Source organism: Felis catus, chromosome A2 (genome assembly GCF_018350175.1).
Source record: "Felis catus isolate Fca126 chromosome A2, F.catus_Fca126_mat1.0, whole genome shotgun sequence".
Lineage (NCBI taxonomy): Eukaryota > Metazoa > Chordata > Mammalia > Carnivora > Felidae > Felis > Felis catus.
The window spans coordinates 84,057,660-84,313,914 of NC_058369.1; the positions used below are offsets into that span (position 1 = coordinate 84,057,660).

The window sequence follows — 256,255 nt, forward strand, 5'->3', positions numbered from 1 at the left end:
CTAATGTTAGCTGAATATTTTAACAACCTGTATTGACCATTCGTTCATTTCTCCCTTGATTTGAAATGCTCCGTTTATCATTTATGAATATACTTGATTCTCTTTTATTGATGGGCTCTTGCCACAGTGCCATATTAACTGTATACTCTCCCAAAACATTTCCTATTTTTCTTTTACTTTAATGTTCCTAGTACCATGGTCCATCTGGTGTTGCAACACAACACTTCTCACCACTCTGTCTCTAGTGCTGCTGGTATTTGTACTGTCAGTATGAGTATATTAAAAAAAAAGTAGTTAAAAAAAGATTTTTTTGAGTCAGCATGAGGAAATAGGGAGTAGAAAAAATAGGGCTATCTGTCCCCATGCTGTGGCGTAGGGGGTGACTATTTGACTTTAAATTCCTCACGTTCCCTAGGCCACATTCCCTAGGCCTCACATTCCCTAGGATCACGCAGTTGTATAAGTCATAGGCTTCTACTCCCTTTCTTAGGGCTACTACTTATCTTTTTAAGTAGTAATTTTGCAGAACATGCAAAATTCCAGAGTACATTTTTAAAATTCAGCACAATTAGTGACGCACTAAGGGATCATTCACTAGATGGTTGGGACATGATCTTTTGGTATCTTCAGTCCAAAATGTACTTCTCAGCTCCTCTCTTTTATGAATTTTAATGCGTATTTTAATTGAAAATTGGAAGAGGTTGAATCAGGTCTAGGTATATTGCCATCACATCCTTTCTAACTTTTAACTGTAACTTGAAAATTCCATTACTTGTTTGTAATGATAGAAATCAGTGAGCTGTTAAGGTTTGCCTAAAGCTTCTTACCAAACTGGGCTTTAAGTTTTATTGGAATATAAATCTTTGACTCAATTTCCTCAGATATGTATATCTCTAATATGTTTATAACATGTATATTTAATACATATGTAACATATCATACATAGAATAAATACTTAAACCTTTATTGAATAAACTAGGAGCCATATTTCATTGGATTTTTTTTAGATACTTTGCAGATATGTGGAATGTTTTGTACATTTTTGTTCTTTAAACAAAAATTTCAATAAAGTCTCTTCCTTAATGTTATTTGCCAAATCAACAGATCCCTAGAGCAGGAATCCTGTTATTCCAAGGAACCAATATGCATGTGGGGCAAGATGAATAACATTTCACTTGCAATAATATGCTGAAGAGTATTCATACCAAACTTCACATCAGATTGCATAGCTGTGATTCCCCATTTAATAAGTTTTTATTACCAAATAAAATTATCTTAGGGTAAGGCACTAATTTATACATATGTAAATAGTGTGGTATCTTTTGAAAACGTTTTCTCAACTGTTCCTTCAGTGTAGAGGTTTCTAATATCATTTCGTGTAATAAATTCTGAGTAACACTAAGGAGTGTGGATGGGAAAGAAGGAATACACAAGTACAACACAGACACTTTTTTTCCCCTCCTGTCTTGGTTTTGGAATCAGACTCAACGCAATTATTATCACAATGGATTTGTAATGCTAGTCTACTTCATGGTTCTTGATTTTTTTCCTAAATATTTGCATAAAAAGTCATGGCTGTTATAAAGGACTTTATGTAATTCAGCCTGTTGATCATAACTTTTCCCTTTAATGTTTTGTATTTTTGATGTTTGAATTAGTTTTCCATGTTCAATTTAACTTGTGGCTTTACTAAAGCATATAATTAAAAAGAAACTTTTAACATTCTGAAATAGAGAAAATTTTCCTCATTTTAGTATAAGCCTATTTAACTACTTTCATTTTTTCTACATTCAAGACTTTTTAATGCTTCAAGAAATTATCATATTCAAAGTCACAGAGAATATTTGCCCTTGACTGTGTATGTGAATCTAACATCAGTTTAGAAATTTGAAGCCATGCGTATATATATTATGCTTCCATAATGTATGTATGGCAACTTTACTATATGTGGCAGATAAAGTTCAGAGATGTATTTACAGTGGCAGAAATGTGATACTGAGACTACAGTAACAAACTGACCTTTGCCATTTTGCTGGTGAGGATTCTGACATCTACAGCAAGCATGCCCTCTTGAAAATGGGCAGGTTTTCCAATATGGTTTTCTCTGTAGAATCTAACTAGGATTAATCAGATAAATGGGCAGAGACAGGTATCATCAATTTTTCAGAACAGAATTCAGGGTACTGTGATTAAAACTGTAAGCAGTTTCATTTTGTTTGGTCGTGCATACAATTTTTCTTCCTTTCTAACGTCTCTTTTTCAAAGTCTTATCTTTCATAATTAAATTTATCTTTCATAATTAAATTTATGACCAAATTGGGACTGAGGATAGCTTTATTATAATTAATTATGTTGAAACAGCTTCATTTTCCTTTTTCTTTAACAAGACCTTTCTATAACACACATAAAATTCACAACGTTTGATTCCTTAAGCTTTGAACTGATAGTGATCTCATTGTATAGTTGCAAATATGGAGGGAAAACTTATTTTTTTACTAAAATAAAAAATATCAATGAGATAATAAACTGAAAAGTAATTTTGGTTTCACATTTCTAATGCTTATTGGACATTTATTCCTAGGGGATCACCTCACCACTCAAATTCATTTTGTCTACTATCTCACTTTTCATCTTACTTCATCCCCTAGTAAACTTCAAGCTACTTAAGGGAAGAGACTGTACCTTATGTATCTTTTTATCCCTGGTGTCAAGCTGGTACATAGTAAGGGCTCAATGAATATTCTTGAATGAATAAACTTGCCTCTTCTCTTGGATTACTAACTTAGGTTTATCATACTGCCATTATCTCAGACTTCAGAACTCTATACAACCTTTGATTCCTAAATTCAATCAGTTCCGAAATTGTATATATTCCAAATGAATGATATTTTTCAAATATAACTCTTTGCCCATACCCACTGCTATTTCACCAGTTCAAGATTTTATTGCTTCTCTTATCCTAATGGATTAGTTTTATGTCTTCCCCAATTTCAATCTCTCTTACTCTCAATATGTTTTAAACACTACTGCAAGATACAATATTCCAAAAGTACAGAATACGCCATGTAACTTTGTTAGGTGGACATTTTTAAGCCTATTTAGTCTCTATAGAATAAAGTTCAACTCACTTCCCATTCAAAGATCTCTATAATGTGATCTCAATCTCCTGTAATCTCTAGGTCTTCTTAGTAAGGGACCTAGAGACTATTATTCTTCCCACCTCTCTGCAATTTGTATATGACTCATGTGGTTTGGGGAATCAGAGAATGACCTTCTTAAAGTTTAAATCTGACTTTTTTTTTAACATTATTCAGGTTAATTTTATACCATCTGGTATTAGGTCCTGCCACATTAATTCTCATCTTCTGAAATATATGTACAAGAAGTCATTCATTAAAAAAAAAAAACAAAAAAAAACTGAGGTTTTTTTTGCACTATGACTGCAAATTTTCTGTATGATATAATCACTGTTGCATTAGGGTCTCTTTAATTCACTGGGAAAACTGCAGTTTCACTATCAGTTAAAGTTGCTTTATAAAGTTGTTAAAAACGTTCAGGTTTACATGACTCAAATTTCTTAAATCGTCCTTCACATAATTTGAAACTCATTGCCTTCATCAGAGCCTCTCTCTCACCTTCTTCAGATCTTCAAAGATGTTCAAAACCTCTGCTGTAACAACAGTTCTTCAGGGAATCTTACATGGATTGTCTTTATGAATCCACTACACAAGATGTTTCTCTAATTCTTCAAATATATTATGTTGTCTTGAGAAACATGGTGAATCTTTATGGAAAAAACACTATGATAGTTTTCTTATTTGCTTCTCACACATAGCAAAATAAATTAACACTAGATGTCCATGGGAAAGTTTATAACTTTTATATTGTTTATTTATTATTTGTTTATTTTTATTTTCTATATTTATTCCTGTCAATATTCTGTATCACTTCCAAATTTTCTTCTAAGCTTGAAGTCTTTTTTAGGTCTCATACATTTCTCTGTTTTTGAAAACTCAGAGACTTTTTCATCTTCTTGGAAGATGTTGTCACTCAATAGTGTGGGGAAGATGATACGATGATTCATTGTGTGTTAACCATTAAGACCATGAAAAGTGATCCTACCTAGGAATTAAAGTAGTCACAACTGCTTCTCTGTATATGCAACTTCATTATAGCAGGACTTTCAATTCAGCTTTCAAATTCTGAGTAAAATTTTGCAAGTTATTATAGTAAATATTTGGTAGTGATAGTAAATATTAGGTAGATAGGTCAGAGAGCGAGGAATTTCAAGCTACACATCTTCACCATCTAGTCATCATACTCTTTTTTTTTAATTTTTAAATTTTTTTTAGGTATCATACTCTTAACTGTGTCTTCTACTTGAAATCTCTGTCCCAATAGTCTCCTTCCCATTGTGTTTCATAAGAACAAAATCCACTTGATTTTATGGTCATGTGCCATTGGCTATATTGAATATCTTTGTTTCCTCCCAGCTGGAAGAGAATACTTTTATTTGAATTGTTCTAGATTATTAATTAAGTAAGTAAGTAAATATTATATGGTATTTGCTAATCATGACCAACTTCAGGCTACCAACATGTCGTTGAACAGAATGGTAAAAACATACACACACAATTCATCTCTGTGGATACAATGCAGTTCAGCAAATGCTACAAATCAAGGCAGCCTTTTCCCCCATAAAGCCAGTTTACAAGCAAACCTAAGTTCAAATTATATATATATATATATATATATGCATATATATATATATATGCATATATATATATATGCATATATATATATATATAGTTGTTTAGTATGATAGATAGTGATACCTACCAAAGAGAACAGGAAAACAGGAAAGAGGGAGGAAATACAAAGTGGCAAAATTGAATTTTAAATGTGGCCATAAGGGAAGACCTTCTTGAGTAGGATAACAGCCTACAGAGTGAGGGAAAAGGTGGTGGAGATCATTCCAGACAAGGTATTTGTAAGAAGCCTGTGAAATGGTAGTATGTCGGCTGTGTTGGAGAAATAGTGAGAAAGAAAGACATAGTTGGAGCAGAGAGGAAGCAATGAGAAGGTTGAAGATAAGGTAACAGATTTAAGGTGGGGGGGGGGACTTAATGGGCCATAGTAGAGCTTTAAAGGCTATAATAGTAACTTTTATTTACTCTGAATGACTAGGGCAGCCATTGCACCATTTTTTTTTAAACAGAGGATTGACATTCACTAAGTACTTGTGAGAAATGGATTGACATGAGGCAAAAGCTAGGAGAACAGTAAGTAGGGTGTGCATTCAGGCGAGATATCATGGTGGCTGGGACCAAACTGACAGAAGTGCAAATATAAGAATTGGTCTGTTTTTATATTTTATATATATTTTAAATTTTTATATATTTTGAAGATAGATTTTGGCAGGATTTTTCAATGGATTGTCTGTGAGGTGGGGAAAAAGAGAGTGATAGACTATAGCTCCAAATGTTTGGGAATGAGCAAATGGAAGAATGAAATGGAAAAGGTTTTAAGAATAACATATGTTGTGGAAAGGTGGATATCAGGCATGTTGGGAGCTCAAATTTGGACATGTCAAGCATCATATACAAAAACCTGGTTGGAGTGAGTTGAAGAAAGAATTGGAAATGAAAAATTCTGAAAAGGTGAGCAAAAAACACAGAGGTAGCTATAGGAGGAAGCTGGAACAATTGAGGGTACTATTCTAGGACAGGAGAAATAATAGCATATTTGCACACTGATGAGAATGATCCAATATAAAGGAAAAATTGACGTTACTAGATGATGAGGAGATAATTCCTCAAGAGATACCCTCTGATAGATGAGAAGGGATGGAGACTTGGGGGGAAATGGAGAGACTGGCCACAGCTAAGGGCTGGGAGGGTTCATTGATAATAACAGGAGGAAAGGCAAAATATGTGGGCATTGATTCTCACGGATGGATAGATACAGTGGTGAGGACTTGAGGACATTTTCTTCCCACTATTTCATTTTTCTCTTGTAAATAGAAACCATACTAATGCACTGAGAATAAGGATGGGGAATAGTTTTCAAGGGAGGAAGTGAAGATATGAAATAGTCATCTTGAAGTGTGGAAGCCTACATGGTCGAGGAACAGTACTATACTTATGGGCAACAGTGAGAAAACTCTTGATTTAATGGTCATAAATTTGAAGGGAGGCTAGTCAGTGAGAGTTTGTGTTTTCACCTGTCCTATCTAGTTGTGTGGATGCAAATAGAGAGCAGGTGGATATAGTAATATTGGTAGAAAATTTCCTTTGTGAATATTGCAGCATTTGAAGTTTACTCTTAGAGCAATAACTGTGGAAGGGCTTTTCAAGAGGATGTATAGTACATTTAGAGTTGGATATGATATATAGAGTCTTCCTAAAAAAAAACTATGAATGTTTTGATCATGAGAAAAAGTAATTGTGCTGATCATGGGAGCTTTTTACAAGCAATGGCCATTTTATCCCTGAAGTGTTGTAAGCAGTTTATTCCTCCTTCTGCTTTTGGATTTGGACAGATATTGTTTTCTCTTTGGTTGGCTTTATCTCAGTTCATTACTTTCAGTTTACATTTTATAAAACCAGAAAGTGGTTTAATACAGTGTTATGTATTTCTATGGTGCTACAATTCAGTGGCAGTATTTTGTTCATGTAGCTCCATGTTATATCCCGTTGTGATATGGGCTTAATCCAAAAAAAATTGTTTGCTCAAGACTGTGACTTCAAGTCTTCTCATTTGCTACTACTCAATAAAAAGTTCCTATATCATTTAAAGAAATAATATGTATTAAAATACAAAATAGGCCAATAAATAAACATTTAGTGTAATCACAAATGGTTTTGAACCCACAGATTTTAGCTTATCAAGGAGTTATAGTGTCATATTATTTAAAATTCAGAAGTAACACTGCAAATTTGCACAATTAACATGCGCATTTGAACTAGGCAATATTTCAGACAGATCGCCACAAATAGGACAACCCAACTAACCAGTTATTTTTCTTATCTCACAGGGATGGGCTTAAACCAGTGTGATCTCAGCTGATCTATTTTATCTTTTTTAATAGAATTCACTATTTAGTAAGTGATGGGCTTTACTTTCTGTAGTGATTATTTACCGTCATTACTCAGAAGGATACTTAATTAATTACTCAAAGAGGCTGAAAACGCTCTGCTTTTATTTTTCTATGTATTTATGCAACATTTGTTTAGAACACGCAATATTCAAATATCAGTGGTGTGGGACATCAAAATCAGACTGCTTTCAAAATATGGTAAAAGAGAAATACTATCACAGAAACAACCCAAGGGAGTAAACCAAGGGAGTGGAATGCTGAATGTGGAAGGGGTTCAGAACTGGAATGCTGGTGTTGAGTGAGCATGGTTGTTTGTTTAAAATTACATCACAGAAGCATGTTTATAGTACAAGGGCTTATTCCAAGCTCACTAGATTTCCTCCCTATATCTTGTCTCAATGTCATACATTTGTTATCAGTTGCTAATTAGACCAGTTTGGATCCCATGTAATTTAATTTCCACAAACACTAAACGCGTGAAATAGCCCTAGGAGAAAAACTGTAATTAATTTGAAGGTGACTACCCTGAATCTACATGTATTGACAAACATGAATTGAAATATTCTCAATAAATTGGGATCTCTGGGAATTGAAATCTTTTCTGAGTATTATTTAATTAAGCATTATCCTTCAGACTGATTGTGTTGTTTTTGCCCTCTCTTGTTCTAGTCCAGTACCTGATGCAAAAGTGATTGTTCTTAAATTCCAATCTGATCTTGTTACTCCCAACTCAAAATTCTGCACTGATTTCCCAAGAAAAGTTCCAAATGTGTTAGGCTAATTTCAAAGAACCCTTAAAATAGAAACATTCTTAACCTTTCTAGCTTCATTTCTTATGCAGTTTTCAAGTAATTCATGCTTTCTTCCATCTCTGGCCCTTTATATATGGTACCATCACTCCATCATTCTATGGTAGAATATTTTTGTTATGTTGTATCTCACCACCATTATTACTACCACTAGTAACACACACACACACACACACACACACACACACACACACACACACCATCAGAATAACTTCTTATTTTCATTAATAATTTAACATCTCTCAGAAACCTTTCTTGACCTGTCAGTTTAGTTTGGCTCCATACTCCAAATATTTTCCCATTGTACTCTGTTCATCCATTTTTTTCACTGCATTGGAAATTCACGTTTATGCATCTCTTTCCCTTACTAGATTTCCATTTAGTGATTCTTGTGATGAATATCATGACTAATTTTATGTGTCAACTTGCCTAGGCCAAGGTGCCCAGACATTTGGCAAAAATTATTCTGCATGTTTCTGTGGAGATATGTTTTGGATGAAATTAACATTTAAATTGTTGGACTTCAAGTAAGGCAGATAACGTGGGTGGGTCTCCTCCAATCAGAAGAAAGCCTTAATAGAATAAAGACTATCTTCCTCTGAGCAAGAAGGAATTTTTCCAGTAGAATTCTTTTGGATTTTAATGGCAGTTCCTCCCTGAGTCTCTAGCCTGACAACTGACCCCACAAATTTTGGACTTACTAAGCTTCCACAATCATGTAAGCCAATTCCTGAAAATCTCTCTCTCAGCACACACGCACACACACACACACACACACACACACACACACACACACATCCTGTTGGTTCTGTTTCTCTAGATGAACCATGAGTAACACAATCAGTAGTATGCCTTCTTCCTTTTTGTATTCTCATTTGCATAATACCTAGAACCAAGTAGGCATTCAATACTGGTTGAGTAGAAGAATGAATATTTTTTTTAAAAATTTTTTTTCAACGTTTTTTTATTTTTGGGACAGAGAGAGACAGAGCATGAACGGGGGAGGGGCAGAGAGAGAGGGAGACACAGAATCGGAAACAGGCTCCAGGCTCTGAGCCATCAGCCCAGAGCCCGACGCGGGGCTCGAACTCACGGACCGCGAGATCGTGACCTGGCTGAAGTCGGACGCTCAACCGACTGCGCCACCCAGGCGCCCCAAGAATGAATATTTTGTCTAATACATTGCAGACCCTATATAATGACAAATTTAAAAAGAAATCAGGCACAGATATTCCTTCATATGGATGATAAAACATACATAACTGTTAGTAATATGAGATAGAAGAAAGTGTTACAAGGAGAGATTTGTAATACAACATTGGCAGTGGTCAAGAATGTGAATATGCTTAGAGAAAGACTGCCCCTATAGGATCTTAGAGCACTTTTATAGCAGAGGTCAAGAGGAAGCTGATGTGCTTAGAGCAGAATTATTCCTTTGAAGATCTCCATTTCTGGATGTCTCCAGAATGCCTGCAGAGCTTAAGTAACATTTTTTTCTTCTGCAGCCATTATTCCTCCATCAGCAAAATCAAATGTAAGCCTCAGAATTCTATGTACCTGAGAAAACCCTACTGTTTCTGTCACCCCAACACTCACAGCCTTAACAAAACTATCTTCCTTAGGATCATTGGAATTATTTCCTCATATTCTTGTCCATTCTCATTTTACCACCCACAAATAGCTAAGACTCTTATTATCCTTTATTCTGTAGGCTTTAATCTCCATTTAGCTTTCAAACTTTGTTTTTTCTCCATCTCCTATTCCCTCCTTGCCTCCAAAATCTTCCATTGATTCCTCTCTCCTATTTTAAACTCCCCCCCCCCCCCACCGAATGTCCCTTAATCTTCTTGATGCAGGGAAAACTTACTTCTTTCTAGTGTTTCTTTTCCCTGAGTCATTTGTTTAAATGAAAGATTTTATTGGCATCACACCCTTATTTACACCATGACAGTTTCCTTGCTTTTAGAAAGCTAAACTTTAAGCTAAGATTCCATACAATAATTTTTAAAATACCAGCACTCACTTTAAAGTGACAATTTGTGTATTATTCAGGATAGGCTAGAATGTGCTGCAGTAACAAACAATGCCCAAATATTAGTGGCTTAATATAACAAAGATTTATATCTTTTGCACTCTACATGATACTTGAAGCTTAAATGAAGGTTCTGCTCTATGATATCCTTACTCAGGAATACAGAATAATGGAAAATTCACCATCCATAATGTCATTAGTTACTAAGGAAGTCAAAGGAAACAGGGTGGATCATATGCTGGCACTTACCTCTTTCTCCATGGTAGTAACTCACAACAATTCCATACACATTTCATTGACCAGAGCAAGTCACAAAGCCACATCTAATTTCATGGAAACTAAGAAATGAAATCCTACCATGGATCAGAAGGAGGGGAACCAGAAATGTCTCTGAAAAGCACCAATATTTCCTACAGCTCTTAAAGCAGGGTAGATAATATCATGGCATACAAGATGATAGCTAACTATACTTTAAATTAATTTTTTAAACCATACTTTAATCTTAACATTACCTGGGATCCCATTTGGAAAATATTATGATGATGAATTCTATTCTAAAAATAATTCATAAAACCACATAAATAAAACCATATATTCAGCATATAAATATGTATTAAAAAGGCCATTTCTTTGCTTCAATTTCCATATGTAGATATAAATCTCAAATATTTATATGCTGAATTTATTTCTACGTAAATAAAACCTAGAAGATCCTGAAACATATATTAAACAGTTTTGTATAGTTTTCTTTTTTGTTAATACATTTTTAAATCAATGAATATAAGTAATTGTTTTCTAATTATATGTGAATGTTAGAAAAGGAACGTCATGTTCTTGAATATAAACCTTTCAAAATGAGTTTATCAAAATATAAATAGAGATTAAATCAGGGACTGCATTTTTATCTGAACATAAGTAAATACAATAACCTTAAACTGATGAATCCAAATATTTACTTAACTTTTATTCAATTTATGTTCTTCCCAAAAATAAACTAAAGAGAATATGTACTTTAAGTTTGTTCTTAAAGCCTGCTTATATAACCATTATTCATATAATATCACAGGCTGAACTCAAATTCACTAAGAGATCACTAAGTCTTTTTATTCCAAGATAAGAATATTATACATTATGAATATTATTCAAATTTATAGTGGCTCTCATCTGTTTTGGGCCTGATTATCAGAAATGTAAGAGAGACATGGGCTTGTTCAATTCTGTCTTTGCTCATTAACCCTGTAAAAATATGCATTCATTCTACAACTACGTTCTTCTCAGGACTCTATAGTTGGTGTTGAAGGAGTCAACAAATTAAGGAAATGTAAATAAGTAAATTATATAGCATATTAGAAGGTAATATGCACTATGGAGACAAATGAATTAAGGAGTGGGAGTCAGGCAAGCCAACAGGAAGTGCCATATTGAATGGAGGGTCTGAAATCTCAGTAGGTCATTGATGCAGCTCTCCAATTGTTATGTTCTTTCCACTTCAACATACATTGTGTCTATTTTAGTCATTATGAAAATTTCATTTTTGAGTTGGCTTGTTTCACCACAAAGTCTTACTAAAATAAAAGAGAACTTCCTCATAAAAGAAAAGAAAGAATAGCATTAAAATAGGTTACTCAACAAAAACTATTTATAGCAAATTTATATAGTAAGCTGCTAGTGTAGTTTTAGTTGCTAAATGACTATGCTGAGTCTTATAATCTTTTATTTGGTAAAATGTTAATAATGATTTTTCTTAGGGGAAGAATATAGTAAAAGTTTACTTGATTTATAAAATACTTGATAATGCGGTAGAGATTGGACTTATGCTATATTATAAGTGGGGACACCTTTAAATAATTTGAGTAGTTTTTAGGTACTCACTACTGGTTTTATATTCTCCTTTTATATCTGTGTTAAGCTCCTTTTTCAATTTCCTTCTCAACAGTATGATTGTGAATACAGTTTGAGCACATAGTATTTAAATATATAAAGTTGAGGTATCATCATATACCACAGATCACAGACAAATTTAAATTTGGCCTTTGGGAAAATATAATTAGAGAATAGATTTCCCAAAATTATTTTTAATAAGGACTCTATCCTTGCTCTCTCTCTCTCTGTCCCTCTCCCTCTGCCTCTCTGTGTCTTCAAAAAAATTTTTTTTAAGCTTTGGCTCTCTGACTCCATCAGCAACCATTTTTACAATTTTTATTTTTTTACAGTAAAGTTTTCTTGTAAGCTTCAGAAATGACAACTATTAAATTATAACTCCTTAATTTAATCTACCCTTTGCTCTTTCCTTAAAATGTATCTTCATTGATGAGTCACATTCTCTTATTCCTTTCAACCCATGAATCATTACATCATTTCTGTGGTATAATTACCTGTGCTGCCTTCATTTAGTTACTGGAAGAGGCATTATATAAAGTTAGTGAATTTCTCTTGGAAATGATAACTTGGATTATGTCCATTTAATAATACAACTTCTTGGATATTTTCTCTTATTATATTATTACATCAAAAGAGAATGCATCGACTATTTTAAACCATTATCCAAACTAACCATAATTATAATTGCTTTTATTTACCACAGCATTTTTGGCTGAGCATTCACAAAGACTTCAGAATTAGATTTTAAACCCCATACACAGACAAAGTAATACAGCAATAGTATTGAGAACAAATATATTTTGTTGGGTTGGATTAATCTTTTGTTTTGTTTTGTTTTGTTTTTTAATTGGGTGCTCAAGGAAACTGGATAATAATCATTGGCATAAGTTGTGGTTTGATAAAACATCTAGCGTACTCTTTATTTTTTTTTATTATTTTTTAATGTTGATTTTTGATAGAGAGGGACAGAGTGTGAGCAGCAGATGGGCAGAGAGAGAGAAAGGGAAACAGAATCCAAAGCAGCCACCAGGCTCTGAGCTGTCAGCACAGAGCCCATCGCAGGGCTCAAACTCACAAACTGCGAGATCATGACCTGAACTGAAGTCAGATGCTTAACCGACTGAGGCACCCAGGTGACCCTCTCTAGTGTGCTTTTAGCTTCAATTTAGATTAAGATGAAAAAAATGGAGACAATATAAAAAAAATTCATTCTGAATCCTTCCAGAGAGATTATATCCTTGATTGTAGGTTTAGCTAACTAAGAAGTCTATTGTGTCCTAGTATTATGCCCTTGTATCTTCTTACAGTGTAGTCTAATTAGATTTGTTTCATGAATTATTTCTTGGTTAATAGAAAATTAATTGAAGCAGAAATATATTGCCTTTTGTTAACATGACATTGTTTTCATTTCTTATAAATGCAAGCACACAGGCATTCAATGAACTTGGCTTTGAAAATCATTATTACAAATTTGGAAACAGTGTTCTTAAATTAAGATGTGATAATGTGATAAATTACTTTGTCTTCCTTATTGAAAAATATTTGGACATTGAATCTGGCATTCTAAATGATAGGATAAAAACTGGATATGTTTAAAGGAAAAATCAAATCTTTCCTTCAGTTGTAATGATGTGATATTGTGATCTGGAACACAGGATTGGGAATCAAAGTCTTCCATGGTTAACATTCTTTTTGATCACTCAATTGTAAGGGAACTTGGGTAATGTATTTAACTTGTGGTACCTCAGTTTCCATATCTATAAAATGGTAATAATAGCTATTAAATAACAAAATTCAGCTGAGTAAATTTGAAAATGTAGTTGGCTATATTTAGCCATTGGTGAATCTATTGCAATAGAAATAGAAAAGAACTTCCACTGAGCTCTAGAAAAGGAAAGACTTTGAAAGGTGGAAAGAGGATGGAAAACGGAACTTCTTAGCAAACAATGCATTGTTTCAGGCAAGGTCACTTTCCCCTTAGGGAATGGAAGGGGCCTAAAGGTCAAACTTTCTCATTAGTGTTACCCAGGTAATGCCATGTTGACTGGATAAAGGTTACATTCCCAGGGGGTAGAAACTGCAGTTAGGTTAAGTATTAAGTCTTGGTTTGCTAATGTGGTGTTTAGCACAAATGACTCCAATGTGGGATTGCGGTCTTCTTTTTAACATAGTAGGCTAGTAGACATCAGGTTTTAGCTTGATTTTGAATGTAAGAGACTAGGAACAAAAAAGGACAATGCTTTGTCAAGAAAGTGCTTCCCAGGGGTGCCTGGGTGGTTCAGTCAGTTGAGCATCCAACTTCAGCTCAGGTCATGATCTCATGGTTTGTGAGTTCAAGCCCCACATCAGGCTCAGAGCCTGGAGCCTGCTTTGGATTCTGTGTCTCCCTCTCTTTCTGTCCGTTCCCCACTTACACTCTGTCTTTCACTCTCTCTCAAAAATAAATAAACATTAAAAAAATAGTAAAAAAAAAATAAATAAAAAGAAAGTGCTTCCCAAATTAGAGAAAAAAGACTGAGAGTTAAGTGGACATTCATTTGAAAAAGCTAGCAAATGAACAATGAAATAAGCCTGTAATTAAAAGGAAGAGTTAATACTGATAAAATCAGAAATCAAGCAGAAAAATGCAATAACAATAGAAAACAATAAAAATCAAGACTTCATTAACAACGCCAATAAAGTGACAAAAGATTTTTTGCACTTTTGCATTAAAAATTTAATGTAAAAAGAGCAATAACTGCAGATAGGAATTAGCGCTGTAAAATAATTCTAGTTCATATTTATATTAACATTTTAGAAAGCTGGATGAAGTAGATACGATAGGAAAAATCTGAATATTGAACCCAACATAAGACGATAACATATTAGTATTAATTATGGTAGAATTATTTTACTTTTTCTTTTCAAATTTTTATTTAAATTCTGTTAAGTTCACATGCTATATGGAATATTGGTTTCAAGAGCAGAATTTAATGATTCATCATTTACATGCAACATCCAGTGCTCACCATAACAAGTGCCTTCTTAATACCTATCCATCTAGCCCATCTCCTTCCATCAACTCTCAATTTGTTCTCTATCTTTAAGAGTTTCTTATGGTTTGTTACTCTCTCTCTTTTTTCTTTTCTCCCCCTCCCCAAGTTCATCTGTTTTGTTTCTTAAATTTTACATGTAAGTGAAATCATATTCGTCTTTCTCTGACTGACTTATTTTGCTTAGCATAATACAGTCTACCTTCATCCACATAATCGATAATCGCAAATGGCAAGATTTCATTCTTACTGATGGCTGACTAATATTCCATTATATATATATAGTGCAATTGCTGGATGGTAGGGTAGTTCTATTTTTAGCTTTTTGAGGAACCTCCATACTGTTCTCCAGGGTGACTGCATCAGTTTGTATTCCCTCACAGTGGAAGAGGGTTCCCCTTTCTCCACATCCTCGCCAATACCTGTTTCTTGTGCTGTTAATTTTAGCCATTTTGACATTTTGTGAGGTGGTATCTCATTGTGGTTTTGATTTGTATTTCCCTAATGAGGAGTGATGTTGAGCATCTTTTCATGTCAGCCATCTGGATGTCTTCTTTGGAAAAGTGTTCTCTATCCTTAGGAGTCTCTTAAATGGATTTCTTAGATGGATTATTTGTTTTTTTGGGTGTTCAGTCTGATAAATTATTTGTAGATTTTGGATACTACCCCTTTATCCAATATGCTATTTGCAACTATCTTCTCCTATTCCATCGGTTGCCTTTTAGTTTTGTTGATTATTTTCTTCACTATTCAGAAGCTTTTTACCTTGATGAAGTCCTAGTAGTTCATGTTTGCTTTTGTTTCCCTTGCCTCTGGAGACTTGTCAAGTAAGAAGTTGTTGTGACCGAGGTCAAAGAGGTTGCTGCCTGTGTTCTTCTCTGGGATTTTGACAGTTTCCTGTCTCATATTTAGGTCTTTCATCCATTTGGAATTTATTTTTGTGTGTGATGTAAGAAAGTGGTCCAGGTTCATTTTTTTGCATGTTACTGTCCAGTTTAAGTATGGTGGAATTATTTTAAATCAACAACACACACATATCTAAAAAAAAAACTGGCAGATCCAAATAGTTTTGAGCACACATTCCTCTTAATATCACAAAGAAATAATTATGAAATTTAAATCAGTTCATAATATTTGAGAAATCAATAATTTCCCAATGAATTTAAGATTAGTATAAATTTGATATAAAAAGGAATTAAAGACAATTAAATTTAGCAATTTATTTGAAAAATAGCATGGCCAGTAGATGTTATTTAAAAATATTAATATTAATTTTTATCATATTAACCAAGAAAAAATTACATTACTCTATAAATTACTGTATAGAAAGTATTTGATAAAATAAAAATCTAATCCTGATAAAATTTATAAGGAACTAGGGCTAGAATGAATGTTGTTAACCTTCCAAAAACTTGTAGACAATGTTATATTTAAGAATATAAATTTGGAAAGTTTTATCAAAATCAAGAATAAGATCCAAGCAATCAAATAAGAAAAACTAATGTGATGTGTAAGATATTGGAAAGGAAATGACAAAAGTCATTATTCACAATTAATATGATTGTCTACCAAAGGGGAGCCTGGGTGGCTCTGTTGGTTAAGCGTCCGCCTTCGGCTCAGGTCATGATCTCACAGTTCGTGAATTAGAGCCTCACATTCAGCTCTGTGCTGATGGTTTGGAGCCTGGAGCCTGCTTCAGATTCTGTGATTCCCTCTCTCTCTGCCCCTTCCCCTCTCACACTCTGTCTCTGTCTCTCTCAAAAATAAATTTAAAAAATTAAAAACAATTTTTAAAAATATGGTTGTCTACCAAAAATATATGTAAGGTTCTATTTAAAAGTTATATGTACTCTTAAGAGAGTTTTTTAAGATGAATGGATATGAATTTAAAATTACTGAAAATATAGATCCCTTTACTTCAGTGAAAGCCAATTAGAAAATTTAATTTAAAAAGATATCCTTCAAAATACTCAATAAGACAATGAAATTTGTTATAAATGCTTCAAACAATGTTCAAGATTTCCCCAAAACTGAAGATGTCCTAAAAGATCTGAATAACTATATATTGGCCCCATTCACAAGTGAGAACACTCAATATTGTAAAGATATAAATTCTCTTCACATTTTAAATTCAGTTCAATATTAGTTTAAGTCACACTAAGATTTCTAAATTGACAATTTAATTTCACAGTTCAAATGGAAGGGGAAAATGCAAAAGAATAAATATGACATCTTGTAAAAAAAAAAATAAGAACAATGAGGAATGTCTTGCTCTATGAGATCAATACATTCTCCAAAGCTTTATTAGAGAATAGATAAACAAAGAAGAGTAGAGCTCAAAACAAATTCATGTATAATGGAAATCGCATATAATGCATATTGTATGTGAAATGAGTCAGGAAAGGTAGATTACTCAATAAATAGCTGAATTTCATTACTTGATATTTATATGAAAAAGAGCAAAACTAATAATGCAACAAACTAAATGATAATTTGCAAATTAATCTAACATTTTATTTAAAAAATACCATGACCAAATAGGCCTTACTTTAAGAAAATAAGGATAGTGGAAATCCTTAATAATTAATCCTTCACATTAACAACACTAAAATCACATTATCATATAAGTTTGTTTATTACTTTATAGAAGTAACTGGATAATACAGGCCCCAGCGAACAGAAAATGCACATAATAAATGAATAAATATATTAATTAAATGTTTAAAGTAACATTTTCAAACCATAAAATTATTAGATTAAAACACAGTAAAGTGTCATAAATTTGTGTTTCTCCTACAAATTTAGTACCATATACTTTTTCTTTGCCTTTGCGATAGGAGAAAACAATATCAGATTTTAATCAGCCAGTTCTTAAACCAGCTTCTACAAATGTCACATGTTATTGGGACACAATGCTGGCAGTATTTTTTAATCCCTTTTGTTCCTGCTAATAGAAAGTGAAAACTATACACTAATCACTTTAGCTATATTGATGCATAAGAAATAATCAGAATTTTATGCAATCATTCTGAGAGTAGTATGAATGACTATTACCCCCCCTTTCCAAAAAACATTTTTCCAATTTAATATCTACTAAAAATGACAGATAGAAGAATTGTGAATAATGAATTTTAAAAACAATACTTTGGGAACATGAAAGATCAGCATAAAGTACCTAAAATTCAGAATAGAGTTAATACATTTGGGTTCAACTCTTGGAGATGCAGTTGTGTATGTATGACATTAGACCAGATGTCTAATCAGGTTTATATATGGTTATATATGATGTTTATATGGCTACCTATCTAGTGTTAGCATCTCCTTCCTAGATGTAAAAATGTTTGCTTATATAATTGTAGCACTGGCCAAGAGAATCTTATGTAAATTAAAGAATAAGCAAGCCACTATGAATATTTAGCCAGCAAAATTATATTTGTTCTAATGTTTGAAACTTTTGTTTTTCAAGGTTCTGTTTTTGTGGAGTTAATTTATCTACTTCCAGAATTCTAGTTGCCAGAAGTCTAAGACATTTCTTTGTGGAACATAGATGTATAAAGTTTCTAATCTGAGACTACAAGCATGAAAAAGATTAATATTCCTCTAAAGATTTCCAATTAACTAAGCAACATAATTCACATACAGTCCACTGTTAACTTGTGAATTATTAAATATCATATTTAGGGTAATTTGAAAAAGATGAAAATTATTTTTGTCATGTTTATGGTATTTGAGAAAAATTATCGTATCTCAAAGCAGATGAATTGGACTCAACTGGTTTAACCAATTTAATCAGGAGTTCTAAAAAAATTTAAAAACAAGACTAGCTAACTGAATGAAAAGAATGATGTCATGTCCAGTTCCCTGTTCATGAATAAAGTTTTAGCCTTGAACTTCTTCTTTGATATATTTGTGACAAAGAACACTCAGCTCAAAAACAAACAAACAAAAAAGACTAGGTAACATTATATGATCTTTCATCTGAACATTGAATTTTATTTTCATACTCTAATAGATATATGCAGGTGATAGAACCATCACCACCATAATTTGATCTATTAAAAATAAATTGAAAAATGTGAAAATATTTGTAACATATTACAAAGTATTATTGTCAATATTAAAAAGCTTCTACTAATAAGTGAAATATGCAGTAAAAGTTTAGATATAGGAGGCTGGGTGCAGAGAGGCTGGGGCTGTGGCCAGGCGTGGCTCTGCTGGCAGGCGGCCGCAGCTGCAAGGAGCTCAGTGTGGCCCCAGCCCCGCCCATGACTGCTTGGACACAGGTTTAACTTTTTTATTCAGCAAAAATGTGGATTCAGAAAAGCACCCAGGAAGGTTGAACCTAGAAGATCACCGGAACAAGTGGTGAAACATGCAAGAGAAGTGCTTTGATTCCTCCTGTAGAAGAAACAGTCTTTTATCCTTCTCCCTGTCCTATAAGGACCCTTGTAAAGCCCTTGTTTTTCACTGTTGGGTTTACAAGGTGTGCATTTGGATCAGCTGTCGTTTGGCCATATGATTCACTGAAATCCAGGGTCCAGAGTTATTTTGATGGTATAAAATCTGGTTGGTTGGACAGCATAAGACCACAAAAGGAAGGAGACTTCAGGAAGGAGATTAACAAGTGCTGGAATAACCTAAGTGATGACCAGCAGACTGTGACAGGTTTGTGTTAGCTTACACGTTTTAGTCATTCAAGGGAAGAGAAATCAAACCAAAAGGTATCATAGCTGCAAATGTTTTTGTATTCTGTTTATGGAGAGTACCTTCTCTACAGCGGACAGTGATCAGATATTTCACATCCAACTCAGCCTCAATGGTCCTTTGCTCTCCAATGTTGCTGTCAATATTCAGTCATTTCTCCTTGTTTCACATGGCAGCAAATATGTATGTTTTGTAGAGCTTCTCCTCCAGCATAGTGAACATTCTGGGTCAAGAACAGTCCATGGCATTGTACTTATCTGCAGGCGTTATTTCCAATTTCGTCAGTTATGTGTGTAAATTCACCACAGGAAGATATGGACCATCACTTGGTGCATCAGGCGCTATCATGACTGTCCTTGCTACTGTGTACACAAAGATCCCAGAAGGGAGGCTCGCCATTATCTTCCTTCTAATGTTCACATTCACAGCAGGGAATGCCCTAAAAGCCATTATTACCATGGACAGAGCAGGAATGATCCTGGGAGGGAAATTTTTTGATCATGCAGCACATCTTGGGGGAGCTGTCTTTGGAATATGGTATATTACTTATGGTCATGAACTCACGTGGAAGAACAGGGAGCCTCTAGTGAAAATTTGGCATGAAATGAGGACTAACGGCCCCAAGAAAAGAGGTGGCTCCAAGTAAATCTGGGGTTGGATGATGCTGGTGCGTGTGGCCTATGCTGCCTGGAGATCCCCAGGAATACATTGGCCCTGGAGTGACCACATCTTTGCTCCCTGACTGGAAGACACCCAGCATCTAGCTTTCCTAGTATTTTAAACTGTCCCCAGTACATGTCTTACTAGAAAGTGAATTATGACAAAGTCGTGAAGTAAAGGTTTATATCTCTACTTGGTAAAAATAAATAAATAAATAAATAAATAAATAAATAAATAAATAAATAAATAAACAATAAATAAATAAATATCGCAAATAATAAAGAAAAAAGATTAAATAAATGTACAACATCATTTTTCCTAATAAATTTGTATATATTTAAAAAATGGTAATCCGGGATTTTTGCAATATGGGAGAGAAATTGCTGGTGGTGTATAATTCAGCAAATCATTTCTAAAGATTTTGAGTCATGCGGGTATGTATCTAAAATCCAATTTTAATTTGCTGTATTTACTCAAAGGGAATAATTAGGAATATGCCCAAAAAAGGTCTTTTAAAAAATGTGCTTAAAAGGGTAGATCTTATTTACATTTTATTTTTTCTTTCTGTGTTCAGAAGATGGGTATTCTCTGCATTTTTGTCTCTGTTTAATTTTAAACATTGAAACTACAGGATTTTAAAAAGCTGAGCATATGTTCATCATTATGAAATTCTTGTGAGATCATTTATTATGAAACAGTTTTCCTGTGTAGTGACATAGTGGAAGGAATGTGTATTTCTCCTTGCTCTAAAATCATCACAAAGACTTCAGTGGGGGTCTGTTTTGAGTTCATTGCTGTAGAAGTGTTTGATTAATATTTTATAAGCTTATTGAAAGCAAATAGAAACCATTAAAACCATCAAAAACTGTTTGTTTTTAAGATTTAAGTCAATGTTCAATTAACATAGAAAAAGTAGCATTTCTGTTTCAGTAAGGAACATTTACAATGTATCATGTTAATCCCTTGTTTTAGCCAATGAAAAAATACGTAAGATCATTAAATAGAATTTTCACTACTTAAACTTAGTATTAATAATGGCTACTTTGGAGAAAACAATATCTGTGCCACTCACATTATAGTTTTTTAAAATTTTTTATAACGTTTGTTTATTTTTAAGAGACAGAAGGAGAGCATGAGCAGGAGAGGGGTAGAGAGAGAGGGAGACACAGAATCCAAAGCAGGCTCCAGGCTCTGAGCTGTCAGCACAGAGCCCGATGCAGGGCTCAAACTCATGAAGTGTGAGATCATGACCTGAGCTGAAGTCCTACGCTCAACCAACTGGACCACCCAGGGGCCCCCATGTTACAGTTTGATAGTCATAGTATCTATATGCTTCCTGAGCATTTGCTTTTGCTAGGTTAAATTATTTCTGCTAATAATTTCTTTTTGAGATGGGAGGTTTGTGTTTGTTTGTTCATGAGTATTATTTTTATAGTGAAAGAAAGAAGGGAATTATTGAAATTCTAGAAAAATAATGAAGCATGTGAGAAAAATGAATATAGAAATCTATACTTGGAGGAGAATTTGAGATTTCTGCAATTTAATGGCATATTCTGTTTTTTTTCATTCTGTATTGCTGATTTTTTATACATAAGTTCCTTGAACAATTTACTTCTCTGGTTGAGATGTCTTCTCTATTATAAGAGTCTAGTATTTGTTTCTCTACTTTTATCCAGTTCAGCCCTAATATCAAATCAGCAGGTAATGTTTGAGGGCTGTATCATGCAGTGATCTCAAACTCCACTTGTTTAGGGCGCCTGGGTGGCTCAGTCAGTTAAGTGTCTGACTTCAGCTCAGGTCATGATCTTGCGTTTTGTGAGTTTGAGCCCCACATTGGGCTCTGTGGTGACAGCTCAGAGCTTGGAGCCTCCTTCAGAGTCTGTGTCTCCCTCTCTCTCTCTGACCCTCCCCTATGCACGCGCTCTCTCTCTCTCTCAAAAATAAATAAACATTAAAAATTTTTCTTTCAGGGCGCCTGAGTGGCTCAGTGGTTGAGCCTCCGACTTCAGCTTATGTCATGATCTCACAGCTCGTGAGTTTGAGCCCCATGTTGGGCTCTGTGCTGACGGATCAGAGCCTGGAGCCTGCTTCCGATTCTGTGTCTCCTCTCTCTGCCCCTAACCGACTCGCATTCTGTCTCTGTCTGTCTCAAAAATAAACATTTAAAAAAATTTTTTTCCAAACTCCACACATTTAAACCTAAGCCCACCTTTTCTTCTCAGGTCCACCTGACTTTAATTTCTAATTATTAAAATCATTTTATTTTTTTCAAAGTAATACATGCTTACAATCAAAATGTCAAAGAATACTGAAGGGATTATATTTTTAATTCTTTTTCTGCTCTCAAAGAACCACTTTGTAATTGAAAGAGCAGACCTAGGCCGGCCGCCTCCATCTTGTTCTGTGTCCTCCATCTTGAGTGACTAAGTCCCCGACATGGCCCCTTTCCCGAAAACCACAGAAAGGAATTCCTGTTCAAACCTCAGACCACGCCTCCTCCCCTTGAGTAACTTCCTGCTCACCCTTTCAAACCATGCCCGACAACCAGCACAACGGGACTCTGACCCTTCCCCAGCCAATCGGCTAAGGCCACGACCATCACCCCCCCAACTGCCTATAAAACCTTTGTGCTTTGGGGCGCCTGCGTGGCGCAGTCGGTTAAGCGCCGACTTCAGCCAGGTCACGATCTTGCGGTCCGTGAGTTCGAGCCCTGCGTCGGGCTCTGGGCTGATGGCTCAGAGCCTGGAGCCTGTTTCCGATTCTGTGTCTCCCTCTCTCTCTGCCCCTCCCCCGTTCATGCTCTGTCTCTCCCTGTCCCAGAAAAATAAATAAACGTTGAAAAAAAAATTAAAAAACAAAACAAAACAAAAAAAAAACCTTTGTGCTTTTGAAACTCTCTCTGGTATCTCACCACTGCGTCGGTGCAGGTAGGGGATTGAGCTCGAGCTAGATCGAATAAAGGCTCTGCTTTTGCATTGGACTCGGCTCCCTGGTTGTCTTTGGGGATCATAAATTCTGGGCATAACAGTATTATTTTTATATGTCATCATTTATATTCATATTTCTATTTCGCTAATTCAGTGATGAATTTTTATATCTACTGGCATTCTAATATGGTAGCTGAGGATATGCCTTCTTACACCATACTCCTACCTCTGGTCCTTGCATCTTTCCTTTATAATTACAATTTTTGGTTAAATCAACAGTCAGTGTTTATATTGCTATGAGACTGTAAACATAATTCTCTACTGAATAAAATACTGTAGTGTACTATAATTGTACTTATTGTCTAATGGAACTTTTTCCTATTCATACTGATAATTTCTTAAGTTTTTTTCTTAGTTGTTTATGTAAATCACTGTTTTCCTCCATATGTTCCCATGTATACGTTAAATGACTGGAAAATACACAATCATGCCAACCTTTGTCCTTCCTTCCTTCCTTCCTACCTTCCTTCCTTCCTTCCTTCCTTCCTTCCTTCCTTCCTTTCTTCATTCCTTCCTTTCCTTCATATTTTCTCTCCCTTCTTCCTCTCCCTTGTCCTTCTTCTACTTCCTATTCCTTTTATTTATGGAAGGACTTCTTCATCTACAATCATGATTTGTTGCTCTTCTGGGCCAGAAAACAAATTTTGCCCTTGACCTCTCTTTGTTTTTTGCTTGTTTCAACCATAGTATATCTTAAGAATTTTCTTAGTTGTTTATGTAAATCACTGTTTTCCTCCATATGTTCCCATGTATACGTTAAATGACTGGAAAATACGCAATCATGCCAACCTTTGTCCTTCCTTCATTTCCTAAGGAGAGTCATCATGGTAAATAAATTGTTTTACCTTGAATGTCTGAAAATGACTTTTTTTCCCCACTCAACGTGATTCATAAATGAGAAGTCATTTTCCTTCTGTGTTTTTAAAGCTTTACCTCACTGGTCCTTGGCTCCCTTAAGTTGCTCCTGAAAAGTATGAGCCTCATTTCAGCCTCATAGTTCTTGCTACATGCCTCTCAGGGTTTCTCTATGACAAACACCCTCACTTTTAATTAAATTTCCTGCCTCTGCTTGAAAATGGCTCTAATTTTCCCAATCAGCGATTTGCCTTTCTTTCAACTGTTTTGTCTGATTCAAAAAGTCTACTGTCATGAGGAGACAGACTTCATTGTTTGATATTGACCACTGACAGCTTTGAAGCCTCATCCCTTCCCATACCCCTGGTATCCCACAACTGGGCAAGCTGATAAGAAAACCTGGGTGCTCCCTACCTTGGAACCAGTAAAAGATTCAAACCTTGCAAATCTCTACCTGCTTACGTGGGAACTCTGCATCTATTTCCACATTCTAACTGCAACAAAATCCAGGCTAGTTCCTTTCTTTGCTCTCGTAAGCTATTTCAGACCCGTTTGAAATTCCTGCCCTGCTCTCCCTAGAGACAACAGTTATGTAAGTAATAAAGCTTTTCATACCCTCTTGGTGTGTATGTAAGGTCATCAGTCTTAACATCCAAACCAAACCTTGAGTAGGGGTGCTTCTTGCTTTTGCAGAATGACCATAACTTTACTATTATATCTGCCCCATATCTCTTCTTCTCTATAGGTTGTTAGCTTTTTAATTCTTTACTGGATTTTAACAGGCATTTGGGGGAAAAGAAAAGACTTAAGAAGATGAATAAAAGGCTATGGTCAGTTTATTCTAGTTATGCAATAATCCCCCATAATTTCCTTTAATACATCAAACTTAATCCTTAAAGTCATGCTTAACTCCTGCTTCTTCTTTTTCCCCATACCCAAACTTTGTTGATTTTTTTCTTTCAGTGTCTCCATGGTGTTAACTTGCTTCAGCTCTGACACTTAAAATATCCTGATTTGCTTGTTTATTAACACAATTTAAAAATGGAATGCTTTCTGCCTTAGCTTCAGTTGAGGTCCAAAGGCTAAAAACAAACCAATAGGTGGTATCTTTTCTCATAGTCTTTTTTTTTTTCTTCTCTCATATTCTTAAGTGAGTTACAAAGACAATTATGTAAAAATTTCAGCAGAGATGGCTCAAAAACTAGTTTTATCATATAAAAGGGTTGACTTTGAAGGGGTGGTTCTGATGTCATTTTAAAATAGATCCTATCTGAGTGCGTCTCATGCAGCTGCTTTGAGATCTGCCTGGAAAGAGCCCTGCAGGGTACGGCAGAATGCTGGAGCTGAGGGGGGCAGATAAGCAGGAGTCTGGTGGAATGGCTGCCCTCATTTAGGTAGTTGAAGTTAGTTGTTCTCAGTAGGAGAATCTTTGAGATACCTATGAAAGCAAAACGTGATAAAAAACAGTCAGCTTTTGAATACCTGCCAGAGTACACTAACATCAGAATATGACTGTACTAGCAAGTAAAACCATCTCTATACCTTATGTCTCTTCCAGCTGGCCAGTTTTGTTATCTGCCACCAGCATTTTGTAGAGCCTTTGTAAATGGCTCCTATGCTGGCTCCCTGATGCAGGGCGCACATCTGAACCATAGGAAATCCACACCTCTGGGGAGCCAACAGTGGATAGTGGCTTGATCTGACAATGGTAACCTCTGTGAACTCAATTGCCAGGCAGGTAATCCAGTCAGAGCCTCTCACTTTTCTCCAACATTGAGTAGAAAACCAGTCCCTTTGCCCCATCAAGCTCCATAGGGCACATATCAAGCTGTCAGAATGATGCCCTAAAGCCCCTTTTACTTGGCATGAGGTATGAGCAAAGACCTCCCTCCTGTTGATCAAGAAGAGAAAATGCTTAAGCACTGCAAATTGTTTCTCAAAATAATTTCCTCCTTTGGTGTCTTTCTGCTGAGGTAGCCTGGCCTCTGTTCAGGAGCCTTCTTTTATTGAGCAGGTTTTTAAGTGACCTCACTTAAACCTCAGACCATTTCTCTGACTTCAACCATTTTATACTTTTAAGATAAGTGTTATGCTAATGATCAGACAATTAGTTTTGAGAAAGATCCTTGGCATTTTTTGTATAATGCTCTACTCTCTCACTTCGAAACCTGCTACATATTATAACATTGTGTTATATTTTTTAAATGTGTTCATTTAGGGGCACCTGGGTGGCTCAGTTGGTTAAGTATCCGACTTCAGCTCAGGTCATGATCTCACAGCTAGTGGGTTTGTGCTCTGCATCAGGCTCTGTGCTGACAGCTCAGAGCCTTAAGCCTGCTTCGGATTCTGTCTCTCCCTCTCTCTGTCCCTCCCCTACTTGTGTTCTGTCTCTCTTTCTTAAAAATAAATAAACATTAAAAAAATTAAAAAAATAAATGTATTGATTTATCTATTCTCTACCTTGCAGCTTAGAAACAAGTTCATATTAGTTAAAAATGATTAGAGGGGAAAACAGTACAGTACATTAGAAAATGTGAGCTACAGATATGGCTAATACAAAAATGTATTTGATAAAAACCTATATAGTTACTATGGACAAAGAAGGCATAGCTCTGAGCCTTATCACAATCAAGATCATATCTTTTATATTTCAATTATTTATTTAATATTCTGTCTCCCTTAACTAGATTTTAAGCTCTGTAGGAGCAGTTTTTTTGTTCTTGTTTTTGTTTTTTATTTCTACTTGTGTTTTTTTTTCCCCCCAGTGGGACTGATCCTTCACCTTTGAGACTTTGCATGATGAACGTCATATGCCCAAAAACTATTTCTTGAATAGAAGAATGAATAAATAAATGTGTTTATAAGAATTATTTTTCTTTTGCAGTTGAAATACAAATTTTAAGTACATGTATTGCAAATATGTTCTCCCTGTCTGCTATTTGTTTTTCAACATTTTTGGGGGGAATTTGCTGTCTTGGAAAAGCTTTTTTCTAATATAACTGCATTGAGGTAAAATTTATATAAAATAAAATTCAGCAAACAATCTTAAAAAAAGAAAAAGAACAAAACTAAAGGCATCACAGTCCCAGATTTCAAGATATACTTCAAAGCTGTAGTAATCAAAACAACATGATACTGGCATAAAAATAGACACATAAGTCAATGGAACACAGTAAAGAGTCCAGAAATAAACCCATGATTATATGGTCAATTAATCCATGACAAAAGAGGCAAGAATATGCAGTGGGAAAAAGTGGGAAAAAGACAGTCTCTTTAACAAATGGTGTTGGTAAAATTGGACAGCTACATGAAAAAAATTCAAACTGGACCACTTTCTTACACCATACACAAAAATAAATTCGAAATGGATCAAAGACCTAACTGGGAGAAGTAAAACCATCAAAATCCTAGAAGAGAGCACAGGCAGTAATTTCTCTGACATTGGCCATAGCAAAATGTTTCTAAATATATCTCTTGAGGCAAGAGAAATAAAAGCCAAAATAAACAATTTGGACTATATAAAAATAAAAAGCTTTTGCATTGCAAAAGAAAATATCAACAAAACAAAAAGACAACTTACTGAATGGGAGAAGATATTTGCAAATGATACATCTGCTAAAGGGTTAGTATTAGAAATATAGAAAGGGCTTATACACCTCAACACCAAAACACAAATAATCCAATTAAAAAATAGGCAGAAGACATGAACAGACATTTCTCCAAGGAAGACATACAGATGGCCGACAGACACAAGAAAGGATGCTTCATATCACTCATCATTAGGGAAATGCAAACCCAACCCACAATGAGATATCACCTCATAGCTGGCAGAATGGCTGAAATCAAAAACACAAGAAACAACAAGTGTTGGTGAGGATGTGGAGAAAAAGGAATCCTCATGTATTCTTTTTATGAATGCAAACTGGTGCAGTCACTGTGGAAAACAGCATGGAAGTTCCTAAAAAAATTAAAAATAGGATTATCATATGATGCAGTAATTCCACTTTTAGATTATTTACTCAAAAAATGCAAAAACACTAATTTGAATATATATATATATATATATATATATATATATATATATATGCACCCCTATGTTTATTATAGCACTAATTATAATAGCCAAAATGTGGAAACAACCCAAATGTCCGCTGACAAATGAATGGATAAAGAAGGTGTGATGTATGTATATAATATAATATTACTTAGTCATAAAAAGAATGAAATATTGCCATTTGCAACAACATGTTTTAAACTATTGCTTAAGAAACAAATGAACAGGGGCGCCTGGGTGGCGCAGTCGGTTAAGCGTCCGACTTCAGCCAGGTCACGATCTCGCGGTCCGGGAGTTCGAGCCCCGCGTCAGGCTCTGGGTTGATGGCTCAGAGCCTGGAGCCTGTTTCCGATTCTGTGCCTCCCTCTCTCTCTGCCCCTCCCCCGTTCATGCTCTGTCTCTCTCTGTCTGAAAAATAAATAAACGTTAAAAAAAAAAAAAAAAAAAGAAACAAATGAACAAAGGGAAAAAAAGAGAAACCAAAAAAGACTCTTGAATATAGAGAACAAATGGTTACCAGAGAGGGGAGGTGGGTGGGAAGACAGGTGAAATAGGTGAAGGAGATTAAGAGTACGCGTATCATGATGAGCAGTGAGTAATGTATAGAATTGTTGAATCACTATATTGTGCACCTGAAACTAATATAACACCACATGTTAAATTAAAAATAAGTACATTTTTAATATATATAATTCACCAATTTAAAGTGTACAATTTGATGAGTTTTGACAGTTATATATAATTGTGTAGCCATGACTACAATCATGATATGGCATGTTCCATCACTCCAAGAGTTCCCTTGTCCCCTTTGCAGTCAATCTCTTAATGACTGTCCTTTGTTTTAATTGGTTCTTGTAGTTTTTCATTGACTTTAATTACAGGTCATGGTAGTATTAAGAGATGTCCTAAGGAATTTTCTGTATTCCAGATGTACTTATTTACATATTATCTGCCAGTCCACAGATGATATTTTGGGCAGAAACAGCACATGCAAGGAAGGCAAAACCATACCCAGAGTAATTGTCTATTTCTGTAGTAACAAAACATTATCCCTTACATGGCAGAAACAGTCCCATGTAATTAACCTGCCATAGGTAGCTAGCTGACCCTGGGGAATGGTCCCACAGTGGGGACTCAGTGTTCTCAGATGTTGGCAGATTGGGTACTCACTTATGGTTGAGCCAAGTCAGTCTTGGTAAGTAGAAGTTCAGGTTACTTAACCCGTGGATTACCTCCATCCCTGCCCACAAGGACACCTTGTACATGATTCCATTGGGAAATGACAGAAGTGACTGAGGAAAAAAGCTGACTGATATCCAAAAAAGACCTTTCAATTTCTATTCTATCCACTTGATTATTAAAATCTTCAACTTTTGTTGTCATCTTTTGGTGGATATTCAGATGGGACATAAATATCTTCATATTCTTTGCCCATTCAGAGAGGTCTCTCTACATACTTCTTCCCTGGACTTCCTTATCACCAATTTTTCAATCATATTGCTTTCAGGTCGCTTACCAGAGGCCTAAACCACTGGCCACATAGGGACATGAAACAGAGTAAGGAGGTAGAAAGTGACTGGGTAGAGAGAGGGAGGCAGAAGTTGCTAGCCATATATATATATATATATATATATATATATATATATATATATATATATATATATTGTGGTCAGAGACCTGAGGAGTTAAGAAATGAACTGAGACCAGTATAGGGAGAGGAAGACAGACATGTGAAGAGCAATCTGGTCAAAGGCCTGAAGGGGAAGATTAAGCTCCGCCCATGTGACAATGGGAAAATGACCACCAGAGGGCGCGTAATTATAGACCCTTCTATCTGGCTATTTCTCCTTCCAGACAAAATGAACAATGAGGTACACCATTCAAAATTCTATTCAATGGAATAACTTCCCTTCACCATTGTCCTTTAGGGAGGTCCCAGTGCTATAGCTGTCCACTTTCAGGTCATGTCTGTACATTGTACAGAACCATCTGAGGTCTGAGTTTTCCCTTTCTCAGTCAACATTATGAAATGATCAATAAATGCTTTGGAATGAGACAACAAAAATTTAAGAGCATAAGTAACTTTTTAAATTTTTTTTTCAACGTTTATTTATTTTTGGGACAGAGAGAGACAGAGCATGAACGGGGCAGGGGCAGAGAGAGAGGGAGACACAGAATTGGAAACAGGCTCCAGGCTCTGAGCCATCAGCCCAGAGCCCGACGCGGGGCTCGAACTCACGGACCGCGAGATCGTGACCTGGCTGAAGTCGAATGCTTAACCGACTGCGCCACCCAGGCGCCCCAAGAGCATAAGTAACTTTTAATGTGTTTATTATTCTGACTCACTAGGTAAGCGAAAACAGTAAAACTTTCTATAGTGAGACTGGCTTAGAGATTTAGCTACATAAAGAGAGAATTCTAGATTTCAGTAGGAATTAATAAAATACAAAGATTTGTTCTACATGAGAGCCAGGTTAGACTGTAGGCTATTTGAAAAGTGTGCCTCATTATTGTTCATCTCTAAATTATTTTCTGTCAGTTTGGGATTGCAAAGTATTTTTAATGATTTTCATGTTACACAATTTTGTAACACAAACTAGAACAATCATTCTTAAACTTTAGCGAGCATAACCATCACCTGGAGAGTTACAGTAAGACATTATTTAATATTTTGGTAGGTGCAAACATAAGCAAAATTTTAAAGTATGTATTTTTTAAGATGAATTTTTATCTTTTTCTTTTTAAATTTTATTATTATTATTATTATTACTATTATTAATACTATAAAAATTTATTTATTTTAAGAGAGAGAGAGAGTGTGTGTGTGCTAGTCAGGGAGGGGCAGAGAGACAGGGAGAGAGAATCCCAAGCAGGGTCCATCCACACTGTCAGCACAGAGCCAAATATGGGGCTTGAACTCACAAACCATGAGATCATGACCTGAGCAGAAGCCAAGAGTTGGACACTCAACTGACTGAGCCACCCAAGTGCCCCGTTTTTAATTATTTTTTAATGTTTATTTATTTATTTCGAGAAAGCGAGAGAGAAAGTGCAAGGGGAGGGACAGAGATAGAGGAGAGAGAGAATCCCAAGCAAGCTCTGCACTACCAGACAGGAACCGGATGTGGGGCTCAATCCCATGAACCATGAGATCATGACCTGAGCCAAAATCAAGAATCAGACACTTAACTGACTGAGCTACCCAGGTGTCCCCTCCAAGATCAATTTTTACTGTACTTTCTCCATTTTCTCAGTGTACTGACCTTTGCTCCATTCATTTTTATCACATGGTTTTCTTGCTTGTTGAGGTCTTCTCTCCCTTGTCCTTACCCATTCTTATGAGAGCTTTGTACTCCATTAGTACTATACAAATTTCCAAACTGACATTCCATCTTCTAGTCCAGTGGATTTACAAATTTCCAAACCAAGCTGTAGAAGAAAATATAAGTAGAGATGTTTTTGTTGAGGTTCCTGTGACACATTCTGGAACTTCTAAGGTTCCCTGAAGGAGCACTTAAAAATTACTTCTCTGGGATACCAAAATTCAGTTGTTTCTAAATGACATTTGAGAAAGCATGTAGCAAGGTTATTTCAATTAGATTAACATAATGCTAAATTTTACACATATTATTTTTCCTATGTATATACTTTTGAACAGAAAATACATATTTATATGCTGAAAGAGCAGACCTAGGGTGGCTGACTAGTGACTATGTCCCCGACATGGCCGCAGAAAGAAGTTCCTGCTCAAACCTCAGAACACGCCTCCTCCCCTTGAGTAACTTATGTTTTCTAAGAAAGCAGGCTACTGATTGATGCATTCTTCCGAAGTCTGAGGTGGGAGGAAGGGGCGTGTGAGAGGCGTGGAAAGTGTGAGTAGAAAAGGGAGGGCTTCTCTCAGGTAGGGGCCAGAGGCAGGAGCCCTCAACCCTGTCCAGGCTTAGAATGACCTGGGAGCATTTTACCCCTCCCCAAACCAATTAATCAGAGTCTCTGGGGATGGTGTTTAGTGCTAGGTATTTGTATAGCACAGCAAGGCTGCAGCCAATGGTTAATAGGTGACCAGTGAGAAACGTTCTGTATACACTGAGGCCAAACATGTTAGAGATCCTCAGACACAGTGGTTCTTAAGCTTCAGGTGCATCAGAATCTCCTGGAAGACTTGTTCAAACACAGATTGCTGAGCCCCACCCCCAGAGTTTCTGATTCAGTAGGTCTGTGACCACCAGGCCCAACATTTGCATTTTTAACAAGTTCCAGGTGATGCTGATAATTGCTGATCTGACCACACTTTGGCAGCCAATCGGCTGAGTCCACGACCCTTCTTCAGCCAATCGGCTAAGGCCATGATCCTTATAAAACCTTTGTGCTTTTGAAACTCGCTCTGTCTCTTCGGTATCTCGCCTCTGCGTCAGTGCAGGTAGGAGATTGAGCTTGAGCTAGCTCGAATAAAGCTCTTTGCTTTTGCATTGAACTCGGCTCCCTGGTGGTCTTTGGGGATCACGAATTCTGGGCATAACATGTACCAGATTCAATATTCACTGGTGGAATTTAGGACATCACTGGAAGTCTGTTAATATGGTAGAAAAATATTTGGCTAGGTGCCTTTAGAGTTCCTTAGATTGATTCACAGGGTAACATATATTCTGTTCTTCAATTTAAAAAAAAATTTTAATGTGTATTTATTTTTGAGAAAGAGAGAACGGGGGAGGGGCAGACAGAGAGGGAGGCATAGAATCGGAAGCAGGCTCCAGACTCCGAGCTGTTTGCACAGAGCCCGATGCAGGGCTAGAACCCACAAACCACAGGATCATGACCTGAGCCAAAGTCAGATGTTCAAATGACTGAGCCACCCAGACATCTCTCTCTCTTTCTTTTTTAAAAATATTTGTTTTATGTTATTCTTTTAAGTAGGCTCCACACCCACTGTGGGGCTTGAATTCATGACCCTAAGATCAAGAGTCACAGCCTCTACCCCCTGAGCCAGCCAGGCACCTCCTATTCTACTTTTTCGTAAGAATAATCTTGGTCATATGTAAATTAGAGTAGATAATAATAGACTATTTACTCAATATTAGCGAATAGGAACATTGAGAAGTGTTAATGTTCTGCTAAATAATTTATTTTAAATTTCTTTTTAAATTTCAACTTGGACCATAACAGTATACACAACTTCACCAGTATTAGCTTGTCTTTTATATCTCTAAGTTTATTGTTTATGTGAAGAATAGGAAAAATTATTAAAAATAGCATTATTTCACAACTCATTGGTAAACTAAAGTATGAGGAGATATTAAATGTATATGTGGTAATGGGAAAATGGATAGTCATATTACTAAAATCTCAAGAATTTTGTAGTGTATGTTAGAACAATGATCTTCTAACAAGCAAAAAGTCACAATTTTAAGTTCAACTGATGTGCCACAAAAAATTACACTGTGAAAAATTGTTTCTTCATATAAGAATAGTGGTGATAATTTTAACTTTTTGTTAATATCAAGTTATCAATTACGAAGCATTAATATCTTCTGATAAAATGGCTAGATTCTGAGGTGGCAATTAAAATGTGTAATTCTAAAAATAGAAAATATTCTTTATGTATATGTGCATATTGCTGTACATATGTATGTTATACAAAAGTATGTAACAACCATTAATTGCTATTGTTTTATGCATCTAACAGATATTAACACAGCAAATGGTATATTTATATAACTATTCCAAAGAAGTATTCATTAAAAAATACCTTGGGAATAGATTAATGGAATTTTAGAAATAGAATGAATATCTAACTTCATTGTTCCTTTTTATCTTATAACAGATGACATTAGGATACAGTAAAATGATTACTGAGGGTCAAATAACTAGTTAATTGAAGATCTGTGATGAGATCCCTCAGATTCACAAATTCCTAGCCCTACGTTTGCTCTTCTGCATGTGCCAACTAAAATGTTATTGGTTATTTATCCATTATGTCCACATTTGAATAGGCTTTAGGTTGGTTCTGAATTGAAAGGGGATTTCTCAATTAAGTTTCTTGATTTAATTTTGGATACCAAAATGCTTGCTGTGAATTTGGACACATTCCTGGCTTCAGACAATCCATAAACCCAATGAAGTCAGGGCTTTAATCAAGAGAATAGATGGAACCTTTGAAATGCTAAACAATGAAATTGAACTGAAGGAATTTCACCCATTTCTTCTTTTTCCATTTACCATATAACTTTGAACTGATTTGAAATCCCCTGGAGTGACAACTTTAGCTGAAGAGTTCAATAGGCTGTAAACTCCTTAAGTTCACAGAAATGTGAAATGTAGCACTTTTTCACTTTGAAGAGTATTGGGATCAATATCTTTTAAATGTCATGTGAGCTTTACCTATCCATATTATTTTTATTTTGGGGTATTGTTTTAATTTTTTACATTAACGCAAATACATAAACAAATACAAAAAGAATAGAGGGTCTATTGGAAAATGCAGGCATAGGAATTCTATCTTTTGCTTTTTCAGAGGATTTCAATGAGTTGCCTTTAATTTTCTTGTTTAGTAGTGTAAGCATCACTAGTGATTTAAATGCAGAATTTCAGATCTTCAGTCTGTACCCAAGGATATTACAGGTCTTTTCCATGTGAGTTTTATAACGCCAAAATATAGAGAAGTGGGCAAATAGATTATGCAAAAGAAAAAGTTAATAACTTTTCCTTTTGTAGTTTTCTTTTGTTAACATTGTAATATGAAGAACTTATTAGTACAAGACCACAACATTTTATCAATTGTAAACAGTTAAGTGAGATACCTGTTTTGAAAGAAGTTTAGGGAAGGACTCTATTAATCACTTATTAGAAATCACCTTTAGATTTGTTGTTTGAGTCTGAGGCACTTGACAGATGAAAGAAAGCATCTCTGAAATTTAAGACTAAATGAACATTTTTGGAAAACTACATTTCAACACAAAAAAGGAATATACTTCAGTTTGAATCATAGTATTTACATTTTGCAGTGAACACCCTGAAACAAGAAGGAAGGGGAAAGTGTACAAAGGAACAACTTCAAAAGACTGAACCAGAGCAAATGATTCTTATGTATTTAATGTTCGATGGGTTTGAATGTTTGCTGAAGATTTTATTACCTTATGATGTGTTTTTATTAACTAAAGTACAAGAGAGAAAGGAAAGAAGAATTTAAAAATTTAGGGGGAAGGATAGAAAATATGCTTGAATTCATTACTACCAGAACCTAATTTCTGCTGGAAACTTCTTCACTCTTTTTGACTTACTACCTTTTTTCTTCCTCAGCTACTCCCAACTTTTCTCAACATTCCTATCCAACCTAGGACCATTGGTGTTAAAATAATATTACTCATATATCTCTAGAGAGTGCCACCTGCTGAAGGCCCTCTCAGAGTGCAGTCTCCTCCTCAGAATCTCCTAACTTTCCTATTAGTTATTACTATTATTTTCCTTATCTCTAAGAAAGAGTATTCCTTCTACTTTTTAAAGCTAATTCAACCCCAACTCCTCCATCTTTAAGGAATATCTGTAATTAATTATCAGCTATCATATATTCATATTTAATATCTTCTCTTTAAATTTTCCCCTGAGTCAACAGACTTGTGAACACTTCAAGCTACTATTGCTCCTTTTTCCTCCATCATCAAAATAAGTAATAATTTTCAAAAGTTATTCTATAGTCACTGCTTATTCCTTTACTTTCTATTCATTAATTATTTAAATTATATGTCTACTCTTTCTTAATCTTATGCCCTTTCATTAAGTCAAATCCATTTTGTTTAGATAAACTCTTAGTAGGTATCTCTAGACTTGATCTCTGGTTCTTGTTTGCAAGGAGCAGACAGCCAATTTAATAGCAGATTTGCAGATAGCAGATTTGCCCAATTTAAGCAAAAAAGCAATTTAATGGAAGAATGTGGGATCATACAAAGAATTGATGGTAAGACTATGAATATTAATAAGATTCAAAAATGAAGAAGAAGATAAGTCTTAAAACTAAATAATAAAATGACAAATAACCCAATTAAAAAGATGGGAAAATAACTTGAAAAGAATGTATATGAATGACCAATAAGCAAATGAACAGATTCTGAAGATCATTAGCATTAGAAATACAAGGCAAAATCCAAGAGAAACTTCTTTATAACCAATAGGATGGCTATAATAAAAAATAGTGCATAATAAAAGTGTCAACAAGGATGTGGAGAAATGGTAATGCTCATACATTGTTAGTGAGAATGTAAAATGTTGTGGCTACTTTGGAAAACAGTTTAGCAGTTCTTCAAAATGTTAAACATTGAGTTACCATGTATCCTGGCAATTCCAGTCCTATATATATAGCCAAGAGAAATTAAAACATATGTCCACACTAAAATGTACATAAAAATATTCATAGCAACATTAGTTGTAATATCTGAGAACTGAAAAAAACGCAAATGTCCATTAACTGATGAATGGATAAACAAAATGTGGTATATCCATATAATTATTCAAGATAAAAAGGAGTAAAGTACTGATACATGCTACAACATGGATGAATCTTGAAAATATTATGCTAAGTAAAATAAGCTGCTCATTGTATGACTCCATTTATATGGATATCCAAAAGAAACAAATTTATGGAGACAGAAAGTAGGTAAGTGGTTGCCTAGAAGGAGGTGGGTTGACAGCTAAAGTGTACAAGGTTTATTTGGGGATGACAAACTTCTACAATTAGATTGTGGTGATGATTACAAACTCTGTGAACATACTAAAAAACAAAGAATTGTATATTTTAAATAGGTAGATTTTTATGTTGTGTGAGTTGTATCTCAATAAAACATTTTTTTAAAAATCAATCAGGGACCAAGAAAGGCCACTCAGAATAAGACACACCCAGCTCTGGACACCAGATCCGTTATGCTGCTATGGTCCTACCACTTCTGGATACATACTGCCTCTGCCTCCAGTGGGCACAGATAGCGGGATTTTTGGTTGATGACAGGAGGCCAACTCTTCTAACTTCTTTGCGTTAGCCATTTCAGATTCATGTCCTGCGTAGGATCATCTGATTGCTTAAATTTCAGACATGTCTCTGAAGTCAAGGGTCTAGAACTTGAGGGAGCAAGTGCCTGGCCTTCTTTGTAAAACAAAAACAATGTCCAATTCCTTAAATATAGATGGGGAGTTCAAATGCTGAGCAGCCGTAAAATGGACAATATTACTTGTAATCTATTTAGAAGGCTTTGAATATGCTTTCTGTATGGTCAGATGGACTCTCTGTATCATGCCTGAACATGTTGAGACACTAGGAGACTCAATACTGAACCCCTCCAACCAATAAGATTCCACACACCTCTGCGAGATCAATCTTATTGAAGCATAGCCTAGATCAAGCTTCTGCCCTGCTCAAAACCCTTCAATGGTAAAACATGAATTCCATGGTAAACAAACAGTAACTAGTGTTCAAGACCCTTAAAAGTTTAGAGTCTCCATTTCCATAATACTTTATCAATTTTGTCATTCATATAAGCATGTATTAACAAAGATTTCACTCTTCTCTCATTTCAAGTATACAATTTTGTTTTTGGTAAATTCAACTATCATTTTGAAAAATTATTTCATAAGTAGGTAAAAACAGATAGAAAAGTTTGCATCATTCCTAAAATGCTGCAAATTTAATAATTTTTTACTAATAATTTTTACTAATTTTTACTAATAATTTACTAAGAAAAGCTAGAATTTAGATTGTTTTAAATTTAAATTAAACTAGTTATATTTTTCTTAAAATGGCATAAAGTATGTCCCCAATCCCTTTAAAAAAATCTGAACAGAAGAGCCTGGGTGGCTCAAGTCAGTGGAGCATCCGACTTTGGCTCAGGTCATATCTCACAGCTCATGAGTTTGAACCCCATGTCGGGCTCTGTGCTGACAGCTAAGAGCATGGAGACTGCTTCAGATTCTGTGTCCCCTCTCTCTCTGCCCCTTCCCTGTTTGCACTCTGTCTCTTTCTCTTTCTCTCTCTCAAAATAAATAAACATTAAAAAAATCTGAACAGACATTCAATTATTTAACAAGTGATACATTTTATGGCCAGTGGGAAAAATGGTCTCAAATAAATCTGCTTTAAGCAAACTATCCTAAAAGTATCTTTTTAACTATAAGCCCATACCCTGAAATGGATGTAATTTTATCCCTCTTTATTTTTTGGCTTCTTTCAACTTCATTGAAGTATAATCAAATTTCACTAAACTTCATATATTTATAGTGTACAATAGGAAAAAAATAAAGTGTACAATCTGATCAGTTTGGGCTTATGTATACATATCAAAACAGTAGGATAAAAACATTTCCATCTCTTCCCAAATTTTCCTTATACTCCATCCTTCCTGCACCTCCATACCTGACCTGCTTTCTGACAATATTGGTCAGTTTATTCTCCAGGATTTTATATGAACCTAATTATCAAATTTGGATTTCTTTCTTTTTATTATTTTGTATGTTTTCTGACTTTTTTCACCTATCATAATGATTTTGTGATTTATCCATGTTATAGTGTGAACTAATTAGTTTGTTTTTATTGCTAACTAGTATTTCATTGAATAGATAATCACAATTTGTTTGCCTATTCATGTGCTGTTGGACGTTTAAATTATTTACAGTTTTTGTCTATTTAAAGTAAAACTGTTATGATCATCTATGACCTAATCTTTGCCTGGTCATTTAATTTTCTCTTGGGTAAATAGCTAGGAGTGGAGGAATATCTGATGTTGGTGAATGTATGTTTAAGTTTTTAAGAAACTTTCCAACTCTTTTTCAAAGTAGTGGTATCATTTTATATTTTTACCAGCTATGTATGAGAGTCTTAGGTGCCCATATCCTTCCCATTTCTGTTTTAATTTTATTAACAAATTGTTCATCCTGATGACTGTGGTGTTTTATCTCAGTGTGGTTTGAATTTACATCTCTAAAGACTAATGATGCCGCACATCAGTGTCTCTAGGCCATTTCTGTATTCTATCTTTTGAAGTAAATATTGAATGTTATTGCTCATTTAAACATTTTTCATTGTTTATGCTATTATTATTATTGATTGTGAGCATTCTTTATATCTTTGATTTATGTGTTTTGAATATTTTCTCCTAGTTTGTGTTTTGCCATTTCATTATCTTAATTGATTTTGGAAAAGTAAATTTTAAGTTTTAGTGAAATCTAACGTATCATTTTAAAAATATGGTTAATTATTTTTGTGTTCCACCAAAGAAACCTTCAATCACTTGAAGGTTGCAAAGATTTTGTATTTTCCTCTGAGATAATTATAGCTTAGGTTTCATATTTAAGCCTTTGATTCATTAAAAAAAATTTTTTTTCTGTATACAGTATGGTAAGAGTTACCATCCATTAATTTCTCCATATGGGTATCCAATTGATGTAACAACATTTTGAGTCACCTAGAAGGCAATGTTCCATTGATTTATATGTCACTTTTCTCGATTTCTACATTGTCTTGACTAGTATACTTTTAGATTATGTCTTGTAATCAAATATAGTAAGGTCTTTTACTTTGTTCCTTTAGAAAATCATGCTGAAAACATTTATATGCATTTATGTACATTATATATATATATATATATATATATACATACATACATTTATATACATTATATAAATACATTAAGATTTCTGGCTCATATGGTAGTTGTATTTTTAACTTTTTGAGGAACTTCCATACTGTTTTCCAGCATGGTTATACCAGTATGCATTCCCATAAACAGTGTAGGAAGGTTACTATTTCTCCACATCCTCGCCAAAATCTATTGTTTCCTGTGTTGTTAATTTTAGCCATTCTGATGGGTGTGAGGTAGTACCTAATCATGGTTTTGATTTGTATTTCCCTGATGATGAATGATGTTGAGCATCTTCATGTGTCTGTTAGTCATCTGCTTTGGAAAAATGTCTGTTCATATCTTCTGCCCATTTCTTAACTGGGTTATTTTTTTTTAATTTTTTTTTCAACGTTTTTATTTATTTTTGGGACAGAGAGAGACAGAGCATGAATGGGGAGGGGAAGAGAGAGAGGGAGACACAGAATAGGAAACAGGCTCCAGGCTCTGAGCCATCAGCCCAGAGCCTGACGCGGGGCATGAACTCACGGACCGCGAGATCGTGACCTGGCTGAAGTCGGACGCTTAACCGACTGCGCCACCCAGGCGCCCCGGGTTATTTATTTTTAAGGTGTCAAGTTTGATAAGTTTTTTTAATAGATTTTGGATACTAATTCTGTATCAGATATGTCATTTGCAAATATCTTCTCCCATTCTATAGGTTGTCTTTGGTGTTTCCTCTGCTGTGCAGAAGCTTTTTTTTTTTTTTTTTAATATTTATTATTTTTGAGACAGAGAGAGCATGAACAGGGGAGGGTCAGAGGAAGAGGGAGACATAGAATCTGAAACAGGCTCCAGGCTCTGAGCTGTCAGCACAGAGCCTGACGCGGGGCTCGAACCCACAGATCGCGAGATCATGACCTGAGCCGAAGCCGGACGCTTAACCGACTGAGCCACCCAGGCGCCCCCAGAAGCTTTTTATCTTGATGAAGTCCCAATAGTTCATTGTAGTTTTTGTTTCCCTTGCCTCTGGAGACTTCTCTAGTGAGAAGTTTCTATGGTCAAAGTCAAAGAGGTTGCTGCCTGTGTTCTCCTTTAGGATTTTCATGGTTTCCTATCTCACATTTCGGTATTTCATTCATTTTGAATTCATTTGGGTGTATGTATTGGAAGAAAGTGGTCCAGTTACATTCTTGTGCCTGTTGCACTCCAATATTTCCCAACACCATTTGTTGAAGAGACTCTTTTTTCCATCGGATATTCTTTCCTGCTCTGTTGAAGACTAGTTGACCATATAGTTGTGAGTCCATTTTTGGGTTTTCTATTCTGTTGCATTGATCTGTGTGTCTGTTTTTTGTCAGTACCATTGTGTCCTGATGACTGAAGCTTTGTAATATAGCTTGAAATCTGGAATTGTGATGCCTACAGTTTTGCTTTTCTTTTTCAAGATTTCTTTGGCTACTTGGCATCTTTTGTGGTTCCAGACAAATTTTAGGAGACTTTGTTCTACTTCTGTGAAAAATGCTGGTGGTATTTTGAGAGGAGTTGCATTAAATGTGTGGATTGCTTTGGATAGTATAGACATTTTAACAATATTTATTCTTCTAATCCATGAGCAAGGGATGTTTTTCCATTTCTTTGTGTCTTTTTCAATTTCTTTCATAAGTGTTCTATAGTTTTCAGAGTACAGATTTTTTATTACTTTGTTTAAGTTTATTCCTAGATATCTTAAGGTTTTTGATGAAATTGTAAATGGGATCTTTCCTCGATTTCTCTTTCTGCTGCTTCGTTATTGGCATATAGAAATGCAACAGATTTCTGCATGCTAATTTTTTGTATCCTGCAACTATGCTGAATTCACATATCAGTTTCTAGTAATTTTTTGGTGGAAACTTTTGTGTTTCTACATAAAGTATCATGTCAATTGCAAATAGTGAAAGTTTGGCTTCTTCCTTGCCTAGGAGGTCTTTTGCTAATTTTGTTGTCTGATTGCTGAGGCTAAGATTTCCAGTACTATGCTAAATAACAATGGTGAAAGTGGACATCCCTATTTTGTTCCTGACCATAGAGGAAAAGCGCTCAATTATTCCCCATTGCAGATGATGTTAGTTGTAGGTTTTTTGTAAATGACCTTTATGATCTTGAGGTATGATCCTTCTATCCCTACTTTCTTGAGAGTTTTTATCAAGAAAGAATGCTGTATTTCATCAAATGCTTTTTCTGTGTCTGTTGAGAGGATTGTATGGTTCTTATCCTTTCTTTAGTAATGTGGTGTATCATGTTGATTGATTTGAAAATATTGAACCACCCTGCAGCACAGGAGTAAATCCCACTTGATCATGGTGAATAATTATTTTAATGTACTGTTGGATTTGATTTGCTAGTATCTTGAGAATTTTTGCATCCGTGTTCATCAGGGATATTGGCCTGTAATTCTCTTTTATAGTGGGGTCTTTGTCTGATTTTGGAATCAAGGGAATGTTTGTCTCGTAGAATGAATGTGGAAGTTTCCTTTCCATTTCAAGTTTCTGGAACAGTTTGGGAAGAATAGGCATTAACTCTTCTTTAAATGTTTGGTAGCATTCCCCTAGTAAGTCCTCTGGCCCTGAACTTCTGTTTGTTGAGAGATTTTTGATTACTGATTCAATTTGTTTGCTGGTTATGGGTCTGTTAAAATTTTTCTATTTCTTCCTGTTTCAATTTTGGTAATTTTTATGTTTCTAGAAATTTATCCTTTTCTTCCAGATTGTCTGGTTTGTTGGCATATAATTTTTCATAATAGTCTCATAATTGTTTGTGTTTCTGTGGGTTGGTTGTGATCTCTCCTCTTTCATTCATGATTTTGTTCATTTGGGTCCTTTCTTTTTTCTTTTTGATAAGTCTGGCTAAGGGTTTATCAATTTTATTAATTTTTTCAAAGAACTAGCTCTTAGTTTCATTGATTTGTTATACACTTTTTTTTTGTTGTTGTTTCCATATACTTTATTTCTGCTCTAATCTGTATTATTTCCTTCTTTCTTCTGGCTTTAGGTGTTATTTGCTATTCCTTTTCTAGCTTCTTTAGGTGTAAGCGTAGGTTGTGTGTTTGAGACTTTTATTGCTTCTTGTGGTAGGCCTGTATTGCAATAAATTCCCCTCTTAGGACTTCCTTTGCTGCATCCCAGAGGTTTTGGATTGTTGTTTCACTTTCCTTTGCTTCCACTTAAAAAAAAAATCTTTAATTTCCTGGTTAACCCATTTATCCTTTAGTAGGATGTTCTTTAACCTCCAGGTGTTTGTGATCTTTCCAAATTTTTTCTTGTGTTTGACTTCAAGTTTCATAGCTTTCTGGTCTGAAAATATGCATGGTATGATCTCAACCTTTTTGTAGCTGTTTAGGCCCAATTTTTGGTCCAATATGTAAACTGTTCTGGAGAATGTTTCAGAATGTGCACTTGAAAAAAGTGCTGCTGCTTTAGAATGAAATGTTTTAAATATATTTTTGAAGTGTATCTGGTCCAGTGTGTCATTCAAAACCATTGTTTCCTTGTTAATTTTCTGTTTAGATTATCTGTCCATTTCTGTAAGTGGGGCGTTACAGTCCCACTATTATTGGGTTGTTATCATTGAGTTTCTTTCTGTTTGTTATTAGTTGATTTGTACATTTAGGTGTTGCTACATTGGGGGCACAAATATTTATAACTGTTAGATCTTCTTTTTGGATAGACCCCTTAATTATGATAAAGTATTCTTCATCTCTTGTTACAGTCTTTGGTTTAAAATCAAGTTTGTCTAAGTAAGGCTACTACAGCATTCTTTTGACACTTATTAGAATGATAAATGGTTCTCCATCCCCTCACTTTCAATCTCAAGGTGCTTTAGGTCTAAAATGAGTGTCTTATAAGAAGCATATAAATGAGTCTTATTTTTTAAACATTATGATACCCTAAGTGCTCTATAGAGCACTTAGTCCATTTACATTCAGAGTAATTACTGATAGATAAGCATTTAGTGCCATTGTATTAACCATAAAGTTGTTGTTTCTGGAGATTTTCTCTTTGTTGCTGTTGGTCTTTCTTCCCCTATCAAAGGGTCCCCTTTAATAAGGTCTGGTTTTGTGGTCACAAACTCCTTTACTTTTTGTTTGTCTGGGAAACTCTTTATCTCTCCTTCTATTCTGAATGGCAGCGTTTCTGGATAAAGTATTCTTTGCTGCATTACTTTTCCCTTCCACACATTGAATGTATCATGCTACTCCCTTCTGGCTTGCCAGATACCTGTGGAGAGATCTGCTGTGAACCTGCTTTGTCTTCCTTTGTGTGTTAGGGATTTATTTTCCCTTGCTAAGCAGCAAGGAACCCAACCTAACCTAAGCTGATTAGGGATTTATTTTCCCTTGTTGCTTTCAGTATTCTTTTCTTGTCTCTATATTTTGCAAACTTTCCTATGATAGGTCTTGGTGTTGGCTGGCTTTTGTTGAATTTTTGGAGTTCTCTGTGTCTCCTGGATTTGGATGTCTGTATCCTTCTCCAGATTAGGGAAGTTTTCACCTATAAATTGCTCAAATAAATTTTCTACCCAATTTTCACTCTCATCTTCTGGGACTCTGATGATGTGAATGTTACTATGTTTTATGAAGTTGTTGAGTTCACTCTAAGCCTACATTTCTGTTCCAATACCTTTCTTTCCCTCTTCTTTTCAGCTTTGCTATTTTTCCATAATTTTATTTTCTGTCAGGTATGAGGTGTTATCTCATTGTGGTTTTAATTGATGTGTAATGTGTGATGTTGAGTAACTTTTCATGTCTTGGTCATATGTATGTCTTCTTCTGAAAAATGTCTATTCATATCTTCTGCCCACTTTTAATTGGATTTGTTTTGGAGTTTTGAGTTTGATAACTTCTTTATATATTTTGGATACTAATCCTTTATCAGATGTGTCATTTGCAGATATCTTCTCCCATTCAGTAGTTTACCTTTCAGTTTTGTTGATTGTTTCTTTTGTCATACAGAATATTTTATTTTGATATAGTCCCAATAATTTCTTTTTGCTTTTATTTTGCTTTCATCAAGAGACATATCTACAAAAATGTTGCTATGGCCAATGTCAGAAAAATTATTGCCTGTGCTCTCTTCTAGGATTTTGATGGTTTCAGGTCTCACATTTAGATCTTCAATCTATTTTGAATTTACTTTTGTGCATGATGTCAAAAATGGCACAGTTTCATTCCTTTGCATGTTGCTGTCCAGTTTTCTGAATACCATTGTTGAAGAGACTGTCTTTTTCCATTGGATATTTTTTCCTGCTTTGTTGATGATAGTTTACCATATAGTCGTGAATCCATATCTGGGTTTTCTATTTTTTTCTCTTGATATATGTGTTTATTTTTATACCATTACCATTCTGTTTTGATCACTACAGCTTTGTAATGTAATGTGAAGTCCAGAATTGTGATGCCTCCAGCTTTGCTTTTCTCCTTCAAGGCTGCTTTAGCTATTTGGGGTCTTTTGTGGTTCCATACAAATATTAACATTGTTTTTTTTCTAGTTCAGTAAAAAAAATTCTTGTGGTATTTTGATAGGGCTTGCATTAAATGTGTAGATTTTTTTGTGTGGTATAGACACTTTAACAATATTTTTTTCTTCCAGTCCATAAGCATTGAATGTCTTTCTATATTTTTGTGTCATCTTCAATTTCTTTCCTAATTATTTTATTGTTTTCAGAGTACAAGTCTTCCACCTCTTTGGTTAGGTTTATTCCTAGGTATCTTATTGTTTTGGTGATATTGCAAGTGGGATTGATTCCTTAATTTCTCTTTCTACTGCTTCATTATTGTTGTTTAGAAATGCAATAGATTTTTGAATGTTGATTTTCTGTCCTGCAACTTTCCTGAATTCATTTATTAGTTCTAGTAGTTTTTTGGTGGAAACTTTCAGATTCTCTATATAGAGTATCATTACATCTGAAAATAGTGAAAGTTTGACTTCTTCCTTGACAATGTGAATGCCTGGATGCATTTATTTCATTTTGTTGTTTGATTGCCATAGCTAAGACTTCCAGTACTGTGTTGAATAAAAGTGGTGAGAGTGGACATCCCTGTCTTATTTCTGACTTCAATGAAAAGCTCTAAAGTTTTCCCCATTGAGGATGATATTAGCTGTGGGCTTTTCATATATGTCCTTTATTATGTTGAGGTATGTTTCCTCTAAACCTACTTCTTTGAAGCTTTTTATCATGTATGGATGTTGTATTTTGTCAAATACTTTTCTGTATCTGTTGAAATAATCATACGGTTCTTATTTTTTCTTTTAGTAATGTGATGTATCTTGTTGATTGATTTACAAATATCAAACCACCATCGGAAAGAGGAAATAATATCACTTGATGGTGGTGAATGATTTTTTAAGGTATTTTTGGATTCAGTTTGCTAGTATTTTGTTGAGGATTTTTGCATCTATGTTAATCAGATACTGACCTGTAGTTCTTTTTTCTGGTGTGTCTTTATCTGGTTGGTGTCAGGGTAATGCTGGCCTCATAGAATGAATTGGAAGTCTTCCTAATGCTTTCTTAAAGAAGTCAAATACATTAGATACATTTATAACTTGTGTCACTTCATACACAAGCAAACCACAATTTGTTTAGGTAAGAGACAGCAAACATTTTAAAAGACAGACTATTGCTTACTTATGTTCATGTTAGTTGCCTAGCCCAATGCCTCCGAATTTCCATACCTATATTTTACTTGTGTTTTCTGTCTTTATCCAAAGAGTTATTTACAATCTATAAAATTTCAGTATAATCCATAAAACGTTCATAATAACTGCTAATTATATTTTCACTGTGAAACAGAATTTAGGTTAAATGTCTTTTTAAAAAGACATTTTGTCACAAAAAAGTTAAAGATTTTATAAATGTTCATTTATTTTTGAGAGACAGAGAGACGGTGAGAGGGAGGGAGAGAACTAGTGGGGGAGGGACAGAGAGAGAGAAATGGAGACACAGAATTAGAAGTAAGCTCCAGGCTCTGAGCTGTCAGCACAGAGCCTGATGTGGGGCTTAAGCTAACTAGCCATGAGACCATGACCTGGGCTGAAGTCAGACACTTAACTGACTAACCACCCAGGCACCCAAGAACATTTTTGATCTACATGACATCAATGATGGTGCAGAATTTAACTGGCATGGCAATGAAATACACGTGAGACATCATTTTAATTATTATGTACATCCAATTTGTTATTTGTAGTGGGAAAAGAGAACTATAGTTTTCTTGGTGGTAGAGCTCTTGATTTCTTCAATTACTCATGAACTATGAGGACAGAGATTGAGTTGTGGTCTGCACTTGCTATGCTCTTGCAATAGAGGAGTGTGACAGGCAGAAGTAGTATATGTGGATGAGAACGAGATTCCTAGATCTGAACTTGGTTACTTCATTTAAAAAAAAAATTAATGTTTTTATTTATTTTTGAGAGAGAGAGCGCGCGCGCGTGCGCTTGAGTGGGGGAGGGGCAGAGAGAGAGAGAGGGAGACAAAGAATCTGAAGCAGGCTCCAGGCTCTAAGTTGTCAGCACAAAGCCTGACCTGGGGCTCAAACCTAGGGACAGTGAGATCATGACCTGAGCCGAAGTCTGATGCTTAACCGACTGAGCCACCAAGGTGCTCCTGAACTTGGTTACTTCAGATTTCTGTAGGTTGTATTCCCATAGTGGACCTGGGTGAGGTCTGGACAGCCATTGTTAAACGTTCTGACTTGACTTTGGGAAAAGCTAGTTGTCATAGGTTGTATCTTAATTTTTTGTCTTTCATATATTTTATGTATTATTTAATTTTTCTTTGCCTTGTTTATTTTTTTGCATCTTATACTTCAATATGTTAATTGGTTGCTGTCTTATTTCTGATTTTCAAGTGTGTTTAAGTTGAATTTTATTTCCATTGATGTATTTTTAAAGTTTACTTCCAATGTGTTTTTTTCTTTTTAATCACTTCATCTTTTTTTTAATGTAATAATATTTTTCCTAATTTTCTACTTTTCTGATTAACTCAGGAAGTTTCCATTTTGTAGTCATAATTGTTTTTTTTTTTTACAGATTATGTATTTACTTTGAGAGAAAGAGAGATTATGAGTGGTGAGGGGGACGGTAGAGTGAGAGGAGAGAAAGAATCCCAAGCAGGCTCTGTGCTGTCAGTGCTGAGCCCAGTTTGAGGCTCAGTCTCACACAGGGTGAGATCATGACCTGAGCCAAAATCAAGAGTGGGTCATTTAACCAACTGAGCCCCAGGTGCTCCTTTAGTCATAATTTTAATACATATTTTATATCCTAAATAAACACTGACATGCTATTCCTACTTTCTAATTGTTACTTTAAAATCCACTAGAATATTGTAGAATAGTTTATGCTTTGTCAATTAGCATTTATGCACTGCTTCATCTTCTAGAACTTTTATCAGCTCCCCTGCCCATTCTGCCCCCTTGCCTTTCCCCTTACCTTATCTGGTTCTAGGTTTCCTGTTCAATAGAGTAGGTCATGCCACCTCATAAAAAGTTTTCTTTGAAATTCCCACTAGCAGGGAAGGCTTTAACAAAATGGGAACATTGCCCATGTTGGTCATCTCCTCCACATTTTGCCTGATTTTGTTTGTTGCTCAGTATCCTTTAGTAGTTTGTTGTTGTTTGTTTATTTTTTGTTTGTTTGTTTCAGTATTTTGTCCAGAGTATCAATCAATTGGATGGTTGCTGTGTAAAGGCTTCCATCACTATACTGGAAACAAAACTCTGCCTTGTCATAATATCCAAATACTGACACATTGAGTAGTTTGGTTAGGTTGCTGTTGAGAAGGTTTACCTGTGTTCTTTCTCTACTTAGGCATATAGCACATAAACCAGAGCTCTAGGCAGATCTGGTAGCATCATTTTTCATCTTTCTTTCATGAGAATTAGTGGAAGATCCTGATATTATGAATTGAGCTTCAGTTATTTCTTCTGCCTCTTAGCACTTTTGATGAAGCTTTGGGGTTATTGTGGGGTGGTCCAGAGCCAACGGTCAAGAAAGAATTCTTAAAGACGTCTTTGGTGCAAAAAGGTGATTTTTTTAAGCAAAGGGGCAGGACCTGTGGGCAGGAAGAGCTGCCCTGGGGTCGTGACTGGTAATTGATTATATACCCTCAGGTTTGGAGGGGGTCAGAAATACAGTAAGTCTCTCAGGTATTTTGGAAGCAAGGTTTCCAAGACCTTGAGGGGCGAGCTGTTGATAGCAAAACGCCATTTATTACTGTTTAGTAAAACCTCAGTCATGAGACCCTTCAGATGTATATCAGGGTGCCATAAACTTGGAGTATGATTGCCAGCATATATCTTGGAGGAGTTGAGATAAAGGAAGTTTCCAAAGGAATTTGTATATGTTAAAGTACATTTACAGGTTACGGGGGGTCATGATAATGTTAAGCCAAGATTCCTTTTTGCCCCTAGCAAAGTGTCATCATCAAGGCAGCTGAGATTCTAGAGGAAGTTCACTCTGCCAGTTTCAAGGACTTGTCAGTGGGCTGTAGGCAGTAAAGAATTTAATTTTTCATTTTCCTTAGTTTCCCATATCACCATGGCAAACACTTAAACCACTTTCCTTTGTTCTTGGGTAGCCAGGAGTGGCCAAGAAATATCACACATATCAACCGGGGGTTGGGGGTGCTGTTAGCCTGCACTTTACCCTCAGCTCGCTCCATGATCCCTCATCACTTTTACTCTCTGTTATTTGGAAGAAATAGACTTCCCAGTCTGGGGAAGAGATGACTGGGGAAGAGTAGAGATATACATCTCCCTCTGACCGATAGCCCAGTAGACCTGCAATTTAAGCTAAAATTGTAGTTTTGTGCTTATTTATGGAGATGTTTATCTTCTTTTCTGATCTTGTGTATGTTTGACTTGCTCATTTTGTATTTTACCTGTCATTGCTACATACTTGGAGGAAAGGGGGCTCCTTAAAGTCTGAGTCTACACAGCTTGACAAGAAATTTTAAACTGTATCTTGTTATTACAGTATCCCATGCTGGGTCTAACATGGCACTTGAAAAAATAGAACATGTTTATCCAAGTATTAGTAAAAGACTTGTAACATGAATCTTAAATTTACTGAAAAGAAAGAGGCCAAATGAAATCATCTTCATTAGAAGTGGCTGTTTTTTATTGGATTCGTAGAACTATAGGTCTGTACTGAAAATTCCATAAGAGCAATACAAATCTGATTCAATTTGCATAGCTTTTATTCAGTGACAACTTTGTAAAGTGAAATACACCATCATTCCCATGGATTTTGACATTTTGCTCCATGGGCACCAAGGGAAAAAAAAAAATCTACTTTAACTTGATTAAGCATAGCTGGAAGACCTAGGCAGTCACTTCCAAAGAAAATTAATACCTATGAATCTACAATCCATTGTGCTTTTTTAGTCACCTCTTATAAATATTGATCCTTGCTTTTTCTGGATTTATCTGGATATCTGAACTTTCTCACACTATAAAGCTATTGGATTCAAGCGCTGTAATTGACCCCTCATGTTTTTCCCTCTCATTTGGCCCTTTCTCCCTGCAGCATCTCCCATTTTCAGAAGTTGCTGATTCAGAAGTCAAGCAACCTGTTGGTTCTGAAATCCCTGTCTTCCCTGTCCCCTCATTCTGTCAGGGAGGAAGACCTTGATCTGCCCTTCAAGGTTGTTACTGCTGGACTAAGAATCAAATTGACATGAGACTGATTAACAGGAGAAAATAAAATTTAATAGGTATACATGTGGGGAATCAATATAGAAATGGAAATTCCACAGACAGTGAGGCAACAGGAAGCTTGTATGAACTAAGGAGAACAGCAGGGTCTGAGGATATAAAGGAGAGAAGGCCATTAGTAGGAAGGTGAGAGGAAATGTTCGGAAGAACAAAGTTTTCTCTATTATACAGATACGTTTCTTGGGTAAAGGAGAGTCTGTCAATAGCTTTCTTTCTGGTACAGGCTCTCCTTTCCAGTGTAAATTTAGGCATTTGAGGACCAAGAAGAGTGTTTTTCCTGTGTTTGCTGGGTTTTGATTACTTTTAGCTCAAAATAATGTTTATGTCAAAGTGACCTATTTTGGGGCAGTGTGCTCTTGGCCCCTACAATTCTTTACTTCCTTTCATCTTCTATTTCTTTATTCTCTATCATCTTGCTAAAAGTGTTACCAAAGTGGTAGGTTTTTTCCCTACTCAATACCATTCCCAAATAGCAAAGTAACAAAACAGTATTTGATACCAAGCAGGTAATTCATGGAGAGTGAAGAAGGGGAGCTCATGCCTAAAGGTAACTTCTCTCTGATTAGGTCTCATGGTAAGGGTTTTTTGGGTTATGGCAATCAATGGGCTGGTAAGCAAGCTGATGTTGGTGTTTTCTGGGGAAGACAGGAGGTCTCTTGGAATCAGTGTGCTGCCTCTTTTCTTCTATTAAATGGGTGCAGGTGTGTCTTTTTTTTTTTTTTTTTTTTTTTGAGAAAGAGAGCACACAAGTGAGTGCACACACCACACACACAAGCATAATGGGGGTAGAGGGGGCAGAGGAAGGAGTGAAAGAATCCCAAGCAACCATCCTAGGGCTCTATCCCAAGACCCTGGGATCACGACCTGAGCTGAAATCAAGAGGTGAATGCCCAAATGACTGAGTCACCCAAGCTCCCCAGGTGTGTTCTTTAGTAGAATTAGAAGGTAAAGATCAGCTGGAGGGTTCGCAACTGGTGACTGAACTGGAACAAGCAGGTAAAAAATGGGTCATGGGGGCTTGTTTGGAGCTCGTAGCTTCTGGCATCTGGTCTTAGTTTCCAATGGCAAGCAGCACCGGTAAGCAGTGTTAGAAAACTGAATTCTTGTGGCTTGTTATCAAGTCCCTGGTGACAAAATGATTGCATTAATTCTGTTGGACTATAAGCTTTGGAATTATAGAGATGAGGTTTGAATTTTTCAGTACTGTATTATCACTTAGCACGGTACCTGATATATAATAATTGAATATTTCTTGAAGGAAAGCTTTGAAAGTTTTTTCTAAATATCCAATCCCTTCCAGCATGATCCATTTTTTTTTTTTTTTTAGTAACATCAGAGTGCATGGATCCTGCTCTTCCATTATACTCACCACATTACAATGTAATTATTTGTTTATGTGTCTTCTCCCCTACCAAGTTTCTACAGTTCCTGGTCCGGGCACAATATCTGAGACATAGCAGTTTTCATTGAATGTTCAGTAAACTGATTTGTTAAATTATTTCATAAATGTGAAAGGTTATATAGTTACCTCAAAGCTAGGAATCATAGTTTTTAAATTTTATTTTTATGAGCCCTAATAGCTACCAGTCAGAATATAAACTGCCATGAAATTAGTCAGGAATTGAAATGAACAAGTATTGGTGGGTGAAAGTGAAACAAGTTAACTTTGGATTTGAAAAAAAAAATTATCAAATTTAGAAATTAAAAGTACAACCGATTTCATCGAATGCCATCATGCATCTACTTGACTGTGGTATTCCGGAATTATTCTCACAGGTTTCTTCATTTTTGTTATGACTTCTGAATCTCAATTTTGTTGCTTATTGTTTCTTATTCCCTTCTCGCTTCAAAGTTTATTCAGATCCAATTTTCCCTCTCATGAAGCTCTCCCTGAATACTCAGTAAATATTCTCTCTTTCTTCTGTAGATTTTACTAGTTTTTACTATTTGTGCAGTGCATGGAAGTTATGTGCCTTGTTACTGAAGTGCTTAAGCCAAATATGGGAACCAGATTTCCCGGGTTAGAATCTGAGCTGCATCACTTATAAACTGTGCAACTTTTGGCAAGTGTCTTAGCTGTTCTGGGATTCAAAATCTCTCCTCTGTAGAACAGAAAAAATAAAACAGTTCTAGCCACATTGGATTGTTATCTTATTATGAGAATTAAATGGGTTCATATATGTAAATTGCTTGGCATAGTGCCTAACAAATAGTAGGTGCTATGTAAGTGTTAATATTTTTTCTTTCTCTAGTGCATCTGAAATCTTTTTTTAAACCCTGTAAGTTTTAATTATGTTATCCTAATATTAGGATGAAATATCTACTTCATTCAGACTGACATAAACAGACCAGTGAGAAATAGTGTGAGGTAATGGCTAAGAGCATAACTTCTGGAGCCAGACTGCCTGTGTCCAAATGCCAGCTCTGTCACTTATTGGCTGTGTCACTTATGACAAGGTACTTAAAACCTCATAACTTCTCATACCCTCAGTTTTATCCCCTGTAAAATGTGCATAATATAGTGCCTATGTAACAGTGTAATGCTGAGAATGAAAAAAGTTAATGAATGTAAAGTGGCTAGAAAAGTGACAGACATACTAACTATTCATGAAGTATTGGCTATTTTCACTGTTAAACCACCCAGAGTAATAAATCATCACATGTTTTAATGTATTCGTTTTATTTATTTTTTTTATTTTCTGAAAAAAATTTTAATGTTTATTTATTTTTGAGAGAGAGACAGAGCATGAGTGGGGGAGGGGCAAAGAGAGAGGGAGACACAGAATCTGAAGCTGGCTCTAGGCTCTGAGCTGCCAGCACAGAGTGCGACGTGAAGCTTGAACCCATGAACCACAAGATCATGACCTGAGCTGAAGTTGGACACTTAACCGACTGAGCCACCCAGGTGCCCCAATAATATATTAGTTTTGCAAGTCTTGTTTCTCTCCTAGATTTTAAACTCCTAGTGAATGGGTATACTTATTTATTTTGAGAGGGAGAGGGAGAGAGAGAGGGAGAGAGAGAGAAGGAGAGAGAGACATAAAGGAGAGCATGAGTAGGGGAAGGGCAGAGAGAGAGAGGGAGAGAGAAAATCTCAAGCAGGCTTCATGCTTTCAGCATTGCACCAGATGAAGGCTCAGTCCCACAGACCGTGAGATCATGACCTGAGCTGAAATCAAGAGTTAGATGCTTAACCAACTGAGCCACCCAGGCGCCCCTAGGCTGTATCTCTTATTGTATATGTAAACTTGTGCGTGTAATGCTAAGCTTCAGTTTACCCATCTGCTACATAATAAAAATATTTGTGTCACTGTGTTATTTGCTGATTGTGTTTGGCTGTTAAGTATCACAAAAGACAAAATAAATTATCTCTATTCTCTTGATAGAAAATGGTATTCTGATATTCTACTAAAGTGCGGTTTAAATGAATGAGATATTTCATTTCCATAAAACAGGATGCCAAGAAGTAGGTGATCGTTGGCTTTGTTTCACTATCTCAAGGATTTCAGTCTTGTAATGTTCTGAGACTTTTCTTCATCCCTGAAATATCACTGTTTTGGCATCTCCATTCCTCATGGCTACATCCAAGTTAGGAAGGAAAATTAATTAATGGAAGAGAAAGAGGAGGTTGCTGTATCAAGAAACAAATATTTTCCTGAAATCCCCAAGTCTTCTATATACTTTGCTTGGATAGATTGTCACATGGCTTTTGCTAGATGTAAGGCGATGTAGAAAGATTAGTTTTCAGCTTCAAAATATAGGAAATAAGAGAAAACAGGGCTAGAATAAATGTGGATTTATTTTACTTACCATATAAGTAGATTTACCTGATAAGGTCTTTCTACTCAAATGATTTAATGGAAGTAAATTTGCTTTTAAAATTTTACAAAAAGACATGTGCAAAAATGGAAACAGTTATTGGATTTCCCAGAACATCTAATTCTAAGCATATTATAAATTGCTTCTCATAAGAAGAGTATAGATAATTTAAAACATTTTGATAATTTAATTTTCTATTTACAAAGTTAAATCTATTTCCTCAAAATACTATTTAAATTCAGTCTTAAAAATTAAATTATTTTCATTAGATTCCATTCCCCATTTTAATTCGTTGAATTTGTTATCTTTAACATAAGAGAAATACTTAGGGTACCTGGGTGGCTCAGTCAGTTGAGCATCTGACTTTGGCTTAGGTTGTAATATCATGGTTCATGAGTTCGAGCCCCGTGTTGGGCCCTGTGCTGATGACTCAGAGCCTGGAGCATGCTTTGGATTCTGTGTCTCCCTCTCTCTCTTTCCCTTCCCCACTCTCTTTCAAAAATATATAAACATTAAAATTTTTTAAAAATTAAATAGGAGGAATACTGATAAACTTGGGTTCATTCATTCACTTGTGCAATTAAATAAAACCTCACTATAATACAGGAAGCGGGATCCAGAAATTCCAGTTTTATAAATGCACGATAGCATTATTGCAAATTGAATGGTATGACCAGGAGTGATCACAGTCTGACAGACCTACCAAGAGTTTTGACCCCAAATGTGGTTTGGCAATCTCTGTTAAAAGATATACACACTGGCTCATCCATCAATGGAATTAATGCCTTCTTCTTGTGGTTGTGATGGAACATCAGGGACAGTAGAAGTGATTTTAGTTAATTCTGTAGTTATTTAGTGCCCACTATTGTGGCTGGTGCAAAGAGAACAGGCTAGAGGACATACCGGGAAGATCAGAGAAACCTTGTGAGAAACCAAAGAGAAACCTTGTGAGATAGGGTTGCCTGTTGATTCTCTGTGGCTAGCCTTGCACTTCATTCTTTCTTCCATTTTCTTTCCTCCCTCCAAAGGTAAGAACTTAAACTCACTTTGGGAATGGAGTCTGAGTGAATGTACCTTACTATGGGGTTTTACTATAAATATTTAGTCCTATTATATGGTAGGCACTGTGTTTGAAACCAGGGGACTATTGGTAAATGAACAAATAAATATTACTAATTTGGATAACTGTTGTGACATACTTAATGAAATCCCATGATAGGAAACAAATGAACAAACAAACAGGCAAACAAAATGGGTCCATCAGAATGACCGTAAAATACTCGATGAGAAAGTTATATTTAAAATAAGAAAGGAAGTATGAGAGGGTATATCAATTAGACTCCTTGCAGTGAACTGATGGTATAATCAAAGTAGTCAAATAATAAGTGTTTTTTTTTGTTTTATTTATTTTTTTATTTTAGAGAGAGAAAGCACAAGAGTTTGCGTGTTGGGGAGAGGGGCAGAGGGAGAGAGAGAATCTTAAGCAGGCTCCATGTTCAATTCAGAGCCCAAAATAGGGCTCAATCTCACAACCCTGGGATCATGACCTGAGCTGAAATCAAGAGCCATTTGCTCACCTGATTGAGCCCCCAGGAACCCCAATAATAAGTGTTTTTAATGAAAAGAATACATTAAGAGGAGTTGGCAGGTATATGGAAAAACTTAAGCAATAGTGCAGCAATAATATGTGTTAGGACGAAGGAGGAGTAGAGGGCTTGCCACCTCTTAAAGAGGCAAAGAATATGAGCAATTATTCTGCAATCTTGGTGTAAAGGAACACTCATAGAATTTTTGTGTAAATTTTGGAAGGATGCAACTAAGTCCTGCGAAGGTCATTTAGTGTATGTTCACATGAATATATGTTTTCGTAAGATTTGAAAAATGAATGTATTTTAACTAGTCATTTTCCTCTGTGACTTCTCCTCCTTCATGTTGGCTAAGAGTTTTGGGGCCTAGCCAAAGTGAATTTGAAATGACTGAAATGTTTGGGTTTAGTGGACTATCAGGTTTGTAATCACCTCCGTAGAAGTTAGGTTATTTTTAACCATTCATATGTAATGTTTAGGAGAATTTCTGCTGCCCACTTGCTGACTCATTCTGCCTGAGTGACAGTTCTACAGGTCTGATCATTATATGGGCATATATGGAGGAGAGAGTAATGGATTTTAAACCATACAGAACTAGAAGCTAGTCTGTGGAAACTTCATATTCAAACATGTCAAAATTTCAAGCACAAGAATAGGTCTCTTTGAAGCCTTGTCAAAATGAAAATTTCTTTGAGGAATAAGTTGAAAAATGCTGAGGGTAAAGTTTAAATGGTACCATGACTTTTTGCATGATAGAAATTCTATAAAATATAATTTACCAGTTTTCCTGTATTTGTAAAACACCAAACTATAAGCAATAATACAAACATCGCTATGTAAATTATGATACATATTTTACAAATCCCAGCTATCAATATTTTTTATTAAATACATTGGTAGAAAGAATAATTATTTTTCTATTCACTTGATAGAAAATGAAATCATGAAATCAGTGTCACCTGAAGAGGTAGTCAAAGAGTATGCAACCAAACAGTTTATTAGAGATGTGCCAGAGAGTTGATTAATCAGTATTATTCTTTTTTCTCCTAGATTTTGTAATTTTTGTGGTATTTGTCACATTTTAGATAATTTTTGCATGTGATTTCTCTTCTCAGTATAAATATTTACTTTCCTGTCAGATATTGTATTCATAATATTATCCTCTTTCTTAAGTGGCTCTACAAAATTTAGATCTGTCCTTGAAACAAGGATGTTTTATGAATAATTATCTTCTCCAGTGAATAAAGAAATAAGGAACACTTAACAGGCTTTCAATGACTTCCTTAATTTGTCCTTAATTAAACTTTTTCAAAATGATGGCATAACTGGAACTATTTCTGGGAAGACAAAGATTACTTTATTGTTAGAAAATGCCAACAGTCTACCACTACCAGTTATATTCATTAATTCTCAGGAAGCAAGATGTCTATGTGTGAGAGAACTTATTACTACTAGTGACTAGTTTGAAAACAGAGCTCAATGACATGATGGAAGTAAATTAGTGAAACAGTTTATTGTAAATATTCCCTTTGAAGACAATACATAAAAATAAAAACCAAAGGTAACATTTTCAAGGAAGATTTCATCAAATTAATCATATCTCACTCATAAACATTCATTGTATGTGTTCAATATTGAGGAGGCTTATGAATTGTCCATAATTGTATTAATCTTATAACATAACATCTGATACTTAACTGTTAGCATAATTTATTACATTATATTAATTATTGACTAAAACACACCAGATTATTTTAATTTTCTGCATTAATCCAAAATATATCCTTTTACTTCCAAGTCATATCTTGGGAAAAATATATATAAAAAACAGCCTTGAAGTGGTACTAAATCTGTCCTTTAGACTCCAGGGACATTGCAAAGAATGTGTGTCTGTATATGAAACTCAAACTATAAGTCATTGTTATTTGCCATCTAAGTCTGTAGATTTTTTGATGAATGGATAGGTTTCCACAGGGAAGACAAAGTAATACTCCTGAAGCATGAAACTGATATTCTTACTCACATACTTAAATCCTTGTCTCCAGGATAAAATTCGAACCCTTTAACACATACCAGGCCCTGACTCATTTCTCAGTATAGCTGCCATTTCATTCTGGGCTTCAGCTGTGCTAAACTCCTAGTTTGATGACTAGGTCTTACTCTTTTTTTTAACCTGAGGCTTTCATACGTGTGGTTGGAACACTGTATCCTCTTCTCTTTACCTGACAAAGTCCTATTCACCACTTTCAGTTTTAGTCAAAGTAACTTTTTTATGGCTCTACTTTGCAATTCCCCCCCCCCCCAAAAAACTCTGAAAATTCTTGTTTAATTGTCTCTTTTTCTGCTAGAGTGCAAACATTTAGGGAAGGGGTCAAGTCCATCACCTTTATGTGACTGGCACAAGGCAGGGGCATTGAATGAATCAAGTATTTTTTGGGCAATTATTTTTTGGGCAAGTCTTAAGGTTCCTCATTTCAAATACTGTGCTAAGTAAACAAAGCTGAATTATTCCGTATCTTATTATTTCAATTATTTCCTGAAATAGGCAATGTACAGAGACAAAATTTACATCTTTGAGTTCTACTTGTGTGGGTTGGTATAGAGGAACGCACATAAGCTAAGACTCAGCACCACATGGCAATTCAGAAAATGGAGAGTGGTTATTCCAGTTTGGCTACACTGAGAGACAGCAGGCTGGAAATCAGGATGCAAGGATACATAGGGCCACATTAATAGGAGCTTTCAAAGCTGTGAACTTTCGTTTTTTCAACTTCTATATTTTAACTATAGCTTTATCAAAAGTGTTCTGTAGACAGATAGTTCTGATGACTCTATAGATCTGAATGAGGGAAGATTCTTGAAAGAATTATCTTGAAAAAGTCACAGAGATAGGATGTAGACAGGAAGAGGGAGGGAAGGAGGAATGGTGGGAGGACAAAACAGAGTAGAGAACAGGGGACTGGAACAGAATGGGAGTGGGGAGAAGGAAGGAGTGGGTACGAGAAAGAAGTGGGGAGGGGAGAAAAGAGATTAAGCAAATGTTATGAGAAGCAGAATTTTTTCCAGAATAAAAAGAAGACATTGTCTACCAATGGAATGGGAAATGAGGGAGAAAGGCATTGTTTTCCATTTGGTGCATAGTTTTTATTAATAGGACTATTCAATTTCCACATATTGCCCATTTAATGTACCCTATAGAATCGTAGCTATAATTCTTTACTTGTGAGTTATTATTTAAATGTTTCAATGTAAACTTGATTGTCAAAATTTTTTTCAAGAGCAGGTAATTAATCCTGTAGTACCAATGAGCATGTACTAATATTTTGCTGTTTTGTTTCAAGTTATTGTAAATGTAAAAAATTTTAAAACTGAATTCTCCTTCCCCCTTTTTAACTTGAAGTCATTATAGATAGACACTGTACCAATTCTGGAAAAAGTAACGTGTTTACCTATGCTTGAAAATATTCTAAACTTTGATCTCATGATAAATGTTTTAATACAGAACTAATGGAATTACAAATGTAACCTGTCAAATTTGACTAGATTAATATTTATAAACCTTTTTCTCTGCTCAGCAATCATAATTTTTATTTATTTATTTATTTATTTATTTATTTATTTATTCCTTTATTTTAGAGAGAGCAGGGGAGGGACAGAGAGAATCTCAAGCAGGCTCCACACTGTCAGCGCAGAGCCCCATGCAGAGCTCTAACTCACAAACTGTGAGATCATTACTTGAGCAGAAAACAAAGGTCAGACACTTAACTGACTGAGCCACCCAGGTGCCCCAGCAATCATTATTTTAAATGAAACTAGTAACATGATATAATTGCATCTTTTCCCATTCTTTTAAAATCCTGGATTTTTTGCTTTTTATAAAGAGATTGCCATAAATTTTACAGGTCCCAAATTCTGTTTGCTTCAGTAGTTTCTGTCCCACTGGTCAATAAGGAGTTTCACGTTTTCCCGAACACTTTTGTTCATTGTTCCCTTGATTGAATGAGATCTGTATGGTACAATTGAATTCTCACTCTGCATGTTGTGTATTGAAATTGAGGTCATGAATAGGCCTAACATTATCTACATATTAAATTTTAGACACATTTTGAGTCAAAAATTAATGCTCAATTTCTTTCTCTGTTCTTCCCCTATATTGACTTTAGTGAAACTAAAACATACCACAGGGTATGAAACTTAATTTATCTAATAAAGTCTGCTCATATTAATGTTATTTCACTATGTTTTCAAAAGGTCTTCTGAACTTTGTCATGTAGGGAATGTAATTATAAATACAGGACAGGTTTTCTCTATTAATATTAAAATTATTTCAGTATTTTTCAAGGAATTATTGCAGGTATATGCAAACAGTTAAAAATCAATGATTATGAAAAATGTTCTTATTCTTAATTTTTCCATTTTGTTTTTAAAATGTCTTTTGTGTTGAGTTTATTTTTTTAAATATATGAAATTTATTGTCAAATTGGTTTCCATACAACATCCAGTGCTCATCACAAAAGATGCCGTCTTCAATATGTATCACCCACCCTCCACTCCCTCCCACCCCCCATCAGCCCTCAGTTATCATTTTTTAAGAGTCTTTTATGCTTTGGCTCTCTCCCACTCTAACCTCTCTCTTTTTTTTTTCCTTCCCCTCCCCCATGGGTCCTGTTAAGTTTCTCAGGATCCACATAAGAGTGAAAACATGTGGTATCTATCTTTCTCTGTATGGCTTATTTCACTTAGCATAACACTCTCCAGTTCCATCCACGTTGCTACAAAGGGCATATTTCATTCTTTTCATTGCCACGTAGTACTCCATTGTGTATATAAACCACAATTTCTTTATCCATTCATCAGTTGATGGACATTTAGGCTCTTTCCATAATTTGACTATTGTTGAGAATGCTGCTATAAACATTGTGGTACAAGTGCCCCTATGCATCAGTACTCCTGTATCCCTTGGGTAAATTCCTAGCAGTGTTACTGTGGGGTCATAGGGTAGGCTATTTTTAATTTTTTGAGGAACCTCCATACTGTTTTCCAGAGCAGCTGCACCAGTTTGCATTCCCACCAACAGTGCAAGAGGGTTCCCGTTTCTCCACATCCTCTCCAGCATCTATAATCTCCTGATTTGCTCATTTTGGCCACTCTGACTGGCGTGAGGTGATATCTGAGTGTGGTTTTGATTTTTATTTCCTTGATGAGGAGTGACGTTGAGCATCTTTTAATGTGCCTGTTAGCCATCAGGATGTCTTCTTTAGAGAAGTGTCTATTCATGTCTTTTGTGTTGAGTTTAAAGTATGAGTGGTAGAAACCAATTTTCACATTATTGAAATCACTTATTGGAGTTTGTTATTTTGTTAATTGAAGATCAAAAACTAATAGTTAATCCTTATTGTGCTTCTAGATCAGAGTTAGCTATTGAGTGGCATAATCAAACATAAAAATCAGATATTTAAGAGTAATATCATTTCTTCCTGGACAAGAGATCTCATGATAAATATATTACATCTATGTATTCCAACAAATACATAGCAAACTCTGTTATGTTTGAAGAACTGTAACTATAAAAAGTTAAGTAGGGGCACCTGGGTGGCTCAGTCAGTTAGGTATCTGACTCAATTTCAGCTCAGGTCATGATTTAGAGGTTCGTGAGATTGAGCCCCAAGTCAGGCTTCACAATGTCAGGGGGATTCTCTCCTCTCCCACCCCCCTCCTTTCTTTTGCATAATAAAGAAACATTTATTTTTAAGTTAAATAAATATAACCTAATCTATAAATGCTATAGAACCTAAATGTATAAGGGATGTTTGGCACTTTGGAGTAAAACCAGCAGGAATTACGGTCAAAATAATATTATTTTATATTGGTTGAAAAGTTTGATATGACTCTTAAATCTGTTAAAACAAAACCCAGAAGATAAACCTTGTATTTTTTAATTTACAAAACCAATAGAGAAGAACGATAAGTATATACAAATAAAATGAAAGAAAACATTGTCTGTAATTCATATAGAAATAAATATAGAAAGTGATCAGATAGTTGAAGTGACTAAGTAATGTGGTAAAATATTGGATAAAAGATATTGTTCGTTGTACATTTAAATTTTTCCCGGGGCGCCTGGGTGGCGCAGTCGGTTAAGCGTCCGACTTCAGCCAGGTCACGATCTCGCGGTCCGTGAGTTCGAGCCCCACGTCGGGCTCTGGGCTGATGGCTCAGAGCCTGGAGCCTGTTTCCAATTCTGTGTCTCCCTCTCTCTCTGCCCCTCCCCCATTCATGCTCTGTCTCTCTCTGTCCCAAAAATAAATAAACGTTGAAAAAAAAATTTAAATTTTTCCCTGAACTTTAATTTTTTCAAATAAAAAGTTAGGTAAAAATGATTGATCATCCTCCCACAATTTTCAGTCCTATGGATATCCGTCCAGAAATGTTCATTCTGTTTATATCCCATGATTACACAAAAGTGGTAATACTGTCCTACTTGTCTTTCCTTACTAACATAACAAGTTGTCTGAACCTTGAATTTCACATTATCCTTTTAATGGCTGTGTTATAGTCTATTTTTTAAATTGGTTGATATTTAGGGATTTTTAAAAATTTTGGTTTGGTTTTGTTATTATAAAACCATGCTAAACTGAACATCCTTGTACTTACATCTTGGTGTATTTATTTGTTTTCTTTGTTAATAAGATGAATTCCCAGTAAGAAGATTCCTGGTTCAATGAGAGTGTGAGTTTAAAATAAAGTAGCTACCTGGGTACCTGGGTGGCTCAGTCAGTTGAGAGTCTGGCTCTTGTTTTCATCTCAAGTCATGATCTTCACTGTTTGTGAGTTGGAGCCCCGTGTTGGGCCCCATGTTGGCCCCACATTGTTGATGACACTGTGGAGCCTGCTTGGGATTCTCCCTCTCCCTCTCTCTCTGCCCCTCCCCTGCTCACGCTCTCTCTGTCTCAGAATAAATGAATAAAAACTTTAAAATATAATAGCTACCCAGTTACCCATCCAGGATGGAAAAGGTCAGCAATAGGAGAGGGTAAGATTTGATATTCCCCAATTCTGACGCCGGGATGCACCTACTTTCACCCCAAAAATGTAGAAACCAGTCTGGGATGCAGATGAATGCAGGGGATTGACTGACTATTGAATGAGATTTTTAAAAATGAAAATGGATAGTCTGGATTGAGAAATTACTTAACAGAATGAATTTCAAACTGGAAATAATTATGAAGTGGCAGGAGTTTAAAAGAATTTTTTAAGTTTATTTATTTTGAGAGATTGACAAAGAGCTCACATGAGCGAGTAAATGAGCGAGGGACAGAGAGAGAGAGCGAGAGACAGAGGGAATCCCAAAGCAGGCTCCACACTGTCAGTGTGGGGATCACACTGGGGCTCAAGCTCACAAGCCATGAGATCATGACTGGAGCTGAAACCCAGTCGGAAGGGATGCTTAACTGACTGAGCCACCCAGGTGCATCAAGAATCTTTTTTTTTTTTTTTTTTTAATGGTTCAAGACTAGGTTAGATTCAGTGGAGAATTAAAGATAGATTAAACTTTTGTATACTCAAGTCTTGTGGAATTTTAAAATTAAACACTTACATATAATATACCTTATTTAAATTTGAACTTTTATTTCAATTTGTGCCCCGTTAAGTGTAAGCAATTTGAGAATTTTTTTCTCTACTTATGATTCATTTATCCTTTCCCCTGCTCTTTCATGAAATTGTTGGTCTTTCTGTCAAAGTTCTTTATTAAAAAATTAACATTTTGAAAATTATATGTAAAGCGTTTCCCATTTGTTGCTTATATTAGACCTTTTAAAATTTTTATTAGTAAGTTTTTTTTTTAATTTTTTTTTAACGTTTATTTTTAAACGTTTTGAGACAGAGAGAGACAGAGCATGAACGGGGGAGGGTCAGAGAGAGGGAGATACAGAATCCGAAACAGGCTCCAGGCTCTGAGCTGTCAGCACAGAGCCCGACGCGGGGCTCGAACCCACGGACCGTGAGATCATGACCTGAGCCGAAGTCGGCCGCTTAACTGACGGAGCCACCCAGGCGCCCCTTTTATTAGTAAATTTTAAAGAGTTATACGATAAACTTTATCAACCTTTCCATAATGGCTTTTGTAGTCCTTTAACAAAGTTTTCCCACTCTAATATTACTCTTTTAAATATCTAACTCACCATTTTTATAGTTTCCAAAAATGTTAAATTCATTTAGACTTATTTAGCTGTCACAAGTAATGAGATAGGTATACAGATTTATCTATATTTTTTCATATAGCTAGCTAATTATCTCAGTAATGTTATTATTGAATGAAACTTTTACATCATAGATTCTGAATATCACACTCATTATTAAATGAAGTCTGTTCTGGTGATCTGACAAAATGCATGCAGAACCAATTATTTAAGCTTTACAGTGCATTTTATAGGTGGCATTGGGAATCATCAGTACTCTATTTTCAGAAATTCACACTCGCATAGTTAATTTTCTGTATTCTTTAGAATACTTAGAATAAAATTTGTCAATTTTCTCTCCAACCTTTTATTTTTCCATTAAAATCACATGAACTGGAGGAGATTCACCATCTTTATAGTAATTGGCTTTTTCTATATAAGAAAAATACACATCTTTTCACTTATCCAAGTCTATAGTGTTCTTAAGTGGGGTTTAAACGTTTTCTTCATTTAATTCCTACATATTTCTTCAATTTATTCCTATGTGTTTTATTTTTTTGTTGTTGTCATTAAAGCAAATGCAGTTATTTTCCCTTTATAATTTGTCATGGATTAATATTTGCAAAATTGAAAATTACTTTCTATTATACTCTCATTGGTTCTATTTCTTTACTTCATTCCACTACATAGGACTTTAAGATCATTTTATTAATAGTATCTAAATTTACCATCTTCAGCATAGTTTTGACTTCAGTGAATATGCCTTTACTCTTAATTAATGAGATTTAATGATCCACTGAATGCCTATGTCTCTGTCTTGCTTCATGATCAGTATTTGGCAATTGGAACTTTCAGCATAGTCCAAAAGAATCACACAGTAAACTTTATCCTAACCATTAACTCTTCTTTTGTACTTGTGCATGGTCTAGGGTGCTGTTTTGGATGTCCTCGAGCCTCTTCATTTGCCTATTTATATGTATCTGTTCGTTACTGTGAGAACTCTGCTCTGATGCTATGACCCGTCTCCTCTCTTCACCATGTCATGGTATTTGATTATTTGCATTATACTGTCTCCTGCTTCAGCCTGTGCATTTGGACTTTGTAAGGACAATAGTTATGATTATTTTAATAAAATTTCATATTTTTGAAAGATTAGATTTTTAAATATTAAATATAGCTCTTTTTAAATTTTATTTTAGAAAGAGAGTGAGTGCAAATGGGGAAGAGGGGTAGAGGGAGAGAGAGAAAATATCAAGCAGCCTCCACACTCAGCATGGAGCTCTACACAGGGCTTGATCCCATGACCCTGGGATCACAACCTGAGCTGAAATTAAGTCTGTCACTCAACCAACTGAGCCACCCAGGCGCCCTTAAATATAGCTTTTAAAGAGGAGATGCAGGTGTAACGAACCTAGTAATTAGAAATAGTATAAATATAATTTAACAGTGTAAATGATAATTATGTAAACTGACTCACATTGAGATATTAAATATTTCCCATTTAAAAATGTTCCTTGCTTGGGGTGCCTGGGTGGCTCAGTCTGTTAAGCAGTCGACTTTGGCCCATGAGTTTGAGCCCTGCATTGGGGTCTGTGCTGACAGCTCAGAGCCTGGAGCCTGCTTCAGATTCTCTGTCTCCCTCTCTCCCTCCCCCTCCCCTGCTCATGCTCTGTCTCTCTCTCAAAAATAAACATTAAAAAGAATTAAAAATATTTCTTGCTTGGCTACAGAACTGGCTTAACCCATCTACACTAAAATAAAAAACTGAATCTAAGTAATAATACAAAATATTTTCAAGTTTTAAACCTTATTCTATGAGAAGGAAAACACTTTCTCATAAATCATAGTTTTAGTGGATTATTCTTTAATATATGTATATACAATAAAACTCATGTCCAGTTATTTAAATCTTTTAAAAAAATCTCCTTTTTGGTAAACAGTCTAGGAGACAAATAATAAGGTTTTAAACATAATTTCAAAGATAAATTATTTTCCTTATAAAATAGAAATTGTATTTTTGAAGTGATAGGGTGTTTTTCTACAAAAAACTCTTTAATGCAATTTTTATACAATTAGCAGACTAATAAGGTTACTAAGTTGTTATCCATGTGTTGATGAAGAGAAAAAGCATCCATCAAAATAATGAATTTTTACCTTGAAACATTAGACAACCTAGAATTTGTGTATTTTATGAATCAATAAACAATTGCCTGATAATCTATGCATGACTTCATTCATGTATTCAGACAAGGTTAGATGCAATTACTGTGGAGTGAAAAAAGCAAACAACTTTTTCATAGCAAACAGCTTACAAAAGTTTGTATTTCTATGTTTATATCTAGTAAATGAAGAGTAATGTGTTTGTATATCATCCTTTATCACTGAATTTAAATTTAAAAAGTAAATCAATTTGTGTTACATTCTATAACAATACATTTGTAAAATTTAAAGTTTTAAATTATGACAGGAGTATTTTAATATTGAGAATAGATTTATCCCACTGCTTATATTACTTAGCAGATTATTTTTTGAATGAAAAACCTATTGCATTTGGGAAGCTGATTTTTTTAAAATGTGTATTTATTTATTTTGGTGGAGGGGAAGGGTAGAGAGAGGGAGACAGAGAATCTCAAGCAAGCTTTGCGTTGACGATGCAGACATAGGGCTCCATCTCATGAACTGTGAGATCATTACCTGAGCTGAAATTAAGTTGGACACTTAACTGACTGAGTCACCCAGGCCCCCCCTTGGAAAGCTGATTTTAATTATAAGTGGAAATGTTATTCAGAATCCAAAGCAATTAAATTTGATTACATTGTAAAAATTTTATTTATGACTTTGGGAATATTTGTAAATTGCAAAAATGTTATGGATCTCTATGTACTCTCAAGGCTCAAAGAGATTTGCAAAAATCAAAGGGTGAATGCAGGATTTCATAGTAATGGAGTATTGGCAAGTCTTCCACATCAAATTATAGTCTAGAAATTCTTTGAATGTTATGTTCAGGGTTAAAGGCAATTCTAAGGGCTTTGAATGCATGACTAAAGGGGTAGTCAAAGCTACCAGATATAACAAAAAGACCAGTCAAGAGACTGGAGGTGGTGACATATCAGTCTGAAATCCTTGGGAACCCACTCCCATAATCTCATTAAAATTTGATAAATACAGTATGGGAAAATCAGCATACATAATAAATCCTCATGGAAAATGCATATAATTTTCAACTCAACCTAAGTACTTTAAATCAGGCTAAAAATATTACTTGGCATGTAACATGAAAGTAATGAGGTATTTAATCAGCAAACTTGGTGACTTGGGTCACAAGTTTGTTATAGCTCAACTTTTTTCTTTTTTTCAGATCAAAGGTAGTACAGGATAGTATAGTAAGGATAATAGTAAAGGATAGGAAATTACAAAGAACAATAGCTTTGAAATAGTGCATATGGAATAAAATATCTTTTCAATGGAATAATAAGGTGAAAGGAATTCAAAATCCTCACCATAAGCATCCAGGGGTCAATTCTTTGTTATGGAATTTGATTGAAATACTATTTTCAATTGACCTCTTGGGGTTGTCCTACCACCTCTGTGTGTCAAAGCCCCATGCTACCAGACAGAAATAATAAATACTATTCAGGAGAACCAATTAAATGTACTTAAAGCAAGAGCAAACCACACAGCAATGGAAAGTAACTTAACCAGCTTAACTTGAATTAGAATGAAAATCAGCACATACTTTCTGATCACTTTGTTCTCAAATATTCAGTGAGAGAGCTAAACAAAAACAGGGCTGAAGAGAATGCAGACATGAAGATAAAATAGTTGGTAAAATAAAAGGTTAAACTGTGAATGAGACAGTCTCCATGAGTTGCATAATTAAGATAGTACCCAAATGAATGCCATTACTTTTTCCATTATTTTCACCCAAGAGATTCATAACTCCCATAGCAGGTTGGCTTAGCATTGTTATCAAATGAAATAGAAATATCCAGAGTCAGAGAGCAGAGGGCACACCACTGCTTCCACCAACAGGAAAGAGATTATTAGAATTGATATTAGCACACTCAGATCGGATGCTCTGAGACATTATTTACAGCTATAAAATATCACTGGATTTTCATCTTTTTCTTTAGTAAATAATTGGAACTGTTAACATTGCTATTGAATGCTACTTTCAGAGGAAAATAGTTTTAATGACTTTAGCATAAAATTGTATAGTAAAAAAAATCATAACTGATGTTTCTGAGGAGTGACATTCAGCTGGCAATACAGTGGGTATTGGCTATGTTGGCTTCACATTAAAAATAAACTCTGAGAAACTGAATATTGCAAAACAGAAGGAGTAAAATGAGTTATCATTTTAAGACTGTCATTTCAAGACTATCACTAAAAGAAAAAATAATATTTTCCAAGTTTACTAAGATAACTAATCTATTGTGCTTATCTATATTTTTGTTAAAAAAAACCCACAGTATTTTAATTAGTGATAAAAACTACTCAATCCCAAGTATGAAATTAGTGGTAGTATTAAACTAATATGGCAAAATGATTAATAGAATCTAAAATTTCCCAGAAGCCACTATACATTTGCATGTACAAAAAAGAAACAATGCAGAACAACTGTTAATATTTCAAGGGTGAAAAATAGCAAAATAATAGAAAATGTATTTTTATTTGTTTAATTTTTTATGTAAACCAAAGGAAGATATGTATTTAACTTTGATGCAAGCATTAAAGGTATTCATTTAGAGCAAGAATATAATACATATAGTATAGAGTGGTAATTTGGGGGTAAGGCCATACTATAACTGTTACATCCAAAGAGGGGCAGAGAAAGAGGGAGACAGAGAATCCAAGCAGGTTCCACGCTGTAGCACAGAGCCCAATGCAGGGCTTGAACTCATGAACCATGAGATCATGACCTGAGCCAAACAAAATCAAGAGTAGGAATCTCAACCAATTGAACCATTCAGGTGCCCCTGAAAAGTGAATTTTTGATGTATTATGTAATGAAATGGAAAAAAAATAACTTTTTTACAACTGGTATTAAGGCAATACAAGCAAGTCAGAATTTAAAAAAGACTCCAGCTGCTGACATTGAAAAATGTGGATTATAAGAGTTTTACACTCTTACTGTAAAAATATTTGGAAATAGATGAGTATCACAAATACAATTCCACTACTTGAATAGGAGCACAGTCATCTTTTATACTTTGTTTTATAATGGAAAGTTGCATATTGGACCTGCAAAGATGTCCATGTCTTCACCCCCAAACCTGTGAATGTTACTTTACAAGGTAAAAGAAATATTGCAGATATGATTAAGTTAAGGATCTTGTGACGATGCCCTAACATCCTGGATTATCCAGATGGGTCCAATGTAGTTAACAGGATCCTTATTAAAGGGAGGCAGGGGAGTCAGAGTAAGAAATAGGAGATACAATAGAAGCAAGCCAGAGGTTGGAATCATTCAAGAAAGAGACCAGAAGATAAGGAATGCAGATTCCTTTAGAATGTATAAAAAGCAAGGAAACAAATTCACCCTGAAGCCTCATGAAGGAACACAAGCCTACAGACTCATGGATTTTAGAATTCTCCAGAAGTGTTTAGACCAGAACTGTCAGAAGCACTTATTGAACATAGCATTAAATATTGCATAATATCTCACCATCTATATGCATCATGATTTGTAAAACAACTACAAATTTTTGGATATCAGGTTATTTCCAAAATATTGCTTCTTAGAAATTGTGTGGCAGACAACATTGATAACGGACTTCTTGAAAACAATTTCCTTAGTGAAAAAATTGGTATCTAGTTTCTTTAAATTTTCATTCCTAATTATTGGTGAAAGTATCTTTAAAATCAATTGTACATTGGTCCTTTTTTTGTTTCTTTTGTAAATGATTTGTCATCCCACTGTTTTTAGAGTTGTTTTCATAATGATTTGTAAGAATTGAAAAATTTTTTATTGAGATATAATTGGCATACAACATTCTGTTAGTTTCAGGTTTACAACATAATGATTTGATATTTATATATATTATGAATAAATCTAGTTAACATCCATCATCATATATACATATAAAATTTCTTTTCTTGTGATTAGAACTTTTAAGATCTGTTCTCTTAGCAACTTGTGAATATGCAATATAATATTAGCTAAAGTAACCATACCATTACAATTCCATGACCCATTTATTTTGTAAATGGAAGTTTGTACCTTTGACTCCCATTTCACCTTCCCCTCATCTCCTGCCTCTGGCAAAGACTAATCTGTTCTCTGTATATATGAGCTGGGTTTTGTTTTTGTTTTTGTTTTAGATTCCACATAAGTGAGATCAGAGAGTATTTGTCTTTCTCTAGCTGTCTTATTTCATTTAGCATAATGCCCTCAAAGTCCATCCATATGATTGCAAATGGCAGGATTTCATTCTTTTTTTATGGCTGAATCTCAGAGAAAGAGAGAGAGAGGAGAGAGAGAGAGAGAGAGAGAGAGAGAGAGAGAGAGAATCTCAAGCAGGCTCTGTACTGTCAGTGCACAGCCTGATGCAGGGCTTGATCTCACAGACCATGGTATCATGACCTGAGCTGAAATCAAGAGTCAGATGCTTAACTGACTGAACCACCCAAGCACTCAAGTCAGTGTTTTTTTTTTTTTTTTTCGTTTGTTTTTGTTTTGTTTTTGGTTAACTATCCGGAAGTAGAATTACTGGGTCATATGGTATTTCCATTTTTAAATTTTTGAGGAAACTCCATACTGTCTTCCACAGTGGTTGTACCAATTTACATTGCCACCAACATTGCACAAGGGTTTCCTTTCTCTGCATTCTCACCAGCACCTATTATTTCTTGTCTTTTTGATAATGGCCATTCTAAAGGTGTGAGATGATCTCTCATTGTGGCTTTGATTTGCATGGCCCCAGTGATTAATGATGTTGAGCATCTTTACATGTGTCTGTGACTGTCTGTAGGTTTTCTCTGGAAAAATATCTAGTTATTTCCTCTGTCCATTTTTAAAAATTGTTTATCTTTTTGTTATTGAATTGGCTGTAAATTTTTTTATATAACAAGAAATATAATGTATTTTCTTTCCCAATTATTGCAAATCTCTTTTTATATTTAATATGTTTTAGGCACTTGAATAGCAAGTCTTTTAAATATTATTAATCAAGTCTGATGGAATTTCTCTTTGTTAGTACTAAGAACACATTGAAAATTTCTATCCAGAGTCCAGAGTCCAATATCATCATCTCTATTTAAAAAAAAAAAAAAACATGTTTATTTTTGAGAGAGAGAGAGAGAGCAAGCAACCAGTGGGGGAGGAGCAGAGAGAGGGGAAGGCACAGAATCCAAAGCAGACTCCAGGTTCTGAGCTGTCAGCACAAATCCTGACGTGGGGCTCAAACTCATGAGCTGTAAGATATGACCTGAGCTGACATCAGACACTTAACCAACTGAGCTACCCAAGTGCCCCATCGTCTCTATTTTTAAATTTTTATGTGAATTTTGAAATTTATTTGTATGATTGAGATAAATTGATACTTTAATTTTATGTTTCTAAATAGCCACTTTCCTTGATATAATTTATTTTATCTACTTCTTCTGTATCAGGTTATGATGTGTCTTTGTAATAACAGTATCAAATCTTATTATTTTAACTTTGTAATATAATTTAAATTTGATAGAGGATATTTGACCTTACTATTCCAATTATTCAGACAAATTGTTTGCTATTCTAGGATATTTTTTATCCCTGAGAAGTTCTAGAATTTATGCTTCACCAGGGCACCTGGTGAAGTCGCGCATTGGGTTGAGCGTCTGACTTCGGCTCAGGTCATGATCTTACCATTCCTGAGGTCGAGCCCTGTGTCTGGCTCTGTGCTGACAGCTCAGAGCCTGCAGCCCTGTTTCGGATTCTGTGTCTCCCTCTCTGTCTCTGTCCCTCCCCCATTCATGCTCGCTCCTGCGCACGCACTCTCTCTCTCTCTCCCTCAAAAATAAACAAACATTAAAAAAATTTAAAAAAATAAAAGAATTTATACATCACCTTTAGAAACACAGACAAATTTTGATTGAGACTTTGGTTAAATTTATGGTGTGCTTTGAGAAGATAAGGACTGCTACATTTTCAAGTTTCCCACAGCAGGAGAGATATATGTATATCCATTTACTCAAATATACTTTAGTTACACAGTAAAATTTTTATCATTTAAAAGATTTAGATGCAATCATTTCTTATTAAGATTACTTTTAATGTTTTGTTTACTATTTTGATTTATTTTTCTTTAAAAGGATATTTTCTTTTTATTTATTAAATGTTAGTAGCTGGTATAAAGAATGCTTTGATTTTGTATTTTTTTTTCAATTCAGCTGTTTTGTTTAACTTTTAAAATAAATTTGTATTTCCCTAGGTGTTCTGAATATGTATATTTGTTTGTTTGTTTGTTTTGGAAATGGTGATTACCTTCCCCATTATTTGTTTTACAAACTATTACCTGAACTTTCAGCCTGAACTATTACCTGAACTACTACCTGAACTATTAGCCTGAACTTTCAGAATTATGTCTAAGTAATAATGGCGGTTTGGGGATATCTTGTTTTTTAAGGAAAATAAAACTATTAGATAGCTAAAAATTTTTCTACCCCCAATCAATGCAGCACAGGACTTCTTTTTATCCCCGAGTCTCTGTCTTGGTTCCATAACCAATATCTTATGAACTGGTAGTCATGATTGTTCATCAAAGCAATGATCTTAGCTTCTAACTTAATTTTCATTTGTCTAAGTATTTGAACTAGATCTTTCAAAAATAATGCTAAATATTAAATGATGATAGTATTCTTAATAGTAATGTAAATGGCAATAAAGATTCATATTTTATTAAATTCTGGCTGTTACTTTAAGATAAATCACCTCCCATTCCACTCTAAAAACCCTTCTGCTGTACTGAAAATCTAATTTTTAATGCATTTTCAGTTCTTATTAATATTTGTATATTTTTTAGTCGGATGCATTAATGTATAATATGAAAAGGAGCCATATTTGCAAATATTTCGGATGCTGGTATGTAGTAGACAACCTAAACATTTTGAAACTATAATATTGTATATTCTAAGTTAACAGATGTATGGTCATAAAAAGATTTTTAATAAATGAATTTTATAGATGATTTTCATGTGTTAAAATTTTAAAAAGATTTCTAGGTTCACTGCACTGTGTTTAAATTAATAGTAAAATAACAATTTCAACGTTGTGTGGATGAGTTCTTTGTTGATTTGTATTCTTCTTTGCAGGTGCTAGAACATGGGAATACTCTTTATAAAAGTGAAAACAGGGGTGCCTGGGTGGCTCAGTTGGTTGGGCGGTGGACTACAGCTCAGGTCATGATCTCGCTGTCTGTGAGTTTGACCCCTGTTGGACTTTGTCCTGAGAGCTCAGAGCCTGGAGCCTGCTTCTGATTCTGTGTCTCCCTCTCTCTCTCTGCTCCTTCCCTGGTTGCTCTCAGTCTCTCTCTCTCTCTCTCTCTCTATTTCTCTCTCTCTATCTCTCAAAAATAATAAACAATAAAAAAATTTAAAAATAAAAAATAAAGGCAATAATATTGAATATGGGCTTTAATTAGTCTTCTTCACAATATTACTCAAGCAATCATATATATATTTGTTTCTTACTTTCCTGATCTGTTTTTGATTCAATATGGTGTGTTTAAATCCCTTGTACTGTTAGCTCTTCTATCATTTTTTTTCTTCTATCCATTTTTCTAAATTTTTAATTTGTACATTTAGATGATGTTATTATGTACCTGAAGATCCACAGTCAATATATTTGCTGCAAAAAGTATCTTAGCAATATAAAATGCTAATAGTCAATTTCAACCATTTTCTCATGAATTTTATCTTATTGGAAATTTATATTGTCATGACCACCTTATATATTTATTTGCCTACCATAACTTTGTGCTTACATTCTAAAAAATAAATTATAATTATATTCAAAATGCATAAAATTTGAAAATATTTTAAATAATTGGTAAATTAACATAAAATTAAATACTAATTATTTTCATGTTTTCAAAAGTTACAGTACTCAACTCTTCATAAGTATATATTAAAATTAGTAGGCAAGACACTTAACATAATGACTAAATATCTACATTTAATCAACTTTAAATATAACTAAAACTTTTTATTTTTAAAATTTACTTAGATTTCATAAAATATTTTTGTAAAACTATTCACAATTCTATCATTCAATATTTTCCTGGCTGTAATTGAAAAGAGTACGTACTGTGCTTCAGACATACGCATACAAGAAGTAACTAGGTGAATTTTTAGGAATATTAGGAATTGTATTAATATTGCAAAATGTTCCTTATTCTTCAGTACAACAACTGCAAAGGTCAATAGCTCCTAGTCACATACCAAGTTTAGAACCTAAAACTGAACCCAAATTAAAACAAGAAAAAGAACACTAGTGACCACCCAACCACCAGGAGACCATAACTTTTTATACAAGAATCTAATGAATTCATGAATTCTTAGAGAAAGAATATACAAATTATTCTTCCCCCTTACCTAAGTTCTGCTGCTCACATTTTCTGTGTCTATCCCAATGAAGATTTTTTCCCAAAGTCAGCAAGCGTACTCTCACCAGCCTTCTTAACATATAGATTAAGTCACTTTTGGCTTTAAGGACTTGGGGTCAAGAGATGTGCAGAAAATTTCCCTTGCAGTTGAGTGAATAGGATTAGTCATGAGAGAACATTTAGAATTACAGAATTACTCTGTGTCTATGCTAAGTACCAGAATGTGAGTGACAAAGCACTCATGTGTTCCTTGATAAGTTTTGGGGATGAGTGTGTTTGTGCAATTCTAGGCTGTCTAAAGTGTAGCCCTTGGTCAGGGATCCCTTTTTCCACATGTAAGGGTGGGACTGGGAAACTGTGTGTGTTAGATTGGGAGCCTATGCAGGGTACTGAGGGAGACACAGACTTCTTGTCTTCTTTTAAGCTATAAATTGCCTTGTTTCAAATCTTAAAAGATGCATATACTATTACTTTAGTTATTTTTATTATGATTTTAAAAAGCTACAACATAACATTTATCACCTTAGCAGTTTTTAAGTATACAACAGTGTTAACTATATGCACATTGTTATGCAACAAATTTCTAGAACTTTTCGTCTTGAAAAATTGAAGCTCTATGTCCATTATGTTTCTGTTTCTAAGAGTTTGATTGATTTAGACAACTCTTATAAGTGGAATATGCAATATTGCTCTTTTTGTGATAGGTCTATTTCACTTAGCATAGTGTCCTCAAGGTTTATCCTTGTTGTACTATATAGTAGGATGTCCTTCTTTGGTAAAGCTGTATAATGTTCTCTTGTATGTCTACACCACATTTTATTTATCCACTCATCAGTTGATCAATAAATAATGCTGCAATGAATATGGATGTATAAATACCTCTCTTTAAGATCATATTTTTAATTCTTTTGGATATATACACAGATGTGGGGATGGATAATTATACCCAGAGGTGGATCATATGGTAATCTTATTTTTTGAGAAATCTCCATACTATTTTCCATAGTGGCTGCATGATTTTACATTCCTGCCAATACTTAACTATTTTACTATTTTTCCACAGCAGCCATCCTAATACATCGGAAGTGATAATTCACTGTGGTTTTGATTTGCATTTCTCTAATGATTAGTATGTTGAGCATCTTTAATATGCTTGTTAGCTGTCTGTTTAGCTTCTTTAGAGACATATCTATTCAAGTACTTTGACCATTTGTTAATCAGGCTATTTGATTTTTTTGTTGTTGAGTTGTAGGAACTTTTTTATGTATTCTGGATGTTAACTTCTTTTCAGATACATGGTTTGAAAATATTTTTTTCTTATTTTATAGGTTATCTTTTCACTCTGCTGACTTTTATCTTTGCTTTGCAGAATTTTGGTTTGATTTAATCCTATTTGTCTATTTTTTATTTTATACCTGTGATTTTGGTGTCATATCCAAAAATTTTTTGCCAAATCCCATGTCATACAATTGTTTTATGTTTTCTTCTTGAGTTTTATACATCGAAGAATTTAACTTATTTTGAGTTAACTTTTGTATATGACATTAGATAAGAGTCTAACTTCTTTTGTCAGTTGATATCATTTTCTGTACAATGTTTGTTGAAGAGACTGTCATGTCTCTATTATGTATGTAGCTTTGGCACGTTTTTCAAAGATTATGACCATATGCATGAGGATTTATTTTTAGGCTCTGTATTCTGTTTCTTTGTTCCATATGTCTTTCTTTATACCAGTACTGTAAGATTTTGATTAATATAGCTTTGTGAAATGTTTTAAAATAACGAAATGTGACACCAATAGTTTTTTTTTTCTTTCTCAAGATTTTTTTTTAACTTATTCAGGGTCCTTTGAAATTCTGTAGGAATTGTAGGATGACTCTTTCCATTTCTACAGAAGAATATCATTGGCATCTTAATAAGAGTTGGATTGAATCTACAGATTGCTTTGGATACTATGCACATTTTAAAAATATTAAGTCTTCAAATTCATGAACACTGGATGTCTTTCCATCTATATGTCTTCTCTTTAGTTTTTTTTGAGGAATGCTTTGTAGTTTTCAGTGCATATGTCTTTTGCCTTCTTAATTAAATTTATTGCTAAGTATTTTATTCTTGTTGATGCTATTGTAAATTGGATTGTTTTCTTGATTTCCTTTTCTGGTTTTCATTATTAGTGTAAAGAAATGCAATTGATTTTTGTGCGTTGATTTTCTATCCTGTAGCTTTGCTGAATTTGGTTATTAGTTCTAACAGGGTGTGTGTGTGTGTGTGTGTGTGTGTGTGTGTGCGCGCGCGTGTGCGTGTGTGTGTGTGTGTGTGCGCGTGTGTAATATTTAAGGCTTTCTGCATACAAGATCATATCATCTGTGAAGAGATAATTTTACTTCTTCCTTTCCAATTTGGATGCCTTTTATTTCTTTTTCTTGCCCAAGTGTTAGGATAGGACTTTCAGTACTCTAATTAACAGAATTGGGGAGAGTGAGCATGTTTGGTTTTTTTCCTGATTCTAAAGGGAAAGCTTTCAGTATTTTCTCCTGAGTATGTATGCATGTGGGATTTTCATACATGACTTTTATTATGTTAAAATAATTTCCTTCTATTCCTAGTCTTTTTAATGTTTTTTTTCTCAAAGGTGTTGAATTTTGTCAACAAAATATTTGTCTGTATCAATTGTGATAATACTGTGGTTTTTATTTTTCATTCTATTAATGTGGTATATTACATGGATTGGTTTTCATATACTGAACCATCCTTGTATTCCATGAATAAAGCCCACTTCCTCATGAAGTTGAGTTCTTTTCATGTGTTGCTAAATTTGGTTTCCTGTTATTTTATTTAGGCATTTTCATCAATATTCATAAAGAATATGAATATGTAGTTTTATTTTCTTGTATTTTGTTTGATTTTGGTACCAGGTTAATGCTGGCTTTATAAAATGATTTGGAAATGATCTTTCTTTCATCTTCAATTGTTTGAAATAATTTAAGAATTATTATTAATTATTCTTTTAATATCTGGTAAAATTTATCAGTAAAACCATCTGGTCTTGAGCTTTTCTTTGTTGGGAGATATTAGACTACTGATTCAATTTTCTTACTAGTTACTGGTCTGCTCAAATTTTTTTTTTCTTCATGATTTAGTTTTGGTAGGTTATATGTTTCTAGAAATTTATCAATTTCTTAAAAGTTATCCAATTTGTTTGCATATAATTATTTATAATGGCAGCTTATTATCTTTATATTTCCCTGGCATTAGTTTTAATATCCCTTCTTTCATTTCTGATTTTTGCTGTTTCAGTCTTTTATGAATTGAATATTTGTGTCCTTCTAAAATTCATATGTTGAAATTCTAACTCCCAATGTGATGATAACAATGGGGGCCTCTGAGAGATAATTAGGTAATGAGGGTGGATCCCTCATGAATGAGAGTTGTGCCCTTAAGAGAACAGACATGAGAAAGCTTTGTTCCTTTCTTAAGTTTCTACTATGTGAGGATACAACAAGAAAATAGCCATCTGAAAACCAGGAAGTGGACTCTCATCAGGTACTTGGATCTGCCCCCACTTTCATCTTACTTCCCAACCTCCAGAACTGTGAGAAATAAATGCTTATTGTTTATATTACCCTCTCTGTGATACTCCTTTTTTTTTTCAATGTTTTTATTTTTGAGAGAGAAAGAGTGTGAGTGGGGAGGGGCAGAGAAAGACAGAGGGAGATACAGAATCTGAAGCAGGCTCCAGTCTCTGAGCTGTCACCACAGAACCCAACATGGGGCCCAAACTCACGAATGGGGAGATCATGACCTGAGCCAAAGTTGGACACCTAACTGACTGAGCCACCCAGGCGCCACTCTGTGGCGCTTCTGTATAGCAGCCTGAGCTAAGATATAGTATTTTCTCTCTATTTCTTTTAATTAGCTTAGTCAGTTTTTCTCTCTTAGTACTGCTTTTGCTGCTTCTCATATGAGTTTTGATTTGTTGTTTTCAGTATCATTTGTCACAGATATTTTTAAATTTCCTTTGTGATTTCTTCTTTGACCCACTGGTTATTCAAGAATGTATTGTTTAACTTCCACATATTTGTAAATTTTCTGGTTTTCCTTTTGCTATTGATTTTTAGTTTCATTCCATTGTGGTTGGAAAAAATACTTGTTATGATCTCAATCTTCTTAAATATGTTAAGACTTTTTATTGGCCTAATATGATCAATTTTGGAAAATGTTCCATTTGTACTTGAGAATAATATGTGTTTTGCTTTTTTTTTTTTCTGGATTGAGAGTTTTGTATGTATGTTAGTTCTAACTGGTCCATATTGTTATGAAATTCTCTGTTTCTTTATTGGTCTTTTGTCTGGTTGATCTATCAAATATTGAAAGTGAAATCTCTTATTATTACTGTGTTGCTATTTATTTCTCTCTGGTCAATATTTTCTCTGATGTTAGATGCAAATATATTTGTAATTGTATATCTTCCTGGTGAATTGGCCCTTTTAGCATTAAATAATCTTCTTGTCTCCAGTGACAGTTTTTTTTTCAACGTTTTTTTTTTTTTTTTATTTATTTTTGGGACAGAGAGAGACAGAGCATGAACGGGGGAGGGGCAGAGAGAGAGGGAGACACAGAATCGGAAACAGGCTCCAGGCTCCGAGCCATCAGCCCAGAGCCCGACGCGGGGCTCGAACTCACGGACCGCGAGATCGTGACCTGGCTGAAGTCGGACGCTTAACCGACTGCGTCACCCAGGCGCCCCTCCAGTGACAGTTTTTAACTTTTAACTTTAACTTAAAGTCTATTTTATCTAAGTGTCATCCCTGCTCTATTTGTTACCATTGCATGGAACATCTTTCTCATCCTTTCACTTTCAGCCAGTTTGTCCATATGTTTAATTTTTTTTTTAAGTTTATTTATTTTTGAGACAGAGAGAAATAGAACGTGCGCATACGTGCATGAGTCGGGGAGGGGCAGAGGGAGAGGGAGACACAGAATCCAGAGCAGGCTACAGGCTCTGAGCTGTCAGCACAAAGCCTGATTCAGGGCTCCAACTCATGCGCTGTGAGATCACGACCTGAGCTGAAGTTGGATGCTTAAGTGACTGAGCCACTCAGGCACCCCTGTTTGTCCATATGTTTAAAGTCAATCTCTTATTGACAGCATACAATTAGATCTTATCTTTTAAAAATCTATATAGCCACTCTATGATTTTGGTTGTGGAGTTTTATCTTTTAATTTAATTTAATCTTATTTATTTATTTATTTATTTATTTATTTATTTATTTATTTATTGAAATAGCGTGGGGGGGAGGGGCAGAAAGAAAAAGGGAGACACAGAATCTGAAGCCTGCTCCAGGCTCTGAGCTGTCAGCCCAGAGCCCAACGTGGGCTCGAACTCATGAATGGTGAGTTCATGATCTAGGCCGAAGTCAAATGCTTAACCAACTGGAGCCACCCAGGCACCCTGAGTTTAATCTTTTATATTTAAAGTAATTACTGATAGGGACGGACTTTACAATTGCCATTGTTAATTGTTTTCTGTATATACGATATTTATTTTTTCCCTCCCTTCTTCTTTTAGTATTTTTCTTTGTGTTTTGTTAAATTTTTGTAGTGACAAGTTTTAGTGGACTTCTCATTTTATTTTGTACATCTTTTATAGGTATTTTCTTGTGGTTACCATGGGGATTACATAACGTCTTAGAGTTATAACAATATATTTTAAACAGATAACAATTTACTTTCAATTGCATACAAAAAAAGTCTACTCTTTACATCTCCCTAAGTTTATGTTATCAAAGTCACAAATTACACTTTTAATATTTTGTATTTAACATAGTTTCACAATTATAATTATTTTTTGTTTTTATCTTTTTACTTCTGAGTAAATTAAAAGTTATTTACTCACAACCATTACAATATTGCAAGAATCTATATTTGTGTATATATTTGCCTTTTCCAGAGAGCTTTATATTTTGTATGCTTTAGTATTGCTGTTTAGTGTCCCTTTATTCCAACTTGAAGGACTCTCTTTGGCATTTCTTTTAAGGCAGACCTAATGGTGATGAACTCTGTCAGCTTTTGTTTATCTGGAAAACTATTTCTCTCTCATTATTGAAGAAAAGTTTTCCATATATAGTATTCTTGATTGGCATTTATTTTACTTTCATCACTTTGAAAATACCTTTGTCGATATCTTCATTTTTTTCAAGTATTATTTTCCTGATTTAATTTATTTTTCTACCTGTGTTCTTTTGTAATACATTAAGATTTTTAAAGACAGTATTTTGAATTATCTATCAAGTAGTTTATTGATCTCCATTTCTTTTGGATCAGTTTCTGGAGATTTATTTTGTTCCTTTGATTGGGCCATGTTTTCCTTTTCTTCATATACCTTGTTACTTTTTGTTGTGATTTATGCGTTTGAAAAACACAGCCATCTCTTCCAGAATTTATGGACTGGCTTGTACAGGCTAAGACCTTCACAAACCAGCCTGACTGGAGGTTCTAGGGATCTCTCAAAACTTTTATGGAGATATATCTTCCTGAGCTTGTGTAAATAATTTCTCAATTACATAGGTTTTCTTTTTTTTTTTTCCCCCAGAACATTATAGTCTTGCTCTCTCTGGTGTCTTTTTACGTTACTGCAGTTTCTCTGGCTGCCGTAAACCACTGAGCGCTTTTGCTTTCTGTGTACCCCAGGAATATGAAGTGTGCCAGTTCCATGAGCCCTCCAAGTCAGGTGAGGCAAAAGCCTTAGGGAGGTCCCCAGAAAGCTGGAACATTTGATACATGTTCCACTGTTCTCCTTTGTCTCTCAAGTGAGAAGCTGTGAGCCAGATATTTTCTCCTGCTCAATGTGAGCTGTGCCAGTTTCTGTCTGCTGTATTACAGGTTCTCTGATGCAGCCAAAAGCTGCTGAGTTCTTTTTTGTTCTCTTCAGTTCCCAAGCATCCACAGTATGCCTGTTCCATTAGCACTAGGAGTCAGGCAAGGCAGAAACCAGTCACTTGGATTGCCTCCCAAAAAGCCAGAACTTAGGACATGTGTTTCACTCTTCTTCTCTTCCAAGGATGAAACCAGGATAAAGGAGGGCACTTTCTTCCTGACACAAACTGTACCAGCTTGGGGGAGAGGCTGATGCGGTTGAAATAGAATGGTTTTCTTTCTCATTTCAATGCAGTTGTTCTTGGCTTTCCATTTGCCTGGGTATTGAGAGTTCCTAGCTGGTTTCTCAAGTTTTTGTAAAACTTTTAGGTCATATATTGTTTTTAAGTTAGTGTTTCTATGGGAGAATAGGGTGTAGGGCTCCCCTTTCTACCATCTTGCTATTTATAATTCAACTTGCTTTATAATTCAACTTAACTATTAGTTTTATGTTAGTGGAAATAGCTCCTAAAGTTTAACCATAGGTTGGCTATAAGAGCTAATTTTTTGTGTTTATTATTTTTCCCTGTATTGTGATGTACATTTCTGTGGAATTTAGGGTGGGTTGAAACAAGCACTATTAGACAAATGTCATGTCAACCTACATGTCAAGAGCTGAAAATATGCATTATTATTTTAAACATTGTATTAGAAAATCCTTCTTCTGTCTTCCATTCACATCCATTTTAATGAGAATTTTAAGAAAACTTGTTCTGGTCACAGTCCAGAATGAGCATCCAAGATTGTACCATGAGTTCAGTTAACAGCTAATTCACTGCTACCTAATTTATTTTTTGGCCTACAATCAAATTCTCCCAAATTTTGAGTTAAGAAATAGAAACTATAGAAAGTCAGATGGTACTGAGACATGTAATATAGCTGTAGGGTCAGTCTACAGCTGGGCTTTGGACTGCAAATTTGACAATTTTTGAAGAGTAAAGATATATAGAGATAGATAGAGATAGAGATATTTTAACCTCAAAATCTCAGGGGCTTATAATAACTGTAATTTTCTTTCATGCCAGTTTGCATACTGCCAGTGGTTCAACTGATAAAGGCCAGGCAGGGCCAGGAGAGACTGGGTCCGGGCTTCTAGTCTGATATCTTATGTCTCCATGTATTTTTGTTCTGGAGCCCAGGTTAATAGGGCAGTGGCTTCCTGAGATGTACTCTTCTCATGGTAGATTACAGCAGCACAATCGGCCAAGCCAGCCAATACAAATTACCCAAAGCATAAAAACTAGGCCTGTTTGCTAACATTTCATTGGCCAAACCAAGTTCTATGACCAACATCAACACTAATGGGGTACAAAATTTACTCTGTTCCCACTACTGGAAATGGGTATGACAACATGTGAAAAAAATCCTTAATGTAATATGGAAAATGTAAAGCATTGGAAGCAAAAATTCAGTGTACTATTAAGAGAAGGAGGGAGAGAGAAAGAGAAAGATACTAACAAGAGCGAACAAATGCCTCTGATGAATTTTAGTTCATGAAACACCTACATATACCTCTTGAAAATGTGTATGCTGGATTTCCCCTGAAGCCTTCTATTAACCTACTGAATTTAAGTAGATTTCTATTCCCTGAAACCAAAGAATTACTGAACAAGGGAGACATTTAATATTAACTAATTTTGAATGGAATTACTTTAAATCTTTCTTAAATTTAGCTAAGTAGAAAAGAGTACAAAACAGCAGGAGGTAACCACATAGTCTTCTACATTGTCATAAATATTATTTTCTATGTATTTTTATGGTGAGTCTTTATCATTCTTTAGTTATTATGGGCATTTTGTTTAGTAAACCCCTTAAAATTTGGCTCTCCTGCTAACTTCCTCTCCCCAGTCAAAATTCTCTGTCATGGATGGAGAAATGAAGAAAGGAAGATATTTTACAAATATCTTTCTAATGAAATTACAAGGAGTCTTCACCAATTTTTATTATGTTGAACAGCTAATTGATAAAGAAAAAACATCAAAATCTTCACTTTATTCATTTAACTTCTTTACAAAGAGAGAAGGCAAACTTTGAGGATTTTATTCAATGGTTTTCCAATAATAATGATAACAAATACAGAAACCAACATAAAAAAAATGCTTTGTGATTTCTTATGACTTCCTGTGAAACTATAAAAGCAAAATTGAGAATATTTGACCTAAGAACAATGATTTATGACTGAAAATTTAATAATCAATTGGTTTTCTGAGACAGCTTCTCTGGATTCCAAAATGTGGCAATTTATAAGATGAAAAAGCTTAATACTTTAGTGTTCAATTTTTATTGGTTTTTCTAAATTCCCAAAGCAAAAGCTATAAAGGAGAACATAAGAAACAAAAAGGTGTATAGCACAAAATATTAATACAGTAATTTCTTGCTTTTTATTATTCCTTCAGTATTCCAAGTACTTTTTAGGCAATATTTAAACATTATATCACTTTGAGAAGGGCTATTGGGCTAGTCATTAAAATCCAATTTTTAGTTATGGACACTATAAGAAATCTTGACTAAAATTCACCCATAATTATATAAAATTAATCCCATTGAACACTGTGGATTGTTATAGGCTATACTGTTTAAATATTCTCTACTAGAAGAGTGAAGTAATAAAAATAGAGTATTGCTGCATTTTGTACAAAGATCTTCCATAAACACTGAGTTCCATGAACATATTTAACAATTCAATAACTGAAATGACAACTTTCTTCATGATTTATCTTGTATATCTCCTGTCCAGTTTTCTTTAGGCAAGCATTTCTTAGTCTTTTAGGGGTTGGGAAACTCTTTGAGCATTTGATAAAAGATAAAGGATCTTCTCCTGAGAAGAAAAGTACTTACACACTTATACACAACTGATTGTATACAATTAGGAGAATAAAGAACCTCTGAGAATAAAGAACCTCTGCCAGCACTCTGTAAGTCCTTGAACTCTGTGTTCAGTACATCAGCAAGTTTAACTAGCCTAATTTCATTTTTGCCTTCGCACTCCTTTTGGTGGGGGGAGGGGGACATGAATCTTTTCCAGGACCCTGAAGAGGGAAAGCTATACGTCCAGAGTCTGAATGGTATTTAATGTATCAGATAAGTTTTGTTATTGTTGTTGTTTTGTCTCTTTTTAGATATACAAATTTAATCAGGATATATTAGCTTTTAGGGAAGAAAATCCCCAAGATTTTCTATTTTACTATAAAATAACAACTGTAATTATGTTAGTTATAGCTTTACACATAGATACTGAGAAAATTAGGACAAATACTCAAATATATTTTGCTAATGTAAATAACCCTTACTTTGATAGTAGAAATTACTTTAAGTGTGCATAATACTATATTGATTTACAAATGGCTTTCCTAGTATCATATTTATCCTTATGATAAATTCTTTGGTATGTAAGCTACATAATATCATTAGCCTCATTTTCTAGATGAGATAAATTCTTGGGTATGTAAACTACCTATTATCATTAGCCTCATTTTGTAAATGAGAAAGGTCAAGAATTAGGAGATTAAATAACGTGTCTAATATGATTCAAGTATTAATCTTTGCAGCATGGATTCAGACTTGGCTCCCATATCCTCCTTCAATAGGACAAATTTAAACAAACAAACAAACAAACTTGTTTCATATGTTATCCTGTTTCTTGAAAGGCTCTTATAGAATCATCCACTTCTTAATTCACTTACAGTTATTGGTTGGCCATCTGGTCTATGCCAATCAGTGTTAGATGCTGTTTATAGTTGAGAGTTTGGTTCCTGCTCTACTGGAATTTACCATGAATCTCTGAGCTGTAGCATTATATTATTTGTCTATATGAGTTATTTAAAGCCAATATATTGGAAAAATTAATATACTTGAAATGCAAACTGAAATCTTATTTAAGTCATTTAAACTATATAACCATTTCAGTCATGATAATACTTTGACTACAGATCAAGGACAACTACTTAGTAGAAAATGTCCTCTACACTGTTTTTCTGTAATGGTGATAAGGTACACTGATTCCTCCATATCCTATTACCAGTAGTTTGTGAGAGAGTTATCTCAGTTTTTGTCTTGTAACAGAATGAAGTCAGTTTGCACATTCAAGAAAGAGTAAAAAGTCTTGAAACATGTTAAAATGTCTGAAACTTGTTCAAATATCATAAAATTTCATAATGGCTATCAACTTGGACAGAGGATTAATTCAGTATTGTGCAGGTATTAAAAACTTTTCCACTGAAAATTTAGAACTGCTTAAAGGCTTGCTTAGGATATTTTTTCAGATGTGGGAGGTGGTAGCAACAAGTCTGCTATTAAGCTCTATGCATAGGTCCACTTTATATCAATTCTATAACTGCAAGACACCAGATGTTTGTAGATGAGGTTCTTTTACAAGGACAGGCATATCAAGTTCTAGTGCAAGAATAAATTCATGTTAATGGATGTCTGGTTTGCCAATAAACTTCTAGTCTTGAAAGATGAAGTCTAAATTGATCAATGAATACATCAACATACCAGTTGTTCTTGAACATTCAACATATTAGGAGTCCAAGGTCACCTTGAGTTGATGAAAATGGAGAATTATTTTTCTTACATTAAAAAGATTCACTAAGGGACACCTGGGTGGCTCTGTTGGTTAAGCATCTTACTCCTAGTTTCCGCTCAGGTCGTGATCACATGGTTCATGGGTTCGAGCCTCCTGTCAGGCTCTGGAGAGCCTGCGTGGATTCTTTGTCTCTGCCCCTCCCCTGCTTTCTCTCTCTCTCTCTCTCTCTGCCTCTCTCTCTTTCTCAAAAATAAGCTAATAAATATTTACAAAAAGATTTATTGAGAGACTGTTATTTACTCTTCCAGGCCTACAAAAATAAAATCTAATAAAGCAAGAGTTTATGGTGGAAAAAGTATACACTCTGCACAATTAAATTAAAATTGTATGGGCCTAGAGTGAAAGAAATTTTCTTAGACTTGTTTTAAATAACCAGCTGGAATTTTTTAAAAAGTACTCACTAAGTCATCTTTTTGAAATGATGCCTTGCCATTTAATGAGACATCTACATTTCTTTCTTAAAGGAAACACAATGTCCTTGGCTTAGTTGTTCCCCAAAGAAGTAAATCTTTTTATGTGTAGTAAAGACACAGATTGTGGTAAATTTATGTCAGGCATACCAGACTGGAAATCTGTTTCTATAGCAAACAGGCATCCTTTGAGTACTAAGCCATATTCTTCAAAGAAATAAGATATTTTATGTTAGTGTAACATGAATGTTCCTATCAAGGTGTTACTCTTTCATTTATTATTCTAAGAAAACCACTTCAGCACTTATCCCCACAGATGTTGAAAGTCTGTCACTTCTCTCCCATATTCAGTACCAAGGGATCATGTTAATCTATGAAGGTTGATCCATCTGGGCTTACCTTGGTTCATCTGTTCTTTCCTTCTGCATAGTGCTGGAGTCTGCATGGTTTTCTCCACATTGGTCCTAAAAGTGAATATATCCAACCCCACTTTATTTTCCAAGGCAGCATCATATAATGTTTGTTACATTTAATAGACCTTTACTGAAGTTTGAAGGTGAAAGAGTTACAGAACAAAATAGGAAACAATTTAAACTTGGTCATTTTTATGGATTTTCAACCACCTGCTCCATAGGAAGCCACTCTTTGCCATTTCTATTCACAGTGTAGTCCTGGAACCCAGGATCTCCTAACAGACAGCATTCCCTTATTTCTTCTTTTTTTCTGAATTCCAGCTTACTAATATTTGAACCTAATGACTTCCTGAGTAAAGTACAGTTTACTTAGAGAATTGTGATTTATTTCACACATCTTTTCATATTTATAAACTTTGTATGGTCAAATTTCCACAATATTTATATATGCTAGAAAAGAAGCTGTATTTTTATGTGCATAGTGTTAGACTTAAAAAAAATTAATGCTTATTTAATTTTGAAGGAGAGACAGAGTGCGAGCAGGGCAGGGGCGAAGAGAGAGGGAGACACAGAATCCAAAGCAGGCTCCAGGCTCTGAGCTGTCAGCACAGAGCCCAATGAGGAGGTGGAACTCATGAGCCATGAAATCATGACCTGAGCCGATGTTGGATGCCCAACCAGCTGAACAACCCAGGCGCCCCAGCATAGTGTTTTATTTAAAGGTATTTAATCAAGTTGATTATGTTATTTAAATATCCTGTGCCTTAACTAAATTTTGGGGGTTTTCTGATCTACAGTTTTCTGAAATAGCTGGATTGAAAATCCCCCAGTATATATGTGGATTATTTAATCTCTCCCTCAAATTCTGTCAGTTTTTCCATACATAATTGTAAGCAATGTTTAAAGGTTCTAGATGTTTGTAGTTGAAATATCTCTTTAGTTGTTCTTTTTTTTACACTATCTTATAGTTTATTTTACTCTTTATTATTATTTTATCTTCAGTTCTATTTTTTCTGATGTTAAAATTATGACACCCAATTTCCATTAGGTAATATTGGTGAAGTATAGGTCTTCCAACCATTTGTGTAATTCTTTTTCTATGTTTTTTATGTAGAGTATATAGCTAGAGTTTTTAAAAATTCTATGGTCTTTATCTTTAAATTTTTTTAATGTTTATTTATTTTGAGAGAGAGAGAGAGAGACAGAGCATGAGTGAGGGAGGGGCAGAGAGAGAGAGAGGGAGACAGAATCTGAAGCAGGCTCCAGGTTCTGAGCTGTCAGCACAGAGCCCAAAGTGGGGCTTGAACTCACCAACTGTGAGATCATCACCTGAGCCAAAGTCAGATGCTTAACCGACTGAGCCACCCAGGCACCCCGGTCTTTATCTTTTAATAGATGAATTAAATGTGTGTGTGTGTGTGTGTGTGTGTGTATGTATGTATGTATGTATGTATGTATTTGTAAATAATCTCTCTGCCCAACATGGGGCTCAAACTCATGACTCTGAGATCAAGAGTCACATGCTCTCCCAACCAATTAACCAGTGCCCCTATATTACATGTATTTTTGTTACTAATATATTTGAACATATTTCAGTCATGTATTTTTAAGTTTTCAATGTATCATGTCTTTTACTTTTTCTTTACTTTTCTTTCTTTGTTCTGTATTCAGTTGAATTTAAAACATTTCCTTTGATTTTTATGTATTTCTGTGTTGCAAACTATAATTTTATTTTGGTTTTAAATGTATATCCTTAAATTTTGAACCTATAGCTGAAACATTATACTTCTGTAATAATTCTAAAGTGACTCAGTGTCTCTATCTTTTTCACAGAAAAACAAAGAAAACTAGAAACATTGCATTTAAAAAATACCTACTGATGTACCCCCCCATCTTATCTTCAATTTTATAGTCTACAATTATAGTTCCCTTTTTTTGTTAAGCATAGAAATTGAATAGTGCATTCATTATAGATGATAATTAAAGTGAATAAACTGTAAGCAGGGCTCAGGGTGCAGGAGCACCTGGCTCCAGAAGTCCCAAACAGATTAGGTTCAGCCACTGGATACTGACAGAATCTAAAGGCAGAGAAAATAGTAGTGTGAAACAAGAAAGGAACTTATTTCAGTGAGGACAACACCAGAAAGATAGTGGACTAGAGTCTCAAAAGAGTGTCTTCAAAGTTTTGAAAATACTTCTAGGTTTAGATACAGAAAATGTGGGACAAAAGTCAGTGGGTATTGCAGGTAGGCAGTGAAAGTCAAGTTGACCTTTGTCTTGGGGTCAGTCACATGGAGTCTGGCTGTCTCAGGACAGTTCTTATTGCTGGAGGGGGTAGTTTCTGTTCCTATCAGGGGATGCTTTGCCCACAGAGTCTTTGGCCTGAGTAAGAGATAAGCTAGAAATAAGAACATAATCAATTAGAAAGTACAGACTGTGGTCAAAATGAAGGTAGTTGAAGTCCTCTTTCAATATTAATTAGCATGTTACTCTTACAACACTGTGGATGGTAGAATTGAGAAATAAAAGGAAACTTGGTCTTTGATTGGATTTGTTGTAGAGTGATTGGATCAACCTGCCCAGAACTTTATCATTGTCAGGACTTTTCCAGTTATTTGACAGAAATGCCCTTTTTATTTATGAAACAGTTTGATTTGTCTGTCTCTAGTCTATTACTTGCAAACTAACAGTTGCAGTAGTTAGATTTAACAACGTTTCTTCCAAATTTTTGTTTCTTCTTTTCTTGCATCCCACTCTTAAGTAAACATTTCTTCATGTTGAAAAACTTTCTTGAATACTTCCTTCATGAAGGATCTATGAAATCTATAAATCTATGAAGTAAATATTTTAATTTTTAGCATTTCTAAAAAAATTACTTTGCTCTTCTATGTAAGAGTTTATCTGAACATCCATTATAGACTGTCAGTTATTTTCCTTCATTCTGAAAATACTACTCTTCTGACCAATATTGTGTTGATCAGAAGTTTTCTATAAGTCTATATGTCATTTGATTGTAGATAGTTCTTTTCCCTTTTGGAAGTTTTAGGATTTTTTTAACCTTATTATACTGCATTTCCACTGGGCTATATTTAAATGTCTTTCCTTTATTTTATTAATTATAGAGCATTTTATCAATCTGAAATTCCCTCTTTTTCCATGCAATTTTCAACCATTGTCTCTTTACATATTGATTCCCCACCATTCCCTCTAATTTCTACCACTGGAAAATCATTTAGACATATATTTCAGTGTCTATCATTCTCTGTTTATGCATTTATATTTTTGTGTATTTCTTCATGCTACTTTCTGGACGAATTATTGAGTACTATATTTCAAACTTCAATTTCTTTCTTTGACTTTGTTCTAAATCATTCTGCTGTCTTTTAAAGTAGATACTAAACATACATGCTTATTTAAACAAATTTATATTTTTTATAAATTAAAAAATTAAATTCCGTTAAATTAAAGTTAAAAATTCAGTTCCTCAGTCACAGTAGTTACATTTCAATTGTTCAATAACCAGTAGTGGCTCATGGCTACCATATTGGAAGGTGCAGGTACAGAATCTTTTCATCACCACAGAAAGTTCTATTGGGCAAGTCTGGAGGGTATGCTCTATATTGGTTCTTTAAAATTTGATTACACTAAAATGTTTATATGCAGTTTCTAATTGATTCTCTTTCATAGACATCTGTTTTTGACTGATTTCTGCATCAATTTTCTCATGACTCATTTATTTTTATAATGCCATTCTTTTCATTTTGTAATTATTTAAAATATGTATCTTAAAGTTATTATTTCAAAGCTATTATTTTCATGTTGGTGTAATTATTAAGTGTATTGACATCAGTTTTTAGTGTTGTTTTGCTTTGTTTTTCAGTGTTTTATGTGTTCACTTGCTGGCTCATCTTGAAGCCTAATTTTGGTTTGTTCTGTTTTTCTCTTTCTCATTCTCCATTGTTTTCCTCCATCTGCCCAATCTCTAGCCCAGTCAAGAAGCAGATCGTATATAAGATTCTTGGCACCTGTCCCATGATGACATGGGATATCTCATATCCACGCATGGAGCCAGAAATTGGGTTGGCATACATCCTGGTTGGGTGACTGTCTCTATGCCACTGCCAGACTAAGTTCATGGGTCACAGCTACAGGAATAATTACAATTATGCTCAGCATCTTTCCATGGATGGACAGAGTCCATTTCAGACCTTGATTTCATATTGTGAGCCTGGCTCTTTCCTTGCCAAATCATCTGTAGGGGGCCTTTCGGTTTCAGTTACTCTGCAAGGGCCAAAGAACTGGCAGCTTCTACCTGTTACTGAATTTAAGGCCAAATAGATCTGAGGCTTTGTGCCTGCTTTGTAGTTTCTAACCTATAGCGATTTGTTTCTCTTCTTGTTTTTGAGCAGAACTATACATATTTAATTTAATGTCCCAGATTTTTCTATTGGTATCATTTGTGATGAATAGCTCATTTAAAAGTGTGAACTCAAGGCAATTTTGAGTGGAAACCTCAGCTTTCTTTTTTGGGAAATCTATTACTTCTTTGATATTTTCTGTTTCTCATTTTTTCTGTTCTCCTATTTGAAACTTTTAAATTTGCTATATTTAACATAGTTTTGAGAATGACATCTATTTTCCAAAACAGAAAAAAAGAAAAGAATGTCACTATTTAATTTTTAAAAATCTCTTCAATGTCTGCATAGATAGGTTTGTATACCTACTAAGACAGCTAGTATTTCCTATCTACTTCTTTGTTCATTCTGTTGGCATATGTTGTTTTGATGGAAGTCTTGTAAAGAGACCTTAACAAATATGTATTTTGAAAAATTAAAACTATTTTATTAGTCTTTTCAGATAGTGCTGGTATTGTTTTTTGATAGTTTCACTACCAAACAAAACTCAAGTATAGTTTCTTAAAAGTTGCTTGCTTAATATAATTGAACATCAACAATTTTTTTCATATTTTGTTAAATTAAAATTCTCAGGCTAACTAGAATTTTGAATGGATCTTTTCTCACACATGAGTTTTAGTATCAGTTACTGTTTTTGTTTTTTTTTTGTTTTTGTTTTTGTTTTTGTTTTGTTTTGATCTTCTCTCTCCTTCTCTATTTACACTGTCCTGAACCTGGAAATGCCTTTTACTTTGAGAACTTCTGACCCCTTAGTGCTATCTCTAATTATTATGTGTTGTGGAAAAAAGATCAAAATCATCTAGATGAACTAGAGTCAGTGGACTAGAAAAGGAGACAGAAATTTAGATTTTAAAAACCCAACTGATGAATGAAGAATTTTGGTTTGGATGGGAGTACCTACTACATCCTATCTTTTGGTTACTGAAAAAAGGAAGTATGTGGCCTTATAAGATTTTAATCCAACCTAGGGGGAAATATCCCTACTTGAGGATCAGTCACTTACAAATAGCAACAACAACAACAGACTCTAAAATATTATTTAAAAATATAAGCTAAAAGAATATTTTTTTTTAAATTTAAATCCAAGTTAATTAACATATAGTGTAATTTCAGGAATAGAATTTAGTGATTTATCACTTACATATAACACCCAGTGTTCATCCTAACAAGTGTCGTATTTAATGTCCCTTGCCCATTTAGCTCATACCTCCCCATCCAATACCCCTCCAGCAACCCTCAGTTTGTTCTCTGTATTTAAGAGTCTCTTATGGTTTATCTCCCTCTCTGTTTTTATATTGTTTTTGCTTTCCTTTCCTTATGTTCATTTGTTTTATATCTTAAATTCTACATATGAGTGAAGTCATATGACATTTGTCTTTCTCTGACTGACTTATTTCATTTAGCATAATACATTCTAATTCCATCCACATTGTTGCAAATGGCAAGATTTCATTCTTTTTGTTTGCCAAGTAATATTCCATATATATATATATATATATATATATATATATATATATATATACCACATCTCCTTTATCCATTCATCAGTCACTGGACATTTGGGCTCTTTCCACACTTTGGTTATTGTCAGTAGTGCTGCTATAAACATTGGGGTGCATGTGACCCTTCAAAACAGCACCCCTATATCCTTTGGCTAAATACGTACTACTGAAGTTGCTGGGTCTTAGAGTAGTTCTATTTTTAATTTTTTGAGGAACTTCCATACTGTTTTCCCAAGTGGCTGAACCAGCTTGCATTCTTACCATCAGTGCAAAAGTGTTCTTCTTTTTCCACATCTTTGCTAACATCTGTTGTTGCCCCAGTTGTTAATTTTAGTCATTCTGACAGGTGTGAGGTAGTATCTCTTTGTGGTTTTGTGTTGTATTTCCCTGATGCTGAGTGATGTTGAGCATTTTTTCATGTGTCTGTTAGCCATCTGGATGTCTTCTTTGAAAAAGTGACTATTTGTGTCTTTTGCCCATTTCTTCACTGGATTATTGGGGGGGAGGTGTTGAGTTTGATAAGTTCTTTAGAGATTTTGGATAGTAACCCTTTATCTGATGTCATTTGTAAATATCTTCTCCCATTCCATTGGTTGCCTTTTAGTTTTGCTGATTGTTTCCTTTGCTGTGCAGAAGGTTTTTATCTTGATGAGGTCCCAATAGTTCATTTTTGCTTTTGTTTCCCTTGCCTCTGGAGACAAGACAAGTAAGAATTTGCTGTAGCCAAGGTCAAAGAGGTTTTTGCCTGTTTTTCTCCTCTAGGATTTTGATGGCTTCCTGTTTTATGTTTAGGTCTTTCATCATTTCGAGTTTATTTTTTTGTATGGTGTAAGAAAGTGGTCCAGGTTCATTCTTCTGCATGTTGCCATCCAGTTTTCCCAACAACATTTGCTGAAGAGACTTTTATCCACTGGATATTCTTTCCTGCTTTGTCAAAGATTAGTTGGCCATATGTTTGGGGGCCCATTTCTGGGTTTTCTATTCTGTTCCATTGATCTCTGTGTCTGTTCTTGTGCCAGTACCATACTGTCTTGATGATTACAGCTTTGTAATACAGCTTGAAACCCAGAATTGTTATGCCTCCAGCTTTGGTTTTTATTTTCAGGATTGCTTTTGCTATTTAGGATCTTTTATGGTTCAATACAAATTTTGGGATTATTCGTTCTAGCTCTGTGAAGAATGCTCATGTTATTTTGATAGGGTTGCATTGAATATATAGAATGCTTTGGGTAGTATTAACATTTTAACAGTATTTGTCATTCCCATCCAGGAGCATGGAATGTTTTCCATTTTTTCTTGTGTCTTCTTTAATTTCTTTAATAAGCTTTCTATAGTTTTCAGTGATAGATTTTTCACCTCTTTAGTTAGGTTTATTCCTGGTATTTCATGGGTTTTGGTGCAATTGTTAATGTGAGCAATTCCTTGATTTCTCTTTCTGCTGCTTCATTATTGGTATATAGAAATGCAACCGATTTCTGTACATTGATTTTATATCCTGGGAATTTGCTGAATTCTTGTATCAGTTCTAGCCTCTTTTTTTTTTTTTTTTTTTGGTGGAGTCTTTTGGGTTTTCCACATAGAGTATCATGTCATCTGTAAAGAGTGAAAGTTTGACTCCCTCCTTACAAATTTGGATGCCTTTTATTTATTTGTGTTGTCTGATTGCTGAGGCTAGGACTTCCAACATTATGTTGAGTAACAGTGATGAGAACGACATCCCTGTTATGTTCCTGACCTTAGGGGGAAAGCTCTCAGGTTTTCCCCATTGAGGATGATTTTAGCCGTGGATCTTTTGTATATGGCTTTTATGATCTTGAGGTAAGACTAAAAGAATATCTTATATTGAAATAAATGGTTATTTCAGAGAAGCAAAGCAGCAGAAGGCTTCTCAGGTGCCATGGGCTAAGAATTGAAGATAATTTTCTTTTTCTTAAAATACTGGCTTTTCTTTCTATAATGTGTTGACATTTGAAAATTATAAATGCACTTAATTTTCCTCATAAGACTTTACCTTTTCAAATTTAAATCTCTTGTGGCCTGTCTACCTCTTAATTTTGTTGGATTTTAACAATGATACAAATGTAGACTCACATGCTAAGAACCTATGTATTGCAGTTTAGAACTCTTAAAATGTATCCTGTCTTCTACCTTGGAAAATGTACCATTTTAATAATAAATTATATACATCTATCTATCTATCTATCTATCTATCTATCTATCTATCTATAATTTACACACACACATACATACATGATTGAGAGTTGCCTAAATATCAAAACAATTTATTGTTCAATTAATCAATTAATTATATTTGGCTGTGTGATAAAATAAATGTTATTTATAAATTATTTGGAATTTTTTCATAACTTTTTTCCTTTTGTCTCAAGCAAAATTATGTTGTTACATACATACAAATGTATTCTTGTAGCAATAATCAAAATCAAATAGTTTTCTTGAGTTATTTTCTTTTGCAGTGCTTTATTCATAATAATTTATAGATAATTTGCTCTGCTGAAGTTGTCACTAAATTGGAATTAGTAATAAATTTCCTAAAGTAAAACAATTTTAGAAATTCATCATGAATTTGACCTATCATACTCAAACATTGTAGATGAAACACATGTGTAATAAATTATAATTATGCATGATTATCGATAAGTTCAACTTCTAAAATTCATCTTATTTAAGCAAAAATTTTTCCTCTCATGTTTCAGACTAGGAGTCTGGAGTTCTTTCTTGTCCAGCAAGAGAGCAGATGCAGAATTGAATATGAGAGAGAGTAATGTCCAGGAGGAGACAAAAGCCCTGCATCTCTGTTTCATCTCTGTATATGCAATACCATTGTGTTGTAAGAGGATGCTAGCCTAGTTAGGTGTTTGAGGCTTCCCCATGTTATGTCAGGGGCAAAGACTTGCGTTTGTGGAGTGGCTTCAGGATGAGGGGTCCACAAAGATGCTTATTCTATCTTGAAAGATGGGGGGCAGTTGTCGCTCATTCAGAGTCATTCTGTGGAAGTCCTGGTTGACTGGAAGATATTCTGGGGTCTTCACTATGCCATGATACAGCTTCACCAACTGAGAGGGAATCCACAGATGTCTGGAATCTGAAAGAACACAAGCATATCCTCGACCCCAGATGAGAAGTTAGAACCAGCACCATTGGATGAGAGGTTTTATCTGATTTTAAAGAATGTAGTTCAGCTGTGGTTTGTCCTTGAGGGTCAAGATTAAAAAACTTAAGAGTGATCATAGCGCTACTGAAGAGAAGTTGAGGTTGTAACATAGACAGCTATGGGTAATTTCTTTTTTTGTTTTATTTTAAACATAATTTTAAGTATAATATGCTCTTTCTACAATTGTTTGGCCTTATGGAATATAAGTAGATTTAATTTTATCTGCCATTTCCTTCTGCCTTTGTTTCCTATATCATCCCCCCCTTGAACAATTTTGACCCTTAAAATCTTTAAGATTGCTGAGGGTGGATGGTCTCCTCTTCTGTAACTTCTTCCCATTGAATAGGGGCATAGAGATGTCACTAATTACAGGCCAACATTTCTCATCTGTGGTAGATATAGGGGAGTTATGAAAAGGAAAGACAGAGTTCAGGGGAAAAGGAGACTCCTTGAGTAGATAGGATCATATGTCTACTGGAAGTTACAGCGGTGAAGAAGTCCAACAAGAGTCACAAAACTATGACAAAAAAGACCAAAACATGGACATGATTAAAAGATCTAATGCAATTGACAAGAAAATTCAGTTATTTCCGTGGCACAGAACACTTCAATAATCAGAATATCAAGTAATGACCTTATACCAAAAAATACTAAAACTAGGAATTGCATATAATCTCTAGAATAGTTATAACAATTATTCAGATATAACCTAAGATTTATCATTTGTTTGACAGTGCTTCCAGAGTAACTTAATATACTGAAGAAGCCTAATTGGTCAAAAAGACTTCATTTACAATTTAAATATTGGGAAATTTGTTAGGAAAAAAAAAAAACTCAGAAAGCTATAAAGCATAAAGCAAGTTTACCATCACTCCCAAATATCCTTAGTTTCTCTGCAATAAGAAGCCAAAAACAGATAAGCCTTGTTTAGTAATCAATGCTTTAGCATCCCATCCTATTTAGGAAAGACCTAGATGTCCAGTGAATGAAATACTAGTTTATCATGCAACCAAAACTTTTTAGGTTACTAAAGTTGTTGAAAGCTATCATAGCAATTACCCATGAAAACTAGGAGACAAAGTTTCCTGGTTTTCCAAAGGCAAGAAGTCTTGTGAGTTTTCCCTGAGGTGTCTGTAAACACCATAAGGGCATTCTTAATAGGTCGTTGCATTGGGGGGAGGATGTCCTCAGAGGGAATCTTTTGTTCCTTTAAAAGGTTAGATTTTTCCCAACAACAAAGCAGGGAGTCGGAGTTCTCTGTATGTAGGGGTGCCAAAGGGGCTGGCTGACAATAAGGAGGCTTAAGTTACTTGGAAAATTTTTTGTTTACTTTGAGTGGGTCTATATCTTTATAAACATTATCCATACTCAGGGGAAAAATGGCAGTAGGGACAATAGACCATGTAAGAATGACCTCAGGTAGAACATTAGGGCCTACCGTATGGTGTGTTTTATCTATTCATTCCCAAATGTCTAGGTCAAAGGTTCCTTGCTTGGGAAACCAAGGGCAGTGTTGCTGAATAATCATTAATAATTTAAGAAGTGCTATACAAGTGTATTGTTTCTGTGCTAAGGATAGGGAGTCTCCCATAACGGTTCTGTCAAAAGTTCAGTGGCAGCAAATCCTAGTTTTGCTTTTCTCCTACCTCTTCAGGGGAGATTGTAGTCATATGCACTTTTCTCTTTTAGAGCTCTGGTCGTTCCACGGTGTTCTACAATCTTTGAATTACATGGGCTTCATAGTTACTTCGGCTTCTAGTCATGTTGGCCTCTAGCCATGTCACCTTCTTAGCCATGTCCCCTTCTGTCAGGTCATCTTTTCTTTTCTTCTTTTTTTTTTATTTTTTTAATATGAAATTTATTGTCAAATTGGTTTCCATACAACAACCAGTGCTCATCCCAACAGGTGCCCTCCTCAATGCCCATCACCCACTTTCCCCTCCCTCTCACCCCCCCCCCCCCCATCAACCTTCAGTTTATTCTCAGTTTTTAAGAGTCTCTTATGGTTTGGCTCCCTCCCTCTCTAGCTTCTTTTTTTCCTTCCCCTCCCCCATGGTCTTCTGTTAAGTTTCTCACGATCCACATAAGAGTGAAAACATATGATACCTGTCTTTCTTATTTATTTATTTTTTTGGTATTCATCTTTCTCTGTATGACTTATTTCACTTAGCATAACACTCTCCAGTTCCATCCACGTTGCTAGAAAAGGCCATATTTCATTCTTTCTCATCGCCATGTAATATTCCATTGTGTATGTTAACCACAATTTCTTTATCCATTCATCAGTTGATGGACATTTAGCTCTTTCCAGAATTTGGCTATTGTTGAAAGTGCTACTATAGGGGCGCCTGGGTGGCGCAGTCGGTTAAGCGTCCAACTTCAGCCAGGTCACGATCTCGCGGTCCGTGAGTTCGAGCCCCGCGTCGGGCTCTGGGCTGATGGCTCAGAGCCTGGAGCCTGTTTCCGATTCTGTGTCTCCCTCTCTCTCTGCCCCTCCCCCGTTCATGCTCTGTCTCTCTCTGTCCCAAAAATAAATAAACGTTGAAAAAAAAATTTAAAAAGAAAGTGTTACTATAAACATTGGGGTACAAGTGCCCCTATGCATCAGTACTCCTGTATTTCTTGGGTAAATTCCTAGCAGTGCTATTGCTGGGTCAAAGGGTAAGTCTGCTTTTAATTTTTTGAGGAACCTCCATACTGTTTTCCAGAGTGGCTACACCTGTTTGCATTCCCACCAACAGTGCAAGAGGGTTCCCGTTTCTCCACATCCTCTCCAGCGTCTATAGTCTCCTGATGTGTTCATTTTAGCCACTCTGACTGGCATGAGGTGATATCTGAGTGTGGGTTTGATCTGTATTTCCCTGATGAGGAGTGATGTTGAGCATCTTTTCATGTGCCTGTTGGCCATCTGGATGTCTTCTTTAGAGAAGTGTCTATTCATGTTTTATGCCCATTTCTTCACTGCATTATTTGTTTTTCGGGTGTGGAGTTTGGTAAGCTCTTTATAGTTTTTGGATACTAGCCCTTTGTCCAATATGTCATTTGCAAATATCATTTTCCATTCCATTGGTTGCCTTTTAGTTTTGTTGATTGTATCCTTTGCAGTGCAGAAGCTCTTTATCTTCAGGAGGTCCCAATAGTTCATTTTTGCTTTTAACTCCCTTGCCTTTGGGGATGTGTTAGGTAAGAAATTGCTGCGGCTGAGGTCAGAGAGGTTTTTTCCTGCTTTCTCCTCTAGGGTTTTGATGGTTTCCTGTTTCACATTAAGGTCCTTTATCCATTTTGAGTTTATTTTTGAGAATGGTGTAAGAAAGTGGTCTAGTTTCATCCTTCTGCATGTTGCTGTCCAGTTCTCCCAGCACCATTTGTTAAAGAGACTGTCTTTTTCTGTTGGATATTCTTTCCTGCTTTGTCAAAGATTAGTTGTACATACTTTTGTTGGTCCAATTCTGGGGTTTCTACTCTATTCCATTGGTCTATGTGTCTGTTTTTATGTCAATACTATGCTGTCTTGATGATTACAACTTTGTAGTAGATGGTAAAGTCTGGGATTCTGATGCCTCCCGCTTTGGTCTTCTTCTTCAAAGTGACTTTGGCTATTCGTGGTCTTTTGTGGTTCCATGCAAATTTTAGGATTGCTTGTTCAAGCTTCAAGAAGAATGCTGGTGCATTTTGATTGGGATTGCATTAAATGTGTAGATAGCTTTGGGTAGTACTGACATTTTAACAATATTTATTCTTCTAATCCATGAGCATGGAATGTTTTCCCATTTCTTATATGTTCTTCAATTTCCTTCATAACCTTTCTATAGTTTTCAGCATTCAGATATTTTACACCTTTGGTTGGGTTTATTCCTAGGTATTTTATTATTCTTGGTGCAATTGTGAATGGGATCAGTTTCTTTGTCTTTCCATTGCTTCATTATTAGTGTATAAGAATGCAACTGATTTCTGCACATTGACTTTGCATCCTGAGACTTTACTGAATTCATGTATCCGTTCTAGCAGACTTTTGGTGGAGTCTATTGGGCTTTCCATGTATAATATCATGTCATCTGCAAAAAGTGAAAGCTTAACTTCATCTTTGCCAATTTTGATGCCTTTGATTTCCTTTTGTTGTCTGATTGCTGATGCTAGCACTTCCAACACTATGTTAAACAACAGCAGTGAGAGTGGACATCCCTGTCGTGTTCCTGATCTCAGGGAAAAAGCTCTCAGTTTTTCCCCATTGAGGATGATGTTAGCTGTGGGTTTTTCATAAATGGCTTTTATGATGTTTAAATATGTTCCTTCTATCCTGACTTTCTCTAGGGTTTTTATTCAGAAAGAATGCTGAATTTTGTCAAATGCTTTTTCTGCATCGATTGACAGGATCATATGGTTCTTATCTTTTCTTTTATTAATGTGATGTATCACATTGATGGATTGGTGAAAGTTGAACAAACCCTGAAGCCAGGAATGAATCCCACGTGATCGTGGTGAATAATTCTTTTTATATGCTGTTGAATTCGATTTGCTGATCTTATTGAGAAGTTTTGCATCCATATTCATCAGGGATATGTAGTTCTCTTTTTTTGCTGGGTCTCTGTCTGGTTTAGGAATCAAAGCAATGATGGCTTCATAGAATGAGTCTGGAAGTTTTCCTTCCCTTTCTATTTTTGGGAACAGCTTGAGAAGGATAGGTATTATCTCTGCTTTAAATGTCTGGTAGAATTCCCCTGGGAAGCCTTCTGGTCCTGGACTCTTATTTGTTGGGAGATTTTTGATAATTCAATTTCTTCGCTGGTTATGGGTCTGTTCAAGTTTTCTATTTCTTCCTGTTTGAGTTTTGGAAGTAAGTGGGTGTTTAGGAATTTGTCCATTTCTTCCGGGTTGTCCAGTTTGTTGGCATATAATTTTTCATAATATTCCCTGATAATTGCTTGTATCTCTGAGGGATTGGTTGTAATAATTCCATTTTCATTCATGATTTTATCTATTTGGGTCATCTCTCTTTTGAGAAGCTTTTGAGAAGCTTGGCTAGAGGTTTATCAATTTTGTTTATTTTTTCAAAAAACCAACTCTTGGTTTCGTTGATCTGCTCTACAGTTTTTTTTTGGATTCTATATTGTTTATTTCTGCTCTGATCTTTATTATTTCTCTTCTTATGCTGGGCTTGGGGTGTCTTTGCTGTTCTGCTTCTGTTTCCTTTAGGTATGCTGTTAGATTTTGTATTTGGGATTTTTCTTATTTCTTGAGATAGGCCTAGATTGCAATATATTTTCCTCTCAGGACTGCCTTTGCTGCATCCCAAAGAGTTGGGATTGTTGTATTTTCATTTTCATTTGTTTCCATATATTTTTCAATTTCTTCTCTAATTGCCTGGTTGACCCACTCATTCTTTAGTGGGGTGTTCTTTAACCTCCATGCTTTTGAAGGTTTTCCAGACTTTTTCCTGTGGTTGATTTCAAGTTTCATAGCATTGTGGTCTGAAAGTGGGCATGGTATGATCTCAATTCTTTTATACTTATGACGGGCTGTTTTGTGACCCAGTATGTGATCTATCTTTGAGAATGTTCCATGTGCACTCGAGAAAAAAGTATATTCTGTTGCTTGGGATGCAGAGTTCTAGATATATCTGTCAAGTTCATCTGATCCAATGTATGATTCAGGGCCCTTGTTTCTTTATTGATCCTGTGTCTAGATGATCTATCCATTTTTGTAAGTCCCCTGCAATTACCACATTCTTATCAATAAGGTTGCTTATGTCTGTGATTAATTGTTTTATATATTTGGTAGCTCCTGTATTCAGCACATAGACATTTATAATTGTTAGCTCTTTCTGATGGATAGACCCTGTGATTATTATATAATGTCCTTCTTCATCTCTTGTTACAGCCTTTATTTTAAAGTCTAGTTTGTCTGATATAAGTATGGCTACTCCAGCTTTCTTTTGACTTCTAGTAGCATGATAGATGGTTCTCCATCCCCTCACTTTCAATCTGAAGGTGTCCTCAGGTCTAAAATGAGTCTCTTGTAGACAGCAAATAGATGGGTTTTTTTAATCCATTCTGATACCCTATGTCTTTTGGTTGAAGCATATAGTCCATTTACATTCAGTGTTATCATCGGAAGATATGGGTTTAGAGTCATTGTGATGTGTGTAGGTTTCAGCTTGTAGTGATGTCTCTGGTACTTTATGGTCCTTGCAATATTTCACTCACAGAATCCCCCTTAGGATCTCTTGTAGGGCTGGTTTACTGGTAATGAATTCCTTCAGTTTTTGTTTGTTTTGGAAGACCTTTATCTCTCCTGCTATTCTGAATGGCAGACTTGCTGGATAAAGGATTCTCGACCGCATATTTTTTCTGTTCCTCACATTGAAGATTTCCTGCCATTCCTTTCTGGCCTGCCAAGTTTCAGTAGAGAGGTCTGCCACTAGTCTTATGGGTATCCCTTTATAAGTTAGAGCATGTTTATCCCTAGCTGCTTCCAGAATTTTCTCTTTATCCTTGTATTTTGCCAGTTTCACTGTGATATGTTGTGCAGAAGATCGATTCAAGTTACATCTGAAGGGAGTTCTCTGTGCCTCTTGGATTTCAGTGCCTTTTTGCTTCCCCAGATCAGGGAAGTTCTCAACTATGATTTGTTCAAGTACACCTTCAGCCCTTTTCTGTCTCTCTTCTGAAATTCCTGTGATACGGATATTGTTCCATTTGATTGCATCACTTGGTTCTCTAATTCTCCCCTCATTCTCCTGGATTTTTTTATCTGTCTTTTTCTCAGCTTCCTCTTTTTCCATAATTTTATCTTCTAATTCACCTATTCTCTCCTCTGCCTCTTCAATCCGTGCTATGGCCACCTCCATTTTATTTTGCACCTCATATATAGCATTTTTTAACTCCTTATGACTATTTCTTAGTCCCTTGATCTCTGTATCAATAGGTTCTCTGCTGTCCTCTATGCTTTTTTCAAGCCCAGCGATTAATTTTATGACCATTATTCTAAATTCTTGTTCTGTTATATTACTTAAATCGTTTTTGATCAATTCGTTAGCTGTAGCTACTTCCTGGAGTTTCTTTTGAGGAGAATTGTTCCATTTTGTCATTTTGGGTGGTCCCTGCAGTGGCTCCAAACTGCAGGGCACTTCCCCTGTGCTGTCTGGAGTAACTTGTGTTGGTGGGTGGGGCCGCAGTCAGACCTGATATCTGCCCCCAGCCCACCACTGGGGCCACAGTCAGACTGGTGCGTACCTTATCTTCCCCTCTCCCAGGGGCAGGACTCACTGTGGAGTGGTGTGGCCTCTGTCTGGGCTACTTGCACACTGCCAGGCTTGTGGTGCTGCTTTGATGGGATCTGGCATATTAGCTGGGGTGGATCTGCAAGGTGCACTGGGAGGGGCAGGCTTAGCTCACTTTGCCATCTGTGGTCCTCTGCGGGAGGGGCCCTGTAGCACCAGGAGAGAGGCAGACCTGTAGGAGGAATGGATCCACAGAAGCACAGTGTTGGGTGTTTGTGCAGTGCAAGCAAGTTCGGTGAGGGGAACTGGTTCCCTTTGGGATTTTGGCTGGGGGATGGGCGAAGGAGATGGCACTTGCCAGAGCCTTTGTTCCCCCTCTGAGCTGAGCTCTGTCTTCTGGGGCTCAACAGCTCTCCCTCCTGATGTCCTCTCACCCTTCTGGCTCTCCAAGTGCAGAGCTGTTGACTTTTAACATTCCAGATGTTAGGTCCCGCTGGCTGTCAGGACTCACGGAGTCTGGCCTCTCCGCTTTTGCAAGCCAGACTTGGGGGGGCTCTGCCTTGCTGAGAAGACTGCCCCTCCACCACCCCGGCTCCCTCCCACCAATCTGTGTAGCACGCACTGCCTCTCCACCCTTCGTACCATCTTCTGTGGGCCTCTTGTCTATTCTTGGCTCTGGAGAGTCTGTTCTGCTAGTCTTCTGGCAGTTTTCTGGGTTATTTAGACAGATGTGGGTGGAATCTAAGCTGATAATCAGCAGGATGAAGTGTGCCCAGCGTCCTCTTATGCTACCATCTTCCTAGGTCTCTCTTGAATGTAAACAGGTCAGCTTTTCTTCTAATCATGTCGACTTCTGATCATGTCAGATTCTGATCATGTCAGATTCTGATCACGTTGGGGTCACCATCTGTTGCAGACTATGAATCTGCAAGACAGCAGATGAAGAATTGAATAGGAGAGAGGCTAATGTCCTTAAAGAGACAAGAGCCCCAAACAGGGGTTTCATCTCTGTATTGAGCTCACAAGATATTATCCACGTGGTGAATGTGGAGAAAAGAAGATCTTATACATGTGAACATGGAGAAGACAATCAGACAGTACTCATTAACTTGTGTATGTAAGAAGAAAAGGGTCTGGAGGTCAAGTGGAGTTTGTGATCAAAGTACAATAGTATATTGGCATTAGATGGAAAGCACTCATGATCCCATTACAATATCTCACTAGCTAGACTCAGGTGTTTTTTGCCCCATGATGGCGGCTTTATGTCCTAAGCTTTTTTCTGACCCATTTATGTGAGTAGAACCTATTTCCCCACACTGTCAGAGTAATATATGGGCATATTTGGTAATGTGGACAACTGTTATATACTTCATTCATGTTAATCTTAGATCTACATATATATACATTTAAGAGTAATATGAGTTGTATAATTTTCAAAATACCTTTTCTCTTCCTATGTGTAACTTTGCAAACATGATTATTCTTGAGTACTTACACAATTAAGTTTTGGACTTTAATAGAAAAAGAAAATGGGTGTTTGGCACTACTGTGAAATTATATTATTATGCAAAAACTATTGTTTTATGCTATTAGAGAGGGAGTGTGTGTTAATTCAGTTGTTTTCTCACTTACCTAAGTATCCCACCAAAAAATTCCTCTAGAGCTCTAAGATAGTGTCATTCTCCAATGTCAGCAGCAGACTAAACCACAAACCTTCATAGCATTTGGGTACATTTGATTTTTGTTTCTGGGATATAGGACAGTAGAAGTGGATAAGTGTTTTCTTTTCCTTCCTGCTCCATTTATCATGAGAGCAGATATTAGAGCTACTGGTTGTGTCCTGCCAGTGCTGCACATTGGGTTCCAATTATAAACTGGTCCATATGTTTTTTTTTTATTAAATTTTAAGTGTGTGTGTGTGTGTGTCTGTGTGTGTGTGCACACATGCTTATTAGGAGAGAAGAGAGGAAAGGAAGAGAAATAAAGAGAAAAGGAGAGAAGACCCTTTACAACATAAGACCCTCTAAAATCAGCCCCCAATCTGATGTCTCTCTTGCTCAGGTCTAACAAGGGTGTTTTCCTACAGTTATGGAGATGTGTTGTAATGACAATGCTGAGCTCAGTCTAAGTGGATTCCCAAAGCATGCAGAGGCCTTCTATTATTTCTTTAACACTAAGACAACTTTTGTCTCTAGACTAATCCAGCTAGTTTAGTTTAGTGAAAGAGCCTGGACAGCTAACTGTTAAATAGTTACCTGATCAGATTTTCTCTGATGAAATAGAATTCGACTGAGTCTTTGCTCTATGAACTACTATTTATCATGTTTTCAGAAAGTCTGGATTCACTCAATAGGGTAATGATTGTCTAAGAGTCAGACAGTTCATGTGCAACTATTCTATTTTCTGGATGGCTGCTGTTCTTATCATCTGTTCCTTAATGCAGTAAATGTGTGCTTAGTATTAAATGTATACAATCATTACTTGGAGTTTTTGAAATTTCAACTAGCAAGTACTGAAAAAAGGCTTACTAAGTTAATTTTTTAATGTTTTTGATGCATACTTCTTAAATACATTAAAATCCCATCTTATTTATTTATATTATCTTACCTTAAAATTAATTTGTTTTTAACGAAAGCTTGAAACAGTCAAAAAACATCCAACTTCAAATAGGAATGTATTGCTTATATCTTAGTAAGCTTAGTTTTCAATGCAAAATTATTTCCTATGAATGAAAATATATGGAATTATTTATTATGGCTATTATTTAAATAGGCAGATAACAAAAGAATGCTAAATCATCAGGAATGTTTTTGTTCTCCAGTCTTATTTTAGTTTTATAGTAGTGTCTTTGCTAAAATTCAAATACGTTAAATCATGTCATCACTAAATAAAATTTGCAAAAGTATAAAGTCACTCATGTTATGATTGTTGTGCTTTAAAATTTTACAATATTACCTTTGTTGACATCAATTTAGATTATTTTGGAGATGCAATCAGGTAATAATAGCTATGTATTGTGTCTTGTTTCTGGTATTCTTCAGGTTGCTTTACATTGTTAGTTTAAAGCAATTGTATAGGTGATTTGTTTAAATTTGTATTTGTGTGCAACTAACAGAAAATATCAGTGACATCAGCTTTGGTGGATTGCATTATTTCCCTGAAATATTCACCCATTCCTGGATCCAATGTCCTTTGTCTTATGACTTTGCAGTTCTTTACCCTACATGAGGCAGAGTTTGTTTCCTACCTTTTGATTATTTACTACCTTTCCTACCTTTGACCTGTTTCCTACCTTTTGACTTTTCCTACCTTCAGGCATGTGACTTGCTTTGACCAATAGATGAAGCATGCCAGTTCTAAATTTAGGCCTGAAGAGGTTTTTTGGATTTCCATTTGTTTTCTTATGCTTCTGTTACCAATGTAAGAATTTTTTCTTGGGCTATTTTTCTAGTCTCAGAAAAAGGATGAAAGCCATGTGGAGCAGAGTCACCCTTGACAAGCCCCCCAGCTGAGCTTATCCTATAGTAACAGACCCACAGACACAAGAGCAATCAGGCTCTGAATTTTGGGAAATTTTGCTGTTAAATAGCCGTTGATCAATGTTTATGCTGTTTACTTCTATAAGAATTCTTAACAAAAGAAATCGTGGACTGGTGGCATTTTTCAGGCATAGTATCATAGACCTGGATCCTTTAATATTGCTATTCCATCAAAATTTATCTTGGGGCTCCTGGGTGGCTCAGTTGGTTGAGCTTCTGACTTCGGCTCAGGTCATGATCTCATGGCTTGTGAATTAGAAGCCTACCTCAGGCTCTGTGCTGACAGCTCAGAGCCTGGAACCTGCTTCAGATTATGTGTCTCCCTCTCTCTCTGCCCCTCCCCCGTTCATGCTCTGTCTCTCTCTGTCCCAAAAATAAATAAACGTTGAAAAAAAAATTTAAAAAGAAAGTGCTACTATAAACATTGGGGTACAAGTGCCCCTATGCATCAGTACTCCTGTATTTCTTGGGTAAATTCCTAGCAGTGCTATTGCTGGGTCAAAGGGTAAGTCTGCTTTTAATTTTTTGAGGAACCTCCATACTGTTTTCCAGAGTGGCTACACCTGTTTGCATTCCCACCAACAGTGCAAGAGGGTTCCGGTTTCTCCACATCCTCTCCAGCGTCTATAGTCTCCTGATTTGTTCATTTTAGCCACTCTGACTGGCATGAGGTGATATCTGAGTGTGGGTTTGATCTGTCTCTTTCTCTCTCAAAAATGAAATAAATGTTTTAAAACCCCAAAGTTTATCTTATGGCTTTTTCTTTCTTGTGGTCAGAAAATTGCTACTGTACTTATAAATATAAAATGCATGTTCTAAGTAGGAAACAAAAGAAAGAAGAAAAGCCTGCAGGAAGCCATTAAGATCTGTCCCTTAAAAACATCTATCCAATAAGCACCTCGTTTGCTCCAATAAACATCTCATTGTGTAGAATAGGACCTCATGACCACTCTTTTCCTCAAGGTAGGAAAGTAGACATTTTTTTACTTTCTAGCTGCTGTAGTAGGGAAAAACAAAACAAAAGTGGATTATAAAATCCTTTTTTAGAAACTAACCCTTCATGTGTGACACAATGTTTTAGCCACCCAAAATCTCTACACACCTTGTTTCTTATTTCATAGTGTAGTGTACTCATTCCTGCCTGAGAGGCACAATCTAAAAGTATGATTCAGTTATTGTATCTAGCTTCAAGTTTAGGATATCTGAATGATATGCAGTTTTTCTATCAGATATGGATATGACTTGATAGCATATAAGTTTAAAAGACCAGTTATTGGCTTTCATACATCCAAAATACAGTTATAGAGAACCATGGGATATCTACAATAAAAATCCCTTTTGGAAAAGGGGAGAATGAAAACGGCACCTAACCCATTGCCGTTACCCAACCATGTTATTTAGGAATAAAGACAGCTCTGCTCTGGTTATGGAGAAAATTCCTCAGTGAATCTTTGGTTCTGTTCTTCGGAAGACTTTCTTTATCTCTAAGCCTCCTTGTTGATGTTGAGGCACACATGGTGGGTGATGCCCTCACTAGAGGCTGCAGAGTTTTCTCAAGTCATCTTTTGGTCTTAGTTGCAGGGCCCTAGAATTTGTCTTAGCTTTGAATATTCACCAACTCTTGAGGCCTATATCCGGGTATTATCTAGCAATTCAGTTAACTTTAAGGTTATCAAGTGCTCAATTTGTGTTTTGTCATATCTATGAGAAAGCAATCACAGATCTTACTTATATGAAATCTTTAAACTTGAGAGGTTTTGCTTCTTAGGTGTTTGCCTTTCTGCTACACCCATCTTCTTAGCTCTTAGCTTGATGAGATTTCGTACATGTGATTTTTAAAAACGGAGACTTTAGCATGGTAAAATTCTAAGTTCCATTTTTGCCAGCCACTTCCAAACCTTTGAGTTGGCAAAGCATTACAACAGGGTAGAGAAATATCAGAGGTTGAATCCTGTTTCCTGTAAGGCTGATAATTACTACCTGCAGCTTTTAACCTGTTCAACTATAGGTAATTCTCTGTTTTTCTGATTTTTCCATCCTGAACCTAAGTTTACCATTTACAAGCCTCCAAATTATGAGAATATCAGCCAATATGGATTGCAACTACAAGAGCATCTCTCTTTGACTTGCAAATTTGGTAAACCAAATCTAGAAAGCCCACCTTTTTTTTTTTTTTGGTGGAAATTCGCTGAAATTTGCACAAGCCCACATCTTGAATTTTTCCTTATTATTTCTCTTAAAGTTAGAACCAGAATCAGCATGTGGTCTATAGCAGGTTATAGTTAAAAAGAATGATTTTTCCTCATATCACAAGAATCAATACTCTCCAATCCAGAAATTGCTATGATTTTGCCTTTCAGGGTCCTACTTCCAAAGTCAGTATTTTTGTTTTGGTGTTTTCAGCACCCCAATTTAGAGCACAAATTTTGCATTTGTTAAAATTCTGTTTGGCTGCAAATAAACATCTGTTTAGCAACAATTAGATTTTTATATCCCACTGAATAAGGAGCCTTGAGTAGCTATTCAAAGACAGAGACTTCCCTTTTCCTGTTTGGTCATCTGTGTATGTGTCTTTTGTCAATGGCCTTAAGATGATCCCATTCTTTTAGACACTGCATCTTCATTCTGGGTGGAAGAAACAAAAGCAAAAGACTGACTTACTCTATTCTTTTAAACATGTTTTTCTGAAACCCCTACTTAGTAACTTCTGCTTCCGTTTCATGGGCAAACCTGGTTCTTATGTTATGTCAGTTTTAAGGTAGCCAAGCAAACTGAGTATTATACATTTCTAACCTGTGTATTAGAAGAAGAATAGGGGAAATTTGGTTGTGAATGGCTTTTGTGTAGCTAAACCATTAATGTCTACCTTAATTTTCTTGTTTAGATTAGGAACCCAAGACTATATTTGTCTTTAAATTATGCTAAATTGTTTATATTTGTAATTGGGAATATTGTTTCTAATAAAAGATTTTCCTTTCTATTGCATTTAGAATATTTAATGGCAGTCTTTTAAATTTTCTTACCTTCACAATTTGATATCTGTTTCAAATTAAAGAATATTCTTTTGTTCAGCAAATATTTATTAATAAAAAGTGATAAACATCTTAATGGAAATCCCAAGGCTTCTATATTTAATTCATTATGTCATATGTTCAGGACAATTAAGACTTGCTGAGATTTAATGAAAAGAACAAAGGAAATGGAGTTAGAAGATTCATCTTTTGGCTAGGTGCCATGAGATCTTTGAGCATCACATTTTCTATTCCAAAAACGAAATTGTAATAACTATTTCCCAGGAAGTTTGTAAGATTTAATCAAAATAATGTCTGTGGACACAGTTTATGAAGTTTGAATTCCTGTGTATCATGAACATTAATTACAAATTCACTGCAAACTAAAAGGGAAGTTACTTTTTGCCAAATAATTATATACACAATGGACTTAAATTCACACATTAAATATTATGATCTTTAGAGATCCACATTCATGTTAAATTTCTCTTTCCATCTTATTTGAAGATAGAAGAAAGCCTACTTTGCTGGATTTCTCTAAAATGAGAATTGTCTGTTCTTTTAGTACCATTAACAGAAGACAACTCATCGGAAAAAGTCTGACACTTTTCAGGTTAACTTAATGTGAGTACAATGGTACCTTTTGTGAGGGTTGCTGTTTTCTCTGTCAAGTGTCCTTGCCAAAGCACATTAATAATATGCCCTTTGTGATTTAGGTGGACTGTTCTTAGAGAAAATAATAGGAATGATGGAAAAGCATCTCAGGTGAGTCATATCACTGAAAAAGCAGAACTTAGAACATAACAATGACTCTGTTGTGCTATCTAATGCCAGTCCAAAAATAACCACATTACCAATTTTGCAAAATGTGTCTTCATTTCTTTTATTTCACTCCTGTGAGAACATATGAATCTTATCTTGAAGATATTGGCATTAAAAAGCAAACACTTTTAAAATAACATGAGAAGAGATAAAGGAAAATGAAAACCTCTCAGTTAGATTTACGTAGGATATAAAGGTAATAGAAGAGATTTTTATCTCCTTCAAAGCCATCAGTAGAGTTCCTAAAGAATTTAACTTCCAAATTCAGAAATTTCAAAAACATTTATTATTCTGTTCATATTAGAATCATACTTCTAATTCTAAACTTCATAGCCTAAGTTTCTTTTTGATTTATTAGTACTCTGAATTTGGGGATAACTTAATAAAGTATTAACAAATGAAGTTCAGGATATGCCACCCCAAAATATCTGGCTTTGATATATTTTGATTATTTTGAGCTGAAGGCACTTGAAAAACAGAAAATGCAGGGAGATTTTCTTTTAATTCTCGTCATCTGCCTAAAGACAGACCCTCCAAAAGAAACTAAATTGTCATAAATCCTCTTCCCAGGAGTTTCATTAACCAGGGTAGATTGATTCTTATCACAGTAGAAGAGACTCCAAGTCAACATCACAGCCAGACAAACTTTGTAACAAACAATCATACCTACCATCTATTCTCTAAGGGCCCATTCATCTTTCCTAAAGATCATTTACTCTCCCTTAAGTGACCTGCCTCTCCCCTCCCCCTCCCCTATTAAGACAACATATAAGCTTTCAAATCTTCCTAGTTTTTTGGGTGTTCGCTTTATTTTTTCCTGTGATTCCTTTGTGTATGAATATTAAATATTAGTACATTTGTGTGTCTTTTCTCCTGTCAATCTGCCTGTTGTTAGTTTATTTCAAAGACGTAGCTATAGAACCTAGGAGGGCAGAGGGAAAGACTTTCCTTCCCTACATACTTACACAAAACAGTTTTTTTTTTAATTTATTAAGGTTTTATTTTAATTCCATTATAGTTAACATACAGTGTTATATTAGTTTCAAGTGTACAATATAGTGATTCAACAACTTCATACATCACCCAGTGCTCATCACAATAAGTGTGCTCCTTAATTCCCATCACCTCTTTTGTCCATCCCCCTACCCACCTCCCCTCTGGTAACTATCAGTTTGTTTTCTATAGTTAAGAGTCTGTTGGGGCCCCTAGGTGGCTCAGTTGGTTAAGCCTTTGACTTTGACTCAGGTCATGATCTCATGGTTCATGAGTTCAAGCCCTGCATGGGGCTCTGTGCTGACAGCACAAAGTCTGGAGCCTGCTTCTGATTTTGTGTCTCCCTCTCTCTCTGCCCTTCCCCCACTTGTGCGCGCTCTCTCTCTCTCTCTCTCTCTCTCTCTCTCTCTCTCCATATATATATATATATATATATATATATATATATATATATAATATTAAAAAAAAAGTCAGTTTCTTGGTTTGTCTCTCCCTGTGTGTCTGTCTCTTTTTGTTTCCTTTGTTCATTTGTTTTGTTTCTTAAATTCCACATATGAGTGAAATCATATGGTATTTGTATTTCTCTGACTGACTTATTTCACTTAGCATTATACTCTAAGGGGGAGTATAATGTAATCCATGTCATTACAAATGGCAAGATTTCCAAAATAAGATGAGCTTTGCCAATGTTTTTGTCTCTCAAAAATTAATGATTATTAAATTTATTCCATTATAATTGAAATAACAATGTTGGAGTTTCTCTTCAGTTATAATTACTAGCATTTATTGACTTTGTTATACATTTACATTTATACAAGTATAATGCTTTTTTGTTAGTCTACTAGGCAGTTCTATAGATGGTTTGCACCAACTGATGAGGAGTGGCTGAGTTCAAAAAGTCCCCATTTGTCTTACGTTGTGATGTACTCTCTTGTTTGCTACCAGAAACATCTAATGAGAATGCTACTCCTTTTTATTTTATGGCTGTTCTTATGAGCCTGACAAAGAAGTAAAATGGTGAGACAAACCTAAACTGCAGAATCTAATCCAATTACTGAAATATGATAGTAGGTACCTAGCTCTCTTGCCGTTAATGCCTGTTATTTCCCACTGATGCTGCTGATGAGTTACATGCACGGAAAATCATTTTCTGTTAGAGGTAAATTATCCAGACTCGTCTGTTTTTCATGGTATTGATCAAATGCATGCCATTCCTTTCAATTATTCTGCAGTCTGTGCAACATGCTACAGACCTAATAAATATTTTATTGAAAAACTGTCATTTTGTCACAGCAAACTATATGTCATACAGATATTTATTAATAAATAGTAAGATCATTATAGTATCAATATTGTTAACCTCTCTGAACAAAATCAGCCTTACCTAGAGTGATCTGTAAGGATATTATATTTATTTTACCTTGTTTCTAATAATATACAAATGAGAATTTTTTCTGCAATGGGGAAAAAAGAAACCTTAAGAGCACATTTTGAAATTTAAATGTCATAAGGTAAGATTCTTGCTTAATGTCATGACCAAATTCTTTTTTTTTAAATACAGTATTTATAAATAAATATCTTTATAAGAAAAGTCATATTCTTTTTCAGGGGGATAGGTATCAGAAATCTTGTAATACATAATAGTTTATAGACTAGTCTCTATTTCCTAAAGATGAAAAGTTATTTCATCTGATGGCTTTTACTATAAATACCTTGAAATTTTTGGTGACTACAGGGAAAAATCAGATGGGAATAAATCCTCGGCTAAGGAGTGGGAACACATAACTTATTGTTAACATTTGTCAGTCATAAAAATGACTAATTTTGGAGCAGACCAATTCATTGATCTCTTTTTACCATGATACCACCCACAAGCCCTAGAAACCAAGTATATATAAATACATTTCTATCAGGAAACAATGAAAAGATCCCAGTTTAAGAATACTTTTAGTGTCAGTTGTGATTGGTACTTTGCCACTCAGCTAATTTTTTTTTTTTTTAATGATCTACTCAGTGGCAAGTATAATGGACACAGAGCTGGACATGTGGCACAACCATTCTCTTTAGGTCACTTACAGGGAGACAAGCTGGCTAATCATACAAGTACCAACAATAGCGATATGCAAAATATACTCTATGAGCCCATAAAGAAGATACCTTAGTGTGCCTGAGGAATCCAGAGAGGCTTCATGGAGGAGGAGTCATGTTTCCTTTTGTTTTGATTTGTGCCAGGTAGGTTAATGGCCACCCAAAATCGTCCACATCTTAATCCTTGACAACTGTGAATATGTTAGTTTACAGGATAGAAGGATTGTTGTGTATGTGATTTAAATTAAGGATCTTGAGATAGGAAGACAGAGATCTGCTGAGGAAAAGAAAAGATAAAGTAAATTTGGCAGTTGGTTGATCTAAAATCCATAGATATTAAATCTATTTACTGAGTAGTAGTGGCAACCCCCCCACATTCCCCGCCCCCCCGCCCAAGCCCAAAACAGAATAAAAATCAACCTGTTTTTCTTGGAGGAAATTGAGTAACTATAGAGAGAAAATGTGTCAACCTGGGCTAGGCAGTGGATACTGACAGCAGATTTTTTTTTTATTGTTATTTTATATAAAGCACTTGAGTATCATCAAGAAATGAAAGTAAATGGCATTCTTTTAACACTTCACAAAACTTTCAATTGCATGTAGGTAGAAATGGAATTTATTTGACTTTTCCCCCCTTTTTTGAGTAGTATTTAATAAATTAAGCTAGCTGGCATAACTGTGTTTGACATCGGTTGCAGAGCATAGCATATTGCTGAAACATTTTTATAGACAAGAAGACATGAAGAGACAACGTTGTAATATATATAAAAGCTTGTGTGAATTATGATACTAGTAAGGATGGAAGGATATTTTATAAAGAAATAAATGAAATAAAGTGCTAATCTGAATTTCAAACATTCTGCTTCTACTGGCTTGAATTTTGGACTTTCAGGGTTTATGGGAAAGCAATGGGTTAGAAAATTAGGTCTATCAGACAAGTTCGATAAAGAGTTTTTTGGAGAGAGAGAGAAAGAGAGTGAGCATGCATGCATGTGCACAGACTGAGGAGGGAGGGGCAAAGCGAGAGAGAAAATCTTAAGTAGGCTCCATACCCAGTGTGGAGCCAGACACAGGGCCTGATCCCATGACGTTGGAATCATGACCTGAGTCAAAATCAAGAGTTGGACATGCAACCAACTGAGCCACCCAGGCACCCCTCAACGAAGAGATTTTTTTAAAAGGTTACTGAAGAGATAGCTTTGTTCTTATCCTGTCCCCAGGAATCACAGGATAAGACAAAAGAAAATGAGCCAGAACTGTCACAAAATGATTTCAGTGATACAAATGAGAACAGAGCAGCTTATTAAACACTCGATTATTTAATTAGTATTGTATTGAACATACTTCTTTGGAGATATTAAAAAATTATTATCAATTCTCATTGTTTTAATTTCACCAAGATCATTTTTTGTTCTTTAAACAGAATTTTCCCTATCCTGCAATTCTAAACTGTTCAAAAACCTATTAGTCAAACTCTCAACTATTATTTTTATTTACTACAGTGGTTATCAACTCTATAAGACCAAATGTTATTTTTTTTTATAATGAATTTCAACTTTGGAAATGAAGACCAGAATTAGAACTTCCCAAAAGTTTCCCTGACAATTTTGCTGTACAACTACTTACAGAAAACCCTGATCTAGGAAACTTGTAGCAAGTATAATCTCTAATTCTTTCTACTTTCTCTAAGGAGTATAGTTCGTGCTGCTAATCTACTGGGACTGTTGAAGAGCCAAGCAAGTGTCTTTGGTGAGGATGTAGAAACAAAAGAACACAGAGAATCCAAGAATTACTTCAAAAAGAAGAGAAAACTAGAAAATCAACAGAAAGATGAATAGGGCTGAAGAATTTAGTAGAGGTTTTATGCTACCTTTTTATACATTGCTATTCTGAGTAAGGAAAAAGGAAAGCTTAAGGATGGAAGGTCAGTAATGGCAGTGGCTGACAGCTAATGTCATTAAGAAGTTGGAGAGCATAGTCAAGGCTATCCGGAATTTGGATAAGGGACATGAATAGGGAGATATGGCTAATGAGGTCTCTTAATCAAACCAAACCAAACCAAACTTTATTCTACCTAACACAGTGTGCTCAGTCTTGGGAGGTCTCAAAACTATGTCTAAGTTATTCAGAAAGTTTAACCATAAATCTAGATTTATGGTCTAAATTTCCTGAAACATGGTCTCTCTCCTTCCTACCTATATCACTATTTTTTTCTTCTTATGGTTTGTAGACAATGAGCTATAAACTAAACATGAGAGAACATAGTTTTATGTTATAAATCAAAATTGGTACCTGAGGTAACTTGAGTAACATATTTAGTTTTTTGCATCATAGTTGTCACGAAAACGTGGTAATTAAAATGGGAAATATAGGGGCGCCTGGGTGGCTCAGTCGGTTAAGTGCCAGACTTTGGCTCAGGTCATGATCTCATGGTTTGTCAGTTCGAGCCCCACATCAGGCTCTGTGCTGACAGCTCGGAGCCAGGAGCCTGCTTCAGATTCTGTGTTTCTCTCTGGTCCTTCCCCTCTCGAGCTTTGTCTCTCTCTCTCTCTCTCTCTCAAAAATAAATAAACATTTAAAAAAATTTTAAAAAGATGGGAAGTATAATATACACATTTTCTCACTTTTGTCCTTTTCAAATAACATTGTATTCTTGATTTTTTTTTCAGGGTTATATGTTATTCTTCATTATAGCTTCACAGTTCCCTAGTTTTTGGATGTGCCATACTTTGTTCAACAAGTTCCCTACTGAGGAAAATTTGGGTTGTCTAATAGAATGAATTATAGTCCTTATTCTTTACTTTCCTATTGTAATATTACTCATTCTTTCCTTATGGTATGTTATATATACTGGCCAAACCCTGATTTTAGCTTTGACTAGGTGATTTGCCTTGGTAAAGAGAATACTGGTGAACCTGATGCTAAGGCATGAGAAAAGTTGATGTGTTTGCCCTTGCTCTCTTTTGCATCTGCCCCATGTACCCCACTGGTTCCAGGTAAACAACAGCCTGGGCAGTGGGCTTATACTCATCTATGATATGGAGCTAAGACCAGATATGTCTCTGAAAAATCCCAGCTGGCTAGCAAAAGCATGAACAAGAAATAAATGTGTCCTTTTGTAAGCCATGGAAATTTGTGATTTGTTACACAAAATTATTGTGATAGTAGCTGACTTATACCTGTTGTCATCTAAAAGTGCCTTGTTACAATGAATAGCATTGGCATATAATTTTTATAAATTTCTCTCAGTGTGCTTTTGGAATGGATCTTCCAAAGTGAGATTGCTTTATCAAAGGGTAAATGCTTATGTAATTTTACTGTTTTTTTGATAACTGTAAAATGTTAAAATGTATTTTAGTTCCCTTCTTGCAGTGTGCCTTTTCCTCAGAGACTCTCAGTGATATTGTTCCCAAACTTTAATTCTTATTTATCTTCAGGTGATATTGCATTTTTTTAAATTATAGGCAAGATTGAGCCTCTTTATATAAAATATATATAGTCTTTATAAACATACATATGCATACATAATATTATACATATACACCCATATACACCCATATGTGTATCTATCTATCTATCTATCTATCTATCTATCTATCTATCTATCTATCCTATCTATACACACACACAATGTTATCTATTTTAATATAAGAAGACTGCTGATTTTTATCTATTCTATAACTTGCTACCTCACAAAATTCACTTTTTCCATCTACTTTTTGGAATTTTTCAGATATATAATCATATCAACTTCAAATATACTTCACTTCTTTCTTATCAATTCTTAGAGTGAGACCATTTTAAAATTCACTTTTTGGCTTTTGATATCAGTGAGAATTTAAAAGATTTTTGAGACCTAATTAAAAGAACATCTTTTTATTTTCCCACCTTTTTGCTTCCTGAAAAAATTCTATACAAAGCACAGTTATGTCATTATTTTCTTACACTTATTTTTAGCTGTTTATGTAATTACTATGAAGGTAAAACTCACCTGACACTTACTTTGTAAAATATTTTAATTAGTGGCCTCATAGCCTTGATTTGAAACTTAACAATTATATTCTTAATACATAAATGGGAAAGCTACATTCTCTTGAGACAGCATTCTCTACTCTTCTACTTTATTTGTGCTTCTAAGTGTTCATTGTCACATGTATTCATCTCAGAATAATAAAAGAAAATGCCTGTGAACATTTCAGTTTTAATTGAATAGCATGGAGGAAAATGTTTTCACCATCCTGTTTGTTTGTTTGTTTTTTGTTTTTGTTTTTGTTTTTGTTTTTTAAGGAAGGCTGTTACTTTCTCTTATAAGATTTCCTGTATGTTTTCTACTGTTATAAAACAGTAAGATACGGAGAGTCACATATTTCATAAAACTTAATACCATTATACCTTACTTTATTCTAAGTGTGAAAAACACTTTTAGAAATCTGCTATCAGTGAAGAAATGAATTAATTCAATCAATTAAAAAAACTAAATTATTTTAGAATCTGGAGTTCTGAAGATCAAGGAACAGAGTTATTATAAGAAAATCAAGTGGAAAAACAAATGAATGGACTCAATATTTGAATACTTGGAGGAATGATATTTAATACTGTGGTCATTTATAGGCTAGTTGCAGATCTGTTATCTTCTCCCCATACTTCCAACTCTGGATCCCTTTTGAATACTTCTGCTTTTAGAACTATGTTAAGAACAGCTTGTACTCAAAAAGTCTCTTCCAATTTATTATCCTGTTCTTTTTTTCTCTAGGAAAGTACCTGAAGTCTTTAGTAACCATCTAAAATCTCTTTTCCCTTAAATTTATAAGCTTCTATCACTCCTGCTGTTGAAGAGATTATTTCAAGAGCGAATCCTTTGTTGCACAGGGGATTATTTGTCTTTTGAAACAATCCTAATTTAAATTATAAGCAATTTACTTGCCTTCCCTCCATAGAAACAGTAGTGAGTTTCATAGATCTCTTTGGTAATTTTTTTGTTATTGTTGTTAAAAAGAGCCCATTTTGCTGAAGTTGTAAAATGCAAGCAGGAGCTCCTCAAGTACTGGATGTGGATTTTCTTACATTTGAGGTCTGTGTGGCATAGCTCTTTCCTGGAAAGGAGTTGGAAGAGGAGCCTGTGCAAATTCTTTGTGTCATGTCATTGGTTGGACTTACTGAAGTCTTGTGCAGTCAACAAGGAGAAATACAACAGGTCAATGAAAATAAAGAAACAATTGTACTTAAAGATGGGGCTTCAGTTTGGAACTGGGCTAGAAGCAAAGAAGGCCAGAAAGACATAATCACCCAGCCCATGTTATCTACTAATGGCTTGATAATGCCTAGTTAAAATAGTGCCCAGTCCCAAAACTATCCACACACTTTAAAGCATTTATTAGACAGAATTTTTTGCTCTCTTTTTAATGTTCTCTTGGAAAATGATGAACAGACATAAGTAGTAAGAACTGTCTTTTGCTGAGAACCTACTATGTTTAAATACCATGGTAGGCATTTTACACCTCATGGGTGTTGGAATCTAAAAGACTTGGAGGTACTATTTACCAGCCCCAAGCTTCAGTTTTCTCTTCTGTAAATTGGTGTTGGTAAAACACATTTTACAGAATATTTGCAAGGATTCTTGATGATTCATTTTGGTGCTGGAACCGTATTTGGAACATAGGTGGCACTTAAAGATGAAACTAATGGGATTATTTTATGATTGTCATTGTTAATATTGTATTTTATTGTTAGTATCATTGATTATTGCTACTATTATTATTGATACTGTATCCTTACTTGCAAGGACAGGAGGAAGGATTTAAAGACTTAGGCACTTAGTACTAACCACTTGGCAAAGCCACACCCCAGTTAAACCCTACATTGCCCATTCTGGGCTAAACTGGTGCAGCTGGAAGAGAGAAACAGAGGCAACATTGCTGACTGGCTGACTTTTAATTCAGGACCAGAGTCCTTAAGTGGGTCCTTAATGCTCTCACCTCTCCCACTTTATTAATGTTTTGACCCCTGCTCCACTGATCTCATTATCATGCAAACATGCCATTATTTCTTCAATTTTAAAAAAGTAAACTCTGCTTTTTATCCCACTCCTCCATTAACTACCACATCATTTCTTTGTTCTGTAGGCAGCACACCTTGAAAGATATTCCATTCTGTCCACTTCCAATCTCTCTCTCCCCTTTCTTTTGTGACCCATCCCTCTACAGAAACTCTCTGGTAGAGGTCACCAGTTATTTCCAGGTTGCTTAACTCACTGTTAATTCTCAGTTATCATCTTACTTGCTTTATCTGCAGCATTTCATATTTGATTACTCTATTCTCCTTGATTGTAAAATAGGGATAATGGTAAGGTCTATTTCTTAGAGTCATTTTAAGGATTAGAACAATACATTTTACAAAGCTTTGCAAGCTTAATGTGCTACAAACATCTTATTTATTTTCACCTGATAATTTCAAAGCAAGCAAAAACATTTTTAAGGAATATTTATTACAGCAAATATATATGATGAAATTCAAAGGGAACCTTCAGTAGGATGAATGAAAAAAAAACACAAAAAATTCTGTGTATTAATATGTATTCAATGGTGTACAAATATAGATCTTCATATCTACCCATCTCTTTCTCTCTTTATAATCTAATGTTTCACCCCTAGAACTTCACAAAAGAAGATGTGAAGGTCAGCTGTGGTTCCAGATTTTTAACGATCGTTGTTTTCTTCCCTGGTAAGCAAGATCTAAGACAGTATTTCTTCATATTCTGGTTTATTTATTTATTCTTTGAGTTTATACATAATTTACTTTTACATTACTTATATAGCCTTTTGGGCTTGTGTAGTAAAGAAACTGGCCTTGCCCAAAAAAAAGGTCTGCCTTTCCCCTTGACTTTTTAGTGTAAGGCCTATCTACACTGGACTTAAGAGATGTGTGTAGCCATACTCAATAGTCCTTGCATGTGGGCTGGCCATGCCAGAAAGACTAAAAATGTGATCAATGGCTGAACTTTGGGCCATGTGGTATCAATTGACTCAGAGCCGAAGATCAACCATGTGGCACTCAAACAATCAATCATGCTTATGCAGTGGAGCCCCAGTAAAAATTCTGAACGTGGAAACTCAGGTGAACCTTCCTAGTTTCCAGTACTTCATGTGTATTGTCGCACACTGCCACTGGGAAATTACTATCTTCTGACTCCATGGGGTAAGGACATGAGAAACTACATCTCTGGAACCCTCCTGGACCTCACCCTATGATCTTGTTTCTTTTGTTGGTTTTAATCCGTATCTTTTCCCTGTAATAAACTCTAATTGTGAGTGTAATAGCTTTCCATAAGTTCTGTGAGTCCATGTAACGAATTATCAAAACTGAAGTTGGTTTTGGAACCCCAGGAAACTAGTTGCTCTCAGCAGTGAGGATGGTCTTCTACAGGAATGTGTCCTCAAATGTTACCGTTTGGCTACTCTGGAGAAGGCCCTAGCTTTATTGTATAGAGATTACTTGCTAGGTTCCTCGCCTAGGATGTGCCTTGGGTTTAGACCTTTTTACCTTCCTCTAGTAGACTTTGTGTACCAATGGCTTCCCCCCATTCGAGAAATGTACTCAGGATGACATGCTGGGCAGTGCTCTGCTTTGTTCTCTTCCCTGTCTTCACTTCTTTGCTTCCTGAAAATGTATTACTTTCTTGCTAGTTCAATAATGCTTATTAGAAGTTTCTTTGTGTCAACTATACATCAGCTTTAAAAAAAAGAGTTTTCTTTGTTTGCTTTTTGGGGGCTTTGTTTGGTTTTGACTTTTTTTTTTCTCCTAGTGGAAAAGTAAGTCCAATTATCTATCCAACCATATTACTGGAAACATATGTTTATTTCATTTACATTTTTTAAAATGTTTATTTATTTTTGAAGGAGAGAGAGACAGAGTGTGAGTGGGGAAGGGTCAGAGAGAGAGGGAGACACAGGATCTGAAGCAGGCTCTAGGCTCTGAGCTGTCAGCACAGAGCCTGACGCGGGGCTCCAACTCACAAACCATGAGATCATGACCTGAATCAAAGTCCGACGCTTAACCAACTGAGCCACCTAGACGCCCCTGTTTATTTCATTTAAAATGCTAAATTTGAAGATCTCTTGGATATGCAAAAGCTAATGATCAGCACATAGCTGAAAATATGACATAAGGAAATGTACGAGTAGAACTGAGGAAAGAATTTAGGAATAGAGATATAAAAAACAAGTAGTTTTAACTGGTGTATAGATCGCTTTGGAGCCATAGGAGAAAATAGAAATATTTAGTGCAAAGAAAAAAGAATTATTTCGAATAGAATATCAAAGAGGGGGAAATTAATAGTTTTCATGCAGACAATGAAAGTCAGAGAGTTTAGAGGAAGACAAGAAATGCAGCATAGCAAGTACACCAAGAAAACAATGAAAGAACTCATAGAATAAGTGCAGTAGTAATCTGAGGTGTCCTGTGGTTCTGGTGATTTTCAGTTCTATATAGTCAAATGATTTTTTAAAGAAATATTAAATTTATCCTCTATCTGTATTTAAATAGATCCGTAATTAGAACAATTTGATGGAATATTTGAATCATATCTGCACAAACTCTGAACATAGTAGTAAACTATTGGGGTTGGCATGATAAAAGCATGAATCTATAATTGTGAAAAATAATCTATAAAATGCACATGATGGCATTATAGATACTAAACAGTGTGACGCTCAATTGCAGGGCAGCAGGTAAAAAAAAAAAATGGGATTGATTTCCAGAACATCATCTCGAGGCCTGAAATTTAACTCTCTATTTGTATAGGAAAATTTTAATAGAACTTACAGGATTAAATAATATATGTTCAAGTAGTTGATAAAAACCGAAGCCAATCACATAAAACCAGTATGCAATCTTATCCAACAACAAAATAAAACGAGGTGGCAAAACTTCCAGTCATCCTGAATTTCCAAAGAATTCGATCATGCTGTATTGGGTTCTAGTTTCTCTAGAAGAGATAGTTAATAAATCAGCTTTGAAAGACCCCGAGTAATATTGTTAAGTCAGCTTCTCAATGTAAAAGTTGTATACACTATAGAATGTACAGTAACAATAGCAAAACACAAGGAGTAGAAAATTTAAGGCACAGGAATAAAAGCAACCATAGCCACTGTGCAGACATAACAAGGAATCATGTCATCAGTAAAGGCATTCTAAACAAAGTCTTCCTTTTTATAAACAGTTATTCTACAGTTAGTGACTTCTAATTCTGATGCAGTCAAATCTATTTTTTTGAATTGATTTTTCCTATACTAAAAGATAGTTTTCATTAGTTTATGGGCTTTGGTGTCATGTAGGGCATAAGGCCTCATGTGTTTTGCTGCCATTTTGTTTTGGTTTTTAGTCTTTCTGGTAAAACCTTAGCTTCTTTGTTCTTACAAAGGCATATGATAACAAAACACATAGATCAATATGCTGAGTGTTGGCATCTAACTTAATGCAAGTATTTTGTCCTCACCATTTTCAGTTTTACTGACAATACAATTTGGAATTACTTTTTCATAATTGATTTGAGGATGAAATTAATTTTCATGATACTTTTGGCTCAAGTATTGCCATCCTAAACTGGATGTGTTTTACTGATCACAATTTGCCATTTAACACTCTTTTTTTTTTAAGTAAGTTATAGTCATTTTATTTTTCTTACCATAAATGGCTATGATATAAAGTGCCTTCTACTTTGGAGAGAATGATTGAAGCTATCTCTATCCATAAAGCACTTTGGCTGACGGTACTATATTCCTGAAATAGGCTTTCATTATTTATTGACTCACTATCCTACAATAATTTTTCTGAAGTACTTTTGATATGTTTTATAAATATTGGTTTTCATTTTTAAAGTATTTAGCATGCTGGAAAACTTTCCACTTAAAAAAATTACCATAATGGCCCTTCAAAGAGGGTTTTGTTTTGAGTTACCAATGATGACACTGCTTTCTGGACTCAGGCAAACGTTTGAGAACAAGTCATGGCTTGGTTATGAGTGTTGTCAAAATGGTTAAAATAGCCAAAGTAATTAATGCACACTAAAGGGAATGAGTGGTACCAAATTTGAGCGAGGAAAGGTTAGAGTGTTAACAGTCTATAATCTAAACTTTTGTGTTCACATATCATGGTAAAGATGTCAAAAGCAGTGTTTTATGTATCACCAGGAGAGTAGGTTAATTTTTAAAATTCTGTTAATGCTAACCATTTACATGAAACTGAATAAATCTCTGCTGAATGTAGTAGTCTATAAACACTTTAATCTGTCCTGAAGCTGGTCCAGTCCTGAAGCTGGTAAATGAATTATCTATTAATAGGAAAATGCATAGAATAGTGCTTTGTGCAAAATAGGTAGAACCAAAGGTAGTACCAAATATTTGTTTCATAGCTTAACAAATTAAAAAAAAACCCTCTATCTTAGAGTGACCAATTCAGGATTAACCCATTTCTCAAACTTCCTGGACCATGTATGAATCCTTAATGCCCCTGTTCTGACATTTAATCCTTATCTAGTTTTGGAGTCCTGGTGACTGGAGAGAGCATACCTCCTTGAAGAAGGTGAATATTTTAAGAACAGTTCACATTCAGCTAATCGATTTGTTCCTGCCAGTCAGTTACTCTTTCCTTGTTAAATTTTACATTTATTAATTCATATGGTAACTTCTTTGAGCTGACTTTTCTGTCTGCCCCATCTAAAGTACTCATAGCGTCCCAGTACTTTATTATATATTTTTTATTCCCAAAGCTCAGTGTCATCTAGTATATTGTCATGTTCATTTTTTGTTTACTTCAATATTTTCTTTCTCTCCTATCTAGAGTGTAAGTTTTCTTGTCTTAGTCACCGTTAGATCTCTAGAAGCATGTTGGCACATAGTAGGCACTAAATTGGTATTCATTAAATATATATCCATGAGCCCTTAAAAAGTGCACCCACTCCTGAGGTAGAGGGAAGAAAGCACATTTCCCCAAGGAAGGCATCCATTGGTAATCCTTTTTCTTCCATATAATTTGTAACTCTTCTAATAGAGTTTCTGACATCAAAGGGAATGACATTTATTCATTTATGTCTATAAGTGCTCTTTCACCTAATTCTAGCAATTTGCTGTAGGGAAATAATACTTCTGCTCTGTATTTAAACAGTGTCTTTGAGGGATATCTAAGATTCCACCAGTTAGAGATGAGTTTGGAACTGCCTTTTCCTGAGTAGATGGCATGCAGTTTGCATATCAAAAATATTTGGGGAATGGAAGAAGATTGGTTCATTAATGAGACATTAGCAAGGAATTTAGAAAAGGGGGAAATTATTTTGATGACTATAAATTCCAGCTTAGAAAACTGGAAGCAGACTACTCAATATGAAGTGAAGCTAAATAAGTGGGGCTGAGTATAGTTGTACATTTAATAAGTCTTTGTTAGAATGAATAAAAACTGAAGTGTTTTTTTTAAATATCATCTTTATATTATTCCGTGTCCAAGAAGACCTACTAATATGAGTTATCACCAAGACCCATTTATTAATTTAAATTTCCAATCAACAGTTCAACTCATATAAGTTTCTAGATGGCTTATAAGAAGTATTGAGCAGATTTATATTACTGCAGAGAAATATTAAGAAATGGGTGATTTTGAGTTAAATGATCCTTGCATTTGATAGGCCAATGATCAAAATGTTAGTACCTGTGTTAGTAATAATAGATGGGGTTAGGGAAGACAAATTGATTAGACAGGAGTTTACTGACATTTTAAAACATCATTAGAATTATTACATGGTAGTAATGAACCTTTAGTTTGTGCTTACTACAGCGCAGGAGATGAACTGCCTAAGATGGTTTCGGATTGGTTGTAATTCTGGGTGAGGGAAATTAATATGTTTTAAAATGACAAATTGTATGCCATAAAAATCCTCTTGAGTTTAACAAATGGATTTTTTCTTGTTAATAAACTTATGTAGTTGTATTTAAAAGGTTAATGGGAAAATAATCTTACTCCAGGGAGGTAATTGTTAGGCTCCTGGAATCCTTTCCTTGGAGTGATAGTGAGTGACCTTTTACTGAAGGTTCCACCAAGATTATTAAAAATGAGCCAATTATGGAGAATGATTATCTTTTGAATTAACCACTGATTATCAGCTAGTTATAAAGAATATCAGTTTCGGGAAAATAAATAGATAGTAATTTGCTTCAGTGTCTGCTACATTCTTAGAAATGGCTGGAGGATGTTAATCTCTGCAGTACAGAGTGTTCTACGTACTCTACCTACTAATTCCTCAAGAGGTGTGACTCATTTGGAAATAAGGTCACTTTTGAAATGTCATCTCTGAGAAAGTAGCTTATGATGAACTCTTACAATTATGGTTCCTGCATTTTTTTGGCCATTTTAGTTACATGGGAAGAAATAAAATTGTAATAGTAAAAGCCAAAGTCTTCTTGATGATAGAAATAGGAACAGCATAAAGTAGCATAGCAGTCGTAGTAGTTAGCACTAGTTACACACGTAGTGAAGAAGTAGAATATTGGTTCCAGCATGTTAAATGCCTTCTATGGCCTGGTTCATTCATAAGTAGTCTCTGGTTCTCATAATAATCTTGCAAGATAAGTAGGATTAGCCCAATTATTGGAGTAGAAATTCTACACTCAGGGAGATTTAATAACTTGTCTTTGCCCCACACTTAGTATGTATGTAACAAAACTAGATTTTTCACTCGAATCTCTCTACTCTAAATATTATGCTTTTAAAGATTAAAATGTATTTAATAGCTATGAGCCTTAGTTCATTTGCAAAATTTCAATATTAATACATACTTCCTATAATATTTATAATAAAGAGATAGGACAAATAGATATAAAGTACTGAGTACTGTGTTTGTCCATTGAAAGTGTTGAATAAATATTAGTTATTTTTATCATTACTATAGGTATGATAATTTTGATATTTTCTTTTGAAGTAATCAGTTACTCAGGTTTCAATCTATGTCTATTTAACTTTTGTGGCTGCTTATTTTGAGGGTCATCTTACTGAGTTTATTTGAAAATGAAAATTTGTCTAGTACAGAGAAAAGAATATTAGTGTATTAGTGCTATATATTTTGTTTCTTGAGAAATTTATAATTTCATTAAGTATCTTGAATGTTAGTATTCTCTACTTGGTTTTCCATTAAATATGTTTAAAGAGATTACTATATTTCCGTAGGAACACATGGCATTCAGCTACAAGAACAGTTCAGGTGGAAGAGAAAAGAGAAATTACAAAGAGATGATGTTCATCAATCTAAACTATTATTTCATTTTTCCAGTGGGTTTTAGTAGATACTGATGGTATCTGTTCCATATGATTTTGTTCCTTAAAAATTTCCCCATTTTCTCGCATTGTTTTGAATTTATCAAATTAATAATTATGAGATGGAGCACAGAGTACTACATGACAAGCCTGGATTCAACAACAGACCAGAAGAGAAATTGAAATACAGTTCATTACTCACAGGTCTTGGAGGAAGTACCAGGCAAGCTTTGAGGGGTCCCATAGGGAGATTAAGGCTGAGTGCAGACAGAGAGCCAGACAGACAAGAGGCATATGCTTTTTTTAGGGTCTGTGGATCGAGTGCTTTGGGATTCCCTGGCTAAGGTTAGATTGGTCAATTAAAATCAAAAGAACGAGGTTTTGGTAAGTTGTAAAGTGATATTTTCTAAGGAGAGTTTAAGGGAAATGCTGTGGGAGGCAAGGGAGGCTGTTGCTCACCAGGGCTGCTGGGAAAGTCATATCAGGAAGGTAACATTTGCTCATGACTCTGCAGGCTGCTATCTAGGGTGTGTGCTTTCATGAGGGGCTAATGTCAGTTTAAGGTCACTGCAGACTGCTTGGCCAAACAAAATGAAGGACAAGGCAGCAATACCATGGCAGAAATACCATGGAGTCACTTAGCTAAACTTTCCACATCCTTGCATTACCTATGTTTTTCTACAGGTGCATTTATAAGTTTACATAATTGGTCTTTGCTTATATAAGATAAATTAGAGTTTATAAACTAGAGAAGGTGTGCAATGAATGCTTTGCACTATTCAGTAAGATTCTTAAATTCACAAAGATTATTTGTGGTCTTTTGGAAACCATGAGCTCCACAAGTTCATTTAAATAACTCAATTTATATCACTTTAATTAACACTGAACCATCAATCAAAATGAGGCATAGTTATGTAAGCAAAATGGAAAATAAAAGTAAATTAGTTTAAAAGATTTTCTAGGGAGGTCCAGGGTGTCATGTATAATGCAAATAACACTCTAATTGGACTCAAGATACTTATTATAACATCAGCTCTGTTACTGATTAACTGCTCCTAACTTAGAGGAATTATTTAACTTCAACTTCCTTACCCAAACCATGAAGTAGTTGAATTAAGTGTGTGATTTCCAGAGGTGCCTGGGTGGCTCAATCAGTTGGGTGTCTGACTTCGGCTCAAATCATGATCTCACAGTTTATGAAGTTCAAGCCCCGAGCTGGGCTCTGTGCTGACAGCTCAGAGCCTGGAGCCTGCTTCTAAGATTCTGTGTCTCCCTCTTTCTCTGCCCCTCCCTCACTCGTTCTCTTTCTCTCTCTCTCTCTTTCTCTCTCTGTCTCTCTCTGTCTCTCTCTCAAAAAATAAAATAAAAACATTAAAAAAATGTGTGATTTCCAAACTATGAAGAAGTCTTCTGAAGAGCTTCAGAATTACCCAGGCACCTGTCACTAGTGCTGAGTGAAGTGAGATACTCTTGTAGAATTAATATAACACAGTTCTGCACTCATCTGATCTATTGAGAACCCCAGAACATTCTCATTTGTAAGGAAAGACTTACACTACTAGTAATATTTGAAAAACATCTTGATTTTTTTTTCCTTTTTCTCTTTTTTCCTTCCTCTTTCTTTCTCTCTCTTCCTTCCTTTCTTTTTTCTTTTCTTTTCTTTCTTTCCTTCCTTCCTTCCTTCCTTCCTTCCTTCCTTCCTTCCTTCCTTCCTTCCTTCCTTCCTTCCTTCCTTTTTTCTTTTCCTTCCTTCCTTCCTTCCTTCCTTTCCTTCTTTCTCTTCTCTTCTCTCTTTTCTTTTCTTTTCTTTTCTTTTCTTTTCTTTTCTTTTCTTTTCTTTTCTTTTCTTTTCTTTTCTTTTCTTTTCTTTTCTTTTCTTTTCTTTTCTTTTCTTTTCTTTTCTTTTCTTTTCTTTTCTTTTCTTTTCTTTTCTTTTCTTTTCTTTTCTTTTCTTTTCTTTTCTTTTCTTTTCTCTTTTTTTCAAAGCCTGACTGTCTGCTAGGAGATGCTGGCTCACACGCACTTTGTTTCTCTGCACACATCCTATCTCATGTTTCGAAAACTTCTGGGTTAGTGTGTATGATGGGCCATGCAGGCCCTTCAGTCCCTCTTCCTGTAGCCCAGTGTTATCCCCACTACACCCAGGATGTTGGGAGAGGCAGGATACATGAGGGAGACACTCTGTGTTTGGGTGCATTGCCAGGTGTCCCCCATCTGTGAACGTCCCTGCTCTTCTCTGCCCAATGTCGAAAAATGCCTTGGTTTCTAAGATAATTTCTAACCCTGTGGTTCTATTTTCTATGATCTCAAATAGGGTGATTGATCCTAAAGTGCATGTTAACTTTGAGAAAGTGCTTTTGGTTTTCAGGAAGTTAATTTATTAGGAGAATAAATTTTCTACAACCATTCTACAAAGTGTTGGAATCATTTGAGGATTTTGACAGCCAGGAAAAGCTGTGCCTTTTTACCATTTTCCTTTCCTACATGTGACCCTTTTTTTGTTTTTTTCCTAGTCCTGTGTCTACCATGTGTCGATCAACACATTGGCTTATTTTGACTTACATTTAAGTCACAAGTATTTGAGAATTGAAAGTAACAGAGAAGGAAAATAAATTAGAAAGTATCAGTGAGATATTAATTTAAGCAGTGACAGAAATGTATTGCATTATCATTATACAAAATTATGTAATTTATTATAACATTTTATTAACATTTCTGTGTTTGCACTGTGGTTGGATAAACAGACTTTTGACTGTTCTGGATCATTAATGAAAAAAAATTAAGTTTATTTATTTATTTTGAGAGAGAGAGCACAATTGGGAGTAGAGGAGGGTCAGGGAGATTGAGAGACAGAGAGAGAGAGAGAAAGAAAGAGAGAATCCCAAGCAGGTTCCCCACTGCCAGCACAGAGCCCGATTAGGTGCTCAATCCCATGAACCTCAAGATCATGATGAACCAAGATAAAAAATTGGACACTTAACTGACCGGGACATCCAGGCACTCTTAACGAAAATTTTTAATTTCATTTGATTGCAATATATGTAATGCTAAAGCAGGGAATAAGGAAGTACTTCATATTTCATAATTTACTGGGTGAATTTTAGAAAATCACTTAGTTTTGTAGTGTATATAAATTTGAAGCATTATGTTGTATACCTGAAGCTAATATTATATTTTATGTCAACTATACTTCAATAAGACAAAATAAAATCTCTTAGGCATAAGATGGAATTCTGAATTAGATCTTGTAGTATTCTAACACCTTTTAAACATATTTATGGGGACTCAGGTTTTCTTATAAGACTATATAATCTTTTAGCCTTTCATTTACAGTAGCCATTCATTTATTTATGAATATATATTTTAAGCATGGAGCCCAACATGGAGCCCAACATGGGGCTTACCCTCTTGGCTTTAAGATCAAGACCTGAGCTGAGATCAAGATTTGGACACTTACCAACTGAATCACCCAGGTGCCCCCATTTTTCTATTTAGATACTATAATCAGTTACTGGTCTACTTATTTCACTTAACTGTTGAAGGATTGATTGATTGATTGATTGATTGATTGATTTACTTATTTATGTTTTTAAACATATTATTTTTCTGGTATTCCTCGCTTATTATCAACATTGTGTATGTTTGTATGTGTGTGCACATACATAAAAATAATGGACTCATATAGTTATCATCTTATAGGACCAGTGCTGTAATTTTTAAAAGACATAAATGTTCTATTACTGCTAATTTAAATTTAATCCTTTCCTCTGCCAACTCTTGCTCTATTTATATAACTTGGGAATTTGTTATATATTTTTTGAGATTTAATAACATTGATTCTGATATATGTGCTGGACTTAGGGAAGATGATTATGGCAGTTGCAGTCTTTTAATCTTCCTAAATTTCCACATAAAAAACATAGAGCAACTAGGACTTTAAAGCCAAAATTCCAGAATAAATATATATAATAAAACTAAATAGCCTCCAAATCTAAGCAAGTGGAGGTAGAGCACAAACATTTACAAGGCCCATTTGGTAATAGTGTAGAAGACATGGAGGGACCAAGAACAGAGAACCCCCAAAGTGTCATCAGGGCCTGGGTAAAATGAGTAACATATTATTCTTGAGAAAGCAGGAAAACTGGTAGGAGGTTTTTAGCCTCTAGTTTTCAGGTGGTTTCAAGGGAATTATAGAGTCTAAAGCTTCTGGAAGTCGTTTAAGCCCTGTGAACTCTTGAAATGAACACACCAAAGTTTTTTTTGAATAGAAATCCCCATGGAATGAAAACATACTGGGAGTAGGAAAAATTCAGGAGAAGAAGCATAATAGAAGCAAAGAAAGAGAATATTAATATACAGATGGGAGAGGGTAAATGAAGAGACATAACTCTGTATCAATGCATATTTTTATTGCTTCAGTAAAGGTAATGGAATTGTAGAACCTTGAAACTAGAAAATTTCTCTAGTTTGCCACATCTTTTCTAAAAGTATAGGGAAACTCGCCTTACTTGAAAAAGAGAGTGAGGGGGGCGCCTGGGTGGCTCAGTCGGTTAAGCGTCCGACTTCAGCTCAGGTCAGGATCTTGCGGTCCTTGAGTTCGAGCCCCGCATCGGGCTCTGGGCTGATGGCTCAGAGCCTGGAGCCTGCTTCCGATTCTGTGTCTCCCCCTCTCTCTGCCCCTCCCCCATTCATGCTCTGTCTCTCTCTGTCTCAAAAAATAAATAAACGTTAAAAAAAATTAAAAAAAAAAAAGAAAAAGAGAGAGAGAAACAGAAAAGTGTTTTGGTCAAATTCCATACAAACATACCAATTATTGTAAGAGAAAAAGAAAAAAAATATATAGAATAACATCTTGCAGAAAAAGTATAGACCGATATTTCAGAGATGAAGTAAAGACAATTAAGACAAAAGTAAAATCTATGAAAAAGCAATATAAATTAGAAACTTTAAAGTCATAAATTAGATTATTAGAAAAAAACAATCTTCAAAGAAAGGTGACAAGTCAGGTAAGAATTATAATGAATAGACAAATCATTTAAAAATAAAAAATAACTGTAAAAAAACAGAAGTATAGATAAAATCTTAAGAAGATTAGAAGACAAACATTCTGAAATTCAAAAAAGATAACAATATGATACAAGAGAAAGTAAAAGATGTTGGATTTATGAAAAGAAGGTGAAATGTACAAATAAAATTTTCTGTAGAAGAAAACTAAAGTAATGAAGGAAATATTAAAAATTCCAATTCAAGAAGATATTTTTGACATTGAAAGAAAGCTTAAGCTACATATGCAGTGTTGGGCATATCTAGATATCTGAAAAAATCAGAACAAAATTCCCAACAGAGAAATCTATCCTCTTATATACAATCCTCAATGTACTGAGCTTAAAAACAAACAAACAAAAACAAAAAACAAAAAACAAAAAACAAAAAAAAGCCAAAAAAAGAAAATATTTTTGCCATCTAGACAAAAAGAATTTTAAAAATTAGAAAAAATTCAAACTGCCATCAAACCCTTTGAAAGTAACATTTTTTTGTTAGACAAAAATAAAATATCATTTAATATATTCAAGAAAATAAAATATGGGTCACAGATTGTAAATTCAACCCAACTAACCTTCAAATATAAAGGCTACAGACAATCTTTTATGAACATGCAGTAATTTGAGAATATTGTTTCTGAAACATCTATTAGATTATGAGTGCAAACAATCTAAATGATTGGAGAGTCATCAACACAGGGACCAGTGCTGACACTGAATATACTTACCTGTAGATCTAAGATTATGTAATGGGTTATAAGAAAATCAGCATTGCATGTAATAGCTATACATAGTATCAATACAAATTGTACAATTATTAAACATTGGGGTAGAATAAGGAAATTATATAAAGTGGGATGATCATTGATTGTCTTTCAGATATTAATTTAGAATAATGTGATATTACTTTATATCAGACAATGAGAAGAGGTAAGCAAAGGAAATAAAAAAGTTACCATGTAATTTTAGTATTATTCATGGATATTCACAAACTATTAATAGACAATAGTAATGAAAAAAATGTGTGAGAGGGAATAAAAGTAGTATATAAAGGCACTGCATGTAAGTTACATCAGAGCAAAAAATATAAATAGCCCTTCATAAATAATATATATGGTTAGATTTAAGAAGTGGAAAAAGAAACCATACTATTTATTTTATTATTAATATATTTATTTATTTTTCTTATTTAATTGTTTTAAATTGGGCCAGTCCTGGGTACTTTTATTTTTATTTTATTCATTTTTTATTTAAAAATTTTTAATTCCAGTGTAGTTAATATGTAGTGTTTTATTAAGTTCAGGTGTACAGTATAATGATCAAACAATTCTTGTACATTACTCAGTGCTCATCAAGATAAATGTACTCTTAACCCCCTCACCTATTTCACCCATGCCCCCCCCCCCATTTCCCCTCTGGTAACCATCAGTTGGTTCTTTATAGGTAGGTGTCTATTTCTTGGTTTGATTCTCTATCTTTTTTTCTCCTACAATTGTTTGTTTTGTTTCTTAAATTTCACATATGAGTGAAATCATATGGTATTTGTCTTTCTCTGACTGACTTATTTTGCTTAGCATAATACACTCTAGCTTCATCCATATCATTGAAATTGGCAAGATTTCACTTTTTATGGCTGAATAATATTATTTTATATGTATATACCACATCTTATTTATCCATTTATCAGTTGATGGACACCTGGGTTGTTTCCATAACTTGGTTGTTGAAAATGATGCTGCTATGAACATTGGGGTGCATGTATCTTTCTGAATTAGTGTTTTTATATCCTTGGTTAGATACCCAGTAGTGCAATTCCTGGATCATAGGGTAGTTTTACTTTTAATTTTTTGGTGAACCTAAATCATACTTTTTGAAAAAGTTATTTCTAGGTTAAAGGTATCAATAAGCTGGAGGAGACAGAAATTAGTCATATTTGAATATACTTCAGTAGATTTTATTTCAAACCATGCAAATTATAAAATTATTAAATAAAATTATTAAAAATCACTTTAAAAAATGGAAATGAAATGAAATAAATTAATCTAAATGTGTGTGGAATTAGTGTTATTCCTATACAAAGAGAAACTAATCCAAGGATGTTAAAATATAGCAATGGACTATACATTTTGGGTGTGAAATATACAAAGGAAAGTAGAAAGAACTAAATGCCTTTTATAAGCATACTGATGATGATAATACTAGTATTACTATTCTGAGATTGTTTTGTATGTAGTTTCAAATATAAAGTGAATCAATAATTTTTGGAGTCACCAAAATACAGAATATTTGGCTCGAGTAAAAGAGATACAGATATAAAAATCAATGAAATTAAATAAAACACTATCACCTTGTATTTGAATTAGAAGTATCAGTATAAACTCATGATGTACTTCATAAACAATACAATCTACACATCCTAGCTCTTCCTACATAAGAGGCCAGGAAATGATGACAGATTCCACTGTGATGAGTATTCCAATTATCCAATCTATGGTCTGTGAATACAATTTCATACAAAAAAAAAGTGCTTTATGTCCTTTAAGAAATAACTGATTCAGATCTGAGCAGGAATGTACTAGATGTGCCTGGAATACATTATCATATCACCAAGAAATGCATCTTTCACTGACATCTAGTGTTGTCATACCAAAGTGGATAGGTTTCCACTTATTGGAGATAGGGTCATTTCAGTGTCTAAATAAAGAATACCACAATAGGTTAAAATATATCAAATATGTTTAAATGCATAAACACCGAATGACATTCTTATTTTTAAAAATCTTCATTTTTGGAAGATGGGTAGGTAATTAATTCATTATTTTGAAAACTGGTAAATACAGAGAAAGCATTAATTGTTTACTGTTCCTATGCTATTTGTGCTGCAGCTAACCAAATAATTGATATAAGGAAGTTTCTCTTTAAAGAAATATCTTCTTAGGGGCGCCTGGGTGGCTCAGTCAGTTGAGCGGCTGACTTCGGCTCAGGTCATGATCTCGCGGTCCGTGAGTTCGAGCCCCGCGTCAGGCTCTGTGCTGACAGCTCAGAGCCTGGAGCCTGTTTTGGATTCTGTGTCTCCCTCTCTCTGACCCTCCCCCGTTCATGCTCTGTCTCTCTCTCTGTCTCAAAAGTAAATAAACATTAAAAAAATTAAAAAAAAGAAATATCTTGTTAAAAATGAAGAAGGGATAATAGAATCAGAACATTACCATTTGCAATCTGCAATTATTTAGTAGATGTAGAAAATGATCATCAATGGGTGATAATAGTATCAAAAGGGAGTAATTTAGACACATATACCTCCTAATGAGTATGAATGAACACAATCAACTATGAAATCCTGCAAAACAAACAAAAAACACAAAAAACAGAATCTTATCCAGCCCTACTTCCAATTACAGGAAATATAAGAGACAGAAGAATCTATTAAATTTACTTAAACAGTGATGCAATGAACAAAATCTTAGACCAACTACAAGATTTCATCAGTAAAAAAATGTGAGAAAAACATAATGGAAAGTAAGCCTGTAATATAAGAAGTTTAAGAAATAATTCAATCAAATATAATCTTCAGGTCTTATTTGGATCTCCATTATCAATCAAGCAAAAGTTACAAAAGGAAATGTAAACTCAGGATAATTGATGATAATATGGACTTAATAAATTTCAGTTGTTGTAACAGTGTTGCTGTGTTCAGAAAAATAGTACTATGTTTTAGAGATTCATACCGAAATATTTATCCATGAAAAGGTGTTATATTTGGCATTTGCTTCAAAGTAATTAGGGGTTTGGGGAAATGACTTGGGTATAGACAAAACCAGATGGGTTAGGACTTGATATTGTTGACAGTGAATAGTTGGTAAATGGAGGTTCACTATACTATTATTATTTTTTTGTATGTTTGATGCTTTCTATAGGAATATTTTAAAAAACATAATACTTGAGAAGAGTTTAGTTCATTTATTGCAAAGATTTTCATTCTGTAGCCAGGAGTGATTACGGATCCACTTATGCTTCATTGAGCAGACCTGTTCCATGTGATTTTATTGTATCTTAGATTGTATTTCTTTTTCTTTCAGCCAAGTTACACTGCACCTTTTACTTTCATTGTTAATTCACAGATACATACACAAAGAGAATTTAGATGATTATCATTAAAATCTTTTGTTGCTATCACCACTGCTCATTCTTCACCTAGATACATGCTCTTATATGTTAATTTAACAACTGACAATTAGTTTATCAATATAGTTATGAATATCTATATTTTTTAGAAACACAGTTTTAATACTGAAAAACGACTCCTGGTAGACCATTAGACTCTACTGTTTATTTTCAAGCACTTAGAATTACCATGTAGTACACCTTTCACTTCTACTGAAAACATGAATTTTAGTTTTATTGTGGTTCTGGTCTAGAAAGTGAAACTCCCAGTTGCCATATCAATGTTCTATCAATTCAGAAATCTAGGAAATTGAAACCATTTTGCCTTTACTTGTTAGCATTGCTTCATTTCTTTTTCATTTTGAAACTGCTGTACTGTGTGTCACTGTCTAATAGATGACCAGATGGTGCTATTCAAAAGTTTCAACCTGTCCTAAAGTCAAACTCCAATAAAAACAACTTCAGGGAAATTTACACGAGTGAAAGTTACATTTTAAAAACTTGCTGTTGTTATACTTTATAGAAATTTATAAATTTTTCTTCGTTATTTTAAAAGAAATTAAGGGAATTCCTCCTCAGCGAATGTGTCTTACCATTAAATCAAAACTAACTTGCAACATTATATATTTATTCATTATAAAAGAGTGATGCATATAAGTCACTAATTTCAATTACAGATTGAAATAGTCATTAGTCTAGAATTTAGAATGTTTTAATGTATCTGCATTAAGTTTGGGAAATACTAAGAAAACTGGATGCATGAAAGCTAATGCCCATGTCATTCACCAATGTTAAAATAGTATGTCTATCCCAGCTCACATGTATGGACTTATAGTCCTTAGGTTGGCTGTTCATGAGCCTGGAGGGAGAACAATAAAAGATTAGAGACAAGAAAGTCTGGATAGTAGGCTTGTGGATGGACCAGTGGGGCTGGGCACTAAATGTGAGGCTCCATGTATCTTATGCTAGGGCCTTCTAGGTTGCTTTCTCTATAGAAGAGTAATTCAATAACCAAACAGACAGAATGACTTGGCTAGTAGAACTCAGTCTGCCTCTGCCATCAGTCACTCACAATCTGACACAATGGGTTCATGAACAGAATAGCCTTAGTGGCAAGCACTGGTCCAACATAATGGGTTCCCCTTTGGCAAGACTAGTTTAACTACTTCTGTGCCAAATGTTCAACATGCCAGCAAGAGACTAAAGCTGAGGCCATAATTCAGTACCATTTTCCAAGGAGTCTCAGGAAATACTTATGGAAAATTGATCACATTGAACCACTTCCACTCTTAAAGAGATAACATTCTAGCTTGATTCAGTATAGGCTTGTCTTTCCTGTCCATGGTACCTCAATCAAACCACTATTCCAGGGCTTATAGAATGTTTGAGTTATCAGTATTGGATCTTATATAGCATCACATCAAACAGTGGACTCCTTTACAGCAAAGGACAAGCAACTGTGGGTACTTGACCATTGGTTCATCCTATCCCATATAACTCTATGTGGAAGTTTCTAGGGAGACAGAGTAATGGAACACTCTTAGAAGGCACAGCCAAGGTCTTTGCTTGCATATGATAACCTGGAAAGATGTAGTGATATCTTCCAGGACACAGTATATTCACTAAATTAATTATAATACACCACAAATTAATATTGTGTCCTGTAGATGTTGAATAAATGGGTACAGGAAACAAAGGAGTAGAAGTTGGAGTAGCCCCACTTAGTGCAGTGTCTCATGGAGAGCACAAGTATGCTTTCCACCCCTGCATCTCTAGGCTCCAATGTGTATATGCATACATGTTTTTAGGGAGAAAATCTTTCTTTCTCCTAGGGCACATGGAAAGAATCTTATCAAACTTTAAGCTATAGTTGCCACCTAGTCACCAAGGAACCAGTAGGCAAGGAATGGAGTCATTATCCTGGACAGGGCAAATAACCTAGGAGAAGTAAGGCTCTTGTTATAAAATGGGACCAGGAAGGAATGTTTGTAGGGGAATCACTTTGGTATTGTCCTCACTAATTTAGACAACAATCAACAAGTGCAGCAGTCATGACCTGAAAAGGACACAGTTATAGGGCTCGGACCCTTCATAAATGAGTGTATGGATCGTCTGCCACATATTTAACCTAGATCAATAGAGGTATGAGTGAGGGGATGGGCAGGTTATAGTGAGCAGCAGAGAAGAGAGCTGATGAGTATGAGCAACATGTGTTCTAGAATGGATGCTCAGTGTCTTGCTCAGATCCTCTTTTAGGACTGAGGAACTTATTCCCGCCATTTTTAAGAGTATTGGCAGTTAATGGTTCACCGCTAAATCTTTCCCAGAAAATTTCCCTGAAACAATGGACAGAGAAGTAAAAGTCTACCCTCTTGATTCAATTCAGAGCATTTCTGAGGGTCAGCTTCAGAGCTACCCAGCTGTTTTGCTGGGACTTCTTTTGTAATTGTGCATAGTTCAGCTTCTCCCTCTGCTCAGTTCTCCTTCTTTGTGACTTGTGAGTGTATTTTTCTGGGAGCATTACCTAAGAAAAAACTTGCATACAAATATTCACCTTGTAGTCTGCTTCTTGGGAACCAGACTTACTACATTAAATATTAATTATAAATTGATTTTATTAGTCAAAACAAATACTATTATTTCTCAATTACTAGTCTTATTTAAAACAGGGGACTTCACAGTATATAGGAAGATATTATGATATTATGATATACTTTCACAATTTGTTAAACATTGACCTTTGAATGAAAGTGTATGTATATTTAAGTCTGTCCTACCAAATTAGCTTCATATGCTCAGTAATTCAGCTAAGAAATTAAAAGGATGTTGCAGGTGATATTTGTGTGAACAAACTTTTCTTCAGAAGACCACTGGAAGACACTGAAGATAATTGCAGAGAATCAAATGGCCATAGGGGTGCCTGGGTGGCTCAGTTAGTTAAGCGTCTGACTTGATTTCCACTCAGGGGATCTCATTGTTCATGGGATCAAGCCCCGCATAGAGTCTGCTCTGACAGAGTGGAACTTGCTTGGGATTTCCTACCTCCCTCCCTCTCTCTGCCCCTCCCCTGCTCGCTTTCTCTCTCTCTCTCTCTCTCCCTCTCTCTCTCATGAAAAATAAATAAATAAACAAAAAAAAAGAATCCAATGACTGTAAAATTGGACTTAAAAATAACGATATGAAAAAAAATTGCTTTATTTACAATGTGTCCTCTCATATGTTGAAGAAAAAACTGTTTTATATGTCATAGTACTGGCAGTGCTGACAGCAGTTATCCAGTATCCAATCCTTAAGATACTTGACTTTTGGCTTAAAAAAACTCTAATTATGCTTCATTCTGTTATCACTTGTTTCATTCATCCAATACTCATTACATGGTGATTATGCTTCATGAGTTAAGACATTAAATAGCATATTAATCTCCAAAATGTAAATCTTTCCTTAAAATACCTACACATTGTAAATCAAAGTTCAACCTATGTACCATCCTTACCAGCATCACCTAGCAGCTTGAGGAAATGCAGAATCCCTACCCCAGAACCTTGATAATAGAATCTACATTTTAGCAAGTCTTCCCTAGACGATTATACGCTCCTTAAAGTCTGATGGCCATTGCACTAGAGAAGAATTAATTCAAGAGTTTTTCTATAGAAAAAGTTTTATGATTTTATTCAATGAAATTTCACTTGCAATGAGAAATTCCCTGGGGACACTGCAGGCTAACCCCAAATTAGGACACCTGGATATGCTACTTATTTCTGGAAGACTTAATGAAAACATTACTTCAACTGAGAAGTCTTCACTTCCCTTAAAAAAGTAAGAGCTCTTCCTTTTTCAGCACTATGTACTTCTAAAGATCCTATAGTTTCCCTATCACAGATTATACCACAAAAAATCATAGTCTGTCTTCCCTGAGAAATGGACACTCATTGAATAGTAGTCTTAGCCCCCTTTTCTGGTAACTTCTTCCTATTTCTATCTGTATGTTTGCAGCAGTAGCTGTGACAACCCAAATATGTGTCCCTTTCTCTGGCAGTAGAGAATTGAGTCTATGGTAAGCATCTCACTCAGACTCATAGGGCATCTTCTCTGGGAATTTTGTAACTTAGAACGGGGTGCCTGAAATATCACATATAAGCTGAGGGAACTATTTATGATACCTGTTCTCTGCTGTGAGATCTAGAAACAGCAGTCAATTTTCACCACAAGACAGAATAGATACTCACAAAGAAAAATGAGAATAAAGGAAATAGAGAAGGGTTTTGAATTTCCTAATATTAATCTGGGACTTGGATCCATTCTAAGGGTGCTGCATCCTTATTCTAGAGTCTATGGAGAATCCTAGTTTGCTGAAAAATTTCTCTCTTTTTTTACTTGATTGGCTCAAAATGGCTTTCTAGTGTTTGCAACTAAAACAATATTAATATACTGTAAAACACTGTAAGCTTTGTGAAGGAGGAATTTTGCTTATGGCTAGCTCAGTGCTCTAATCACAATAGCCAGAACAGTTCCTGGTGCAAATTAGGTGCTTGAAAAGTATCTCTTAAATATATGTTTAGTGAATAGATGATCTCTCTTGTCTGCGGTATTTATTATTAATGGTTTTATGGTTTTATAAAAGTGTGATTTACTTGAATTCTCCAAGTGAATTTTTATACTCTGGAGTGACACTCCATAATATGCCTTGTTTTAAACCTCTAACACTTTTATTGTAGTGCACACTGGTTCATTGTGTTGGCCTAGCACCCTTCCTCTGCTTTTACTAATGTGTCCCTATTTCCTGCCGGAAGTCTATTTTATATAGATTAGGCTGTAATGACCCTGCCCTCTCCCCATTAGCCAGTGCTGGACACAATACCCAAGGCTTGGATAACTAATTTGTATAACAGAGTATCCACTCCACATTAGACACAGCAATAAGTTCAAGAATGGGTGCAGGTCTTTGTTTGGGCCCATCAAGTCTTCCCTGATTGTTTTCCTGTAGGAACTAAAGGGAAAGATTTCCCCCCACCCCCGCCCCCACCCATAGGACACAAGTTAAGGGATAACACTTGGATACTCTTGGTTCAAAATTTAAGCAATAGAATCATATGAGGTCAGTTAAAGCCCTGGTTCCTGGTGGGAGTGAGACCAGTATCATGGGTAATTGTGCCGGTTAGTTCCCCTTGGGCCCTAGGCTGGTTTGCATACAGCTTTGTTATCTGAAAGTATTCTGAAAAACATGTGCACTCTGCCTCACAATATTCCATTGCCAGTTCAAAGTATATGGCAGAGTTTCTGAGAGAAAAGACACAGTCTTTTATTGAATAAAACAACTTAATTTGTTTTGAAGAGATTGGTTGTGGAAATACAGTTTCAAAGGCATGATTAGGTTGGTATAAAAATGACAGGAAGGTAACTTGTTTAAAATAAAGAATTTCTTATTTTGGGGAAAGTATCTACAGAAAATTTGGTAAGAGTCCAAAGGTATGAAGGGAAATGAGAGAAGATGGGAGTGGGGAAAGGTGTACAGACCCAGGAGGATGGCAAGAGGCTGTGAACCTAGGAGAGGAAGCCTTCAGGGAGAAATTCCCAGGGCAGCTGTGGCTCAGAGATTGTAAGAACAAGGATAGCTAAATTTAAATTTCATATTCTATACTAAAAAATGTTGCACTGTAACTTTCCTCCACTTCTTCCAACCATCAAAAACAAATTCTAAACAAATATCCAGTAAAAATATACTGGAAACAATACAGGTTGTCGATGATTTAAAAGATAATTAAAAAAAAATAACAATTTGCCTGTATGCCAACAAGTAACCTGTTAGAAAATAAAATGAAAAAAAAAATAGTGGCACAAGAATTAAATTCCAAGGAATACACTCAATAAGAAACTATCAGAAACTGTATGGATTAAACTTTAAACTCTATTAAGGAACGAAAGAAAGGGTTGACTATATAAGACAAAATGCCTCATTTTTAGAGATGTACTAGTCAAAAAGTAACAATTCTCTTGATTTAAACCGTGAAAACATCATTTAGAAATTTACAAAATGATTAATTGTTCAGTTAGAAGTGAAAACTGCAATAGTTGGGGGAGGGTGTAAATCTAGCGTGTTGAAGGTAAGACAACTAAAATAGTATAGATATCAGTGGAAGAATGTAGGATTGATAATTTGTTGTTAAGTATAGGATATTGGGAAATGTATCCCGATATGTGTGAGAATTTAGCAAATGGCAAAAGAGGACATTTCAAATTAGTGGTGAAAAATGGAGTACTTTATAAATGGTTTGGGATAACTAGCAAGCCTTTCTGAAGAAGACTTCGAAACAGAGGAAAAAAGGAAAGGGAAGAAAGTAGAGAGGAAAGAATCTTTATAAAGTATATAATTTAATATGTAATCTGTCACATGAAAATATGTATTTATGTATTATATAGAAACAAAGCCACAGAAAATAAACCAAGAAGGTAAGATTTTGAGGATGTTTACCAACACCTGAAGACAAAATGTTCATTTCCATTTATAAACAAAATTTTACAAATATAGAAATAATAACTGCTGGAAAACTAAAGAATAGGAATAGGTAAGTCAACAACAAAAAATAAAAGTATTTAGTAAACATATAAAAATATGTGTCCATAGGAATTCATGATTGGTATTGCATTAGAAAATCTATTGTTGTAGCATTATTGAAGATTAGAGAGAAACACACCAGTGTCATCTCAATAGATATTGGGAAAGTATTTTATAAAATTTCCCTCTCACTTCTGATGAAAATATTTCACCAAGAATAGGAAGGAGAAAAACCTGATTTAGTCATTCTATCTAAAACCTTTAGCAAGCAAAATAAGTTGTTAAGAAACATTAGAAATGTCTCCAATAAGTTTGGGGCCGTTTAAAAGAATACCACAAGATAACAGGATATGAGATCAATAAATGAAAAGCCAAAACTCTCCTACAAAACAGAAATAACTAGTCCTAAATGCAAACAAAATATATAAATCTCTTAAAAACAGCACCAAAATTTATGCATAAACTAAATCAGAAATGAACAAAACATAAGAAAATTATAAAAGAGACACTTTTAGACATTAAAGGAAAAAATTGAAATATTCTATATTTGTAGATACTAAATATGGTAACAAGATCAGTTCTCCAATTAGCCTATAGACTTACTATAATTTTAATTGAAATTATTCTGGAGAGAAATGCCTGGGTTGCACAGCTAGTTAAGCATCCAACTCTTTTTTCGTCTCAGGTCATGATCAAGTGGTTTGTGAGTTCAAGCACTACAGTGGGCTCCATGCTGACAGTGCAGATCCTGCTTGGGATTCTCTCTCTTTCTCTTCCCTGCTTTCTCTTCCCCTACCCTGCTAACACTCTCTCTCCTCTCAAAATAAATAAATAAACGCTTTAATTTTTTTTTAATTTTCATGGATTTTTCATGGAGATTGGAGATTTTTCATGGAACTTGGCAAACTTGTAAAATTTATATGTCAGCTTTGCAAGATTGGAAAAGTTAATAAAGAAAGATAGGGGCTTGTCCTATTAACTATTGAATTATGTTTTAAATCCAGAAAGTTTAGGGGCACCTGAGTGGCTCAGATGGTCAAGCATCTGACTTCGGCTTAGGTCATGATCTCACAGTTCATGAGTTCGAGCCCTGCGTTGGGCTCTCTGCTGTCAGCACAGAGCCTGCTTCAGATCCGCTGTCCCCCTGCTCTCTTCCTCTTCCTCCCTTGTACTCTCTCTCTGTCTCCCTCCAAATAAATAACTAAATAAACTTTAAAAACAACCCACAAATACTTAAAAAAATTCAGAACACCTAAAAAGTTTTAAATTTAAAACTTTCAAATGCTAAAATTAGGTATCTCTCTCACATCTTTCAGAATAGTGACTTTCATATATATTGGGAACATAAAAGGAAAAAAATTAAAATCAGGGAAGGCCATCCTCTGTACCACCCCACCACCACCAAAAAAAAGCGAGACAGGAACTAAAATATTTTTAAATTGACAATTAAATGTAGACTTCTCTATGATAAATTACATCATAAACAAATTTAACCAAAAAAAAAAAAATACAAAAAGAGAAAAGGCAAAGTAAAAATACAGGCTATACAGGAGAATTGTATTTGTAATACATGCAACAAAGGAACAGGGACTAGAATATACAAGTTTCTACAGATTGATTTTTTTAAGAAAAAGGCACAGTATTCAAAAATGATATAGGAAAAGGGATATTAAAAGGAAATTCATTGGAGAAGAAATTCCAGTCAAAAAAAAAAAAAGTACAAATATTATTGATGTGAAATGTTGGGTTTTGGGAGTGGTCAAGAAAGAATCTTGAGATGTCTTTCCATGCAAAAAGGGTGGTTTTATTCAAGCATGGGGACAGGACCCATGGGCAGAAAGAGCTGCATTGGGGTTGTGACGAGTGGTTGCTTAAACTTTAAAGTTGAAAAGGAAAGCAGAAGTCTCCAAGGAATTTGGAAGCAAGGTTTCCAGGACCTTGAAGGAGCTAGCTGTTAGGATAAGGTCATTTACTACTGTCTAATAACACCTTAGTCATGAGGCCTTTCATTTGTATATCAGTTGCCATATGCTTGGAGGATGGTTGCTCACATATATGTTGCGGGGGCGGGGGGCAGGCAGAGATAAATGAAGTTTCCAAAGGGATTTTTACAGTATCCTGGAGGTCAGGCTACAGTTAAGCTAATATTGCTTTTTACTTCTAGCAAAGTATTAACATTGAGGCAGCTAAGCTCTTTGAGGAAGGTCACTCTGCCTGTCTCAAGTATTTGTCAATGTAAGTTCTAAGAAAATTTAGTTTTTTCTTTTGCCTATGTTCTCCACATCATTATCATTCTTTCTAACAAATAGGGAAAGACAGCAATAACCAAACCTTGAGTTTGGTAACAACTGATATACATGAAGGGGTGGTGAAGTTGATACATTCTATACTCTTATGGAGGTGCAAATTTAAAAAGGCATTTTGGCAGAAAATGTTGCAGCATGTATTTACATTTACCTATAAAAACCCAAAGGAAAATACAAAATGGAAACTAGATTTCCGTTAATGGGAGAAGTGGATACTTACAGAAGTGAATTTACTCAAGTCAGTTATGAAAAGCTAATTTACCACATGGCCAAATAGCCAAAGTCAGTCCAGAGAATAATCAATTCACCGAGTTTAAAATTTTAAAAATATTTCTAAAATTTACAACACTGTATATTACATGGGAATTGTTAAGAAATTGTTTCAGATGTTTAATAAATGTTTTTTGTTTTGTTTTGTTTTTTTAACAGAATGTTAAGAAATGCCCAATCGTACTTCAGCAACTAGCAACTGTAGCTAAAGGAATTGGAACATAGAGAATATACTGCCAGGGACAAAAGGAAGAAAACAGCCCAGGGTGATGGTGCATGAAAGCCAGGTGAGTGAGGGGCAGAGAGAAGAGTTGAAGGCTATATTTTCAGAATATGATCCCCAGCTTCTGAAATACAGAGTATTTATAGTTCCTAAATTTGTCATTTTAAGTGTTGCGGAAATCTGCAAAAGCTAATGAAACTACCTATCCTCTTCACATTGTTGAAGTTAAAAATTTAGAAGGAAATATTGCAAAATATTTATTTGACAAATTGATCATTTGGTGAAATGATTTTTCATGAATTGGCTAAATGTGCCACAACAATATGGAATAATACATTACAGTTTAAAAGACTGAGGTAGATAATATTGTGTGATATGACATATTATTTATTAAGTAAAAGCCACACTAAACAAAATGATACATTTCTGCATAAAGAGTTAGAAACATGTATTTTCAAATAATAATAGGGCTGTTCCTGGCAGAGGAAAGAGACTTTGGCCTAACATTCTAAAAGTAAAACTTATTAGTATAGTACTCAGATAATGAAAGGTGAATTAAATTTACCTTTATATGTAATAGAAATTTAATTTATATTTCCCTTTTCTCCTGGGGTTTTGGCTAAGGCCTTCATGCTGAGGACTTTGACTGCTAAAGCCCCAAACATTCTATTCAAAAATATATTTTTTAACATTTATTTATAGATTTTTGAGAGACAGACACAGTGAGAGCAGGGGAGGGACAGAGAGAGAGAGGGAGATAAATCCAAAGCAGGCTCCAGTCTCTGAGCTGTCAACACACAGCCTGACACAGGACTCATACCCACAAACCACAAGATCATGACCTGAGCGTAAGTCGGAGGCTAAACTGACTGAGTCACCCATGTGCCCCAAGTCCCAAAATTCTAAAGAGAGATGGTAGAGCACAGGGCTTTCTGAGACAGAGTAGCAGGGCTTGTGATTTTTGGTCCATACCCATCTGTAGGCTATACATGTCACTGAAGCATTTCAGAGGGTAATGTCTACAAATAGATTTTTGGTTCAAAACAGAAGGAAGGGAGGAGAGAGGAGGGGAGGGAAGGGGAGGGGAGGAAAAATAAAAGAAAAGAGACCATAGCCATTTCCCTATGGCAGCTTCTCTTGTCTGTATCACTCGTGAACTGTGGAAAAGCAGAGAATTTTAAATAGCTACATTTGTCTAGCCCCTTTTACATAGTATTACATATAAACACACACAGAGTTTGTTGAAGAATGAATTAGGAGGCAAGAGAGAAAAAAAATTTTACATTTTATTTCATAGAGGTAACTTTTAAAATGAGTTTAAATGTACTATTTAAAAAAATAACACTAAAAGAAATATCTTTAGACATAGATGTCAATACTGGTGACATGAAAGAAAAGATAATTTGTTCTCCATTTCAGTCACCATGGGGCAGAGAAACCCACATGTCTATGTGAAGTGAGATGTAAAAGAAATCAATAATCCAGTTTAAGCAGGAAATGAGTAATTCAGTTTTATAAAAATTATAATGTTCTCAATATTTCCTAGTAATACTCATGTGGGTATGGGTGGGGGTAATATGTTTCCTATTGAAGGAATAGCAATTTGACTCATTTTTATTTATATATTCTGGGACAAGATGACCCCAGGAACTGGAGAACTTTCTTGAATTTGAGTCTAAATTTCAGATGAAAATGTTCTGTTTGTGTGGTTTTTTATATTCGTTTCACTCTCTTCATCTGACATTCCTTCAGACTTCAGGATATACCCAATTTCTACAGACAATTCAGCTATTCAAATGCTTAAATTATGTACTGTAGACTACCAGAGAACAAGGCTATTTAGAGTAAATCATTAATTCTGTGGCATCGACTGTAATTGCAAAGAGGTCTGCATAGGCTGAACATATGAGGGACATTTAAGCAGAGGAGAATAGTATGAGCAAATACATGACAGCTGAAATTGTGATGTGCTTTTTGGAAGGTGAGGAGAGTAGGCTGCTGACTCCTTCATGGCGTCTTTGCCCTTGAGGATAAATGTCCTTTTCCAGATAAATCATTGAATAAAGAGAACAAAGACTTTTTATCCATCTTTGTCATTCACATTCATGTTCCAAGGCTTCACACTTGTTTGCTTCACAGAAGAAGATTTCCTTTTGTTGGAAAAATTTTTTAATTTCTAAGGCCAGGACGTATTCCCTCACAATGCTAATCTTCTATGAACCATTATTTGTGGTCACAAGGGGGTTTCTTTGTTTCTTGGATATTATAGAGAAGCCAGAATTTCAACAATCACTATGTAAGAATTGTTTAGTCTTGCTTGAGTTGAGTTGGCTACTTGGGAGGCTTAGCTCAATGCCTATCTGTTGAGGTGAAATGTGTTGCTTCTGTGATATGTCTGCAAGCTCTTAGAACAGAAGACCTTCAGGGAACTAGAGATTCTGAGAACGAGGTGAGAAGATTTGTGCATGAAGACAGTAGGCTGCCATCCATGCTGGGGGCGGGTGAGATCTCCCTTTATATTATTATAAAATATAGCAACAGTAAGTATAGAACAAGTTGTCCCTTTCCAAAATGAGATTTTGGTACAAATTTTTCCCCAAGTTTTGTGTCCTGTGAAGGACTTATTTGACTTCCTTCTCTTACAGCTTATTTGGGCCAGAGAGTCTCCATTTTAGCCCCAGTGTCATGATCTTTGCTACTTAGAGACATTCCATTTTCACAACGTAGGGACATGCTTATCAAAACTAATGGACTAAATTGCTCAACAATTAATGTATATTAATTTTGAGAGATACATATTAATTTGAATTATGTTAATAAAGACTGCTAGTTTGAGGTTGGGATATCTATCAAATGAAAAAGATTTTGCTATCTTCTGCCAAAAAAAAACAAAAAACAAAAAACTCCATCATTTCCAAAAGAACAGATGATTTTGAAAGAGCCCAAGTATCTAAAAATCTTTTTAATTGAAATTCTCTTAATTGAATGGGCACTATATGGCAACACTGCTCCCAGGTAATGGTCATTCCTAAATATCATGACATTAAAGCATGGAATAAAGAATGTTTTGTGATGACTTTCCAATATACTGCATACACAAATTGAGGTAATGATAGCTAGGTATTTCGTACTAATGGATTCATTAGATTGATGCATGGTATGTGAAACAGAGATCCCAGCTCTCCTTTTACTCAGTATCAAAAACTACAACTATTGTAATTACAAAAGGATATATTGAAATAAAAAGTTGGTGAGACTGTTTACTCTCCATGGTAATATTTGCATTCAAATAAAGTCAAATATTTCATTGAAATTCAAAATGAGAATAGACATGTTTGTGTGATTATAAATATGAGAGAACCAGAAATGAAATTCTGGCTTTGTCTCAGAAACTTTCAGACTCTCAATTTTCTCATTGACCCAAATGAAGACTACAGTACCTCTCCTCTGTGGTACTGCAAAGAGTAAATAAGTATTATAAAGACTTATCCATAGTGTTTGGCATTTGGTCATTATGGAATGGTGATTGTTATTAGTATTAATATTATTTTCATTATTATTATGTTTCCAATAGGCTCCAGATATCACTATAGGGTTTTTTGTGTGTTATCTTTCAATGGAAATTGAAATGTATCTGTTAGCTATTGCTATATGATTAATCATTCCAAAACTCAGTAGCTTTAAACAGCAGTACTTACTATTGCTTACACACTGAGTGGAGGCTTGGATTTGGCTGATTTTGTCTGGCCTTGTCAGAGAGACTCTGCTTCTTACTGCCTATTTTTTGGGTCCCCAGATTACTGTTCTCCTCCTGGGGATAATGGGCTATGTGAGCATGTATTTCCCATGGAGAAGGCAGATTTGCAAGGGAGTGAGTGAAATAGCTCAGGCCTTTTAAGCCTGAGAGTCAGAATTGGCTCAATGTCACTGTTACCTAGCTTGTCATTGGTCAAAGATGGCCAAACCCAACATTAAGGAGCAGTGAAGAGCACTCTGTACACAAATGAGGCCATAGCACTGTTGGGTGAGTGTTGAGGCCAAAAATTCAATTCACTTCAATTCATCCTCTTCAAGGAAAAAAAAAAAAGCCCAGATGAAAGTGAGACCTCTGTATGGCTTACTGAACTTCCCAAGGGGTGCAGTGGGTATTGTCCTAGTGTCATATAGAATTTACTGTCTCTGCCTAAAAGGACCTAAGCCATGGTATTTGCCAAATTCCATACCCCTGGTCTTTGTCTATCTAATCTTGAAGCGTAAGAGGAAACATACCAGTATTTACTCAGAAGGCTCTAGGAATAAAAATACCATCTTCTGAAACTCTCTCTTGCCGTGTTGTTCATGTGCATTAATTCTTGTCACTTTATTCATGTCACTATGTTTTTCACTTATTATGGTGTTTTAAATTATTGTTTTGTGTCATTTTTTCTCCATTTACTATTATATTAATTCATTCATATGAATTAATTTATTTATTGGCTGTCTGCCATACATCAGAACTTTCCTTATGTATTATTAAAGGAGTTGAAGGAGTTACACCAGCACCAACCCCCTTGAAGCTTGCATTTTAGCAGTGAGGAGAGACATTGGAAAATAAAAATTTGCACAAATAATGCTAAACTACAACTGGAAAGAAAAAGTGCTACAATTAAGAAGTAAAGAGCACAATGAAAGAAATGACAGGAAGAACTGAAGTAGTCTGGATATTTACAAAATACATTAGCAAGATTGACATTGAACAAATCCTCAAGCACTGCTTTCTAACAGAAATATAATTCAGGCCACATATTAAATTTAAAATTTTTAGTAGCTATATTGAAGAAAGAAAACATTAAAATTGATTTTAATCTTGTATTTAACCCAAGATGTCTAAACTATTATCATTTGTACATATAATAATTATAAAAATTAGTAAGAAGATATTTTATGTAATTTTTTATATTAAGTGTTTGAAATTCATTGCATATTTTAGCACAATTCAAAGCACATCTCAATTCTCACTGGCCACATATCAAGTGCTCAATAGCCGTATCACTAGTGGCTACCTTGCCAGCCAGCACAGCTTTACAGTGTTAACCAGGCAAACTAAGGAAGAAAAATTTTGCAGAAAGAGAGAAGATTCTAGTAAATGCAAAATCTCTGAAGCAAAATATCAAAATGTATTAGAGAAACTAAAATAGCCAATCTTGTATAGAGTATGGGTTTCAGTCAAAGTAGCCCAAAATGGAGTTAAATCATATGGAGGCCATGGTAATGTTGTGTTTTTTATACTAAGTGTTATGAGAGGTGACTGAAAGACTTAAGCAGGGTATACTTGCTCTTATTTGCATTTTAAAGTGATTGTTTTTGCTGCAGTAAGGAGAATGAATTGAAGGGTACTGGAGACATGGAGAAAAACCAGGAGTAATAGCACTTGCTGTAGTATGGGCAAAAGCACATGACAGCATGGACTGAGGAATGTCAGTAAAGAGATGTGGATGGACAAGTTACTTAGGGGATAAAATCAATTAGCCTTTTTTGTTTGTTTGTTTAGAAAGAGATGACTTAGAAGGAGGAGAGAAAGATGAAAGGTATTTGTTTCTGGCATTTGCAGAGAGATAAATGTTACACCACGTTTGAGGAACAAAATTGGTTAACTCAGAATTGGTCCTACAAAGTTTTACGTGCCCCTTAAATTATGTAGTTGGGTAACTAAAGATAACTAGTGGGGAATTAGATATGTAGGACCCAGGGCTTAAGACCAAACAAGTGGTCTGGGCTAGACTTTTGAATTTGAAAGGAACAAGCACCGTGCATTGCAGATTCTCAGTACCTGGAGGCAGCTCAGCTTTGCATCTTCCGGATTTAGGGCCTTGTATGTAACTAATGCTCAGTAAATTTTTATTCAGTGTACTTTCTTATCCCCTCTCTTCCCATGATGGGATGGTAGATAAGACTGAGCAGCCAGACAAGCAGACTGTCAGCAGTATCAGATTGGTGAGCCTGTCATGTTACCCCCGTTCTTACACAAAATTTTGTGATAATTAAAAATTCTGACGCCTGGGCCATGGCCTCTGCATAAACTTTCCTGAGTCTAAATATGGGTTAGTGAATTCACATTCCTCTTTGTGGTTATTAAAGTCATCAATACTTTTAACAAATAATTTTGACCTAGAGAACAACAAACTGGGATAAATACCACTAAAACTGAAATTACAAATTATATGTATAGGGAGAATAAAATCAATCCCAATTAATTCAGTCAGTGAAATTGGATCAATACAAATTTTGATCTTGGTCATTATGGTTTTAATCTTAATAACATTGACAACTGGTAAGATTTTACAAAAAAGCCTATTTAGAACTAGCTGCCTCACCCGACCAAATTCTTCTTATGCCAGTCACAGACACAGTTTCTTTCTTTGTGCACATAACACTAGCAGAATATGAAATCTCAGATATTCAGTAAAACTGGATTTATATAAATAAAATAAAATAAATAAATGTAAATAAAATTTCAACTTTGCCAAGCAGTCTAGGGCACCTGCATATCACAATGATATGAAAGTCTTGACTCCCTACTTGTAATTGTATTTTAATATGAGAGCATCAGTGAATTAAATGTGCCTAAATTTCAGGAGTTAATAAAACAACATTTTTTTAAAGCACCTGTCATGCTGTGCCTTATATATTTCAATGAATGTTGAAAATTAAGTCTTATACCCTCAATCAACTGGCATTACGGTCGAGAAACCAAAACAAACTAAATAGAGAATTGTTTTGACCAAATGTGTGATATTAGCTAGGGAAGTTGAGGATGTTTGGAATTGTCAGACAAAGAAAAATTTTGAATGGAATAATTTATCATGTTCTCTTCGACTGAAGTAAGACTTGAGAAAAACAGAAAAATGAAACAGAGTTAACTTTTCCTCTTTGAGGCATTTGTGCCATAAAGATGGTGGAATCAGAATAAAGAGTCCTGTGGTGGGAGGTGGTCTGTGAAGGCTCGACAAACAGGTTGATTATAACAATGCTCTCAGAGGCATGCAATTGTGTTCTATTGAATTAATAAACCAGGAGATGTGACAGTAATTTATGTTTTTGTCTCATTTTGATACTAGTCACTTTTTCTTTCCCGGTTCGAAACTGAGGATGGTAGGTGACAGGTGCTATGCTAGGTGTTGAGGGCACAAGAAAAGAACAGGAAATAGTCCCTAGTTCTCAAAGAACTCATTTTTGGTGCCATTTTCTTGAGGCCATCATCATCTTCCATTTGGACTTCCAGACTAAGTTCTCTAGCCTCTCTCATTCAGTCAATCATCCACATGACAACAAGGATAGTTTCCTAAAGCATAAATCTAATTGAATCATTGTTCTGCCTAAAACTCTTCAATGATGTCACTTTGCATACTGGATAAAATCTAGGTCCTGTAATGTGACACAGAAGTTTCTTAACAGTTTGATTTTTTTCCTGGCCATGTTGTTTATGCTGAAACCACATAGAAATACTTATTGTTTCCCAAATATGCTTTGTTCTTTCACGGCTCTGGGTCAAGGGGGGTCGGGTGTCTTAAACCTATTCTCGTTAGGATATAAACATTTTTTTAAATAAATTTGACTCATCTCCTCATTTATTTTCCTTTATTTTGGAAATGAGCCTTAGGCATCATTTTGGAAATGAGCCTGAGACATCATAGATTCAGGTTTCACACTGTGTTTCACGGTGTGGACATGTGGGTGTGATATGTATGGTACAAGGGCCTTGAAAGCTGAGCATTTGGACGTTAGTTTGCTAGCAATAGACCACATTTGTATCTAGTAGTTTACTTAGAAGGGTGTTTCATAGCTGTAGCATCAATTGGACCAATGTAAGACTGAGATGGAAGAACGATTTGGGAGTGTATTGCAATAATCTAGAAACAAGTGATTATATCCTGTGCTGGGGTGGACTTATTAAGAAATAAGCAAAGACAGTAAAGCTTATTGTGGTCATTTATCTGGGAATCTAAATACAAGAGTATAAAACCAATAAAATTATTGAAATTATTTTTTTACATAACCAACCATTATATTTTTAATTTAATTTAAATTCCAGTATAGTTTATATTAGTTTTAGGTGTACAATATAGTGATTCAACAATTCTCTACATTACTCAATGCTCATCAAGATAAGTGTATTCTTCCCTTCACCTATTTCACCCATCTCCCCAGCCACCTCCCCTCTGATAATCATCTGTTTATTCTTTATAGCTAAGAGTCTGATTTTTGGTATGTCTCTTTTTTTTGTTTTTTACTTTGTTCACTTGTTTTGTTTCTTAAATTCCATATATGAGTGAAATCATATGGTATTTTTCTTCCTCTGATTGATTTGTTTTGCTTAGCATTATACTGTCTAGCTCCAACCATATTGTTGAAAATAGCAACATTCCATTCGTTTTATGGCTGAATAATATTCCGTTGTATGTATATATACCACATCTTCTTTCTTTATGCATTCATCTATCAGTGGACACTTAGGCTGCTTTAATAGTTTGGCTATTGTAAATAATGATACAATAAACATAGGGGTGCACGTGTTCCTTTGAATTAGTGTTTTTGTATTCTTTGGACAAATACCCAGTAGTTTGCTGGATCCTATGGAGTTCTATTTTTATTTTTTTTAGGAATCTCTATATTGTTTTCCACTATTACAGCTTTTAAAATATAGTAATAAGTGAATTGTCATAAGGTGATACTGTGATACTACAGCTTCTACAAAGAGTTGGTTCAAGCTTCCAGAGATGACTGATCCAAACAGTATAGATGGGAGATCCCAAACATAATAAACAGATAGAAAGTGCATATCTCAGATTATTTCTTGATGTTAAAGTCTAATAAATTTAATGGAACAAAGTTAATTACTGAGCAGGAAATATTTTTGTATCCCCATCTTATAAAAAACTAAAAAAAAATTGGGAAAGAAAATACATATAACCAACATTATTTTTACATAAATGTTACTTTATTAATTAATAGTCAAATCACTATGGAAGACCATGAAAAATACCTATTTATGTTATTTTATTCTATTTTTTCTTTTGCCAGTAGCTAGGAAAACACAAAATGGAAGTAGAAAAATGGAAATATTTTCTTTTTATTAAGGATTGTGGGTTCAAAATAGTTTAATTAAGTAAAAAAATGTAAGGGCGATTAAAGATGATTTGATAGAATAAGTATCAAGAAGTATTCACTTTTATAGGATAGTATAATATTATAGTTATCTTAGAGCTTAAGTTTGAAGTCAATTAATATTCTTAACATTCTGGTATTCTGTTCCCCTAGTTTTTCAGTAGTTTTCAAGTCTATAATCTTGAACTCAATTTAGGGGTTGGTCTTTTGGGTTATATTTGTGAGTCTCTGGGAACCAGTAACTTGGTTCTGTGGTCCTGTGTTAATGACATGGAAGTCTCAGGTAAGGAGAGAGACTGACAGAGTAGGAGATAATTTGAGGTAAAGGGGAAAGACGTGAAAAAATGAGGAACTTCGTGATGAAAAAAATTTCATAAATTTAATGTCAAGGTGGTTATGATGTTATAGTTATCTGGGGGTGGCTTAGAGGCATCTCTCAAAGTTTTAAAAATAAACTACTGCTTCCTTGGAAAAAAGTCCTATTATTATATTATAGTCATGGTACCACATAGTTTAAATGATGACAGATTAAATAAAATGAACATTTTAAGGAAATGACTCAATATACCATATATCTTTATTAATAAAGTGCTCATTATTTAAATGGATGGCGATGTCAAACCTGACTTTGTTATCACAAGTGTGTTGTGATGCCAACCACTTTGTAGATCACAAACTCAGGGTCATCCAATGAAGGCTTAGGTTCTCAGGCTAGAGTTGTGTAGCTATATATTACCACAAAAATATGTTATTATTTCACTTTCAATAAAATGAATTAATAATCCACAAATCTGATTTTCTTCTCACATAACCCATAAAGAGAACAAAAAGAGTGGAATTAATAGAGATTCCTCAATTATTAAAAATGTACATGAAATTATTATTTCAATAAGTTATATCCATATAAATTCTATTTAATTTAACTTACCTTTGTATTTTAATGCAGAGAGGAGAATGGTTTACATATATAGTACTTTGTTGTATGAAATGAGTCTTTTATTAGATATTATGTAAAACAGTTATTAATGCTTACTATGTGTTGCTCTGTGCAACAGTGAGCTATAGTGGGATTCTATGTTAAAATTTAAGGAGGAATGGGTTTCCTTTTCAAATACTCAGCTTTAGACATCAGTGAAGAAATGACATGCAGTATCAAAAATGGATAAGCTAGGCAGTCATAAGATGTTTTTGTATTAACATTTTGTTTCTATCAAATGACTGGCCAACTCGGGGTGAATTTCTATTTTCTGTTTTGGGGGTAACTCACTGCTTATAGGGGCATGGAACTTAAAACTGGTAATATGAATTCTATTACAGAATTGAGATGAGAATATAAATGTCTTGTTTAATGTTCTGGAGGTATGCAATAAAATTTTTACATCACCTCTACCAGAACATCTATAAATGGAGGGAAGCAGGAAAACTCAATTTTATGTGTAAGAGAATATAAAATGTGGGTCTGTATAGGAGAGATTGCTAGATGAGTTAGCAATATTCATTCTTCCTACCTCTACAAGAATAGAAATTTTAGCCAGGCACACAGATACCAAACTGAAAATCACATTCTTGGGCACCCTCATAATTAGATGTGACCATGGGATTATTTTTGAGCCAATGAAATGTGGAAAGTAGCAAAGTATGCGATATTAGAGTTATGCACTTACAAGGAAAGAAATAATGCCGTTTCTTCTCTTTCCCGATTGCCAATTTGTTGGAGTGTGGATATGAAGGTAGGGGTTGGAATAGCCATCTCAGAACATGAGGTAGAACCTGTATGAGCAAACTAGCAGAGGCTTGGATTATCTGGTGTCATGGGAAAAATTGCTTCCATTTGTACTGTTTTCAGGACAGTACAATATTTACATCTTGTTTGAGCCACTGTTATTGGTTCCTTGTTTATAGCAGTCACACCACACTCTAAATAATGCAATGAAGCATCTAACTCATTTTAAGAAAATACCCCAATGTTGAAAAATGAAGTTTTATAAACTAAATTACCTAAAGAAATTGTCTGACTTGAATATAATGTAAATCAACACCATGCAACAGAACTTCTGTAATGATGGAAATATTCTCCACAATTGAATTCAGTAGCTACTAACAAAGTCTAGATATTAGGAATTTGATATATGGGTAATTTTACTGAGAAATTAAATTTCTAATTTTGGTAAATTTTAGTCCACTTAAATTTAAATAATCACACATGGTTGGTGGATACCTAACTATTAGACTTCATAGTTATAATAATTTATTTAGTCATTATTTTGTCTGGTGACACAACCTATAAATTATGCCTTTTATCCTCTCTAATTAGAGGGATGTTAAAAACAGGTCAGAGAAAATGCCCAAGAAATGTACAATTAACAGGTAGATTAGCACAAACCTTCATTCCTTTCATTTATGTGTCTCAATAATTATTTAACTAAAGTTTTTAATGTTCAAACTGTCATGTGTGTGTGTCAATGGAAACACAAAATAAGTGGATGTTTTCTTACATCTGCTATTTGTATAGCCATTCATCCAGCTGACTCCTATCTCTTTTATCTTTCAAGAAGATGGCAAGCTTAAGCATTTTACTCCTGGCTAGGGTTTCTGTGCAGAATTCCTCTCTTACCGTGGTGATTTATGTTGGAATTGGATTTGTTTAAAGGATCTTCTTGTACCCTTTTTCATTAAAATTTGTAAAACATCCTCACTGAGGTACACGATTCCTTAGATAATTTTCCTTGGGGTCCCCAAATGGTTTCTATTGACTTTTTGGAGTTCCAAGGAATCGAGCAGAAGACCTCATTCTAAATGAAAGGAAAAGAAAGGTCTTATACATTCTAAGCTTCTCTTTGAAATATTTCTACCCTGCAGTCCCAGAGGCTAGAGATGAGAAAGGGTTCTACCTGATCCATGATACACATCTGTAGTTTTGGTTCTTTGTACAGCAAGAGTCACCACCTCTTGAGTTGGCTAGAGTTAATAGAGAGGGCCTGGCCAAAGACAAAGTAGAGGCCAGAATACCTGCGGAATGATACTCATACAGAAACATCTTACAATAAAGTACTTATAAAATTCTTCAGAATTATAATCATGCCAAGCTTTGTTTTAATTCCACTCTTTTTAAATAATAGAATTTGAATCTTTCTTTCAATATCTTTATTAGGAATTCTATAAAAATATTAATGAACTAAAATGCAGGGTACATTTCAAAATAAATTTCCAAAATCATTAAAAATCTATTTTTTTCATGTAATTTTCAGTTTTAAAACATGTTCTTAATATACAAATGATGACTTATAATTTCTTAATTTCACATGAATAAGATAATTTTATTGGGAGAAACATATTGAAGAAAGAGAAGAGGCATTCATTGAGTTCCTAAATTTTGTCAAATCCTGTGCTTGGCCACTTGTAGTTTTTATCTCAGTTTATATATGTGCTTCTGTGCCACATACATCATTCTCCCCAGTGCATGGGTGAAGAAACAGAGACTCATAAAATTTAAACATTTTGCCCAGGCCCCATTGATCCTATGCAGTAGAAAAAAATAATTTAATCCCAGATTTCTCTTCTTCCTGAACTTGTGGTATTTATATGATCATGTCTTATCTTTATATTAATTTTCCTTTTGATTGATTCTTTTTACCTGTCCTCTCTTTTATTTGTCTACTGAAATCATTCTTGCCTAAGTGCTTACACTTTTGGGATAGACAATTGCCATAGTCCCCTAACTTGATTAATGCCTCCAGAATCTATTTGCTCATTTCCCATTTATTATTTTTCTAGTGCTGACCTTTTTTTTTCTATTATTCAATACCCATAGAGATAAGAGTAAAGAAAAAACATGCATCTCAATTTATCACAAGGCAATACTCATGTAACTAACACCCAGGTCTAGAAAAAAGACATTGCTAGCCCCTCCTAAAACCTATCTTTTGGCCACTCTCCTACCTCCTACAAAAGGTAAACACTTCCATACTTTACTTGATAGCTTAACAACCTAATCATAAACACATAAATAAAATAGTTTAAATTATTTTTGAACTTAATGTGTTTTGAATAACTTGCATATATTCTTCCTTGTTTATCTTTAACATTATGATGTGAGATTTACCTGTAGTATAGTAGCGATAGTTGAGCTATACTATAGCATAGTAGCTATATTTACCTGTAGCTATAGTTTTCCATTATATATACACATCCTGTTAATGAATAGTTTAGTTATTTTCCAAAAAATGGCCTTAAAATGCTATTATGGACATGCTTGTGAATGTCTTTTGTTGCACAATGCATGCAGTTCTGTTTGGTATATATCTGGGTGGTAAGTTGTTAGGTCATGGGGTATGTATATGATAAACTATAAAAGATACCACCATATAGCTTTCCAAACTGTGCAAATTTATTTTCCTATGTTCAGTTTATGCACATTCCCATTGATTTTCTTCCACTCCAATTCCTAGTCAGTTCTTTTCATTTTAGCTATTTTGGTAAATGTGTAGTGATTTTAACTTGCATTTCTCTTGTTACTAATAAGTATGACCACCTTTTCTTACGTTTATTGGCCATTTGGTTCTCCTCTTTTTGAATTGATTTCTAGGGTCCCTTGCTAATTTTTTTTCTTTTTTTTTCTCATGATTTTTCTTAAGTTTATTTATTTTAAGAGAGAGAGCATGAACATGAGTGGGGGGGGGGGGGCAGAGAGAGAGAGAGAGAGAGAGAGAGAGAGAGAGAGGTAGAGAGAGAGAATCCCAAGCAGGCTCCATTCTGTCAGCACAGATCCTGAGGCAGGGCTCAATCTTATGAACCCTGAGATCATGCATGACCTGAACCAAATTCAAGAGTTGGACACAACTGACTGAGCCGCCCGCACATCCCCCTTGCTCATTTTTTTCTATTGTTTACCTTTTGCTCATTCATTTATAGAATTTTATTTTTATTTATTTTTTTAAATGTTTATTTATTTTTGAGAGAGAGAGAAAATGAGGAGGGGAGAGGAAGAGAGAGAGACACACACAGAATCTGAAGCAGGCTCCAGGCTCTGACCTGTCAGCACAGAGGCCAAGTGGGGCTCAAACCCATGAACCATGATATCATGACCTGAGACGAAGTCAGCCGCTTAACCCACTGAGCCACACAGGCACTGCTCATCTATTGAATTTTAAAACTAAGGTCTGAATATGATTTTGTTGGTATGTTTGTTTGTTACAAATTTATTGACCCAGTCCATTGCTTGTTTCTTAATGGTGTCTTGATGGACAGAAATTCTTAATTTTACCAATTTTCCCTTTATACTTAGTGCATCTTATATCTTATTTAAGACTTATGATGTTAGGAGCACCTGGGTGGCTCAGTAGGTTGAGGGTCTGACTCTTGATTTAAGCTCAGGTCATGATCTTCCAGTTGCTGAATTCTAGCCCCTGGGTCAGGCACTGTGCTGACAGTGCAGATCCTGCTTGGGATTCTCTTGTCTCCCTCTCTCTCTGTCCCCGCCCCACTCATGCTCCCTCTCCCTCTTCAAAATAAATGAATAAACCTTTAAAAAAAGAATTCTTGGGGCGCCTGGGTGGCGCAGTCGGTTAAGCGTCCGACTTCAGCCAGGTCACGATCTCACGGTCTGTGAGTTCGAGCCCCGCGTCGGGCTCTGGGCTGATGGCTCAGAGCCTGGAGCCTGTTTCCGATTCTGTGTCTCCCTCTCTCTCTGCCCCTCGCCCGTTCATGCTCTGTCTCTCTCTATCCCAAAAATAAATAAACGTTGAAAAAAAAAAAGAATTCTTATGTTAATAAAGCCTTCTATGTTATCTTCTAGTGATTTTATTGTTTTTCCAATCATCCTTAGATTGAACATCTACCCCAATGTTACTTTTTGTTATCTATGACATAAAATAACATTCAAGTTTCACTTTTTTCCCAGATGGATATCCAATCTACCACCTGTTGTTAAGAAGACTGCCCTCTCTCTGGTTGCTCTGGAGTGCAACCTTTGCTGAAACTCAGTTGTCCATATTACGCCTAGCTCTAGATGCTCTTATTGTCTATTTTTTTAATTGAGATAAAACTAACTTATAACACTATTAGTTGTAGGTGTGCAACATAATGATTTGCTATATGTTGATACAGGATATATTTCAAAATGATTATCGTAGTAATTTAACATCCATCACCACATATAGCTATAAAATTTTTTTTCTTGTGATTGGAACTTTTAAGATACACCCTCTTACGAAATTTCAAATGTACAGAACAGTATTGTTAACTATATTTATTACCCTCCATACTACATCCCAGGACTGTTTGTCTATTATTAAGCCTTACTTTAATTACTTTAGATCTATATCTTGCTATGTTTTGGTACAAAACTATCCACTGTTCTTACTTTTGATTATTCTTGGTTTTAGGAATTTTTGTATGAATTTAAAAGCAACTTGTCACTCTCCAGAAAATTCTGCTAGTATTTTCAATGGGATTGAATGAATTTGTAGAGCAATTTAGAGAGAACTAACATATTTTCATTAACAAATCTTCCAATTCATGAAATTGTTTCAGCCTTCCTTTGGGAAGCCTTCCTTTTATGTGTCTCAATAACACTTCCTGGTTTTCTGCCTTATGTTCTTGCATATCTTTGTTATGTTTATTCTTAAATATTGTGATTTTATGGTTTTGTAGAAGATATTTTACTTAAAAGTGCATTTCCTAATTCTTGTAGCTGGTATGTAGAAATACAGGTTTTTATATTAAATTTTTATCTAGTAATCTTGCTAGACTGTTTCATTAGTCTAATAATGTATCTGTAGATACGTTTAGATTTTCTTCTTCAGTCTTAGTATAACCTATACATTATGATAGTTTTATTTCTTTCTCTCAAATCATTACATTGCTTATTTTCCTTACCTTTGATCGTTGTCTAGGACTTCCAGTACAAAGTTGCATAAAGACATGATAAGAGTTTCCATATTTTGTTTTTGTTGTCAGAGACAAACCTTTCAACATGTCACCAATATCTGTGATGATTGTTCTTATGTTTGTTTTACTGAATACTCTTTATCATATTAAAAAATAGCCTTCTGTAACTACTTGCTAAAGAACTTTTTTATTGTGAGTGGATAGTGACTTTTATTAAGTATTTTTTAAATTTGCATCACTTGAGAGGACTACTTTGTGTTCATGTAATAATTGCACTGATATTCAAATCCTGAAACCAATCTTGTATCCTAAATAAATTCAATCTGCTCGTATATTTTGGTTAATATTCTTTTTAGGAGTTTTAAAAACCTAGGATCGTAAATGAGGCCTGCCTGTATTTTTCTAATTTCATACTATCTTCAACAGTATTTGATATCAATGTCACTATTTGATATCCTAAAACAATGCAGATGGTTATCTTTCTTTTTCTCTCACTTGGAAGATATTGTATATGATTAGAATTATTTCTTCCTTAAATGTTTTTCAGAATTCATTAGTGAAGCCATTAAGTTCTGGGGTTTCATTTTCTAAGAAAAAAAAATTATGTTTTATTTAGATTAAAATTATTATTCAGGTTACCCTTTTTTGTTGTTTTCTGGTTGTTAGCTCACCAATTTTTTTTTCCCACCAATATGGAATTTTTCTATTTCCATCTAAATGTTCAAGTTTATTATCATAAAATTATTATCTTGTTAATGTCTGTAGGATAGTGACCTTCCCTTTTTTATTCTTGTTATTATATGACTTCTCTTTTTTGCTAAGTCCCTTAAAGCGTTTGTCAATTTTATCAGTTTGTTCAAAACATGGACTTTCAATTGGATATTTGTTTTATAGTTTATCAGTTTTGTTCTTTATTATTCCCTTCCCTCAATGTTCTTTGATGTTAATTTCTTGGTCATTTAAACACTTCTTAGGATGAGTGCTTAGCTCACTTATTTGTATTCTTCTTTTACTTATAATGCATGCATTTAAAGCCATAGATTTCCTATAAACAGAGCTTTAGCTGCATCTCACAAAATTTTATTATCATTTAGTATTTTCATTATGTTTGACCCAAAGTAGGTCCTCATTATTATTGAGATTTCATCATCCACCAATGGAATATTTAGAAATAGTTGGAAATAATTTTCAATGTGAGGATTCTCTTTGATTCTATTATTGACATCTAGCTTAATGAATTTTGTCCAGAAAACATTAGTATGACTTCAATTTTGAAACTTGTTGAGATTGCTTCTTGTCTGTAAAGTAGTCAATGTTTGTAAATGTCTGGTGTGCAATTTTAATAAAAAGTGTGTTTTATGTAGTAATTGGTGGAGTGTCCTAGACCTCATCATCATTATAAGTCTACTAATGATTTTTAGGACTTCTTTATTTTTACTAGTGCCTGTCTCCTTGCTATATCAGTTATTAAAAGCAATATTAAACTCATTCACTATATATTTGGATTTCATTTCTCCTTTTGCTTTTGTTAATTTTAAAAGTCCTCATATTTTCTTACTGCTTTCCACTTTAAATCATCATCTCTTGTAATTATTTTCCCTCATAGTTATTGTATAGCATATGTCAGCTTTTTTTAGTTAGTTTTGTCTGGTATACTTTTTTCAATCTTTTCGCCATACTTATGTGTTGATATGTTTTATATTATTTATAATATAATTAATTTCAGTTTTATTATAGTTCATAACCTTAAAACCTTTTTTGTTTAAGTATAGCATTTAGCCCACTAACGTTTAATAAACATAACTTTAATTCAAAATTACCATATTATCAAGGGCTATTTGACACACTCCTCTGTGATAATTTTCTTACCTTGCTTTTGTTTAAGTATTTTAAATTTATTTCATTGTCTTAATTAGTTTGGGAGCTATGTATTCTTGATCTATGCTTGGTATGTTTCTTTAATTCATTAAATCTAAAATGAATTAATTTCGGCCTCTGTCCATTCTATAGACCTTAAATGATTTTAATTTTACCTTTTCTTCTTACATGCCATAGTTATCATATATGTTAATTTTCCTTATATTTTAAACCTCCAAATCAATGATTTTGCTGTAAATATCTACTATTCTTTTAAATTTTCTGACATATTTATTATTTTCTTTGTTATTTAATCCCTTTAGTTGTCTCTGACAATCCCATAGTTGTCTCTATGATTTGGGATTATGTTTTCTTCTGTTTACAGAATACCCTTGAATATTTATATACACATACATATATTGATGTATACATGTATTCATTTATGTATATTGCCATATTACAATATACTTTATATATGTTATATAAATAGTATATTAATGTGTGCCTCATAGTATTTGGTGGTTCTTTACCATGTTATTGGCTGCTCCATCTCTTCAAGCAGGTTAAAAATATTTTGCCTAACTTTTTAAACCATCCTAAAAATAGAGGATTATCCAATGTTACCTACTCTGCTAGTCACAGAACTGAAAATATTTTTATATAGCTCCCAGATTATACTCTTTTCCTTTAAAAACCATTTCTACACCCAAATATCTGTTTCCACCATGCATTACTTCTAAATCTTACATAAATTCCAAGGGCCAGTTAGACACTATAAACACAAAAGTAAATGGAACAAACAAAAATTGTCTCCTTCATAGAACATGTCTCCTGCATGCTAATTCAGGGAAGCAAATATATAAGCAAAACATTACATATATTTAATTAACTTATTTATTTAACATTTACTTATTTTTGAAGACAGAGAGACATAGTGTGAGCAAGGGAGAGGCAGAGAGGGAGACACAGAATCTGAAGTAGGCTCCAGGCTCTGAGTTGTCAGTGCAGAGCCCCATGTAGGGCTCAAACTCATGAACCACGTGAGATCATGACCTGAGCCAAAATCAAGGGTCTGACACTAAACCAACTGTGCCACCCAGGCACCCCTATTACATATATTTTATAAAATATATCAGGTATGGGCAGTAGAGAATATTGACCAGGAATAAATGGGTATTGTGATCCCAAAATTAGAAAGCACAACATATCCTCAGTGTGATAAATACAAAAAAATCCATACCTAGATATGCCAGTGTGAAACTGCACATTACTAAAGACAAAAAGTACTTACAAGCAGGCAGAATGAAAGGCAAATCACCTATAAAAGAAGGACAACTGGTCTGACAGCAGATGGATATCTTATGAGCAAAAAGGAAGCCAGAACACCTAGCAATAATAACTGCATAGTATTGTAGGAAAAAATATCCTGCTAATTTACAATTGTGTTCCCAGCAAAATTATATTTTAAGGAGAGTGGAATAAAGGCTTTTATAAATAATAGAAAACTGAGAGAGTTTACCAATAATATATCTTCATTAACAACATTGTAAGAAATATACTTCAGGAATCAAAAGATACAAAAAAAAAAAAAAAAGAATGGTGAGGAAAGAAATAGGTAAGCATTTAAGTAAAATATAAATAAGAATGGTCTAGGGGGTGCCTGGGTGGCTCAATCCTTTGAGCCTCCGAGTTTGGCTCAGGTCATGATCTCACGGTTTGTGAGTTATAGCCCCTTGTCTGGCTCTGTGCTGACAACTAAGTGCCTGGAGCCTGCTTTGGATCCTGTGTCTCCCTCTCTCTCTGCCCCTTCCCCGCTTGCACTTGGTCTCTCTCAGAAATTAAAAAAACAAAAAACAAACAAAAAAACATTAAAAAAAGAATGGTCTATATAAAATAATTTTTTAATTTTTTTTAACGTTTATTTATTTTTGAGACAGAGAGAGATAGAGCATGAACGGGAGAGGGACAGAGAGAGAGAGGGAGACACAGAATCGGAAGCAGGCTCCAGCCTCTGAGCCATTAGCCCAGAGCCCAACTCGGGGCTCGAACTCACAGACCGCAAGATGGTGACCTGAGCTGAAGTCGGACGCTTAACCACTGAGCCACCCAGGCACCTCTATAAAATAATTTTTTAAAATCTACTTTAGGAGTTACAAAGAGAGACAGACCTAGAATATTAAAAAACAACATGTGCATCTTAGAAGAGTGGTTTTAGATTTAAAATATTCTAATAACAGTATCATATGAAGATAGTAAAATATTAACTTTAGACTTTGTTAAAATTCTATAAAAGTTTTGAAATTATCAAAATTATTAGGATTATTAAAAGGATAGAAAGTAGAGTGTATAACTTTTAAATAAGTTGGTTGAAAATATGTAATAAGGAAATAATTCAGTACAAGCAAAAAAGGAGAAAAGCAGATGTATAGAAAAATACACATCTACAAAAATCATGACACTATTTTAAATACATGAAAAAGCAAGAAACAAAATTATATTGATTATAGGCATGGGGGTAGGCAATGGATGAAATTAATGAGGAATGCACTAATATTTGTAAATGATATGATTGCTGTCCTATTCCTGATACTGGATAGTGGATCATGAGAAGTAATTTTTTTTTCATATTTTACACATGGGAATCATATTTTTCATACCAAAATATCACACATTTAAGAAATCTAAAAAAAATAGTAGTAGTACTATCTATCGTTCAAATTAGAGGGAAATACAACTAATATGTTTCCCCCTTCCTTCCTTACATGTATTTAACATAAAAATTCTGCTTGCTGACATTTTAAGTTACTATATTCAGATCTTTTTGAAAGTATAGCTCCTTCCTTGTACTTTTTTTTCCCTCTTATTTTGTGTGGTTCTGCCTGAAATGAACTGCTGGAATTTAAATTGATGGCAAATGTGCTTCACTCTACAAAGGCAGAAGCTATCAGTCTTCATTACATCAAATAGCCTCTACTGTCCTGTCATCTGTCTTTTCCAAGTGGACATCAGTTAACCAAGACACAGATAAACTGGAAGGTCATTGATAATGTTTGTCATCAATTTGATTTATAATTTTAAATAGATGGAGTGTACCTTGAAAGCTAAGCATTGATTTAAATAAATCAGATCTGCCTGTGAGCTTATAAAAATAAAACAAGGATCTACGCATTAAATTCTGTGCTACTGGGCCATTACAATGTGGTGTAGATGTACTACTATTCTTCTAAATTGAACAAATCAGCTCATACTCCTCAATTCCCTGAATTCATTTTTGGAGATACTTCATTTTCAGTTCAAAAATCTGAAAATGGAAGCATTTTTTTTGCCTGAGCTAAACTTAATCTTTAAAAAGATTCAGTCTGAGTAATGACCATATACAAATAAGAGTTTACTCTTTTACCAGTCCAGGTTTACAAGCAGAATTTTGTTGAGATACTGCTTTATGGCACCTTACTGAAGGTTCAAATCCAGATAGAAATATGAAGAATTCACTCAATGGGGTTATGGAAAATATGCCATATCTTAACTCTAGGAGGGCACCAAAGTTTGAATTAATTATTTTAACTCGAATGAAGTTATTATGCAAAGATAAGTATCACAATAGTCTCAGAGATTTCTCTTTATAATTATTTCTATATTTTATATTCCTTTTTTTATTATAATGAAATATTTTCAGCACACTAAAAATAGAATACTAAATGTATTTCTAAGTGCCCACTTTTCTTAAGAAGTAAAACTACAAATATAATTATTTCTATTTCTCAATTCCATTCTCCTCACTACTTTCCCTCCCTGGAGATAACCACTTACCCCAATTTTAAGTTTATCATTATATTTTATATTTCTATTAAATATCGTATCACACCAAAGTACATAATTTGGTTTTGTATCATTTTAAATTTTATATAAAACCTATCACTCTGTAGCAAAATTATATCGCAATGTAATTTTGAGATTTATTTATGTTGATGTGATTTTCTCTACCATTTTAATTTTCTTTCTTTTAAAAAATACTTATTTTTGAGAGAGAGAGAGAGAAAGAGAGAAAATTCCAAGCAGGCTCGGCGCTGTTTTTGCCGAGCCTGACATGGGGCTCAATCTCACAAACCATGAGATCGTGACCTGAGCTAAAATCAAGAGTCTGACGCTTAACCAACTGAGCCACCCAGACACCCATAATGGAAAATATTTATACTGGAAAAAATATGTGTGAAAAGGATTGCAATATGTTTTTGTTTTTTGTTTTTTGTTTTTTTTTTTTTTTTACTGTGGATGGTGTTTAATGGTTTTTAAAGTATGGCTCTGAAAAAAACCCTACTTAGTATTGTATGAGTTAGCTCTTAAAATTGTAATTTTTAGAGATTATCAGTGTAGAAATAAATATAGAATTTATAAAAATAGTATGAAAATTTATTGTTCCTCCAGCAATCTTCCTAATTTCCAAACCTTACTGGCTAACTATCCTTTCTTCTAGCAAAATGATAAGAAAAAGAATGGCTGATGTTTATTGAACAGTTACCATATGCTAGGCATAACATACCAGGTGCTTTTCATGAATCAACACAATTACTCTAAGGAGTGACTTTAGCACTGAGGAAGGTAAGGCTTTTATTGGTTTAGTTATACATCAAGGACCCATAGATAGTGAAGGTCAAAGTGAAGATCAAACCAGATGTGTCTAATTTCACAGCTTTGGCTTCAAAAGATACATGCAGATCCCATATGACTCAGGATTTGGGGTGTTCAACACTCAAATTGTTGTAGCCAGGGCCCTTTTTGTTATCAGGTACAGAGATCCTCATGGATTTGCTTAAGACCGGAAAATTTCCTTGAACCAAAGTCATCATGGGGATCATATAGTCTCTTTGTCTTTTTTCTGGACAATATGATCTCAGTTTAATTGTGTCTTGGTTTCTGAGTATCTGCTTCATTTATCTCTGTCCATTTTTTTTCCTAGTGCCTCATAAATCTTGGACCTTATAACTTGCTTATACTTGTGGCCTCTCTTGCTACATGATCTTTCTTCCCCTTTTACATATAAACTCATCTTATTTTCTTGTAAATTCTCCGCGACATGTTCCTGAGATACATATATCACTATCTTCTCACACTTTTCTATTCCAGGCCTTGGGACACCTAGAGATTGGCTGCATTTGTACATTGTGCCCATTTCTGGTCCAATAATCTGTGGAAAATTTAGAGGGAGGGTAGAGATAAAATCCTATGAAATATATCTTCATCAGTAGAAAATATCTTCATCAGTAATTGGAGAACAGAGTCCATTAGATGCAGGGCAATTTTTGAGGCAACTTTGGGCAGTATAGGTTTCGCTTTCTGGACTTCCAAGAAATCATTTCTTTGTTAAATGTATATTGATGTTTGAAAATGACAGTCTTTACAGAAAATTCATTTCCTTGCTATTTCTAACACTTAGAGCTATATTCCTTTCATTCCTTTGTCCATGACCTCTTCCTCACTTTCCAAAGATAGCAGTGTAGCATCTTTATATCTCTGTCTGATTTCGCTATCATGTGCGATTTTCTTACATTTGTAGTCAAATCTCCCTTTGCCTCCCTCTTACGTGTATACATGTAATTAGGTTTAGAGCCTCCCTGGATAATCCAAGATTATTTCCCCTTCTCAAACTCTTTAACCATGTCTGTAAAGTCCCTTTGCCATATAAGGTAACAATTCACAAACCCAGAGATTAGAACATGAATATCTTTGAAGGGCATTATTCAATTTACTAAAACCACAACAAAGGCAACTTTTATGCCTGTGTGTGTTGTATGAGACTATGGACCATAGACTATGTATAAAATGCAATGATATTAATGCAAAATATATTGCAAGTGAGAGAGACATAGGCAGAGTGAGAGAGACAGAAGAAGATGAAGAAGGAGGAGGAGAAGAAAGGAGAGGAGAGGAAAAGACAGTTCTTGGCATCCAAGGTTTATTTTTTTTCTCTCAGATTAAAAGTTCTATGAGAACTTCATATTGAACAAGATCTTCTGATATATAATTAAGGGCTCATAAACTTTTTCTTTCATTTCAGAAGTTCTTGGAGATGAGGAATCTGGTCTTTCATATATTTAAGTCAAATAAGCACATTTAAGGATTTTAAGGGTTTCAGTGAGCCTGACCTCGTCTCCATACTTGAGAAAGGTTGAGAGGCGCACTAGACTAGCTTCCTGCTCAGTCCCTGAGAAGGAGTAGTTGTGCAGTGTGGAACTCCAAGAGGGCCACATTTTGGAAGGGGGTAAAAGATAGTGGACAAAACTTCTTCTGTGTTCAAGGTCCTCTGCATCTTTATAGCCATTGTATATATCATATTTTATATAATATTTTCTGGTTCACAGGCATACAACTCATATATTTCAAAACATCGTAATGTTTACTCATTGCAGGATGTAAGAAAATTTCCCAGCTAAAGCTCAAAACACTATGAAAGTCTGGATTGATGGTATTGTTTTACTTAAGCTAGACATACCTCTCAAATTCTAATGTGATGCATTGTGGACAGAATACTCTCTTGAATTTAATAAACCCTGGAGGAATCCAAATAAACAGAATGGATATTAACTATTGCAAACAAGCTGGATATCTATTCCAAGTCCCTAAATACAATCAGGCTTCTAGGATTTCAGGTTTGGATTAACCTTTGAGTTAAGAGATTTAAATGACCACTAAATTATTTTGGGTGCCCAGTAGAGTTCTTCCCTATATATTCAGTGCTTCACCTTCAGAATGCCCAAGTCAGAGAGAAACTTCACCCACTAAGAGGACTTTCTATAGTCTGGAAGGCATTTGCTGTGGGATGAATATTCTATTATACTTTTCATTTCTATTCCATCAAACTAACTTCCCCTACAGCAGTCAGGCAGCATCCTCAGCATGTAAGACCATTGGTTTATGACAAATGACTGCAAATGGTCACCTACTGGAAAACTGAAGGTTGCTATAAAAGATCAGGGGAAACTTGTATATGACATAATCTTAATTTATTTTATACATCACAAGATTCACCTTCTGAAGAATAATAGATTTTTATTACTTTTATTATAATGCATAGTTAGAAGCTGAAAGATAAAAGTCGATGATGCCTACTAGTATTTTCTACTTTTTTAATATGTTCAAAAGGCTATGAATCTAAATTACATATAATGATGCTAACAGTGTGTTGTCCATCATGAAAATAGTTATATACCTGACTTTCAAAATTATTTTAGTAATATAGATGATGACTTTACACTAACTTATCCTTGGTCTCATGAGTAATTCCCTTTGTGACCAAGGGTGCATGGTCATGAATGGTGAATTAAAATTTTGCTGCAGCCTATTGGCCATTACAAGAGCAAAGTTAGAGGTCACAAATGGGAATTGATACCAAGATACAATTTTAATATCACAAAATTAAACAAATGAAACAAATTAGTCACAGAGGCAGAAGTAAAATCATGATATAATGATTCACATTATACCTAGAGGATATTTAAACATAATAACAATTGTAGCACTCAGGGTTTTTTTCTGTTTTTGATAAATGTTGTTAATAATACTTTATATTTCCAATTTTTAAACTTTTTCATGTATAATAGTAAGTATTAATCCTGACATTTTAAAATGTAGGAGTATTTGAAGCATTACTGAAGTGAAATAATGGAAATAATTTCATAATGTAAAATATTTTGATATTTTACATTTATTGGATTTATTTATATATGCTTGGGTATAATTTTTAATGAAAAGAGTGATGTCTAGTTCACTAATTGTGACTATCTAATCTGGATTATTAAAGAGTAATACTTGAGAGTTTTTTTTTTTTTTTTGAGCCATAGAACTATTCCATTATTAAAGCCTCACTGTAAAAAAAAAAAAAAAAAGGTATTTGACTTCAATTTCCACTTCTTTCTGGTGGAATAAAATAGATTCCTCAGAAGCTAAAAATTTTTTTGGAAACATAATTGCATCTTAAAAGTCAGAGATCATGTTTGCAACTTAAAAGACCTAAGGCAGTTGAAAGAGTAGAAATTTAAATCTGGCAAAATGGAAGATTTAAATGGAGTATTTGAAATGAAAGACATACTTCCCTTTTCATTTGTGTATAGTTCTTTTTCTTTATGGCACCCAAACTGAATTGATATAAGTGCTCCAATTTTTTCTTTCGATATATATACTATATGGCTATTACTGATTGAAGAGTTTTATTGCTCTTATTGTTGTAATACCATGCCTGCTGGAGCCTTGCCTTACTCATAGCAACCTCAATCTGATTCTTCATAAATAACCAGTAAGTAATAATACCCACACTACATTGTAATTCACTTTGAAGAATTTTCTCAAATGATCTCATAATGATTTTCCCTAGATATTTCTTGTAATTATAGAAGGATGCACCACAGTCCAATTCTTACAATATTGCCCTCTGACATCTTCTCTTTTATGGATCTTAGAATTTCTATGATAAGCTATGTTATCATAGATTTGTAACATGACTTGTCATTTGTAGGATGACGTGTCACAAGCAGAAAACTTAGAATGCATTTTTATTTACTATATTCAACTAAATTTTAATGGGTTGAGAGAGTAATAACATGAACTTTTAGTGGCTACATAGTCATACAAATATTACCTTTTTTCATTATTACTAGCATATTGATTTTCTTTATACTATGAGAAAGGGCATTGCTGATATGAGATAGAAGTCTTGCCTTCATGGTATTTTATAATTCGAGCTTGATACTGAGCTATTCAAGAGACATTTTGATTTACTAAGTTGTATTTTATTCCAAGATGAAAGTCCTCATTTTTAAAGATAACTTTGTAGGTGTATCACTTTTTTGTTGTGTCAACACTAAATTGCAAGTAACACAGAAGTACAGCAATTCTAGGTATCTACATATGTTTCTAGAGATAAAAAGTTGAATGGGGGAGAGACAGGCTTCCACCCAATTCTCCTAAGGGTGCTGGTTTTACTCAGCCTCTCTAGAGTAGGATGGTTCAAATACCCTATCTTTGAATACTCATTCAGGCAGTTATTTGACAGCATAAATGTAGCATCTCCTTTCAAATGCCAAGAAACCAAACACAAAATACATTTTAATATTTCGCAAATAATTTATAATTTCATTTTACTTCATCTAACTTGTCTGCATATGCAGTGTTGAACCAAACTGGAGTAATGAAAATTCTATACTAAATAGCATAGGGGCAGTATACTCCTTGATGTCTCTGGATGTGTGAGATCATTTTCTTCAGTTACTTCATATTGGTGGTACCAGTAATAATAATAAATTTAAGAGTAATACTGATAATTTTATTGAATGTATTCTCTATAAGATATACAATGTTAATCTATTTTTCAAGAATCATCTTTCTTAATCATATCAATCCTAGGAGGTGGGTTCTATTATCTCTATTTTACATAAAAAAGACAAACACAGAAAGCTTAAGTGAATGGTGTCATGTCACCTAGTGCAAAGAAGTGTCACAGATAGATCTTGAATCCTGCATCATTGCTGGATGTGATGTTGTCATTTATAATAAGAAATATATATTTGATCTTCATTCCAGTTTCTAACATACAGCTTCTCAAACCCTTGGAACTTTCTAAACCGGTGAGAGCGATGAAAGTCTTTTGTTATTTAGGAGACTTTTGAAATGCCATTAAGTCACCTAAGGATGAAGGCTTCTTGCCTGGGGGAACCAATCCAGTGATTGGAGGGCTGGAATTTTCAGCTCCACTCCTTCATCTTCCTGAGGAGAGAAGGACTGGAGGATAAACTGACTCTCAATGGCCAATGATTTAATCAATCATGGCTATGTAATGAAGCCTCCATAAAACCCCAAAAGGATAAGGTTCTAAGAGCTTCTGGGTTGGTGAATGCATGGAAATTTGGGGGATGTGGTGAGCTTAGAGAAAGCAGGAAAGCTTTGTGCCTTTTCCTCACTTTGCCCTATGCCTCTCTTCAATCTGGCTATTCCTGAGTGATCTAATGGGTAAATGGGTTTCCTGAGCTCTATGAGCACTGTAGCAAATTAATAAAACCTAAAGAGGAGTTGTGGTTACTTCTGAAGTACAACCAGCACTAGTGATTGGTATCCTGAGTTGGAGGAAGTTGTTTAACCTCCACTTTATACCCATTGGTCAAAAGGACTAGTTACAATTTTAACTTGCAATTGGCATCTGAAGTGAAGGGCAGTCTTGTGGGACTGAGCTCCTTACCTGTGGTCTGATGCTATCTCTGGGGAGACAGTATCAGAATTGAGTTGAATTTTAGGACACCTAACTGGTGTCTAGAGTATTGCCTGGAGGTGGGAAACCCCATTCCTCCCACCCCCATCCCCCACCCTACACGCAAACTGAAATGGGATATAGAACTGAAATACTGTACTGGAGTATATGGAATAGCCGTGACGTTTGGTTTTAGGTTAAGTTCCCATGCTTTAAAAGTATTGTTAATGTCTTACATTATGTATGAAATACAAAATATGTCACTTTTGGGGACTAAGTAGACAACCAGTCATCAGTGGACTTTGCAAATACTGAAAAGTAATGGAATCGTAAAGGCAGCAAAGACAAATGTCATGGAGAATACACATTTTGCACTTGCCTTTCCTTCTGCTTTTTTAAAAAATTATTTTTATGGTGCTAAATACTACAGAGATCTTGAAGTCAGGATATGAAGACAGGCTGACTTCCTTGAAGATATGTCCTGAAGAGAAATTGAAACTGGGTGACAGTTGATGAAATATGCAATCTGTGATTCATGTCACCCTTTAAATTCTAGAGTTAATTTTTCATTCATGTTGTCAGCACTCAGAAATCTCAAAGGACTCAAAACTTAGCCAAAGACACTAAAAATGTGGCACAGATGAAATGCAAGGGTACACATACACACTTTTCTCTCATCAATGAGTTGCAGACAATGGTGAGATAAGTGTATGTCTCTAATACGGTAGCTGAAAAGTAGGGAATTAGGGCAGTATTTCTCTCTTTTCTCATCTACTTTCTCTTCCTCTATATCCTTTTTATTTTTCAACTGTACTATTCTTTCTACTATTTTCCTTATTTCTCTGCTTATTTTCTTTTTCTTTGTCTCTGGACCTCAGAATGCAGATGTTGAAAACTGATTTTTGATGAGTTTGAGAGACATGCAAGGGTCACTGAAGTAGTTCCAGCTTGAGTTTCTGCTTTATGTTAAGTTAAATTGTACGGGTTTGGTGGGGGAACCGGGGGGAGGTGTCATAGCAGTTTTGAAGGATTCTTCCTGGTTCTCTGAATTTCAGAAAGACCTTTCTGGTTAATAGAATATAAAAGGGAACTGGTGTAATATGTTGCTTCAGAAATATTTTAATAATTAGCGTAATATATCCCTGATTGATTTTTATTACTGTTGTTGTTTATTTTATGAGAGTCTCTCCAGACAAGTTTTAACGTCTAATTTCATTACAAAATGGAGGAGTTTATAAAACTGGATGAATCCCATGCAATACTTTGGATTGGGTTATATTAATCATTCCTTACCAGCAGAGATATTTTCCACCAGACCAGTGAATGGTTCCTTTATGGATTAGTTAGTTGTGGTTGTGCCAGATATGGAGCTGGAAATTGGGATGACCAGGCATAGTGTGTTAATTAGTCTGCCTTAATCAAGCATCACCTTTGCAGTTCAAGAGTCCATTTTCCATATCTGAATGTCCCCCTTTGAGCTAAAACTCACTTTAATTTTAAACATTCTACATTCCACAAATGTGACCAAAATGTTTTGCATATTGAATGCTTTTCTGACTTCTTAAATAGCAGCTTTAGAGGTACAGAATGAAAGATTTTGAAAGATTCTAGTAATGCAGTATTACAATGAATCATTCAGTAGCTGCTGAGGAGTGCCACATGGTTACGTTAGAGTTCATATATCAACTTTTAATAAACATTTATCTCATACCTCTAAGCCACAGTTCCATCTGCCATTGCTTATTGCTATCTATTTAGATATTTGATGCAACACCCACCTTTAATTAATACATTTAGTTTTAATGGAATGAAATAAAGGACTTCAATGGAATATTTGAGGGGTTTCTTACATTTTCATGTATTGATCTGAAAATGAGTGAATTTTGCTTGTAGAATTGTTTATACATTAAGAGTGAATAGACTTCAAATGCAAGACCAAGGGATGTCCAGCCCACCTGGGTGCATGCATTTAGGATATACAAGAGCAGTGCTCAGAGATATCTTTACACTGATGGACAAGACAAATGTTCTAACATTTTAATGTGCAGGATGAGTTTGAAAAACAGAGCATGTGAAGTCAGAAAATTTGACACTGTGTAAAGATAGCGAAAATCTCATGGTTTAGTTTCCTAAGATTGTTGCAATAAGGTAGCAAAATCTGGTATCTTAAAAAAATCAGAAATTTATTCTCTCATAGTTCTAGAGGCTAGAAGCTCAGAATCAAAGTGTCATTAGGGCCATGCTTATGTCTCTGATGTTCCAGGGGAAAATTCTCTTTTGCTGCTGGCATTCCTTGGCTTGTGATTGCATCATGCCAGTCACATGGCTGTCTTCTCCCTGTTTGTCTTCCTGTGGTCTTCCCTTTAGGCAAATTTGTGTCAAATTTCACCTTTTTATAAGGACACCAGTCATATTGGATAGGGACCAACATAATGACCTTATTTTAACATGATTACTCTGTAAAGACCCCATTTCCAAATAGGGTCACATACTGCAGTGTAGGGGGCTAAGACTTCAAAATCTCTTTTCTGGTGACACAATTCAACCCAGAACACTTCATGAAATGACAGCCAGACTAAGGGGGAATCGAAAAATATTTAAATTCTGTTGACCAAAAACTTGAGATGAACCAAAAACAATGTGAAAGTTTGATTGTGTATGGCTTAGATTCCAGTAGACAACACTTCCATAACCTTCAGAAAGAAGCACCCTCATGTGCTAATACTATTATGATGAGAAAAAAAAATGAACTATGTTTGAAGCAAACCAACGTATTATAGGAAGATCTGAGGGAGAAGTTTAAAATGGTTTATGTCAAAGACAAAAGAAAATTTGGGAGGAGAATTCTGTCCAAAAGTACTAAATAGCTTATGGTGTAAGTTCTTTCAGCCTACTGCTGTTATAGTATTCTTCTCCATGATGTTGGTAAGTGAATGCCAGTCAGAATTTTCTAGTTTTAACTATCAACATTGTTTCCTGGGTACAGAAAAGTGGCCTAAATTCATTCTTCTGATGGCCGTGTAAGTTGTCTTGGGACGTGAGCAGTTATGAAATTTTATCTTAGATTGTACTCCCTGACCTTAATACTCCAGGTTTGCTAGCATTTGATTGGTCTGTCCAAAGGGTATTAAGGATATTCAATAGAACTTCAATTAAGTAGAACAGGGATTCAGCCTTCGCTTGATAGAACTTTGATGGTGCACCAGCTAAAAATAATTAGAATTTATGAGCACTTAAATATTTTTAACATTCTATATAAAATAATAATTTTAAAATCAGAGATGCTGACTACATTTGTTAAGACCTTAATATAACTAAGAAGCATAGAAGTATCCGGTAAATGATTGAATGCCACAGAGTGAAAAGACGCAAGTATATAGGTAAGGAATTCTTCTTATGAATTTGATTTAATATTGTAGAGGATTATATCCTCGTGTCCAATATATTTGTCTATGTTGTTAGCAAGTACAGACATTGTTAGGCTTCCATACTAGAAAAAGTTCTATTGTATATACTGTGTGAATAATCTTAGGGTTATTAAAAATAGAATTTCATAAGAACATTTTTCTTTACCAAATTCAAGAGGTTAAATAACAGCTCATCTTAAAATAATTATTTCTCTTTTTTCTGCTAATCTTTTCATTCACCTATCCCACCCCACCTACAAATGTTTCTAGCACTGACAATTAAAGCCATAGAATAGAAAATATTTATTACTAAATCAATCACTGAAACAAAAATATGATACATCAAGATACTTCCAAATTTATTTAAAACTAGATGCATTACTTGTTCAGACTCATCTAATAGAAAATATTGCTTGCTAAAATGCAACTTGGAAAGAATGATTTTATTTTTATTTTTATTTTTTTATTTTATTTTTTCCATGTTTTCTGAGAACTTTCTTCTCTTTTTTTTTTTTATGAAATTTATTGTCAAATTGGTTTCCATACAACACCCAGTGCTCATTCCAAAAGGTGCCCTCCTCAACACCCATCACCCACCCTCCCCTCCCTCCCACCCCCCATCAACCCTCAGTTTGTTCTCAGTTTTTAAGAGTCTCTTATGCTTTGGCTCTCTTCTACTCTAACCTTTTTTTTTTTCCTTCCCCTCCCCCATGGGTGTCTGTTAAGTTTCTCAGGATCCACATAAGAGTGAAAACATATGGTATCTGTCTTTCTCTGTATGGCTTATTTCACTTAGCATCACACTCTCCAGTTCCATCCACGTTGCTACAAAGGGCCATATTTCATTCTTTCTCATTGCCATGTAGTACTCCATTGTGTATATAAACCACAATTTCTTTCTCCATTCATCAGTTGATGGACATTTAGGCTCTTTCCATAATTTGGCTATTGCTGAGAATGCTGCTATAAACATTGGGGTACAAGTGCCCCTATGCATCAGTACTCCTGTATCCCTTGGGTAAATTCCTAGCAGTGCTATTACTGGGTCATAGGGTAGGTCTATTTTTAATTTTCTGAGGAACCTCCACACTGTTTTCCAGAGTGGCTGCACCAATTTGCATTCCCACCAACAGTGCAAGAGGGTTCCCGTTTCTCCACATCCTCTCCAGCATCTATAGTCTCCTGATTTGTTCATTTTGGCCACTCTGACTGGCGTGAGGTGATATCTGAGTGTGGTTTTGATTTGTATTTCCCTGATAAGGAGCAACGTTGAGCATCTTTTCATGTGCCTGTTGGCCATCTGGATGTCTTCTTTAGAGAAATGTCTATTCATGTTTTCTGCCCATTTCTTCACTGGGTTATTTGTTTTTTGGGTGTGGAGTTTGGTGAGCTCTTTATAGATTTTGGATACTAGCCCTTTGTCTGATATGTCATTTGCAAACATCTTTTCCCATTCTGTTGGTTGCCTTCTAGTTTTGTTGGTTGTTTCCTTTGCTGTGCAGAAGTTTTTTACCTTCATAAGGTCCCAGTAGTTCATTTTTGCTTTTAATTCCCTTGCCTTTGGGGATGTGTCGAGTAAGAGATTGCTACGGCTGAGGTCAGAGAGGTCTTTTCCTGCTTTCTCCTCTAGGGTTTTGATGGTTTCCTGTCTCACATTCAGGTCCTTTATCCATTTTGAGTTTATTTTTGTGAATGGTGTGAGAAAGTGGTCTAGTTTCAACTTTCTGCATGTTGCTGTTCAGTTCTCCCAGCACCATTTGTTAAAGAGACTGTCTTTTTTCCATTGGATGTTCTTTCCTGCTTTGTCAAAGATTAGTTGGCCATCCGTTTGTGGGTCTAGTTCTGGGGTTTCTATTCTATTCCATTGGTCTATGTGTCTGTTTTTGTGCCAATACCATGCTGTCTTGATGATGACAGCTTTGTAGTATAGGCTAAAGTCTGAGATTGTGATGCCTCCTGCTTTGGTCTTCTTCTTCAAAATTACTTTGGCTATTTGGGGCCTTTTGTGGTTCCATATGAATTTTAGGATTGCTTGTTCTAGTTTCAAGAAGAATGCTGGTGCAATTTTGATTGGGATGGCATTGAATGTGTAGATAGCTTTGGGTAGTATTGACATTTTGGCAATATTTATTCTTCCAATCCATGAGCAGGGAATGTGGAAAGAATGATTTTATAATGAGTTCTATTTTAAACACTATTTCAGTATTTTTTAATGAATCCCTTTTGATTATGAAAATCTCCTTCTAATAACACAATAATATGCTTGAAAGAGACAGTATAATTTGTTGCTTGTAAAACATCTTAACTTGTTTTCAGTTACTCCTGAGTTGACACTATATAACTATATAACTATATAACTAATATATATATATATATATATATATATATATATATATATGCATATGCAAAGCAGAAAATATCTTAAGGAACCAGCACTGAGCAGTAATATCCTTAGATGCAGCACTTATTTTCTCTCGACCACTGCAAGGTCAAGGCTAAAATAAAGAAAAACAATATATCATGACATCTCAGGTTTCACCCTACTTATTTTTCAGTCTGCTTTTGGATTTTTCATGTTGGCTGAACTTTCTTTCTTCCAGATCTGCACCTGACCTTCTTCACAACCTCCTAATCATCTTCTCTGCCCTTACCCTTTCCCCCCTTTCTTCTGAGTTTGGTCAGAGACTCTGAATTTCTACTCCAGCCTTTATATATAGCTCATCTTCTATAGAATCTTTCATGGTAAAACACTCAGCCTGATAGAAAGATAATTAATTTATTAGACAATGTCATACTTTTATGAGAATGAAAAGATATTTTAATTCCAAAATATTCTGTCCTTTTCTCTGAACAATTAAAGTCTTCTAAAGCATATTCTCTATGAATAGTTAAGATGCTTTGGTCATCAATTTCCTTGTAGTCCAACAATTTATGAAAATTATTTCCAAATTTCCAGACAAATGCTTTTTTCTTTCTTTTCTACAGCTTCTTGTTATCATCATAAAACATGCAGTAGAGAATTTAGTCCAAAGTTTTCAACCCTGGTTTACTTTGGAACAACTTGGGAAACTTTGAAAAATCCCAGAGGCCTGGTGTCACTCCTAAAAATATGATATCATTGATTTGTATAGATGTAGACATCAATGATGTTTAAAGATTGTAGGTGTTTCTAATGTTCAGGCAGAGCTGATAAATACTTAACTTGATAAATTTCTAAAATCCACAGAAAACGTGCACACTCTTCAATTCTTTAGGTATTATAAACTGTCCCACAGCAAATTAGATAACTAAAAATTTATAAACTTAAACAAGAAACAGAGCTGTGGCTTGTATTTAAGGCATTTATATACATAAAAACCATAATAAGATACCACTTTTTCTTGCTTATTCTGAAGAAATATTGCCATGGAATTCTTTGGTTATTTTTTTTTTGTTCTCTCTATATTTTATTTTGTAAAAATTTGTTAAGTTTATTTATTTATTTTGAGGGAGTATAGAGAGCACAAGCAGGGAAAGGGCAGAAAAAAGGAGAGACAGAATCCCAAGCAGTCTCCACGTCATCAGCCCAGAGCCCCATGCTGGGCTCCAACTCATGAACCATGAGATCATGACCTGAACTGAGATTAAGAGTCAGACACTTAACCAACTGAGCCACCCAAGTGCCCTTATTTTGTAAAAATTTTAATATTTTAATCATGCCATCCAAGGCCAAGTCCTTTGTACAGGTTAGGCCCTCTAGTAGTTTTATACTTTAAACATGTAGGTCCTGCACATTATATGGTAGACTAACTTCTACATATACCAAAAATTCATGGCTGTTATGAATGTGTTAGGGGGATGTTTCTTAAAAAAAACTTCTACAATTTCTAATCAGCTATTGCTTACGTGTAAGAAAGTAATTTTCTAGTGCTGCTCTTGAACCAAGTCATTTTCCTCAGTAGTCTAGATTCTCAGTTAGCTCTGTTTTATTTTTTGCAAGATATTATAAAATGACAACTTTGCATCCTCTTCCAATTATTCCTCTCCAATATTTATATCTCCTACTTCTTTTTTTATTATTCTTTTGACTTATTAGTATAATTTAAAATATTTATGGTGATGATGATTGTCGTAGCCATTGTTGGTAGCTATTTACCTGTTCTTTCTTTTAATCAATGACTTTGTTTTTCATATAATTTTTAATGTTTATTTATTTTATATTATTTTTATAATTTTTAATGTTTATTTTTTATTTTATTATTTTATTATTTTTTTAGATTTACATCCAAATTAGGTAGCATATAGTGGAACAATGTTTTCAGGAGTAGATTCCTTAATGCCCCTTACCCATTTAGCCCATCCACCCTCCCACAACCCCTCCAGAAACCCTCAGTTTGTTCTCCATATTTATGAGTCCTTTCCGTTTTGTCCCCCTCCCTGTTTTTATATTATTTTTGTTTCCCTTCCCTTATGTTCATCTGTTTTGTCTCTTAAAATCCTCATATGACTGAAGTCATATATTTGTGTTTCTCTGACTGACTAATTTCACTTAGTGTAATACCCTCCAGTTCCATACACGTAGTTGCAAATGGCAAGATTTCATTCCTTTTGATTGCTGAGTAATACTCCGTTGTATATTTATACCACATCTTCTTTATCCATTCATCCATCGATGGACATTTGGGCTGTTTCCATACTTTGGGTATTGTTGATAGTGCTGCTATAAACATTGGGGTGCATGTGTACCTTCAAAACAGCATATCTGCATCCCTTGGATGAATACCTAGTAGTGCAATTACTGGGTCATAGGGTAGTTCTATATTTAGTATTTTTGAGGAACCTCCATACTCTTTTCCAGAGTGGCTGCACCAGCTTGCATTCCCACCAACAGTGCAAAAGAGATCCTCTTTCTCTGCATCCTCGTCAACATCCATTGTTGTTAATGTTAGCCATTCTGACAGGGGTAAGGTGGTATCTCATTGTGGTTTTGATTTGTATTTCCCTGATGATGAGTGATGTTGAACATTTTTTCATGTGATGGTTGGCCATCTGGATGTCTTCTTTGGAGAAGTGTCTATTCATGTATTTTGCCCATTTCTTCACTGGATTATTTGTTTTTTGTGTGTTGAGTTTGATAAGTTCTTATAGATTTTGGATACTAACCCTTTATCTGATATGTCGTTTGCAAATATCTTCTCCCATTCTGTCAGTTGCCTTTCAGTTTTGCTAATTGTTTCCTTTGCTGTGCAGAAGCTTTTTATTTTGATGAGGTCCCAGTAGTTCATTTTTGCTTTTGTTTCCCTTGCCTCCAGAGACATGTTGAGTGAGAAGTTGCTGCAGGCAAGATCAAAGACGTTTTTGCCTGCTTTCTCCTCGAGGATTTTGATGGCTTCCTGTCTTACCTTGAGGTCTTTCATACATTTTGAGTTTATTTTTGTGTATGGTGTAAGAAAGTGGTCCAGGTTCATTCTTCTGCATGTTGCTGTCCAGTTTTCCCAGTACCACTTGCTGAAGAGACTGTCTTTATTCCATTGGATATTCTTTACTGCTTTGTCAAACATTAGTTAGCCATATGTTTGTGGGTCCATTTCTGGGCTCTCTATTCTGTTCCATTGATCTGATTGTCTGTTCTTGTGCCAGTACCATACTGTCTTGATGATTATAGCCTTGTAGTATAGCTTGAAGTCTGGGATTGTGATGTCTCCTGCTTTGGTTTTCTTTTTCAAGATCACTTTGGTTATTCGGGGTCTTTTCTGGTTCCATACAAATTTTAGGATTGTTTGTTCTAGCTCTGTGAAGAATGCTGGTGTTATTTTGATAGGGATTGCATTGAATGTGTAGACTGCTTTGGGTAGTATCGACATTTTTAACAATATTTGTTCTTCCAATCCAGGAGCATGGAATGTTTTTCCATTTTTTTGTGTGTCTTCTTTAATTTCTTTCATAAGCTTTCTATAGTTTTCAGTATATAGATTTTTCACCTCTTTGGTTAGATTTATTCCTAGGTATTTTGTGTTTTTCTGTGCAACTGTAAATGGGATTGATTCCTTGATTTCTCTTTCTGTCACTTCATTGTTGGTGCATAGGAATGCAACCGATTTCTGTGCATTGATTTTATATCCTGAAACTTTGTTGAATTCATGAATCAATTCTAGCAGTTTTTTGGTGGAATCTATTGGGTTTTCTATATAGAGTATCATGTCATCTGCGAAGCGTGAAAGTTTGACCTCCTCCTGGCCGATTTGGATGCCTTTTATTTCTTTGTGTTGTCTGATTGCAGAGGCTAAGACTTCCAATACTATGTTCAATAATGGTGGCGAGAGTGGACATCCCTGTCTTGTTCTGACCTTAGGGGGAAAGCTCTCACTTTTTCCCTATTGAGGATGATATTAGTGTTGGTTCATTCATATATGGTTTTATGGTCTCGAAGTATGCTCCTTCTATCCCTACTTTCTTGAAGGTTTTTATCAAGAAAGGATGCTGTATTTTGTCAAATGCTTTCTCTGCATCTATTGAGAGGATCATACGGTTCTTGTCCTTTCTTTTATTGATGTGATGAATCATGTTAATTGTTTTGTGGATATTGAACCAGCCCTGCATCCCAGGTATAAATCCCACTTGGTCGTGGTGAATAATTGTTTTTAATGTATTGTTGGATCTGGTTGGCTAATATCTTGTTGAGGATTTTTGCATCCATGTTCATCAGGGAAATTGGTCTGTAGTTCTCCTTTTTCATGGGGTCTCTGGTTTTGGAATCAAGGTAATGCTGGCTTCATAGAAAGAGTTTGGAAGTTTTCCTTCCATTTCCATTTTTTGGAATAGCTGCAAGAGAATAGGTGTTAACTCTTCCTTAAATGTTTGGTAGAATTCCCCTGGAAAGCCATCTGGCCCTGGACTCTCGTTTTTTGGGAGATTTTTGATTACTAATTTGATTTCCTTACTGGTTATGGGTCTGTTCAAATTTTCTATTTTTTCCTGTTTCAGTTTTGGTAGTGTATATGTTTCTAGGAATTTGTCCATTTCTTCCAGTTTGCCCATTTTATTGGCGTATAATTGCTGATACTATTCTCTTATTATTGTTTTTATTTCTGCTGTGTTGGTTGTGATCTCTCCTCTTTCATTCTTTTTTTTTTAATGTTTTTTGTTTTTATTTATTTTTGGGACAGAGAGAGACAGAGCATGAACAGGGGAGGGGCAGAGAGAGAGGGAGACACAGAATCGGAAACAGGCTCCAGGCTCTGAGCCATCAGCCCAGAGCCCGATGCGGGGCTCGAACTCCCGGACCGCGAGATCATGACCTGGCTGAAGTCGGACGCTTAACTGACTGCGCCACCCAGGCGCCCCTCTCCTCTTTCATTCTTGATTTTATTTATTTGGGTCCTTTCCCTTTTCTTTTAGATCAAACTGGCTAGTGGTTTATCAATTTTGTTAATTCTTTCAAAGAACCAGCTTCTGGTTTCATTGATCTGTTCTAGTGGTTTTTTGGTTTCAATAGCATTGATTTCTGCTCTAATCTTTCTTATTTCATGTGTTCTGCTGGTTTGGGGTTTTATTTGCTGTTCTTTTTCCAGCTCCTTAAGGCATAAGTTTAGGTTGTGTATCTGAGATCTTTCTTCCTTCTTTAGGAAGGCCTGGATTGCTATATACTTTCCTCTTATGACTGCCTTTGCTGTGTTAATGACTTGTTTTTGAAAATTAGGTATCTAAAATTCTCCAAAGCACCCCATTTGCTTCAGAGACAGTTGACTTGGCCCCCGCATCAGAGGTAAATTTTATTGCTCAAGAGTAATCCAATACACTTGCCACAATGCCACAACTGAATTACAATAACTTAAGCCAAAGACAAATATCATAAGACATTACTGTTAACAAACATGGAAGATAGAAGTGGAGCAGTTTGGGGTCAACAGACCTGGATACTGACTTGCTAGAGAATTCTGTGTGTGAAGTTTCTTCTCTCTTTAAAAGATATCCACTAGAAGAGACACATTCTCTTCTTTAGGACATCCTGGTCTGGGGGGCAAATGTCTGAAAAATGCTGCATCCACTTCCCCACCATGAAAAATATTGAGCCTGAGCGTGAAGCAAACACAGATATCACATATGAGTGAATTATAGAGACACAGCTACTGGATCAAGCTAATTCTGAGGCTTACTTATATCTGGTCTTCTAGTTTTACAAGTCAATAAATTTCTTTATCATTTCAGCAGGTTTAGTTTCCATTTTATTATTTGCAGCTGAAACTATCTTAGATGATACATGAATATACTTGTCTAGAGTCTGGTTTTAATGTGGACAATTCTCATGTTTTTCATGTTTTTTTTGTAGGTTTCTGGTGGATAACATTATTAACAATGTTAAGTAATTTGATTTTCTGATCCTAGCCTAATAAGGAACATTATTAGCTATTCATTTTGAATTTTATAATTTTTTTTTTTCATAATCCAATGGCCAGTTAGATATTTACTTTTATAATGTTAATGAAATGAATAAGCTAAGAGATTAGTAGTGTTGAAAATGTCTTGAAAATCTCAAGTAAAGTTTATTTGATCATGATATTCTTCCTTGAATACACTGGCTTTTGGATGGGTATATTGTTATTTTAATACATTTAGAAACACATTTAAGAAGAAATTTCAAAAGATTAAAGACCAAGAAAATAATTCTAAAATCTTCTAAAGAGAAAGGTCAGGTTAGTCCTAACAAAACAAAATCAGATTGACACCAAACTTTTCAATGTCAGCTCCAGTAGTAAGAACACAATGGAATAATATTTTCAAAATACTAAAGAACAAAATTTGAACCAAGAATATCATGTGCCTGTAAACATTTTCAATATGAGTTGGGAATAAAGATATTTATGGATATAAAAAGCCTCAATAGTGTTATAGCCAAGAACCTCCTTGAAAGCACTTTTCATGGAAGAAGTCCAAAATTCAGCAAGACCCATGAAAAATAAGAGGAACAAATCATTTATCAAAATGTATCATTGTCTAAAAAAAATCAGTGACAACATATTTTAAACTCTCCTTAAAATTCAGAACACACCTTCATATTTGGGCGTAAGTTAGGATGTCAAGAGCAAAGGAATAAAAACCAAAGTAATGGTTTTGTTTGTGGAAAAATATGTAGGTATTAATAAGAAGTTCAGAAATGTATAAAACAGAACACATAGGGGCATAGGTCTTAATAAGGTAGAATTAAAACATTAATTTGAAAAAATAATATGTACCCCTATGTTTACTGCAGCATTATTTACAGTGGCCAAAATATGGAAGCAACCCAAGTGTCCATTAACAGATGAATGGATAAAGATGATGTGATATATATGTATGATGGACTATGACTTAGTTATAAAAAAGAAAGAGATCTTACCATTTGCAACAACATAGATGGGCCTAGAGGGTATTAGGCCAAATTAAATAAGTAAGGCAAAGATGAAAAATACCATATGAGTTCACTCATATATGGACTCTAAAGAACAAATAAACAAAAAGTGCAAAGAGACCCATAAATACAGAGAACAAACTGATGGTTGCAGGGGGAAATGGGCAAAATGAGTGAAAGATAGGGGGAGATACAGCTTTCCAGTTACAGAATGAAAGGGAATAAAGGGTGCCACGTAAGGAATATATATAATGGTACTGTAATAGCTCTCTGGTGATACTGTAATACTATACAGTGACAGATGGTAGTAACACTCCTGGTGAGCATTGCATACTCTATACACCATTGAACCACTATTTTGTTTACCTGAAACTAATGTAACATTGTTTGTCAACTATAATCCAACAACAAAAAATAAGTTAGAATTAATTATTCAGATAGAAAAACAGAACCAAAAAAAGACCTAACTAGGTGGGTGGGGAGTGGGAAAAGAAGTATGTAGTAAAAGAAAAAACAAAAATATGAAATGTTCTCTCATTAAATTTTGGTAGAAGTAAATTAGTTCGGAACTCAACAGTTTGAACAGATTCTAAAGAACTCAAGATGTGTTTACTGATACCTTATTAAAATTCTGAAGTTGTTTTACAAGCTTAAAGACCATTGGTGATTTTTATTTTTTGAGATTAGAGTGTGGCTTCTTTTCTGCATGGTAGATTAATATCACACTCACTATTTAATGCACACAGACCTACTTACCAACACAAAATGATATTTTTCACTTTGACAAAGGCATTTTTCATTATGTACTTCTTAAAGAAAACTATTATTTTCTTATACTTTCATAGTCATTTCACACTCAACAACAAAAAAAGAGGCAAACAAAACAGCCATTTTTGAGTACTTTTTGTTTTATTCTATTATATCAGGAAAAAAGAACTCTTTTACATTACACTTATCTGCATCTTCTTGTTGTGTATTCTGTTCTGAATGCTCTGTTCTTGAATATACATGTATGTGTTACAGTAACAAATGTTCACCAGAATTTGTTTTATATTATATTAAACATGCTATATATTTAATATTTTACATCTATAAAATACACATAATATGTAAGTATATAGTATATATAGTATATATGCTGTCTAGCCAATGTTTGAGTGATACAAATACCATGGTTCCAAAATTTTACAGGAAAAAAACTCTAAAATCACATATTACTATAATATTCTGTAATGGAGACAGCTTATTGACCTTTGAAGACTTTTTTTTGGCATTTCTGTGGTAAACTTTGTTAATTGTTGCCTTAATCCTTGCCCCTCATTCCTTCTCCCTGATTTTGTTTAGCGCAACAATATGCCTAACAATATATAGTTTATTATCATTATTCACATATTCCATATTTATAAATTTCAAGTGGATGTGTAATAGTCCAAGCCTTTGAATTTGTTTTCTTTGGCCCCCACTCATCTAGAATTTTCCAGGTTCTATTAGTACTCCAAAGTAGGTGAGACAGAAGTCACTCCCTGGTACAGTTCATTGAAAGGCTGAAATATTAGACCCAGGCTCCAACCTTTCCTTCCCCAAAAAGGAGGTAGGATTTGAAGGTTTTCATCCCCTTCTTCTGTGCTGAACCTGAAGGAAGGGTATGGCAAGTGAATATATACTAGTCCAAACTCTCATTTTTGTTCTCACTGGCTTCCAACCTGGGGTCCTCTCTTGTCAGGTCTTAGACTCAGGCAAGACAGATATCAGTCCCTTAAGCAGGAATCTGAACTTTGTATATATGGTATAGCCATCTCCTTCCTTACCCAGGGAGAAGGTGGGAGCTGGGATGGTTTCTGTTGATCATGTGCCAAAAAGAGGGATTATGGTGAGGGGGTGCCATGAATTTTCCTATCAGCTTTGATGTATCTGTTTTTCCCATTTGCATGGGGTGCAGGGACCTTTCAACTGGTCTCTAGATTTCTCTCAAAGAGAAATAGTCTGTGTATTGCTGTTGAGTTGGGAAACTCTGGGACGTCCTGTTCCACCATTTTGCTGTTATCCAACATCAACTATTTTATTTATTTTTTATTTTAACTTGTTTTATTTTTTTATTTTTTAAAATTTACATCCAAATTAGGTAGTATATAGTGCAGCAATGATTTCAGGAGTAGATTCCTTAGTGTCCCTTACCCATTTAGCCCATCCCCCCTCCCACAACCCCTCCAGAAACCCTCAGTTTGTTCTCCATATTTATGAGTCTCTTCTGTTTTGTCCCCCTCCCTGTTTTTATATTATTTTTGTTTCCCTTCCCTTATGTTCATCTGTTTTGTCTCTTAAAGTCCTCATATGAGTGAATCATATGATTTTTATCTTCCTGTGACTGACTAATTTCACTTAGCATAATACCCTCCAGTTCCATCCATGTAGTTGCAAATGGCAAGATTTCATTCTTTTTGATTGCCGAGTAATACTCCACTGTATATATAACATCAACTATTTTTTGAATAATACTACTGATCTCACTAAGGGACCAAGTGATATGTGAAGCATATGCTTATTATCAGATATGTCTGTACTGGATGTGTACTGGGGTTTTCTATTTGCGAAAACCAGAAGTGAACTATGACTAGTCACCAATCTAGAATTTATGAAACAATGCAAGGTAGCAAAAGGTATTGAAGGAAAAGCTGAACAATGATACTTTAGGAAGAACAAGAATAAAGCAGCTCTGCAGATATAGGTTTATAAACAAATAAATAATCTCTGCAAGGTACATACAGTCTTTGGGGTAGAGAGAATCACCAGCTTCAACTGAGGACACAAGATTCAAATTCAAGGGGGAACTTCTTCATTCTTTGGCTTAGGTTGTTTGTCCACCTTAACTTACAATCATGCCAAGACTGTTTGTAGGTGAGAAAAAGTGATTCTTTTATTTTATCTTATTCATTTTTGAGAGAGAGAAAGAGACAGAGTATGAGTGGGGGAGGGGCATTCAGAGAGGGAGACACAGAATCTAAAGCAGGCTCTAGGCTCTGTGCTGTGAGCACAAAGCCCAATGCGGGGCTCGAACTCGTGAACCACAAGATCATGACCTGATCTGAAGTCGGACGCTCAACTGACTGAGCCACCCAGGCGTCCCGAAGAAGTGGTTCTAAAAGAAGGAGGAGGTACTTTTAGCAAGAAAAGGAAAAATACTTTGTGCACAAAAATACCAGAAGCACACCAGATATCATATATGATCTTATGTAATTTTGTGAATTATGGTATCTTCACTTCATTCTTTCAAAACTCTCACATACCTTTCTTACTCCAAAATGTCTGTTGTATTTCATCAGCTTATAGAATAAATCTAAAACTCCTAAACATTATATTTGAGGATTTTGTTAATCTGAACTCAATTCATACTTTCCATCTCATCTCTTGCCTATTTTGACTTCTCTTCCTACCAATGCACTCCTGCCACTATTCATTCTGGTTGTGCAGGCCTATTTCACATTGTTCAAATACATGAATTACTTTTAGAGCTTTGTACATGCTGTCCATTAGCCTGGAATACATCTATCCCCCCAATCCTTCTTCATCTTAATATCTACCCCAGCTAAGAATTTAGTTTACTATCTCAGAGGGCAAGGAACTTAGAGAAGCAAAGTATATCTGCCAAACACCCCATCACAGATGTTGACTTCCTACCACAATATTGTGCTTAAGCTTTGACCAGTGGGGGCTCTATCATCTTCAGTGATATAAAATGTGCCACTTTTTGAAGCAGCTCATTTAATAAATAAATTTGTGATAAATCTGAATTTTGAAACTCCTGAAAGGACAAAGGCTGGAACAATACAACTCATTCTCTAAGGTCTAGCTCATATATCACTTTTTCTAAGAAACCTATTCTGACTTCTGGAAGAAAATTAATCACTTACCCATATGTGCTCCCAAAGTACTTTCTTCACACTAATATTATTGCACTTATTATGATCTATCACAGTTAGTTTTGCTTGTTCCTGAACTCAATTCTGAGTTTCTTAAAGATGGGAATTGTGCATTAACTTTTGCTTTCTACTGCCTAGTAGAAGACCAAATAGGAGGCAGTCAATAAATCCTTGTTGAAGATAGATTAAATTTTACAATCTTCTAAACAAATCAGAGACATTTTTATATTAGTGTTTTATATGAGAAAATTTGAACAAAATAGGCAACAAAATACAATAGATTTTATAACTGTAAGCACAAACTCACTGAGTGAACGGTACAAACTCAGTCCTATGCAATCTCAAAATATTTTGCTCACACAAATATAATTATACTTGTGATCTATCAGTTAGTTATGCCTGCCTTGGCTTCTCCAACTTGAGTGCTTACACTCAGCATGCAAAATCTATTGAATTGTATTGCATATTTTATTCAAATTTTCTTATATATATGTTCACAGAAGTTTTTGAGTGTGCTCCTAACAAGGCTTATTTATCTATTTAAAATTTAGAAACAAGTATTTTACTATGCAACTCTATTTAGTATATCCATAGTGCTCAATCCTATTGTCACAGTCACAAACTGTAAGAAAACATTAATTCATTATTCTTACTTATCTTACCCCATTTACATTTGTTTTGTTTGTGTTTAGTTGGTTGATTAATTGAGTAAAGTTTTGGTTGCAATAACAAGGGACAAAGTAAAAATGGATTAATCCACATCAAAATTTAATTCTCTTTTATATACAGTCAGAGCAAAAGTACCCCAGGTGTGATATGGTGGCTGTAGATTGCCAGGGCCCAGGCTCCTATCTTGCTGGTCGGCTATACTCAATGTACAGTCTCCACCTGAGATAGCTGCTCCTTTTTGCTCTCTGCATTCCAGCTAACAAAACTGAAACAAGCAAAAATGTACCACACGCACTTTGCCTTTCAGGGCATGGCCTGAATGTTATTTACATCACATTCTTTCACACCCCAGAACTTAGTCACATTGACTAGAAGTTGGTCATGTGGCTGTACCTAGATGCAGGGGACAAAGGAAATAACATCGTCAGTTGTTGTTAAACTTAGCATTGAAAGGATGAGAATGGAAATTTTGGACAACTGGCAGTGTGTGCTGCAGCTGCATTTATTCTCATTTTGTTACCATCCTAATGTCAAACGATAAGACACAGCAAATATACTGTCTAATTACTTTCCCTACTGGAGGAAGGGAACACTAATCTTTTTAGTTGATGATACAATCTTCTAAGAGCTTCTTAGAGTTAGAAGTTATAGAAAGTCTGAAATACTAACATTGCTGATGTATTGTCATTTAGTTATTTGCAAGACAACATTCAGATACAGTACTAACATTTTATTTTTTCCATTGACTCATGTAATAACAATAAAAATATAGTATAGTTTCTATTATGAATGGGCCATTAACACTGGTATTTTCCAAAATGCAAAACTTCCTTCCTTAACCCTGCCCCTGTTTTTTGTCTTGCTACTTGTACCTTTTTTCTTTTTTTTAACTCTTTTAAAATATTTATTTATTTATTTTTGAGAGAGAGAGAGAGAGACAGAGACAGAGACAGTGAGTGGGGGAGGGGCAGAGAGACAGGGAGAGAGAGAATCCCAAGGACACTCCACACTGTCAGCATGGAGCCCGATGTGGGGCTCAAGCTCACCATCCGTGAGATCATGACCTGAGCTGAGACCAAGAGTCCTGAGGCTTAACCACCTGAGCCTCCCAGATGCTCGACTTCTTTTACATTTCTATTATTACAGTTTTAACACATGCCTGCTACATAAAATAGCAGTTTGGGCTGTGGATGACATTTTTAAAATTCAAAAGAAAACTTATATATCAACACTATTATAGTTATTATAGTCAACAACTGTACAACTATAATTGTTAAAGTCAACAGCTTTTCATATATTCTTTGAATAAAAGTAATCTCATGTGAATTTGTTCTCACTGAATCCATTAGTAAGCAAGAAAAAATTTATTTTTAATATTTTTAAAATTTTTTTAATGTTTATTTATTTTTGAGAGAGAGAGACAGAGCATGAGTGGGGGGGGGACAGAGAAAGAGGGAAATACAGAGTCCAAAGCAGGCCCCAGGCTCTGAGCTGACAGCACAGAGCCTGACATGGGGCTCAAACCCATGAACCATGAGATCATGACCTTAGCCAAAGTCAGATGCTTAACCAACTGAGCCACCCAGGTACCCCAAGGAACAAAATATTTCAGAAGACATTTGGGAGTATACTTAAAACAGGGTAAATTAGCTTGAGAAAACTTGAAAAGCATGAGCAACACGAGTATAGCAGAACATAAGGACTCCTAACCCTTCCTGCCTCCAATGAAATAAAATGCTTCTAACTTGTCTTCATGACCTATCTTTCTTCTTAGATAAATGACACTCAAATGCACCCCTTTGAAACCATTTCTCTATCATCACTACATTCCTCCCATTTCTGTGACCAACTGGAAGAGATGATTTTCCCCTTTCTACTATTTAGCTTGAAAAAATAAGTGCACACAGACTACTCAAGCAATAAAATATAAACTCATTAATAATGTAATAATGTAGCTACACATTAATAAGACTGGTTTTCCTGAGGGATATTGAAAAGCAGCTTCACAGTATACAGTCCCACTACATGGCTATAAGAGGAAGCCTTGGTGAGAGACCAAGAAGTGTTAAGAAAGAGGTTGATTCAAGAGATCTCTTGGTATCAGCATTTGGCCTCTGTATTAGACAGGCCAAGTCGGACCCACCACATTTTGTAAAAAAAAAAAAAAAAAAAAAAAAATGGAACATAGAATGCTCATATGTTTATCTGTCTATTGCTACTTTTATGCTACAACAAAGGAGCTGAATATTTCTGAGGGTATGCTCCCAAAGCTGAAAATTTTTACTATGTTCCTTTAGAGACAGAAAAAGTTTGCCAACTCCTGAGCAAAGTATGCTGTGGTCATGAAAACAAATCAACAAAAAACCAAACAAGTAAATAAAAATCTCAGAGGGTATGGCAAATGTTACTATTCCCCACCAATATTTCTGGTTCTCTGGTCCATTCAGGCATTCAGAAATATTTCACCTTCTTGGTCCCTTGAACTTAGGTAAGGCCATAAGACTTGCCCTGGCAATAAAATGTGAACAGAAGTGTCATAAATCACTTCTAGGTTGAAATATTACTCAGAAGATGTGTGCACTTCTGTGCTCTCTCTCACTCTGCTACTGTACTTATTATGCGCTAATGGTGTGAAGATGTAACCTGGGATGCTGGGAAGATGTAACCCCACCACCTAGGACAGGTACCTGGAAAGCTGCCTAAACCTAGCAGAACCTGTATGAGAGAGAGTAAATCTTTGATGCTTTAAGCCACTAAGATTTGGGACTCTTTATTACCATACATAATATTTACCGGGTTATAACAATTGGAACGGAGAGTAACCTTTTTTTTTTTTTTTACCATGCATTAATAGTTAATACATTCACAGTAAAATAGCAGGAAACTATTTCTTCAACTGCCTACAGAGCATGAGTATGGCAGGTACAGAATAGACTTTTTCAATGGAATATATCAATTATTGTATTCTTCACCTCTTATTGGTTCTTTTCTATATTTTCTATCTCTTTGTTGAAAGTGTCACTAGTTTTTTCCACTCCTCTCTCCAGCCCTGTGAGTATCTTTGGAATCATTGCATTAAAGTCTTTACCAGGCAAATTGATGATCTCCCTTTCATTTAGCTATTTTTCAGAGGTGTGTCTTATTCTTTCTTTTGGAGGATAATCCTCTGTCTTCCCATTTTGCTTGACTTTTTATGTTTGTTTCTATTGATTAAGTGGAACAACTACTTATCCTAAACATGAAGGAATGGTCTTGTGTGTGGTCATCTGTATATGGACTGTGTGTGCTTGGTAATTTGCTGGCTGACTGGAGCACTGCCTGGTAAGGGCTGAGGGTCCCTGGGCTGTCCATGCATGCACATTCTGGAAGGACAGCTAGGCCTAAAGTGGGTGCAAAACTGGAGTGTCCTGAGGCTCTACATGCAGAGGGTACCTTGGCCAGATAGCTAAAGTTGAAGTGGTTATGAATCATGGTGTTCCAGGACTCTCTACATGGAGAGTACTCTGAAGAAATGGCTGGAGCTGAGGAAGAATACAGTCTAGGAAGTCCTGGTATTCTCCACACTAAGCACAGCCTGGCAGGACAGCTCAGCTGAAGTCATTGCAAGCTTGTGAGTGTTATCTTAAACGAAGCTAAAATTTTTAAGGACAAAGAAAGCATATACATTTTTACTAATACTGCCATATCAACGCATTTTATAGTGGCAAATCATTATAGAATTAAGACAGTGTATCAAAGAATTATAATTATAAGAAGGAAAATAGAATTAAAGTTAGATGAGTATCATCAAAAATAAAGGTTTGATCTAATGCAGTTTAAATTACCAGCTATTTATTCCTATCTTAGGTTTAAGATAAAACCCTAGTTTTCATAATTCTGTAATTTTTATTCTTTCACCATTACCATTTGTACTAGATAAAACAGCAAATTGACCATTATTTTAACAGTGATAAAGTTTCAATATGTCTGTTTCTTTGGAACTGTAACATAAAAGAAAATGGGTTTTAAAAACTGAAGTTTGAATTAGTGGAATTTTTATTTTCAAAGAAAAAGAAGATATTAAAATGCTTAGATTTTTTTTCCCCTTCCTGAGTTTGCTAGTGTTGGGACTGGGTTAATAAAGCTTACAAGGTTGGGTCTTCCCTGGAAGTAATTACTTTTCCATGAGGTGGACATTGAGATAGCGTGGAAGATATCTTTGTCATGCCACTCTGGATGTTTGAATGTGGTTTGACCAGATTTCTCTAGTATATAATCTTCTTATTTGCCCCAAACAGCTAAACCATCATTTGTGAATCTGGCAAATTTCTCAGCTATTTAAGTTCAAGCTTCATACTTATCATTTCAACTAAGTTTCTAGATTCTCTTGAATAAATGGAAATGGTAACAGTTGACAAAAGTTAAAAACTTAAATTCTGACACTTGAAAAGTCTTGAGGAAACATCTCCTGCATCTCTTTTCCTGTTTATAGAGAGGATTATAGTGTGCTTTACATTTCAAAATTATTAAAACCACACATATTTTTAAAAATCACAGGAAAAGGAGTAAGTTATACATGTATACACATATATGCACATCCATACATTGTAATCTATAGATAATTAATAACTATTTTAAAGAGTGTATAGTAATTGAATTTTAAAACAAAAGTAGCTAAGAAAATAAATTTGACCAGAGCACACTTCACAGGAAATAACTTCATCATAAAATTTCTATTATATCTTCATTAATATTCTCCCCGAACTGTTGTAGCACATTTATTTTATAAATCGAGTCACAAAGGGATTTTTTTTTCAAACTCAAATTGGTAAAACTATTTGGAGCATGAAAGGAAAGATCAAAAGGGCCAACTGGGAACAAAGCACAGTGATCAGAATTCAGGATAAGCCACAACACATAATAATCCTAATTACCAATCTTTAATTAAACCACAGGGAGAATTTATGCCCTGAATAAACTTGTCTCACAGTTTTTTCTGACTTCAAGATAGAATGTTTTGATGTTTCTAAATATCAGCCAAAGAGGAAGCTTATTATTTAATGTCTTATGACCTATAGAAATCTAAAGTCAAGAACATATGTGATATGCAATGTTCAAGACAAGATCTGGTCTTCAGGGGTGTTGTTGCAAAATATTTGAATTTAGCAAGCTAATTAATTCTGACGTAATTGACAAATTTATGAATGACCAAGTGATGAATTAAAGAACAGAGAATACTGGCAATATGTTTAATGGATTCATAAAAAAATAGCCTGCTGTTGCAAAGTAGATTTTCTCTGGAGGGAAAAACAAAAGCCTAATGGGTTTATGTAGTTGGCTATGGTGGGTTAGCCTATACTTGGAGGAATAGCCTATTCAAAATGCGTTGAATAAATTTCTTATTTCTCATCTTCCTAGGCATTGGACTGGCAGAGTTTTGATTTTTTCTAACCCAAGAAGTTATTTCTTTGAGAGCCTATACTTAGGTAAACCACACCAGCGTTTAGTCAAGGCAGCAGTTGCATTGAGTGATTTTTCCATAATTGAAGATTCAATATTAATTTCCACTTGTGTTAAACTTAGTCAACATTACACACTGTAACAGTTTGCCCAATAGCTGAAAGTTTCTTTTAAATCAGTCTTAGGTATGTGTGTATAAAGAGACCCAGATTTTTAGTAGCACTTTTTAGTTCTAGGCTTTAATTTTTTTTCCTTTGCTTGAAAATTTCAGAAATTTCTAGAAAATTATACATTGTGGTATATAGTGCCTGACATCTCTTTGCTAGGTCTCATCTCACTCTCACAGAGATGGTACCCCTGTGTTTGAGTCCATTTGGGCTGCTATAATAGGATATCATAGATGGCTGTCTTTTTCCTGTGTCCTCACAGGGCAAAAGGGTCAAGGGAGCTCTGTGGGATCTTTTTTCTAAAGGCACTAATCCACCCTCATGACTTAATTACCTATCATAGGTCCAGTGGGAGGGCCCAGTGGGGCCAAATATTACCACTTTGGGGATTACATTTTAAGGTAGGATCACCCAAGTCCTGCAGACGCCAGTGGGCAGTGGGCCTTTCCTTTGAAACCACTGGGTCCCCCTACCCCCTCCCCAGACCTTACACTCTGGGCCTGTGGGAGGAGTGGCAGCTCTGATGATCTCTGAATTGTCTTCAGGGTCATTCTTCCATTGTCTTAGGAGCTCAAATTTCTCTTGAGATGACTAATTCATACTAATCTTTTCAAACACTTGCCTGGCCACATCTTTAGTGTTCTCTCTCTTTATCCCCCTCTCTCTATCTTTGCAATATGGATAGGCTGAGGATTTACCAAATCTTTAAGTTCTGCTTTCTTTTCTGCTTACCAATTCTATCTTCAAATCACTTCATTCTTCTCTTATTTTGCTATAAGCAATCAGGAGGAGCCAAGCCACTTCTTCAACACTTTTTCTTAGAAGTAGCTTCAGCTTGGGGCGCCTGGGTGGCGCAGTCGGTTAAGCATCCGGCTTCAGCCAGGTCACGATCTTGCGGTCCGTGAGTTCGAGCCCCGCGTCAGGCTCTGGGCTGATGGCTCGGAGCCTGGAGCCTGTTTCCGATTCTGTGTCTCCCTCTCTCTCTGCCCCTCCCCCGTTCATGCTCTGTCTCTCTCTGTCCCAAAAATAAATAAAAACGTTGAAAAAAATTAAAAAAAAAAAAAGAAGTAGCTTCAGCTAAATATCCAGTTTCATCACTTGCAAGTTCTACCTTCCACAGAACAGTAGAGCATGAATACAATTCAGCCAAGTTTTTGTCAATTCAGACCAAGGATCACCTTTTCTCCATTATCCAATAAGAAGTTCCTCATTTCTTTCTGAGATCTCATCAGAATGATCCTTACTGTCTATATTTCTTTTTTTTTTTTAAGTTTACTTATTTATTTTGAGACAGAGAAAGAGAGAGCGGGTGGAGAGGCAGAGAGAAAGGGAGAGAGAAAGAATTCCAAGCAGGCTCTACACCCCAAGCAGAGTTGACATGGGGCTCGAACTCGGAATCATGAGCTCATGACCTGAGCCTGAAACCAGGAGTCAGGCGCTTAACCAACTGAGCCACCCAGGTGTCCCTTTACTGTCTATATTTCTACTAACATTCTGTTAAGGATTACTTAGGTATTTTCTAAGATTGAGGCTTTCTCTATACATCTCATCTTTTCTGTCAAAGCCCTCACCAGAATTGACTTTAAAGATCCAACTATAAAAGAATAGTCTTTTTCTAGCATTCACCTCAAAACTCTTGTAGCCTGTATTCATTACACAGCTGCAAAGCTTTAGGCTGTTTTTTGTTTGTTTGTTTGTTTGTTTGTTTGTTTGTTTGTTTGTTTTTACCATGCACCCACTCCTGGTACCAATTTGTCACAGTCTATTCTGCTATAACAGAACACCATAGAATTGGTGGCTTATTAACAACAGAATTTTTTTCTTATACAGTTTTGGAAGCTGTAGGAAGTCCAAGATCAGGAGTTAGTAGATTCGGTGTCCAGTGAGAACCCACTTCCTGCTTCATAGGCACCATCATCTTGCTGTTTCCTCACATGACATAAGGGATGAAGAAGCTCTATGGGGTTACTTTTGAAAAGGAACTAATCCTGATGACTAGTTGTTTCCTAAAGGCTTCACCTCCAGATACCATCACACTGGGGATTAGATTTCAGCATGAATTTTGGGAGAACATAGCGTTCAGTCTATAGCACCCTATAGCTATGTTTGTGCCTCTGATCCTAATTATATTTCTTCAGCATTGGCATGTTGATCTAACATATGGAAATGTTGACTGGAGTTGGGAGATTAGTCTCAGTAACAGTTGAGCTTTTTAGGAAGAGTTGGCTAAACCCTACCATTGAGATTTCAGAAGATCTTCTTGCTAAAAAAATAACTTTGTTAAGGCATTTTTTTTTTAAATCTTGGATACTGTGAGACTACCAGTGTCCCATATAAAAAGAGTTTTTGTTGTTGTTGTTGTTTTTAAGTCAATCCAAAGTAATGTCTGTTCTTTAAGAAATTCTAATATCAAACTAATACCAAAAGATTGTCATTGGCCGTCCAAATACGTATCATCAGTATTGAAATTGCCATATATCATTTAAAAACAAAAACCCATTTATTGTTAAACATGAGACACAATGTTTTATCTGAGGAACTATACGTTTTGCTTTTGTTACCTGTGTCTAAACAGTCTTCTTACTAATGCCTCAGACTGTCAATCTATTTTATTTTAAATAATACAGACTTTAGGGAATAAAACTAACTTTAATGAAAATATTACAAGTAGCCTGTGTCAATTGCAGAAATAATTAGTGCCTTTTTACAAATATTGTGGTATCATTGTTCCTCCATGTGACTGTAGGAAACTGGCTAAAATGTGACAGCTGCTACTGAACTCATTCAGAATGACAATACTTTTGAGGAGCTGTCTCTTCTGGTGTAGAGAAGATAACTGGGAAAACAATCTTTTCCCATTTTAATTCTGAGAACTTGATGACTTGGCTTGTGCCCAAGTCTGATTTAAAAAAAGAAAATTAGATCCAAACCAGGTTACTGTATGCCAGTCTTCCTTGTTACTTATTTATAAGAGCAAGAAAGAACCAATCCCTGATCTCCTCAGGACTTCTGGGAACACAAAGTATTTTAAAAACTAAAAATAGATCCAATATGACAAAGTTGAGACCCCAGTAATTTACCTCTGGTCCAAGAGTGTGTTATACATTTTCCTCCGTGACAGAGACAAGTTATCCTTTATGCCAGGAAACTTCTATTTTTTTTTTTTCCTTCCTAAAAATCTAATATGATCATGGTGAATATTGTGTGAACTAAGGATTCTTTATCTAATATAAACATGGCTTTTAAGGATTCCATGAATTGATTTGAGGTAAAATTGTAAACAGAAAATAAAGTCAGCCACTGCCCTATCTAGTTTCAAGTCTCTTATTTCTTCTTTAGGACACCAACTGGTAGCCTCTGATGCCTTGAGGAAGCCCATAGAGGCCAGCAACTACTTCTTATCATTTTCATGTTTATTTGAGTACACTTTCTCATGAGTATTTTTCAAATGATGAATAGAAATTAAAAATCATTTCTTCGGTTGAGGGAGGGAGAGCTTGCTGGCAGAGTGCCAGCAGAGGAGGCACGTTAAAGTGAATTAATGCTCACATACTTCCTTTCCACACAGACCTTTAACCTCTAAGCATGACTGTATCTCAGGATTTGAGAACACATCTCCTTATTTTTGATAGCAAAAATAAGAAAACAAATAAAAGAAGTGCAATTTAATTAAAATAAAATAATAACTATGGAAAAATGAAGAGGAGTGAATCTAATTTCATTAAGTTGCTAATATTTATTTAAAGTTACTTCGGAGAGGATGTGAGACATAACCACTGACTTCAACAGCTCAGGCCAGCTGCAAATACTTTTATAAATCACTTCCTCTGTAGTATGTTGGCCTGAATATGCGTTAGATTCAGCTATGTTTTAGTGAGCCTAATGACTTTGGTGGAACGATGTAAGCATGACAAATGTTGTATAATGATAGAAGACGCTGATCAAATCTTGGAGCAAACTCATGAGAGTAATTCAAAAGGGGGAGAATGGTGATAATTCCTCTTTCTATAGCTTTTGGAACCTATCCATTCTGTACTTTGAGATTTCCAGATATTAAAATAAGGCCTTAATATTAAAACTGATATAGAAATGTACCTGAACTTGTAATTATAGGGTGATGAAGAACTATTTTTAAAGGCTTAATTTTTGGAAGTCAGACAAAAAGAAGACAGCTGAAAGGAAGTAGTATAACAACTATTATATCTGCTAATAAATGTTTTATAGAAAACAGTTCAGGAAAATAAAGTAGTTGTTTAAATTTATTACAGTATGTAAGGAAAGAGATAAATGTAGACATTAGCTCATTAGTGACGACATCAGCAGGGGAGCACAGCAACAATAAAACACAAATAGTTTTTAACCAAATGAATTTCTGCTTTTAAATCTTGCCAAGGGTGCTAAAAGAAAATTATCTGGTGTAAGTGTGTAAATGCATATGTTATTGTTAGGAAAATCATATGGCAGTGGTATAAATGAGCACCTGATTACATGATTATATTTCTAACCTAAAAATTATTTTTATAATTTTAGAAAAGGCAGAAAAATATAAGGAAGTACCCTCCTAAGATTTTGGTCTCTATTTAAATCTATTCTAAAGGAGACCTAATACCCTAGATAGACTATATAAGGCTACTTTGACATGAAGGAGAAGTCAGAGCTTTCTTTTTAGACAGTTAGTGTTATCATTACTTTTCTAATATTCATATCATCTCTAATTTACATTATAAGCATTAATATCAACATAGATGGAAAATATAATTAATGCAAACATTTTTAATTCCAACATGTGATGTTTGAAAATATTCTAAATTCAAAATGTTATTGGCAGTAATTTACTATTTTCTAGACAGACTCTTCTTTGAGAAGGGGAGATTAAAAGGGTACAACGCAATTTCTCCAAGACTTATTTATAATCATTGGTTAGCATCAAAATTGAATTACTTAAAATATTAATCTTGGTTTTTCTTCATTGGAACTAAATTAAATCTTCAGTAATACAAAAGTTTGTAGTTTAATTATATACATTCTTTCAAATTCAATTTAGACCACATAAATGTACTTTTCCATATTAACTTTTTCATGAAGTGTACAATTTTCACTTTGAAGAAAAAAAAAGGATAGTTCAGTGTACAAATTGAAGAAGCCTTTATTTATGGCCTGAATTATGAAAAAATAAATTTAGAAGAGCTGACTGCTGATTAAATCATTATAACTATACAAGATTAGAGTAGGATTCTCTGAAAATAAAAACTACTGATCAATAATAATTTTGAAAATACAATGCTAAAGGCAGGTTCATCCATATGTATGAGTATAGGTAAAAAGAGTTTGAAATTCACCTCTTATTCCTCAGTGAGGTATAAAGGACACCCAGAAAGTTTATTCATAATATTTGCAAGTACATTTTTAAAGTTAAGATTTGAAATACAATCTTAAATAAAATACTTTCAATCTTATGCTTAACCTCGTGCCATACAGTGAAAATGAATGTTAGCACTACCCTGGAAATATTTTAGGATCATTTGTTGTATAAATCACTAAAATTGAAAATGCTCTATATCTAATAACTCTTGCTTTCTCACTGCACTCTTTCCCCCACCATATTCTTGATATTCATTCATTCATTCATTCATTCATTCATTCACTTAGCATTTTGTCTTCTTGTCTGATTCTCCCTAAAAATGGCAGTTTTATAAGAACAAGGACCTTTTTGTCTCTTTCAGTCCACATGTATCTACTTTCTGGAAATTATCCTGGTTTTATAACTGGTGCTTGATTACTATTTGTTCAAAGACACACACAAAAATTAATTCACAACTCTTTTAAACTCTTGACCTATAATTTTCTTGGTTTCACCTAAGAGTCTTACATATATTTCAATGATTTAGTGACTATGATATGCTGGTCAATATTTAAAAACTATCTCAGAAAAAAAGAAAATAAAAGAAACACCCTCATATGTGGCATTTGCTGATTTTTATGGTGGAATGTTCCTACCATTGATGATGCAATCAGCTCATAAAATTCTTGAAAATATATATAACAAGCAAGTCTTTTGAGCTGGTACAAGCTAGCTCCAGCATACTACTTTATATACACTGATTTTAAAGGGAAAAATTTCCTTTGGAGAATTTTGCAAAAAACTTCAAAAAGTTAAGAAGAGTTTTTGACTCCAGGATGCAAAGAACAGGATGGGGTGTTCCTTGGATCATATAGCAAAAAAGAGAGTAGAATAAACTTTACTTATTAATATAAAAATTCCAAATAATTATACAGATACTAATAATTGTATAAATAATGAAATAAATAAAAGTCAGCAGCAGATCACAAAATTATTATACTACAACCATGTAAAATCTGTTGTGATTTATCAGAAAACTGGTGAATAAAACACTGAAAAAAGTAAATGTGCCTATATCTAGCATTATACAAATAGTTTCTGTTTCTGTTCATCCTATTATGCTGGATCTTCTAATTCTGCTAGATGAAATTTAGGGAAAGTCTCGTGAATTTTCAGGTCATTTTAGTTAATGAATGTTCAGTATTTTTATGCCCAATCTAGTGTAATCTTCCTCATTTTCCTAGAGTATTAAGAAGTTTCAGGGTCATTTTTTCTCTCCCTTTAAGCTTCTCCTCTTTCCCATTCCTGGACTCCTGACAGACAGTCACCTGAAATAGAAAGAGGTCGAATGAATGGCTCCTTCTCCTTCCCCCATCTTCTAATTTTCCTGTCTCCAATCCTTGTTTTGTTAACCAAGTGTGTTCTCCTTACTGGATCAGTGGAAGTGGAGGCAAAAAAGGACACAGTGAAGATCTGACTTGACTAGTGCTATTATCAAGTGGCAGAACCATCTCCGGGTTTGGCAGGTGTTTAAAGCTGTCCCTTTCTTCATGGGACATATGAGTGGCTTTTTCAGAGATCTAACTATTGCTCCTACTATCTTGCTCACAGTTCTCTTCATATAGATGCTTGCATCTCCTGGCTGTTTGGGGATCCCAGCAGTTCCTCTCCCGGCAGGGATTAAATTATGTCTATAAGTGGCTTTTAACAACATCCAAGAGGGCCCTTTCCTGTCTTGCTCTTTCTTTCTAAACTCAGAAGGTTTGTAGGTATAAGTTTATGGTCTTTAACAAAAATAGTAATGTTCAGGGATGCCTGGGTGTCTCAGTTGGTTAAGTGTCTGACTCTTAATTTTGGCTGAGGTCATGATCTCTCTTAGTTGTGAGATCGAGCCCTGCATCAGGCCCCATTCTGGGTATGGAGCCTGCTTAAGACCATCTCTCTCTCCTTTTGCCCTTTCCCTGCTCATGTTCTCTCTCTCTCAAAAATGAACAAATAAATAAATGAAAGAATGAATGAATGAATAAATAAATAAATCAATAAATAAATAGTACTATTCAAATTGTCTATTTCTTCTTGAGTGAGTTTTGCTAGTTTGTATTTTTCAAGGAATTTGTCCAAATCATCTAAGTTATCAAATATATTGCCATAAAGTATTCAGAATATTTCATTACCAGATTTAAAGTCTGTAAACTAGTATACATTGTTTCTTTTTATTACCTTATTAGGACCTCTGTTACAAATTTGTGGAACAAAGTGGCAAGAGCAGGCATTGTAGTTTTGTTACAGATTCTTGGTAGAGTATAAACACAGAAATTGGGACTCATTTCCCTGTGGCTCACTCATTTCCAAGATTTTTCCATTCAATGATTAGCTGCTATGACAGCCCATAACTGTATCCTTTGATGCCCCAAGCTAGTAAAATTATGGATCTTTGTTTGAATTTCAACTATTTTTGCCTTGTAGAGTATTAAATATGCTCAGGAAGGAGTTTCATATCAACACAAATAACAAATAGAATTGTGAGCTATTCAAGGCTCTACATATCTACAGTTTCTGCCCATTTTTGGCCACTTATCAGAACTTCAAATAGTTATTTTTACATATTTTGAATTGAATTTATAATTGCTATCTGTGGGTGTGTATGCATTCATTACCAAAAGAGTAACTACATATATTACTTTTTTTTTTTAACATTTATTTATTATTGAGAGACAGAGAGATACACAGCATGAACATGGGAGGGGCAGAGAGAGAAGGAGACTCAGAATCCCAAGCAGGCTCCAGGCTCTGAGCCGTCAGCACAGAGCCCCACATGGGGCTTGAACTCACAAACCACGAGATCATGACCTGAGTCATGATCTAAATACATTAGTTGGCTAGGGGCGCCTGGGTGGCGCAGTCGGTTAAGCGTCCGACTTCAGCCAGGTCACGATCTCGTGGTCTGTGAGTTCGAGCCCCTGTGTCAGGCTCTGGGCTGATGGCTCAGAGCCTGGAGCCTGCTTCCGATTCTGTGTCTCCCTCTCTCTCTGCCCCTCCCCCGTTCATGCTCTGTCTCTCTCTGTCCCAAAAATAAATTAAAAAGTTGAAAAAAAAATTTAAATACATTAGTTGGCTAAACTGACTGAGCCCCCATATATTACTTTGAAAACTGGAAAGCACCACATCAAAATAGAAAAAATATAAAATAAACTACATCTTATTGCATATTGTGGTACTCAGTGCCAGTAGCAATCTATGAATTTAATTACTTAAAGCAAATATGTGGAAATTTTTCAGTATGTGAATGTGTTAATTTGTAGATATATTTTCATATTACAAAAAGAAGAAACAAATTCAGATACATTCAAGTATTTTTACCTTCAATCACTGTAGTTGCCTCTGAAAGTCAAGAAAAACCATAAAATGACCCAAACACAATATACACTACAAGCTATTTTGTTCTGCCATGAAAACTGGGTCTTTGTATATAAAATTATAAGATATTCTATTCTTTATGAGGAAATAATTGACAATTTTAAAAGAAAGATGACCTCCTCTGTACTAGTTGAAACTATAATTTGAAAATGCATATTCCTGTTAAGGCTTGCTTTATTTTTTCACAAACTAAGTTGAAGTTAGAAACAGAAACTCTCTAAGTAACTAGGTTTCCAAGAGCTGAATTGTTGTGATTCAATTATTTGAGTTACTTAATAATAAATGGTTCCATAGAAAATTTTCATTTCTACAACATAGATGGTAAAGCAAAGGCACATTGATAACAGTTTTCTCCATTGAGAAGACAAAAGAGAAGTCACAATAACTTATCCAACAAGAACTTGATGGTATTCATAGTGCCCATTTGCAAATTACATATAACCATTCTGTGCTATCTTTCTGAAGCATGTAATTTAAATTTTTTAAATATTTTGTAGGTGAATATAATCTTGTTGAAATTGAGGGTTTAATAATAAGTACAGAACATTTGAGATAATGTGAAGGTCTAGGGAGATTTAAAAAATGACTTTTCAGAACTTGCTGTTAAATAACTCACTTCCCTTAACATCTGTGGATATCTAAATTGTTCACAGTGAATGATCAGAGCAAATATTTCAGCTGCAGCATTTCCATAAAAGCAATTATTTGTATAGCTTTATATTCCTATAAGTTCTTATATATCTGTTTTTAGAATGCATTATAGGTTTCCCATCTAGAGCCATCTAAGCCATTATTTTAAAGCAGAATACTGTAATTTTCAGGTAAGTGTTATTCTATGTACAACATCTCTTCAAGTATACTTCACAAATTATCACTTTAAATAGAGAATATTTCACATGACCCAACTTAACCATAAGACATCTAATAGCACCCTTTTAATCCCAACATCATAATGAATTTGTTATATTTTTCACACTGGTGAATAAATGGAAAAAAGTTCAGAGTTTAGTTACATTAGTTGTAATAAATTATCTTTTTCCATGTGAATGTCATTGAATTTTTAAATTAAGCAAATATCTAAGATAATCACAGTATTTTTTTAGAAGTTAAGTGTTATAGAAACAAAGATTTGGCAAAAAATGGCAAGTCTGAAATTTAAAAAAAGTACCCAGTAATGTGTTTAGGATGTATTAGAGACTTAAAAGCTACCATGAAAGTGCAAAGTGATATATTGTGTCTAGAATGAGATCTTTAGATTCAAACATACTTTGGGTTTCAGTATCAATTATATTTATTTGCTGGTAGTGTGACATTAGGAATATTGTTTATTTGCTATAGATTTCCTAATCTGTGAAATAGAGTGAGAATTTACTTCATAGAATTATTGTATAATTTAAATGAGGTAAATCATAATCTGGTATAGCAGATGGTACTAGAAAATAATGATTCCTTTGCTTTGTATTGAAGTTTGCTCTCTCTTCTCTTTTTAAATTAGTGATACCAGGGCTAAAAACTTGTGTATCTGTGATTCTCATGTTCCCAATGAAGATGTGTGTAAATTTCATAAATGCGCTGTTTGTAGGATATGTATTGCATATAAACATACTCATTAAAATTCAAATTAGTTTAGACAGAAAAGTAATTTTTATTTATTTATTTATTTAAATTCAAGTTAGTTAATGTACAGTGCAATATTAGTTGCAGGTGTAGAACCCAGTGATTCATCACTTATATGTAATATCCAGTGCTCATCCCAACAAGTGCCCTCCTTAATGCCCATCACCCATTTAGCCCATCCCCCCCCCCACCTCCTCTCCAGCAACCCTCAGTTTGTTCTCTGTATTTAAGAGTCTCTTAAGGTTTAGCTCCCTCTCTGTTTTTATCTTATTTTTCCTTATATATTTAAAAAATGCCTTTGGAATGAACAATGTGTAATGTATTCCCATACTTTGATATGTACTCTTTTTATCAGTGGATTTATGAAAAGGGGATACTTTAAAAATTTAGAGGTGCCTGAGTGGCTCAGTCACCTGGGCGTCTGACTTTGTCTCAAGGTCATAATCTCATGGTCCATGTGCTTGAGCCCCATATTGGGCTCTGTACTGACAGCTCAGAGCCTGGAGCCTACTTCACATTCTGTGTCTCCCTCTCCCCGCCCCCTCTCTCTCAAAAGTAAACATAAAAAATTTTTTGACAATTTAATCCACATAACTTTTCATTCACCCATGTTATACAAGAGCATATATCTGTGTCATATGTACACACAAACATGCACACACACACCCGGGAACTTTTAGCAAACTGTAAGAATATATAGATGCCTTGACATAGTCATGATTAGAAGGATAAGATAAAGCATTTGATATGGGCTATATGTTCTTTATTATTCAGATATCTCTCTGAAAATATTATTGTTCTCCTTAGTCTCTAAATATTGTTAACTTCAAAAATAAAGTCCTAACAACCAGATGCCATAATTCAATTAAACAATCTCTAAATTGCCCCAAATTATAACAATTTCAAAAAGTAGTGTGTTAAAGGAAGTTTCTTAGAATATAGGAAACATCTTGCTGAATTAAGTTTATTGTACTTCAAGCTCAGAATTTTATCTGCAACAAAGAGTATGTTGATGAAACTCATATTAAAAGTATAAGTTTGTGGGCACTCAACTGGTTAAGTGTCTGACTTGATTTCAGCTCAGGTCATGATCCCAGGGTCATGGGATTGAGCCCTGTGTCGTGCTCTGTGCTGAGTGCAGAGCATGCTTAAGATCCTCTCTCTCTGCCCTTCCCTTCTGTGCTCTCTCTCTCTCTCTCTCAAAAAAAAGGGGGGGGAGTTTAAAAAAATGTGTAGGTTTGCAAAACAATGTCTTTGGTTTCTTTCAATACATTCTATAGATTAAATGAACTCTCGCTTTTTTAAAACTTTCTTTTGAACTATGTGAAGAAAATTGCATGGTGTATTTATATTCAGAAATATATTCATCAATGCTGCACTTACTAAAGGAAAATAGAAAACAGATACTTTATAGGATTTTTAAAAGTTTCTTGGAATAAGGATGAAATAAGAAATTATTTGCATTTCAAGACTAACATAATAAAATCTTTGCATGGCCTGAAAAGATATTTTAGTCTGTAGCCTTTCAATTACCAAAAACAAAACAAAGCAAAACTCTGATTACAAGTCTTTGAGGCACATTGCCTATAGAACTGCAGGCAGAAGGACTTGTGCTTAGAAAGGTATCAAGCACATTTGTATTTTCAGCATACACCATATCTTCAGTGTATGTCATAACACAAAATTATAGATCTTTTACAAAATTTCTTATGACCTGGTGGTGACTGGGTTGCTAAGTCGGTTTAGCCACCCACTCTTGATATCGGCTCAGGTCATGGTCTCCCGGTTCTTGAGATTGAGTCCCATGTTGGGCTCCATGTTGACAGTGCAGAGCCTGCTTGGGATTCTCTCTCTCTCCCTCTGTCTCTGCCCCTCCACCACTCATGAACTTGTACTGTCTCTCTCAAAATTAATAAACATTTAACAAAATTTATGACATTCCTTTATTCTTCTGCAATTTGATTAATGTATATTTTCCATGCATTGAACAACTTTCATTGTTGAATTATCCCTGCTCATATTTTCCTCTTTGTCTTTACCTGTTCCAGAAACTTTGTACTTATGGATATACTAATGAGGCCAATTCCTTCTTGAGTTTCTTTATTTACCTGAATACAAATTACAAGAGTATGTTGCTCTCTGTACTATTGTACCTACATAAATTCAAGATTGATAATATTATGAAAGTATCTGATATGCCTGAAATTATTTGAAGTGCAGTCAATTCCCTTACCATTTTTGCATTATTTAATTAAAATGGTATATTCTGCATATCATCAAGTTTATTTTAACAGAGCCATTTATATCACATGCTATCTTAAGAATATTAAAATTTTCCAACTTATTCATTTTATAAATATAGTCATATTTTACTCATTCAACACTGTTAGGCCTAGAGAAATACATAAAAAGAAATTATCAAATTTTACCCTTACCCTTAACCTAAGAAAGTTAAGGACAAACTTTTAGTGCTGTGTCTTTCGATTATGTTTCGGCTTCGTAAAACATTTTGTTTTTGTTTAGTGAAATGGGGGAACTTTCTTCTGACTTCATTAAAAGATTATGAATATTTTCAGTTTCTAGATAATTACCTTTAGATGCGTGAGATTTGCTAAAATGTGTCTGAACTAAAGTAATTTTGAAGAATACCACCGAAGCAGGAGGCATCACAATCCCAGACTTTAGCCTCTACTACAAAGCTGTAATCACCAAGACAGCATGGTATTGGCATAAAAAAAGACACATAGACCAATGGAATAGAATAGAAACCCCAGGGGCGCCTGGGTGGCGCAGTCGGTTAAGCGTCCGACTTCAGCCAGGTCACCATCTCGCGGTCCGGGAGTTTGAGCCCCGTGTCAGGCTCTGGGCTGATGGCTCAGAGCCTGGAGCCTGTTTCCGATTCTGTGTCTCCCTCTCTCTCTGCCCCTCCCCTGTTCATGCTCTGTCTCTCTCTGTCCCCAAAAAAATAAATAAACGTTGAAAAAAAAATTTTAAAAAGAATAGAAACCCCAGAACTAGACCCACAAACGGATGGCCAACTAATCTTTGACAAGGCAGGAAAGGACATCCAATGGAAAAAAGACAGTCTCTTTAACAAATGGTGCTAGGAGAACTGGACAGCAACATGCAGAAAGTTGAAACTAGACCACTTTCTCACACCATTCACAAAAATAAACTCAAAATGGATAAAGGACCTGAATGTGAGACAGGAAACCATCAAAACCCTAGAGGAGAAAGCAGGAAAAGACCTCTCTGACCTCAGCCGCAGCAATCTCTTACTTGACACATCCCTAAACGCAAGGGAATTAAAAGCAAAAATGAACTACTGGGAACTCATGAAGATAAAAAAAACTTCTGCACAGCAAAGGGAACAACCAACAAAACTAAAAGGCAACCAACAGCATGGGAAAACATATTTGCAAATGACATATCAGACAAAGGGCTAGTATCCAAAATCTATAAAGAGCTCACCAAACTCCACACCCGAAAAACAAATAACCCACTGAAGAAATGGGCAGAAAACATGAATAGACACTTCTCTAGAGAAGACATCCGGATGGCCAACAGGCACATGAAAAGATGCTCAATGTCGCTCCTCATCAGGGAAATACAAATCAAAACCACACTCAGATATCACCTCACGCCAGTCAGAGTGGCCAAAATGAACAAATCAGGAGACTATAGATGCTGGAGAGGATGTGGAGAAACGGGAACCCTCTTGCACTGTTGATGGGAATGCAAATTGGTGCAGCCACTCTGGAAAACAGTGTGGAGGTTCCTCAAAAAATTATAAATAGACCTACCCTATGACCCAGCAGTAGCACTGCTAGGAATTTACCCAAGGGATACAGGAGTACTGATGCATAGGGGCACTTGTACCCCAATGTTTATAGCAGCAGTTTCAATAATAGCCAAATTATGGAAAGAGCCTAAATGTCCATCAACTGACAAATGGATAAAGAAATTGTGGTTTATATACACAATGGAGTACTACATGACAATGAGAAAGAATGAAATATGGCCCTTTGTAGCAACGTGGATGGAACTGGAGAGTGTGATGCTAAGTGAAATAAGCCATACAGAGAAAGACAGATACTATATGGTTTGACTCTTATGTGGATCCTGAGAAACTTAATAGAAACCCATGGGAGAGGGGAAGGGGAAAAAAAAAAAGAGGTTAGAGTGGGAGAGAGCCAAAGCATAAGAGACTCTTAAAAACTGAGAACAAACTGAGGGTTGATGGGGGGTGGGAGGGAGAGGAGGGTGGGTGATGGGTATTGAGAAAGGCACCTTTTGGGATGAGCACTGGGAGTTGTATGTAAACCAATTTGACAATAAATTTCATATATTGAAAAAAATAAAAAATAAAATTTGTCTGAACTATCAAATATCAACTATGTATTTGACCCGATTGATTTATCCTGCCCCTCTTACTAATTATTTTAGTACATCTGCTCCTTTCCAACACTACCTCATTCCCTAAATTATTAAATTAAGAAGCCAAGTATTAAACTGCCATAAATGTGTTTAATATCACACACCAAAACAAATTTAACAAATCCCATGGTGTGGTTTGAAAAAATATAAAAAGTTTAAAAGGTAACACATAGTTTAGTTCTGTTGCTTGCTTTTTATTTCCCTCCCATTTTCTTCTTTTAATTTCTCCTTCCCTTATTTATCTCTTTTATCCTTTATTTTTGGACAGTGTCTAAACATGATTAAGTGTTTGGTTTCTAGGCAATTTTTATCACAAGCTAATATTATTTCAACAGAATGAGGCCTTTAAAATAGTTATTCTCAAACCTAAAGGATTGAATGATTTCATGGCTGTGACAATAATATTGGTAAAATTATATTGGTTTGTTAACTATTTGGTGTGGACAGAATTGTTTTACTATAACTCAAGACATGATCAAATTCATACCATAAATATCAAGAATAAAAATTTTAAAAAATATGATCTAAACCACTTTCAATAAACAGTAACTCCAATTTAGGTCAGACAGTGCAAAATTATTCTTACTCTGGAAGAAGACCATATCAAAATACAGAGGACTTAGTTGGAAGGTTTCTAAATGTAATGAATCCTTGTCAAATTCCCTGGGGATTTTTACTTCTCAGCATGACTCTATTAGCCTCTGAGCACCTTAGAGGTGAAACTGTGTCACTCTTATTCTCAGCAAAAAAATCTGATATTGGTAATAGTAACAAATGATTAAAAATTACCACTCATAATTACTTTAGCTGCTCTATACATGTTGAATTAACATACCTGGAAATATCCTTGCGGTCAGCTACCTTAAGTTAAAAGGTGTAACTTATTATAGATTTTCAAATTAAAAGTGCCTAGACTTGGTAGCTAAGATGACATTTCCTCATGAATAATTTTCTGCCATGAAAAAAATCCAAATCTTAATGAAGAAAGGACAAATATAAATTACTAATCTAGAGAAATGAGATTGGGGCTTAATGATTCGCTGAACCAATATTGGAAAAATAGCCTTGGGAAAAGGAATGTGTGAATTATAAGAGAACCAGGAGCAGAATGAGAGATCATCCCTGGAACTGGGGAAGAGGTCGATGTAGGACAAGAACATGATTCTTAAATGATGGATGATGACATTACTGATATGGTTATATAGATTATGTGATATAAATAGATTCAAGAAGAATTCAAAATTATCATGTAAATTTCTAGATGAGAGAATTTTTAGGATTTATTACATAGAAATAGGGACAATGTAATTAAGAAATTCTATGATGCCAATTTCAGCAATAAATTATTTGCCTGATTGGCTCTTTATTTCTCACCTGTTTTTTTTTTTTTTTTTAATGTTTGTGAAAAAAATTGTTCCTGTTTCCAGGAGGTATTAGTATATAACTGATAATCATATCTTAGAATTGGAAGTGCTAGTTAAAAAATAAAACAAGAGATTGGGGAAGATGCCAGCGTAGGAGGATGCTGGGCTCACCGCGTCCTGCTGATCGCTTAGATTCTGCCCACATCTGCCTAATTTACCCAGAAAACCACCAGAAGACTAGCAGAATGTACTCTCCAGAGCCAAGTGTAGATGAGAGGACCACGGGAGAGGGTAGGAAGGGGGGAGATGCGGCGGTGAGCACTAGACAGACTGGCAGGAGGGAGCCAGGGCGGTGCAGGGGCAGCCAGCCCACCTAGCAAGGCAGAGCCCTCGAGTCTAGATTGCAAAAGCGGAGGGGCCGGATGGAGTGTGTTCTGACAGCCAGCGGGATTTAACATCTGGAATGCTATAAGGCAACAGCTCCTCTCAGAGAGCGAGAGGGAGAGTTGTTGGGCCCTGGAGGACAGACCTCAGCTTTGTAGGGGAACAAAGGCACTGGGAAGTGCCATCTCCCTCGCCCATCCCACAGCCAAAGTCCCAAAGGTAACCAGTTACCATCACCAAACTTGCTTGCACCATGCAAACACCCAACGCTGTGCTTCTGCAGATCCATCCTTCCAACGGGTCTGCCTCCCTCCCAGTGCCACAGGGCCCCTCCTGAAATGGACCACCAAAGGCAAAGCGAGCTGGGCCAGCCTCTCCTGCCCCTGTGCACCTTGCAGATCCACCCCAACTAATACACCAGATCCCATCGAAGCAGCACCACAAGCCTGGCAGTATGCAAGTAGCCCAGACAGAGGCCACACCACTCCACAGTGAGTCCTGCCCCTGGGAGAGGGAAGATAAGGTACACACCATTTGGACTGTGGCCCCAGTGGTGGGCTGGGGGCAGACATCAGGTCTGACTGCAGCCCCGCCCACCAACGGAAGTTACTACAGACATCACATGGGAAGACTCCTGGGGTTCCCCGCCACTCCAGGAACTATCCAAAATGACAAAACGGAAGAATTCCCCTTAAAGAAACTCCAGGAAGTAGCGACAGCTAACGAACTTATCAAAAACGATTTAAGCAATATAGCAGAAAATGAATTTAAAATAATAGGCATAAAATTAGTGGTTGGGCTTGAATAAAGTATAGAGGACAGAAGAGAATCTATTACTATAGAGATCAAGGGACTAAGAAACAGTCAGGAGAAGGTAAAAAATATAAATGAGCTGCAAAATAAAATGGAGGTGACCACAGCTCAGATTGAAGAGGCAGAGGAGAGAATAGGTAAATTAGAAGATAAAATTATGGAAAAAGAAGCTGAGAAAAAGATAAAAAAAATCCAGGAATATGAGGGGAGAATTAGAGAACTAAGTGACATAATTAAACGAAATAATACACACATAATTGGGATTCCAGAGTAGGAAGAGAGAGGGAAAGGTGTTGAAGGTGTACTTGAAGAAATCATAGCTGAGAACTTCCCTGAACTGGGGAAGGAAAAGGGCATTGAAATCCAAGAGGCACAGAGAACTTCTTCAGACATAAGTTGAATCAATCTTCTGCACGACATATCATAGTGAAACTGGCAAAATACAAGGATAAAGAGAAAATTCTGAAAGCAGCTAGGGATAAACATGCTTTAACATACAAAGGGAGACTGATAAGACTCGTGACTATGTGTCTACTGAAACTTGGCAGGCCAGAAAGGAATGGCAGGAAATCTTCAATGTGATGAACAGAAAAAAATATGCAGCCGAGAATCCTTTATCCAGCAAGTCTGTCATTTAGAATAGAAGGAGAGATAAAGATCTTCCCAAAAAAACAAAAACTGAAGGAATTCATCACCACTAAACCAGCCCTACAAGAGATCCTAAGGGGGATCCTATGAGACAAAGTACCAGAGACATCACTGCAAGCATGAAACCTAGAGACATCACAATGACTCTAAACCAGTATCTTACAATAATAACACTGAATGTAAATGAACTAAATGCTCCAACCAAAAGACAGAGGGTATCAGAATGGATAAAAAAACAAGACCCATCTATTTGCTGTCTACAAGAGACTCATTTTAGACCTGAGGACACCTTCAGATTGAAAGTGAGGGGATGGGGAACTATTTATCATGCTATTGGAAGTCAGAAGAAAGCTGGAGTAGCCATAATTATATCAGACAAAGTAGACTTTAAATTAAAGGCTGTAACAAGGGATGAAGAAGGGCATTATATAATAATCACAGGGTCTATCCATCAGGAAGAGCTAACAATTATAAATGTCTATGCACCAAATATGGGAGCCCCCAAATATATAAAACAATTAATCACAAACATAAGCAACCTTATTGATAAAAATGTGGTAATTGCAGGGGACTTTAATACTCCACTTACAACATTGGATAGATCATCTAGACATGGGATCAATAAGGAAACAAGGGCCCTGAATGATACATTGGATCAGATGGACTTGACAGATATATTTAGAACTCTGCATCCCAAAGCAACAGAATATACTTTGTTCTTGAGTGCACATGGAACCTTTTCCAAGATAGATCACATACTGAGTCACAAAACAGCCCTTCATAAGTATAAAAGAATTGACTTCATACCATGCATACTTTCAGACCACAATGCGATGAAGCTTGAAATCAACCACAGGAAAAAGTCTGGAAAACCTCCAAAAGCATGGAGGTTAAAGAACACCCTACTAACGAATGAGTGGGTCAACCAGGCAATTAGAGAAGAAATTTAAAAAAATATGGAAAAAAACGAAAATGAAAATACAACAATCCAAATGCTTTGGGATGCAGCGAAGGCAGTCCTGAGAGGAAAATATATTGCAATCCAGGCCTATCTCAAGAAACACGAAAAATCCCAAATACAAAAATCTAACAGCACACCTAAAGGAAATAGAAGCAGAACAGCAAAGACACCCCAAACCCAGCAGCATAAGACAAATAATAAAGATCAGAGCAGAGATAAACAATACAGAATCTAAAAAAAAACTGTAGAGCAGATCAATGAAACCAAGAGTTGGTTTTTTGAAAAAATAAACCAAATTGATAAACCTCTAGCCAGGCTTCTCAAAAAGAAAATGGAGATGACCCAAATAGATAAAATCATGAATGAAAATGGAATTATTACAACCAATCCCTCAGAAAAACAAGCAATTATCAGGGAATACTATGAAAAATTATATGCCAACAAACCGGACAAACCGGAAGAAATGGACAAATTCCTAAACACCCACACACTTCCAAAACTCAAACAGGAAGAAATAGAAAACTTGAATAGATCCATAACCAGCGAAGAAATTAAATTAGTTATCAAAAATCTCCCAACAAATAAGAGTCCAGGACCAGACGGCTTCCCAGGGGAATTCTACCAGACATTTAAAGCAGAGATAATACCTATCCTTCTCAAGCTGTTCCCAAAAATAGAAAGGGAAGGAAAACTTCCAGACTCATTCTATGAAGCCAGCATTACTTTGATTTCTTTTTTTTTATTTAAAAAAAATTTTTTTTTAATTTTTTTTTCAACATTTATTTATTTTTGGGACAGAGAGAGACACAGCATGAACGGGGGAGGGGCAGAGAGAGAGGGAGACACAGATACAGAAACAGGCTCCAGGCTCTGAGCCATCAGCCCAGAGCCCGACGCGGGGCTCGAACTCACGGACCGCGAGATCGTGACCTGGCTGAAGTCGGACGCTTAACCGACTGCGCCACCCAGGCGCCCCCAAAAAAAATTTTTTTTAACGTTTATTTATTTTTGGGACAGAGAGAGACAGAGCATGAACGAGGGAGGGGCAGAAAGAGAGGGAGACACAGAATCGGAAACAGGCTCCAGGCTCTGAGCCATCAGCCCAGAGCCCGACGCGGGGCTCGAACTCACGGACCGCGAGATCGTGACCTGGCTGAAGTCGGACGCTTAACCGACTGCGCCACCCAGGCGCCCCTACTTTGATTTCTAAACGAGACAGAGACCCAGTAAAAAAAAGAGAACTACAGGCCAATATCCCTGATGAATATGGATACAAAAATTCTCAATAAGATACTAGCAAATCGAATTCAACAACATATAAGAAGAATTATTCACCATGATCAGGTGGGATTCATTCCTGGGCTTCAGGCTGGTTCAACATTTGCAAACCAATCAATGTGATACATCACATTAATAAAAAGAAAAGATAAGGACCATATGATCCTGTCAATTGATGCAGAAAAAGCATTTGACAAAATTCAGCATCCTTTCGTAATAAAAACCCTTGAGAAAGTCGGCATAGAAGGAAGCTACTTAAACATCATAAAAGCCATTTATGAAGAGCCCACAGCTAATATCATTCTCAATGCAGAAAAACTGAGAGCTTTCTCCCGGAGATCAGGAACACAACAGGGATGTCCACTCTCACTGCTGTTGTTTAGCATAGTGTTGGAAGTGCTAGCATCAGCAATCAGACAACAAAAGGAAATCAAAGGCATCAAAATTGGCACAGATGAAGTCAAGCTTTCACTTTCTGCAGATGACATGATATTATACATGGAAAGCCAAATAGACTCCACCAAAAGTCTGCTAGAACTGATACATGAATTCAGCAAAGTCGCAGGATACAAAATCAATGTATAGAAATCAGTTTCATTCTTATACAGTAATAATGAAGCAACAGAAAGACAAATAAAGAAACTGATCCCATTCACAATTGCACCAAGAAGCATAAAGTACCTAGGAATAAACCTAACCAAAGATGTAAAAGATCTGTATGCTGAAAACTATAGAAAGCTTATGAAGGAAATTGAAGAAGATATAAAGAAATGGAAAAACAATCCGTGCTCATGGATTGGAAGAATAAATATTGTCAAAATGTCAATACTACCCAAAGCTATCTACACATTCAATGCAATCCCAATCAAAATTGCACCAGCATTCTTCTCGAAGCTAGAACTAGCAATCCTAAAATTTGTATGGAACCACCAAAGACTCCGAATAAGCCAAAGTAATTTTGAAGAAGAAGACCAAAGCAGGAGGCATCACAATCTCAGACTTTAGCCTATACTACAAAGCTGTCATCATCAAGACAGCATGGTATTGGCACAAAAACAGACACATAGACCAATGGAATAGAATAGAAACCCCAGAACTAGACCCACAAAAATATGGCCGACTAATCTTTGACAGAACAGGAAAGAAAATCCAACAGAAAAAAGACAATCTCTTTAACAAATGGTGCTGGGAGAACTGGACAGCAACATGCAGAAAGTTGAAACTAGACCACTTTCTTACACCATTCACAAAAACAAACTCAAAATGGATAAAGGACCTGAATGTGAGACAGGAAACCATAAAAACCCTAGAGGAGAAAGCAGGGAAAAACCTGTCTGACCTCAGCCGCAGCAATCTCTTACTTGACACATCCCTAAAGGCAAGGGAATTAAAAGCAAAAATGAACTACTGGGAACTCATGAAGATAAAAAGCTTCTGCACAGCAAAGGAAACAACCAACAAAACTAAAAGGCAACCAACAGCATGGGAAAAGATATTTGCAAATGACATATCAGACAAAGGGCTAGTATCCAAAATCTATAAAGAGCTCACCAAAATCCACACCCAAAAAACAAATAATCCAGTGAAGTAATGGGCAGAAAACATGAATAGACACTTCTCTAAAGAAGACATCCGGATGGCCAACAGGCACATGAAAAGATGCTCAATGTTGCTCCTCATCAGGGAAATACAAAACAAAACCACACTCAGATATCACCTCACGCCAGTCAGAGTGGCCAAAATGAACAAATCAGGAGATTATAGATGCTGGAGAGGATGTGGAGAAACGGGAACCTTCTCGCACTGTTGGTGGGAATGCAAATTGGTGCAGCCACTCTGGAAAACAGTGTGGAGGTTCCTCAAAAAATTAAAAATAGACCTACCCTATGACCCAGCAGTAGCACTGCTAGGAATTTACCCAAGGGATACAGGAGTACTGATGCATAGGGGCACTTGTACCCCAATGTTTATAGCAGCAGTTTCAATAGTAGCCAAATTATGGAAAGAGCCTAAATGTCCATCAACTGACAAATGGATAAAGAAATTGTGGTTTATATACACAATGGAATACTACGTGGCAATGAGAAAAAATGAAATATGGCCCTTTGTAGCAACGTGGATGGAACTGGAGAGTGTTATGCTAAGTGAAATAAGTCATACAGAGAAGGATAGATTCCATATGTTTTCATTCTTATGGGGATCCAGAGAAACTTAACAGAAGACCATGGGAGGGGGAAGGAAAAAAAATGGTTAGAGAGGGAGGGAGCCAAAACATAAGAGACTCCTAAAAGCAGAGAACAAACTGAGGGTTTATGGGGGATGGGAGGGAGGGGTGGGTGGGTGATGGGTATTGAGGAGGGCACCTTTTGGGATGAGCTTTGGGTGTTGTATGGAAACCAGTTTGACAATAAATTTCATATTAAAAAGCAAAACAAAACAAAACAAAATGAAACACAACTCTATTTATCAGGAAAAATATTTGAAGATCTAGTAGATATTTGGTGTTGTATAAGTTACAAACTTATACATGGCCCATGCCTTTTATTAATTTCACACTCCAGGTAGACTTATCTGTAACTTGAATATTTCTAGCTATTAAGAGCTAACCTAGTGTACATATGAGTTAGAATCCCAATAAGATGGCAAATAGGATTAAAATAGGCTTATTTAAAGGAAATAATTACAAATATGAAATTTTGGAAGAATCAGCAGTAACATGGAAGCAACAGCTAAAGCTCCTAGTCCAGATAGGATAAGAAAGGAAGCTGATAGTAGAACTTGGAGAAAATTGTGTAGAGTTGGCCATTTTAAGGAGAGTAGTGACATTTGGTCACAATGATGGCCAGTTCAAGGTGACCTTGAAAGGCAGGCACCAGGGGAAGAAATATTGTCATCTCACTTTATTCTCTCCCTTAGATATTCCATGCAGTTTCCCATTGGCCAAAAACAACTGAAAGCAAATTCCATATATGTGGGCCTCTTGGTACAGAAAGTAGAACAAAATGCAGACTATAGAACAGCCATTTTGCCCCTCAATATGCACTCTTGTCCTTTGCCTGTATAAGAATTGCACTTCCCTAACATAGCAAATGCACAAAATCTCATCATCCTCCATATAATTATGAAGTGTCAGAATAAGTCTAGACATAATCTCACATGAAATTTAAAATACTAGTTTTCATATTCTCCACGAAGGTATTCTGCACATAGGTTGGGAAGTGTAAGAAAAGAAGCACTGAGTAACATAAAACATAGCTACTGCATTCCCCATATCTTTCTCTGCTCACAAATTTCCATAAGATTTGAAAAGGTTCACAAAAAAGGGTGGAATAAGAAATGTTTTGAATTTCAGGTCAACAGTATACCTTCCATGTTTCCTTTTTCTCTGCCAGCAAATTTCCCCCCTAGTGTGTTAAACAAGATTTTTGTTTTGTTTTGTTTTGTTTGTTTGTTGTGGGATGACCCAAATCTTCATTCCCACAGATGTGAATCTTGGGAGGACAGTCTGTGTTGGTTTTCCATGGCCCAGGTCTATTGCAAAAATGAATGAGAGATGTCCCTGGTAGTCATGATCAGTCATCAACTCCTAGTTCAACAACACCCCTTCTCGAACTTGTTTTGTAGACATGATGAGAGCAAACTGGACATGGGGCAGGCTCAGTTTCCAATTCATTAGAAACTTGATTGTGTCTACTTTGGAAATATTCCTCTCTTGTCCACTATAACTTCTAAATCCATCATTCCAAGGTTGTGGGAGAGTGAAACAAGTTTTTTTTTCTTCAGTGAGTTATTAAATACAGGTATTCTGTACAGGTATCTTCACTTTTCAAAAATTTGTGTTAGTGCCACTTTGTTTTTATGAAAGACTTACATTAGCAAGTACCTGCTTTCGCTAGTGAAAGAAATCCAAAGATTTCACTTTCATGAAAAAAGGCAAAAAGTGAAAATGGCCTTCAACGTTTGTTTTGCAGTGAGCTGTTATGGAGGTAGCACACATTCCAAGCAGGGAGAGTGGCACCCTTTCATTAATAAATTAATGGTAATTGCTTCTTGGCTTTACGCTTTGTTGGCTTATAAAATGTTTCATAGTTCCACTTTACTTTCAGATAGTGAGGGAAACCTGTATAATTGTAAGTTCACACCCATCTCGGTCCTGACTTCTGTACCCTACTTATATAGGGGAGTGTTAATATACATTGGTTGTGGATTTAAAGTATATATCACATCCTGTAAATTTGCACCCCAACCTCATAGTGTGTCATTTCCCAGCTGGGAACATACAGGAGACTTCAGCAGATGATTTTTACTGTTTTATCAGAATGGCTACTTCTCTATGAGTAATGATAAAAGACCATTCTCTTTATATGTGAGGTCAATACCACTCTTTTTGTCATGAACTGTATAGGTAGGTGAAAGAGCATATTGTGGGGATGCCTCGGTGATGGAGTAAGTATTTTATGGGTTGACTAATGGTAGTATTTACACATGTCCTTCAGGCAGGAAAAATAAACCTATACCTAGATTTTGTATTTCTTTTTTTTTTAAAGTTTCTTTATTTATTTTGGGAGGAGGGAGGGGCAGAGAGAGAAGGAGAGACAATCCCAGGCAGGCTTCTCACTGTCAGTGCAAAGCCCAATGTGGGACTTGAACTCATGAACTGTGAGATCATAACCTGAAGCGAAGTTGTATGCTTAACCCACTTAGCCACCAAGGCGCCCCTAGATTTTGTATTTCTTAAGAGGACAAAGAATTACCTTCTATCCGTGAGAGGGGTCCAACCATCCCCAAGGTAGATGGTTAGTCCACTCACGGGATGATACAAATTGGCATTTAGCATTGGCTTTTGGTGTTGCAGATTGGGCACTCAGCAGTGAAGATAGCTGGATATATCTTGGTGTTTTAATTATCTATTGTATTTTTGAAGTTTAGCCCAAATTTCTGTAGCTAAAACAACAATAAATATTTCTTATATCTCTATTTTTGTGGATCAGGAATCCGACTCATTGTCTCTCATGGAATTCCCAACAGATATTGGCCAGGATTGCAGTCATTTAAAGTTTGTTTGGAGACAGAAGACCCATTTCCAAGGTGTCTCACACACATGGCTAACTGTAGGCAGAAGTCTCAGTTCTTTTCCATTACTGTTCAGGGTGGATTTAGAGTAGCTTTTAATTTAGCTCTAAATTAGGTTAGCTCTATTAGACCTTCTGTGGACTCTACTGAACGTCCATGATGTCCAATGTGGTCTCTTTATTCTGTGAGTCAAAACTGAAAGGTCCCTTAGCCCTGTGTTTGGTCTGGGAATCATTTGGTTTATAGCCTCCTAGTAATTCTTTACTCAGCATAAAGAAGAATCACTACACATGTACTCCTTATTGTTCACTCAAGGGGAATCCTATGCAGATTTCAGGAGCTCTTTCTTCTTATGGCTCCTTTTCTGATATTCTGCACCAAACATTCTCTTTGCTTTAGTTTCCCTGAATTCTGATGTAGCAGTTTGCATTCAAAATTCTGTCTGCTGTAGACTCCCTGAGCTCTGACCTGGTACTCTGCACCAAAAATTCTGTGATAGCCTTCTTGAACTCTGATCTTTGATTCAACAACTCAGCTAGGAGGCTGTGCTCTATTTGAGTTGCTCTCAACCCACATGTCATTGTACTGTCTAAAACTTTTCTCAGACATTTAAGGCAATTGTCAACATTATCTTACTAGTTTCTTCTCTCATAGTCAGAGTCCTGCATCACTTTTTTTTTTTCAATATCTAAAAGCTGTTGTTTTCTGTATTTTGCCAGATTTCTACTTGTTTATGTCAGGTCACACATTTGATACTATTAAATACATCTTGATTACAGTGTTATTATAGATTTCATAACATTGTGGAATGAATTAGTTCACTTTCCCTCTTTTACATAACAGAAAATTTTTGTTTTATTTGGGATGTGTTTTTTTTTCTTTGATATCTTTAAAACATTGTAAGGTGAATACTCTAAGAGTATATTTTAAAATGTGTTTTAAAACATTTTATTTTCTTCCTTGATTATTATCTTTGTCATATATATATATATATATATATATATATATATATATATATTTATATAAGAATCATTTATTTTCCTAAAAGTTCTTTCATGTAATTGATTTTTTCAAGTAAGTATGACTTCACACAGTGTTCTCTAGTTTTTGTTAAGATAATTTATCTATTGATCAATATATATAATATCTACTTTTCTGTATTTGTATTTCTTTATTTTTTTGTTAGCTTGATTTATCCCACCTAATTTGTTTTCTTACTGAATTCTGTTTACTACAGAAATGTCTTTCAGTTTTTATTCGTTTTATAGTTTATGGTTTTTAAATTTCTGTACTAACTTCATTGTTTCTATTTCTCTATGATTATTTTGTTTGTTTTCTACTTCCTTGTACTAAATGCTGAGTTAATTATTTTTGTCTTTCTGTTCTATGAGACATTCTTGCTAAGGTTTCATCTATTTTTGGGGCAAACATTCATCAATTATACATCAATATGTGAATAGTACATGTAAAAAAGAAAACATATACATACTTTAAAATATTAAATATAAATGAGCAACTTAACAATTCAAAGTATATAGAAAAGTAGGATATTATACTCAAAGAAATCAGATGTCTTTCCCTAGAAAACATAAAGCAGAAATTAATGAAGTAGATAATAAAAAAAACTTAAAATATTGGTATAATCGATATTGATATACTGTTGATATAATTAATATTCATTGGCTTCATTGTCATCTAGTATTCATTTTGAAGCTCTTATGTAGCTAAAGGTATGTCTCTTTTCCTTTGGCACAGTAATGATACCCAGGCTGATTCAAATCACTTGTCAAGAAACCTCTGTGTAGATTGATCATTATCCTCTGGAATGTAGTGGTGAATGAAAATTTTAGATTAGCCTTATTTTAAATGTTTTACAGATAAAATTGATAATCTGAAATCTTTTTTGCAAGTTACTTTTTTCTTACAATTAAAAAAATCGCGTTAGTCTTAGACACTAAGCTGTGTCTTAATATTGCTCTATTTTATTTTCCTTATATCAATATGCCCATCCTTGAGTTTCCTAAATATCCCTTTGTTTCTTCCACTATTGGCTCTTCTCCATTTGCTCTGTTTGCTTCCTTTTGAGTTGTAATTATTGTAAGTTAATTGGTTCACCAAATCTTATTCATCTTAGTTTTCTTTCTATTAATCCTTTTCTTCTGATTTCTTAGGAAATGTATTATCTTCTACACTATACATTACTTTTTACCAAGTCTCCAGTGCTCTTTTTACTTCATAATATTGAAGTCATTAATTTTCTGATCCTGTTTTTCTTCTGAAAGTATGTATTTTTTTTTTTTACCATAGGTTGCACTCTTTTTTATTTCCTGGTATCTTGATTTTGTCTAGTTCACCATCCTCTTTATGAATATTGAGAATGAATACAAAAGATTTTAAAATTTTTTTCATATTTATGGGAAAATATATTTAACATTAAAAGGACATTTGCTATAAGATTATCTTAGTGGCCAGAGCACAATTATAGCTTTGGGGAGAAAGCAAATTTTGTCCAGTTTTCTATAATTGTTACAAAATCCTCAGCAAGGTTTTTTGGGTTTTCCCAAACAGAAAATATTTTAGGAACATTCAGAAGACCTTAAAATTTTGCTGAAAAGATATTTTATTCCCAGCATCATATTATGTACTATTTTGTCTCAGAAAGTTTGCAAACTACATAAACTGACTTTTATCTTATTGATACTATCAGTATTTGTGAAAAAATACTCAAATGAGGATGCTTATTATAAGGGTGGCCTTCATTGAAATCAACCTGTAAAAAAAAAAAAAACCCTTATAAATGTGTTAGAAACTCTGGTTCTTAATTAAATTGGAGGATAATGAAATGTGCACAATAGCTTAAATATTTATTTTAATCTAAAATATTATAAATACTACATTATTTATCTAATACCTATTTAGAAATTATAATATGCCCGAAGCTATTCTAGGAGTTTTATACATATTCGCTCATTTGATGTTCTAACACCCCTAATAAATAGTTATGATTAATTTTTGTATTTCCATCAATAAGGAACTAGAAGCCCAGAGAGGTTAAACTGATGAAGTTCACAAACTATGAAGTTGATTTATTTTTATGCAATTGGTATTTTAATATGGTCTTACTGCCTTTCACTTTGGAAAATTCTGTTTTTATTTCTGATAATTTGTCCATTTATTTGATTGAGCATTCTATGTAGACAATAATATCATGTGAAAAAACTAACATTTTGCACTTTTTTTATTTTTGTGCTTTTAGATTATCTGTATAATACAAAGGCTTTGATGTTGTATACATGCTTGAGAACAACTTGTATTTGGGGGCAGAATCTTATACCATGAAGCATGCTTGTTAACTGTGTGGTTCATCTTTTCTGTCTTTACTAATTTTTTACTAACTAACTTATCAATAATTAAAAGAGGTATGTTGAAACATCTCAGTATGATGATTTTTCAAAATTCTGCTATTGTTTCATTAATCTTACTTATTAATATATTTGAGATTAGTTTATTAATGTATACCTAATATTTTTCCTAATGAGCACTTACAGTGAACCTATCTATTCCTTGGAATACTTTTTATTTTAAAGTTTATTCACTCTTGAAAGACTGATTTTATTGGGTAAAAAGTTTTGATTGATGAATATTTCTTTTTAATATTCTAGAGATATTATTCTGATCTTTTGGTTCCATTTGTTGCTTTGAGAAGTCTTTCCTTGATCTAATTTTTTCTTCTTTTTTCTTTTTTTTTTACTTTGCAATAGTCTTTTATCACTTGTTATTCATTCATTTATTTATTTATTCATTTATTCATTTTTCTTTAGTTTTAGTGCACTGCAGCCACCATATCACATGACTAAATGTGCAACTTTTGGGGGCCGCCTGGGTGGCTCAGTGAGTTAAGCATATGACTCCAGATTTTGGCTCAGGTCATGATCTCACAGTTTCTGAGTTCGAGCCCCATGTTGGGCTCTGAGCTGATGACGTGGAGTCTACTTGTATTTCTCTTCCTCCCAGAGAGGGAGACTCTGCCCCTCCGCACTTCATAAATAAATAAATAAACAAACATTTAAAAATAAATAAAATAAACATGCAATTTTTACTCTGTTTATTAGCATCTTATTTCTCTAGGTTCAGGTCTGGCACCAATTCTTTTTTTATTTTTTTATTTATTTTGAGAAAGAGACAGAGACAGAGAGAGAGAGAGAGAGAGAGAGAGAGAGAGAGAGAGAGAGAGTGTGAGCAAGGGAGGGACAGAGAGAGAGAGGGAGAGAGAGAATTCCAAGCAGGCTCCTCACTGTTATCACAGAGCCCAATGCGGAGCTCGAAATCACAAAGTGTGAGATTATAACCTGAGCCAAAATCGAGAATGGGACATTTAGTCATTTGAACCACCCAAGCATCCCTGGCACCAATTCTTTTTACCAAGCCATTGGCTTTGAAATATCTTCTTCCTTCCATTTCCATTATTCTCTCCATTAAACTTCACACATGTTATTTATCTTCCATATCTTTCAAATTTCATTCATATTTTTTTTCTTTTTGTTTACCTGTGTTGTGTCTGTCTTCCAATTTTCTATTGTCAGTGTCTCTCCAGGGTGTTTAGTGTGTGTGTGTGTGTGTGTGTGTGTGTGTGTGTGTGTTTATCCACCCAAGATAATTTTAAGTTTAAAATTATTATTTTCTTCATTTTAGTGGTTTTATTTGTTTATTTTTAATATCCTTCATGAACATTCCTGATAGCCTTTTGCTGCTGGCTTAGTGTGTTGTTTCTATTCTTTATTTCAGTGTTTAACAAATTCTTCTTAAAGGACCAGATAGTAGATATTTGAAGGATGTGGGCTGTACAGTCTCTGTTGCAACTATTCAACTTATGTTGTAATGAAATACATAAACAAATTAGAGTATCTGTGTTCCACTAAAATTTTATTTAAACAAATATCTGGCTGGTATATAGGCTAAAGTTTGCCAACCCCTATCTGCATTATTTTATATGTAGCTATTCTATGTTCTAGAGATGGATGGAGATGGAGACAGAGTCAGATAATTTATTGGAGATGCTTTTCCTTAGAGAGGAATTGTGGGGACACCACTAACCTGGCAAAACTTTGTCACTTTGAAGATTCCAGGTTCAAGCAGTGAATCCCAGTTTCTTCTACTCATAAGATTCCCCCAAACTAAAATCAACAATAAGGTTCAACCAAAGATTACAAAAATATAAAGAATTAAGCCTTCATCGGGGAGAATCAGCCGACATAATAAGATATAAATTTATATCCTAAACAATTCCAAATACTGGACTTGTTTAAAAAAAAACAAGCTTTTCTATCCATACAGCTATCTATAAACTACATTTTATTTACCTATTCATCATTTGATGAATCAATCAATTACAGAGGGAAATGCAGATACAGGCAGAGAGAAAGAGATATACCAGTTTATGGGCAAGAACCTAGCAAGTACTTAATAAATTCTGGTGAAGTTCTGAACATTGAACAAAATTAATAAAGAAAAGCAATTTTCTGGCAAACATTATAATGTAACTGGGATTGGGTTATTCCCTAAGATTTGAATGAGACAGCAAAGTGAATGAATACTGTGTTTGCTATGCATTTTAAGAAAGTGAACCTCTGTTCCAGAAAAACATCACCCTTTAAATGCTGTTATGTCATGGTGAAGTGACAGCACCTGTCAATCCCTATAGCTATTGTGTCTCAGAGCTGATCCTAAGCCACTAGAGGTTCCAATGAAAGTTTGTTCTGCACTTGTTAGGTCTGTTAAAAACTTTCTATGTAACTTTAGCCTTTGGAATACACAATGGGAAATTAGGCTTCAGACATTATTTACCATGGACTCTTCATAGCCATGAAAGACTGCTGGCTTTCAGTGCAAATCCAAGTTCCTTGTTAAGTTAGGACTAGCTGAGGAATTTAGTCCAGTTTGCTGAGGGCTCTGTTTCCATTTCTAATTCCTCTTAGCCTTTCTGGCTCCATCATTTTGATTTGTCATACTGACATCTGGTGGATGAGACATTCAATTCCCAAATGCCTAATCACCAGGCTTCACTTGTTTGATCCAGAGTGGGGAGTGATTTGCTAAAATGTTGGAGATTTGAATTTCTGGTTTCCTTTCCTAACCCTTCGCCAATTTTTACTAGTCTTCTATAGCTTCTTGGTAGCTCTCAAATTTTCTCAAAACTGGGATCACATAAACAATATCAGTATGTATAAAATCACTTAGGTTGAACAGATTTTATTATGCATGTATGAATTTTAATTCCTTGATTGGCTAATCTAAGTGGCATTTATGAACAAATATAATATCATTTAGAGAAAAATCCAATATTTTCTTCAAAGGTGAAGAAAATTCACATAAGAATGGAACTTGTCTAATTAGTGAAAATCTGTATAATATACTTAAAACACACACTTTGTGAGTTCATTTATGTTTGTAGCAAAAATTTCAAAATCATACGATGTTTTCTTCTGATAAAAACTCTATGGGTAACACAATGGTTCTTAATTAAGTAATGCACAATAAATGAAGAGTTTAAATTATTTTTATATTCTGATGGATTCTGAATTAGTATTTATCTTTGTTAAGTCAGAGATTTAACTCAAGTTAAAGATTTAGGCATCAATAAATGAAGCCCAGTAAGATGTCTGTGCAGATACTGACAAAAGACCAATGGGGTAGTAGCTTCTCCAGGAAATGCATTTAATTAGATTTTGTTTAAAAAAATTGCACATCTTGGGGCGCCTGGGTGGCGCAGTCGGTTAAGCGTCCGACTTCAGCCAGGTCACGATCTCGCGGTCCGTGAGTTCGAGCCCCGCGTCAGGCTCTGGGCTGATGGCTCAGAGCCTGGAGCCTGTTTCTGATTCTGTGTCTCCCTCTCTGCCCCTCCCCCGTTCATGCTCTGTCTCTCTCTGTCCCAAAAATAAATAAACGTTGAAAAAAAAAAATTTAAAAAAATTGCACATCCTATGAGATTAATAATGTCTATTAAATAAACCATTTAAGAAAGTCACCTCTGTTTACCTGAAATTAAAAAAAAATGTGAAAGTAAAAAAGCAAACAGCATAATCTTGAGAGTTTTGATTACTAAATGAAATAAAAGTAAAGCAGAATTACTTCTTGTGACACAGAGAATTTTGATGTTCTGGTAATAATAAAGATATTATAACCATATGCCTGAGGAAAAAGATATTCTTTGGTTGGTTTTAAGTACTGCAGTTTTATTTTCTCAACCAACATTTTCAGATAATGTTTTACAGAGAATGCAATGGGCTCATTAACTACAGTAAATATAAAAACAAAAACTACTGAAATAGGCATTTTTATAGGTAGCAGATTAGAGAGAAATAAAGAAAAGCAAAGTGGGATTTTTCTATATTGCAGACTGTCCTGGCTCACAATGCTAGTTAAAATTGATACCATTCTTCTTTAATAAGTCTTTTGTAATCCCTCTATTAGAGACTGCAAGCAAATGCTGATAATTAAATGAGTGATTTCATAATTTTGTTTTGAAGTACTAATTGAGGTTTAAATTACAGTGGCATCACCTTAGAATCTCACAGTTTAGTTAAAATTGCTCAACTCACATCAATTTGCAAGTAACTGATGTTGAAGAAGAGAGATAAATTTGTTCTAATTTGAGAAGACTTCCTAGTACAGCCAGTAAGAATTTTGACCAAATTATATCATTTTCATAAACAGTTAGTTATTTGAAGTTTTTATCTGATTGCACAGACCATTACAAAATAGGCCAGTTTAGATACTTGTTTTACTGTTTTATGTCTAAATATATTATAGCTATATGAATTTTTATATATTTAAAATGATATTTGTATATAATATTTACAAAAATAAGAAAAATCTGAAAACTCAGAACATACATAAAACTATCCACTAAACTCTTACTACTTAGTTTTCCTGAAAATGTTTACATTGAGTGCTTTGTGCTACTGTCTTCCTGGAAATCCCTTCACCAAAGGTGTCTTAGCTACCTAAAGTCAACTACTGTTGCCCCTCATCTTTGATCTCTGTCATTGTCTCCCAACTTAATTTTAGATCCTGTAGTATATTGGCGGTGTGGTTGGTTTGTCTGTAATTTTGTTGATTTGTCTGAAATACTAATACGCAAATAAACTTACAGTGCATGTAATATTAATGTATGTAAAAAATCCTCAAAGAAGTATATTTAAGGAAAGCAGATTCCTAGGCACCACACCTAGAGATCGTAATACATTAGTTCTGGAAGCATTCAAGGATTCTGCAATTTAATATGTATCCCACGCGATTGTGATCTAGGATCTAGGTCCACAGGCAAAATTTTAGCGTCATTATGGATACTTAGGAAGTATAAAAAGGAGTTGAGCAAGTGAAATAAGTTAAATAATGTGTTGTTTCATGGTCAGTGGTTCTCACATTTTCATAGTAGAGAATTGTTATGCTCATCAACTGGAACTCTACAGATAATGGGAATCTGAGCATTTACTACAGAGCAGCTATAATTTGTGAGAAAAAGAGAGGGACCATTGCTGGTCTTCCTTATAATTTGGCCAGGGAATCTTAAAGGTGTGTCAAGGGGCAAAAGAGTTTAGTTGCAATCATCAGCTTCTGATTGGCATGTTAGAATTGGTGCAGTAGGCCATTAATCTTAGTTGAGTGAGCTCTTTGCCGGACACAGCTCTCCTTTCCCATTTCAGTCTGTTACTGTGCACAGCCTGGTCAGGAATCGCGAGTACAGCACCTTGGACTATTAAAAGGGAGTGATGCAGTCAGTATATGGAAAACTAGGGGCATCAATAAATACCGTTGATTGATTAAGCTTGATATGCAAAAACTTGCTGTTACAAAAACATTTGAGGTATAAAGGGGAAAGAACAGTCTTTGAAGGCAACTGAGTTTAGAATTAAATTGCAGTATTTATCTGTCACTGACATTCTGACCTCAGATTATTTATTATCAAAGTCTCAATTCACCTGTGAAGTGGGGAAAATAATGTTTATTGTGTTAGACTGTTTTGAGGATTAAAAGAGGTAAAAACATTGAAAAATTCTTAGAGTACCTGGAAAAAGATGCATGCATACATGTATGCGTTTTTCCTTTCTTGCCTCATATGTTTGTTATGGTTTCATTTTGAATCTCTTTTTTTGATATCAGCTTGTGTGTCTATATCTCTTTTTCACTCGCATTAAAAACACCACTTATTGAGCACCTGGGTGGCTCAGTCGGTTGAGCATCCGACTTTGGCTCAGGTCATGATCTTGCGGTTTGTGAGTTCGAGCCCCACATCGGGCTCTGTGCTGAAAGCCCAGAGCCCGGAGCCTACTTCCGATTCTGTGTCTTGATCTCTCTCTGCCCCTCCTCTGTTTGCACTCTGTGTCTCAATAATAAATAAGCGTTAAAAATTTTTTTAATAAAAAAAACACCAATTATTTGTGACATTCACAAAGTGATAGGGGGTGATCAGAATACAAAAGAAAATTGAATTGAAGCCTGTTATAAAAAGGAAAATTTTGATACTTGTTTTATTTTATTAAATAGTATTTAGTTTTCCTTTAGATCATGTTTGAAGCAAACATTCAAATAATCCCAGATATATTTTATAACAATTGAATATTATTAATTTTTGTGGAATTTATTAGAAAATCATAACATACACTTAAGTAAAATTTTGTTTTTTTCTGAGGAACACATATTTATATTTATTGTGAAATAGGTAGTTTTCCAGATGTCTGTGGTTTTATAAGATTAGGCCCCACTCTCTCACTAATCATTTAAAAATTTTTTTAATGTTTTATTTATTCTTGAGAGAGAGAGAGAAAGAGAGTGCAAGTGGGGAGAGGCAGAGAGAAAGGGAGGCACAGAATCTGAAGCAGACTCCAGGCTCCAAGCTGTCAGCACAGAGCCTGACTCCTGGCTGGAACCCACAAACTGTGAGACCTGAGCCAAAGTCTGTCACCTAACCAACTCAGCCACCCAGGCACCCCTCACTAATCAGTTTTATTTTTAGATGTTTCACTTGGAGTTTCCTCAGTTTGAAGTAGCTTAGGTTTCATTTCTTTTTAGATATAAATGTGCTTTACTTACATGCTCTTATTCTGCTATGTGTTGCTCACAGCTATTTAATAACCACTATAGAAAAGGGCACTAAAACTACCCAGAAACGTTGCACACTAGGTAGTTCAGATCAAAAACTAAATCGTTACAAGTTTACATATGAAAGTTGAACTTTAATACAAACCATAACCTAAACACAAAATGTGAGGTGTAGTGAGTTTATCTTAAAACATTTTCAAGTGAATTTAGTTACTCACATGGACAAAGGCTTTCATCCAAAGACAGTTTCAGTTTCTGAGATTGTCCTATAAAATTGAGTGCCTCATGTTATTGCTACAATGAGTTTCCAGTATATCCTTATTACAAAGGAGACTTTAAAAGATAATCATCTAATATGAATAAACATAAGACACTTCAGGTATCAATATACAAGTACAATTATAAACTGGCTTGGGGATTTGGAATTCCACTTTAACTCTTTAATGTAGTTTAAATACTCTCAATTTAAAATAAAGTATCATTTGGGGTGCCTGGGTGGCTCAGTTGGTTAAGCATCTGACTTTGGCTCAGGCCATAATCTCATGGCTTGTGGGTTTGAGCCTTATGTCGGGCTCTGGGCTGATAGCTCAGAGCCTGGAGCCTGCTTTGGATTCTGTGCCTCCCTCTCTCTCCGCCCCTCCCCAACTTGCACGTGGTCTCTCTCTCTCTCTCTCCAAAAATAATAAACATAATAAAAAATTTAAATGCAGCATCATAAGTTTAAAACATATTTAGAATGTCTAAAATCAAATTCTATAATGAAAAGAGCCAAACTATAGTACTGAAATGATAAATCTTTAATCTATAGAATACACTAAATAACACAGGAACTGTGAATGAAATTATAATATGGGTTTTAAGGTACCAAGAAAAGAATAGAAATTTAGATAACATCAGTTTAAAGTGCAAAATCAGAGTGCACAGAAAATCAGAAGCAAGCTGTGGAATTATAAAAATATCTCTGTTTTTTTCTTCATCTGGAAGCAATTTTTGTTATGGTGTATCATTTTTTCAATTGTAGGCAGTTCACAGACTCTTATGATTCCATGTTTCATCCTCTGTGATTGGTCAGAGTTTATGAGAAAGGCACAGAAAACACAAAGAAATCAACGTTGATTGACCACTGACCACTTGCTTTGTGTTTCTCACCATCCACCATGCACATACTGCTAAAGCTTGCCAGTGATAGGCCATCAACTGACTGTGTCTGAAACCTGTTCCTGCTATGATGATTGCTCACACTGCCTGATGACTCTGATGTGAGTCCTGGCTCTGACTCGGGCTCTGAGCTGGCTTCCAACCCGCTGGCAGGGACATATGATGGCACCTGAACCCCACTTATGCCGATATATCTGACATGTTTAGAGCCAGCTTCCGGCTGGTGAATCTGCCATTTAAATAGCAGGCTTTTGTACACATTAGAAAATTAAACACAGGACTTGTCAGCAGTGTTGCTTCATTTTAAAACAAAATAGTAAAAAAAAAAAAAAAGTATGTGCTAAATTTCAGTTGGCGCAAGTAGGTAGAAGACTTTGAATAGTGACCTCATTAAACAAATGAATATGCATTTTTTATATTTGTATTCTTGATAGTAAATTCTCTGGTATCTAAGTTTAAAAAATATTCATAGCAAAAGACATTAACTTTGAAAACTTTGCTAAGAATAGTTCTTTGTCTTTTTTTCTCAATTCATATCACCAGCTTCTAAAATATCTGCAATATTTGTCAGGCTATTGTAAGAAGTGATGTAATCCCTGGCCATCTTATGAATTTTGCTGGTGGAGAAATAACAGGTGATCAAAAATGGTAGGAAGTTAAAATAACAAATGTATTTGTGAAATATTTCACCATGAAATCTTGGTTTTTTTATTAACATGGACTTTAATTATTTTTTACTCCTTTTAATCTGAAAAATTAATAAATTTTAAAAAGCCAAGTGTGGCTATATGTGATTTGTTAATAATCAAGTTCAACTATTTATAGATATTTTATCATACATGTTCATTTTCAGATTTGTGCATGTAAGATTATAAATATATTTATTCTTAATCACTTCTGCTATGTTTTAAATAATATTTATGTAAGAGTTTTAGGCAAATGTAAGCTATAATGTGGTTCATCTAATGTCAGAAGTATAATATTTGGTTAAAGTATTAAATTGATTTAAAATTCCTAAAAGAAAGATGAAAATATTTACCATTCTTTCTTGAACCTAAAGATGACATTAAAAAAATACTTACATATGTTAATTAATAGGTAAACATTGAATGAAGTTAAAAGAATGTACGTGTTAGCCAAAGTAGTTAAAATGGTTCCATGTAAGCTTCATAGAATATCATATATAGCCACATTTTCTTCATTTTAAGAACAAGAACTTTATTTAACTTGGTTGAATGAACATAAGGCCTCAGGGATATCATTTTAGTGTCATTTCATGTCAAGCCAATACACTAAAACCAGTGCTCTAAATATTCTAACCCATTCGAGCAAAAAACACTCGCCAAAGTAAAAGGCAATGTAGTTGTACTGTAGAGTAGTTTCAAAGTAACAGCTATCCCATGGTTAGTCATGTGAATATCTAGAATAAATGAAAAAGTAATGGAATGGAAATATGGAGAGAAACAGAACTCTAAATATGGTTAAATGTATACAAATAGTAGTCAGTTTGTAAATAAGAGATTCATATATCAGTCAACAACTAGAATTTTTATTTGGCAGAAGAAGGAAGTGGAATCTTAATATGAAATTAGTTTCCTCTGTTTGTTTTTTTTTTAATTTTTTCTTTTGTTTTGTTTTAAATTTCTTCCCTAGGTCTGTTTTGGTGGAAAGAAGACAAGTGATTCTACTGAACATCTGTAATACACAGCTGCACGCTGGCATTTGGGTAAGATGTGATTGATGGCGTACTTGAATGTAGATTTACAAATGTGGCCCAAGGCCAGTTTCCCCTTATTTTGACAATGAAACACTGTAATTCTTAATATTAAATGTTTACTGGGATGGGAAACAAAAATGCAGTTTCTAGCAGCATGCAGAGAATAGGAATTGGTAAATTAATCAGTGTTACTACCCACCCATAGGTCCCAAAGCTTATAACAGATATTCCACCCATGAAATGGCAGCTACCCATTAGTGTGGAAAAATTGCCTTAATCCAGCTCTCTAGTGATATCACACTGGTGCTCCCAGTTGGATACTCCCAAAAGTTCTATTAATCCCGTGTGTGTGTGTGTGTGTGTGTGTGTGTGTGTGTGTGTGTGTGTCTTTTTTCTGGGAAGTTTAGCTTCTCTCTTTGTTAAATTCGAAAACAGATGCTAAGGTAGAAAAATATACTTGTTCGATTAGAAGCTCCTAAAACAGAACATCAAAAACCTTATGGTCTGAAAAATGTTGTTGAACCTAAGAACTGCAACAGAGTATTAAGTAGATTTTTTTTTAACATTGCATAAAAGCTCTGCATTTGTCTACATAAGAAAGACAGAAAACCTTGTGAATTGTACTTTCAGACCTTTTTGAAATTAATTGTAGAGATTGCAACTAATATCTTGTACTTTTCCACAAAAGTTTGAAAGGAAAAAAGCTTTGCCATGAGGGCTTACACATCATAATTGTCATTGTCAGATGTGGAAAGGTGAAGTCCATGTTAACTTCCTGAAATCACTGGAATTTTCAGAAATTTGCTTTTACTTTGGTCATAGAAAGTTTTTCCTGTCTATGGATCAAAATTCCCATAACATTTTATTTTTTTAAGATTAGCTTACCAGAACTATTATTTGTTTGACAAGAGAAAAACAGTATTCTTTTTTTTTAATGTTTTTTTTTTTTTTGAAGGAGAGAGGGAGAGAGACAGAGGGTGAGTGGAGGAGGGGCAGAGAGAGAGGGAGACACAGAACTTGAAGCAGACATCAGGCTGGGAGCTGTCAGCACTGAGCCCGATGCGATGCGGGGCTCAAACCCACGAACTGTGGGATCATGACCCTAGCGAAAGTCAGACACCTAACCAACTAAGCCACCCAGGCATCCCAAGAAAAAAAAGTATTCTTATCTTAACAGCTATACTTATGTTAATAATGACCCATATTCTTCATTATTTTGGTTTGTATTCAAATAATGATAAAGATACCTCTTAGTCTTCATTAACAAGTGACTCTTTTTTTTCCTGGGTGTTCTCTCTGGCAGTTTACTTTATTGGACATATTTTGCTATTCTTATTTCTAGTTTTCCTAGCTTTTTTATGCTGTTTAATAGTATTGATTATAGTAATAATATAACTTCATAGTTGCATAGCTTTTTGATTGAACAAAATAGATTTTAAGAATTTATTTAAAATTAGTATCACAGCAGTTATGAAAATATGTAGGATTAGACTGATTATTCAAACTAGCTTTAGAACTGGATCAGATTGACCACTAGTTAGTAAGTAGTAACAGAGCTGGTATTACAACCCTAAGGCGTTACTCTAAGCTTAGAGAATTTTCCACACTGACTTTCTCTATTGCTGACTTCCAAAGCATCCTTCATATTCCTTTTGTACTCACTTATGGTATGTTCCATAACTTTATTAAATACAGACTAGAAAGTCTATTAATCAGCAAATCTGACCAGAGAAACTAAATGATCAAAACTTTTATGACATTAGGTTCTAAGATTCTTTGTCTATAAATATAAATATACATAAGCTTGTGAAACAATTATTATTGTTATTAAAAAGTGAGAGAAAGGGAAAAATCTGGGGTCATTCAATTATTTTACTTTAAATTCTAATTGGCAATACGAATAACTTTTAGACATTAAAGAGAAAGGCATAAAATGCTAACACTTACTTAGAGTAAATAAAGCTGAAATGCAAAATCCCCCTATACTACATAAGATAAAAGAACTAAACAAAATAATAATAATCATAATAATCATAATAAACAGGCACTCATAAATACAGAAGGATATTTAAGAATGCCTATTTATAAGAGTCCCCAAAAACATATAGAATGAAAGCAAATAATACTCATGCACCTAATTATCTCATTTGGTAGTCCAAGAAAACATTGACTTTTAAAGGTATCAACAATTATGAATTAAGGTGAATAATATGAAGTAGATTAAGTATAACAAGTAATATTTGCTGCAATTCATTTTTATAAAGTCATCCTAACTTATTCTCACAGAGAAATAAAAACAAAACTGTATCCAGAATAATATAATTGCATGGACCTTGAATTAAAAAAAAAAGAAATCTGATTAATAGTAAAACAAGTTTACATGTTAAGTAAAGGTTTAAAAAAAAGATCAGATACTGAGATCAAATACTTTCCATTCTTGCACTTGACAAATGCCAGGCTTATTTTATTGCAATTACTTTTGGTAGTCCCCTTGCATTCACATTTTGGTTGTCATGATAATTTTAATTGTATAGTATCTATCATAAATGTAAAAGGGCAAATGCCATGGTCCATTTGAAAAAGAGAGTTTGATAATTTACAGAAAAAAAAAAACCCAAAAAGTCTATTTAAGGCTTATGTAGAATTCTTTACTCTTAATCACAACACCATCTTGTTCATTTCCGCAATCTGAGACAATGAAAATACAGAATTTTGTGTTGTTTCCAATTAAGCTTTGAAATTTTTAAAAACACTGATAAGTAATTATAAATGACTAAGATGTTCTACATTTGCATCATGAACACTTGATGCATTCTAAAATTATCTATAAATAGGTTGTTCACACATCAGTAAAATTCACTTTCTGATTCAAAAATACTTCCAAAAGTTGGAATTTGATTGTAGCCTATATCAACCAAGACAATTAAGAAAATTTATTTATTAACAATATCATTTCATCATGACATTACTTTTGTCTTTCTGTCTTAATCCTGCTAAAATTGTGTGGATTTACTAACAGAATAATAATGAGTCATTGATAAGTGTTTGCAATAGGATAATTATATGTGCAAAGCCAGAATTTAAAACAAACTTGAAGGAGGAGGAGGAGAAGAAGGGGAAAGTATAAGAGAAAAATGAGAAGAACAAATGTTAACAACTAAGTAAGGACAGATATAATGTAGTTAGATTTGGAAAGGGAATACAATTGAGTTGAATGTGAGTGAATGCCTATGCTATTGATTCATTTACAAAAATAATTATGAAGTATGTTTAAATATTGGCAAGAATGTAACTACAATGTACAATAAATTATTTTGCCATTATTTATAGAGTGAACCCAACTACCAGTCTTTTAAATTTGTTTCACATTTGGGGGCGCCTGGGTGGCGCAGTCGGTTAAGCGTCTGACTTCAGCCAGGTCACGATCTTGCGGTCCGTGAGTTCGAGCCCCACGTCAGGCTCTGGGCTGATGGCTCAGAGCCTGGAGCCTGTTTCAGATTCTGTGTCTCCCTCTCTCTCTGCCCCTCCCCCGTTCATGCTCTGTCTCTCTCTGTCCCAAAAATAAATAAACGTTGAAAAAAAAAATTTGTTTCACATTTGTTAATAAGAAAAATAGTAAAGAATTTTATTTTCTTAGTATCTTTTATATAGGGCAAACTTAAGTATGTTTGAAAGTGTTATTCTCAATACAAGTAGGTTATTTTTTATTAACATTTAGATGAATGTTCTTTTGTTGCATGGAAAACATCATCCATTTTCAATAATGAACCATTAACTCATCTGGTTTAGAGCTTGGCTCCTTTTCTAAAGATGCACACACGCACACACACACACACGCGTGCGCGCACACACACACACACACACAACACACAACACACAACACACAACACAAATGCTAGGGAAAATGATGCTATGAATAAAATCAGCCAGTAGTCCAGAGATGAGAGATCCTTTTTTTTTAATTATTAATTTCTTGAATAATTGGGTCATGGTCTTACCTTATAGATGCAATACTGTCTAGTAGGAGGCTAGCTAGTTTTTTGTGTGTGGGGGGGAGATTTCTTAGGATCTCACATTCAGAATTCCTAAGTTGATTAAAGTTATAATTTGGATTCTCTGGCTACAGAGCATCTGTCCCACTTCTAAAACAAGAGGCATAATTATAGAACCTTTGTAATGTTTAACTAGCATCATACTCATGACAAAATGGGCCTTGCCATAGGGAGCTGGTACATAACTCATGACATGATTTTTCTTCCATTTTTTTTTCCATGGAAAATGTCAACCCCATGATATTTTGACATGATATAATAAATGGTGGTCAATATAAACATAACTGAGCTAAGTAGCTACTATTTTCTTCTGAAATGTTATTACACTTTCTCCTCTTGCATTTCTTTTCCTCATTCTCAGAGAATCAAAAACATAACTATATAATATCATGCATTTGAACAGGAAGTATGCTGTAAAGTACTAAATGATGTATAGATCTTGTATACATTTGTTTCATTTAAAATTGCTTTGGAGAAAGTTCATATATGTAAAAGATGGAATGAATTCTATTAAACCACATAGTGTCCAAGTTATACCTGGCCAACATTGCTATTACCTATTTCTTGAAACTTTCTGAAACAAAATTTTGCCTACCTTTTTTCCTTTCTTCTTCTCTTTGCCCTTCCCTTTCCCTTCCCTCTTTCATTTCTTCCATTAAATATTTTTCTAACATATTCCTTTTTCCTGTTAGGTAGATCTTTAAAAATCCTACCCTTCTTATGTCTCAGGAGTTACCTGAAAGACAAATATATCAAATACATTTATTTTAGTGTATAGTCTTTTGGGTGGTATGTGAAGTGTAGGAAACACAGGCGATACTCTGGCTTTTTCACGGGTTCTCACTTTTATCAATGCACCATCAATAGCTTTGATCAAGCTGTTCTCAGCACTGTATTTAATTACTTTTAAAAAATTAAAGATTTTGATTTCAGAAAAAAAGTTCTTACCATCTCTATGTAGGTTTTCACTCTGAAATATGTGAGCAACTTTCTAAGTAGTGGTGTCTTTGGTATGACTATAACTCAAAAATAGAATCTAGGTTATGCAGAATGTCTTAGGTAAACAAAGTGGCTAGTATTTGGCTGCAGCCAAATTTTCTCTTTGTTTTCATATTCTGTATCTAGAAAGAAAACAAAGCCTTCAGCAAGAAATCTGTTTCGTGGGTGTCAGTACCTTGAAAACCAAAATGGTTACAAGCTGTTCAGAAGCTTCAAGCCTCCCCATGAATGCCTTCTCCAACACTGTGGTCAGCCCCAGTCTGCAGAATTATGCTAAATAGGCTCAGTGCAAGGACTGCTCATTCACAGGCAAAAAATAGTGTTATTGTTGTTGTTTTTCTGTTCATCTTCAGTCTCAAGTGAATAAAGAGTTAAAAATAGCTTAGTGTGCTATGAGAAACAGAACTCCCAGGTATTAGTTACAGATTGCCAGTAACTTATTATGTAACAGGGCACATGTCACTTTAACCACTCTGGTCCTCACTTTCCTCATTTGCAAAATTAGAGATATTCCTCTTGACTAAAATATATGATACTGAAGTTTTAAAAGCAGAAATCCACCTCTCTTTCTTCCATGGCTAAATTTGTAATGGGATGGGGCTAAGGGAAAATTTTGTCTTTGTTAAGGAATCACACTGTTATTTAACCACCTCAACTAGCACATTCCTCTAACCACCACTCCTCCAACCAAAACTGCTGTAAAACCTAGTTTATATAGGCAATTTTCTCTCATTCCAGGACACTTGTTTCTGACCACAACTGATTGGGTCATGGATAGATATCTAACCCAAGAGCCATCAATCTACAGCCCTGACAGTGGCCTGAGTGGTCTGGAGAGAAATGATAAACTATATGGATTGATTTTTGTCTGAGAAGATAACAAGAGAATGGCACAATTAGAAATTGTTGAAACTAAAAGGATGTGAGAAGGATCATGGTGATTAGGCCCAATATTCAGGAAACTCTGAATATGAATAAGATTAGGAAGCAGCAATTCTGATAAACATAAGAGGTACCGAGAAAAACAGAAAGTACTACGTAAGACAAATGATAAGTAATAATGGAGAGTAGAAAAAATATATATCCATTTGCCTATACTAGGATCTTCTTTTGTGTGTCCCAGTTGTTCATTTTCTGAATTTCTCTTTGTGGATAACCCTATAATAAATCTTATATTACTTGAGGCTGCTAAATAAACTTACAACCCAAAGACCTTTCATGAAGAGAATTATTACATAATGTGTGAATAGCAAAATGACTCCATATTCCCATATGTTATTTACATTTAAAAAAGGAATCTTATTAATTTTATATGTTTACAATTGGAGGAGTATTTAGAAGATATTTTGAAACCTTAGAAAATTTCACATGAGAATTACCTATCTAGATCCCAGCCTCTCATATCCTCAATAATAACAACAAACTTGACAAGAAATCTCTTTACAATACTGTTGTCAACCTAAGCAAGATAATATTTATATTGTTTTCTATATTTACATTTCCATGTGCTTCCATTAATACAAACATGAACATGTATTCGATTAAACTTCATCTTCACGGTCAAGATGCTACATATTAGCAAATATTTTCCATTTTTACCATGCCTAACCTTTAAATTAAATTTACCTACATGGGGGTATAAATCAAAGAAAGACCATAAAACTTCAGTTAAGAAAAGTTTTTTAAATGTCATTTTTACTATTTTTCAAAAAGAAAGCCTTGTTCTCTATACTGCATTGCCTAGAGGCATTAATAATTAATGCTATTTGATAAATAATGTTGAATTTTTTTACTTTCTAAAAAAGGAGTAATATATGCAAGATAGTTAAGAGATGAATTAAAAAATAAGGCTGTTTGATTCAAATGAGGAAAAATACATCAATGTAGATGGCGTTATATATGCAAAGACATAAAAATCAGATATTGAAGCAGGGTCCAGAGTTTATTGAAGAAGATTCTTGACCTTGTTCAATCTCCATCAATACCCTCTGCCTCAAACTAAAATAAATGGAATCTGCATTTTGCTGTGCAAATACAGCTTTAATATAAGCATTCCAGTTTTCCTTCAACCCTTTGTTGTTATATTTTCCTTACTAAAGAGAATACCTGATGTTGCCACCAAGCCCAAACAGAAATCATGTCTGAGAAGAACCTAGAAACTGTTCTTCACACCTTAAAGTAGATTAAGTGGCTTTCAGTTGTCCTCATTACTCTTTTCATCCTCTTCTCCCTAGGCTTCTGGCACTGTTGCCTCCCCAGGTTTCTGTCCAAGGTACTACTGTCCTATTCCATTCCTTATTCTCACTGTTGTTTCCTTCCTCCACCCTTTTTCCCACCACTTAGACTTCTTCCCCACCACTTAGGTTGTTGAAACTTCTCCTAATGAAATCACTTCTGTCATATGTGGTTTAAGGTTTAAAATTTAACATATAAATGGGATAATATCCCTTAGAAAACCATATTCCTGAACAGCTTTGCCCTGAGATTGTTTCTCAGAATTGCTATGTCCTATTGTGTATCACAGGAAGGAGATTACTGCAGGCTGCATATCTCAGGCTCCATGTTGGCTGGTTTCCATCTGGGTTTGGTCAGTGTCAGGCATTGGCAGGAAAGTAGACAGTGAGTGAAAGGGAGAATCCAGGATATGTGCCTCCATCTCTATCAAAGTGGTGTCTTTGACTACAGCTGTTCTTTTTCCAAGCCTCCATGTGCCCCCAGAAAATCTCTCCATGGTTCCAACTTTTCCCAGCTGATTTTGACCCCCAAACTCTGGTGGTACTATGTCTTCCCTTTGTCACTCAGGCCAAGGGATGTTAATTGTCTGCTTCTTAATCTTTGAGTCACTTTAAAAATTTCCTGTTTTGTGTCTCAGTTCTTTCATTACCTATGTAACCAGTTCCTTGCATTAAATACCCTCTGATTATATAATATCAGGTGATTTTCTGATTGCATTCATCACAAGATGTGAAGTCATAGAGATGACAATATTTAGTATCATACATACTTTCCTAAAAACTATTTATGACATAAATTGGGTCTGGTTATTAAAATTTTCAAATAAATGTGAGATGGGCAAAGATGGTGAGATTTCAGTTTGTACAGTTGCTACTCTAATTTATTTGTCTGAAAACTGCCAGATGGGAAGATCTACGAAATACCCATTTGTTATAATGTCATTCTGAGAAAACAAAGCAATTAAATCCTTTCACAGGAAAAGTAGTGCTTTTTTTTTTTTTTTGGTTGTTTTTTTTTGACACCAACTTATTTTTTATTATGAGTAATTATCAGATAAGTAAAAAGGAGCAAATGGCTAATGGAACAGTTGGATAATAGAATGTCAATTTCCCTTAATGCTTGACTTGGCATTATTTAATTTAATTTAACAAGTATTTATTGAATAACTAGTCTGTGACAAGTGTTGTGCTTAGCCTAAGGACAGAATAATGAGTAAGGCACAAAACTTTCTCAATAGGACTTCAGCCTAGTAAAGGAGACATATGTATAAACAAATAAATATTAAATACTTAGTAATTAGGAAAAATTCAAGTTGGCAATATAACACAGAAAAGGTAGTACTAACTCTTGGTGGGGGATGTTTAAAGGGGTTGACGAAGAAAGGTTTACTGGAGATAATGTGATGGTTAATTTTATATGTCTATGTGAGTAGATCACACAATGCCAAGGTATCTAGTTAAACATTATTTCTGAGTATAAAGGGTTTCTGGACAAGGTTAAGCATTTAAATCGGTAAACTGAGTAAAGCAGATTGTCCTCCCCAGTGAAGGTGGGCATAATCCAACTCATTGAGGGCCTTAATAGAAAAAAGACTGGAGGAAAGGAAGATTTGCTATCTCTCTGACTATGGAGCTGGAACATTGATCATCTCCTGCTCTTAGTGTTCCTGGTTCTCAGTTATTCAGCCTGGGACTGGAATCTACATCACCAGTTCTCTTGTTCTCAGACCTTCAAAGGACACTGCCAGCTTTTCTGGATCTGCAGTTTGTAGATGGCCAACTGTGGGACTTCTTAGCCTCCATAATCTCAAGAGGCTCATTATATATAGAACAAATGAATAGGTGAAGAAATAAATAATAAATAATATTAGATAAATTGGAGGAAAGATAGGTACTTAGAAACGTAAGTATTAGAAACAGAACTAATAGGAGATATATGTAAGTATATATGTAAATTATATATTATAAATTATATACTAATTACATAATTATAAGTCTATAATAATAAATATAATTAAAAAGTATGAATATATGTATTTTTACTCTGGAGAACCCTGGGTAACACAGGAAACATCTGGTAATATATTAAAGGACCAATATCATTCCAAGCCAATAGTCCTGTTAGAGAACCGGGTGAGACCCAAATAATGAAAGGGTTTGTGTACCCATGTAATGAGTCTGGGATTTAATACATGCTGAAGAGCTCATTAAGAGTTGTAAGTATGAGATAAACATGATCAGATACGTGATTTTGAGGAATAATATGAAGGAAGTATAGAGAGAGTGAAACTGGTAAGAAACTGATGTAAGCTAAACATATTTCTCTTCACCTCAGAGTAATGAGAGCACGAGCTAAGGTAATCGGATTGGAAATAGAGAAGAAACAATGTGTTCAAGAAATATTTATAAAGTAAAGTAGACATGGTATTGTGACTGTTTGGATGTGTTATGCTAGAGAATAAAGAAAACTACTTAGATAATATCAATTTACTGAACTATTTCAAAATCTATCATTAGATAGGTTATGTCCTTGAATTGGAAATTGAATGGGAATTTAAAACTTTACAATAAGCTCAACATGGATGAATTTTTTCCAGCTTTAACAAATTGTTAGTTGAGGCAGCAAAACCAATCAGTTAAGAGCAGGAATTCTGAAGCCAGAATCTCTGGCTTTGAACTCAGCATCTGCCAGAAAATAGTAACAGCTATATGTTGAATACATACACGAATGAATGAATGAGTAGGTGAATAAATAAGTAATTGATAAAAGTAGATAAATTAGAGGGCAGAGAGGTATTTAGAAAAATGAAGGTATTGGATATTTTAGGTAACATTTCTGTAACTCAGCTTCTTTATCTGTGAAATGGGGATAGAAATACGACCTACTTGTCACGGTTGATAATATAGCCCAACAGGCGGGAATAGAGCCTAACAAGATATCGTTGTCATCACTCTACCTAGAACATTTGTACTAGCGAGCATCTCATAAAATGTCATTTTCAAGAACATAAGGATTTTTGTCTGTTTTGTTGAGAAAGATTCTAAAGTGCCAGAACAATGCCTGGCAAATAGCAGATGCTCAATAAATATCTATTACATGAATGAGAGAATACTTCTATTTGGTACATTAATTTTCATTTCTCCTTTAACAAGTACAAATACCTAGCATATGACATGCACTGTTCTAAGCTCTTTATGTTACTCATTTAATCCCCTTAACAAGCTTACAAGACAGTATTATTGCTCCTTTTTTGTAGATGAGGACACTGAGGCACAAAGAATTATTGTTACCTATTGTCTTAGTCATTTGGGTATTCTATAACAGACTAGGTAGCTTATAAACAGTAAAAATTTCTCTCTCATATTTCTAGAGGTTGGGAAATCCAAGATCAAGTCACCTGCAGATTTGGTGTCTAGTGAGGGCCCGTTTCCTGATTCATAGATGGCCTATTTCTTGCTGTATTATCATGCGGCAGAAGGAACAAAGGAGCTCTCTGGGGTCTCTTTTATAAGTAAATCAGTCTCATTTAGGACCTAATCTACTCCCAAAGGCCCCTCTTCCTACTCAAACTAAGTTTATTGTATTTACCAAAGATGACAGGGGGAGTGAGTGACAAGGCTAGTATTTGAACCCAGACATGATGGGTCTAGAGTTTTATGCTATTATCTGTAATCCCCTACCAAATTGGGTCTAGGAGGCCACAGGGGTAGGTTGTAATAGCAATTCCCAAGGAATGGGTGTCTTTTTTATTTAGACACAGTATCCCAACTAGACTTACTAAACGATCAAGTAAATTCAAAATGACAGTCAGCAAACCTTTAATGATCTCTCCAGCTGGAATATTTGTTTCATAACTTGAGAAAAATAGCTGTTCTGGTTGTACCTGCTATTCAGGGGACAGCAAATATTTCAGCATCCAGTTACTGCTAATCTCATAAAAGCTTTGATGGGCTTAGATACAGCTCAGATTCCTTGTTTGTCTAAATTTGCATTTATGCTACATTTACTTCCCCCCCCCCTTTTATTTTTTTAATAGATCTATTCCTATTGTTCTTGGTAACTCTGTTTTGAACTATATTCTACTGTTTTTGTTTCATCTTCCTATCCTCTGTTCTGTTCATTCAATCTTCCGCATTCAGACTTCACCTTTACTGTTAAGATTCATATTTAAGTCTTCTTGTACTTGTTTTTATGATTGTCTCGTTTATTTGCTTTTCTGTTTTCCTGGTTATGCATGGTAGTAATTATTTATAAACCACTCACGGTTTCTTCTTCTTTCTTTTTTTTTTTTGGCATTGCTAACAGGTTGACAACTTCCCCACTTCTCTCCCTTAAAGTACTTCTGAATCATCTTTTAAAGAATTTCTCTGCAGTGAAAAAAACATCAAAAATTGTGAGCCACATTTTATCAGAAAGATACACTTTGATTTGATGGTCCTTTTCAAGACAAATGTGTACCATTTCCATGCTACTATTGTATCAGCTTCCAGGCTTGGAATTTCTACCAATAAGTTTGTTCCTCAAAAAAAAGCTTTTTAAAGAAACTAATATTAAAAGAAAGTCACTTAAAAGTTCATATGTTTTAACTTTGGCCATCTAGTCCTCCACCCCTCTTCCATTGGCGTATTGCCATGAATTAACTATCAATTCTCCTTAACGTTCCCTCAAGAGAGTATTTTATTCCCTAGAGAGAACTTATCCTTCTTGAGAATAAGAGGAGTTAAGCTTTGAAGTTATAATATCTTGGTAGTATACTTGCATACATACATAAATGCACACACACTCTCATACACACATACGCATATATATGCATATACTTACATATATGTGTACATATCTATATCAATTTGGAAGATTATATAATTATATTATAAATAATATTTAATATATTGATAAATATATTATATAAATATTTTTAATCTTCCAAACTCTTCTAAAGCATAATTCATACACATTTTTCAATATGCCTGGATTTCTACAGTGAATATTTTGGAAAGAAGGATTTAAATCTGGCTATGATCTTGTCAAAGTTAACTCCAAATGAATTTTTTGTCTCATCATCCTTACCCTGTGATAAAGAAGGACTAAGTTTATAAAAACCCAACTTGTATGGAGAATTTTTTTCCTGGGGGTAGAAAACATAAGTGAGAGAGAAAGCAACTCGTATCTTATCCATTATGATCAACAGCCCATGCTAATGGCATTCATTAAGCTAAATGAGCAGGAGAATGAAGATTCAAGCTTTCTAAATGAGGCAGATTTATTTTTAGGATTAAGTTCTCCAAAAATACATTTTCTTTTTTAAAACACCAGTGCCATTTTAAGACATATAATTTAAACAACTGATCATGGATAGGATATGCTTTAGTCCTTATGGAAGTGTGAAATTATACAAGTGCCTAAATCATCATTATCATTTTTATAGTTTTATTATGACGATTATTTATTACATGAGTGGATAAATTATAAAAAGCAAAGAAAAAATTCTCTTCATTAGAGTTAATGACTCATCCTAGCAATTTTGGTATTGAGTTAAGTATTTAAGTTCTTTTCTACACTACATCCTCTCCTGAATGAGAGTATCAATCAAGTCTAGTAAATGCATACTTACACAAATAATAGCACCTTAGGATAGGATGTTTGGAAATAAATTTTACATATGCTGAGCTGTATTATGCTTGAAAGACAAAAATACATATATACATATATGAACACACAAACATGTATGCAGCATATGTGAAGGTTAACAAGTCTAACATAAATAACATAGATTATTACATTTTATACACAGTAGATTCTGTATACTGAAAGTACTTGTATGATAAATACTTATAATTCTTGAGGTATAATTGAAAGAAAAATGGACTTGTTAGCAAAAGATATGAATTTAAATTTTACGTCTGCTAGTTACTCCCTCTGTATTATGAGTGAGTCTCTAAAAAAGAATAGTAAGTGTAAACTCAAATAACAATTTTCAAAATTTTAGTTCTGACTATCAGGAAGTAACTTCTTTCAGACAAATCTTGTCATAAATAAATAAATAAATACATACATACTAGACAAAACATATAAAACAACAACTTGAAAGCATTGGATAGGAACCAACTCAGGCAGGATTTGAACATCTATAACTTTTGAGAGAATGGAAATACATACCATGAGTTCCACATTTACCCAGGCTTTTCCTTGAAGATATTTGCCAATTCACTGCATGGTGAAATGGAACCCCAACAAAGAGTAGCAGTCTCACTGAGCTGAAACACAATGGCAGGAGTTTAAAGCTGCCAAATTGAATGGGACTTGAGAAGCAAAATTCTTGAAATGAGGGGGCTATATAATAGTGATTTAAAAAAAAATCTCTGGGGCGCCTGGGTGGCGCAGTCGGTTAAGCGTCCGACTTCAGCCAGGTCACGATCTCGCGGTCCGTGAGTTCGAGCCCCGCATCAGGCTCTGGGCTGATGGCTCAGAGCCTGGAGCCTGTTTCTGATTCTGTGTCTCCCTCTCTCTCTGCCCCTCCCCCGTTCATGCTCTGTCTCTCTCTGTCTCAAAAATAAATAAAAGTCGGAAAAAAAAATTAAAAAAAAAAAATCTGCAGACCACTTTCCCTCAAGCTGTTGGTCGACTCATAATCCTGGCAAGTGAAAGACGAGACTCCAAAGAAAAGAAAAGGAAAAAAAACATTTAAATTAAAAGTAAAGCACAGCCATAAATAGTAACTTGAAGCAAAAGAACTAAGCAGAAATGTCATCAGCCACATACATAGTCTGGGGGAGACAGAATCTGAAGGTCAAGCCCTGCAAAGTTGGAAGCATCTCCTCAAACATCTCAAGTCTTTTGTTCAACCCAGAAGCCACAGTTTATGTATAAAGAACATACTTTAGGAGTAAGGACTTTAAACTAAAAGTAACAACAAAACTGTTGTTGATTTGCAATAGTTTACAGAGCTTTAAATCAGCACTCAAAAGAATCAACAATGGGAAGGTTGATACACTGTTGATAACATTATCTCTTGTCAAAGAAAATCAAACCTCTTTAAAGAAAAATAATAATTTCAAGAGTCATTGTAATTTTTAGCCAAAATCTTCAGCATCAAATAAAAAATAAGCAGGCATGTCAAATACTCTTTACTCAGATTTACCAGTTTTTAGCATTTTGTTTTATTTGCTTCATCATTTTTCTACATATAGTTTTATTTAACAATTTGAAATAAGGTTACATACATCATGCCCCATTTAGCATTTAATATCTTAATATGAATTTTGTAAGAACAGGGAGCTTCTCTTATATAATCATATAAAATGATCAAATTCATGGAATTTAACCTTGGTGAAATATTATTATGTACATTTTACATTCCATTTTCTAACTTGTCCTTATAATATTCTTTACATCTATTTTTACCCCATGGGATCACATCCAGATTGCATAAAACATTTATTTGATGTATCTTTTATAGTTCCTTTAATCCTGAGAGAGATAATACAGAATCATTTTTCATCTTTTCTTCATCTCCCAGGACATCGACTTTTTTGTTGTTGTTTTTAATAAAATAGGCCTGGTAGTTTATTTGAGTTTTCCTCAGATTGTTTTTGCTGGTGTTTCCTCATATTTAGATTCAGCTTATGTTTTGAGCTGGAAAACTACATAAACAATGTTTTGTTCTCAGGTGTCATATCTAGATACACACGATTTTTTGTTTACTCTTAGTGATAATGATAGTTTTGGTCACTTGTTTGTTTCCAAGGTGTTGACTGGTTTATTTATTATAAAGTTACTATTTTCCTTTTTGCAATTAATATGTGGTTTTGAAGGAGATGATTTGAGGCTATATAAGTATCTCATTCCTTATCAAATTGTTCAAGTCTAAATTTAGCAACTATTTGTTTCTTCCCCACATCCATTTTTACTGTGATGGTACAAAATGGTAATTTTCTAACTGTATTATCTTCCCGTACTTATAAGCGGTAGTTTTACTGTAAGGAAGAGTGTTTCTGTTTTCCTTAACTTATCTGTTTACATATTTTTATGGTATACATTCATGGGTTTTTATTTTATTCAATGAGTTATGACTCATTATTGTCTTTATTTAATTGTAAGTTGCAATTTTCCAGATTTGGCTAGAGGGAACACGCTTCAAGCTGATTCCTATGCCATTTGGCACACTAACATGCTGTGTGCACTCAGAACCTTTCTGCTGTTTGCTTTTTTTTTTTTAATTTTACAATATAGTCTGGAAATCACTCCATATCAACTTATGGTCTCTCATGTTCTTTTTTATAAGTTTTTATTTAAACTCCAGTTAGTTAACATACAGTGTAATATTAGTTTCAGGTGCATAGTAAAGTGATTCAACACTTATGTACATCATCCAGTGCTCATCACAGCAAGTGCCCTCCTTAATCCCCATCACCTATTTAACAACAAATTACCATATTATTTTCTTAATTGATTTCATTGTGGCAGATGTTATTTTTATTTTAACCTACTCTAACCCTTTCTTGGCAATGGAAAATGACAGGTTTGTAGAATACCAGATTTTCTTAAAGCATGGAAATATTTTATGTATAATACTTATGAAATAAGTATTACTTCATAGAATAATAGAATAAGTTACTTCATAGAATAACAAGAGTATTATTCATATAAGTAACATATTCATATAAATAAAGAGTGTGATATAGTGAGAAAATATGAAAATAACAGCAAGAGACCTGGGGTTCGAATCTGAAGTTCTGTCATGTCTAGTTTCATGACCATGAAGAGGGCACCAGTTTCTCAATCCACAGTTCTGTCATCCGTAAAATGTGGGATTTGCTCTTACTCAGTGCTTTCTAATCATTATTTATTTAGTTTTAATTTTAAGTTTGCACTCAAGTAATTTGCTGTAGAATATATTACATGTTGGAAGTATAACAGTATAACCTTGGGAATGAGGGACATTTCTACATTTCCCATTTAACAAGCTGTTCAATTTGATAAAGTCTGACTCCTTCACTAAGTTGTAAAATCAAGGACAAGTCTTATTTACTTAAAATTTGGACACTAGTATTTTGTCTTGCATGTAGTTAGTTCTCAGTAAATACATACTGACTGGTGTGGATACAGAACAACTATAACTCTTCATACATTGCTCGTGGGCAGTTTCTTATAGAGCTAAGAATGAATAAGTACGATAAATGAATGTTCATGACTGCTTTATTTGTAACAGCTAAAATCTGGAAATAACCCAAATGTCCTTCAACAGCATGGATAGATGAACTATGATATATCCATAGGGTATAATATCACTCAGCAACAAAAAGACATGAACTTTTGATACATGCAACAACTTGAATGGATCTCAAGGGCATTGTGCTGATTTGAAAAAGAAAAAAAATAACAGTACAGACAGGACAAAACAATTTCAAACAAAACCAAAAAATCACATACTATAAAATTCCATTTGTATAGCATTCTCAAAGTGACAAAATTCAGGGATTGAGGACAAATAAGTGGTTATCAGAGCTTAGGGTTGGAAAAAGGTATGATCATTAAGGGTTACCAGGTAGGAGGTAGTTTCTTTGTGTGTAGAAACAGTCCCATGTCCTGATTGTGATAATGTTTAATCTGTAAACATGATAAACTTTTATAGAGCCATACACCAAACCCTTCCCACCCCCCAAAATCAGGAGTTCATGTAAAACCTGGTGAAATCAGCATGTCTGTGCTTTAGTTAATAGTATTTTACTAATGTCAATTTCCTTTTTATGACACTATATGTGGTTATGCAAACATCATTTTTAAAAAAGGATACCATCATTGTGGAAACTCTCTGTACTATTTTTACAGCTTCTTGTGAAGTTTATTCTATTTCAAAGAAAAGGAAAAATACGTGTTGAATGAGTTAATGAAGGTACAGCAACAACCCTCACGTTGTCTTGACTAGGGCGTACTCAGACTCTGGTGGACAGTACAGAATTACAAACTCTTACTTATATTTCTTCAGCTTATTTGAAGTGCAATGATTTTATTACTAATATTTTCCATGTTCTTTGCCTGTTAGAAAACTAGTCCCATCACTATACCAAACCATTTGGATTCTTTCCTCTTTCTTTGCTAGTAGGAAGTCACTTTTTAAGACCCAGCTTGTGACTTTTTACTTCAGCTCCATTCTGATTCCTAGGAAAGCAATATACTTTCTTTTTTTTTTAATTTTTTTAACGTTTATTTATTTTTTTGAGACAGAGAGAGACAGAGCATGAACAGGGGAGGAGCAGAGAGAGAGGGAGACACAGAATCTGAAATAGGCTCCAGGCTCTGAGCTGTCAGCACAGAGCCCCACGCGGGGCTCGAACTCACGGACTGTGAGATCATGACCTGAGCTGAAGTCGGACGCTCAACCAACCAAGCCACCCAGGCGCCCTGGAAAGCAATATACTTTTATACCTGGATTGGAAGTACTCCCAGACTTCAGTTTAACTCTATTTCCCTTATAGCCACTAAACAAGACTCAGCTAGAATTAATGAAAATTTCATTAATATGCTTTTCTCTGTTTTAAACACAAAGCATCACGCTCAGCTTGGAGTTGACTCTGGTTTTTATCATTCCATTCTGTAGTACTTCAGAATTTTACATTTCTGTAAGACCTCCTTTCTGAAAGTTCAGAAACTTCGAAATTTAACAGTGTCATTTAGGAAAATGTTAAACCCACCATTTCAATAATAAATTATAATTTGGTACCGCTGGCTTTATAAGGAATAGGTACCAAGGCAAAAGGTCAGTGTTCTAAGGAAAGGGAGAAAGTTATTTTTCTTTTATTTGTTTTTGTTTTGTTTTACTGCAGGTGAATTTGGGAATTCTAGCATAGGAAAGACTTTAAAATTCATTTCTAAAATCTGACACAAATGTTCAGCAGATGTGTTCCTAACATCAAATCATTTTACCTGACCTAGATTTGGGCCAATAAATTAGGGCATTTCAATTTGGCTGGAATTTTTTATTGTTTCTTTTGAGAAAATGTGCTAGAATATCCTATTTGATTATAATTTTGTCTCCTATAAAATGACATGTATGAAGTATTATTTCTGAGTTCTGCTTCATTTCTCTGGATAAACAAATCTGTGAAGGAAATAAAGGGATATTTTCTATAACTTTTCTTCATTCATTTTTTTTTAAATTTACCTTAGCTATTACTGAGCTTATTATGTGTCCTCTGCTGTCATAGACACCAAGAATACAATGGGGAATAAGGTGAATGAATTCTTTCTCTTAAAGTTTATTTTGCAGTGTTTACTTATTTTGTTTCTAGTTGGGCTGGACTTTTGTATTTTAGTCTTACTTTTCTTCATGTATTCAAAGGCATATTCAAAGGCATATTCCTCATTCATGGAATTTAAATATCTCTGTTGAAGGAACTTGCCTTATGTATGAATGTGCTTTCTTCAGCAAATATATCTTATCATTGAGATGCTAGAAATGTAGACTAATTTCCCAAGAGCCCAAAGACCCTTGAAATGGATTTTATATATAATTAAAAATAATTAGGGAGGTATAGTTACTAAGTGCATATGGTTTTTATTTAAATAGGTGGTTAAGACTGAAAATTTATTCTTTAAAAAATGAAATAGTCACTAAGATAAATCACCAAGATTACTAATATTACACTGTATCTTTTGTGCCCATACATATGCATTTATTCCATACATATTCTTGTTACTATATTTTAAATGTGTATCTCTGTGACTACATACTGTTTGGTGGCCAAAGTTAATCATTTTATCTAGAATTTTGCACTTTAGTTTAGTTAGGTTTATAATGAGCATCTCTCTTTATATTTTCCTTTTTCACGTTTTGGTCTAGTACTCAGTGTGTTGAATAGCCAAAGGTTGGAAAGCCTACTTGAAATATCTATCTCTGTGCTGGAGCACAGAAAATCTTGTGAGACTCAAGATTGGTCACAGAATAAGAATTCTCTTTTAATCCCTCAAAGAAAATTGGGTAACATTGATGGGACATCATGGAAAAGCTTACTTTGCTAATGCGTCCTTGCCACTTTGAACTGTATAGAATAAAATGTTTCACCTTTCTATAGTTCTCATGTTTAAGCCTAATTGAAAAAATTGCAGAGAGATCAAAAATATAATTCATTAACTGTGCTCTAGGGTGCTAGCTAAAACTCCCTGTGAAATGTGAAGTGTGTTTTCAGTGTGCTCTTAAACTAATCTTGAACTCTGTTCTGCTCCAGGCAAGTCATTTTCTTATGTGGCAACATGATATCAAAATAAGATGCCAGAGCATACCCACTGATTTCTTCTCTAATAACAAATGCATAGGTTTAGTTAGAACACATTTGGGATTCTTTCACCTCAAACAAAAGTCTCCACCAGAATATCCCCCCACCAAGTGATCATCTCGCAATTCCTAGAGAAAATCACTCACTATGAGTTTAGAAATTAAATGTAACTTATTCCATTTATGACAGTTCTTCCAAATGTTAGCAAAAGTTTTCTTTATATTTTGACAAAAGTCAACTCTATTGTCTTTAGTGTTGTCTTTTATCTCACTGTCTTTATCTTATTCTTATTTAATTTCTGAAACATTCACAATAAATGTATACCTCTTACACATTAAAGCTTTTCAAAAATTTGGATATAGTTTTTATGACCCTCTAACTATTTTGTTCTCTGGTGCTATGGACTGCATGTTTGTCCCCCTCCTCCCCCAAAATTCATTTGTTGAAACCCTAACCTAAATGGTGTGGTATTAGGGGGTGGGGCCTTTGGGAGGTAATTAGGGTTAGATGAGATCATGAGAATGGAGCCCCCATGATGAAATTACTATCTTAATAAGAAGAGGAAAAGACTAGAGCTTGATCTCTGGCCATGGGAGATATAGCAAGAAGGTAGTTATTTACAACCCAAGAAGCAGTCCTTTATCAGACACTGGATCTGCAAGCACCTTGACCTTGGACTTCCAGTCTCCAGAACTGTGAGATATAATTATTGTATAAACTACTTAGTCTGTTATTTTTGTCATAGAAGTCCAAACTGACTAGGAGTTAAGAGTGTGGGTTCTGGTGGTAGACATCTTAAGTAAGAGTTCTGTTTCTGGAGCTTATTAGTTGTGTAATATAAGGCAAGAAACTCTATACACTCCAATTTTCTCATATATAAGATAGGGATTTAATATCTACCTAAATTAATCATCAAAGAATTTATTTCACATACATACACATACACATATACATATATCTCTATGCAGCTTTTAAAAGTATATGACAGGGGTGCCTGGGTGGCTCTGTTGGTTAAGTGTTGGACCTCCGCTCATGATCTCACAGTTAGTGAGCTCAAGCCCTGCATCTGGCTCTGTGCTGACATCTCAGAGCCTGAAGCCTGCTCGGATTCTGTGCCTCTCTCTCTCAGCCCCTCCCCCACTCATGTGCTGTCTCTCTCTCTCTCTCTCTCTCTCTCTCTCTCTCTCAAAAATAAACATTAAAAAATCTTAAAAGATAAATAAAAGTATGACATACTACACACCCAATAATTATTAGATATTTTTATTAATAGTTGTATTCATCTAGAAACATTTACTTCTTTTAATCTAGAAATGTCTATTAATTCATACAATTGTCCTGTAAATTTTATTTGCTACGTCATATTGACTCATTTTACCTATGAGAAGTTAAGGACCAAACAAACTTTTGTTTTATTTGTGCCATTAAATTTGTGATTTTGAATTCATGGCTTTGCATTTATCTATTTTACATTTAACCTTGTTATTTTAAATCTAGTATTCTAACCTTTTAGTATCTTTTTCAGTCTGATTCTGTATTTCAGTCAATTCTCCATTTTTTGTCTGTTTTATATTTAAGAAACAGACTAGGCATATCTTTTCATTCTTCCAGGCCAGAGATTAGGTAACTTGTCCTAAAAGGGAGAGGTAATACATAGTTTTCGGTTCTGTGAATCCTACAGCATCTATTGCAGCTTTTCATGTCTGCTATTGTAGAGTAAAAGCATGCCTAAACTA

General features: G+C 34.9%; 1 long non-coding RNA gene and 2 pseudogenes across 2 annotated transcripts; all 3 read left to right on the top strand.

Moving 5' to 3' along the window:
- Window positions 1–5,537: 5,537 nt before the first annotated feature.
- On the top strand, window positions 5,538–19,558 carry LOC101092094 (annotated as a pseudogene).
- LOC123378933 lies at window positions 19,556–20,203 on the top strand (annotated as a pseudogene).
- A 90,111-nt stretch (window positions 20,204–110,314) lies between these two features.
- On the top strand, window positions 110,315–235,165 carry LOC123383860. 2 transcript variants are annotated; one of them, XR_006594159.1, is made up of 5 exons: window positions 110,315–110,433; window positions 110,526–110,574; window positions 120,363–120,432; window positions 145,500–145,627; window positions 234,898–235,165. It is a non-coding gene; the product is annotated as an uncharacterized LOC123383860 (long non-coding RNA). The 2 variants fall into 2 exon arrangements; XR_006594160.1 differs by lacking the exon at window positions 234,898–235,165 and adding an exon at window positions 160,607–162,737.
- Window positions 235,166–256,255: the final 21,090 nt, after the last annotated feature.